This window comes from Bos taurus, chromosome 15 (genome assembly GCF_002263795.3).
Source record: "Bos taurus isolate L1 Dominette 01449 registration number 42190680 breed Hereford chromosome 15, ARS-UCD2.0, whole genome shotgun sequence".
NCBI classification, from domain to species: domain Eukaryota; kingdom Metazoa; phylum Chordata; class Mammalia; order Artiodactyla; family Bovidae; genus Bos; species Bos taurus.
The window spans coordinates 21,898,305-22,103,852 of record NC_037342.1 but is presented as its reverse complement, the minus strand read 5'-3'; the positions used below and the strand labels follow the sequence as shown (position 1 = coordinate 22,103,852).

At 41.0% G+C, this 205,548-nt stretch overlaps 2 protein-coding genes and 1 long non-coding RNA gene across 9 annotated transcripts; 1 reads left to right on the top strand and 2 right to left on the bottom strand.

The window, feature by feature from the left end:
- Positions 1-12,779: 12,779 nt before the first annotated feature.
- On the bottom strand, positions 12,780-13,799 carry LOC101906330 (uncharacterized). The gene is made up of 2 exons (XR_237466.3): positions 13,690-13,799; positions 12,780-13,167 (listed from the first exon to the last, which is right to left on the bottom strand). It is a non-coding gene; the product is annotated as an uncharacterized lncRNA (long non-coding RNA).
- A 78-nt stretch (positions 13,800-13,877) lies between these two features.
- Positions 13,878-49,217, top strand: PPP2R1B (protein phosphatase 2 scaffold subunit Abeta). 4 transcript variants are annotated; one of them, XM_024975742.2, is made up of 17 exons: positions 13,878-14,009; positions 14,858-14,948; positions 15,352-15,452; positions 18,626-18,858; positions 19,147-19,294; positions 23,676-23,831; positions 24,496-24,610; positions 25,054-25,124; positions 25,482-25,616; positions 26,341-26,514; positions 29,492-29,552; positions 33,549-33,703; positions 34,062-34,204; positions 34,597-34,688; positions 38,932-39,053; positions 48,134-48,214; positions 49,068-49,217. In XM_024975742.2, exons 1-17 carry the CDS (start codon positions 13,896-13,898, stop codon positions 49,173-49,175), a joined length of 2,100 nt encoding a protein of 699 aa, XP_024831510.1. In that variant the 5' UTR covers positions 13,878-13,895; the 3' UTR covers positions 49,176-49,217. The 4 variants fall into 4 exon arrangements, with proteins under 4 accessions (XP_024831510.1, XP_059731068.1, XP_059731067.1 ...); XM_059875085.1 differs by having other exon boundaries at positions 48,114-48,214; XM_059875084.1 differs by lacking the exon at positions 48,134-48,214.
- SIK2 (salt inducible kinase 2) lies at positions 46,125-176,055 on the bottom strand. 4 transcript variants are annotated; one of them, XM_059874912.1, is made up of 15 exons: positions 175,765-176,055; positions 162,419-162,535; positions 159,602-159,665; positions 89,900-90,061; positions 74,261-74,385; positions 73,711-73,834; positions 72,128-72,348; positions 70,219-70,371; positions 62,794-62,958; positions 56,447-56,675; positions 55,694-55,978; positions 55,397-55,560; positions 54,296-54,409; positions 53,304-53,395; positions 46,125-52,516 (listed from the first exon to the last, which is right to left on the bottom strand). In XM_059874912.1, the coding sequence occupies exons 1-15, from the start codon at positions 175,897-175,899 to the stop codon at positions 52,492-52,494; spliced, it is 2,175 nt and encodes a 724-aa protein (XP_059730895.1). In that variant the 5' UTR covers positions 175,900-176,055; the 3' UTR covers positions 46,125-52,491. The 4 variants fall into 4 exon arrangements, 3 of the variants coding, with proteins under 3 accessions (XP_059730895.1, NP_001179206.1, XP_059730894.1); NM_001192277.3 differs by having other exon boundaries at positions 49,640-52,412; positions 175,765-175,899; XM_059874911.1 differs by having other exon boundaries at positions 52,321-52,512.
- Between the last annotated feature and the right edge of the window lie 29,493 nt (positions 176,056-205,548).

Below are 205,548 nucleotides of genomic sequence, written 5' to 3'. Positions count from 1 at the left end.
TTGGAGGGTCAGACAGCCCAGGAGAACTTCTGATGAATTTGGGGCAGAGAGCCCTCTCCTCCAGGTGTGAGGAAGCGTGGGGTTCCTACCAGCTACAAGCCCTGCTAGGAAAAGGAAGTCTAACTGCAAGATGACTTCGTGGTGACATATTCAAATTCAATAATATCAAGTGGTAAGTGGTTTTTTACAGCTGAAAGATATTTTGGCTCTCCTCAGCCCTGAGTTCAGCATAGACCTGGCATGGAAACAAATTATAACCAACAGATTTGATAAATGAAGTGAGGGCCATTCAGATAAGGGATATAAGAATGTGAAATTGTAGTGATAAGGGCAGACTGGGAACTTCCGTTGTGGCTCCTTAGAATAAACAGCTCACAATTAAATTAATTGGGTTAAATAGCAGTTTACTTGAATACGAGTATTTCTTTAAAATGTTTGAGGAAATCTTAAGATATCTTCATAAAATACTTTAAAATGGTAGGGTTTTTTTGTTTGTTTTTGCTTCTAGTTCCTAGGCTGCTTGTTCTGTCTTGACATGCCTAGAGATAAAAGTATAAAGCAGGTGATTCTTGATGGTTCTAACAGCCAAAAGATTGTGTGAGATAAAACTAACTTCTTCTGACAAGGATTTTTTGCAGATCTGCATTTCAGCCACTTCCTTCCTTAGGATGGTTCTCTTTGACCTTTGTTTGCCTGCAGAATCAGTATTTGGCAATTGGTACCACTGGCCTGCAATTTGCCATTTTAACCCTTGAGTTCCAAGTTGCCAAGTGAGGAAGTTATGGATTCTGGTCTGTTTGCTTCAGTGGGTTATACTGAATACTGGAGATGTGATTCATAGAGCAGTGATTCTCAACTGAAGCTCCACAAGAGAATCACCTGGGGACCCTCTAATTACCCACTGCTGATGACACTAGAGACTGGAAAGCAATCCCACCAAAGATAAAAGATTATTGAGTGTGTGCTCAGTCGTGCCTCACTCTTTATGACCCCATGGACCGTAGTCCACTGGGCTCCTCTGTCCATGGGATTCTCCAGGCAAGAATACTGGAGAGGCTTGCTATTTTCTCCTCCCGGGTAATCTTCCCAACCTAGAGGTTGAACCACGCCTTCTGCATCTCCAGCATTGCAGGCAGAGTCTTTTACCACTGAGCCATGGGGAAGCCCTCAAAGATAATTAAGTCAGCAAAATGTTTGGGGTCCTTTTCCAATGACAACCCCTGCTAACCACCCTCCATCCAGGCCTCTTCCCCTCCCCCGACCCTTTATTATGCTTTTTCTATCAAACTTTACCTGTCTCATCTCTCCTTCTCTCTTGGCCCTGCTTTCTGGGAAACAGTTAACTAATGTGATACTGAAGTACATGAATGGATGTTAATAATTTACTATGGTTCCCTTCTCATTGATCCTCTCATCTCAGTACATTTGAATAACAATCTGGGAAAAAAAAAAGGGAATGACTAGTTTTGGCAATTTTAGACCCATTCAGATGTCATGTAATTAATTTACTTGTTACATGGGAGGAGAGTTTGAGCCAGCAGACCCAGCCTTCAGGAAGACTGCCCGGGGGTTTTCAAACGCTACTGCCTCCTCAGATAAGGACCTGTGGTTGTCTTGAATAGGAACATGTGGGTATTGGGCCCTCCTGCTCAGGACACACTGGGGAACCTGCTTTGCTGATTTTACATACTTGGCTCCCTTTATTTGACACAAGTACAGTGAAAACCTCGTCTTTGTTATTCTGCCACTGGTCTTCTGCAGAGTTTCTTTGGATCTGCTTTCCACCCCTCTCAGAAATAAGAGCAAAGGTTAATCTCGTTTTGAGAGAAGTGACCTGAAATGTGCTCATTCAACCAACAAAAAAACACCATGTATCATTCCGGAATTGGTCTTGCTCCTTGTCTCCCTATTAACAATACGTCTCTAAGCCTCCTTGGTATTTCCTATAATATGCTCCCATTTTTTCTCTCGATGAAATATTTGTGGAGTTACATAGAAAATGAGGCTGGTTCTACAGTGCTGCTTTTGTAAAAGAATCTTGTGGATTTTTAAAAACTCAGCCCCTTTCCCTATTCCTTGGGACATTTCTATAATTGTGTTCCCAGAGCCTGAAATTACCAGAGGTACTGTAAAAAACAGAACCCAAAGTTTAAATTTGTTGCCATGCTTTTTGGGTTTTGTTTTACTCCCAGGTATCAGTTTCCAGAAACTCAACGCAGCCTCGTCTGCAATGCCCTAGTATCCAGCAGAGGGCACCCTGCACTCACTAGAAGCTTCAGTGGGTTTTTTTTCCTCCAGGAGTCTGATTAGTTTCATATTAGCTGTATCCTTGGTGTCAAAATTCCAGTGTAAATTGAAATATCTGAGTTATTTCTATATGCCTATATTTCTAAATATAAATTTATTAATATAATATTAATATATACCTAAAAAATAAATATATACCTATGCGTCTAAAATTGCACAGTTTTCCTGGGAAAACCCATGTCCATAATTTGTGGGAGCTGGATCATCACCACAACAGTGGTTCCCTGCTTGGTAAATGACCCACAAGTAAAATTTTCACAGTTAATTTCCCTTCTGTTTGAAGTGACCTTGATGGTATTCAGGCAGTAAAAGATATGTGTTTGGTTAAGATGGGGAAGCGACTACTTTTAAGGGGAATACAGGAGACCTGGATTCAATCCCTGGGTTGGGAAGGTCCCCTGGAGAAGGGAATGACTACCCACTCCAGTATTCTTGCCAGATTTCCATGAACAGAGGAGCCTGGTGGGCTACTGTCCATGGGGTCACAGAGAGTCGGACATGACTGAGGGACTAACACACACCAGTCATTTACACATCTTCAATTTTCCAAACATGAGCAAAGCACAGTCTTAACTTTGCTTCTGCTAACTTACTGATATCATCAAAGGCAACTCAAAGGATACACGAATGTTCAAAGTTCTCCCCTCCATCAGATGCTGACATTATCCACAGCACAGTAGCTCAACTTAATGTAGCAGGGGCTGAGCCTCTATAGAGTAAAATGCTTCAAAATACCTTTGACTTCTCCTCGTGTGTAGGTCATGCGTTGAAAAGCAAACATTTGCAAAAGGAAGTAGAATTTGCATTTAAAAGCATAGGATATCCACTTAGGCCACTGTAGGCCTTTAGGGACAGACAAGTTCAGCTCTTTGATAAAGAAGATTTCTTTAACACACAAAGATAGATACCTATTTCTGAACTCAATCTTAGAACTTTGTCAGGAATGTATTGAGGTTTGGGTTTTTCATTATTTTGGGGATTTCTTGTTTTCCTTTTATGCTTTTTTACATCCTCTAGATCATCAGATTTGCTCTGTAGACAAATAATGAGTAATAGCTGATAATTATTAAGTATTTACTCCTAGGTGGCTTATGGTAAAGAATTTGCCTGTAATGCAGGAGACACAGTTTGATCCCTGGGTCAGGAAGATCCCTTGGAGAAGGAAATAGCAACCCAATCCTGTATTCTTCCCTGGAAATCCCACAGACAGAAGAGCCTGGTGGGCTACAGTCCATAAGGTCACAAGAGTCGGACATGGCTTAGCGACTAAACCACCACATGTCAAGAATACTTCAAGTTGCTTTTTTTCCCTCATACTCATAATCTTTACAACATCTTTATGAGCTTGATAACTATTATCCTCTTTTTAAAGATAGGGAAACTGATACTCAGATCACCTAGGTAGAAAGTTGTGGACCTGGAATTCAAACCCAAGCAGTCTCTCTGGCACCAGACCTTCCCTCTTAACCATGATCTTACGCTCTCATGACCTCTCTTTTAGATATTATGTCTAGGTATCTGGAATGATAAGAAGGGCATAGATAAGAACAGGCCCTTTTGCAGACACAGGTCCAGATATCCAAAAATATGGTTTTTCCAGTAGTCATGTACGGATGTGAGAGTTGAACTATAAAGAAAGCTGAGTGCTGAAGAACTGATGCTTTCAAACTGTGGTGCTGGAGAAGACTCTTGAGAGTCCCTTGGACTGCGAGGAGATCAAACCAGTCAATCCTAAAGGAAATCAGTCCTGCATGTTCATTGGAAGGACTGATGCTGAAGCTGAAGCTCTAATACTTTGATCACCTTATGTAAAGAACCAACTCATTGGAAAAGACCCTGATGCTGTGAAAGATTGAGGGCAAGAGGAGAAGGGGACAACAGAGGATGAGATGGTTGGATGGCATCACCAACTCAATGGACACAAGTTTGAGCAAGCTCCAGGAGATGGTGAAGGACAGGGAAGTTTGGCGGGCTGCAGTCTGTGGGGTCACAAAGAGTAAAACGTGACTGAGTGACCGAAGAATAACTACAAGAACAAGAACAGGATCTAGTCAAATTTGTTTCATTCTTTTACCACCTTCTTATTTTGCCTCCAATAATCACAGCCTAGGGGTTATCCTAGTAAGACAGAGTGTACCAATAATATAGTCAGTTTTTGTAGGGGCTTTTTGTTTGTTTGTTTTTACTTTATATTGAGGTAAAGTTGATTTACAATGCTATTAGTTCAGTTGGACAGCAAAGTGGTTCAGTCATGGTATGTACATATATCCACTCTTTTTCAGATTCTTGTCCCAGGTAGGCTATCACAGACTACTGAGTATAGTTCCCTGTGCTGTATAGAAGGCCAGTTATCTCTTTTATATACAGTAGTGTGTATATGTGAATCCCAAACACCTCATTTATTCCCCTCCTTCTACCTGTTCACTTTGGTAACCTTAAGTTTGTTTCTAAAGTCTGTGAGACTGTTTCTGCTTTGTCTGTCCATGGCCATACCGCCCTGGATGCACCTGATCTTGTCTGCAGGGGTTTTCTAGAACACGGTGAGCCCTCAGCTAATTTAATCACACAGCTAGATTAGAAAGGGAGCTGCTTTCCTGAAGTCCTAGAAGTCAGTGGAAATTCCGGTTTCTGATTACAGTCCCAGTGGAATTTCTGCTGAGATATAAATGGTACATCCAGGGGTCTTGGCTCTGCTTCTTTCTTACTCCTGTGACCTTTTCCCTAACAGTTCTGCTCGGCAGATAAGGTAAAAAAAAAAATGAGAATACCATCTTCAGGGGACATCAGAGGGAACAGCTTTGAGGAGATCAGTAATATTTTAAGTCATCTCTGCTTTGCTAAATCAAATCTCTGTTTAACTGGGGTCTGGGGACACTGTGCCATAATCCTGAAAGCTACCTATGTTGGGTGGGTGTAGTACAATCCGTGGTGATGAGGGCTTACAAAAATGAGGGCAAAGAAGGGAATCTAACCCATGGACATAGCAGGGCTAGACAGGGACTAGTTGGCAAGGGTTGGGGTAGGGGTGGGAGGACTATGAATACAGATCCCTGCAGGTCAAGGGTGAGACCAGCCAGGCAGAGGCAGAGTCCAGTTTACGGTATGGTAACCAATAGCTAGAAGGTTTGATTGTTTGTTTGAATATGTAATAACTTCTTTGGTTCAGAATTTAAAAAGCTTAAATGCAACGTGTTATTCTGGATTGGGTCCTGAAATAGAAAAAAAAAAAAACACTAGTGGAAAAATTGATGAAATTTGAGTAAAATCTGTGTGCGTGTGCTCAATTGCTCAGTTGTGCCTAACTCTTTTCGACCCCATGGATGGTAGTTCACCAGGCTCCTCTGTTCACACAATTTTCTAGGCATGAGTACTGGAGTGACTTCCCATTAACTTCTACAGGGAATCTTCCCCACCCAGGGATCGAACCCGCAACTTTTGCATCACCTGCACTGGCAGGTGGATTCTTTTCCACAAGTGCCACCTGGGAAGCAGTAGCACCTAGAGCCAGACATCCTGGAATGTGAAGTCAAGTGGGCCTTAGAAAGCATCACTACGAACAAAGCTAGTGGAGATGATGGAATTCCAGTTGAGCTATTTCAAATCCTGAAAGATGATGCTGTGAAAGTGCTGCACTCAATATGCCAGCAATTTAGAAAACTCAGCAGTGGCCACAGGACTGGAAAAGGTCAGTTTTCATTCTAATCCCAAAGAAAGGCAATGCCAAAGAAGGCTCAAACTACTGCACAATTGCACTCATCTCACACGCTAGTAAAGTAATGCTCAAAATTCCCCCAAGCCAGGCTTCAGCAATATGAACCATGAACTTCCAGATGTTCAAGCTGGTTTTAGAAAAGACAGAGGAACCAGAGACCAAATTGCCAACATCCACTGGATCATGGAAAAAGCAAGAGAATTCCAGAAAAAAACATGAATTTCTGCTTTATTGACTATGTCAAAGCCTTTGACTGTGTGGATCACAATAAACTGTGGAAAATTTTGAAAGAAATAGGAATACCAGATCACCTGACCTGCCTCTTGAGAAACCTGTATGCAGGTCAGGAAGCAACAGTTAGAACTGGACATGGAACAGCAGACTGTTTCCAAATAGGAAAAGGAATATGTCAAGGCTGTATATTGCCACCCTGCTTACTTAACTTATATGCAGAGTACATCATGCAAAATGCCAGGCTGGATGAAGCACAAGCTGGAATCAAGATTGCTGGGAGAAATATGAATAACCTCAGATATGCAGATGACACCACCCTTATGGCAGAAAGTGAAGAGGAACTAAAAAGCCTCTTGATGAAGGTGAAAGAGGAGAGTGAAAAAGTTGACTTAAAGCTCAACATTCAGAAAACGAAGATCATGGCATCTGGTCCCATCACTTCATGGCAAATAGATGGGGAAACAGTGGAAACAGTGTCAGACTTTATTTTTCTGGGCTCCAAAATCACTGCAGATGGTGATTGCAGCCATGAAATTAAGACGCTTACTCCTTGGAAAGAAAGTTATGACTAACCTAGAGAGCATATTCAAAAGCAGAGACATTACTTTGCCAACAAAGGTCTGTCTAGTCAAGACTATGGTTTTTCCAGTGGTCATGTATGGATGTGAGAGTTGGACTGTGAAGAAAGCTGAGCACTGAAGAATTGATGCTTTTGAACTGTGGTGTTGGAGAAGACTCTTGACAGTCCCTTGGACTGCAAAGAGATCCAACCAGTCCATCCTAAAGGAGATCAGTCCTGGGTGTTCATTGGAAGAACTGATGCTGAAGCTGAAACTTCTTTGGCCACCTCATGGGAAGAGTTGACTCATTGGAAAAGGCCCTGATGCTGAGAGGGATTGGGGGCAGGAGGAGAAGAGGACGACAGAGGATGAGATGGCTGGATGGCATCACTGACTCGATGGACATGGGTTTGAGTGAACTCCAGGAGTTGGTGATGGACAGGGAGGTCTGGTGTGCTGCGATTCATGGGGTAGCAAAGGGTCGGACTCAACTGAGTGACTGAACTGAACTGAACTGAAATAGTAAAAAGCAAACAAAAGGATAAATAGATTGTACACTGAAAAATCTCCTTATATTTCTGTTTCCCAGATACTCCATCAACCAATGTGGTTAGTCATGTGTGTGCTCCTAGAGATTTAAAAAAAAAAAAAAATTTTTTTTAAATGCTCATACAAGCACATGTGTGTTCATTCTATTTTACACAAATAGCTACTACACACACTGTGTAGTATTATAATGTGTTATACTACTGCACACACATTGCTTTTTTTAAAAAATCTTAAGGTATTTTAATATTAACTATTTAGGAACAATTTATTATTTCCAAACATTTTCAGTTCAAAGTACCCTGTGTACTATAGTTTCAGTAACACCGTATTCTTTGCTTTTTCACTTAACACTGTAACAAAGGGTATTTGTTGGACTGTGTATAGCATCTGGCAAGATACCCATCGGTCTGTCCTAGAATATTAGGGCAATGATAGGACTCAGGGGCCTAAGACTTTTGCAAAAGGTCACCATGCCTTCTCAATCACCGGGTTTGTTGCATCTTAAATATACCCTTGTGGTCAGGGAGGTACTCATTCTGACTGTTGTTATTCAGGAACTGGGAGGACAACAGACCTTGAACTTACTTACAGAGGCTTACTAACAGAGGCTTACTCCAGATGTTCTCATTATGTGTTTGGTGTGGGCACTGGATTCAAGGACTCAGTGAGCCCCTGGAAGTCAAAAACAAAACTGCCAACATTTGTGTTATGCCTGCCATTTCGCAAGTCCTTTACAGTCTGGATCTTACTCCTTGAAACAATCCTGAAAGAGAAGTAAGGTAAGAATTGTCTCTACCTTACCAATGAGAAAGCCTCCTGGAAGGCCTTGAATCAGATCATCTGACTCTAAACCATGTAGATTTCATCAGCTTTTCACATGGGTCCTCTTTGTTGCCAAAGCTCAGCTGATTGGAATGTTTTCTTTCCTGCTTCTGCTTCCTCAGTAGATAATAACTATTAATGGCAAATTTCTGAGGGCTTAATCTTGTCAGATACTAATCTAGGCACTACATCTTAATTATTTAATCTTAACAACCACAAGAAGTAAGGTTTACAACCATACTCTACAGATGAAGAAACCAAGGTTCAGAGAGGGTATGTAATTTGCCCAAAGTCACACAATTAGTTGGCTCCAAAATCACTGCAAATCATGACTGTAGCCATGAAATTAAAAGACACTTACTCCTTGGAAGAAAAGTTATGACCAACCTAGATAGCATATTCAAAAGCAGAGACATTACTTTGCCAACAAAGGTCCGTCTAGTCAACGCTATGGTTTTTCCTGTGGTCATGTATGGATGTGAGAGTTGGACTATAAAGAAAGCTGAGTGCCAAAGAATTGTTCCTTTTGAACTATGGTGTTGGAGAAGACTCTTGAGAGTCCCTTGGACTGCAAAGAGATACAACCAGTCCATCCTAAAGGAGATCAGTCCTGGGTGTTTATTGAAAGAACTGATGCTGAAGCCTAAACTCCAATACTTTGGCCACCCGATGTGAAGAACTGACTTATTGAAAAAGACTCTGATGCTGGGAAATATTGAAGGCAGGAAGAGAAGGGGATGACAGAGGATGAGATGGTTGGATGGCATCACTGACTCAATGGACATGAGTTTGAGTAAACTCCAGGAGTTGGTGATGGACAGGGAGGCCTGGTGTGCTGCAGTCCATGGGGTTGCAAAGAGTCGGACACGACTGTGCAACTGAACTGAACTGAACACAATTAATAATTGATAGAGCGAGGATGTCAATCAAGGTCTTCCTGACTTCACTGTGTACTCTCTTAACCACTGTATAGACTGGCCTGAGTCAGAACCATCTCTTCCCAAGAATTATATTCTTCCCAAGAATTCAAAGAAAGATTTGCTCTGGAAATCCAATACCTTTTTATTGTTTATTTTTTTGGTCACACTGCATGGCGCATGGGATCTCCACCAGGGATCGAACTCATGCCTGCTGCACTGGTAGAATGGAGTCTTAATTGCTGGACCACCAGAGAAGTCCTCCAATACCTTTTTTACATACAGTGGTAAGCTGTGGCATGGTGGGGGCTGGGGGATAAAGCAAGGTATGATAGTGAGCATCCCTGGTTATGAGTTCTTCAGCTTCTTTGAGTCACTGTGTGAGTCCAGGTAAAGTCTCTTTTTCTTTGCCAAGTATTCCCATCCATAACGTTGGGATTAAAATTTTGCCACAAAATGGAAAAAGAGAAAGAAGAAGAAAATATCAAGGTAGAGTTGAGGGGCAAATATTTGAGTCTCACAGAATGAAGACATTCTTTATATAAATATAAATTTGAAATGTCATTAATGCTGTGGTGATAATTACTACTCTGCCATGAATTAAGTACAGACCTGGGAATCGGTTTCCCAGGTTCATCTCGCTAAATGAAGAGGGTTGGAAAGTATCTGTATATGCCTCTGGTTTTCCGTGCCTGAACTGAGCCACCCACCTCTTTCTCGATGGCCTTCTCCAGAGAATGGTGCTTCTGGGTCTGCCCTGAGAGAACCTCCTATGCACAGTTCTTTCTCTGCACTCAGCCTTTGCTCCCAGTGGGGTGACTCTGGAACAGATCAGCGCTTGAAGGAGTGCTTACTTGTAGAGCTCTGCAGAAGAGGCAACCCTAATAAACGTGAGGCAAGAGGCAGGAGAACACGGTGACATCATTCAGACTTCCTTAGGACTAACCCTTTTCTATTGCGACACTCAGAGCTGTGGATCCCGTCAGCTTGTGCTTCTCAGTATTCTCCATGCTTCATCTGACCAAGAACTGGCAAGTCTAACCTTGTCTTCCTTTGATTGACTGGATAAGTGAACTGTACGTGGGTGTCCGAATTCCATGCTTTTGTGCTGAGCATATCACACTGCTTCCCAGGGGTTGCCTCCAATCCTGTCTCATCTCAGTGGTTGCCCCTGATGCTCCCGGGCCACTAGTTCCTTGTCATGGGTGTGGGACAGGGAAAGGAGACCAGAGGGAGCAACAGAGGGGAGAGGGGAGCGTGGAAACAGCTCAGCACCACAGGACTGTATTTGTGGTGCTTTGCTAGCTTCCAGGAATCCCGCAAAGGAGGGATCTGTTTAACTGGCAAAACCCACAACCAGAAGGGACAGAACTGTTTCGCGATGAGCAACTGGAGTTGTCATTTGCTTTTTCTGGACAGAGGTAGCTTCCAGAGGCTATCTGAGCAGACTCTTCCTGAGCAGATGTTTCCTTGTTGACCTGGAAATGATTTTTCCGGATAAACTTATCAAATCAATGACTTTTGAATATCAGTGTACATTAAAATCACCAGGGGGCATGGTAAAAATGTGCCCCATTCTCAAGGGTTCTTATTCAGTAGATCCTGGATGTAGGCCAGGTATCTGCATTTTTAACAAGCATTTTAGGTAATTCAGGTAGTCAGTGGACCACACTCCCCAAAAGACTTAGATTTAGTTCCAGTTTCCCTTCAACCCAATTTTTGAAATAGGCTCTTTCTGCTGCAGTCTATTTGTTTTAATTACTTTCTTTATTGAAGGATTTACTAGCATCTCCATGTTTACTGTCTGTTTCATTCTCACATAATCACAGTAACTGGAAAGGGAGTCAGAGATGGTTAGCTCCATTTTATTGAGGGTGAGGGGGTGGAGGCGGAACCGAGGCATAGGGAGGGAATTGAAGTCCAGAATTGATGACTCTCAAACCAGGCAATCTTCTGGGGCCTATTTTCTCAGCTTGTGATTTCATATTTAATCATAGTTATTTCATAGGTGTCCAATTCATTGTGCTTGGGTAAGCAAAGTGTATTTGAGTTTTAAACAAAATAGCTTAGCATCCATCAGTGTACTAGGTTTTATATTCAGCGTATTGAAGCTTGTCTAAGCTTGAGTTAATATCTGCCCTGAGAGATGATGTGGAACTGACTTAATGTGCTTCTTTCTGTGCTTGCTTCCTTTATCATTTCTGACTTTTTTTTTTTTTTTTTTGGCCTGCTTCATCATACAGGATCTCAGTTCCCTGACCAGAGTCTTAACCACTGGATTGCCAGGGAAGTCTGATGAAGACTTTTACGAGAATAGATTTCTCTTCCTCATGTCAACAGGAACCCCTCTCTGGTCTTTTGGTTAGAGGACTAAATCAAAAAACCTCTTTTCTTTTTTTCCAACTTGTATAGTACTTGGAAAATCTTGAAAACTCTCAGTTTACTTATTTTTATTACAGTGTTACTTAACTGTACAAATATAAAGTAAGAATATAATGATCTTTTATTTATAGTTCTTATATAACTAAAAAATATAAGTTTGCAAGTTAAATACAAATGATATCATAAAACTAATACCATTCAAACTAATATTATAGCAATTTAACATGGCAGATGATGTATTTTGCTGAGACTAAATTATCCCTTGTATTGTGATTATGGTATTCCTGTGAAAACTCAGCTTCTTTTGAGTTCAACATACCTATACCACCAAGTGACCTATATTATCTCAATTTTCTCACCACTTTTCTGTTAGAACTACTGTGACAATGCAGTCTATGATGTGGTTTGACTTTCATTTTGTGCATGAAAACACACTGTCATTTTAAATCCACCTCTGTTCTTTTCTCATGATCCCAGAATAGTAAAAGCACCACTAAGACACACATGCAAATGCAGGTATTGAAATCCCAAGGCCATACCAGGTTGTAAAGTGGTCATTCAAATAGTCCAGAATGCCTAAATTAAGAATTACTGTTCAGATTCCCTGGTTCCTAAACTTACACTACGATCAAAAGCCTTATCTACTGTGTTTACTTCCAAGAACCCCATTTTTTTAAAGTCACCTAAATTAATAGACGGGAAAACAGTGGAAACGGTGTCAGACTTTTTTTTTTTGACTCCAAAATCACTGCAGCTGGTGATTGCAGCCGTGAAATTAAAAGACGCTTACTCCTTGGAAGGAAAGTTATGACCACCCTAGATAGTATACTGAAAAGCAGAGATATTACTTTGCCAACAAAGGTCCGTCTAGTCAAGGCTATGGTTTTTCCAGCGGTCATGTATGGATGTGAGAGTTGGACTGTGAAGAAAGCTGAGCACTGAAGAACTGATGCTTTTGAACTGTGGTGTTGGAGAAGACTCTTGAGAGTCCCTTGGACTGCAAGGAGATCCAACCAGTCCATCCTAAAGGAGATCAGTCCTGGGTGTTCATTGGAAGGACTGATGCTGAAGCTGAAACTCCAATACTTTGGCCACGAAGAGTTGACTCATTGGAAAAGACCCTGATGCTGGGAGGGACTGGGGGCAGGAGAAGGGGACGACAGAGGATGAGATGGCTGGATGGCATCACCCACTGGATGGACATGAGTTTGAGTGAACTCCAGGAGTTGGTGATGGACAGGGAGGCCTGGTGTGTGCTGTGATTCATGGGGTCACAAGGAGTCGGACACGACTGAGTGACTGAACTGAACTGAAATTACATTTATTGACAATTTTCCTTTTTTATTCATCAGACATAAAATTACCATTGCAGAGCTTGTGATCACCACAGGTAGTGATCACTCTAAGCAGCTTATAGTCCAAAACAAACAAAAAAGAGGACATTCTAGTTATTCCGTGCTGCCTGCCCGGAATGGGCAGGGTAAATGGAAACTTCCTACTAAACTTTGCAAGAACTCTCATACCGTCGGACCTCCTCCCACCGCTGCCTTTGAGGACTCTTGGAGTTCTAGAGAGGTCAGGTTAGCCTTTCTTGTACAAGCGAAGTAGCCGCTTCACCCAATTTGGAAGGATTAAAGCTTGTCCTAGTTTTGCTTGATTGTTGTACTTCTAGCATGCTAAAGACCTAAAAAATAAGAGAAAGAAAATACAACAGAAGGCAGCATTCCAGTACCAAACTGAAAAGAAACACAAAAACAAGAGAGCAGCATGTTTTTAACAGCTTGCATGGAAAAAGCGGAAAAAATATTGACTGGGGAGTTTGGATAGCACTGTTCATTTTCTCTCACCGCCCGCGGTATTTGTCTTACGGAGCAGGAGCCAGATACAATTCTGGCGCACATGCCGGAGGAAGGGGTGGAGGGGTTCTGTGGAAGCTTGTGGAAGCGTGAGGATATAGCGGGGGAAATTAGGGATGGAGACCCAAATGGCTCCGGGCCAGGATGAGATCGGGGGAGGGAGGCGCTAAGTCTTTTTTCCTCCTGGCCTCAAGCATCCTCTTGGTCCCCTGAGTCCTAAGAGGACACAGCACAGGTCATGCAGGTAGGTTCCCGACGCCTTCAGATCAGCACGAGCAAGATGAATCCCTGCCCCTGTTTCTTTCGCCTGGGAAAAGGACACGGAGGCTCCTTTCGCCTTCTAAGCCCACCTGTCTTTTGGAGTTCAGACCTACAGCTCCGGAAACGGGGACCTGGCAGGGGTCTCCACCCGCTCTGCAGGAACTCAGTTCCCAGACTTCGGCTCCCGCCGAGCTCCGGCCTTAGCCCCGCCTATCAGGGCGCGGGGCGGGGCCAGGGCGTGGGGCGGGGCCAGGGGGCGCAGCGGGCGGCCGAGTCCAGGCGGAGGAGGAAGAACATGGCGGGTGCGGCGGGGCCTGCCACCGGCTCGGGGGCCGCCGGCGGAGATGGAGACGATTCGCTCTACCCCATTGCGGTGTTAATCGACGAGCTCCGCAATGAGGACGTGCAGGTATTGGAGTCGCGCCCGGCAGCGGACGCGGGCTTGGCTGAGCGCGTGGTAGGGAAGGGGGCCAGCCGGCCCCTGTTGTGGGGGAGGCCCGGGGATTGAAAGCCGGGACCCTGAGCTGAAACTTGACGGGGAGGAGGGGAGGGACCCATGAGGGGTTCTGGTGGCTCGACCCGGCGGCCCCGGAGCCTGCCCCGCACGCCTTATTCTGACCCGCTTAGGCGGCGGCCCGGCGTCCCACCTGGTCCTGGGTGCTCGTGGGGGAACCGGCTTGCCGCCCGGGCGCCCTTTCTGGGCCGGGCGGTGAGGACGCCGGGGCCGGCGGCGCCCGTAGCGGGGCGAGCGGGAGGCGGGCGGCGCGGGGCCGCGAGGGGCTGCAGGACGCCGAGGCGCCCTCTGAAATGCAGGGGAATGACTGCCTTCCTCGCGGCCTGCTGGAAACTGGCCCGGCTTGAATGGAGGGGTGGCTAAACTAACCTAAAGGAGGCGGGATGTCATCTCTGATTGAACTTTTCTTTGAAAAGCCTGGGGTGGTACTCAACCATCTCACCTGCTTGACCACTGCTACATTTCTCTCTTTTTAAAATTGTCTCGCTTTTCCGGATATTGTATTTTCTTTCATTTCTTTAATGGGCCCGTCAGAGGATTTCTCCTGAGAAATCTTACTTTAGCTAAAGAAGGCGTGTTCCCTTGTTTTTGAGGTTCCTCATAGAATAAAGTGTAAATTAAAGGTTTTTTTTTTTCCTTCTTATCAGTATGCCATTACCTCACCTATTTGCAGCTACTCTCTTTTGGTCTAAATCACAACTGCTTCTTTACTTCATTCTTCTTTCTACTTTTTTTTTTTAAAGCTCCGTCTCAATAGTATTAAGAAATTATCAACAATTGCTCTAGCACTCGGAGTAGAAAGGACACGAACTGAACTGCTGCCATTCCTTACAGGTATGTGACTCTTTGAGGAAAGGCCTGGGCATTTCTGTTTTCCAGTGGCTTTCAAAACTTGGATTGTTGTTTTGTATTTGTTGCCCATAGTATTAGTACTAAACTGAGCCTGTTGTTTCTACTGTGAAGAAACAGGGCAAAGCATATATTGTAATGTTGTGGCCGGACATATTCAGATATTAATTATTTAGCTAATAGAAAAGTAATTGATGTGCGATTATGAATTTCTAGTTCCTTCTATAAAATAAATCCATGAAGACACTTGATTGAGAAGGAGGAAAAGGCTGTTAGGATGGCGACAGATTGTCTAGTTACATATGGAGTGTCTTCCTAGTTTTGTGTGAGTGTCCAGCTTTGGGCCAGCTATCCTTGTTGATGAGTACTGGGTTCTTGTCATTTCCAGATACAATTTATGATGAAGATGAGGTACTGTTAGCTCTTGCTGAGCAGCTGGGAAATTTCACTGGCCTGGTGGGAGGTCCTGACTTTGCCCACTGTTTGCTGGTGAGTATATTCTGCCTGCTGTCCTTCTAGAACTTTTGCGGTATAAATAATACATTGTGTGGTGATAGGACAGTGCAGCATTTTTTTATGAAGATCTTTTTATGGATAGTCACAGGAGAACAAATTGAGAGAACAAATAATGTAGGCATTTTGGACTCAACCTTTCTTATTTTTTCTGGTTGTGAATGTGGGAACTTTCTCTTTTCTAACTTGTTACCTTAGCAGTTAGGAGAAAAAGGGCTGGATTGTTTCTGTTCATGATTTTTTTCCCTCTTATAGTGGAAATCTTAATTCTCATCTAACAATGCTGTGGCTTTGGGAATGTTTATTAGTTTTGTCTTTAATTGTAAGTGTAACTTTTGATTCTGACTTCCTTTGTGAATTTCATGAATTCAGTTTAATTCAGTTGAAATTTACTGAGAACCTTCTATATCAGTCACTGAAGTTACAATGTTCATGTTAAAGATGAGCATTGGGAGGGTAATAAGGCCTCTGTCCTTTTGTGTCAACAAGTAATTACTATGTGGTGTTAGATGGAAAAATTTGAAGCACATAAAAGAGAAAGGGATTAACCCAGGGTGATCAGGAAGATGTCCTTGGGAGAGAATGTCTGAACTAGGGTGTGAAAGATGACTAGGAATTTGACAGCTGCACAGGATGATGGGGTTGTATGCTTCAAGGCTTCAATATTGGCTGTATTATATTGCTGACTCTCATGACTTCTGTCTTTACCTCTGACCTTTCCATGGAGCTCCAGATATAGATATATGTAGAAAGATATAAATATCTGTGTTATGTATATCTGCTATGATTTTTCTACTTGGGTGTCAAACAGGCATCTCAAATTTAGTATGTCTGAAACAGAAGGCAGTTTTTTCCCCAAAATGTATCGTAATTAGTTGTCCCATTGCAGTAAATCGCATCACCATCTACCCAGTTAGTTGGACAGCCAAAGCCTGGAAGATATTCTTGAATCCGTTTCCCCTCACTTCCCACATCTAATCCGTCAATCACTCCTGTAGATTCTGCATGTATTCCAAATCAGTTCTCTTTCTTCTGTCTCTACTACCACTTAGCTCATCTTTCCACTGGTCTTTCTAGACCATATGGTCTTTCCTCTAGATTATTGCAGTAATCTAGTTGCTTTCCACTCACACCTTCTGCCCCACCACTCTAGTTGACTCTTCACCCAGAGATGGATCACTCCCTGCCATGGTTCTTAGAAAATTCATAATTTCTACCTTAGTTTGTACCTTAATTTATAAAATTTGCCCCTATGAGCTTATCTCGTATCATGTTCCCTTTAATAACCTCATTCCATTCACAATAGTCTTTGTTCTGTTCTTTGAATACACCAAGCTTATTGCCCTGGATAGTCCCTATAATAACATGTGTTTTTGAGCTTCCTATGACTGGCTCCTTATCATTTAGATGCCAGCTTTAATGCATCTCAGCAATGCCTTCCCTGACCTCTCAACCTGAAATTCCTTCCCCAATCATCCTTCACCACATCAGCCTTGTTTTTACCCCCTCTTTGGCTGCACCACACAGCTTGTGGGATCTTAGTTCCCCAACCAGGGGTTGAACCCTGGTCCTCAGCAGTGAAAGCACAGAGTCCTTACCATCGGGCTGCCACGGAATTCCCCCTGTTCTCTTTACAGAGAGTTATTGTCCTGATGAGTTGTTATCTTCCTCCATTAGAATATAAAATTGTATTCAATGTCCTGTGATAAAATGGTAACGGAAAAGAATGTATATGTGTAACTGAATCAATTTGCTGTACAGCAGAAATTAACATAACATTGTAAGACCACGGTACTTGAATAAAGTAAATCTTTAAAAAATTAAGAAGAAAAGTCAAAAGACACCCCCCCCAAAAGTAAACTAGCGCAAAGAAATCATGGCCTTATTTCTTCCCTCTCCTCAGTGCTAGAATATAAAAGTAATTATCATTTTAAAAGAAAGAGTTTAGGAGCCTTGGAAGTGTGAAACTGGTTGATTGCAAGAGTATAAAGTGTTGGTGCTAGAGTAGGCAGAAGTGGTGGTCCCAGGGCTGTAGGAAAAGGTCATGGAGAAATAGGCCACGTTTCAATCAAGAGACAGGAGCCTGCTCTTCTGTAGTGGTGATAGAGATTATCAATGATACTGCATGAGAGGAGGTCAGAGAAGGCAGTGGACAGATCGTGAAAGGCCTTTACTTTTAAGAAAACAGTATCTTTTCAGAGGGCTTCTGAAATTTCCCTTAGGAAAGCTGAGTACCTTGTGTCAAATAATTTTTGAAATGTATTATGTAGACACCCTTGTTTCCTTTGACTCATAATTCTATTTCACTCTCCTGGTCAGTTCTACATGTGGCTTTTGTCTTTAACATTGGCACTTCACGGTGTATCCTGAATTTGTCCAGACCGAGTGCAAACCCAGAAGAGCAGCAGTTGAGAGAATCAGCCCTCTGCACTTTTCCCTGGGCTGTGCTGCACTCGCTCACTGATCCTAGTCAGGGCCAACCCATTTGGTCTCCTGTTTCTAAAGCTGCAGGCAAGGTTTCCTACTGTCTCTGTACCTTTCACTTAATTGTTCTTTCATAAAGTCCCACTCTATGTCTGGCTCATGGAAAAATCCTGGATGCATTCTGAGAAAAGTAATTTTGCACTCAGCCTTTAATAGTTTGGAAAAGGCAGTGGTGTGGAGTGAACTGACAGAGGTAGCTTCCACCTCCAGGAACGGTAGAATGATACTCCGGGCGCCGTGGCCTCAGTGTCCTGATGCGGGGTCCTCATGTAATTGTGGTGCCCAGAGGTGGTCATGTTTCTGCACTCACTCTTGAGGAAGTACACATGGTTCTGTCGACTTTGGCTATACAGCTTTTAAGTCGAGTGATTCAGCTCACAGTGACATTAATACTGTGTCAGGTCTCTTCCACCGTGTCATTCGTAGACACCATCTGGGAATCGCCATCTGGGACATGAAATCTTGGCTGTCCTACAGAAATCGTGTCTTCAGGTTGGACACAGCATATGCCATCACCGTGTGAACTGAAAGTAACCATTTGGTGTGATGTAGCTAACATTCTGGTTACTTGTCCCACCTCCCTCCAGTCACTTTAAAAGGTGATAATCTGTATCTAACCTGGTTGAGTAAGTTTTCTCACTGGTTTTCCATTTTGGTCTGTGCAGCCTCCTCTGGAAAGCCTGGCAACTGTGGAAGAGACTGTGGTTCGAGACAAGGCTGTGGAGTCCCTGAGGCAGATCTCGCAGGAGCACACACCAGTGGCCCTGGAGGCTCACTTCGTACCTCTGGTGAAGCGCTTAGCAAGTGGGGATTGGTTCACCTCTCGCACATCCGCATGTGGTTTGTTCAGCGTTTGCTATCCCAGGGCTTCCGTTGCTGTCAAAGGAGAAATTAGACAGTAAGATATGGTATTTTTTAGTTATTTGGGGTTATTGGGAGCTCACAGCTGACAGGATACACAGTACCCTGTTACCAGTGAGTGGCTGGTATCAGGGTAGTCAGATTGATGACAGCAGTTACCAGTGTCCAAGTGCACATACCAGTGGGTTGCCTTTGTTACTTCTATGAGTAGAAGTCTAATGCCTGATGTTTGTAGGAGAAAACCTCTGAAATTCCTGTGTGTGTTGGGGGATGCTTACTCAGTGACATGTAACAGGAAATACCTTCATTATTTTATCTGTTGCAGGTACTTCCGTTCCTTGTGCTCAGATGACACACCAATGGTACGCCGTGCTGCTGCTTCCAAATTGGGTGAATTTGCAAAAGTTTTGGAATTAGACAGTGTGAAAAGTGAAATCGTTCCTTTATTCACCAATCTAGCTTCAGATGAACAGGTAGGTTAACTCTTAGTAATTAAAGTACACAAATATGTTCTTACATTTGAAGAATTTCTTCGGATGTTTTGGTTCTCATGTTAGGATCATTTTTTTTTTTCAGAATTATTACTTAATTCTGGCCTGGCTAAAGTTTAAGATTACCCATCCCAGTGTCCTTATAATTCTTTCTTAGCCAAACCGTAATTTTCTTTTCCATTTAGCAGCTGTTGAAGGGGAGTTGAGGAATTGGGAGCCATAATTAGGAAGGAAGACCAAAGCCACATTAAAGAGTAACTGTACCTTTGGGTACTGCAGGCTGAATTATTGTGGGACAGTAATGTTTCCTGGAATTTTTGGCTTTCAGATAACAAGCATAGCATGTATTGGGAAAGCTTTTTGACCCTCTGCATCCTCTGTATGAGTGTATAGGATAACTTTGCATGAGGGCAGTTATAAATCCAAGGATCTCCATCTCATCAGTGTAGAAATTAGCAGTAATAATGGGTTTCCCTGGTGACTCAGTGGTAAAGAATCCATCTGCCAACGCAGGAGACGCGGGTTCAGTCCTTGGTTTGGGAAGATCCTCTGGAGAAGGAAATGGCAACCCACTCCAGTGTTCATTCTTGCCTGGGAAATCTCATGGGAGAGGAGACTGGCAGGCTGCAGTCCACGGGGTCACAAAAGAGTCAGACACAACTTAGCGACTAAATAGCAACAAAAAGCAATAATGATACACTAGTAAGCACCCAAATGAATCTTTTTCAGCCTGTTTTAAGTGGTTTACATATGTGAAGTAATTCAGCCCTTACAACAGCCCCATGAGGTCATTACTTACATTTTACGTATTCGGAAACAGGCACAGGAAATTGGAGTAAATTGCTCATGGTTGCATAGTGAGCAGTGTTGGAGTGCGGGCTTGAGTCTAGGCAGCTTAGCTCCAGAGTTGTGACCTTCACTGCTAAGCTGTAGTGCTCTTCTGTATGGTGCTTTGGAGAATCAGCCCCCAGAGTTCCTGGACTCTAGAGGAACAATTTACCTAGTTTCTGCCCTCGGATCACTGTATGTGTACAGGATCCAGAGCAGCAGATACATACCTTGAGTCTCATGTTCAGATTCTAGATCTGAAGATGATAAATCTTTGAAAATAATTTTTAAAATTAATTAAAATAATATATACAAAGTAGTACAAAGTGAATATGCATCTTAAGTATTACAAGGCATGTTATCCTGTAACTTTCATCTATGAAAGGAGACAGAACTTTGTTAGCCATCATCCAGGAAGCCCAGCATGATTCTGCCTCCCAAACAAACACCCCTCCCAGTTCCTACTCCCTACCCCCTTAAGACTGTAACGCTCTATCTTGATTTTTGGGGTAACCCCCTCCTTATTTTTCTTGGCATTTTTACTGTTCATAAAGTATGGTTTAAAACAACACTGTTCAACAGAAATACAATGTAAACTACCTGTTAATTTTAAGTTTCACAGTAGCCATAGTTTACAAAGTGAAAAGCAGGTGAAATTGATTTCAATACTGTATTTTTTTAATCCAGTATATCCAGAGGAACTACCATTAGAGTGTGTGGTGCTAGTTACATTCCAGGTACTCGGAAGTAGGTAGTAAGTAGGATAATGGTTGTCACATTGGAGAGCACAGGTTTAGAATCCTCATTTGAGATTTTGTTGATTACATTTCCCATGGTATAACTCAGTGTTTTCTTTTGTCCTGCAAAATTGGTAGTTGAATCTAGAGTGGAGATTTGTGAATTTTTTTCTGTAAAGGGCCCGATAGTAAGTGTTTTAGGCTTTGTGGACCGGACAGTCTCTGTTTTAACTACAGAGCTCTGCTGTTGGGTGTCACACACTGCAGTGTGCAAACTAACGGGCATGGTGCTGTTCCAGGAAAATGTTATTTACAGAAACTAGCTGCTTTCCGTATTTGGCCAGTATTTGCCTCGGCCCTGATCCAGAGGCTTAATGAGAGCTGGTTTGATATTTTGGGGGCAGTAAGATCACTTTGTTAGCTGGAGGCTGCTTTTCATCAAGAGGCATGTCTGGTTGTGGTATTAACAGTGATGGAGGCTGAAAGAATTATTTGTTTAGTTGTAACGTGTGTGTATGTTCACTGTGACCACTGATAGAATTGCTGCTCCTTTCTTAGTCATTCGTTGAGAAAGTATTTATTGAGACCCTTCTGTGAATCAGGCACTGTTCTTCATGCTGGCTTTCAGTGTTAAATGAGGGACCATGCTGTCACGCAGTTTATATTTTAATGAAAGAAGGCACAATAAACAGATAAACAAAATATTAGGGATCAAAATGATGTTTTTTGACCACCACTTCCCTGGTGGTTGGGAACCTGCCTTGTAATTCAGGGGACATAGATTTGATCCTTGGTCAAGGAACTGAGATCCAGCATGCTTGGATCAGCTGTGAAGCAGCTAAGCCTTCATGCCACAACTGCTACGCCCTTGTGCTACAACGAGAGAGTTGGTGCGCTGTATCAAAAGATCCTACATGCTGCGACTAAGACCCCAGTGCAGCCAAATAAATGTAAAAACGGATGGAAATCGGGTAGGGTAACATAGTGGTGGGGCGTGATTATGGGCATTCTTTTAGACTGCTTAGTCAGAGAAGGGCCATGAAGAGGTGGCATAAACTGAAACTTGAACAAAAAAATGCCAGCCACGCCCTTTCCTAGTGTGTCAGAGCTCTAGGAAAAGAGAATTCCGAGAGGAGAGGACATTTAGTATGTATAAAGATCCTGTGGTTGGAACATAGTGGGTGAAAAGGACTCTGATAGGAATTTGGATAAGATAATCAGGGCCCAGATTGTGGGGGTCCTTTAAGCAGGGTGTTGAGTTTGGGTTTTCTTTTCTAGGTGTAATGAGAACACACCAAGATTTTAATCAGGGATGTAATTTGATGTCATTTAAAATTTTAAAAGATTGTTCTGGCTTCTAGGTGGGAAACTAAATTGTAAGGTGGAGGGTGAGAATAGGAACAAGACGAGTTAGGAGACTTTCACAATAATCCTGACAAGAGACAGTGGTGAACTAGGGTGGCATGGTGAAGATGGAAAGACTCTGGTGATCGGTTTGGAGGCAGTCAGTAGAACTGTGATTGAATTGGGAGAAGGGAAGAGGCATCAAGATTTCTTGATTTTACTTGAGAAACTGGGTGGATACTGCTGTTACTGCTAAGATGGAGAAGATTCCAGGAGGAGTAGCAGATACAGGGAAGAAAATCAGGAGTTCTGGGAGAAAAGTAGTTGATTAGTTGAGAAAGTATCGATGGGTATGGATTTACATCGGTGATAGTAGGCCCTTGAATCAGCATAGTTTCTGGAATCTGGAAATAGCTGTATGACCACTACCAAAGATACAGTTCTGCCTTTTTTAGCCTGTTCATTTAGATAGAGTGGTGAGTGTCTTGGGCGTGTAGTAGGTTATTGCTGATCTGTAATTTTTTAAATTTATGACATTTGGAAAGTTGGAGGCACTGTTGCCTCTTGTGTGCATGCATGTGCACGGATGCACACGTGTAGGTATGTTACATACTCTTAGAGTTTTTGACGTTTCATCTGGGGGCTCAGATGTTTATGTATTTTCACTTCCTACTAATATATTTATGATTCCCCAATCTGTAGTCTCAATTCCTAATTTTTCACTGATCTATCTATTTGTATATTACTACTTTTACAAAGGATATATAGATACTAGGCTGATACTTGGCAGTTTACATTTGGGAAGTTGAATTCATTAATCCCTTAACTTTCTAATTTTTTCTGCTGGGTTTTCTAGGGTTGGCTATCTCAGAAGTTATTCTGTCCTTGATCATCAGCATTTAAATTTAATGTTTTTTAAAAATTACTTAAAAATTGTGTTTTTCTGTGTATTTCTCCGAGTCATTATCTCATGCCTAAACTCGGATTATTGCCATCCTAAACTGAGTGTTTTGAAAACTGAGCTTCCTGAGGAACTCCCTTAGCCGTACCCCTTTCTCTTCCTCTGTTCTGACCTTCTATAAACAACTGGTACAAGCATGGTTTTCATTTTTATTGCTCAGCTTCTTAGAGTGAGGATTTAGAGACATCATTAAAATGTTCTTTTTTCACATAATCTTTACGTTTTTATTTCATTTTCCTTACGAAAAATTCTGTATTCTAACCAACATCGTTAACTTTGCTATTCACTCAGAGAACAGTCATTTCTGCCTTAATGGCTTTGACATGCCTGCCATTTCAGGCAAAGGGAACAGCTATTTCAAGACATAAAGACATGAACTGCTTATAATGTGGTTTTTTTTTTTAAGAACACCCAAGCACTACCACAGCCACACACTGCCTCATGGCTTTCAGAAAATACTGTCTGACTAACATAAAGGAATTTTGTTCATTAGGATTCAGTGCGCCTGCTAGCTGTGGAAGCCTGCGTCAGTATCGCCCAGTTACTGTCTCAGGAGGACATTGAGGCTTTGGTGATGCCTACACTTCGACAAGCAGCAGAAGATAAATCTTGGCGAGTTCGCTATATGGTAGCTGACAAATTTTCAGAGGTAAAATTAGTGCACTGACATTTTTTAAGTACTAAAAGGAAGAAACCCCCCAGAAACCCACAGATTTGCTGTCATAACCAAAAGTTTCTGAATTGGAAGTGCTTGAGGCAAAAATATACATAGACCTTCCTAGACTCATGATGAGGTTATGTCCTGAGAAACCCATTGCAGTTGAAAGTGCATTTAATGGACCTAACCTGCTGAACAGCATAGCTTAGCCTTGCCTACTTTAAACTTTTAAAGAACACTTACATTAGCCTACAGTTAGGCAGAATACTCTAACAGAAAACCTGTTTTATAATAAAATGTGCAATAGCTCATGTAATTTATTCACTACTGGTACTTGAAATGAAAAACAGAGCGGTTTTAAGTGTATCGGCTGTTCCCCCTTGTGATTCCATGGCTGACGGGAAGCTCTGGCCTCCCCGCTCTGCCCAGCATTACGGGGGGTGGCGCTACATAGCACTAGCCCAGGAAAGGATCAAAATTCAAAACCTGAAATTTGGTTTCTAGTCAACGTCTGTTGCTTTCACAACATCCTAAAGTTGAAGAATCCTAAGTTGAACGATCATAAGTTGGGGACTATCTATACTTGACGATTGCACTGTGCTTGTTAAGTTATTTTGATTAGAGTACATTAAAACCTGTACAAATTCTTTTATAGCTCCAGAAAGCTGTGGGTCCAAAAATCACCCTAAATGACCTCATCCCCGCCTTTCAGAATCTACTCAAAGACTGTGAAGCTGAAGTCCGAGCAGCTGCTGCCCATAAAGTAAAAGGTTAAGGTGTCAGTTTATGTTGTAACTAGATCACTTTGGTGCATTTTTTTATGTCAGTGAATTTTGTAATATTTTTTGTCTTAGATTATGTTTTCAGATAAATAGAGATGATTTTAATGTGTTAAAATGTTAACATTGTCACACAAAGCTACTCCCTTATATATTTAAAACCAAATAGCTTCTGTTTAAAAAAAAAAAAATTCCAATCCAGATTGGATTGGTGTGGTACACAGTGGCATATAGATTGACCAAAAAGTGCATTTAAAAGTAGCCATTTTTCTTCCTTGGAACTTATTTGCTTAAACATATGATTTGATTTAACTTGAAACTTGATAAATCTGGTTAAATTTCTTCATTTGGCTCCTTGTAAATGGCTCCTTCATTTGGCTCCTATGTAAATGACAACATAAGCATTTTTTTTTCTTTCTCTTTATATATTTTAGAACTTTGTGAGAACTTGCCTATGGAAGGTAGAGAGACCATAATTATGAATCAAATTCTGCCCTATATAAAGGTAAACCTAACTTTAGTTTATTTTTTGTTTCACTTTAGTTTATTTTTGTGAAGGTAACCCTGACCTCAATTTTTGTTTGTATTACCTTAAAGCTCTTTGGGTTTAAACGTGGACCAGGGATGAATGGGACAGGTATATTAATGTGTGACACTGGTATTTATTACTTATTACTATTTTGTAAGTACAAAATGCTCTCTTTTGCATAGGTTTATTTTATCTGACAGATGGTCTGAGGAAACTTTATCGACTAATCAGTATTGAAAGAGTAATGTCTTTTAAAATTCCTTGGGAAATCATATGGAAGTTTCTGTTGTCTTTCAAAAAAACTAAAGGCTTTTAATTTTGACTTTATTCTAGGAATTAGTATCTGATACAAATCAACATGTCAAGTCGGCTCTAGCTTCTGTAATTATGGGGTTGTCTACCATTTTGGGCAAAGAGAATACCATTGAACATCTTCTACCTCTCTTTTTAGCTCAGTTAAAGGATGAGGTGAGTCTGGCTATAAATTTTGTTGTCTTTTGATAGTCGGTGATTTGGTTTGGTTTTTGTTTGGGATGTCACTGAAAAAGTAACTTATTTTAAACCATTTATGGTATTTGGGCATGGAGTTACAAGTTCCCGAGAAAATGGGCCACTGATACAGATGTAAAAATGTCTGTCCATCTTCTCTGCCTAATTCCTGATTATATTCATTGTTTTTTTTCTTCTCTTTAAACTTAATGGATCTTTATTTGAAAAGTCTCATTAAAATTTAGATATAGTATTATAAAAATTACCCTTTTTGCCAGGCGTGATCATCAATGCTTTGCATGTGTTATTATTATGTGTAATTTTCACAGCAATCTTATTTTTGGGGGTCGGTCTTAACTATTACTCCCATTTTACAGATGAAGAAGGTGAGGCACAGAGGTAAAATAACCTACCTGAAGTCTCAGCTGTGGTCCATATGGGATTTGAATACGTGTAATTTGATTTCATAGCTTATGTGCTCTTTACATTTCTATAGACTTTTCATTGAGAGTTTTAAGTCAACTAAATTATGCACTTTGAATTATTTGTGTACTCAGTATTAAGTATTTCTTCCAAGACAATAGTTTTTTCACCCAAGTAACTTTCTCATTTTAAAATTTATTTGCTCATCATGGTGGTAGGAGAATATCGATCAGAGAACTTGATCTTTATATGTGCTTTTTTGGCTCTTGTGTATTTGCAGTGTCCTGAAGTTCGTTTGAATATCATCTCCAATTTGGATTGTGTAAATGAAGTGATTGGAATCCGGCAGCTCTCTCAGTCACTCCTTCCTGCCATAGTGGAGCTGGCTGAAGATGCGAAGTGGAGGGTCCGGCTGGCCATCATCGAGTATATGCCACTGCTGGCAGGCCAGCTGGTGAGTGTGGGTATTGTGTGAGCTGAAGGATAGCATCACATAGTGGAGCAGCCTCGCCAGGGCCAGCAGGAGGCCCACATGGCTCGTGTGGTTATGTTCATTTAGATGCATGAGAAAGTATGGTCTCTGTCAGTTGCCTGTAGAATGGTTTTCATTTTCATCAGTGCATTTGTATCTAACAAAAAGGTATTATAAAAACACATTTCACCTTCCCACCATCTGAAAGCAAAGCCGTAGAAGAATATATAATTTCTTGGTATATGTCACATAGATTTTGTGATACTTAATGACTCTGTGACTTAAGGAATATTTATCTGAGAAGAAAGGGGAGTATGGTTTCGAGATTTGACTTTTGCTCAGGGAAGCTTCTTTCTCTGCCTGTACTCTGAGCAAATGTCTCTGGTTACCACTTTTCTTGCATTATGGTTAAAGGGAGTTGAGGACTCCCCATATGAAAAAGGAGTGTTGAAGTTTGTAATGCTAATATTTTGGCCAGAGTTTGTATTATCACATTATCTGTTACTATTTGAGATTTATGCATAGTTTTATTGATAACAAGTTAGTTAAAATTTCAGTGTTGGGTTTTATAGCCATATCCTTTCCTTTCTTTTATAGTAGGTACCCTAGTCAGTTCTGAGTTTGATGTGCCCTCATCATGGTGGTTGCACGTCACTATTAACCGTTAAAATGTAGATGAGGAGATAGACAGCTGATCTCTTTTTGGGCAGGGCTGTGTTCAGTGTTTTATTTCCAGTGCCTCCCATGGTGTGGCATTAATCAGGCACCTAACATTTGTTGATTGTTGAGAGAAATGAATACTTGACTAGTTTCTGAGAAAGCGCATAATGTGTCAGTTTATAGCCAGTATTACTGCAGTTTGTTTCTCCTCTTTCACTTCTGTTCCTTTCATATCATAGCATATGAGATTTACTTTTTCTTTTCTTGGACTAGTGACTTTGTATTGTTATTTTGGTGTACTTAGTTTATGAAATGTGTCTTGTGCATGTCTGTGGGATCATGTTTTGTAAAACTTGAAGTGTCCCATTCTCCATAATAGATGCCAGAGAGAGCAGTGTTCAGGTTTCCCCGCTGTCTGAAAGTAGAGCATCCCTAAGAGCGCTTTTGCAAGCCTAAGGTGGTGTAAAGCAAAGAAGCAGTTACCTTAGGACACATCCTGCTAACAGATACATGAGATACTAGAGAAAGCACAGATGCCCACAGACAGTTTGGCGCAGTGGCCCCTGATGCTGAAATGAGATGTTGAGTGCAGTGCTCAGGGAAGGAGCTTGGCCGTGCCACGCTTGCTGCTGCCTGTCTAAGGGTTCGTTGGCTTGTTGCAAAACGAACACTGAATACTGTTTTCACCTTTTTTCGTTAAAGGAGAAATGCAATTTAGATTTCTTTCAGTTAGTGAAGACATGTACTCTTTTACAGCTCTTTTGTAAAAGTGAAGTGATATAAAGTGAACTTTCAAAAAGTAGAGGATACCTAATGGGGTCAAAGTCATCCTGTCGGTTTTTTCCCCCACCGTTGCTGCTGTTCAGTTGCTGAGTCGTGTCCGACTCTTTGTGGCCACAGACTGCAGCACGCCAGGCTCCTCTGTCCTCCACTGTCTCCCAGAGTTGTCCTGCCATTCCCAAGTACTGAGTGTCATCTTCTGTTCCTAAGTGTTGGCTGTCATGACTCAGAGTGGAAAGCAGCAGTGGTTAACTGGTTTGCTGAAGGTTGAAGTAACTGTCCAGAAGGGACGGTGAATTTCAGTACCGTTTCTTTTAACAAACTCTGTTCCTTGGAAACAGACACTTGGTGACTTTGCTTCATGCTTGTCTAGCAGGGGTGGCATGCATCAGTCAGAAGTGTTTTATTATACAACTTCAACATCTGTTAGTGTTATATAGTTTATTCTTTAAAAAAAATCCATAAAGACTTTTATTTCAGGTAGTCAATTTATAAAATTCCTTCAAGACTTTATGTATGGCCTGGTTTATGGACCATAGTGAGTAAATGTAAGGCTAAACCACAAGAATCAGGAAATAAAAGGTAATTAGGACTCAGAGAAATCCATGATCTGAAATGAAAAATAAATCTTTGAGAGCAGACATGGTAATCCAAATGTATGCTAAAGCCGGTTCATAACCTATTATTATGAAGCCATTTTATTATATTTTGAAAGCACTTGTATAACATTTCTGTATTTAAAATATGTGGTCACTGGTCAGAAACTTCTTAGGTTCCAAAGAAGCTAAAGAGTATGAACATGTAGGCATCAAGAGAGAGGTGCGGGGAAAGCGTAGTTCACAGCCATCTCCCACATGATGTGAAGTCCACCGTGCTAGGTCTGTGTAAACCAGCTTGAGGAGCTTGTCTGTGGCCTGTGCTGGTATGGCCACCGTTGATGGGGAGAACTGGGATGGGTCCACCCCACCTGTAGTCTTGTGCCTGCTTATTCTCTCTCTGCTTTCTCCCATGGATCCCAGGGTGCTCTCTTTAATTGGGGAGGAGTCTATTTCTTGATGTCAGGTTCTTTATCCTTAAGGATTTATTAAGATATTAACCAAAAAAAAAAAAAAAAAGATATTAACCAAAAAGGGAGAATTTTGAGAATTATGAGTATTTCTGACTGGTATTTTCCTGATGGCTGGTTTTCACAGATATTCCATAGAGATCTTTTGGCAGACTGTCCATGCTGCGTTCTTTCTGCAGCGTAGTGTCTGGTTCCAGGCCACTCTCTTCTCTCCCACTTAGCAGTCCCTGGGCCATCTCATTTACCTTTTCTTTATGATTTCTATCCAATAAAGTAGTTTTGTAGTTTGTAAATCAGACCTCATGGTATTCTTTTTTCTGGCTGGTCCATGAATTCAGCTTATTTGGAAATAAGTGACTTTTTTTAGCTTTCAGGTCACTTTGGTGTAATATAAATAGACCTTGATTTTTAAACTTTGGAGATGTGTATTAATGGAATCTTCTGTATCCATAGGGTGTGGAATTCTTTGATGAAAAGCTGAATTCTTTATGTATGGCCTGGCTTGTGGACCATGGTAAGTAAATAAGTTAATGGGAGTCCTGTGTTTTTGCATAATCCCATTTTGTTTGTGTATTTCCTTTTCAGAAAGGAACCCTAATCTGACCATATTTTGTTTTACCAGTGTAGTGATGAAGACAGTCTTTCATTAAAGTCCAGTTAGCTTGTTCTGATAAAAAATTCGACATTTCTATCTTCTACCAATTTTTCTATCTTAAACTTTATTTTCTTCATTGGACAATCTCTCTGTTCTATTTCTCACTCTTTCCATTATATTATTTTTTCTCTTTCATACATATACTCATTCCTTTCTGATTCAAAGGTCTTCTGTTCCACCGTCCTTTGCCATCTTTGTGTCTTCAGCCACTGTAGACTGAGTTGGATAGGGATTGGAATCAGAAGAAAGACCTGGGGGAAGAAATGGCTCGTGGGCTTCTTTGAGGTGACATAGAGAAGCAGGTGTGCAGTGGTGCAACAAAGATGTCAGGGCGTGGAAGGAAGACATCGCCTGTCCCCTAGGATAGAGAGGGCCCCGGTTTCTGGTTTGGGTGAGAGGCTCACTATCTTTTCTGTGCATTTATAGCATAACTCATTTCAGCAATCACAGAATCTTTTTCCTCTAGTGCCACATACTGTGTTAAAAAATAAAAGCTGAAACTGCTGCTTATCAAAATACACAGTTGATATTTTATGTAAAACTATTTGATATGTTCACTTGTTAGCAGTTGACTTTTGAACAAGGTTTCAGGTCTGGATGTCTGCTTGTCTGCTGGGCAGCGATGGGTCGGAGAGGGCCTCTGTCTACCAGTGAGGTCCAGAGTCAGCCTCCTGTCCAGACCTGGCAGCTCCCGTGTGGTCTGAGATCTGTGCAGATGAGGGCCCTGAGCACTTACAATGTCCTGGGAGCTTTGGTTCCATATTTTGGTGCTTATGATGGGTATCTTGCTTCAGTTCCACAACACCTTATTATATACTTTAGCATATCTCTGAGGGTGTCTCTGAGACCCTCCTTTGGGAGTAGAGGGGATATTGTATCTGCTTCTGCAGGTAGGTGGTTTTAAGGGTCAAAACAAACAAACAAAAAGAAAAAACCCAGCTCTCCTGAGTGATTTAAAAGAATACCTCCAGTGTAAAGCACAGGACTTGGCGTAGTGGGTGTTAAATAACTGTGCTGAACTGAAGCTGAATCAGTGGACAGAAATGCTGACGTCCCGGATGAAGCATCACACATTTCAAGACGTCAGTCCTTGCCAAACTGATTTTTTTTTGAAGAAAGTGAAAGTGAAGTTGCTCAGTCGTGTCCGACTCTTTGTGACTCCGTGGACTGTAGCCTACTAGGCTCCTCCGTCCATGGAATTTTCCAGGCAAGACTACTGGAGTGGGTTGCCAGTTGGATCATATGGTTAAAAAAGTGAAGAGGAGAGGTTCAAAAAATGTAAATTTCGTAAAGACATGTAAATGTAGATAATCTCATTGTTTTCAAACTAGATTGCAAAGATTTTATTTCTCTTTTTCTTGTCCTCTAAAGTTGTCTCTGTAAGGCTTCATTTTTTTTCTTCTTAGATGAAACTAAGGTTTGGTGAAATCATAGGTAAGATAGTCTTCTCTTTTTAGAAATAAAATGTTCATATTATTTCTGATAAATAATAATGTTAGTGAGTCCCAGCAGATTGGTCCATACTTTCTTTGAAAGCTAGTATTCTACACTTAATTTTGACATACTTTTAAAATCCTGATGTTCCACAAAGAATTGAATTCCTGACATCTTTTCTATATAGAATTCACCTGTCAATGCAGGTTAATTAATGCTTTCTTTTTTCTCTGATTTTTTGTCTTCCAGTTTAGGAGCAGAAGAGACCCTTGTGTCTTTTTCTGCAGCAGCATACTTAAGTGGCCTTTGCAAGCATTCTTTGAACCAATGAAGTGTCAGCTCTGAAATTGTTGGAGGTTTTGTTTTTGCATTTTAGATAACTGCCATGTAGTGATCAGTGATCTGTTAAATTTTTCGAAACTTTTTTTGCTTATTAAAGTACTAAGAGGAAATTGTGAAAAAGTACAGAGAACTAGAAGCAAGACAGTATCACTTACCCTCTTTTCCCATGGTTGGGTGGATAGTGTTGATCAGAGAGAGGAATTTAGAAGGGGAATTGATTTTTTATAGGAGGAAGGAAAAAGTACCAAAGTTAGTAATACACCACATATAGAGTGTGTTAGAAATTCAGAGGAACATTGCACATCAGCCAGACCTTGAGGGGAGAGGGAAGAAGGAGGGAGAGAGACAAAACAAGCAGAGAGGAGAGGCAGAACCGTGGAGTGGTTTGTTTGCATTCTTTTCACAGCAGAATTGAGAGGAGCCAAGAACATAGTAGGCGTCTGGCCAAGTGGAGTTGAGTGCAGTTAAGGTCTGGGTCAAGGCCGAGCTCTCGTCTCTGGTTACTCTGGCAATGAGATCGCTTCCCTATGGCAATGGCATTAGGATGAGAAGAATCTCAAGCAAATAAAAAAACAATGAGGGGAGAAGACACAGATGGGAAGAAGTTGGTGGGGGACAGTGTGCTCAAAACAAAGACTGTGCTGGTGAAGGGAGGGAGTTTTTGTTATGAGTGGAACAGGTGACTTGAGCGTGTTCCTTCGAGAGTGCTGCTGAATATCGATGGCAGGTTGCCTCTCCCACATGCTCTGGTCAGGTTGCATGTTGGTAATAATCTAGCCCCTTGTTAAAGTGTCTGGCCTGTGCTCACCAGCGGTGGCGCCCAAGAGGCTCTGGCCTGGGAAGAAGTGGCCGTTTCCTGGCTGGGAGCCGTATGTCAGCTGTCCGGGCTCAGAGCTGTGGCCTGGGTGCCTGTCACTCCCCAGCTGTCAGCCAGGAGCCTTGGGCGCACCTGGAGGGAGGGGTAGAAGAAGGAGTGAGTACTGACCTCTTCCCTGTTACCTAAGGCCAAATTTTGAGTGTATGGGACGTGTAAGATGAAGCGTTGCCACACCTGTCTTCGTTGGCTGCTGTATGTAGTAACTAGTTGTTGAGAAGATTGTGGCTCAGGCCTTTATTATCTAGATTTATGATGTCTTTGCTAAATGAACTTGTAGGGAATTACGAGATTAAAGCAGGCAGGTATATTCACAGAAGGCATTTGACGTGTTGCCTCAACAGAAACATTTTTAAGGGGAAAAAAGGCAAGTCAGTCTCAAGTTTTTATTTGCTGTTGTGTAGACGATGACAGTGGCCTCTGAATAGCCTCCTCGCTGTCGTTCTCTCAGCTGTTCTTGCTGCTGCTGGCATAATCTTGCTAAAATACCACATTGGTCATACGGCCACATCTTTGCTTTAAAAACCCGTCATTGGTTTCCTTACAGTCTAAATTTAGCTTTCATGAAGCCCGGTCTGGCTCCACCCTAACTGTTCAAACTTACAGTCTCACAGATTACAGTTTTTTCCTTTGTGTCCTGGGTAACTTTTTTTGTCCTTTCTAGGAATTCCTCCCCTCTTCTCTCCACTTAGACACATCCTCCATAATTTTTAAGGCCCAGTGCAAGGCCTGTGTTTCCCACAGCCTTCCCAGACCTCCGTGTTCTCTGTCCTCTAAACTCCTACAGCCCTCAGGGTCTTTACTATTGCATGCTTTATTATAATGCGTCTTAGACCCCATGACTTCTCAGAACGCATTATTTTTCACTTCTCTGCTTGAGTATGTGGTCTTTGGGGGCAAGTAACTTATGCATTCTTTCTGTGACACATAGCACATAGTTGGCAGGCACTCATATTTGCTAATTAATGATGCCTGTAATGAGCTCCTTACTTCCCTTTTCCTTGGACATCTTGAAACTATAGTCAGACCACATCAGCATATTAGAAGTCATAGCTGAGCATGCTTGCCATTGCAGTCTGACTAAATTTGGAGTGTTTACAGAGTTTTACTTTTGGCCCACCTTTGACGATGGCGTAAGGAAAAGTAAACTAGATTACGCCCGTGATGTGAGCAGCACGACAATGTCTTCTTCACCTCTTCTGCAGTGTATGCCATCCGGGAAGCTGCCACCAATAACCTCATGAAACTAGTTCAGAAGTTTGGTACAGAGTGGGCACAAAATACCATCGTTCCCAAAGTGTTAGTAATGGCGAATGATCCTAATTACTTGCATAGAATGACCACTTTATTCTGCATTAATGTAAGTATTACATAGCTGTTTTGTTAAGCTCTGATGTTAAACCAGTTATTCAGGACTGTATTTCTGAATCCTGAATATGTTGTCCTCTGTTTGGACTATATTTCTTACTACTGATTAAGTTGGATATTTAGGAGATGAGAGAAAACCGTCAGTTTTTCAATTTGTGTTAAACTCTATAGTCAAGTCAGTTTTGAATTCTGGTCTAATTCTGGGATTCTATTCTGCCTTGTATCTTTCATCACATACTCACACTAGAAACATTTTCCTGGTGGCCAGTTACTTTCTTATCTCTTTAGATTTGGGGATACTTTTTTTTAAAAAGGTGTTTTTTAATGTGCTGTCTTATTTCTTTTTCAAGGCACTGTCTGAAGCCTGTGGTCAGGAAATAACCACTAAGCAGATGCTGCCGATTGTATTGAAAATGGCAGGAGACCAAGTAGCAAATGTCCGTTTCAATGTGGCCAAATCTCTACAGAAAATTGGACCAATTCTAGATACCGAGTAAGATTTTTAATATTCTTTTTTAAAAAGTAGATTTAAATTTTCACCCCATGTAGGCAGAAATAGCTATAATTAGATTTGGTGATTTTCACATCACCTAAGATGTGGGTTAGGTTAAAGACAATAATAAAGTAATTGAACAACCAGTTTTGAGGGTGTCTGCTCTTTTATATTTAAGCTCTATACATGTGTAGACCATTGTCCAAAGGTAATTCTGCAGAGACTTAGAGAAATTATTTAGTACTTGTCAAGTTAATATTATAGGTGTTTTAAAATATTAAAAAAATTTTAAACTGTGAAAATTACCATAGAGTATAATATATATTACATACCATAAAGCATTTCTCTGGCTCAGAAGACTGCCTTTCACAAATAATGCTGTTGGATTTTAGTGCTTTGCAGGAGGAGGTTAAGCCGGTACTACAGAAGCTAGGCCAAGATGAAGATATGGATGTCAAGTATTTTGCACAGGAAGCCATAAGTGGTATGTCTGTTTCTGCCTTCCAGCTTTGGCTTGGGCTCACAGGATGTGAGTGGTGTTAAGTGGGCCAGGCGATGAGCACCTGGGCATGGGAGGGGGTGAGCTCCTGAAACACCGTCTCCTCTTTGAGTAGAACCTTCTTGGCCCACCACCAGGCAGGCCATTTTCTCAATTCCATATCTAAGGGCTGGGTAGGGAAATAATTCTTACTGGTAAGAACAGTGTTTTGTTTGGATTTGAATCAGTTTTTAAAGTTTTAACTTTGGATTAGCCTGACAGTAAGGAAGCTGACCACTGTGAGAAGCTATTAGTCTTGCACTTCGGGATCATTGTTGCTGCGCTGAATATTCGCGTACATAGTTCATGTACTTTCTGTACCACTAACTTGATTTTGTTTGGAATTTTCTAGTGCTTGCACTGGCATAACGAGGAACGAGGGGAAAGACTTTACTAAATTCTTATCACAGACTTCTAGTCAATGTGTTCTTGAACTGGGTGGAGAGAAAAAAAATGGAAAACCTTCAAGACCTCATCCGAGCAAATGGCAGCAACTTACAAGAAATCAAATTTCAGTGACTTGATTCTTTCTAAAGATGAAATGGCATTGTTTTTCACTTGTCTTCCTTGTTGGGATAATTTAAACTGTTCTTATTGTTTGTGACCAATTTCTGATACTTGGCACAGTCATTTCTTGACTGTTTCCTAATGATTTATTTAGCACTGTCTGGGCTCCTGCATCGTCATTGTTTAATCAGGTCCCAGCCTGTTAAATAGTCCACCAAGCCTGGACGGGTTTTGGACCCAGACATGGAACACAGTGACTCTTTGGATGTTTACATGTATCTGTGTGTCTCCATTCCAAAGTTAAATGTACATGGTTTAGAATAACTTATTTTATAAGCACTCCACTTGGGAGACACACTGAGATTCAACTGTAGTGAAAGCCATATTCTCCTGGATAATGATGGTCCGTGTCAGTGCCTCACGCGAAGGAGGAATGTGGATGCTCAGGGTTCATGTGTTCATCGTTTTGGTTTTTATTTGCTCGATTGTGGCTGTAATCATGTCATCCAGAAACCTGAAATGCAGATACATCTTGCTCCTAATGTGTCGTGTTGAAACCTAACTTCATTTCTGCAGCTCCCCACTGTGACTGCGTTCAAAAATACTCCTCTTTCTCCCTGCTGAGATGCTTAAAGTTTAGTGCCCCTGAGTAAGCAGTGGTTCCATGGTATGATTGTAGACTGCAGTTGCATCTCTAATGAGTAAAGGAACCAGTGGGACAGCACGGAGGATTTCCTGCTCCTTACCTGGTTCTGCTTCCAGCTGTGTGGACGTTTGGTTTTTGCTATTGCACAGTAATAGCTTTCCAAACGGAAGGTTCAGTATTTGTTTGGTATGGGTGATGCTGGAATCTTATCATTTGAAATGTTATTCTACTTTTACAGTAAAACCTCATTAATTCCTCCTGGAATTGATAATGACTTAAAGCTGAAGGGTTTGCTGAAGCAAATTAGTTGTATGTAAGGAAGCCTGATGTTTCTGAACTACTTAAACGCTCTTTAAAAAGCACCCTTTTCCCACTTGATATGCCTAGTTTCTAATCACTCTCATCAATTATATTAAAATACCGGCCACACCTTTATTTAGATACATTGAATTTGCTCTTTATACCTGATAGATATACACACATATTTAATGGAGGATTTAAGTATTTTTTCTTTTAAATTTATGAACAATTTTCACCTAATCAAACTTGCCTTGCACTAATGACTTTTTAATTAATGAGGTTTTATTGTAGCTTATTTTTCTCTCAGTGCATCTTGCTGAGTCTGAGTCTTGCTGTAGTCTGCTTGTTTCCATTTTGGTTTTCAAGTAGTTTCTTTCATTTATAGTCTCTTAAAGCCAGTGAGCCCTGTTGTGTTTTGTGAAGACACAGAGACTTCTAGGAAGCTTTGTACATTAAACCATTTCAGAAAACCAAGTTTGACCAAATACTTTAAAGTTTGTCTTACCTTAGAAAAGCGGAACATTTAAAATCAAAATTATCTGAGTGCATTTCAAACTGCCAAACTAGTTTATAGTAATTTTCTATTTTATTACTTCTGGGCTAAGGATTAAATATTTTCTTAGGCAAAAAAATCTTTTCTTTCCCTGAAGAAATCATTAATTATTATGCTGTAAACAATGTTTGTTTCATGGTTCTTTTTGTTTTTCTTTATTACCTGCAGTTAATGCTCATCTTCATTGAATTTCATATTTGAGAGACTGTTGTCTTGATTGAAACGAATTTACACAACCATGGCTTTCCTCTGGTTTGTGGACAGACTCTTCACTGGCCTTGTGGCCCTGCTGGGGAGCACTGTGCATTGACCTCCACCCTTAGATGTGGCAGAGGGGAGACTGTGACCCTTTCTTTCTCAGGCTTGGGGCAGGGAGCTCAGCAGGGCCCTGTGTTTTTGGGTCACCCTGTAGGGACTTCATTGTTTCTTCTGACTTCAACAATAGGGATCCATTTTGTTACTCTTCAGAGGAACTGTTCTTTGGCCCATAACTTGTCCTTTTCTCCATGTATTAGTTTTCTTGCCTTAATTTCACAGGAATGTAAGCTCCAGGAGCTCTGTAAGGGCTGGGGTTTTTGTTTTGTCTTCTGCTGTATCTGTACCACCAGCATCTGGGTCAGTGTCTGGTGTACATAGTAGGTGCTCAATAAAAATGTGTTCAGTGAATTTCCAAAACCTGTCTTCTGTTGTGTTGTGTGTGTGGAACAAGTCAGCCAAGGTACCAGACTATTCTCATTCTCCTGTTGACACAATAAAAGAATTCCACTGCTCTTATGTGGCCCTTCCCCAGTCCCCAATCTTAGGCAGCAGTTGTATTTGGATTGTACAGCGCCTGGAATAAACGCCGCCATAGATACCCATCTTAGGCAGTTTACAGCAGTTGTTTGATTAGAAAAGTGAAGCAGAGACATGTATACAGTGTTATGCCAATAAAAGTCTTATCAGGAGTGGAATTCATCTTAGTGTTGTGGGGTTTAACTTTCACAGGTTTAAGAGACAAGATCTTGTTTCTCTGTCTATGCTGTCGTGAAGATACGAACCTGAAGTGCATTTGGTTTCGTAAGCATAAACAGGTTAATGTATGGTTTCCAGCGTGACTGTTTCCAGTCATGTTGGCGCCCTCAGGTCACAGAAATCCCGCGGCTTGGCCACTATGATTCTAGGCCCTGGGGATCTTTGCTGGACAGCACGTCCTGAATCAACAGAGACGGCAGCCTGACCTTTGAGCGGTCTTCTCCAAGCGGCCAAGATACTGCATGGACCTCCAGGGGAATCAGACATGTCATTCCTGACCCAGTGGTTGGGCTGTGGTAACGCTGGCTTGTTGGCAGTGTTGTTAATCGCTGCGTTGTCATGGAGTTAAAAATCTGGTTCTTCCCTGAGGAAATCACACTGGTCCCGTTGCCCTGGGGATGGCAGGGCAGAGTGGCCCAGCAAGTTGGGTGCTTGTCTCTCGCCTTTCACTTAAATTCCTCTGACGCTTGTTTTCCTTCCTGGCCTTCTGGTCTTAAAGCCTCCTTTCTAAGCACTGCCTGGTTACAGACTGGAGGGGGAAGGAGCGGTCACCTTGTTCTCTCTAGTTAACAATGAAGAGATTGTGGTCTGATGTTATGTAATTGCTTCTCTGGGATTCTCTCATACTCCTGTTTTCCATCCAGCTCCATGCTCTTCTTTCCCGTTCACTCACATGTCTCCAGTCTTTTTTTGTACCTAGAATAGTCTTAACTATTCCCCATTTGCCTCCATGAGCCTGCTTTTCCCAGGAAATTACATAATGTTCAGTTGAGATGGAAATCTTTCTGGAGGATGAAGAGATTTTAATTACTCATTGGGCAGAAAAGCCAAGTCATTTCTTTCTTCAGCGTTGTTGTCTTAAATTGATGTCAATTTTGCAAGGAGCCAGGTCTCTCCTGTCTGGCTGGGCTTCTGTAGGCTGTCAGTGACCCAGAGGTGGGGGAGCACCCGGCTGGCACCCTAGGCCCAGTAGGGTGGCTCTTCCCATGGCCCTTGAGGAAAAAGCACCTTCAGTCAGGTGCGGGGGTGGACCAGCTCCGTGCCCGGAGGCCTGTGTGCATCCCCATCGCAGGGCTGGCGCACCTGAGGGCCGTGGCGAGGAGGCGCAGGGGAGCTCCTGGGGACGCGGCCTGGCGGGGTCTGTTACCGTCTGCTGTCTGTGTCTCTAGCGATGGCCCAAAGGCTGAGGAAGCTAGATTTTCCTGTGAAGGACAGTGAAGAGCCCAGCACCCCTGGGCCTGACAAGAACCACTTCCTGAGACCCAGAGAGCCTGGAGAGGACACGGGGAAGGTAAGTGCCCTCACGCCACGGGCCCGGGCCCCTCCGTCGCCTGGGCTGAGGTGTGTGGGTGGAGGGCAGCCAGCGCAGCCTGGGGCTGCTGCCAGAGGTGGCGAAGCCAGAGCTTTGAGCTCTCTCCCTGAGAGGACGGCGGAGTTCCGGGGACCAGGGGAGTCTGTTTTTATATATGTTACGTATATTTCTTGACCATTCTGGGAATGCCTTCTGAAGGGTGGGGTGGGCTTGCCAGCACCCTGCCACCCTGCCCCCAACGCAGAGGAGAGAGGTGGTTGGTAAAGAGTTGCTTATTGAAGCAGGCTGTTTCTACATACCTCCCAGAAGAGACTGTTCTTACTTGCTACAATTCATCTCAGGTAGTCACTTCCATTCAAGGAAAAAACCATTTACCATTTTACTGGGTAATAGTCTGAATGTTTTACTAGGCACCACCCCCCCCGCCCCCCCCGCCCCCCTGCTCCTTGACACCACTCTGAAGGACATGTGCCAAGTTCAAGTTCAGCAAAGTTGGTGCCAGCCAGTGCCCTGGGGCTGTTTGTGCGGAGGGTGACGTATGACTTACAGACTCCTTCAGAGAAGCAGCACAGTGGGGCTGGCTGCCATGTGCTGATGTCAGGCTGCGTTTAGTTTATCTGGAAGATAATGGTATTTTTGTACCCACTCCAGTGCGTTTGCTTGGTGACAGTTCTAACATCAAAACGTTTGTCTTACAAATCTTCATGCCCTTTCCTTCATGTTTTGTGAACTGCGGCCATGAGAATCTTTTGCTCTGGCCCAGGCCCTGAGCTACAACCTCATCTTTGAACGTTCTCCCCTTCCTGCCGTGTGCACCGCTCTCCCAGGGCCAGCGGCTCAGCTCTCCCTGCAGTGGCTGCCCCGACCCGGAGGCAGGGCTGAGGTGACAGTACCCTCAGCTGCAGCAGCCTTTGGTCCTTGCCTCTGTTTCACTGAACTTGGCCTCAGGGAAACTACCACGTCTGAATAACAGTTTCACATTTTTAAGCCTAAGCCACAGACTTCCTTGAGAAGGAGTTATATTTTCCTACACATTCAGGGTCCACTGACTATGCCATTAAACACATGGTTTGCCTGTGATCTGCTCGTGGACTAGTTGAGGCGACCCCTCTGTGGCAGACTTGCCAGGTCTGGAGGCGGCCCCTGATGGCCACAAGCTGGGGAAACAGCATTTGCTGCCATGTCCTGAACCCTGAAACTTGGTAACTGCAGACAGCTTGTCAGGCTCCCAGCAAAATCTCCCTTCGTCCTCGCAGCAGCCCTGTGTGGTGGGTGCTGGTGGCTCTGTTTCTCGGGTAGAGAACCTCCCCCCAACCCTGTCCTGTCTACTGGGTGTCTTTTCCAGCACTGGAGGCCCAGCTGTGCTCTGCTTCTGAGGCTCCAAATCAGTCAGCCCGGTAAAACCCCCTGTCCTGACTCAGGGAGCCTTCCCTGAGTCTGTCTCACTGAAGGAAATGGACTCCGGGTGAGATGGAAAGGGAATTGGCTGTTGCCAGGCAGAGCCCTGTGTGTCAGGGGCCAGCAGCCAAGTGAGTGATCCAGGAAGTCATCCAGTTGCAAACCAGAAATTGTTCTTAACCCCTCACTCACTGTCAGTGGCACGTAGCAGATTGGCCCATCTGCCCCCGGCGGGGTCGGGGTGAGCCCCGGCTACTGAGAGCCCTGGGAACTGCCTCCAGTGTCCACTGGCCTCTGGGCCCTGCGGGAACCGTTTCACAACCCGGGGCTTGGCCTGCCTCTTGACCCAAGACAGGATGGCCCCGTGGGACGAGGGCCAGTTCCTGCGCTGACGGGTGCCTGTTTGGGGCCTCCCAGACTGGCCCCTGGTGGCTGCTCTCTGCTGACAGAGCTGCCGACGGGCCTCTGTCAGGCGAGGGTTAACAGAGGATTTGTTTATTGAATCGCGAAGTAGCTGTCACATGATTTTAATCAAAACACCATTTCCCTGACAACAGTGATGTCAGTCTTGTTATTGCAGGAAGGAGCAGCTGTGAGGGACAGTCAGGCTCCACGCTGAGCCCAGGTTCAGAGACTCAGATCAAGTGAAGCATCATCTGTAGAGGTCGCAGGCATGGCCCCCCTGAACCTGCTGTCGTGCTCTCTCTGACTCGACAGCCTGTGCTGTGCAGACGCTGGCCAGAGCCCGGCCACCCTGTCTCCACTGACATTGCCCCTTCTGCACCCATTCTTCCTTCCACCCTTTTTTTTCCTTCTGGTTTTTCCAGTTCTCCTTATTTGCCCCAAGCTCAGCGTGTCATTCATTTGGGCCCCTAGGATCTCTGACCCCTGCCTCTGGCACCTGTCTCCCCTCTGTGTTTTAAACCAGCAGTTCTTGCCAGCTTGAGGTGGGGCCCTCCTGCTGCTCGGGAATCTTGGCTCCTTTGGAGCTTGCTTCCTGGAGGAGAGGGACAGCTTGTCCTGTCTTTTTCTCTCCCGAGAGCAGGTTGGGGGACCTGGGTGCTGCCTGAGGGTCTCCAGGGCAGTTCTGAGGAGCTCGGCTGAGGACGTCTAAAGGGAAGGAGCTCCTCAAGGAAGGGCCAACCTTAGGGTAGGAGGTTGGTTTTCTTGAGCCCAGAATGATGAGAGAAGGCCTGCATCCAATCTGGAGATCAGGGCCCAGGGAGGGGGGCAGCAGACCACTGCCACAGAGCAGTGTCCTCAGGGCCTGCCGCCTCTCCACACCTCTCTCAGGGGTGGGGACTGAGCAGCTGTCTCTGCAGAGAAAGACTGTGGGCCCTCCAGCCCTCCTGTATCCAGAAGCTCAGTCTTAAAAATTGGAGACGGAGGAGAAAAGCCTTCTAGGTGGGATATGGATTCTCACAGCTGTTCTTTTATCTGTGGTACCCATGCTTAGAATTCATCACTGAAAGGAGAAATCCTAGGCGAAGTTCTTGGTTCTTTGTATTTTTTTTTTTAGTTTGTTTAGATATTTTTGGCTGTGCTGGGTCTTGGTTGCTGCACGAGCTTTTCTCCAGTTGCGACGAGTGGAGGTTACTTTTCGTTGCGGTGCACAGGCACCTCATTGCCGTGGCTTCCCTTGTGAGGCACGGCTTCTGGGGCCTGTGGGCTCAGTAGTCGCGGCTCCTGGGCTCTAGAGCACAGGCTCAACAAGTTGTGAGGCCCGGCTTAGTTGCTCCACAGCACGTGGGATCTTCCCAGACCAGGGATCAAGCCCACGTCTCCTGCATTGGCAGGCAGATTATTTACCCCTGAGCCACCAGGGAAGTCCTGTTCGGAATAGGGCACCTTAAATCTGTGACAAGATTTCATTGGCACCAAACAACTATTTTCTATGTTGAGTGCTGGGATGATCAGGAGTTAAATGGAAACAAGAGGTAGAAGTGACAAGCCATTGAAGGGATCTGGGAGTCTTCTGAGTGCTTCCTTGTTGGAGGGCAGGGCTAGGCCAGGCTGCACTTGAACCCCCCAGTAAAGCGGTTGTTGAGTCAGCTCATCTGTGTTTAGGAGTCACCGTTGGGATAATGAGCCTTTGCAGTGATTTGCCCAGGTTAGCAGTAGGGCTGGGAATAGTTCCAGGGGCCAAGGACCCAGCCAGGGGAACTTTGCTGCTTCCCAAGCTGTCCCTGGCAGAGAATGGATAGATTCCACCTGACTGGAGGGTCTTAGTGGCCAAGTGACCGCTCCAGGGAGTGGGCAGGGAGGCTGGACCCCGTTCTCCCACACTTGCTCCTGGATGGGCCCTTCTTGCCCAGCCCTTTTGTCCCTGAAGTCTCCTCCAGCTTCTTGGCTGGCACAGGGGCCTGCTGAACATCGGGGCTTCTCTAGTGACCAGGGGACAGTTCTAGTAGGCCCCAAACTGGAACCTGAGCCGCCGGCTGGTCTGTGAACTCGGGGTCCCACAGTGGGGCGTGCTTCAGGGAGAGCCCTGGGGGGCTTTCCCTCAGTTCAGTTGCATCCCACCCCCGCCCCCCAACTGTGGGTGATCCCAGTGTGGTGACGCGCTTCCTCCTCAGGGTCAGGGCTCCCAGTCAGGCCCCCTCTTGGTATCTCAGGCCCCGTTTGTTCCCTCATCTCTGGGGCGTGAAGAGAAAGACTGAGTCAGAAGCTTTCAGAGCCTGCCCAACAGGGAGGCCGACAACATCTCCCTCTGAGAGGCCGGATCCCCGACACCTCTTTCTTGGGGCCCAGACTCCCTGAGCTCTCCGCACCACCAGCTCGCAGGGCTGCGGCTGCAGCGGGGCGTCCACCCCTCCTGGGCAATGCCCTCTCCTGCACCCAGGTTCCTCACTCAGCGGCTCAGCCCGGCACCGGCTTCTCCTGGGCTGCAGACCAGCTCTGAGTCAGCGCACCTAGGAAAGTCCCCTGGAAATTTACACAAAGGGAGCTTTCAGTGTTCCCTCAGGGTATTTGCAACTGTCAGTCCAGAGGAGCTCAGCTGGGCCAGCGGACTGGCATACCTGGGGCAGAAAGGCATATCAGTTGAGCGGCTGGAGGCACGCGCCAGCTTCGCGCTCTGCTGACCTGGCTTTGGGGCATGGCCTCGGTTGTCTGCCACTGATGTCTGAGGTGACATCCCCCTCGCTTCAGTCGGGACCCACATCTTTCTCCCAAGGGACCCTCCAAAGGATGAGCCATGAACAATAACCTATCCCTCCAGAGCTGCTCCACCCTGTCATTTCATTTTTTAAAAGATTCTTACTGGAGTGTAGAGGACTTCCGTGTAGCTCAAATGGTAAAGAATCTACCTGCAATGCAGGAGACCCGGGTTCAATCCCTGGCTCGGAAAGCTCCTCTGGAGAAGGGAATGGCAGTCCACTCCAGAATTCTTGCCCGGAGAATCCCATGGACAGAAGAGCCTGGAGGGGTACAGTCCATGGGGTCACAGAGAGTCAGACATGACTGAACGTTACGTGCCAGACACGCCCGTTGATTTGCAATGTTGTGTTAGTTCCACGTGTTCTGTCATTTCTGTGAAGTGGTATCACTGGGACCAAATGAAAAGGGCAGAGTGGCTGCCGCCTGTGCAGGTGACACGTGTCTTGTAGCGATGTAGTACCCAGAGTTCAGTGCACAAAGCCTAGAACTTCCTCCCGTGGTGTCCTGGGGCTGCCGGCAGAGCAGGGGGCACTCTTGCTTTCAGGATCCACCCAGGGAGGGGTGGGAACACTCAGAAGCGTGAGTCCTGCTGCTGCTGAGTCGCTTCGTCGACTCTTTGTGACCCCGTGGACTGCAGCCCGCCAGGCTCCTCTGTCCGTGGGATTCTCTAGGCAAGAATACTGGAGTGGGTTGCCATTTCCTCCTCCAGGGGATCTTCTTGACCCAGGAGTTGAACCCAGGTCTCCCGCACTGCAGGCAGATTCTTTACCACTGAGCCACTACCAGGAGGGTAACTGAAGAGTGTTAGGGGTTGCAGACAGAGATGCTAGTGCTCTAAGTCGGGGGTTAGAAACCCCTCTGGCCCCACAAACGGGCCTCGGTGGGTCCGGGAAGCAACTCCTCTCCTGAAATTGTCTGTCTCAAGTTGTGTATATGTATGTTTGCTTGTTGCTCAGAAGAGGATCCAGAGCCTTTTATCAGCATGTCAGACGCATCTGTGAAACCTGTTTAAGAACTAGTGGAGTAGAAAAGAACAGATGGTCAACAGAACCCTGGGTGGGACCCTGACTGGCCGTGATGGAGGGGGACTCTAGTGAGGAGCACTGCAGATGCTGCCTTGCTTTGGAGGTGGGAGCACTCTTGACAAGCTTTAGACCCCAGAGGTCCGGTGTCTGGAGCTCAGGGTGCCCTTGCCCCTTGCACTGAGCTTCTGGCTCATCAAGGCCACAGAACCAAGATTCTGCTTGTGAAGGTCAAGGGCTTGACTGGGGGCTAGAGTTCCGGCCAGTCTCTGCTGGCAGGGCTGTTATTTTTGCCTGTACCCTGGACACTGGAGTTGTTTTTGGCAACACAAAATCAAGAGGATGGAGAAATTTGGTGGGAAAGGGTAAAGTTTGCAAAACATTGTTGCTGAAATTGAGTGCTTTCCTTCAGAAAAAGAAAAAAAAAAAAGCAGTTGAAACAGTGTTACTGAATTCTTGGGTAGCCAGACAGAGATTAAGAGCCATTTGGGAGCAGGACTGAGTTGCCTGTAGGTGGTGCTGGGACAGCAGGGTGGTCAGTGGGCAGGCTCTGCTCTCTTTCGCCCTTGGCTGTCTCCTCCAGGTGCCGCCCTCCCCCACCCCCCACCAGGGCCAGTGGGTGACCCCTCAGTTTGGGAGCTGTCTCAGTGCTGTAGCATGACTCAACTGGAATGGTCTGAGTGAAACCAAATCTTAAATTTGCTGCCAGAAAGTAGCATTTTTTTTTCCTCTGCTTTTAATTTGGCCACACCTCACGCAAGTGGGATCTTAGTTTCCTGACCAAGGATCAACCCTGTGCCCCCTACATGGAGTCTTAACCACTGAACGGCCAGGGAAATCCCCAGAAAGTGGGATTTAATACTGCCCTTTCACTTGGGGTCCAGCACTGAAACAAGTGCCGAGTGAGTGAGAGTGCCCCAAATGCCTCAGCAAATGGGTTCTCCAGTCCCGGGGGCACTGAGCTGGTTCCTATCGGGAGGGGGACCATAGCCTGTGTGTGTGTCTGGTCCCATGGGCAGGGGGGCCGTAGTGTATGTGTTCTGCAGAGATGTGCCATCCTGAGTAAGTGCCAGTGTCCCCTTGCCCTGCAGCTTGCTTGTCCCGGGGCGGGGGGAACCCGAGCTCCCCCTCCTGCTGCAGAGACCCTCGCCTGGCTCCCTCTCTGCGTCCATCAGTGAGTGCCGGTGGCAACATCGCCCCCCCTGCACCCCAACCCGTGTGCAGACTGCAGTCGGCTGTGCTCTGGCCAGCGTTCTCCAGCACTACCGTGTGCTTGGGTGACTTCAGAGCAAGGTATTATTTACCCTGCTGACGTCAATGAGAACATATTATCCACTGTCCTTCTCTGCAGCCTGAAATGAGCACCAGAGCTCAGGGAACACAGCCACCATCCATACTTTTCAAAATTCCACCCAAGGCCTGACGAGGGAATCGCTCTGCTTCACCCGCCTGCCATTCAGATCACCCGGGCTCTTAGAAAACAAGTTGTTTTTATTTTAATTCAAGAGGGTTGGAAAGGTAGAAACAGTACATTTTCCTTGCAGAAAATTACCCCATTTAAATTACGTTTGATACAAAGATCATTTATTAAACTGTATTTTAAGCAATTTTCTAACATTGAGTGACAGGTTACATTTTGATTTTTTTCACATTGGAGCTATTATGATTTGCACTCAAAATACCAAAGCTATTGAACTCACCATTTTTTCTTAGTAATTAAAAAAAAAAGCACACAGAAAAAATAACTACAATTAGATTAATTTTATCAAAAGTAACTCTTTCACAAAACCAAACATCCAGCAAAGACCACCCTCCTCCCTTCAGAAATAAGCAAATAATTTTGCCCTTTCTACAAAGTGCAAATATCTCTATCACTTTTGTTTTCTAAATTGCAACCCCAAAGAGAAGCAAACCTCCTTTCTCTGTGGTTCTTTTGCCTTCAGAGATTTTGGTGGAGGCAGATTTCTTTTGCCATCAATAGTGGGATGATATCACCACATGAATTTCCTTGACTGAGCAAATCTTGAACAGATAAGCATCTCACAGCCCCTAGCAAGGCCCAGTTATCTGTATTTGCTAATGTAACATTATTCCAATCTGGGGTCATATTTTTCCAGGATGTTATTTTGTACTTCTATTTTTAAAGCTTCTCCCTACCCACCCACTTTGCCTCTGAAGACAGAAGTATTCAAAGTATGTTATTTTTTTAACTCTATGGGCCTTCACTGTAAATATGCTCCACCCCCCTCCTCAGGACTGTACTGAGCTCCTGATTCTTTTCTAAGCAGGACCCTTTCTTGGGGTTGAGTCTGTTCGTCTGCAATGGTGGCTAAAGCTGTGCAATTGGACCCCTTGGCATCAAGAAAGGGTGTGTCCTATTACCAGCTTCTGCAGGAAATTATTTTATTTTGGGAGATGGAGAAACGAGGCATCTCTGACATGAGCCTGAGCATCTGCAGTTAACTGGACACTGAAAGACGGCTCCTGTGGGCTCTCCGTCTCCCTGGGCCTTGCTCATGCATGGCTGTTAACTGGAGGGCAGCCCTTCCACCAAAGCCAGGCAGCAGTCGATTGGGAATAAGGTTTCAGGGACAATGTCACATTTATTCAGTGCTTAACCAACATGGGGCTTTGCTTATATAGCTGTTTACTCGTGAGATGCCTCAACTGCTACTGAGGAGGGAAGAGCGTCCCAAGAGCCTCCCTCAGCTCCTCTACTCCTGAGCTCTGTGGCTTGGACGTCAGTCTTCACAGAGCTTTGGTTTCCTCAGCCGTAAAAAATGAGGACTAACTGCTCAACTAATTTCATAGTACTGCTGTGAGGAATTAGCAGAGATCACTTGTGAAAGTGCTGGGTAAATCAATGAACAGATAGCTACTGCTCTTTTCGACAGATGAGCTGAGTGCCTGGCAGGAACCAGCAAACCTACCCTGACTGTGGGCAGCGCTGCTGCGTCTTTCTCAATCTCTGCAACAGCAGGTGCATGACTCTGCCCAATGTGTTGAAATCTGCATATGAGATGTGGGCAAGATGGTGGTATAACTAGGGCAGCTGTGAGTCTTCTGGAATCAGCCAGGCCACCTTCATGGGGAGGAGCAGTGAAACAAAGATGGGAGGGGCACTGTGAGGCCAGGGTCTCAGGGTCCAGGGTCTGGGGGGTGCTGGGGAAGGCCAGCCTGGGTCCCCTCACGCCTTCCAGGGGCCACGGGCTGACAGCGCTCCGTCATCAGCCTCCTCCCTGGGACCACAGGCCAGGGACCGCCGCACTACCAAACCTGTTAGAAGGGATATGCGGATTTGTTAAATTCTTTTGGTCCCAGTTTAGAAAGAGGCAGATGACACCGTTCTTGTCTTCCACACATCACTCTGAAGACAAGTTCTAGAAAAACTTCCAGAAGCAATAAAATGATCAAAGATCCCTGTCTGTACAGTGACTCCAACTTACTACCTGTTCTCCAGGTTTTACCTTTGATTTCTAGGCACAAAGAGACCGAGTGGCTCGCGTGGCTTCCGAGGAGGCAGTAGAAGCAGACCAGTTTAGGGGTCCAGGTGCAGCCAAGGTCAGCCCCGAACAGACTCCGCCACTGCTCACGGGACCAATGTTGTCAAAAGACCCTACGTATTGTCTCAAAGGAGAACAAATGTGAAAAATTAGCTGGAGTGAGATTTCTCTTAAGCCAACTGAAGTGTGACTCCTCATACAGGCTTTTAAATGTGATTGTGGCTAGAAAATTCTGACCCCAACACAGAACCCAGTATTAACCTGGGGCTTGACTGCGGCTGGGAGGACCCTGCCAGGGAAAGCATTCACCTCCTCACGTCCACACGTGGTAACTGCTCGCACCTGAGCAGGGCCTCTTTTTGACCACTACGCACTTGGACCCCTGACCGGCCAGAGCCAAGGCGGCTGCTTTTTACCTCCCTTTCGTATCTGGTTGGCCAGCCAGTCACGCTTCAGCTGTGATCACACCCTTCTTCCCAACTCTGGTAATTAGGCAGAATTCATTTCTCTAAGACCCACCCTTTCAGGCAGAGAGGAAACGGCCAGTGCCGCCACGAGAGGGCGCCACTCCCTCCCCGGCAGGGCGCGGGCCCCCCGTCCCTCAGCGGCTCCCGCCAGCCCCAGCAGACTGGCTCAGGCACAGCTCCGACGCTGAGGGCGAAGGGGACGCCGACTGTCTGTCCTTGGAGGTCTGACGCGGGGAGGGAGGAGCCCTTCAGCTCCGTCTCCTCGTCCTCCTTGACGGGCCCCTCATGTGGAGACTGGAGGATGGCTGGCGTGGAGAACCTTCCTCCTCCTCCTCTGTTCCCAAGGCGGCAGCAAGGTGGCGGGGAGGATGGGGCGTCCGTCGCCGTTTCGGGAGGGCCCTCCACCCGCGCCTGCTGTGCTAACGTGCTCTGTTTGCCTTACAGGGACCCGCATATCAGCTGCACGTAAATACTAGAGACACATTTCCCCAATTGGACACTGCAGAAATAGTGCTTTTTCTCCCAAAGTATAGACTAATATCCCGGATTTAAAAGAGAAAGCATAAACGAAAATAAAGTACCACACATATTGCACTTTTTGCTGAATGAAGTTTTTACCTCACGTTCGTCTCACCAAAGTGTCTTCAGAGGAGCCTGGTTTACAAGAGGGTGATGCTGCTAATGGTTATCATACAGTAGTGTACACACACTGGTGTGAGACAGACTGCAAAGGCGTCGTTTCAGAGTACCTCTCTTATAAAAAGAGTAGTACAAGCCTTCTTAGTGTTACTTTAGTATTTGTGAAGAGAAAACAGCTTGGAGGCTCACACAGGTCACTAGTCAGGGGACAGAGCAAAGGAGATAGTCAGATGGGGGTGGGAAAATGCCTGACTGAACAACAGAACCAGCCTCCTCTCACCAGCTTACATTTCAGAGAATACAGATCGTTATGGAATTTATTGATTTCTGCTTGAAATAAATGAGAAAAGCAAACAGGAGCTTACAACACAGTCCAGCAGGATGGGTCATGCTCCTTGCCCGCGGTCTGCGGTCTGAACAGACCCGGGCACTGCTGGGTGCTCCCCAGAGCCTACCTCTGGGGCCGTGACACTCCCAGAGCCTCTGCTGCCTCATCCGTCAGCCCAGTGGTCCTGCCGGAGCACCCAGCTTTCCTGGGCTCAGCGGCTCATGGCCTGGTCTGCAACTCTGCCATCCTAGGGACTCTGAAATGAGAGGCCCCCGTCTTCAATCCGGAAGGCATTTAATTTCATAAATATTATAGCACTTCTGTAGAACATTTTGGGAAAACATCCTTCAGTCTAAACAAATCAAGCTTGTTTTACAACTGGCTTATTTTGCAAAAACTTAGAACAGATTAGAGATCTTAATGAAAGGATCTCTTAGACGATGTTGCCTATTTCACAAAATCATCCATCTTAAGCATGAGGAGGAATAAACAATTCGTAGAAGGAGCCTACTTCCTTCTTGGGTTTCTGCTGCGTCTTATCCAATCACAAAAACAAGTCCTCCAAACCGCCCTCCCGTGCTCACACCGAGTCCAGCCCCGAGCAGAGTGCCTGCGGAGCGTCACCAGCACTGAACCCCTAGACCCTGCACGCTTCTCCTCGCCTGCCCTGGACACACACTACAGAGGAAAGGCACCTTAAGGGTGTTTTCTAGATGCAGCATCAGTGTAGTATCTCTCTTCTCTGTGCTTTAAGGGAGATGCTTTGTGCTTACGCGTTCATCTGCTCACAGGACAAGCCATTCTAAGGGACAGAGACGAGAGTCTTTGTACATAATACTGAATTTGTATCACTTGGATCTTACGGTCCCAATGACAGATTACTCATTATTTCTAGGTTACACAGTCAACTAGCTGTGGCATCTTTTTCACGTACTCTGAAGACTGAATTGTAAGGGTTCAGTTGTACGAGTAATATATGTTTGGCAGATGAATCTGTTCAAATGGTTAACACATCTGTGGTCTTCTGAATATTGCTGTAATACTTGAACATTTCATTACACGTCAAAACTCTAAGGAAATTAAGGATGTGATTCCCACATGGTGGAAAACAAATTCTGAAGTGACTTTGGATTTAGCGTTGACGTAAATGGAAAACTGTTGGTTTCTACAGAAAAGAAATTGTTAAAGCGTGATCTGGGGGAGGGGAAAGGCACAGCACTACCACTTCACATGGGAGATAAAGTTCATTTTTCCTCGTCCTTAAAATTTCTAAGCCCTATATGAAACTGTCCAAATATACAAAGCTCAATAAACAACTAGCAACACCTAGTGTAAAGTCAAAGTAGTTATTACATTTTTAAAAGAGACACGAGGTTCCCTACAGACCAACTGCCCCAAACCGGAAGTCTCCACAGAAGACCGTGCGGGAAGAGCCCGTCTTCCCCGGCCCGGGGCTGCTGCTCTCGACCGATTCTTGATTTCTCGCCCCTGGTCTCCACTGCCGCGTGTCTCTCGGTTCCACAGGTGACATCTTTGGGAGCTCTCAGGACACTCTGACACTCTGGAACCCAGGGACCTTCCAAGGAGGTGTGTCACCCACGCTCAGACGGAGGTGGCCGCCGGTCTCAGGGGTCAGTGCCCGCTGTTCCGAAGTGGACCCTGAAACAGAGCTCAGGCTCTACCGTTTTGAGTGATCTCGGGAACACCATGCATCAGCAGCTCAGAACTTAACGATTCAGCGACAAAATACAACTTTATTTCCTGTGCATCAGTTTCAATATGTATTCTTGATTTGCCTTTGAGGAACATGCTGTTGCTTGTTTCAGTGAAAAATATATTGCCTTTTTTTTTTTTTGCCTGCATATAATGGCACATATTTTTTTTCCTGCTTTCACCGAGGTTTCCCTTGATGAACTGATGTAGTTCTGTGTAAAACCTAGGTCTGGATGTTTTTTTCTTATTAAACTTTTGTTGGTGCCTCCAGAGCTGAGAGCTCGGTCCACTTGACCTAAAGGCATGAGCTGCAGCCGACAACCACGTTCCAGCACTTGCCACAGAAAACCACGGTGGGACAGAGCCAGCAGGAGGCGACACCTGGCTGGCCGGCCCTCCAATTCCAGTTGGGTGACTTGACTTCTTCCCCATTAGGGAGAGGGCGGGAAAACGAGCTTTCAAGTTTAAAAGGCTGGAATGAAAATAGAAAGACAACACTCTTTTCACCCAACCCGCCTCACTTCCTGTGAAGCTGAGGTTAATTTACCAGGACGTAGCCGCTGTGCTGTGGGTCCACGGCTTCCAGCATTTCACAATCAAAGAGTCCGGGGAACTCGGAGAGCGCCAGAGGGTCGTAGCCGGAGGGGGCCTCCTGTAGTCCTGAGCTCCTGGGACAGTCCGGCCCGTCCATGCTACTCTGCGGGGTTCCATCCGCGGGGTACTGACCGGGAGTGGGGTGCTCGGGCTCCGGGGTGGCCGCGCCCGGCAGCTCACAAGTCTGATAGAACTGTAAGGGGGCCGGGGCACCCCCCGACGGTGGCGGCGGGGGCGGCGGGGCCCCGCGGGCCCCCGGCGAGGCGGGCAGCGGCTGCAGCCGCATCTCGGGGTATGGGCTGAGGAAGGGGCTGAACGGCATGTGCTCGGAAGCCGGCTCCAGGACGGGGCTCAGGGGCTGGGTCAGGCTGAAAGGCGGCGGCGGCTGGGAGGGCTGCGGCGGCGTCTCCTGGTGGGGAAGGGGCTGTGGGTACGAGCTCTCTGCTATCTGCATCTGATTAAAATATGCCTGCAGCTGGGACTGTTTCTGGAGGAAGAGCCGCTTCTGCTGGAGTCTAAGTTGGCAATACCAAAAGAAAGAAGTTTAGGTCTTCTTCAGTGACGGCAATTCTAACGTAAATCCAGTATCAGTCATTAGCGTCCGTCCTCCCACTTCTCTCTTTCCCAAGGCAGGAAAAAAACAAAAAAACAAAAAACGGGGGTAGGAACCAGTCATGTTTGGTTTCTTAAACCCTGTCTTATTTTTTGTCCCTCAATTCTGGCTCATCCCTCCGTGCTCAAGTGAACACAGTGAATTCCTTTTCTCTAAGACCCTTGGGTTTTTCCTCCCTTTGAAGCAAGGGGCTCACTCCCCATCGTCGGGTTCTGAGGCGGGGGTGGGCCTCTGGAGGACCATGGATTAGGGGATGTCTACCTTGCTTAGCTGGTAAAGAATCCGCCTGCAATCTGGGAGACCTGGGTTCGATCCCTGGGTTGGGGAGATCCCCTGGAGAAGGGAATGACAACCCACTCCAGTACTCTGGCCTGGAGAATTGCATGGACTGTATAGTCCATGGGGTCGCAAAGAGTCGGACACGACTGAGAGACTTTTACTTTCACCTTGGCTGAGATGCTTCTACTAGGGAGGCCGGACAGCACCTATTACTACAAGGGAGGCTGGAGGCCTCCTTTCCAGTAAAACCCACTTAAACTGCATTAGCCCCCAGGTCCTGAATGCTTAGGCTTATTCACAGACCAGAGGGGAAACACCAGGAGAAAATGAAAACAAAGCAGGCTTAGGGCTGCTCTTCTCTGACAGGCCTATATTCCACGGACAGTGGAACATCCGAATTAGCATATGGAAACCTGTTGTCCTGGTACAGGGAAATTTTAGAGGGAAGGACAACGCACCCAGCTGAAGTCCGCCACAAAGAAAGGGACCTCTCCGGCCGACCACCGTCTCTCACCTATGTTCTTGCAGCTGCTGTTCCAGGCTCCGTGGCGGTTCTTTGCAATAAAGCTGACAGGTGTTCTGGGCTTTTGACAGAAGGCTGGGCTTCTAGAAGAGCAGAAAAAATACAAGCATGACATGTTGTCATCTAGGACACAGTCATCAGCCTGTACTTCTGCCTGGAGGATGAAGCCACGTGAGTCCTCCAGAAGCTGCAGGCTGCAGGGACTGACGCTTGCTCGCTGAGAGCACGGGAGAGCCTGGGAGAGCACTGCGTCAGCAGGCCTGGGTGGTCTCAGTTCCAACCTGCTTTACTTTCCTGTCTCTAAAGTCCTCCAGGACCAGGAGGTTCATGGAGACTAAGAACAATGAGAAAAGTGGAGTTAAGTCTCTAGCAAAGGCACCTACTGAATGAGCAAATGATTCATTCTTGGTGGGATCTAATATTTTCAAGCACCAACAGAGAGCTTATGGTACCTTTTTGCTAAGTATTAAGAGGCATAAGGGCTTCCTGGGTGGCACTAGCAGTAAAGAAACTGCCTGCCAATGCAGGAGAGACGTCAGAGATCCAGGTTCGATCCCTGGGTCAGGAAGATCCCCTGGAGGAGGGCATGGCAACCCTCTCCAACATTCTTGCCTGGAGAATCCCATGGACAGAGGATTCTGGTGGTCCAGGGTCACAATGAGTCGTGACTGAAACGACGCAGCATGCACGTAAGAGGTGTAAAACAGAAGCAAAGAAGCCAGAGTTCCCTTCCCTGCTGCTCAGTGGCAGTACCCTTTCCAGGGGTCTGAGGACAAGCCTTTTTCTGCTGCCAAGATAGAGCATAAGGCTAAGTTTGAACATGTTTCTAGAAACTACAAATGCAGAGTCAGACCTGCTTGCCTATAAAGGAATTAAGCAGCTACCCAAAATAAATACCAAGCAAAATAGGTTCCTGCTGTGCAGAGAGGCAGAGTGGGGATGATCACGGTGAGCCGGAGCGACAAGGGGGAGGAGGATCCCACCTGGAGTCGGTGCTGCAGGTACTGGGCCTCCAGGCTGTGGCGCTGGGAGAGCTGCGGGTGTGCGCTGCCCCCGGGGAGCGCAGACACGCTCTTCTGCTGTGGAGGCGCTTCCTCCTGGGGAGCGAGGGGGGGGGACACACTTTCAGTTTCCCACGTGGGAGAAAGTTTCAAATCTGAGTGAAAGCACCTTGGCAAATGTCCAAGGGGAACTCCAGCTCTGTTAAGACTTAATCCTCAAGGCTTTTATGTAACCAGTAGGCTGAGGGTCAATCACTTTGCAGAAGAGGAATATGGGCTTCCCCAGATGGCTTAGTGGGGAAGAATCCACTGGCCGATGCAGGAAATGTAGGTTTAGTCCCTGGGTCGGGAAGATCCCCTGGAGGAGAAGTGGCAACCCACTCCAGTGTTCTTGCCTGGAGAATCCCATGGACAGAGCAGCCTGGTGGGCTACAGTCCACGGGGTCGCAGAGTCAGACCCGACTGAGCGACTGAACAACAGGATGAATGCATGCTGTTTACCCGCAGTAAACGATGACCGAGTCAGGACAGGAGCAAAGGCCCCTGCCGTCACCAGCAGTTTATTCCCTTCATGTGGCCATCAAACGCACTAATATTTTTGATGTACTGAACATGGGCTCACATAAAATGAATTACATAAACAGCCATATTTTTTTGTACTTTTAGCACAAATAACTCACAATATTTAATGAAGTGATATCACATCAAAAATAAATGTCAACAAGCTTCTCATTTATGTTATTACTGGTAATCTCTGTGTGTGTGTGCGTGTGAACGTGCATGGTGGAGGGAGGGAGTTCCAGGGAGACTAAGAGGGAATCCATATAGAATCTGTGCGATGAACTGAGCAGAGCATGAGTGTCTAGGCTTCCATGTGGTACTGACCACCTGGGCCAGTGGGGGTGGGCCTACCCAGCCTGTCAGGCAGACAACAGCTACCCAGAAAGCTTTCAGGCTGCAGGCTTTCCAAAAGGACGTGTCTGCTCCAGGAGGAGGAAATCCTCGGAATGAAATGACACACCTTTAGGACAGACTCATGCCTCGTTCTCACACAGCCATGGGGGCAGGGCCCAGAGCACCCACCTGCGGGCAACTGCTGGCCAGGTCCTGGAGCTGAGCGGCGGGAGAGGCCAGGCTGGGGTCTGCCTCTGAGCCCATCTGCTCATAAAGCAGCTGCACTTTGTTCAACTCTAGGATTCCTTTGGTTCTAGCCAGATTCTGAAGGTGTTGTCTAAATGCTACAATTCCTGAAAGAAAGAAGAGTGGCCAAATGGTTTAAATAAGACACAAGGCCTTTCAAGTGAGCACAGGTATGAAGCCAACATGGCAAGGGACCCCATGGAGTCCCACAGACACGCCCAGGGCCAGCGGAGAGCGCACCTTGGGTGAGGGAGGTGTCCGACGCCCGGCGGCCCTCTCTGAAGCTCACTGGAGACCTATTGTGGGCCTCGCGCTTCTGGGCGCTCAGGGCCTGCATGGCGGGGTTGGCAGGTCTCAGGCTCACGAAGGGAGATGTCATGCGCGGTGAGGGCGGGTTGGCTAACATCATGTCCTTGAGGGAAGGGTTGTCCTCAAGAAAGTGCAGGTCCCTCTGAACAGACCCCATATCATACTCAGAGTCCACACTGTCAAGGGAGGGGTTGTCACTCATGGAGAAAATTTTCCCTTGAAGAGAAAAAAACAAAACAAAACACCAAGATCACCACCAATACACAGCATCTTCTTGGAACATGGAATACAAAGCATGCACGGCTACCATGTCTTCCACCTCCAACCAAAATGTTTTTTCAAAACTTTTTTACATGTCAACTGAATCTTGTGTGGGAAAACACTTCCAGAATTTGGGACTGTACAATCTTTGCCATTCCAGAAGAGCCAGAGTCCTTGATGTGCTACGTAGCTCTCGGATGAGTCCCAGGAGTTGGGTGTGGGGGTGGGGGGCAGCTCACAGACATTCCAGTTTAATCTCTGTGAGTTGCTGAGCAGGCCTAATCTCAACTACTGCTGAATGCTGTCCACAAAGGAACAGGACACAAACCACATTCCAGGAACTGGCTGGTATCACTACTATCTCTTGCAGCAGACAACACAGGATGCTGCAGAGACTCCCTCGGTGCTTACTAGAAATCATACCTGAACCAGGCACCACGACCAGCTGATTGGTCACTTCTGACAGCGTGTGCCGCCTCTGCCCGCCGCGTGTGGACTGGAAGGCGTCGAAGGCCTGACTGGGGTCTTCCTCGGCTTCGCCTTCGGTCTCCAGCCCTTCATCGATGGAGGTCTCCATCATGTTGCTCGGCAGGGACTGGCACCCCTTCCTCGCCAGGATGGGAGGCACAGGGTCCAGGAGACAGCCGTTTACCTACATGTCAGGGGCAGAGGGATGCGAGAGGATGCATCAGTTGCTGCGACATTTGAAAAATCCGCAAAGGCAAAAATGTCAAGAGACCTGCGGCCAATCAGAAATTAAGTAAAATATTAAAAATGTCCATATTTGTTACCAATGCCAACTGTGTAGACTAGAAGTTATGGCAAGTCCACTGCAGCACTAAGAGACACAAGCCCGCTATGTCCCAAACTGGCGCTGCCTCCCAGGTTTCTCTGAGTCATCATTATTACAATAAACAATTTTTTTTAGTGGTTTCCAGATGAATAGGGCATATTAGCTTGAAGCCTACCAGTTATTATTTTTAAGAAGGGAAATGAAGAGGGGGAAGATGAGATTAAAAAACATTCTACTGCATGGCTCATCGCTAAGAAAAGAGGAGTCATCAGCATTCTTCTAATTTCCAACCACAAAACATACAGGAAGGCTCCAGATATTTATGTTCAGAATCTAAGTACCTGCACATTTGATTTAGTCTTCACCTGGGTCTATGGACCCCAGGAATGGAAAAAAGAATTCTTTAAAGATGTACATAACACAAAAAGGAGTGAAAAAAAAAAAAAAATCCAAATGGCAACTGGCCAAGCCTTCCATTATAGAATAACAAATGACTCACAGGCCTGGAATTCCAGCAGAGGTTAACGAGCACCAAGGCTCTGAATTCTCTTTCCTCCAGCAATATACTGGGTATCCACGCTTCCTACCCCAAGGGGAAGAGCTCAGCACAGCTCCTGAGTGAGAACTCTGCCCGCCTCTGCAGTTGCCAAGCAAACCACCTCGAGGCGGGCAGGAACGCACACAAAGGGGAGTTGTGGTTTCAGTTCTGGCTGTAAAAGCCCCAGTGAGGAGACAATTATTTACCTCATTACCTTAACCATTCCCCTGTGGACACCAATCCAGCTTTCTCCTGTGAATAGCTGCTCAGGAGCAGCCAGGCGCTACACTGCATTCCCAGCAGCACTTTCACCTGGAATACACCCGCGAGAGCTATTGTTTCCTCTGGAAGCAGGAGAGGCTCATGTATGTGAGAGGGGACGTGGAATTGACTGTGCCAGATGCAGGCAACTTTCCTCTTATGGCAACCACTCGGGAGGCGCTGTGAGGCCCTTTATTTGGAGAGGGAGATGGGTGACTCAGATGGTTGTTTGCTTGGGGGAAGGGACAGTTATTCCATAAAAAACTGTTCTGGGGCTAGAGCCATTACTAGGATAAGGCGGCTAATGCACTACAAGGTTTTAAAGTGACAAGTGGTCGTTCAAAGTGAAGGATGACAGATGCTCTTTCCTAGACCGAGACAGATCATGGCACTAGGAAACAACAGCTCTGAATGCTGGCCAGCAGCAATCAGGCCCGCCTTCCCCCTTCCCCAGACGAGTGTTTCCTTTTCAGGACAGGACTTCAAAATACAGTGTGAGTGGAAGGTACATTTTCCAATAAAGTGCTTTTGCCTTTCCTTAAACTCGATCAATCACTTCACTCTGCTAAGAGACCTCACATGCAGTAGGTAGCCTACACGTAGGAGTCAGACCCTCAGAAACTCCACCCCTAACTAATAACACCCCTGAGCTTACCACAAATACAAGATTCTAGTACAGGAGATTGGTAGACTGTTACAGACTGAATGTTCGGATCTCCCCTTAAATTTACCCCCTAACTGGGGTTAAGGGAAGCCCTAACCCCAGGGTGACTGTATTTGGAGATGGAGTCTCTAGAGAAATGTAATTAAATCAGGTCTTAAGAGTGGGGCCCTGATCTGGTAGGATTAGTGTCCTTACACAAAGTGACCCTAGAAAACTCTTTCTATATATATAAGAGCATAGAGGAAAGGCCATGGAAGGACATGAGAAGGCAGTCCTCTACCAGTCAGGAAGAGCCCTTACCAGAAATCACCACAACCTTGATCCTGAACTTCCAGCCTCCAACAACTATTACGAAAATAATCTTCTGTTGTCTAAGTCACCCAGCTTGTGGCATTTTGCATGGCAGCCTGTGCTAACACAGCAGACTAATGCATAGTACAGCCAGTGAGTCTGGAGGCTGGAACATGCCTTATTTAATTCATATCTTAAGTGCCTGGCAAGTTTGTCATATATTGAAGAGGATTAAACCTCAGCTCTTATTAGGCAAGTTGCTTAACTTCTATAAAGCTCATTTTTTTCCCACTTGTAAAATGAGAGTAAAGTTTTCCAGGAGGGATAACTAAAGCATTGTATATATTATCATCATTTCTTGACTGAAGCTAATACTTTATAACAATAAAATTGTTTAAAGCATGAGAATAAAGCAACCTTTTCTTTTGAAGCATTTTTACCCTCTTGAGGCAAATTAAAATAAACAAATAACCAGGTAAGGAAGGAAAGAACTGGATAACCCCAATTCTGGAAATTTATCCTCAGGAAAGAACTGGATAACCCCAATTCTGGAAATTTATCCCAGGAAATAATCAAAGCTAGTCAAAAATTTAGACACAGGGATATTCATATCCCTGAAGCATATATAAGGCAGCAAAAAAAAAAAAAAAAAATTAAAGTACTTGGTGTTTAAAAATAGGGGAGTAGTTAAATATGGGTACATCTAATATAAGGCAGTTGTTAAATATAACCCATGCTTTCAAACATGATTTCATGGTATGGAAAAAAAATGCCCATGATATATTATGTAAAAGCAGGTTTGAAATTATATATAATAGAATAAGATTTTGTTTTAACAAGACTACCTACGTGCTGAGTCACCCTATACTCATCCACCCACCCATCCATCTATCTATCCATCTATAACATACTCTAAGGAAACATGTCAAAAATGGGCTTACCTTTGTTTTGGGTAGGGGGATTATGAGTAAGTTAATTTTTTCCTTTATCCCTCTCTGAATTTTCTGTGTGTGATTCTGATTGATCTTTTTTCATTATAAACTTAAAAATTCAAATTCAGAGGAATTTCTCCCCTTGACTAAGTCTTAGAGGTTAAAACTATTAAAGGTTTTGACGATCTTTTTTAGACTCTGTCTCATGTGTGCTACCTTTATAATTAAAATATTAAAAATGTCAGTAGATGTGGAACAGCTCTACTTCACAGTTTCACAGTTTCCTTCCACTCTCCAGCTATGAAGATGGTAACTTGGAAAATCCTTTTATTATAACCTCTAATAAAATGTTAAAAGTATCTGTGCGTGTGTGTGGGTAAAGTCCATTATCCCCCAGAAACTCTCAAAAAAGAAAGACTAACCCTTTAGGCTTGCTCTGCCCCCTCTATGGGCCTCTGTGCTTCCCAGGGGTCGTGGTGACTGCTCAGAGTTGGATGACTGTCTCAGAAAGGTGCTATCTTTTGCAGCAATCCCAAACCCATGTTTCCACACAGACTCCCTGAAGGATTTTACTGACAGTTTTAAGTTGAAGTTGAAAACTTCCGGAAGGGAAAGAGGTGAAACCTCTGAGAGGCGCAGTACCTGCCACCAACTGCGAGCAGAAATGATGGAGCAACACATCAGTTACTCGGCATCTTTGAGACGACAAACAGGCACTGGAGTGAGGGGTACGAAGCCAGACCAGCAACAAAGGGCCGGTATCTCTGTCGGAAGGTTTTGCGTGTGCGCTTATTTATGGGCCCAGAGAGAGAAGTGCTAGAGAGGCGAGAGGCACAGAGAGCACCGCTGACATAAATGAAACGCTCCACAAATAAGACAGCAGAAAGCTACGGCCTGGCCAGGCGCCAGGGTGGCCCTGTCAGTGTGGGTGGCCAGTTCCAGCGTGGCATTGCTCTTCCTACAAATGCAAATATGCCATCTAGCTTCTGTCTATATCTTTCACAAAATCATTCATTTCCTGTCTGTTTCCTGGTTACGGTAACAATCACAAGCTTTAAAAATAGCCTGCCCTATATAATACGGCAGACAGTGCCCAATCTGTGTTTCGGGCCTGATGCCCTTACAGCCAAGCTTTCAGCACACTGCATTTTAATTTTTTCAAGGGAATTAGATTTTAAAAATAAATGAATCACGTTGTCCCAATTTATGTCTAAATTTCCGGGTGGGAATGTAACAGCAGTTTATGAGGATCTGAACATGCTAGGCAACCGCAGGCAGAGGAAACAGACCGTCCACAGGAAGTGGCCTTGTCCTCAGGGACACGGATGCTAACTCCTCGTGGTCGGGAACCCAGCTTAACACCTGCTTATGGCAGCCTAGCTTCAGGCTGTCTTGATTACGCTCTAGCTGAACTCATTACTTACCTTCCGAATCAGCTCTACCTCTGTTTCAGAAAAGGGCATTCACCTTCCTGATCCTCAAGGCTCATAATGCTGTCCTTGGTTTGGACTTCTAACAGTCTATCAATTTTATCTGTGCAATCTCGTTTATACCCTCGTCTCTTGTCCAGTTTCACGGGAACCATGTAGCTCAGTCTCTTATCAATCTCCCCTGGCACATGCTCTAACCTTCCACTGTCCTTGTCATCAGAATCTCTCCCACTCAAGGCAGGCTATGGACATTTCCAAGATTATTTCTGAAGTACAACATGGATCATGGTGCTTCCTTATCAAAAAATCTTCAGTTGTTTCCTGGAGAAATCCATCTGAGAAAAACTCCCCTGATAATACTGAAACATGTCCCCATGCTGAGAGCCTCAGACTAGAGAGAGTCTATCCCTTGGCTTTGCCATTCAAGGCAGGCTATTTGTCTTTATTTTGTACGACTCCCCTTCACAGGCCCGCTCCCTCAGCCATGCTGAGCTCCGGCTCTGACCTGTAGGGATGGGGCTTTCCTGACATTTCCCCTCCACTGAGAGAGCCAGCACACCCTCGTTTCCATCCATCCTGATTTTGTCTCTTAATTCCCAGCTCTGACAGTTAAATCAAAGACATTACTGATCAAACTGGAACTGTCTCCTAGTCTTGCAGCATTTTAATCTTTGTCTCTTTAAGCGACCAATTAGGTATCAATTTATTCAGTTCTCGGCATCACTGCCGTTAGTTATGCATCATGTCTCTTCTGCTAGACTACAGACTTTGAGGCAGAATTAATGTCTGAGTCATCTTTTTATTACCTAATGAGGCTAAAAGACAGGAAACCAATATTTATTGAGTATCTACAATTTGCCTAGAATCTCATACGCATTCTCTAAATTAATCCTCACAACAGTCTCATAAAGTTGGTTTCCTTGTTTTACAAGACAGAATGTAAGTTCAAAGAAATCAGTCACTTTGTCCAAGTTCACACAGCTAGAGAAGAAATGAGTCTATTTTAAACATACTCTAAGACCTGCCCATTAATGTGATCTTCAGTATATCACTTGATGCTAAGTATATAAAACAAATAATAAGTGGAATAAATATCTACTGGGCTTCCCAGCTGGCTCAGTGCTAAAGAATCTGCCTACCAAGCCCAAGACCAGGGTTTGATCCCTGGGTCGGGTAGATCCCCTGGAGAAGGAAATGGCATCCCACTCCACTATTCTGGCCTGGGAAATGCCATGGACAGAGAAGCCTGGCGGGCTACAGTCCAAGGGGTCACAAAGGAGTCAGGACATGACTTAGCAACTAAACAACAGCAAACACCCATTAAATGAGAGAAGCCATCATCTTCCACATACTAAAAGCCAACTTTATACAGCACGCCAGAATAAACTTATCTCCTTTAGGTATGTTCAAACTGGACACAAAGAGATATTTAGTTGAACAAAAAAGGCTCATTATTTTGTAGCTGCAGCACATGCAGAGGAGGGGCCATAGTAACAGGCAAAGCCCAAGTCAGCACAATAGTTACGTTTTTGTTTTCAGAATTACAGTTGGCTTAAAAAAATTCAAGACCTATGAGGGATCTAGAGCTTGTGAGAAGAGACTGGTTAAGGAAACAGAAGAAAGAAAGATTCTGAAAAGTACACATGAGCTCTGACGAGTTACATAATCATGGTGAAGACAAGATGGAGAGGGAGCCGAGGTCATCTCTGGACACGTTTCTCAGGTCTTCTGCACAAAAACAACACTCCTGAGCGCCTTGAGGAAATGACAAAGTTCAGCTAAGCCAAAGTACAATGTCTGCAGACCAAGCTGCCGGCTCCAGCCAACCCGCAAGCTCGGAGTCTCTCAAACACGTCCGTACCTTTGGAGTGTCAACACACTCTTCCTCCATGAACGCTGCCTCTGCCTGACAGCCAGACGTGGGAAACGCGAAGGCGTCCACGGTGGATGCCTGTGGGAGGAGGGCAGATCGCATCGCTCGCACGCTGGGTGAATGCACGGTCACCGGGAGCCCCACAGTCTGTGCCTGTAAATAGGGCAAGAATGGAAAGTTCGGGAACATTAATCCTCTCTCTATATACATAAATGTACAAATCCCTTGAAATACGACAATTCTTCCTGGTGCAATGAAAGGATAAACACTGATTTGTTGGAAACTCCAGAAAATGTGTGATGAAGTATGTACAGGTATAGGTATCCATCTGAAGCAGCCTCTGCCACCATTCTGAGACAGGTCGTACAGAAGTTCACTCCTGTTCCCACGGCGAGGTGCATAACTTTCACAGATATGACAAGAAAGCTAGTCTTTTCAAGGAAGGTAAGGATGTTCTTTTTTTTTTTCCAATTCAACAAACATGGATCATCCGTATCCTTAAATATATTACTCCAGAAAGAGACAAAGAAGCATAGAACAGTCCCAGTCTCAGGGAGCAGGAGCTCAAAATGGAACCAGAGATAGATACGCACACAACCAACTGTAACACAAAGTACACTGTAATAAGGGCTATCTACCTGCATCTTTTTTTTTTTTTTTGGTGGGGTATGGGGTGAGATGGTACATATTTCTTGGCAAGGATGTGTGTGAAGAGGAAGAAGAGAGAAGCAGCAGCTACTTGGCCGGGGCAGGAATTTCCTTCTCTGAAGGAGACTGCAGACTGAACACAGCCTGCTTGTCCAGCAGAAACAGAGATGCTTACTGCTGAGCAAGTTATGTTCATGAAGTCAGCCGGCTCTAGAAAGTCCATTCTCCATGTCTCCTCCATTAAACCCTCTAAGTAAACAAGTATTACAAACTCTTCCTTTGAAAAATCATTTAAAGAAGATTTTCCTTAATGGTATGGAATGACTGGGAAGATGACACTGTTGGGTAATCCTTTCCTCCCCATCTCTTTAAAACTGGCAGAATAATTTCTTAGATCTCTTTTGAACATAACAGACATTTCAAAACATAGGAAGGAACAATCATCACACCGGTTTCTAAAAGGCAGAGGAACGGCCTATATTTTTTTCTGCCATTATCGCTTCAGGAGATACAGGATGGTGAAAATGAAAAGGAACAGAATGGTATGATGCTAGCTTTTCCTTTCCCAAGACCTGGGTTTGATTTCTGGCTCCATCACTTACTAATTGTGTGAACTTAATCAGTTACCTAAACTCTTTTAATCTTATTTTCTTCACCTCCTAAAAAGGGCATAATATCTACTACACAGTGAAGTTAGGATTGTAACAGGCAACGTGTAAAGTCCTTCACTCAGTAATGTTGATTCCTCCTTCCTCCTTCTTTCTGAAGTCTTAGAATGATGACACAATTTAATATAGGAATCAGACTGCAAAATGAATATACACTTCTGTTCTCAGATACTACCTAATGGTTCTCAGTTAAAATTTCAGACTGATGGTTTTCAATAAAGCAGGGCATGTTAGAAATATACTTTATCCTTGACTATACTTTGAATATAGAGTATGCTTTATATTCCAATGTTAACATCATTAGATATACTGCATGAAATAAAGAATAAAATATAGCAATAGTAAAGTGTTGGTATTATACGGATGTGAAAAAAAAAGTAAGAAAATGCACTACATACATAAAGATAAAGAAATAGCTTTTCTTCTACCACTGCTCCTCAGGTCACTTTTGAAACTAAATATCCCCCCCCTCCCCCGCCCCCTTTCCAGCATTACTCATTTAAATTAACTGTTTTAGCTACAATGTAAAAATTAAACTTCCTAATAAAGTCTATTTGATATATTCTCCCTGCTCTTATCATTGTCTTTTCCATCGAAGGATAAAGCTAAACTTTTGATTTCTGTTTCCTAAATTTACTTGACTGCTCCTTATTAGGGCAAAGCATTACCTAGAGACGCTGCGCTGGAAATGAGAACCCAACATGACAACTAGGGTCGGGTGTGCTTCTCAGTTCCTTCCTCTTATTAGCTGTGACTTTTTAAATGGCAGGATTGTGCTGGGCCAGATCAAGCATAGCACGTTTCTTGGCAACTTTCACATCCAACCTGGACTACAACAGCTTACCGTGAACTTGGTAAAGACAGAGACATGAGACATTTTATTGTGACAATCACTTCATAGGAAATACAATGACAGATTTAGAGGTCTGCTTTTTAGGATTCTTAGAATCATGGAATTAAATAAATCTTTTTGGTACAAATTACAGTATAAGTATTCAAACAGCATGCCCAACACTAAGAAGTGAACTAAATAATATGTTGTTATAATAAATAGATGGTTGACTAATATCCCAAACAAGCAGATATTACCCGTTTTTTCAAGAGTGGCCATGAACACGACTGGCACATGAAAAGATGCTTGACATCATTCATTATTAGAGAAATGCAAATGAAAACGACCAAGAGATACCACCTCATAGTGGTCAGAACTGGCTGTCATTAAAGTCTTCTCTCGTGGCTCAGACAGTAAAGAATCTGCCTGCAATGCAGGAGAGCAGGGTTTGATCCCTGGATCAGGAAGATCCCTTGGAGAAGGAAATGGCAACCCACTCCAGTATTCTTGCCTGCAAATCCCATGGACAGAGGGGCCTGGTGGGCTACAGTCCATAACGTTGCAGAGTTGGACACGACCGAGCGACTAACACAAACAAAAAGTCTACAAATAAATGCTGGAGAGAGTGCAGAGAAAAAGGAATCATCATATACTATTGGTGGGAGAGTAAGCTGGTGCAGCCACTATGGAAAAGTGTGGAAGTTCCTCAGAAAACTAAAAACAGTATTACCATGCTGCTACTGCTGCTGCTGAGTCGCTTCAGTCGTGTCCGACTCTGTGCGACCCCATAGACGGCAGCCCACCAGGCTCCCCCGTCCCTGGGATTCTCCAGGCAAGAACACTGGAGTGGGTTGCCATTTTCTTCTCCAATGCATGAAAGTGAAAAGTGAAAGTGAAGTCGCTCAGTCATGTCCGACTCCTAGTGACCCCATGGACTGCATCTATGGGATTTTCCAGGCAAGAGTACTGGAGTGGGGTGCCATGGCCTTCTCCTAGTATTACCATATGATCCCACAATCTCACTTCTGGGTGTATATCCAAAAAAGAAAAAAAACAAACAAACTACTAATTCAAAAAGATACACACACCTCTATGTTCACAGCAGCACCACATACAACAGCCAAGACATGGAGATAATCTAAATGTCCACTGACAGACAAATGGATAAAGAAGATGTGGTACATACACACAGTGGAATACTACTCAGCCATAAAAAGAGTGAAATAATGCCATGTGCAGCAACGTGGATGCAACTGGAGATGATCACGATAAAGTGAAGTGAGCTAGAAAGAGGAAGAAAACATCATGTGACATCCTTACACGTGGAATCTAAGACATGGCACACATGAAGCCACCGAGGAAACGGAGAGAGGCTCACGGACGCACAGAACAGACTTGCGGTTATTGTGGGAGAGGGGTTTGCAGGAGGGGTGGACTGGGAGTCTGCAGACAGCAGATGCAAACTTACATTCAGAATGGATAAACAACAAGGGAACTGGGTTCAATATCCTAGGATAAACCACAGTGGAAAGGAATATATGTGTATAACTGAGTCACTTTTCTGTATAGCAGAAATTAACACAACACTGTAAGTCAATTATACTTTAATAAAAAATTTTAAAAAAGAGTGGTCATAAATAATAACCACGTCCACTAACTGCAATAACTTTTTAGATCACATATTTATTAACTGGAATCTCTTCTTCTGATTTTATGCTTTCCAGCACCATTAAAATGAAAATGCTTTTTCCTATGGGAAAAAATCTTTAGTGCTCCTGAAGGACAGCTGAAAACCTAGTAGAGAGAATTCACAATAAAAAGGCAACCAGTCCATTCTGAAGGAGATCAGCCCTGGGATTTCTTTGGAAGGAATGATGCTAAAGTTGAAACTCCAGTACTTTGGCCACCTCATGTGAAGAGTTGACTCATTGGAAAAGACTCTGATGCTGGGAGGGATTGGGGGCAGGAGGAGAAGGGGACGACAGAGGATGAGATGGCTGGACTGCATCACTGACTCAATGGACGTGAGTCTGAGTGAACTCTGGGAGTTGGTGATGGACAGGGAGGCCTGGCGTGCTATGATTCATGGGGTCGTAAAGAGTCGGACACGACTGAGCAACTGATCTGATCTGACAGTCAATTAGATGTCATGTTTCCTGCATACTATGTGGCAAATATAAGAACTCTCAATCCATCTAAGATGGGAATCTCACTGTTTTCTAAGTAGTAATCATGGGCTATTTATCACTACACCATAAATTCCCAGAGACTTGTTTTCTGGGCACCTATGAAACCGGGAGGGCTGGCACTGTCTGGCACGTAAGTGTTCTATCTGAACTGAACCGCTGGAATCAATTAACCAATTTCATCTTTGTAGGAAACTTGTGAAGTAAGTAGGTACTGCTGTTTCCATTCTATAGTTAAGGACACTGGGGCTCAGAGATGCTGACTTGCTGACGTCACTCAGCTCAGTATGGAGCCCAAGCTCTGCCTGACTGCACTGCTCATGTGACCTCTGCATGGGATCCTGTGACCTCCCTGGTTCCTATCGCTCCATCAAGTAATACGTGATCTGCCACTTCTTTAAAAAGAGAGCAGAACATCAAAGAATTCAAGGGGATAGGCTCTATTAAAACTTAAAGCATATTTATATTCACAAAAACAGAGAAATCTATTTTTTAACAAGTTCAACAATAAACATGAGAACCCCAGTCTCATAGGAAAGGGAGAACTTCAACCCAGTGCCTGATGCTCAGCACTCAGACGGGACTCATACTCTTTAGATACATTTCAAGTCACAGGAAATAGCTTTCTATGATAATTTAGGTCAATGTATACAATGAAAAGAACTCATGGGGTGCTCTTTAATAAAAAGTAATTATCAAATAGAAGAAGCTATGCTAATACATCTGAACCTCAAGCCAAATGAAATACAACTTGAGATCTAAGGAACTTGCATCAAATTTAACTGTGAAAAGGAAATCATGTGCAATAACAGACGTGTGTGCTTGGAGGGATCGTTTATGTAACCCTCACTTGTGTAACATCTCAGAAGAACAGAGGCCTGGGAGGGCAGCTGCTCAGTGTGGGGCTTCCCTGCTTCTTATTTTTCTGCTGCAGCGTTTTCAAGAGGGAAGGGTCACCTCCATTTCCCTTTTGCTGCCCCAAATTTGGAATTCTCATTTTGTCACCCCCTCTATCTTGAAAGCAATACTGCTCCACTTTGAAGGATTACAAGTGCTCAGAGATACTTCAACCCAAATATCTGGAACTTTGGTGATACATTATTTTACTCACGTTAGTCTCAATATTCACATTATTTGAGATATTGAAGTATGTATAAGAAAGCATATCATTTGCCTATTAAAATCAAGAAGATTTCAATTTCCTTGGGTTTCTTTTTCACATACTCTGGAGAAGTCAATGAAAGATTCTATTATAATTCTATAAATTTTGCAGGACTGCCAAACAAGAAATACAAAGTGAAACCTCTTTTGTTCTTACTCCCACTTTAAATACGGTACTCACAGAAGTAGATGGAAATCCTGAAAGATCGTGTGAATGATCTGTACAGGCTATCTCCCAGTTCTCCTTAGCGCCAGCCTCTCTCTGGGGACTCAGGTCCATTCTTCCCCATCAGCTGAGTCGCCACCACTATGACTCCCTCAGCCTTGGGCTCAACGATGGAGCCGCCTCTCCTTTGTCCCTTCCTCCCCAACATTATTTATTACTTATCACTGATTATTTATTACTATATGCTGAACAATTATTTACTAATGTAAATGTCCCAGCATCTTATAATTATTCCCATTTTAAAGCTTGAGAAACTGAGGCACAGAAAGACCTCAGGTAACTTTTTTAAGGTGCACAGTAGGAGATGGCAGAATCTGGGATGTGCTCCAGAGCCCACCATGCTGGGCTGCCTCTCCAGACCAGGGCTGAGTTCAGCCAGGGCCCACCTGGGACAGCTCCTTACGCGTGCCCTTCCTGCCTACTTCCACTGGCACCATGTTAGTTTGGTCGTCAGTATTTCTCATCAACTATAATCATCTAATAGCACTCGCCAAATTTCTTCTCTCCCCTATCCAGTCTGTCCTTCACAATGTTAGCAGATTGCTTAGCTTAAAGTACAATATAATTTTATCACTTTTTTTGCTTAATAGTCTTCAGCAGTTCCTCATTTCTTCCTGAATTATTAGTAAACCGAAGCTGAAGCACCAATACTTTGGCCACCTGATGAGAAGAGCCAACTCATTAGAAAACACCCTGATGCTGGGAAAGATTGAGGGCAGGAGGAGAAGGGGACGGCAGAGGATGAGATGGTTGGATGGCATCACCGAGTCAACAGACGTGAGTTTGAGCAAGCTCTGGGAGATGGTGAAGGACAAGGAAGCCTGGAGTGCTGCAGTCCACGGGGTCACAGAGAGTTGGACACAACTGAGTGACTGAACAACAACTCTGTCCTTTACCTTGGCATTCAATCCCTTCACAGCATGGCTTCAACTTAACCACTCCGACTCTTTCATTTCCCTATTCTTCAGTTCAAGTGAATTAACTGGAACAAGTCTATACTGGCCCACTTGAGTACTTCTGGTCACACTGCTTCTGTCTACGTGTGATGCCTCTAGCTGCTGCCTCTCCTGAACAGCTGTGAGGCTCTATCTTAAATGCCATCTCTCCCACAAAGCCTTGCCCGATCAGATGTATCTCTCTCCCCTTTGCCCTTTTTCTAAAAAACGTTCTATGACACATCTACACAAGTTCAAAATGACGACATTCATAGCATCTTCTAAATTTTGCCTTTTCATTATTTTTGAAGGATTGCTATTCATGATGTTGTCTTATTTTGCTTCTATAATGTAATGACTCTGAGGGCACATTTATACATCCTGAGGGCACGTTTTATACATCTTCTTCCCTGTAGTGCCTAATAAGTGAACCTTTCACAGTAAATCTGCAATAAAAATTTATTAAATGAAATTGAATGTACAGATTAGTTACATTAATTCTCAACATAAATGAATGATTTTAAAAAAAGAGAGAAGCCTCTTAAAGAAAAAAAAAACTGTCTGAAATAAAATTAAACCCTTACAAATAGGAAGATGGTAAAGTTTTTGAGAGCCTAGTAAACGACAGACAGAAACTTTACCGAGAAACAAGGTGTAGAGGATGAAATCCTAGCCCTTTGTACTACGCCACGGAAAACGTGTCAAACGTCTGAACAGGCACACGCACTGATAAGACTATTGGCTAATAGGGCGTTACCTTGGCAACTGTTTGTTCGGCGATGGTGCTAGGCCGACGCTGGCGGGCATCAAGTCTCTGCTCCACAGGAAAACTGCTCCTGTGTGATTTCAGGCGCTCCACCAACAAGTAATAAATGGCAGCAAAGTGGTTATAGCTCTTGTTCTGCAAAGCCTGCAAGAGAAAACAAGTGCCAAAGGCGGAGAACCATAAAAACCAATTCAGTGATTTACACCTTTCTAAAAAAGAGGGAAAAGCACAACACTATAAATCAACTAATCTTCAATAAAATGAAAACCCTAAGGGAATATATGTACACCTATGGCTGATTCATGTTGAGGTTTGACAGAAAACAGCAAATTTCTGTAAAGCAATTATCCAATAAAAAAATAAATTAAAAAACAGAATGCAAGGAGTCTGGCTAAAATAAGTAAATAAATAAATAAAAAAGGGAGGGAAGAGATCATGTGTTCTTAAAAACAACAACAACAACAACAAAAAGAGTAACAAGCAAAGTCTGCCTCAAAATGAAAGGTATTCCAGAATTCAGAAGAGAAGACAGATAACTTCATTAATTGTATAAAGGGTGATACCTCTGAATGACTTGACTGGTCCTTTTACATTAATTGGATCCATTTATTTTTCTGCATTCAGAGAAAACGCCATCATTGTCTCATGCAGCGTTCCCCAACGCTGTCACTGTGGTCCCATCTCATGGCTGTAACTAGGCTGTAAGGCTGGTTAGCAACCTGAGCCCACAGGCTCTAATTCCACAGCCTCGACACAAGCCCAAAGCACTGCCAACCCTGAGGTCAATGATTAAAGTCTTTGGGGAAATTTCTGGTGATTATTTTGGGCTGGAGAATGACGTTTGGACACTAGGTTGAGAGACGCTGTGTCTCCATTCTTAGGTAATTTTTTCCTCTTGTTTTTGCAGTCCCACCCTCGTGAAACCTTGAAAATAAAGTTGCTTCCCAATTTTTCACATCCCTAGCTGGCCAGCTCTCCAACGATGCTATTGAAAAAGAAAAACAGCAGCTCCTTTGGCTTCTAATTCCACGTGACAGGCTGCATGGGTGCTGTGCAGTGCAGCTCGTGTGCAGAGCAGCGGCAGCAAACATCACCGGCCAAGGGAACTGCGCTCACAGCTGCCGTCACGGGCAAGGACAGAGGCCTCGCTGAGCGCGTGGTGGGCAAAGGCAGGGCAGCGCGGTTTCACTTATGGCAACAGCGACGCAAAGGCAGCACGGGCCACAGTCCTCTGTCTTCACCGGGGCGCATTTTATATTCTTGTTATGCTTCATTCTTAAAAATACTGTTTTTGACTGCTGTGGAGGTATTAAAAATATGTATATCCTATGAATATGCTAACTATTAAAGGACAGAAATAAAGCTGATGAGCAATTTCCCAGGTTCTTGACCTTCTCAGGTCTATGACCCATAAAACTTCCAAATCAGGAATCCACCTGTTGTTGCCTTCTGAGTTTCTTCAGCTCACATCTAAATCCCACTGGTTTTCCTAAACCTGCTGTCTTCCCTTCTTCCTTTATGTTTAGCTCTCGCCTTGTTCTGTATCTGCACACTTACATCCCATATAAACTAGCTTATTACCTATAAGAGTTTATGTTTCATCTTAGAAGAAACTTTCTACTTTTTATTTGCTAAGCTTCCATCACTGTCTTTCCTCAAACATACATAACACTTCCTTTTGAATTTTTTGGCTGATGGGGCAAAGGCAAGAATTTATATATTGATTAAAAGCACACAAAAATAGAGTGTGATGAAATGTCCAGGAAGACTAAACTGCACGCCGAGGTGCTGGTTTGGCCAGAAGACCAGGTTGACAAGTATGAGAATGAAATTTTAAGTTACTAAGTATTGATACAACAGAATCCTGAAATATCTTTAGTCAAATCTCCAATCCCTTTACCTCAATGGTTTTCTGTTGATCTATTCCAAGGCCGTGCATTAATCGCAGAACCTGCTCATTAAACTCCCCGATGGACGGCTCGTTTTCTTGCTCTTGTGGATAGAGAACAGGCCTCTGAACGGGAACTTCCACAAGCATCCACTTATGCTCCTTGATTTGCGCTATGGTCAGCCGTTTGGCCGGGTCCAGGACCAACATCCTTCGAATAAGGTGCTCACAATCTACAGAAAACACAGTGTTACGGAAGTCATGTGATTCTCCTTGCACTTTGGCGTATTTACCTGACTCGTGACTTTGTACAGTGGTGATAATCTTTGTATCCTCCACAGGGCCCACTGGAAAGCAAAAGGTCAAATGAGTAAATAAAACCTGAAAGCTATTTGTATTCGTCAAGTTCACACGATGCATGGTGACCCGTGAAATTAACCATCTCCGTGAATGAATACTTAAGAAAAACAGGAGGGTGTAGGTCTATTCAAATCTGTACTAAACGAACCTTTCTATTGAATTTCTTAATTGAAAATATCTAGACACAGACTTAGATTTCCACTAAAGAAAGAGAAAAAAAAAGTCTTTTTCCTAGAACAAGCAAATAGCAATGGATCCTTCCGGTCACTTCTGAGGCTGATATACTAAGGTTGTGTGAGGCAAGAGCCCTCCAAGGGACTGTTGCTATTCTCCATATCAGTGCAACTGAGGAAAATGTAGGTGAAACAGCAGTTACTTCTGATGACATTAGGTAAACTGTACTGCTGCAATTCTGGGCTCTTGCTTATCCTCTGAGCTGACAGCACCCTCTTTACTACCCCGCATAAGCTAACCTTCCATCACGAGTTAAGTGCCAGGCACCATGCTAAGAGCTCTACACAGATGAATTTAATTAATACCTCAACACCCCTGTTAGCAACTATTGTTACTTCCATTTTATAGAGTGAGGAAACTGAAGCACAGAAATATAACTTGCCAAGGTCAGACCGCCAGTAAGTGGTGGACTCAGGATTAAACCAGGTGGTCTGGCTCCAAAATCTACTTTCTTAAGTACTAGAACATTACTTCTGTTACTAGGAACTGGTAAGTTAAGGATGATAACCAAAATCTAAACTGAGTGAACTTAACTGCTGCCTATGCAGCAACTCAGTACAAGACTGAAGGGATTATAGCACTTCATCTTAATTCAGTTGTTTTGCTAGTTGGTTTTAAGTTTAAATAAAAAGCTTAATTTTGTAACCTCACACCAGAAGATATGGGAAAATCCATTTCATACTTAAGAGTGACATGGTTGTAAATCTGCATCTACAAAGTGCCTCTCAAAGGCTAAAATAAACACGTAGGACACTCACAGACGAGGGCAAACGGGAAGATTTACTGTTCTTAATCTGGGACACTTTCTGTTCCAGTTACAAGTAGGAAGGCTGGAATTTCTCTCACCTACATGGAGGGGGTTGCTTATTTCTATGACTTTTAAAGTGATTCGGTCACTTTATTTAGCACCCAAACTCTTAGAAAAAGAGAAGCCTTTCTTTAGGCATTCATTTTCAGAAAAAATTCTGTAAAGCACAATTTTAAGATAGACAGGTTGTTACCTTCTGACATGAAATATGGAATCCGGAATCTTCCTTCTAAAACTCTCTGCCTCAAAATTGGAAGAGTTGGTCCATCAAATGGTAGAGCTCCACAGACAAGAACGTAAAGAACCACTCCCATGCTCTGTGGAAGAAAATAAGGCTGTCATTTTTCTACTGAGAACTTTGAACGCGCTTTGTTTTCCTAAAATATCCTCAAGCTCTTAAAATTATACGGACTGAAAATTCCTGTTTGAATTTACTACTGTCTCAGAAAAAAAAAAAAAAGCTGGAATGCTGACTACTGCAATAAAGCATCCTATAATAAATACCAAAAGAACTAAACTTAATCATTTTGATTACTAAACTTTAAATCACTGTTGATATTAGGATGGTAACATCTTCCCCTAGAAATTCTTTCCTAGAATCTTTACGCTGACTAATTACAGGCCAGTGGACAGGAAAAGTATGAACTACTATCTATGTGTTAGGTACCAAGAGCTTCAAAATGGGCCAGCGTACCCAGTATTATCATGATAGATGCATTTAACACAGCAAAGCAAAGAAATACCCAAATATCCAGCTGTGGTCCTTCATACTGCTGCCCTTCAAAGACTTCTGGGGCTGCATAAGGGGGGCTGCCACACCACGTTGCCAGCAGTTCACCACTTTTAAAGAAATTTCCAAAACCGAAATCTAGTGGGATGGAAATAAACGTTACTTTCATCTATGCTCTCAAACTATACTGAATTTCTCATACTAATTTTATAATACGCTGTATCGACAATACCACTACTACTTCACTCTGTGAGCATGGGGTGGCATGTAACTTGTGGTGTTTCCTTAGCATTCAGTACTGCTACTGCTGCTGCTGCTAAGTCACTTCAGTCGTGTCCGACTCTGTGCGACCCCACAGATGGCAGCCCACCAGGCTCCCCCGTCCCTGGGATTCTCCAGGCAAGAACACTGGAGTGGGTTGCCATTTCCTTCTCCAATGCATGAAAGTGAAAAGTGAAAGGGAAGTCGCTCAGTCGTGTCCGACCCTCAGTGACCCCATGGACTGCAGCCTTCCAGGCTCCTCCATCCATGGGATTTTCCAGGCAGGAGTACTGGAGTGGGCATTCAGCACAATGAATAGCAAATATTAAGCATTCAATAAATATTTCTTGAATGAATGTGTTAATGAATTAAGTTTTCTTCTCAAAGAGAATGAGTGAGAAACTGGAAAAAGGACTTTAAATCATTTATTTTTAAGGCTGAAAAGAAAAATTCCACTGATAAGGACAACCAGCTTGAATTTGCTAATTTTAGAATTTCAATGACTCCATGATTAAGAGCTCTTGAGCTTATACAGTCTCTAAAGAAAGAAACAAATGAGTAAAACTCTAAGATATTTACCTAAACACAACCAAGGGACTGGCTGCTCTCATAGCCATTACTCCAAGGTAGCAAGAGAACCTTTTAAGGCAACTGAGGACAGTGTTTCCTAAGTAACAACTCTATGAAGTGTTGGCTCCCACATCCTGAATAGACAGATACTCATCTGAATAGCTCATTAACATGTGATGGCTCTGCGGCTCGACCACAGGCCACTTATCATCATTATCACTTATTTACTCATTTATGTAATGTGGTGGCATTATACTTCTCAACAGTTAATGGCCTTCCCCTTATGATATCAGTCACACCAAATCTGCAGCTTTGATATATAGCATGCACTCTGGAAGCACTGTGGCCTTCAATACACATGACAGTTACCACGGAAGACAAACGCAGTGAGCACTCTGGTGTAAATGCAAGCTTGTGCCCTTTTGCTAAGCCCTCACACAGTTCCGTGTTCTCAGCCGAGGAACAAACTCCTGTTATTTTGTAAGTTACAGCCATACTCTCTTTATGCTGCAACAGACTCCTGACTGAAGGACACACCTTAGTGATAAGAACTGGCTCTCCTCTGGCCAGTGTCTGCACTGCAGGGTGAGCTTTCAGAGGTGCCCCCAGGGGGCTGAAGCAAGTCTCCTGCATCAGACTGACTGTGGGACACAGGCTGTCTTCCTGAGCCTCAAGCTGCACAGCTGTAACACAGACACATGTGTAGCCAGCAGGCTGCTGTGCAGAGCCAGTAAGTGAACAGAAACTCACACTCTACTCACACCTTGAGACTATGGCGCACTTCTCTATTTATTTTTATTTTTGGTTGTGCTGGATCTCGGATGCTTGTGCTTGGGCTTTCTCTAGTTGCAGGGAGGGGGGTCTACTCTCTGGTTGCGGTGCGTGGGTTTCTCATTGCGGTGACTTCTCTTATTGCAGAGCACAGGTTCTAGGGCGTGAGGGCTTCAGTAGCTGTCTAGTAATTAAAGTTCTTTAACTTTCCTGAATCTTTCTTTCTGTACCTATAAGTGTGGAGATAATCTGCCTACCCAGATAGGATGCTATGAGGAGTAAATGAGATTAGGAACGTGAGATTCTTGATTCCTGGAGCACAGGAGATGTGAAGTGTTAGCTCCCTTCTCCTGAAGTGAAGCCATCATTACCAATGACTGCCCTTCACAGAAATGGGTCCTGAGAAAATACACTGGGAGGGTAAACAAGGTGAGGAGAGGGACTTTCCTGGTGGTCCAATGGCTAAGACTCCAGGCTCCCAGTGCAGGAGGGCCTGGGTTCAGTCCCCGGTCGGAGAACTGGATTCCGAATGATGCAACTGAAAGACTCCGTGTGCTGCAGTGAAGATGGAGGATTCCACATGCCTCAGTGAGACTTGGCACAATCAAATAAATAAGCAAACAAATAAATACTAGAAAGAAAAACAGCTAAATACTAAAAAGAAAAAAGAAGCTTAAGGGTTCAGAAGAGAAAAGATGGTGCACGTGGGGAGAGGGACGGTGTGTCTAAAGCTGGAGGAACAGTGGTGTGGCCCATCCTTGGTGTCCAGAAACGCAAGGCAACGAGAATGCCGCCCTCCATCATGTGCCTACAGTTCAGTCCTACACTTGGCTTTCCAAACTGACTGTCAGAGAGGTCTTATCTTCTCAGCTCACTCCAAACCTAACAATTCACACCCCATCACAATCCATGTATTCATATTGACAGGTGTTTCTCATTTTCTAAAAAACTACACTCAAACCAGCCAAAGACAAGACGGTCAAATAATATCTAAAGAGGAAGATGTTAATTTCAGTCACATGGAGAAGCACAAGAAGCTCTGGGATGTGTGTTTGGAGATCCTGAAATAGGTCCAATAATTGCTGTCCTTTAAACCATAATCACAGGATGAGTTTCAGCACATGTAAGTTGAGGATACTCTCCAAATAGCACTGTAAACATTTTAATGTCTCAAAGAGCCATTCTCATCCCCTTCAATCTGAAACCCTTCCCCCCTATCCCGCCCCGACTCCCTTTGAGTTTAAGTAGAACAACCTCAAAGAGGGACTTGGCTTGGACTCCCCTCCTCACAGCACCCACACTGGACGCTTCACTGGCAGGAAGACAGAAAAACTAGGAGAGCACCAGGGCGCCTATGGTGGCCTAGACTCAACCTCGGCTGTACCCATTTGGGAAAAGAAAGCCGCCTGCTACCTTAGAAGAAGAGGAGTGCTACACCGATGTCACCTCTGTTTCTGCAGGTAGCTGAAGAAAGCGGGAACTTGAGCCTGCAGGACATTCAAAGAGGCACCGCAACACTATCAGGTGCGTCAGAATTACTATGATAGCATTTAGGTGGGTGTTGTCTATACCCTGTCAAAGCATTAAATATTTAATTTGTAATCATGCGATCTATGGGTTAAGGAAGGCTTTGCTGCTGCTGCTGCTGCTGCTGCTAAGTCGCTTCAGTCGTGTCCGACTCTGTGCGACCCCATAGACGGCAGCCCACCAGGCTTCCCCATCCCTGGGATTCTCCAGGCAAGAACACTGGAGTGGGTTGCCATTTCCTTCTCCAATGCATGAAAGTGAAAAGTGAAAGGGAAGTAGCTCAATTGTGTCCGACTCTTAGCGACCCCATGGACTGCAGCCTACCAGGCTCCTCCATCCATGGGATTTTCCAGGCAAGAGTACTGGAGTGGGGTGCCATTACCTTCTCCAAGGAAGGCTTTGGAGTCAGGCAAATCTTGGGTTTTCCGCTTAGCTGTGTGATCTTGGGCACATTACTTGATTTCTCAGAGTCCTGGTTTCCTTACTTGCAGAATAGAGACAATGTCTATGCTCCACAAAGTGACTATGAGCAATATATAATGAGTATATGTAGATATGTACACTTAAAGTAGATAATATATAATGCTTTAGGTATGCTATTGAAACACAGCAGGTGCTCAATAAACAGTAGCCGCTGAGTAAGCTACTCAATACGAGGGAAGAATAGCAATTCTTTCTGTTTTACTTATCTGTCTTCCCTATCAGACTAAACTCCTTGAGAGTGCAGAAAGCGGACTGCAACCCCAGACTCAGCACACTGACAGCCACTTAGTGAAGGACTGCTGAATGAATATGTTGTCATCGTCTCTTTAAAAGTGCCAGAAGCTGATCTAAGCTTTCCTAAGATGATTTCTTCTTAATAACCCCATAAGGTATCCTTATTCTAGGAGGAATGAGGGTAGGATGTTAAGGATCTTGCTAGAAATTATACTAAGCTGCAGGCTTGCAAGAGGAACCAAATCTGACTACAGAGCATTCACTGTTAACCACCTTTGTGTCCTTCTCTGGCCCAGTGACATGTAGCTATTTTTTGAACAAGTTAATAATTATCAGGCAATGGGAAGACACTTAAAAGTCTTTTTATTTCTTAGTGGAATCTGGACAACTTGCTTTGTTCACAGTCTGCAGCTTTCTGCTTAAAGGCATATAGTGAAACAAGGGGTGAGCAAGAGGGATGAAATATGAAAACAGCAGAGCTATGCAGGATTTTTTATCGTTATTTATTCATATGGAATGGGTTAATGTTTCAGCACATCAAATTCTTTCCTTCATCAAACATCTGAGTGCATACATGTGTCAACCATTCTACAAACAAAGAAAGATAGTCTCCCGACAATAGCGAAAAATCAAGGACCCCACATTATTACCTGACTTTTGAAAAGCATTATGAACAGTCATGTGGGCATTCCTCTCTAAACCAGACCCAGACCCAACCCCTGTCCTGCTGGAAAGGAAACCTCCTTTTAGTTTAATGCCTAGTTTAATGTGTTCTCTGATGCTCTGATCTGCAAGTGAATACTTCAAAGATGGCTGCTATTTCCTCAGACATTTTTTTTGATTCTTGTTTCTCTGTCATAGAATGTATGCCATGTTATGATGGATTCGTTTTGGTATTATTTAACTTTTAATTCTGAAATAAATTTAGATTTACTGAAGAGTGGCCATAACAAAGTAAGAAGAACTCCCTCTGTCCTTCATGCAACTCCCCCCTCCAGTATTAACATTCCATATAACTATAAATAATCAAAACCAAGGATAACACCGATGCAGCACTGTTAATTAAAACATGGACTTCATTAAGATTTCCCCAGTGTTTTCACTAACGTCCCTTCTCAGTGCAGGATTCCACACTGCACTTAGTTGTCATGACTTCTTCGTTGCTGTTTGGTTGCTAAGTCGTGTCCGACTCTGCCCATGGACTGTAGTCTGCCAGGCTTGGTCTTCTCTAATTTGCAACATCTCCTCAGACTTTCCTTGTCTGTCTTGACTGTGACCAGGGCAGGTCACATATTTTGTAGACTGTCTCTCAGTCTGGGTTTGCCAAGTGTTTTCTCACGATTAGATTAAGATGATTACTTTTGGAGAAGAACATCACAGCTGCTGCTGCTGCTAAGTTGCTTCAGTTGTTTCCGACTCTGTGCGACCCCATAGATGGCAGCCCACCAGGCTTCCCCATCCCTGGGATTCTCCAGGCAAGAACACTGGAGTGGGTTGCCATTTCCTTCTCCAATGAATCAAAGTGAAAAGTGAAAGGGAAGTCGCTCAGCCGTGTCCAACTCTTAGTGACCCCATTGACTGCAGCCTACCAGGCTCCTCCATCCATGGGATTTTCCAGGCAAGAGTACTGGAGTGGGGTGCCATTGCCTTCTCCAAGAACATCACAGAGGTGATGTATTCTTCTCAGGGCTTCATATCAGGGGGAGCAGGTATTATGCCTTAATGACAAGTGGGGTTAATCTTGATCTCTTAAGGTGGTATCTGCTGGGTTACCCCATTATAAAATTATTTTTCTCTTTGAAATTAATAAATATTTTAGAGAAGATACATTGGCACTATATATACCCTGTTCTCCTTAAACGTTCACCTACTAGTTTAGCACTCATTGGCAGGTCTTGACTGTAGCAATGATCACTGTGGTAGTCTAATGGGAAGCTTTTGTTTCCTGTATTCCTTCTACAGTATTAATCACAACTCTCCAAGAGTTGTCCCTTCTTCCCCTCTTATTTATTTATTGGTTAGATCATTTCTTTATTTTTTACAACACTGTCATAATATGTTCATCATAAGTATTTATTTTATTCTTTGGATTATAATTTAATACTGAAAGAAGAAAGCTAAAGTTTAATAGCTCAGTCATGTTCAACTCTTTGCAACCTCATGGACTGTAGCCTGCCAGGCTCCTCTGTCCATGAAATTCTCCAGGCAAGAATACTGGAGTGGATTGCCATTCTCTTCTTCAGGGGATCTTCCCAACTCAAGGATCGAACCTGGGTCTCCCGCATTGCAGGCAGATTCCTTACCATCTGAGACACCTTCTGATGCTTAAATAGTTCCAACTTTGGCCACTAGGAGATAATTCAGGTTGGCTCCTGTATCCTTTCAACACGCCCCCATCTTTTAAAAGTTTCTTTTTATTTTAAGTATTTCCTTATCTTTTGGTACCAGAAGATGTTCCAGGCTCATCTTGTACTTTCCTGTCCCATCCCAGGAATCAACCACTTTTCCAAGGAGCCCTGATTTCTTTTACAGAGAAATGGTATTCAAGAACCAAGACTAAGATCTTGATGTACTCACTGCAGCTGGGCTGTCATCAAACAGAAGAAATATATGTATGAATGCTTATTGGTGTACACACGCCCACACCCTATATTTATGTTGATTCCTTTCTATATATATATATGTATTAAAAAGAAATGTTAACCTTTGAGTTCATATTGATACTTCTTACTCCAATCCAGGGTTCAGACTAGCATTATTTTGATATTATTTTTATTCATACTTGATTGACTAAACAACTCAACAAAATTTTGAAGGTATAAAGTTTTTTTCCTTGAGGTAATTTGTTATTTGTGTGGGAGTAATTGCTTGAACTCTCACTCATAACATACGTTGAATGTTATGAGTGAGATTTCAACATTTTCAACATTTCCTGAGCATAGCAGGGAAAAGACACACTTTCTCAAAGAACTCTTAGCTTCAAAATTTTAAGATATGAAAGCATGTTCAGGATGGGAAACACAAGTATACCTGTGGTGGATTCATTTTGATATTTGGCAAAACTAATACAATATTGTAAAGTTTAAAATAAAATTAAATTAAAAAAAAAAAGAAAGCATAAGTTTTTGAAGCAAAATGACAACTAGTCTTTCAACATGGTGTATGAGTTATAATCAAATCCAAACATCATTTAAATCTTGCCTACTTTGGACTAAGCATTACACACTTGGTATTTTTCTATATATTATCTCAATCATGAATGTCCTTACCTTACAAAGGGGGAAACTGAAGCTGAAAGTGGTTAATTGAGTTGCCCAAACTATTTACAAGTGGCTTAACCAGTATTCAAATACAAGTCCTTTGAACTCCAAGCCAGGTGGGTTTTTTTGTTTTTTATTTTTAACTGTATCACCATCACTCTTCAAAGAAGTTTAATACAACTTAAAAATGGAGGTAAGGCTATTATAAAACGTGGGGAAAATCCTTTACATTGTATGGAGATGACAGATTTTCTAATTTATCCCTCTGCTAGCAGAACTTGACAAGTGAGGGCTTTCTCATCTCTGCAATATTGATGCTTTGTTAAAAGCATCCTTAACAAGTGAATGGGAATAATTAGGATGTTTACAAGGCAAATCTCAAATATACACCTACATTCATTTTAGAAATCCATATTTATTTTAAGAATGCATGACATGTTAAAATAGACACATCTTGTCCTTTTCATATGAAGATGATTTATGGCATCTTATACTCTGAGGCATATACTCCAAGGTTTTACTGTGACGTTAGCTTTGGGATTTCCTGCTATATCCATATTTTCTCACTTGATTTACATGTCACATAAAATGTCAATAAAGAAAGCATTTGGGGTAGAGTTTCTAACTACAGAGCAGATTAATTACTGTTGACTAGTTTGCTTGGAAATCAACTTGGCTTCACAAGCTGAGTCCTCTATTTATTTATTATCTAACCACTAACAGACCATGGATGTATTTGAAAACAGTATTAGAACTGCTATTATTGTTTTCTGCTTTATATTTTTAAAGTGATTGATTGACCCAAATCTTCCTGATAAGAAAAATCAACTATTATTACTCTTATCACTAAGTTACATAAATTATCAGTGCCCAAACACCATTAGCAAAGGGCTAATGTTTTAGGAATAACAAGGCCTTACAAAGAGTAAGCAACCTGACATCTGGTCCCATCACTTCATGGCAAATAGATGAGGAACAGTGGAAACACTGACAGACTTTATTTTTTGGGGCTCCAAAATCACTGCAGATGGTGACTGCAGCCATGAAATTTAAAGACGCTTGCTCCTTGGAAGAAAGGTTATGACCAACTTAGGCAGCATATTAAAAGGCAGAGACATTACTTTGCCAACAAAGGTCCGTCTAGTCAAAGCTTTGGTTTTTCCAGTAGTCATGTACAGATGTTAGAGTTGGACTATAAAGAAAGCTGAGTGCGGAAGAATTGATGCTTTTGAACTGTGGTGTTGGAGAAGACTCTTGAGAGTCCCTTGGACTGCAAGGCGATCCAACCAGTCCATCCTAAAGGAAATCAGTCCTGAATATTCATTAGAAAGACTGATGCTGAAGCTGAAACTCCAATACTTTGGCCACCTGATGCGAAGAACTGACTCATTTAAAAAGACCCCAACGCTGGGAATGATTGAAGGTGGGAGGAGAAGGGGATGACAGAGGATGAGACAGTTGGATGGCATCACAGACTCAATGGACATGAATTTGAATAAGCTCTGGGAGCTGGTGATGGACGTGGAAGCCTGGCATGCTACAGTCCATGGGGTCGCAAAGAGTCAGACACGACTAAGTGACTGAACTGAACAAAGAGTAAATAAGCTGATCCTGATGATTACTGTCTGATGGGAACAAAGCACATTAGCGAATACTGTCAGAGTGAAACAGATCAAATATTAGCATGCATACAAATCACCTGGGGAACCGCTGAAATGCGGTTCTGATTCAGTAGGCCTGGGGTAGGGGAGTTCGAGAGTCTGCAGTCCTAACAGGCTCCAAAGTGATGCTCATGCTGGTCCCCTGACCACTCTTCCAGTAGTCAGGACATAAAGAATAAAACAGAGGTCGTGAAAAAGACACAGAAGATGTTGAACAGCTTGTCACTGTTTATTGTTGTGAAATAGAATTACTAAATATTTTCAGGATTTACTATTTACATGACAAAGACTAAATAGAAGTCATTAGGTAAACTATTTCAAGTCATTTTTTTTAAAAAAGAAAAAAGTAACCAAGACATTGAAAACCAGTCTTCAGGCTAAGAAAAAAGTAAATGATTTCCAGGAATCAACACAACCCAGGCAACTTTTAATCTCCAATAGTGTGTTATAATGTCTAATTTATAATTTTAAAAATCCTCCTACAGAGAAGCAGATGGCTTTCGTGTTAAATTTATCCTTGTTTCTAAAATTGCCAGTAGAATTCAGATATCCAGTCTTGCTGAAGAGTTACATGTCTTTTGCAGTTATTATAATAGGAGAGAAGAAGACAATTATGAGGAAATGAAAGCTGACAAATGAAAAGTAGCAGAGTGTGGAGCCAGAGCTGACCCACTGCACAAACTGAATGCCAATCAGCCATCACTGACGTCAATGCGTATTTTGTTGCCCACTGGCAAGAGAAGGCCAGCTGCACAGTTTACTGCCAAACATCAGTCACCTCCTCCCTACCTGACAGGAGGACACAAGAACAATCATCACAGCTGACGTGAAATGTGATCCTGCTGACCAGGGTGAGGCATCTGTTTGTCCAGTGAGAGAGTTTAGTGAGCTGAGAGGTGAATTAAACGCTCTTCCTCAGCCCAAAATGGAGTGAGGAGGAGGAAGGAGATGAAGAGGGGAGAAATAAGACAAAAGGAAACAGAAGCCTTTGAGCCACCTTCCATGTTTCAGGCTTAATGCCTGGCCAGGGCTAAGCAGGCTTGAAGGATAAAGACAAGGTCTCACTCTGTTTGCTGATGCAAAGCTCTCTGCACATTTTACATAATACTAGTGGCAGGAGGATAACAAATGGAAGACTTTTAATAAATATTTTACTAACAAAACCTGTTTCAGCCTATCCCACCCTTTTTTGGTTCCAGGGCAGAAAACTAGAATTATATATACAGAAATCTGATCTCCAGTTCTTCCAGTAAGCAGGAAGATTGCTAGAAGCAATCATGAGAGATGATGGGCTACTTATAGATTACAGGTCAGTTCAGAAAGGAAGTATTCCTCTTGGGCTAACGACAAGAGACCTGTGATGCACAGGTTAGACTTATTAGGCTTATTACACACAACTAATTACACGGAAGGTCCCTCTTAGAAAAATATATTAATTTGCATCAAGCAGAAACAATTTAGAATATAAATGATAAACTTTCCTTGTACCTCTGAGATTTGTATTGATAAGACTAAGTCTTGGTAATTAAAAAGACATGGTGAGGGGTTGTATGGCTATCAGTTTTTAAGATTTGTTTTCACATGGAATCAATTATACATTGAATACAAATACCTTTTACTGTTTACATGGTGCCAGGAATTTTAATTAACAATTTATTTAACAAACACTTAACTAGCACTAACTATGTACCAGGCACTGTTCTTAGAAGTGTGCAAACATTAACTAATAACCACTATGAGATATGAACTTCCATCACTCCCTTTTAACTGATAAAGAAACTGAGGACAGAGAGATTAAGGAACATGTCCAAGGTCACGGAGCTAGTAAAGTGCAGAGCCAGGGTTCAAACCCAGGTAGCCTGGCTCCAGAGCCCATAATCTTACCTACGAGCTCCCTGTGTCTAACATTATCACTAATCCTTACAATGTTCCTGACAAACAGATTAATCTCTGTTTAATAGATTTGGAAACCTAGGCTTGGTGAAGTTAAATAATCAGCCCAAGATCACACAGCTACTAAATGGCACAGCTAGAATTTGCACCAGTACCGTCTGATATCAAACTCCACATTCTTTATGTGACGCTTTGTCTGACTTCTGATTATTTTTTGAAAACTTTCTCTGAGTGATTCATACACATTAATGCTTATCTAAGTATTCATTGTAAGCATTTCAGATTAGGAAAGTTGAAAAATAGCATGGAGGAAACAGTACTGCAATTATTAAAACTAATGAAAGCCAAAATTTCTTTGCATTCTGCCTGATTCTGAATGTCTCAACACTCGTATTCTGTGAAGGGTGGAGGTCTCATAATGGAGGTGATGAGCATATACAGGTGTGGGTGAATCCAAGGCTCCCCAGTACCTGAAGTCTTTTACCCATTAGAGGAGGACAAAAGAGAATCTGATTTGAAAGCCAAGATTCTGTATTTATTAAAATAAAGCATGTTTGATACTTCCATTCCATTTTCTGTCTTATAAACAGAGGCAAATATTTTAATTTAAACCTAGTTTTGGTTTACACTTCTCTTTAATTTCACTGTGTGTGTGTGTGTGTGTGTGTGCGTGCGCGCGCGTCTAAGTATGTGCTCAGGCATGCCCAACTCTGTGACCCCATGGACTGTAGCCCCTCAGGTTTCTCTGTCTATAGAATTTTCCAGGCAAGAATACTGGAGTGGGTTGCCATTTCCCACACCAGGGGATCTTTCCAACCCAGGGATCAAACCCACACCTCCTGTGTCTCCTGCATCGACAAGCAGGTTCTTTACCACTAGCGCCACCTGGGAGGTCCAAGTTCAACATAGAGGATGGCTGCTGCTGCTGCTGCTGCTGAGTCACTTCAGTTGTGTCCGACTCTGCGTGACCCCATAGACGTCAGCCCACCAGGCTCTCCTGCCCCTGGGATTCTCCAGGCAAAAAAACTGGAGTGGGTTGCCATTTTCTTCTCCAATGCATGAAAGTGAAAAAGTGAAAGTGAAGTCGCTCAGTTGTGTCCAACTCTTAGCGACCCCATGGACTGCAGCCCACCAGGCTCCTCCATCCATGGGATTTTCCAAGCAAGAGTACTGGAGTGGGGTGCCATTGCCTTCTCCATAGATGATGGCTAAAACAGTTCATTTATTCAGCCCATTTAGTAAGAGATGTTTAGAAGCAGAATAAACACAATGTATAATTTGAGGGAATAATTTTTTTGTACTTTATTCTGAGGTTCTGTAATTTTTCCATGGAGCCCCATCTTTCCTACATGTGTTAAATTTATTTAAAATTCAAGAAGAATCCTCAGAGACCAGAAGATGATGTTTTTAAAGGGAAGCAGGGCAATAAAAAAGTTAGATAAAAAGCAATGGATAAAAATAAGTACCCTGCAGAAATTCTCTAACAGCACTGGAACACACCTACACTTCTGAGGGTGTGTGGAATCCTTCATGATCCTGCACGGCTACCTGTCCAGGCTCTTTTCCTATCACTCCTCACTGACAGTTCCTCTCCACTAGCTCTGGTCTGCAGTTTCCCTACACACCGAGTTCTCTGGCCTACCTGCCTCTGCCTGAAGCTGCCATCCCTACCTCACCTCCTCAGCTCTCTTCCTTTCCTCTCCCTAATCCCACCACAAACGCCTCCCTCCTTAATAAAGTCTTACTAATGACTTTCCTCATTCTTCCAGGCACAGTCTTCTTCTAGCCTCATGGCTTGTATGACAATTATCTTTTTGTGCTGTATTCATTTAAAGGTCTGGTTCTGAACAGATTAACTCCTTGAGGTAAGAGCAGAGTTGAGCTTTTTTGCACTGCTGTTGTTCTTACCTCGAAACACCTGAATTTCTAGGACTTAGCTGAGGAGCATAGTAGATGCTTAATAAACATTTGCTGAAATTTGGGGTCAATGGTGGTGAGGGTGACAAGAGAAAAAAATGTGGGCAGGAAGGAAATCTGAATGCTTAGCTAAACTGCATGTACATGTTTGTGTGTGTATCCACTTGTGAGACACAGAATCAAGGACACCAAATGTATAAATATGCAATGATAGAATCCAAAATTCAGTCAGTGAGTACTCCCTCAGGAGTAACTGACAAACCAAGCTGGTGAGCTGCAAGAAGCACAGATACTGTGGTCAGAGAGACCAGGCTTGAACTCCAGGTCTGCTGCTTATTATCCGAGGCATCTTGGCAAGTGACTTAATCTCTCTTGTGTTTCAGCTTTTCGTCTAAAAACCGGCAATAGGTACGCGGCTCCTAGGGTTGCCGTGAAGGTTAATGGCACAAGTGCACAGCAGAGCGCCCGAGGACAGCGAAGGCTCCGTAAACGTGAGCGGTTACACTAGCCTCACCAGAGGGAACAACTGTAGGTTCCTGACATTTTACCTGTCTTCCAGATGAAAATGAGAGGATTTTGAAGTTCAAGTATTCAAAAATAAAAACAGCAAAAACAAACAAATAACCAGATTTCACATAATGACAGAAATACTAAGTTTATCTACTTACAGGTCAGAATTACAGAAGACATTATTATAGCCAGGCAAAACTTGGTTATAACCTTAATGGAATATTCTGCATATTCTGGTTGCAAGTTTCTTTGGTGCTCTATTTTGACATATTTGTGACAGAGCACTTTGTAATTCCTATAATATATGACTCCCACCTCTAACATTTCTTTCTCTGCCTGAAATGACTCCCAGAACTCCTTTAATAAAGGTATTGTTTTTTACAGAGTAAAGAACTCCCCCCACCCCCCAAAAAAGAAAAAAAAAACCAAGAGCCTTCTCTGACAAGGACAACTTTGGGGCAGCTGATGCTTTCAAAGAGAAGTAAACAAAAAATTCCAGTGGTCTGCACTACAGAAGGTTTGCAAAAAGAAGTGAAATGAATGGGACCAAAGGAAGGGCCAAAAGAAAAAAGGAAAAGTGGGAGAAATGAATGTACATTATAAATTACAAAACCACTAATACTGCATTTAAATTACATAAACACTAATACTACATTTTTTTTTAATACTACATTTTTAAAACAAAAAGACAAATCAATACAAATCTTTATATATATATAATGGGAATGTAGCAAATTAACGTAAAAACGCTGTCTTATTTAGGCAATTCTATTAGAGGAAAAAAATCGAAGACTACAGAATGAAAAATCCATTACTCCCTGAAAGATACGTAACAGTGGCATTTAATATTAGCTATTAAAATTAAAGTAAAATAAGTAAAAAAAGTAAGTAAAATTAATTTGTTTGCCTTCCCTAAATGCCCAAGACAAAAACTGATGATAAATGGCATAGAAATAGGCCAGCTAAATGCATGAATCAGAGGCTTCTCACTTCTATTTTATACCACGATGCAGCAAATTAGGCATTTGCTTTCTCCCTAAACTTAGTCCAGTGGGTACCCACCCAAGTTAGTCATCCACTTCTTGCTCAGCTTCTCTCGTGTGGATGTCTGTCCCTTTTTAATGAACCTAGGACAAATCGCCACCTCTTGCAACTTTGCTAAACTTTTGCTTTGTGCCCTTGATGCTCTTCCAAACTCTAACCGAAACAAACCTCTCTCCTTCCCACACCTGCAGACTCTACTGCTGCTACTCTGGTGCATACCCACATTTTCTTAACTGGACAAATGCATCAGATTCCTGATTAGTCTCCTGCCCAGCCTCACCCACATCTGCCACCTGTCTGCACTCTGTGGCCAGAGTGAGACATCCTTCTAACACGCAAATCTGATCGTCTTATCCAGTCCCGCTCCATCCCCACACCACACGAAAAGCTCCAACAGGCTATGCTCCCTATAACCTGCAGAATAAACTCTACCGTCTTTTTCATGGTCTTCAACCCTTTTTTCATATTCTGACCCTTGCCTGTCTGCTCTTCCTGTATCAACCCCCCATGCCTACAGATTTTTTATTTACCCAATAGTGAGCAATCATTCCCCATTTCAATCTCAATCCCTTTCTCTCTCTTTTACCTGTGACATTTACACAGTTGGCCTGCCTGTCTGTAATATCTTACTTCTGTTTATCTCCCTGGCAAGCTTCTGACTCATCTCTCAAGCTTGAATTCAAGTAGTTCCTTCTCTGTGCAGCTTCTTGATTTCTTAGGTAGACTGATGTTCTGACACCTATACTTCTACTGCAGTCTGTACATACAGTTTTGGGCACTTATCATGTTGTATTTTCATTATTCTTACTTCTCCACTAGGCTTTTAAGATCACAAGAAATGACTTTTTGATTTGTATCCTCAGTACCTAGCACAGCACAGTACCTGACACATAAATACTTACTGACTGAATGAGAGTTTTGACCATGTGAATAAGTAAACTTGGAATATAAACTATAAAAGTCTTTGTTAATTGTGAAAAGGGTAGGAGGAAAACTAGCAAAAATAATCTTATTCTTCATGTTGTAAATCAAAACTCCACTGTATCAGAAGAAGGCAAGGTGCTTCTGTGTCCCCAGCACTCTCATTCGCCTACGGTCACCTCCTTTGTCTTATTTCTGTCTGCGACCTCTCTCCAGCCACCAGTCATACTGAAGAGAGCAGGGCAGAGCGCCAGCAACCTTCGCTGCTCCTCCAGCCCCCTCGGCCCCTCCAAACACTCACACTCTCAGCGGAGCACCACAGAGGGGCCTGAGCACAAACCAGACTGAGGATGCAAATCAGACCCCAGTCGGAGTCCTGCCATGCTGTGTGTTCAACTTATTTCCCTTACTTTTCTTTTTTTCTCTTTTTCCCCTTACTTTTCATTACACATAGGACTAAGGAACAGATTAAATACACTCTGAGAGGGTGTGACGTCCCAGGTAGGAGGGCTCCTGAACCTCTGCCTGCAGGTCTGTTTGCACACCCTGAGTGCTGTGGCTCACGTCTGACCACGTCAGAGCCAGCAGCGTCCCAGTTACCTGCTATCTTGATATTCATGTTGTTATCCAGCAGGAGATTTTCAGCCTTGAGGTCACGGTGCACAATCTGCCGACCATGACAGTAATCAACAGCAGACAGGATTTGCCAGAATTTGCGCCTGGCCTCAGACTCATTTAACCGGCCATGGTTAGCAAGGTAGTCTGTAAAAGGAGAAAGAATTTAGAATTACTCATACATACCAAAAAAAAGAAAACAACCCACTGTTAGTATCAGGATTTTTTTTCCCCTCAAAAACTTCTTTTAATAATGAGAGTTAGGGTTGAAGTAAAATAGTTTCCAAGTTTCTTGTCCTGAGAAAAATAATTCCAAACATATTTCACTGGAGTCTGGATAAGTGGACAGAGCCCAAGACCAGACAACAGCAATTGGCATAATACAGCATAATTCAAAAAGCTTTTTTAGGTTAAGAGGTACAAACTAATATGTACAAAATTAATAAGCAACAAGGACATATTTACTGTACAGCACAGGAAAATACAGCCAATATTTTATAATAATTTTAAATGGGGTATAATCTGTAAAAATATAGAATCAATATGTTGTACACCTGAAACTAACAATATTGCAAATCAACTAGACTTTAGTAACACAACACCGTAAATCAACTATACCCCAATAAAAATTAAAAATTAAAAAACTGTACTTCAATTTTTTTAAAATGCATTTTAAAGCCTCAACATTCTCTTTGCTCTTTGTAATAAATTTTTGAATACTTTTCCTAACCATCTTTTAAAAATAAAATTTATTTAAAACAAAGAACATAAATAAATTCTCGAACCTCTCATCAGACAAGGGATATCCTTCCTTTAAACAACCATTTGTGAAGTTATTGGACAAACCATCTGTAATAGAAGATATAACAGTCCCTGGAAGTAGCTTAAATAATTCACACCTTGTTATCTTGTTCAGGGGAGCAATGCTGATCTACCCTAAAACATGCAGACTTGTTCTCAAAACCATGTCCTCTAAACAAGTATACTTTGCAAGATACATTAGCTCTTTCTATGCAATATTATAATATCTATTAAAGTATTTTATTTGAAAATTAATTCTATATGAATTCAATAAAACTAAACATTACAACTTATTCAAGTTTAACCTGAAGATCTGAAAGGCCTCTGACATGATCTTTTCAGGAAAATGGGGTCAACATAAAACCTGAAAGGCTTTTCAGTTTAAGATTTTTTCTGAAGTTAGGAACTGTATGAGTGCATTAATATTCACAGTCATCGTCACGTATTTTCTGCTCTAGGCTTTGTGGTTTTACTGGTTTTCTAATTCCATCTTTTTGGCTAATGCCATCCTCAATATTTACTATAAAGTTTACTAACATTTGTATAGCACTTTACAGTTTATCAAGCATGTTCATATCACAGTATTTCGCTTAATCTTCCTAAAAGTCCTCTATGATAACTATTACTCTAATTCCCATTTTGTAGATGAGGAAACTCAAGGCACCAAGTAATCTGGCTGAATTCAGACAATTGGTAAATGCGTGGTTGCTCTGGTACTAGAACCTTTGAAAAACATTTTTGAAAAACTGTATCAAACTTCTTTATTAGCCTCCTGCTAAAGTCCTAACTATCCTTTCAAAACCCTGCTCAAACGCCACCTTGCCCTGAAAGAGCCCCTCATCTCTCAGGTGAAGGAGTGAAGCGAAGTCGCTCAGTCGTGTGTGACTCTTTGTGACCCCATGGACTGTAGCCTACCTACCAGGCTCCATCCATGAGATTTTCCAGGCAAGAATACTGGAGTGAGTTGTCATTTCCTTCGCCAGAGGATCTTCCCAACCCAGGGATGGAACCCGGGTCTCCTGCATTGCGGGCAGATGCTTTACCGTCTGAGCCATCTCTCAGGTGGTATTTAATAATCACTCTCCTCTGGACTCCTTCTCACTTATAACGCACTGTCTTGTACTTTCATTATCTGTATGTATAGCATAAACATCTAACGTGCAGACACATGCAGCCCTTATTCTAACACTCTGTGCGTTAGAAAATAAAAGATCCCTTCATTTAGGCTTCTTGAAGATAGACCCATATCATTCTCTTCTGTACTCCCCACATTGTTTATAGCACTATGCACAAACTAGCAGAGGTAAAATACTGAGTACACAGCTGACTAAGGTCTTAATACAGATTGTATCATGAAACGTTCCAAAAACAATATGATGAAAGTATGGAGCAGGAGTGCTCTACTCTACATGCTACAGGCTTTAAATGTGAGTGAACTTTTATATATTTTTATATATGTACTGTTAACAGACTGAGATGAGTTTGTCACAACTCCCCTCTGCCTTTATAGAGCACAAAGTAGCCATTTATACTTGTAAGAGGGGAAAAAGGATCACTTAAGAACAAATCTGTAGACTTTTGAGCCAAACTGTCCAAACTATCATCAGAGTGACTCGAAATACATTGGCAAGTGAACAATGTGCTTTCTTTTCATAATAGTAAACTGGAGCCTCATTTCTCTGGATGAGCAGGGACATAGGTTAATTAAGGGCAAATGCAAATTCCCAAGGGGAATGCAGTATGCTTTATGTAGGGATTATCTTTTGACAAGTTAGTTATAACCTTCCTAAGAGTCTAGATAAATGCGACTTAAACTGTATCACTAAATGAGACAATCTTTCCACAGACAAATGACTGACTTTTCCAAATAGACAGAATTTCTTCCTGTTGAAAATTCTGAGTCAATGTGGATCAATGGAAAAAACTTTTTTGGGATTTTTGACAACAGAGAGAAACTTAACAGATGCAATATGAATAAGTACATGTAAATATATGTAGAAAAATAACCCAAACTATTGCCTACAAAATGAGTCCTGGGATGCACAATAGAATCTACAGTAACTGATGGTTTTTTGAAGTGATCAGTCCAAACTGGAACTACTATAGCCAAGGGGGTTAAAAGGCTTTGTAGCTTGGCAGGAAGGGACTGTCTGTAAAACAAAGTGGGGGTATATCCGAAGCTACAGTCATCACATGTCAATAAACCTATAACACTGTGAGAAAAACGACAACACTCATGTTCCAGAGAGTAAGACACCATTTACAGAGGTGGAATTTTCACTTCTTAAGCAAAAATCTCAGCAAGTATTTCAGCATATCTATGCTCTTCCCTACTCTTTATGATTTCTGCAGTGGAGACAACCCCCAGAACTAACCCCCAGAGATCAGAAAATAACCAAGGTAAAAACCCGTGACTGCAAATTATCATCCCCATGAGAGGCACTGTTATCAATCCAACTCAAATTAATGCACAAGGTTTAAAGATAATATGCAAAAAGCATGCATTTCAGATTAAAAAACTACTTAATTATGGTTACAGAAAAAACTTATAAGTGAAATAGGAATTCTCTCTATGAACTGCCTACATATTTTTGAGGAAGGGATAGTTCTAAAAAATTCTTTCTTATGTTTACATTTGTTCTGATTGTTAATTTTATGTTTTTGGTTTTAATAACAAAACTTTAAAAAGTACGTATTCATTTGGCTGCACCATGTCTTCACTGTGGCACGTGCAGTCTTCAGCCTTTGAGCACGCCGGATCTTTAGCTGCAGCCCGTGAGACCTAGTTCCCTGACCAGAGGTTGCACCTGTGCCCCCCTGAGCTGGGAACAAGGAGTCTTAGCTACTGGACTGCCAGGCAAGTCCCAACAAGCCCTTTTAAGGCTATATTTTGTATGTGTGAAAGTGTTAGTCGCTCAGTCATGTCTGACTCTTTGTAACCCCATGGACTTTAGTCCACCAGGCTCCTCTGTCCATGGGATTCTCCAGGCAAGAGTACTGGAGTGGGTTGCCATTTCCTTCTCCAGGAGCTCTTCCCGACCCAGGGACTGGACCCAGGTCTCCGGCACTGCAGGCAGATTCTTTACCACTGAGCCACCAGGGAAGCTGTTCTTCCTTGTGATACGGTTTATTTCACACTCCACCAGCACTGCTTTAATGTCCCTGGAAACTTTCTCAGCTTTCATCTCTTATGACCTTTCGATTATTAGTTTATACTTAATTGGTTCCCAAAATAAACATCTCTTCCTGTTGATTCTGTGTTTGTCTGGTTTTTCTCCATCTCTTTCACTAATTGTCTCTTCAATTCTCTTCAATCACTTAAGACTACCATAGTATAGCTCTGGCCTTTTGCTGTTCTTTTCCTATGCTCCTTCCCTCATAGAATTAATCTAAACTCTTACCTTCGTAGGGATAATCTTTGATCTGCTTCATTCTTTTTTTTTTTTTTTAATGTATTTGGCTTCGCTGAGTCTTAGTTGTGTTATGAGATGTCTTAGTTGTGGCATGTGGGATTTAGTTCCCAGACCAGGGATCAAGTCTGGGCCCCCTGCATTGGGAGCAACAAGTCATAGCCATTGGACTAGCAGGGAAGTCCTGGTCTGCTTTATTCTTAACTGGATGATTTTAGTTTTCTTTCACATCCTTCTCATTTATTGCCAGTCTCGGGGGTACTTCTTCAGTCACTTCAAAATATGTTCTAACATCTGACCTGGAATTTTCTGGTCACAAATTCTATTGAGAATCTAATGAAAATTATACTTACATACAAAGACACATGTAAAATTTTATGTGCAATTTCAAGGGGCTCTATAAAATTTAATTTAATCAAAGTTAGGAAATTCTTCCTTAAGGGATTTCATTCCCTGATTAGAACTTCCTCTAGATCTAGCAAGGGGCTTCTCTTGTGGCTCAGCTGGTAAAGAATTTGCCTGCAATGTGGGAGACCTGGGTTCGATCCCTCTGTTGGGAAGATCCCCTGGAGAAGGGAAAGGCTACCCACTCTAGTATTCTGGCCTGGAGAATTCCAGGGACTATACAGTCCATGGGGTGGCAAAGAGTCAGACATGACTGAGTGACTTTCACTAGATCTAGCAAGCACATTTAACCTTTCAATAACTAACACAATTGTGGACCTACACAGATTTTCTTTCTGCTACTGTGGTGTTATCAAGACTGAGTTCATTTTTCTTTTTATAAACTTCACTACCACCTTCTAAGTCACTATAACTATCATCTTACAGTCACTCAACCTCAAAATTTCAAGCATCATCTTCTACCAACCCCTGAATTAAGTATAGCTAAAGCCCCAATTGGGCTTCCCAGATTGTTCAGTGGTAAAGAATCCGCCTGCAATGCAGGAGCAGCAGGAGATGTGGGTTTGATCCCTGGGCTGGAGAAATCCCCTAGTGGAGGAAATGGCAACCCACACCAGTATTCTTGCCTGGAACATCCCATGGACAGAGGAACCTGGCAGGCTACAGTCCATGGGGTTGCAAAGAGTCGGACACAACTGAGCGACTGCACACGCGTGCACACAAAGCCCCCAAAAGTAGGTTTCAAGATTTAAGTTTTATATGGTATAATTAATGAAAGTTTTCACCTTGCTTTTATAGGAGTCTAGATTTCATAGCACAGTGCATGACTGTGCTCATATATGCTCAGTAAATCATAGCTGCTACCATCATCATGGTTGTCCTCATCACCACCACCACCTCACGTGGCACCCCTTGTTTTTCCCCTGGGATAAGGAGCAGCTTTCCAAGGCTCTTATCAGAGTGGAGAAACCCAGTCAGGTGACTCTTCTCAAATTTCAGGAGAGTCAGACTCTCTGAATGACTAACTTTAAACTTAATGCTCTTCCCCCAGAAATTATTAGTATTCCTTAAAGCTGGAGCTGGGTAATAGACAAAAAGATTAATACTTTATGCAATTACATACTTAATGTTATGCTAAAAGGATTTAATTTGTAATTTCATCAGTCTGTAATCTGGGAGTAAAGTAAAAATGTTGATGCCAATTTAATATTCTATGGTGAAATAGCCTTTAAAAAAAAAAAGACAAAAATCAAACGACCTCTGATAATTAAATCCTGGTCAGACATTCCTAACCCACAAATTTACAGAGACTAAATCTGAAGACAGATAGTGTTTTATGGAATCTGACCATTATGAATCCTGAAGCTCTAATAAGGTAATCAAAATTGGTTCATTTATTCTCTTCAAAATACTCTGAAGATCCATTATCTTCAAGCCCCATATTCAAATCTTTATTCATCTTTTTCTCTAACATTCCTTTCCTTTAATCAGTACAAAGTATCACTATAAAATAAAACCATCTCACTATAAATTAGGATGCTGGTCTTTGTCAATTTAGTCTGTGCTGGTTCTAACAATCACTCTTGGATAAAATATAATTAAGAAAGGAAGGTCCATTAAACAGAAACCTGAAAAACAGTTTTTAGCACGTTAATACACGTACCACTTTACACTGGTAAACACTAACAGAAAACAGATTAGTTGTATGATCTGTATTGAATTAGGATAATGAGGGTTATCCTAATTTAAAATACTAGACTATAATATTATTTATACTATTAAACTACATTAAACTTTTAATGTAGACACATTTATGAATATGAAACTATAGATTTTAAAACATTTTGCTTTTCTCTGTCTGTTTCTGTAAGTACATAATCATTTCAAATTGGGAGTTTGTCAAAAATTAAAGGAAATTGTTGCTTGTGGTATACTCTGGCAATTTAATTGTGCTTTCAGCAATTTCCCTACATTAGACTGTTTGCATCTGTTCCTCAAGCTATGTGTAACTACTGAAACAAACCACAGTCTTCTGAGAAGTAAGATGAGCTTTTAGTTACAGAGCTTAAAGTTTTAAAGATTATTTACAATCAGCTTCTTTGACTATACATGTAAGTTTTGAGGGACAATTAAAAGCAAATATGGTCAAACTTTTCTAACGTTATTTGTAAACCCCACAGAGAAGCCAACAGATGGTGATATCCGATGACAGTAATGGACACAAGCAGATGACTTCAAAAAATTGTCCTATCTTTAGAAAAATACATAAGTAAAATAAATTTCTGATTTCCTTGTACATAGGAAGACATCAAAATATAGCAGAAAAAGTTATGGAATCAGACAAGCCTGATTATGAATGCTGTTTCTACTTTTCACTGCTGAATGACATTGGACAAGTTATTTAGGCCCCTGTCTACTCTGACTTTTCAGTAATAAATCTCAAATTTGTTCTTTGTGGGAATGTCCTACCTTACCTGCTCCTCAGATGAAGTCTAACTTTATAGCATGCTATGCTATGCTATGCTAAGTCACTTCAGTCGTGTCCGACTCTGTGTGACCCCGTAGACGGTAGCCCACCAGGCTCCCCCGTCCCTGGGATTCTCCAGGCAAGAACACTGGAGTGGGTTGCCATTTCCTTCTCCAATGCATGAAAGTGAAAAGTGAAGTCGCCTAGTCGTGTCTGACTCTTAGTGACCCCATGGACTGCAGCCTACCAGACTCCTCCGTCCATGGGATTTTCCAGGCAAGAGTACTGGAGTGGGGTGCCATTGCCTTCTCCGAACTTTATAGCATAGAACCTTTTTAAGAGTATTCTATTTCCATATCTATTCTAGTCTATTGATTTCCATCTATACACAGCAATTTTTATCCTGTCGTATGAAAACATCATACTCTCTGCTGTGTCTGATATGAGTCTAGTAGTTATGACACAAAATAAGCTTTAGAAAAAAACTGTATTTCCAGTTTTGAAATATTTAATAGAAAAATCAAGAAAGAAGACTTGTAAAAATAAATATATACAAAGAACATGATTTGGGGTCCAGTTTCCATATATGTGTACAGATCTTAAAAAAGCACACAGACACATCTCAATTATGAATCAGAAAAAATTCAATCGCAAAGAACAATGAAAAGTCAAAGTATTAGTTGTTCAACTGTGTCCAATTCTTTGCGACCCCATGGGCTATAACCAGCCAGGCTCCTCTGTCCATGGGATTTCCAAGGCAAGAATACTGGAGTGGGTAACCATTCCCTTCTCCAGGGGATCTTCACAACCCAGAGATAGAACCTGGGTCTTCTGCATTACAGGCAGATTCTTTACTGTCTGAGCCAGCAGGGAAGCCCAGGAATAATGAGCATAGTAGCATATAATGACATGGGCCCTCAATCGTACTGATTCTTTTCAGATCAGTCTTGAAGCACAATGCTTTCTCTCTCGTAGAATCAAATTAAGGAAGAAAGTCACACTTTATTATGAGTTTAAAGTAAACAGTCGTCTGTTTATTCATTCACTCAACAAACACCTTAGTGACCTCTTTGTGTCAGCCACTACGTCAGCACTTTGACCTCATGAAACTTTTATTTGGGTGAAGTAAACAACAATAAATAAGGAGATAAAAATTATAATCATGAAGTATAATAAATGCCAGAGAAATAAGGTGACCCTCTGGAAAGTATCTGGGAGAGGCTATTTTATACAGAGTGATCAGGAGAGGCCTTTACGAGAAGGTACTATTTCAACTCGGGAGAAAAGCATTCAAGAACAGAAGAAACCAATCCAAGGCTAAGTCATAAGACCAAAGAAAAGGAGAAGGCATAGGAGGAAACTGAAAAGGCAAGGTCAATAAACAACAAGATCCTACTGTAAGGCACAGGAACTCTGCTCAATGTTATGTGGCAGCCTGGATGGGAGGGGAGTTTGGGGCAGAATGGATACATGTATATATTCCCTTTGCTGTCCACCTGAAACTATCACAACATTGTCAATCAGCTATATTCTAATATAAAATTAAGAACAAAACACAACAAAAAAGAAAAAATAAACAAACAAACAAAAAAACAAGGTCAAACTCAGCAAGAATTTACAAGCCTGAAGAGGGTGTCTATATTTAAAATATTGGGAAATTTTTAAACAGTTTTAAGTAGGTGAGAGACCTGACCTAACTCACAATTCAGAAGCACTTAAAGATAATCTGAAACTTTGAACTCTATGTTAATAAGCAATACAGTTCCATCAAGTAAAAATTCAAATAAAAAATTTAAGCACCCCTATGGGAACGATCCTGATGCCTGATGCAAGAGCCAGAAAGAAATAAAACTCAGTCCCTAATAATGCAAACAAATTTACAATACACATGAGAAAAGAAGGTTAAATAATAAAAACTAGCTCTTCAAGATAATAGATGTCATGAGGTAATAATACTGGCTTACAGATGTTAAGATGAGATATTGTATAAAACATTATAAAGACTCTCAATACAATTTTAGAGCAATATCTGGTTTTCTTACTGATTTTGATATATGCAGTAACATTTCATTAACTGTACCAGAACTGCTTTTAAGATGGCATTTTTTTTTAATGTCAACTGAAGAGCCTAAGAAAGTGCCCAGACTCATATTTAATACTACCAGATGATGATGTCATCTCAATGGCATTAAACATTCCAGACAATTCCTTAAATAGGTATTTTCATCTCACCTATTTTTACCATCTTTAAAGGACCTCAAGGTCTGTTGTGAATTATTTCAGAGTAATGAATATGACTGGACTGATAAATGAGTCACTCTTTAACTGAACTACTGATGTTGTATGCTATTTACCCAATTTATGGTAGTGTTATAATAATATTTATAAATGCAATCTGGTCACACTTCTAACACATTCTTTACATAGATAAATACATCCAGATAACTAGTTTGATATGCAATTATTTCTTAAGAAGGAAAGAAATACAGGCTAAAGAACAGGCTGTGGTTTACCAAACCATGCAATTTTTAGGAATTAGGATTTAAAAGCCAAACAAACAGAATAAGATGCAGATGAAGAAGGGAAAAAACATGTTAATTTTAATATTTTGGTTTCTGTATATACATACTCTAAGGACACAAGGTTAGCACATACTTGAGATCTAAGATATTGTTGTCATTCACTCATAAATCAAACAGCAAATATATTTATTTATTTTTTCACTGACTTCTTCAGGTGAATTGTGAGTGGAAAACAATGAAGCCAGGCTGGATGGGTTCATTCAGAAATGTACACAGAGAACTCAAGACTGTAGTTTAAACTGTGCTGGAAAAGAACAATTTTTCAAGGAATCTCTCTCAATAAAGTTAGTTACAGAGCAAATAAAGTTTCTTGGGCAGACAAGTTCAGGAAAAGTCAAGCCCCTTAATTTATCATCCAGTGGCTTGACTATGATGTATGTTTCCTGGGGTCTTCCACAGGTAAGTAATAATGACATTGTGAAGTCACTTGTCAAAGAGGAGAAAGGAGAACAGTGAAAGGAAAGAACTATCTGGAAAAAATGAGACCCTAGGTACTTGATGAAAGTGAAAGTGGAGAGTGAAAAAGTTGGCTTAAAGCTCAACATTCAGAAAATGAAGATCATGGCATCTGGTCCCATCACTTCTTGGGAAATAGATGGGGAAACAGTGGAAACAGTTTCAGACTTTATTTTTTTGGGCTCCAAAATCACTGCAGATGATGACTGCAGCCATGAAATTAAGACACTTACTCCTTGGAAGAAAAGTTATGACCAACCTAGATAGCACATTCAAAAGCAGAGACGTTACTTTGCCAACAAAGGTTCGTCTAGTCAAGGCTATGGTTTTTCCTGTGGTCATGTATGGATGTGAGAGTTGGACTGTGAAGAAAGCTGACTGCCAAAGAATTGATGCTTTTTTGTGGTGTTGGAGAAGACTCTTGAGAGTCCCTTGGACTGCAAGGAGATCCAACCAGTCCATTCTAAAGGAGATCAGCCCTGGGATTTCTTTGGAAGGAATGATGCTAAAGCTGAAACTCCAATACTTTGGCCACCTCATGCGAAGGGTTGACTCATTGGAAAAGACTCTGATGCTGGGAGGGATTAGGGGCAGGAGGAGAAGGGGATGACAGAGGATGAGATGGCTGGATGGCATCACTGACTCGATGGACGTGAGTCTGAGTGGACTCCGGGAGTTGGTGATAGACAGGGAGGCCTGGCGTGCTGCGATTCATGGAGTTGCAAAGAGTCGGACACGACTGAGCAACTGAACTGAACTGAACTGAGGTACTTGCTCAACTATTCAGAAATCAAAGAGGACAGTTAATTCAGTAACAAACTGACATTACAAAGTTGAACTATTTCTGTGGCAGATTTTTGTTCCCGTATCTTTCCTTCACCCCTGTAAAAAGATTATATGTATCTATCCTCTCTGCCGTGTGCTTCCCAGTAGAATAGATGCTATACATCCTCACCCTATGGCCTTTGTGCTTGGTCATGGGAAAAGTGTGTGGTCTGACTTGATCCCATATGTTTCTACCAAGTGTCACGAGAAGAGCCTCAGAATGAGAGACACTGAAGCAGACTGAACCCAACCTACAGCCTGAAATAAAGTGACCCCAGCTGACCCACAGACAAAACACAATTGTTGATGTAAATCACTGAGTTGTGAAGTTATGTAATATTATTATAGCAAAAATATGACTGATAAAGTGTCCAGTATTAGAAAAGAGAATTTGCTCAGCTATAAAATGAACTATAATTATACAAGGAAATCTTTTGAATACTTTTGCCACAGAATTTATGTAACATTTTGTTTCCTATTATATGTACACCCGTATTATTTTTACACATCTGAATGATTTTTTTAGATATCAAAACCAATTTGATTCCTTCTGAAGAACAACTGCTCACGTAGACTGTCTTAGTTATTGGCTCTGTTATATAAGATGATGCAAAACAGACTAGTCTGGTTTCCTGGCAGAAGCATGTCACGTGATCATGTTTTCCAAGCCAGTCTGCCCATTATCAGCCCCCAGCCTTGCCCACTGCCTCCTCCTTCCAGATTCAGCGCTGGGTAAGGGGGACAACTGATTAGACATGGTTCTGAAGAACCAATTACGATTCAATTCCAAAGGAAGATAAAACAGACAGAGGGGTTACTTAGGGCTATTCCTAAGTCAAGGAAGTAATTAAAGAAAATAGCACCGAAATGGACATGCACTAATGCTGAAAACACTGGACTCTACTCTCAGCTCTTATGCAAATCACTTAATCTTTCTAGGTCTCAGTTTCTAAACATACTTAATACACAATATAATTTCTAGGGCTGCTTTTTATTTTGTTTCCAGTTTTATTAAGATAGAATTGATATTCATTATTGTATAAGTTTAAGGTATATAGCATAATGATCTGACTTACAAATATCATGAAACAATTATCAAAATGAACTTCCATCATCTCATATAGATATAAAATAACAGAAACAAAAAATAGTTTTTTCCTTGTGATGTGAACTCAGGATTCACTCTTAACAACTTTCATATATAACATACAGCAGTGTTAATTATATTTATCATGTTGTACATTGTACCCCTAGTACTTATTTACTTCATAACTGAGAGTTTGTATCTTTTGACTGCCTCTAAGGCTGCTTTTTAATTCAATATTAATACTTCAGTAGATATCAACTTTGTGTAAAAATGTGACTTCAAATTTCCCCCTGGTTTATTTATTTAAAAAACTTTTTTGTGGTAAAACACACGCAACAGAAAGTATTGTCTTAACCAGTTTTAAGTGTACAGTTCTCTCTTGATTTTTTTTTAAATTTTTAATTGGAGGACAATTGGTTTACAATGTTATGTTGGTTTTTACTGTACAACAATGTGAATCAGCTGTAAGTAACCCCCTTGGTTTATTTTTATAAAATCTTTTTCCTTGTAACTGATGGTATAAAAATCCTGAGGACTGCTATTTTAGGGCTGGAGAGAAGTTAGATATATCAGGGATGTGGAAAGGACAGAATCCTAAGTGGAGATGATTCGAGAAAACAGATCAAATCCAAGACGCTCACAGGAAAGATAAAAGGTAAATGGTTAAGGTTTGGGCAGTATTCAGGGGTCTAATACAGTCTGGAAAGCTTGGATCCCTACTTCTGATAGTTTCAGATAACAATATCTGACATTTCATAAAGCTGGTAGTACTTTGATTCCTGGGTTGGGAAGATCCCCTGGAGGAGTGCATGACAACCCACTCCAGTATTCTTGCCTGGAGAATCCCATGGACAGAGAAGCCTGGTGGGCTACAGTCCACAGGGCTGTAAAGAGTCAGACATGACTGAAGTAACTTAGCACGCACACAGTGTGCCAAAACAAGAGTACTCAGAGTGACAAAAACAATTAAGGCCTCTAATCATGTAGCTAATTAATAAATGTTTTTTTTTTTTTTAACAAAAGACAAGAAGCTGTAAATGCTTATGAAACCTACTGGTTTTAAGAATGTAGTGGTGAAGATCCTGAATAACAGAGGAACAGGAATAGTCTTGAGCAAAGTTCTCTCCTGTGGCCTTTGAATGATTAATATTCCACAAGGGACATGACTTCATAGAGTTGGGTGTGCAGATTCAACTCTAACATTTAATGATGTCTCCAGGTGGTTTAAGTGGCTAGCCTTGTGTTATAGGTGTGGCTAACCATAAAAGAGATCAGCATAGGTTTCTAATCATGACTATTAGGAAGACCAAACATACTATTATCACGTACTGCTGACATACAAAAGTTTAAGCACTCTAAGATACAATTTGGTACCATTCTCACTAATCCAAAAAATTTTATTACAGTCAGAGTTTAAGCTAATAATGGTCAGAACTACAGAGTTTAGAAGAGTCTGCACTCTTCTCAAAGCTCCATATCCACTAAAGTTAGAACATGGTTCCATGACTTGAAAAACACTAAAAGTCCTTGTATTCTCTCATAGGTGGTGTTCATGCATTTCAGAGCAAGAGTTTTCTAACTACCTTATTGTTGTTTAGTTAGCAGTTTCTCAACAGTCTCTGACCTATCTTTCTAATCAATCTTTTAGATCCTCTTGTTCCTTCCTCTTTGAACAAAGGAAAAAAATTAATAGTAAGCCCATTTTCAGAGAAGGCAATGGAACCCCACTCCAGTACTCTCGCCTGAAAAATCCCATGGACAGAGAAGCCTGGTAGGCTGCGGTCCATGGGGTCACTAAGAGTCGGACACGACTGAGGGACTTCACTTTCACTTTTCATTTTCATGCATTGGAGAAGGAAATGACAACCCACTCCAGTACTCTTGCCTGGAGAATCCCAGGGACAGGGGAGCCTGGTGGGCTGACATCTATGGGGTCGCACAGAGTCGGACATGACTGACACGACTTAGCAGCAAGCCCATTTTACTTTCTAGGAATTTGTTAAGGCATGCTAAATCTAATCAATTAGCCAATTATTACAAGAATGTTAGCAATTTAAAAAGTAGATTCCCTTAATAATTCTGAATTTAAAATTTGCTACTCTAAGGTTTACTAAACATTCTAGGAACAGTCAAAGAATATCCTATTGGCGTTTAACATGTCTCATAATACTATGGACTTTTAGAGCTGTGTAACCCTAAGAGGAGCTGAAGCTAAAGCCTTGGAGAAATTCTGAGCTTGCTCTATTTTTGAAGTCCATCATGTGCTAGTATTACCAACAGTTCAAATAGGATAGCTTATGTACTACTCAAATATTTGTGAACCATTAAGCTTTTGTATAAATAAGGATGTCTATTAACCAAACAAATTGGAAAAAAACAGTGAGATCTGTCAATGACCTTGGATTTGATCCTTTGAAATCTACAGGATTAAGCAATCAGTGCCAGCATGTGAGTTGCCTAAAGAAAATTTCATCACGAGGGTAAATGACAAACACTGGACTGGCAGGCTTTTGAACTACTATAATTAAGTTGCAGCTCAGGCCATGAAAAGAATGAGGCTTCATCAAATCTGCGTATCCCCGTAACATACAGATAAAAGGCAGTAAAGATACCTTGGAAACAGAGAACGGGGAGTAGAGTTAGGAAATGTAGTCTATAGTCCGTAAGAAAAGGATAGCCAAATCAGAGAGGATGGTAGGGGAGTAAAGAAATGATGCATTCAAAAGGCAAAGCAAAGGTGAGGTCTAATGACCATGAAGTCATTATGGCTGGCTAAATGACCAGAGCCAGTATACCACAAAGTGATTAATATCTTAAGTGCTAAGAAGCTTTCCAACTCAGCTCTTAGGGATTCCTGTGGGAAAACATTTTTAACTTAACATCCAAATCAAAATTAAAAGAAGTTTTCTTTATAATCATTTTGATAAAGCAATTTCACAAAGACAGAATATGTAAAATTATTAATTGTAACTTTTTCTGAGGACCATCATATCTTACATACAGGTAGATTCAGAGAGAAATATACATATACAAATGTATTCTCCCCCCTTTTACCTCTCCAATCTATTACCAGTTTAATTCAATTCCATTCAAAACAAGACCTACTTGCAAGCAGAGAGAAAAGGACCATGTATGTGAGTCGTAATAAAGCAGTTAACTGTAATTCTGGTTCTCTTTTAAACTTTATCCACTTCCTTCCTAATTTACCTATTCATGATTTAATAAATCATTCATTAATAAAATATTGACCATGCTAATCACCAGCCTCACCTCTTAACTGCCTACTCACCAACCCACATGGATAACTAATAAGCATTTCATACTTAACATGCCCCAAATAGAATTCTTGATCATTTCTACTAAGCATGGACCCTTCCCAGTCCTCTTAAGAAGGGCTAGAACTTTCATCTGAGAGTTAATATAGAGACCCCTGACAAACAATCTGTTAGAAAATCAGGTCAACTCTAACTTCAACAAATGTCTGGAATCCTATCATTTTTCTTTATCATTTCTCCTTTAGTCCAAGTCACCATTATCTCCCACCTGAACCACTACAGTAGCTTCTTAACTAGTTTTCCTACTTCTGTCCTTGCTTCTCTATCTTCTGTTCTTGACACAATAGCCAGAGTGATCTTTAGAAATATTTTTATATATCATGTCAGTCCTCTAACCAAAATCCACCCATGGTTTCCCATATAGATGGCTGTACTTAGAGTAAAGGCCAAAGTTTCACCATGGCTGAAAAAAGGCCCTAACTGACCTAAAACTGAAAAGATCTTTGACTTAATCAATACAGCAGACTCAAAAATTCTACAATATAATGAAGTATGATTGGTCATAACTCAGCCCTGAGGTGAATGCTCAAATCTGTCAAAGCTGTTGAAACCAAGGCCTAACCTTCGACACAGAATTGCATTCACAAGTTTGCAAGGATATATGCACAAGTATGTTCAGTGCAATATTATTTGAAATATGCCAAAATCAAGCAACAATTTAAATACCCATTAATATAGGAATGGTTAGATAATTTATGGCATATAATCATACTGGAAATACCATGAAGCTGTTAAAACCTGTGGTGAATCTTTATGTATTAACAGGGAAGAATTTCTCTCCCTCTCTGACACACACCCCTCACTTTAGTAATTCCAAACTGAGTGCAGTTCCCCACATCTGCCTGCCATTGCATAGGCTGCTGCCTCTGAATTTGTCTACAACACTCACTGTACTAATTTCTGTGCATCCTTCAAGACATATCACAGTAGCACCTCCTTAAGGAAGAATTTCCTGACGCCTCCAGTTGGGCAGGACAGGTGCTCAGGGTTTGTTGACGAGATTAAGAGTATCTACTGATACATTTTCTCTATTCTAAAAACTAGCTTGAAACATCATTCTAAAATTTAAGTGGTATCTGTTCTCTCTTTCTCTCAAATACAATATGTTCAATAATTTATTTGTGTGTCACACATTCTACCACTGATACAGAACTATGGTCTTTCCCTAGAGATCTTAACATCTACTCAGAAATGTGTGCAGTGAGGAATAATTTTTGTAACAGCTTTACTGAGATACAATTAGCACAAACATGTAATTTAACCATTCAAATCACACAATTCAATGTTTCCTAGTATATTCACAGGGAGAATTATTATTTTTTTTAACAACACTAAAAGCATTCTTTGAGTTTGGAAACCATCAATTGTGATTATCCTAAGATGTAACACAGGGGTGGATAAAAAAAAGAAGCAATTATTACAGCTGTGTAATCCATCTTGGGACCACATTATTGAGCTTACAGGAGTAGGAAAGAAACCTGTACTACTTTCAGTCTCATCAAATGTTTCAAAAAATCTCTCAGTTCAGTTCAGTCGCTCAGTCGTGTCCGACTCTTTGCAACCCCATGGCAGCAGGCCAGGCCTCCCTGTCCATCACCAACTCTCGGAGTCCACTCAGACTCACGTCCATCGAGTCAGTGATGCCATCTAGCCATCTCATCCTCTGTCGTCCCCTTCTCCTCCTGCCCCCAATCCCTCCCAGCATCAGAGTCTTTTCCAATGAGTCAACTCTTCCCATGAGGTGGTCAAAGTACTGGAGTTTCAGCTTTAGCATCATTCCTTCCAAAGAAATCCCAGGGCTGATCTCCTTCAGAATGGACTGGTTGGATCTCCTTGCAGTCCAAGGGACTCTCAAGAGTCTTCTCCAACACCACACTTCAAAAGCATCAATTCTTCGGCGCTCAGCCTTCTTCACAGTCCAACTCTCACATCCATACACGACCACAGGAAAAATCACAGCCTTGACTAGACGGACCTTTGTTGGCAAAGTAATGTCTCTGCTTTTGAATATGCTATCTAGGTTGGTCATAACTTTTCTTCCAAGGAGTAAGTGTCTTTTAATTTCATGGCTGCAGTCATCATCTGCAGTGATTTTGGAGCCCAGAAAAATAAAGTCTGACACTGTTTCCCCATCTATTTCCCATGAAGTGATGGGACTGGACGCCATGATCTTCGTTTTCTGAATGTTGAGCTTTAAGCCAACTTTTTCACTCTCCACTTTCACTTTCATCAAGATGATTTTTAGTTCCTCTTCAAAATCTCTAGGGCTTGATAAATATTTGTTAAATAAAATTTCCAACTATCTAGTAATATACTGGATATCGTACCAATCCTCATATTCAACACATTCTGAATGGACCTCCTTCTTAACTGGTTTTCTTTGTAAACTCCTCATTCCTGTTAATGGCTCCAGTATTTCCTTCATAGTCAGTCTGTGACACCTGGCTCTCCTTCATCCTGTCACAGTCTGTAATTTTTACTTGTAAGGTCACATCTGCAAATTTACACTCAGGACACAATTCCCCCAACTACACAGTCCATCTGAAAACTTTCTAGCTACTAGCCTCTTAATGTGTGTTTTTTTTTTTAAATTAATTTGTATTCGGTATAGTTGCTTTACAATGTTGTATTAATTTCTATTGTACAACAAAATGAATAAGCCATACACATACATATATTCCCTCCCTTTTGGATTTCCTTCCATTTGGGTCACCACAATGCATTAGGTAGAGTTCCGTGGCCTATATAGTATGTTCCCATTAGTTATCCATATTTTACAGAGTACAAATAGTGAGCCTCTTGATGTGTTTGATGTGAACCACACATTTAGGTCTCAGTCCAAACTCAGTTCACTACCACAAGTTGGGTCTACTGCATCATATAACAAAATAATACTCTTTAATGAAGATAACCAACAACAGCCATTAGTAAGCATTTTAAAAGATGCCTCTTGAAGGAGACACAAATCTCTGGTATAATCTTGTCTCTTTCTCCCTAATACTTATTATTGTTACCCATAACTAAATTTTTCTTTTTTCTACTTCCCAAAATCTGATTAGAATGCTCATGCAATCCTGGAGACTCACTTTCAATAACACACATTTTAGAGACTGTACTTATTTTTGGTATTGCAAATCAGTTAGCTATTTAGGAATTAGCTCTAACTCTCCTGTTCTCTCAGGTAGTACAAAAAAAACCATGAACACATCTTAGAACTGTAACAGAGCATAAATATGTCATATAGTTATTCTCTGCAATAACTCCTAGTTTCATAAGATTTTCTGCTCTTAACTATTATTGTCGCCAGGAGTTACTAGTTGGGTGTTTCCGGAAATTTACATTCAAGTTCCTGTTTTTAGCTACATATGGCATCATAAATGTAGATTTAGAAAAAAAGATTGTTAAAGTTAAGTGAAGCTTTAATTGAAGCATTAGAAATTTATTAATCTGACGTGAAAATCATGAACATGCCCTAAAACTGAGAAAAAAGAGAACAACAATGGAAATAGAAATGTTTGGATGATGTTAGTGCCATAAAAAGAAACAATAAACAAACCAGATTACTGAAATTAGGAGTCTAGTCAGCCTTCAATTTATACCGCAAAATTCTGTTGTTGCTGCCAATAGATTGAATTACTTCAGCTTTGATAAATCACCTCTAATACACAGAGTATCTTTTTTATTTTTCAGTTTCAAACATAAATGCCTATCAGAAAGCAACTTTTAGGTAAAACTATCCTCCCAACCCCACAGAGGATTTTGATTAATTTCACAGTAGATCAGTAAATAACACAGAGAAGCAATATGATTCCCTGGGACAGTCCTTAAAGAGAATATACAGGTATTTGAAAGCCCATGTCCTTTTCATAACATCAGCATTTAATGAAAATCCCATTGCCACAGTGATGGCTTTATGCTTGTTCCACAAGATGGACTGAAATCTCTAGCTCCACCAAGATCTCCATAACGTTGTGGAGAAGCAGAGGCACCAGACCTTTAAATCTTGGAGATACAAACAGAAAGCAAACAAGAGCGTTGCTTCAGCATTGGTTGTTATATGAGTCTTTATCCCGTCTACTACATGCCAATGCAATAGTTATAGTCATATCTCTGCTCTGCTCAGTGTGGAACTCTCCAAGGTTCTGACCCATAATGGTGGCTGGCTAACCTGGAGCACTTGGAAAACCAAAGTCCAGGCAAAACAGAACTATAGGCTCAGTGGTCCTCTGCCATTTCTAAATCTTGATTCTAATCTCACACCCACTGTGGCCTTACCCTGATCACTTCATCCCACTCCGGATGTACACCTGCCTCACAGCACCCTGATACGTCACCAAATTCTATGAAGTTCCAGGAGCTGTAAGAGACACAGGTTTGACCCCTGGGTCATGAAGATCCCTTGAAGGAGGAAATGGCAACCCACTCCAGTGTTCTTGCCTGGAGAATCCCATGGAAAGAGGAGCCTGGCAGGCTACAGTCTTTGGGGTCGCAAAGAGTCGGATACAACTGAAGCGACTTAGCACTGATGTACCGCATCTACTCCTTTCTTCCCAGTTTCAAACATTCTCCCAAGTCCAGTATTTTAGAAACTGGGTTCAGTGGACTGTGGAAGAAGGGTCAGATTTAATTTAACCTTGATTTGTTTGGTTAGATTAGAGACAATACAACTGGAGAAAAGTGTTTCTCTCAACATTTTAAGTATTTCACTCCACTCATTTCTTGCTTGGTTGGTTTCTCATGGAAGCCGGATACACTGGGTTGGCCAAAAAGTTCCTTCAGTTTTTAAGTAAAAATAAAAGACACATTTTTCATTTTTGCCAAGAGCTTTATTGAACAATGTATTCACCACTTTGTTCCATTACCTTCTGCCATCTTTTCAGGCAACTTCATAATTCCATCTTCCTAAAACTTTTTATCTTTTTGGGCAAAGAACTGTCCCAGGTGCCTTTTATAGTCTTCCAGAAAATTGAAATTTTTTCCATTTAGAGAATTTTTTTTTCTAATTTTATTTTTAAACTTTACATAATTGTATTAGTTTTGCCATTTAGAGAATTTTGTAAGGACTGAAATAAGTGGAAATCCGAAGGTGTGATGTCTGGTAAATGCGGGGGATGAATCAGAACTTCCTAGCCAAGCTATAACAGTTTTTGCCTGGTCCTCAAAGATACATGCCGTCTTGTGTTATCCTGGTGGAAGATTAGGAAATTTTCTGTTGACTAATTCCAGGTGCTTTTCGTTGAGTGCTGCTTTCAGTTGGTCTAACCGGGAGGGGTACTTGCTGGAATTTAATAGTCTGGTTTTCTGCAAGGAGCTTATAATAGAAGACTCCCTTCTAATCTCACCATATATACAACCTCACATTCTTTGGATAAAGACAGCCTTTGGTGTGGTTGGTGGTGGCTCATTTCAGTTGCCCCATGAGCCCTTCCTTTCTACATTATTGTACAGTATACACTTTTCATCTCCCATCACAGTTTGTTTTAAAAATGGAACATTTTCATTACATTTAAGTAGAGAATTTCATGTGGAAATAGGGTCAGAAATAGGGTAAAGAAGGGTTTTTTTTTTTTGCTTAATTTATGTAGAATCCAAATATCAAAGCCATTAACACAACCAAGTTGGTGCAAATAATTTTCAGTGCTTGCTTTGGATATTTTGAGTCTATCAGCTATCTCCCATATGGTATAAACATTCTGAATTAATGTCTCTATTTGATCACTATCAACTTCAACTGGTCTACCAGACCATGGGGCATTGTCCAGTAAGAAATCTCTAGTATGAAACTTTGCAAACTTCTGTTACATTCAATCAGTCACAGCACCTTCTCCATATGTGGCACAAATCTCTGTGTTTCAGTTGTGTTTTTACTTTTCTTGAAATAATAAAGCATATGATGAAATGATAACATACAATATACCATTGCTTTTTATCTTCCATCTTCACCAATTTTGATAAATTTTTAAAAAAGGCAGGCTGACGTGACAGCTGTCACAATACTACCTCACAAAACTGAAGATGAAGTTAAAGACAACTCAATGCTAATACAGACATCTTAGAGAAAACACGGAATGAACTTTTATTGCCAGCCTAATAGCTTTCATCTTTTTTCCTTTATAGGTGAGTCCTCTCCCTCAAACCTCTGGCCTCCTTTGAAGTTTTTTTTTTTAACTTTATCTTTGATTTTCTGCTGTTTGGATACAATATGCCTAGGTATAGCTTTTCTGACATTTATGCAATTTGGTGTTCTGAGCTCCCTGGATCTGTAATTTGGTGTCTAACATTAATTTGGGGGAAATTCTCAGTTATTGTTGCTTCAAATACTGTTTCTGTCCCTTTCTTTCTCCTCCTCCTTTCTAATTACTCATCTTATACCCTTTGTAGTTTTCCTACAGATTTTGGATACTCTGTTCCATTAAAATTTTTTTTTTCTCTTTGCTTTTTGGTTTGGAAGTTTCTGTTGATATATCCTCAAGCTTAAGAGGGTTTTTCCTCAGTTGTGGCCAGTCTACTAATTAGTCCATCAAAGACATTCTTCATTTTTGTTACAGTGTGTTTTTTAAAAAATATCTATTTATTTGGCTGTGCCAGGTATTAGTTGTGGCAGGTGGAATCTTTAGTGCGGCATGAGAGGTTTTTAGCTGAGGTATGCAGGAGCTTTTAGTTAAAGCAGGTGGTATTAGTTCCCTGACCAGGGATCAAACCCGGGCCCCCGAATTGGAAGAGTGGAGGCAGCCACTAGACTACCAGACAAGCCCTCTTGTTTTTGATAGCTACTATTTATTTTTTATTCTTTCTCAGAATTTCCATTTCTCTACTTGTATTAGTCATCTGCTCTTACATGTTGTCTACTTTTCCAGTAGAATTTTTAGCATATTAATTATAGTTGTTTAATTTCCAGTTTGATAATCCCAACATCCCTCTTATATTTGAGTCTGGTCTGATGTTTGCTCTGGTTCTTCAAACTGTGTTTTTTTGCCTTTTGATATGCCTTGTGATTTTTAAAAGGCGCTCCAGTAAGTAGGTTGTAGCTGTGTGGTGGGAAGATGTGGGGGAAGGGGAAGCATTCTAGAATTCTAAAACTCTGAGAAGTGTGGAGTCCCCTACCCTGCCCCCTGAAGTTCTGAGCTGTCAGACTTGTCTACACTGACCTTCCAGCTATTCATCATTCAGATTTTCCAACCCCAGTACTGGTTCCTTCAGAGGTTTCTCACTGTAGACTTCCACTCTGGTTAACATGTGGTTCTTTGCATTTGCCTGTCTGCTTTATTTTTGCGGAGGTGGGGTGGGGGGAGGGGGAGGTAGGGGGTGGTGGGGAGGAGGGAACAGGACAGTCGTTTGCCTGGTGTTGATTTTTCAGTTTGTTCAGATTTTTACTTGTTGTTAGGATGGTGTGATGACTTCTGAGCTCCTCAGATGCCAGATCAGAAAGCAGAAAAAAATGTTTCAAATATGTGAACTCCTAAGACTGCCTCCTCTCTCCCAGAAAGGTCTCTGAAGCCCTCAAGCAAAGGAGAAAAAAGGAAAAGGTAAGAGTAAGATGACGATCAGTAATGAGAGTTCTCCTGTTTCAATCATCAGAATCACTTAAGTAGTCTGGCCCCCAGAGCTGAGCTGAAAACAAAAGGCAGTTTACAACATCCTGACGGCTATCCCATCTCTCTACCAGAAGAGGTGTGCGGGGAGCGGATGTTTCAAAGAACTGTCAGAATTAACCCCAAAGAACACCTGGAATCTTATCTCACTCTCTCCCACACTCCAGTCTGCCCAGCACCAGTTTATGCTGCCCCAACCTTTTCCTGTGGTAAAAATAAAAACTCAAAAAAAACATGATTTCCCCTGAGACACTCTGAAAGTCTTTCAAAAATAGTTTCACAGAAAAACAAGGAAAAGGACAAGGCTATGCAAAATTAGCTCAAACATTTTGTAAGCAGATTAAAGAAAAACTTTGATTTTATTTCTAATGAAGTGTACATATATTCAGTTCAGTTCAGTTGCTCAGTTGTGTTTGACTCTTTGCGACCCCATGAATTGCAGCACACCAGGCTTCCCTGTCCATCACCAACTCCTGGAGTTTACCCAAACCCATGTCCATCAAGTTGGTGATGCCATCCAGCCATCTCATCCTCTGTCATCCCCTTCTCCTCCTGCCCTCAATCTTTCCCAGCATCAGGGTCTTTTCAAATGAGTCAGCTCTTCGCATCAGGTGGCCAAAGTACTGGAGTTTCAGCTTCAACATCAGTCCTTCCAATGAACACCCAGGACTGATCTCCTTTAGGATGGACTGGTTGGATGTCCTCACAGTCCAAGGGACTCCTGAGAGTCTTCTCCAACACCACAGTTCAAAAGCATAATTCTTCGGCACTCAGCTTTCTTTATAGTCCAACTCTCACATCCCTATGTGACCACTGGAAAAACCATAGCCTTGACTAGACAGACCTTTGTTGACAAAGTAATGTCTCTGCTTTTTAATATGCTGTCTAGGTTGGTCATAACTTTCTTTCCAAGGAGTAAGCGTCTTTTAATTTCATTGCTGCAATCACCATCTGCAGTGATTTTGGAGCCCAGAAAAATAAAGTCAACCACTGTTTCCACTGATTCCTCATCTATTTGCCATGAAGTGATGGGACCAGATGCCATGATCTTAGTTTTCTGAATATTGAGCTTTAAGCCAACTTTTTCACTCTCCTCTTTTCACTTTCATCAAGAGGCTCTTTAGTTCTTCTTCACTTTCTGCCATATATTGGGTGAAGATAAAAGGCACTGACCCAAGGTTTTCCTAATTCCTCCCTAGAGAGGGTAGGGGCCACGGGGACAGAATGACTTAATAGAGCACAGTGAAAGTCGCTCAGTCTTTCCACAGGAAAGTCAATCCATAGGAAAAGGATAGGTTTGTTCTGAACCTATGTAAATAATGACATGGTCATGAAAAAGTAAAGTAAAAGTAAATGGCACTTTGTGTGATAATCATTGTTCTGTAGTTTTACAGACAAAGCCAATCAGTATGTGTTACTATTTCCCCTGAATCACTTTTCCTAGATATTGTTTTGCAACTTATACAAATATGAAATCATTATGTTGTACATCTGAAACTAAGTGAAAGGCGCTCAGTCGTGTCCGACTCTTTGCAACCCCATGGACTATAGTCCATGGAATTCTCCAGGCCAGGATACTGGAGTGGGTAACCTTTCCCTTCTCCAGGGGATCTTCTCAACCCAGGTCTCCGCACTGCAGGTGGATTCTTTACCAGCCGAGCCACAAGGGAAGCCCACAGGCTCTGGAGTTAGGATGCCTGGGTCCACAACCCAGTGCCACCAAGGAAGAGCTGTAGGGCCCTGGGCAAGCTACTCTTCTGTGCCTTGGTTCTCCGAGTTGTAAAACAGAGAAAACAACTGTACCTACCTCACAGGTTTTTTATGAAGATTAAATAATTTGGGTTAAACACTTAAAATAAAACCCGGCACATGGTATCATCAACAGAAATTCTTGTCAACTCTTAACTTTAAAACTTGTCTTTAAGCCAACTTTTTCACTCTCCTCTTTCACTTTCATCAAGAGGCTTTTTAGTTCTTCTTCACTTTCTGCCATAAGGGTGGTGTCATCTGCATATCTGAGGTTATTTATTTCTCCTGGCAATCTTGATTCCAGCTTGTGCTTCCTCCAAGCCCAGCGTTTCTCATGATGTACTCTGCATATAAGTTAAATAAGCAGGGTGACAATATACAGTCTTGATATACTCCTTTCCATATTTGGAACCAGTCTGTTGTTCCATGTCCAGTTCTAACTGTTGTTTCCTGACCTGCATATAGGTTTCTCAAGAGGCAGGTCAGGTGGTCTGGTATTCCCATCTCTTGAAGAATTTTCCACACTTTATTGTGATCCACACAGTCAAAGGCTTTGGCATAGTCAATAAAGCAGAAATAGATGTTTTTCTGGAACTCTCTTGCTTTTTCGATGATCCAGCAGATGTTGGCAATTTGATCTCTGGTTCCTCTGCCTTTTCTAAAACCAGCTTGAACATCTGGAAGTTCATGCTTCATGTATTGCTGAAGCCTGGCTTGGAGAATTTTGAGCATTACTTTACTAGCACGTGAGACGAGTGCAATTGTGCGGTAGTTTGAGCATTCTTTGGCATTGCCTTTCTTTGGGATTGGAATGAAAACTGACCTTTTCCAGTCTTGTAGCCACTGCTGAGTTTTCCAAATTTGCTGGCATATTGAGTGCAGTACTTTCATAGCATCATCTTTCAGGATTTGAAACAGCAATTCATCTTAGGTATCATTAGATGATTCTTACTAAAACTTTGCTTTCATGTTATTTCTCTGCTCAAGAACACTCCTCCTTGACCTCAGCAGTTTTTCAATAAGCTCGGCGAGATGTTAATAGATGCTGTATCACAAGAGGGACTTGGTCATTAAGAAAGTGTGGAAAATATAGGGAGGAATTTGTGTTCTTTCTCAGATTCTTTAATATACTAATGTGCATTATAAATCTCCTGGAGAAAGATTTGATATTTCCCACTGTTTGTGACTGCAGAATGAATTCTTTTCAGGGAGCAGGTCAAGGACCAACTTTGTGAAAGATGCTGCAAGTACCTATGGCCATTTTCAGAACAGGCCATCAGGGCTCTAGGTTAAAAGGTGAAGAACACAGTTATCTTCGGTGCTTTCCTAATTCCTTTCCCCACATCCCTTTTCCACATTCTATGGGTCCTCTTTCTTACTAACAGAACTTATTAAGGGGAAAAAAACCCATCTCAAACCACAGATATGTGTATTGGCAAATATGTCTGAAAAGAAGAGCCTTTCTGGGCTTCTAACCTACTTTAGTTTTCATTTTGATCCATAAATAATCTTGTTCTTCAATGAACATATGTTATATTTTGAATCTTTTGCTTGCATACGGTATCAAGCAGAGCGTCTCATAGTAGATACTCAGTATTTTTAGATTCATTAGTATGCACAAATTCAGCAAGATACAGGCCATGCAAAGTGTGACACTCCGTACTAAAAATTAAATCTGAAAATCATATTAGGTAACACAGCTTGGATAGTAAATCTATTAGGTTCAGGTTTTGGCAAGAATGTCTCTACTGGTACTATACTCATACTGAATGCTCATTGTGAACAAGGGACTTTATATTATATTCCAGACTTTGCAAAAATTTTATGTGACTGAACATTTTTTTATGACAATAGTAAAAAGCACTGTTTCACTGAAATAAATGTATTCATTATTGAAAATCTCCCAGGAAGGGCTGTATATGTAAGAATTCAGAAAATGGATCCCAAAGAGGTATAGACCTCATATATTTCAGGGTTCTTGTCTGCCATGACCTTTTGGGAAAGCCCTCACTTACAGTATAAAGTGGTTTTGTTTTATTCTGTGCATATTCTATATTATACCTCTCTCTCCAGGCCACTGGCTAACTGGGAAAGCGGCATATACCTCACCCAAAATAACTGTATAAACTGTCTTTCATCCGGATAGCACTTCAATTTTCTTTAGGTAAAATTCCCACAGTAAATTTCATTTTTAAAAGAGGAGTTTATATGTCAGTGTACATGGACATACACCTTTGAAGAAAAGGACTTTTCTGGGTTTCCATCAATGGACTGTCATTCCTTTCCACTCTCCAAATACAAGGCTTCATTTAGCACAGAGAAAAGTGACTTCTATTCCAGCTCCAGAGATGGGCCTGATTTAGTCTCTGGGTAATCACATTCCCCTTGTTAGTGATGGGGCAGGAATGATACAGTCTCACCATTTCTGTTTCTTACTAAAGAGCGTATTAACTCAAACAGATCTCTAACTGCAAATTTGGTCAATGAGACATGAGGAAAAACCTGCTCATTTCCAGAGCAGATTTTAGGAAAAATTTCCTCACTCCTAAGAAAAAGCCACAGGAAGAAATGGCCACCTCCTCTTCTGAATGTTGTGTCTGGATGTGATGCCTAGAATGGTAGGAGCTATCTTACTAAGGATAAAGCCAATCCTAAGGATAGCAGAGTAGAAGGATGAAGAGAACTCAGGGTTCTCGAGAACACTGTTGAATCTCCAATCAACCAAATCTAAAGGCAAATTTCTTCCTCGGAACTTCCTATTATAGAAAATAATGCAGTTCCTCATTTTCAGCCACATTAAGTCAGGTTTTTATTGCTTGTGTTGGTTCGTTAGTCTAGGAGTATGACTCTTGCTCAGGGTGCAAGCGGTCCTAGGTTCATACCCCAGATAAGCCCGGCCTTTAAGTTTGGGCTTCCCTGTGGCTCAGCCAGTAAAGAGAAGGGAATGGCTACCCATTCCAGTATTCTTGCCTGAAGAACTCCATGGACAGAGGGACCTGGAGGCTACAGTCCACGGGGTCACAAAGAGTCAGACATGACTGAGCAACTAATACTAATTAGCTTTATCACTTGTAGCTGAATGATTGCTGGATCAGAAAGGATATGATGACTAGGACTGAGTGAGCTGGGTGAATCAGATTCACCTCTCTTGGGAAATATAAGAATTAAGAGACAAAGAGGGAAGCTGCCAGTTGTGAGGAACTGAACAAGTGTATAAAAATTTGAACTTAACCAAGCCATTATAAAAGGAGTAAGAAGACAGAGGAAGCCAGCTAGCAGAGAGAGAGAACTGGAATACAGAGATGTGTAGCAAGAAGCAGAGAAGCCATTAGAAAGAACAAGACTGCTCCTTCAGAAAAAGACATTCTTTTAGCTTTCTAGTTCCCCTGGGGCCCACCTAAGCTTTCCCTAGCTCTGAATTACCATGACATCCCTCTAACCTGACACTGCACTATCCTGCAGGAGTTAGTTAGGCTGAGTGTGTTCTCTGCTACTTAATAAGCCCTGTCCAAGGACACATGAGGGTTGAGGGAGAGGGGAAAGTCAAATTAGACTAAAACTGTTAACTAAAAAGGGCCAAAAATGAAGGACACACAGACAAAAAATGGATGCAATGATAGCAAAAACCTAACAAGTAAGATTATAAAAGAAAATAAAAAGTGAACAAAATTATCATACAATCAGTATCAAATAAACTGGCTACCAAAAGAGAAAAAGATCATGGGTCAGAGATATTCTATACACAGCAAAAAGGTACCCCAGACCCAGCATTAGATTCTCAAATCCTTTCCTGACACATTTTTACCTTTCATTTATTCTTATGCTTTGGAAAAGAATGCCCAAGCCTGACATTTCTTCTCCACCACCTTTCTCCCATCTGGTGCCTCTTTCTTCCACTCCCCGCACAACTGAGTTTTGCTGATATTGCCTCATATTGGTCTTTATTACAGTTCACTTGGATTATTGTAATACTGGGATTCCCTGGTGGCTCAGTGGTAAAGAATCTCCTGCAGTGCAGGAGATGGGAGTTTCGATCTCTGGGTCAGGAAGATCCCCTGGAGAAGAGAATGGCAACCCACTCCAGCATTTTTGCCTGGGAAATCCCATGGACACAGGAGCCTGGTGGGCTACAGTCCATGGGGTTGCAAAGAGTTGGACATGACTGAGTGACTAAGCAACAACAAACTGTAATACTTGTCAAGGTACTCACCATAGCTCTGGAGTCTCCCAATTCCAATACAAAGGAATCTTTCTAAAGCAGAACTGTCATGTCATTCTTCTTTTTAAAAATTCTCAGTAGCTCTTACATGTTTATGGCTTTAATTAAGCCCGTATTACTTCTTAGTCTGCTTAGTATACAGAACCTCCATAATATATAGTTTCATCCCATTTTTACACCCTTCCTATTTCCCCCTGCTCTCCACCTTTCCTCCCCTATTTGCCCCAGTCAACCTAACTGCTTTGTTCTCCAAATAAACCTTATAATTTTTGAATTTTGTACCTTAGCTCATGGTAAGAAGATTCACCTTCATCTGAATCTTACCTCCCCCCACTCTAATTCTCTTCTGCCCTTGAAGGCAGCACAAAGGAGTAATCGATTTTTAGGGATAGCAGCATAGTCTAATGAATAAAATTAGCATATGAATGGATCAGAGTAGATATACACAAAATCAATCTAAGGACTACCAAATCAGTTACCCTTTACTGAAACAGAAAGACAGAATGCAGCCAAAATGGGATTTTGTCAGCAAGGGCAGCAGCGATCTAAGTGCTACCCAAAGGCACTAGTCAGAGAAACTAGATCCTTTCAATAGTCCTTCAAATTCCAACTCAAATGCCACCTTACTAAAGAAAAACTCCTGCCTTGCTCTTTAAGCTTTGTCATTGTTATAGGAATAAGTCTCATTTATTCCAACAGACTTGGAAATGGAAAACTACATCTTATTCAATTTGTAGTCCACAGCACTAAGAACAATGACTTGTAAGTAATAGATGTTCAATAAATATTTGCATAAATTTATTCTTAGGCTATTGGAGAACAAAAGAGACACTGAGGTTTCCTTTTCCAGTGGCAGGTTAAAATATTAAAGGAACAACCTTTTAAAGGGTTCCTACTTCTCTCTCAAGGAGAATATGAGTTAGCCAAACATCTTGTTTAAAGTATAAAAACAATGAAAATGTGTGATGATATTACACTAGGGGAGGAATAGAAGCTTTTAAGAAAAATCAAATAAAAAAATTGAATGAGAACTGAATCGGACAACAAGCTTACTAGCAACTCAAGTCAGAGTTTAATAGCATAATTATTTTACTTGGAATGCCAAAATCATTAACAGTAAAGATTAAATAATACATGTAAGGAATAACACAAAATAAAAATCTCAGCTCAGACATTTCAAAAATGTTAACATGCATTTCAGAATCAAATTGAATTGGTTATTTTGCATTATGAGTAACTTCTGTTTCTTTCCATTAAAGAGTTTCTCCAAAATAGAGATAAAAGGTGGTGATAACTATATGTCAGTTATCCTCACAGAGTGATAAAATACAAATTGATAAGTTACACATATGGAGAATGGATAACAAACTTGAAGTCATTTAATAACCAGGACAAAGTATCCTTATGTTAAGGCTTATTAGCATTTGACTATACTCTGCCAACAAAGGTCCGTATAGTCAAGGCTATGGTCTTCCCGGTAGTTATGCATGGTTGTGAGAGCTGGACTGTAAAGAAAGCTTAGCGCCAAAGAAACTGATGCCTTTGAACTGGTGGTGCTGGAGAAGACTCCTGAGAGTCCCCTGGACAGCACGGAGATCAAACTAGTCAATCTTATGGGAGATCAACCCTGTATATTCATTGGAAGGGCTGATGCTGAAGCTAAGGCTCCAGTATTTTGGGCACCTGATGTAAACAGCTGATTCACTGGAAAAGTCCCTGATGCTGGGAAAGATTAAGGGCAGAAGAAGAGGGTATCAGAGGATGAGATGGCTGCATGGCATCACTGACGCAATGGACATGAACTTGGGCAAACTTCAGGAGACGGTGAGGGACAGGGAGGCCTGGCGTGTTGCAGTCCATGGGGTCACAAAGAGTCAGACACAACTGGGTGACTGAACGACAACATACTGAACAAAATGATCTATACAGGAATACACTGAGGATGTTAAACTTTCTTGGCAAACTGAAAAATAACACATCCTCTGTTAAATAAATAACTCAACTATTAAAAACAGAGACATGGTTAAAAGCAATGTAATTATGTGTTCAGCTGACTATCTAGGTCCACAGAAGTGCAATCTTATTCTAAAACAGCAATCCCATCAATGTTGCAGAGTCAATACTCTCAATTCCTCAGTAAATATTTACATTGTATTTACAATACGCTGTGGGCTAAGCACTCAGCCAAGGTACTGAAAATATAAATATAAATAAAAAGGACTTCCCTAGTGGCCCAGTGGTTAACACCCTGTGCTGCCAACGCAGGAGGCGCAGGTTCGATCCCTGGGTGGGGAACTAAGATCCCACATGCTCTGTGTGCAGCCAAAAGATTAAAAAATAATAAAAGTGGAGAAAATTACATAAGCAAATAAATAAAACACATCTGTGCCCCCAAGGAGTTCGAGTTGGCAGAGGAGGCAGATCTAGAAGCATATAATTATAAAACGGCAAGTAGAGCATTGAGACGCACAGGCCATTGTGGGAGCACAGAGAAGGAACCTCTGCCTAACCTGCCTAGGGAGTCGGGAGAAGCTTTTCACACCCCTGTTCTTTCAATAACTCCTATCACCTATCATCAGTCTATCACCACTATCACAATCATCATCAAAAGTCTCTGTACACACCAAAAAAGCAAGGGGTAGATTCCCCACAGATTTTAAGCAAGAGCTTCCAAATGGCATAATGGTGAAGAATCCACCTGCCAATGCAGGAGACACGGGTTTGATCCTTGGGTCAGGAAGACCCCCTGGAGTAGGAAGTGGCAACCCACTCCAGTATTCTTGCCTGAGAAATCCCATGGACAGAGGAGCCTGGCAGGCTATAGTCCATGGGGTCACAAAGAGTTGGACATGACTGACTGAGCATGTTATAAAAAATAGAAATGAAAAAATTACTGACATCCATTACATTTAAGATGTCAGACTTTACTAGTAGATAAAGTGACCAAAGGAACAAGAAAAAATTTTTAATTAAAAAATCTATTATATAGGGTAAATATATGTCTAGATATGAAGGATCTGCTGATAAATCTAATAAATTGTTTGTTACATTGCACAATAATGTTTTAAATACTCTGATTAACTTTTTCCTCAAGGGAATGTGTATTCTGAAATCAGATTTCATACTCATGATTATCTTCTAAAGGAGCTGTGCCTATGTGAAAAATAAAATCAGTCCTTACCTGGGAAGGGAAATTTTATCTCACATAAAACATAAAGTCATATTCTCCATGAAGTTTTTATACTGTACTCCTCTAAAAGTGTGAAGTTGATGAGTGTACAGATTCTTAATAAGACACAACAGATGGACATGGTTAGTGAAACATGGTTAAGACTGAGGAGAAGAAGCAGTTGATGACAAGCAGAAAAATGTACAATTCTCACTTGAATTTAGGTGTGGGGAACTAATTTAAAAGCTATTTGAGATGCCTGTCTTAGACTTACAACACTTTAAAAAGTTATTTTACACTGATGAAACACAGCACAATATTAAAGAATCTATATTTCACTTCAGTTGGGTTCCTATATAGAATTATGAACAGAGTACTAAGTGACAAATCATACAACTAAGTCAAGAAATAAGTAGAAAGAGGCAGGTAAATAATACCTCTTTTGGCTAAACAAGCTGACAATGGTCAAATACTGTTTGAATATTACATCTTGACTTAAATCTTGGGGCATTCTATACTACAGAGAATACAAACCTGCAGACAAAAGATTTCCAACAATCAGAGATTTTAACAAGCAAATGAAATGTGTGGCAGAGAAAAGGAAATCAGCTACTCTAACCCTGATTTCTATGTTGTTTTTCCCATAAGGATTCATCCCATTATTGGAGCTTATCTAAGACTTTTTTTCGTGTTTAATCTGCACTGAAAAACATTGAAATAACAAAGCAGAAATTCCTTTAAGAGGGAATAACAAGATCTCATGGAGCAAAAAATATTTATTAATATATTCTTTATTATAATCATGTTTTACCTAAACAACTTTGCTTTCACCACGGTTTTCTGTTTCAAATTCTTAACAATAGATCACATCTTACAACTGACTATAGAATTCTAAAATACATGTACATGTGCCAAAGAATGGCTAGTCAATAAAAAGGAATAAAGCAAAGTGAAATCAGGAAGGTATTCAACCTACATAGATAACCTGTAAACTGCAAATAACAAGGATGGGGATGAAAGACAGAACTGAGAAGGGTAAAAGACCACTTGCATCCCAGAAGCCTCCCAGCTTGCCACACAGCAGCTCTAAAATCACGGGTGGAACGTTTTAGCACTGGCTCTGAAATTCGACTGAGTCTACTTCCTGATATGATTCTCTGGCATAATTCTGCATCCTGTTGCTACAGCTGACCATACCTCATTGTTTTAAGTTCTTAGAAAGCTTCTGTGCAAGGCAGTATGTACATTCATGTCTGTATGTAATCTGATAGCCATCCGACAAGGAAGACAAGCCTTCGTTATAGCAGTGTTAGAAGAAGCCTCTCTCTGAAAATGTCAATTCCCTTTCCCAGTGCCCTTCTATTAATGTTTGGATTGTCTCTTCTCTTTCCTGCTGTTGGAACAATTCTTCTAGTGCAGAGGAAGGATGGAACAAGGGCTGAGGATCAAGTCACTGAGCATTTCTGAGCTACGGAGGAAGAACAAGAGGCTGCTTTCCTCATTCTAAGCGTCCCAGGATGACTCCAGAAATGACAACACTCAAATTCAAATCTGAAGTTCTTTTTATAATGTATACTGTGACTGAAGGATCTCCAACTAAACTGTCTTTTCAGAACTGAAGTAACACTGTCTTTTCCTATTACCTTTGCTGTTGAACATTCTCCCGTCTGTCCTGATCTTGGGGTGATCCTTCTGGTGGAGGGGAAAGGTAGCGGGTCCCACAGACAAGGGTCAGGTTACCCAGCCCCTCTGTCAGTACTGCTGAGCTGAGTGAAGACACACTGCTGAGACTTCCTGGAAATTTTCCTCTTGGGGCATCTGGAAAGACTTGGGGCTCAAGGTTGGGTCAAACGTCAATAGTTGGTTCATACAAGCCAAGTCACAGTTTGAAGCTCCTGCTTGGATCTGTGAGTCTAGACAGGGAAGTGATACTTAAGGTTCTCAAATTTCTATAAGTTGGCCCAGAAAGGACTCCAGCCCACTTGGGGCCTTCCAAAAGTTCTAAAAGAAAAAAAAAAAGTGAGACAATCTGACATTTATTAGGGATCTGTATGTACTCAAAACTAGGTGAAGCAATTGGGACACGACAGTGAATAAAACAGAATATCTAGTCTGAAGGATACAGGTGTTAGCAAAGTGTTAATGGAGCAGAAAATGTTGGCATCCAACTCTATTCAATCTACCGGGGACTTCCTCCTTTTCTAAAGCACTGTCCTAACCTTTAATTTAGAGTTCAAAGTCCTCCAAGTCCTCTATATAAAAACAGTCTATGTTTTCCAGTGTTAGAAATATTGCGAGTCCATATGGAGCTTATTCACATGTTCAATACCTCTTAAGTGTCATCTCTAACATCAGAAGTATCCTTCATCCTCCTACTCACCAGTCCTTATCATTTGCATATCCAAACTTCGTACCAGTATAGTATAGAATAGTGGGTCTCACACTTTAGTGTTCGTAAGAACCATATTGGCTCAGTTAAAAACGCTAAGTCCTGGATGCCATACTCAAGAAATATGACTCAGCAGACCTGGTAAAGGACCTAGAAATCTTATACAGTTAACCAACATAATTTTTATATACTGTGTATAAATTACATATATAGCATTAAAATGTATATAACTTTGATACCTGTTGTCAACAAAACATACTCTGAGAAACACGGTTACAATGGTTAAAAACCCGAGTTTTTTTAGTCAAGACACATCTACATTTGAATCCTACCCTTTTCACCTATATTACCTATATCACCATGGGCAAATTTTACTTTACCACTGAGTCTCCCTTTCTTCACCTATGAGGATAATGATAACACATGCACCTATGTAAGTTTAAATGAGACAAGACATACAAAGTGATTAGCAGAGTGCTTGGTACATGGTAAGGATTCAATAAACGTCAGTTATTATTATTAGCATTATTAACAATCATTTTGAATAAGCTTTTCTAATCAAGGCCATCTGAATCTGGTTAGTTCTGCCTTTTTAAGTATTTATAGTAGTTAGATGCCCTGTTATACAAATTCAAGTTACTCTCATTCATACCTAAGTGATCTGTGTTTTTCATGGCAATCTGTTTAAAACTAAAATGGTGAGCCAAAGGCAGCCCACAGCCCCAAAACGATATTAATGACATACTGTCTACCACCAGGATTCTAGGCAAAACTGTAAACTAAGCGATTTGATTTTGACGTTCTATCAATTTCTGTCATTTACCCTCCCTCCAACCCTACCCTACCCCACACAGTTGTAACACCCTTGACTATAAAAGGTGTGTAAAAGTCAGAGTGATGGATTTTAGTTACAGTTTCCTAGCCACCAATTTCCAATAGATCTACAGAATCTAATGGCAAGATTTAAAGTTACATGTGTTTTCTGTGTGAATTCAGGATTTGATTACATTGTTTTTATATACATAAAACTGTCATATATATATGACAGTTTTTATATACATAAAACTGTCATATATATATACACATTGTTATATATACATATTCATGTTTATGTATATACACTTAGATACATCTATATATAATTAATATTTATCCATTTTTATTACTGTGTGTTTTTCAGTGTTTCCATAAATTTGACAGATTTATAAAGAAACGTCTAGATGAGATCTTATAAACACCCATGCGTCATCTTCAATCACAAAGTGATATGGGATACATATTTGTATAAAGAGCATCTGATATTGGCTCCTTGGTATAGCTAACAATTATCCTTATGTAGTATTTATATAATACTTTTGAAGTAGCGAATTACTTCCATTAAAATTATCCACCTACCAGATGCTACAGAGCCGCAAAGTCATCCTGGCCAGAGTAATATACTTGTCATTGGTAAAGCCAAAACCGTAACTTATTACACTGAAACAAATTAATCAAACTGAAGTGCCTGCCTTATTGTAGGTGTTCACTGCATATCTACTGAAAGAATGAATGGACAAACAATGGTCACCTTTGTACACATGTACTGGACCAAAAAGAAGTAAACACATTATTTTATCTTTAAAAAAAAAGGCACTAAAACTAAAAAGAGCAAGTTTCCCATCAGACCTCAGCTAAAGCCCATCTAACTCCTACAGAACTGAACTGGGCTTCCCGGGTAGTGCTGGTGGTAAAGAACCTGCCTGCCAATGCAGGAGACATAAGAGACACGGGTTCCATCCCTAAGTTGGGAAGATCCCTGGAGAAGGAAATGGCAACCCAATCCAGTACTCTTGTCTGGGAAAATCCCATGGGCAGAGGATCCTGGTGGGCTACAGTCCATGGGGTCACAAAGACATGGGACACGACTGGAGCAACTCAGCACAGCTCCTATAGATCACTACATTAATAACTCAAATGTAAATTACCTTTAATTTTACTTTATTCTAGTGAATTAAAAACCAATCTTCCTTGTATATGATATATGAAATATTAAGCATTTCAGCAAAGATAATATATCTTGAGGCAACTTAACAATATTATTAATCTAACTTGAACTCAGAGGTGCTCTTCACTAAAGACTTATAAGATATTCAATAAAAGCAGTAAAAATAAATTTAATTTTTATACATAACATCAAAGGTAGAACATACAACTCTTCCTCTCTGCTGAAAGTCAAAACGAAACAGTACTACTTCTAGAAAATGCATGCCTACTGAGACCAGCCATATTATTAGGTAAACATAAAAGTAGAGTTCACTTTGGTTTTAGCTCTATTGAATACAACCTTTCTTTAAGCTTATTATTGCTATTTTCACTTACTTTGTACAGTTTTTATAAAAAAGTATTTTTCTAACTTTAAACATAAAATAACTTAGGGAAAAACAAGCAACATAATCAATTCAAAGAATGTATATTTTGCTATTTGAATTACCAGTGGTCTGAATAGAAAAAATAGAAGAGGTTAAGAATGATTTACATGAGCTCAACATGTAAATGTTTATAATATTAAATATAATATTTAGATATTGATGCCAGGCCTTTACTTTCCCTAAACTAATGATTACTCCAAAGATTTTACAACTCTACTAGGGTATTATATTATTATAATTTCTACAATAGGAATAAAGAAGTATTTTAGAAATAAATAAGCCTTTCTACTTTTTAGGGGAATACTATTTTCGTAAGTGTTTTTTCTTATTGACTTTCAATACAGAGGTCAAAATTCTTTGAACAAAGTCTTAAAGAACAGCAAGTAGAATATATAACAACTGATAATTAAAGTCATGTATTTCTATACAGATCAGAGATTTTTTTCTACTTGTTCAGTTCATAACAGAGATAGTTGAACTAAGTCATGAGTTGAAATTTAGTTATTTAGAAATGTCAAAGAAAAGGAAAATTAATTGCTAAAGAGAAGATTTAAAATATATCTAAATGAAGGATATTAAGCAATATTTTAGTCAGACACAACTGAGTGACTCTTTGTGACCCCATGGACTGTAGCCCCACCAGGATCCTTTGTCCATGGGATTTTCCAGGCAAGAATACTGGAGTGGGTTGCCATTTCCTTCTCCAGGGGATCTTCCCAACCGAGGTATCAAACCTGTGACTCCTGTGTCTCCTGCATTGCAGGCGATATTTTAACTGGTCATCATACTGACATAAAGTGATACCTCTACTAACTCAGTGTTTTATGAGGGAAGAATCTACAGAATCACAGTCAAGCAATAAAGCTTTTGGGGCTAATGAACTATTTATAGTCAATGCTGAGAAGGTACGACTGTATTTGCATAACCTTGAATATGTGTTTATTAGGAAACCACCAAATGGTTATTTGTCTGCCTCTCTTCACTTCCTTTTTGCACTTTTGGACGTGCAAAGACTTATGAATGCTTCTGTGAAAGTGTTACATGCTCAGTCATGTCTGATTCTTTGTGATCCCATGGACTGTAACCCGCCAGGCCCCCTCTCTGTCCATGGAATTCTCCAGGCAAGAATACTGGAGTGGGTGGCCATTCCCTTCTCCAGGGATCTTCCTGACCCAGGGATTGAACCCGGGTCTCCTGCATTGCAGGCAGATTCTTTACCTGAGCCATGAGTGCGCCTAGAACAGTGAAAATTGTTTTAAAAATCAAAGACCTATTCTGGAGAAAAGATCTTGTCTGCTATGAAAAAGTGATGCTGGAACAGTACCAGCGGTATCTTCTTTCCACACACCCAGCACCCCCACCAGCTGTGCCATCACAGGGACTCCCACACAACAGCAAAAGCAGATGTCAGTGTCAGAACCACATCTGCATTGTCCTTATCATTTACAAAATGCTCTCACATATATTATACTGCTTAATCCTCATGAATGATTGAATGTGAATTCCTTGTTAAGTTACCTCAACAGACAAGTGTTAGTAGCCCCAAGTAGATGCTGCTAAGCTGCTACTAAGTTGCTTCAGTTGTGTCCAACTCTGTGCGACCCCAGAGATGGCAGCCCACCAGGCTCCCCCATCCCTGGGATTCTCCAGGCAAGAACACTGGAGTGGCTTGCCATTTCCTTCTCCAATGCATGAAAGTGAAAAGTGAAAGTGAAGTCGCTCAGTCGTGTCTGACTCTTAGCAATCCCATGGACTGCAGCCTACCAGGTACCTCTGTCCATGGGATTTTCCAGGCAAGAGTACTGGAATGGGGTGCCACTGCCTTCTCCAGTAGATGACACACCTTATTAAATACATCAGAGAGTTAGAAATAATTACATGGAACCCTTGGTATGTAGTTAAATGACTTAGCCATTGTAGTATTATAAACTTCGAGTATTCAAATACCCTCACTTGGTTACCTGGGGTTATCTTGGTAGACGCTAACTGACATGAGGGCAAAAATGTGCTACATACTTGTAATAAGAATGTATTTTAGAACACAGTGGTCACCAACTAAAGTGCGTACTATATGATTAACAGATTCAAAGTCAAGAGTATAGACAGATACACGCAGTATGTGCAAGGATCAACAAAATACTGTACTCACAGATGGAGAGACAAATGCGCAGAAAAAAAAAAAAAAAAAAACTATGCGACACTCCCCTAACCAGCTGCAGTGTGCTGAATTATAATAGGCGCTAGAACACTGGAACTGACAAGCTACATGGCATATCAATTATAAAATATGTGTAGTCTGGCAGAATTTAGAGAAAGTAAAAAGTATATATTTTGCTGACTAACAATTCAAGAATACAAACACTGGCTGGGAGACCATAACTGATAAACAAGACATATATTCCAGCAATAGGATCTACTTGTCATAGGCTTCATCCAGTTGGATCATCTCCAAAAGATCTACATTCTAAAATGTCTTCTGAGCTTAACTGCAGAGCTGTCTTATACTTTTCCAAGCAAAAATATACTTAATTTTTCCCCAACAGTGAAAGCTGTACATATTCATTGTGAAAAAATTTTAAACACAGAAACACACAAAGTACAAATGAAAGCCTCCCATAATCTCACACTTTTCAGCTCAAATCAAATTATCTGAATTTCGCCCTCTGTTTTGAAAATATGTATATATAATGAAATAAATGTATTGTGTATACATATTTTCTTATATGCTTCATATCAATATGAAAAAAACAACTTTAAATAAAGTGTTAAGTAGTATATATTTGAAAACCTAAATGCAAGTATTGGAGAAGGAAATGGCAACCCACTCCAGTATTCTTGCCTAGAGAATCCCATGGACAGAGAAGCCTGGTGAGCTATAGTCCATGGGGTTGCAAAGAGCTGGACATGATTGAGTGACTAACACACCAATGCAAGTATACTACATATGGTGGTTTAATCACTAAGCCGTGTCCAACTTTTGAGACCCCATGGATTGTAGCCCGCCAGGCTCCTCTGTTTATGGGGATTCTCCAGGCAAGAATACTGGACTGGGTTGCTAGTTCCTTCTCCAACCATATACATTATTCTACAATTTATTTTTTTAATCTCTTAACAATTTACCTCTTAACTTTACAGATTAACTCATTCCAAGGGTAACTGTTTTATAGCCACATTTGATTCAGACAGAAATTTAACTATATGAAACAAATAAACCATTTTTAAGATTCTAAACTTATTTTCACCTATACATCTTAAAGAAACTGAAAGAAAAGTACTTCATTACACAAAAGGAATATTTTGATAAACCGTATCTAATATATAGTTTTGACTGTATGTGACATAAATTTAGTATTCAAATTTAAAAATCTGATGAAGATTTAATTTGTCATGTCTAGAAGGCAATCTGTAACAAAAGCTTGAATGTCGGGCTAAGCAATTTCAATTCTAGTCCTTTATCTTAAAGAAACAATTTAGAATATATTCAAAGATTTAGTTTCAAGGACATTTGTGGTAATATATTTTATGATAGTGGGAAAATATCTAAATGTCCATCTACAAAAAATTGGTTAAATACATTATATTATGTTTAACTGATGAATTACTACAAAGTGACTTAGAATAATTTTTTTATATGAATATATTTTTTGATTTGAAAATATTTTCATAAGATATTAGGAGGATACATAGGTATATTTTTTAGAAAGATCATATTTTTAGATCATATTCCTGGCATATGATCTAGTCATTCCACCCCCTGGTATTTAACCAAGAGAAAAGTTAAGTGTATATCTATATACAGATTTGTACATGGATATTTATAGCAATTTTATTTGCAATAGCCAGAAACTGGAAACAATCCAAGTATCCATCAACAGGTGAACGGATAAACAAATTGTGGTATATCCAGACGAGGGACTACAGATCAGCATTAAAAGGAATGAACTACTGACACATGCGACAACACGGATGCATTTCAAAATAATGCTGAGTGATTAAATGAGACAAAAATAAAAGTGTGTGTGTGTGTGTGTGTGTTTCCATTTATATCAAATTCTAAAAGGCTCATCTACAGTGACAGAAAGCAAATCAGTGGTTGCCTAGGGGTAGGGGGTTAGGAGGAGAAACAGATGAGAGGGAAGGATTATAAAGGGATATGCGGGAACTTTGGGGGCTGGTGGACCCATTCTTGATCTTGACTGTGGTGATGGTTTCATGGGTTAATACATATGCCCAGATTTTTCCAGTTGAATAGTTTAAATGTACATTTTACTGTATGTCAATTATACCTCAATAAAGCTGTCAAATAACACACACACACAGCACACACACTGTACTTATGCTATCATCCCACAGCTTTGTCTGAAATCCTAAATACAAATGGAAAAGTGCTTAAAGCACGTAGTTTAATGAATTATCAATACCTACATAAGCACCAGGGCTTCCCTGGTGGCTCAGACGGTAAAGCATCTGCCTGCAATGTGGGAGACCCGGGTTCGATCCCTGGGTCAGGAAGATCCCCTGGAGAAGGAAATGGCAACCCACTCCAATACTTGCCTGGAGAATTCCACGGCTGGAGGAGCCTGGTGGGCTACAGTCCATGGGGTCACAAAGAGTCAGACATGATTGAGCAACTTCACTTTCACTTTTCACATAAGCACCACTAAGGTCAAGCAATAGAACACTTCTAGCACACCAGAAGCACCTCCCCACACATTTCTCTTCCTAATCACAACTTCCTCCCTCTCCTCAGAGGTAATCCTGACTTTTACAGCAATCACTTCTTTAAAAAAAGAAAAAAGCTTTTTTTACTATTTCAGTATGTATCCTCAAACAATATAGCTTAGTTTCTACGTATTTGGGGATTTTATGTAAATACAAAGAATGTATTCTTCTGTGTCTGTTTTCTTTCCCACAACAATATGTTTTTAAGAATCATTTATAGTGGAGCACATTGGTTTTTACTGCTGCAATTCATGGGGTCGCAAAGAGTCAGACACGACTGAGCGACTGATCTGATCTGAGTATTCTTGTTGGAGAAGGCAAGGGCATCCCACTCCAGTACTCTTGCCTGGAAAATCCCATGGATGGAGGAGCCTGATAGGCTGCAGTCCATGGGGTTGCTAAGAGTCGGACATGACTGAGCGACTTCACTTTCACTTTTCACTTTCATGCATTGGAGAAGGAAATGGCAACCCACTCCAGTGTTCTTGCCTGGAGAATCCCAGGAACGGGCGAGCCTGGTGGGCTGCCGTCTATGGGGTCGCACAGAGTCGGACACGAGTGAAGTGACTTAGCAGCAGCAGCAGCAGTATTCTTGTATGAATATATTACAATGTATTTATCTGTCCTACAGGTAGTGGACTTTTGGGTGCTTCCAGTTTGGGACTATTAAGGTAGGACTGTTATGAACATTCTTTTAGGTGCATTCTGGTTTATATGTACATGAAACAGAATAAAATTTCTGGCCAGATGCTCAAAGTAGCACTGTTTACAATGACAGACATTAAAGCAACCCAAGTATCCATCAGCAAATGACTGGGTTAAGAAGATGTGGCATACACACACACACACACACACACACATAAATATAGATTAAAATGGAATATTACTCAGCCATAAAAGAGCAAAATACTGCCATCTGTAACAACGTGGAGAATCCAAGAGAATATTTAGTTAAATAAGTTAGATAAAGACAAATATCATTTATACATGAAATGTAAAAAAAAAACCAACACGCACATGAGTGTGTATGCAAACAGAAACAGATTCACAGATATAGAAAACGAACTTGCAATTATCCAAGAGGAGAGCAAAGGGGTGAGGGACAAGTTGGGAATATAGGACTAACAGATACAAACTATTACATGTTAAATAGATAAGCAACAAGAATATATTATACAGCACAGAGAATTATATCCATTATCTTGTAATAATCTATAATCTGCAATAATTCTGAACCACTATGCTGTACACCTGAAACTAACACAATATTACAAATCAACTATATGTCAATTAAGAAGAGAGACCGTCCCCACAAAAGAAATTTCTGGGTCACAGAGTTATTTTTTACTTAATAATTTACACACTACCAAGAGCATGATTTCATGTAGCTTCATATCCATGTATTACCTTCATAGCACTTACTGCTGCCTGAAAATCTGTTTACTTTTGTTTGTTTAATATTCATCTTCCCCCAGCATAGACTGTAAACTCCAGGAGAGCGGGGACTTGGCCTGTCTCATGCACTGCTCTACTTCTAGTACCTGGAATAGTGACTAGATCGGCTCTCGACACACAACAGGGGCTGAACAAATATGTGCATTACTAAATGAATATGTGAACATTCTAGCCCATTAGCAATTTCAGCTGGGACTAAACAGAAGGACAACTGGCCTTGCTCAGCAACTTATATGCTATACGATAAAAATAATTATATGCTATACAATAAAACATGGACACATAATAACTTAAATAACATGATTTTAACTATTAAAAACTATGTGTATATACAGAGAATAAAAGTTGAAGGAAACAAACCAAAGCTTAGGCATATTTGTCTTGGAACACTGAAGGGTCTTTTTCTCTCCTTTGCCCCCACCCCACCCTTACGTTTCACATGTTTTTCCAAAATTTCTTCAATAAATGTATTATTCTGGTGAAAAAGGTAAATTTAAAAGAATGAACTACTGACACATATAATAACATGAATGAATCTCACAGACATAGCTTCAGTAGAAGAAGTAGACATAAAAGAGTATTATTTTATTTATCTGAAATTAAAAACAGGTAAAACTAATCTATGGTGACAGAGATCAAGCTAATGGTTACTCTGTGGGGATACTGACTGTGGGGAAGGAACATGGGAGAGCTTTCTAGGGTGATGGAACATTCTGTATCCTGTCTGAGGAGATGTCTACCTAAGGCAAACCAGAAGTAGAAAATTTATCAAGCTATAAACTTAAGATTTGTACCCTTTATTGTGCATAAATTATACTTCAATTTTTTTTTTTTTTGGCTGCACCACATGGCTTATGGGATCTCAGTTTCTGGACCAGGGATCAAATTCAGGCCTTGGCAGTGGAAGCGCCAAGTCCTAACCACTGGATCTCCAGGTAATTCCTAATATACCTCAATTTAAAAAAAAGGAAAACATGTAAAGGAAGAATGTCTGGGTGGGAACAAAAAAATGGAAATGGGTTTTATGGTTTTCTGTAACCATCTCTTCTAATTAAAATAAATAACAGAGGTCCAGAAAGCTTTTCAGTATGTTAGTCAAGAAAGCAGTATTAGATTTGTAAATAAAATTCCTTAAACCATAGAAAAGCAAAACCTTCCCATGACAGTTTATGAGTCTTTTAGTTTTCCTTTTCTGTGGATTCCTTCATTTTTTGCAGCATAAGACATACTGTACATTTAGAATATATGTTTGGAAATAAACAAGTGAATGTGTAGCAGAACTTTTCTCACTCCCAAAACCTGAATTTTCCAAAATCAATGACAATAACACTACTCTCAAGAGTAGAAGTCCTGAGAACAGTCACCTAAAAGTGAGATACATGCCAAGTGGCTAACATGTTATGAAAAATGCCTCTTTTCTCAGTTCCTTTTGGGAAAACAAGATGTTTACATTTGTTTGACACTGGCAGATGTTACATACTCTGTCTTACTATAATGCCAATTGATGGGTTTTTTCCTATTTTATTTTCCTGTTTTGTTTCTCAAGGTACTGTCTACTTTTCATGAATCAGTAAAATCAATATTCAAGAATTATTAGTCTCTTATCAAAAAGTTGCTATTGAAAAATAAAACCTATTCATACATTTGTAATGACAGCCTGACTACTCTATACTTTAAAAATGGAATATACCTTAAAACCAAAACAAGCCCTACCCCATTCATTCACCTACTGAGTGCCTGCTATGCCTCAGACACTTTACCAGGTGCTGAGGACACAGAAAATGAATAGATACTGATCCTGCCCTCAAGAAAATCAGAGTGGAGTAGAAGAAAGATACATAAACTGTAATGGTACTTTACAACAGACAAAACCATATGTGAATGAGTAGTTTTAGATTAAACTGGCAACTAACTCTGTACAGGACAGATTGGAAAGGGAAATACTAGATCAAGAGAGCACTTGGAATGCTAATCATAAGCTGGAGGCGAGTTAATGAGAGACGAAATGAGGGTTAAGGCAATAGAAATACACACTAAAGAGCAGAAATGAGAAACACTTTAAAGAAAAAATTTGTAAGACTCAGCAACTAAGTAGATAATAACATAAAGAAGTGTGAGTCAAAGATACAGAGTGGTGATAAGATGGTCAAACTGATGACAGAATTTTGGACACAGGAAGAGCTTATTTAGAAGAGGAGGTAATATGCTCAGTTTTTAAATTTATTCTCCAGATACCAAGGTAGAAAGCAAGGATTTGGAGGTCAGGCAAATGAAAAGGCTCAGATCTAAAATCTGAGAATCATCTTGGAGGCACTGAAGGCTTCAGAAGAGAGGAATTCACAGTGAGAGAATGTACAGAAGCCCTCCTCTTAGGGAATAGGAAAATGAGACAGGTAGACAGGTCTTAAGCAGCAAAAGAAACATGTCCCAGAAAAGAATTTCCAAGGAAAAGAGAGTGCTTGCTAAGTGTCAAACTGTTGCAGTGAAGACAAAGAATGAGGGCTAAAAAGAAGCAAGTATGTTTGGCCATGAGGTCATGAGTGCATGCATATTAAGTTGCTTCAGTCGTGTCTGACTCTGTTCGACTTATGGACTGTGGCCTACCAGGCTCCTCTGTCCGTAGGATTCTCCAGGGAAGAACACTGGAGTGGGTTGCCATGCCCTCCTCTAGCGGATCTTCCCGACCCAGGGATTGAACCTGCATCTCTTAGGTCTTCTGCATTGGCAGGCAGGTTCTTTACTACTAGTGCCACCTGGGAAGCCCAGAGGTCAAGAGGGCCAAGAGGTCAGTCACTGGTAAACCCTTTCCAAATTACTAGTAGGTTGGTGCAAAAGTAATTCCGGTGTTGCATTATTCAAATTTGCCACTTGATTTTGGAATATATTCTTAAGTAAACATGGTTATGTTATACATTATTTTAACACACATTTCTCACTTTATTTTACTTTTTTGCTAATGACATTACTTGCTGTATATTTTATATTTATTTTAGACTAGGGAAATGTTTAGGCAAAAAGCAGATTTGAGAGATTTTCTTATTCAAGTTCAAAATGGGTCATAAAAGCAGCAGAGACAACTCGCAACGTCAGCAACGCATTTGGCCCAGGAACTGCTAATAAATATACAGTACATGGTGGTTCAAGAAGTTTTCCAAAGGAGATGAGAGGCTTGAAGATGAAGAGTGCAGGGGCCAGCCTCTGAAAGTTGACAATGACCAATTGAGAGGATCATTGAAGCTGATCCTCTTACAACTACATAAGAAGTTGCCAAAAAACTCAAAGTCAACCATTCTATAGTTGTTTGGCATCTGAAGCAAACTGGAAAGGTGTAAAAGCTCAGTAAGTAGGTGTCTCGTGAGCTGGGCAAAAATAAAAAATGTCATCATTTTGAAGTGTCAACTGGTGGCTCAGATGGTAAAGAATCTGACTGCAATGCGGGAGACCAGGATTTGATCCCTGGGTCAGGAAAATCTCCTAGAGAAGGGAATGGCAACCCACACCAGTATTCTGGCCTGGAGAATCCTATGGAGAGAGGAGCCGGGCGGGCTACAGTCCATGGGGTCACAAAGAGTCGGACATGACTGAGTGACTAACACTCTCTTTCTTTACTAGTTCTATGCAACAACAAAGAACTATTTCTCAATTGGACTGTGATGCTTGATGAGCAGTGGATTTTATACAACAATCAGAGACAACCAGCTCAGTTGTTGGACCAAGAAGAAGCTCCTTTAAAGCACTTCTCAAAGCTAAACTTGCACCAAAAAAAGGTCATGGTCATTGGTGATCTGTAGCACAACTGATCCACTACAGCTTTCTGAATCCTGGAGAAACCATTACATCTGGGAAGTATGCTCAGCAAATGGATGAGATGCGTCAAAAATTCAAGGCCTGTAGCTGGCACTGGTCAACTGCTGCTGCTGCTAAGTCGCTTCAGGCATGTCTGACTCTGTGCTAACCCATAGACGGCAGCCCACCAGGCTCCCCTGTCCCTGGGATTCTCCAGGCAAGAACACTGGAGTGGGTTGCCATTTCCTTCTCCAATGAATGAAAGTGAAAAGTGAAAGTGAAGTCGCTCAGTTGTGTCAGACTGTTAGCCACCCCATGGACTGCAGCCTACCAGGCTCCTCTGTCCATGGGATTTTCCAGGCAAGAGTACTGGAGTGGGGTGCCATTGCCTTCTCCAGCACTGGTCAACAGAAAGGGCCTAATCCTTCTCTACAATGCCCGACCACACATCTTACAACCAACGCTTCAAAAGTTGAACAAACCAGGCTGTCAAGATTTGCCTCATCCTCCATATTTACCTGACCCCTCACCAACAGACTACTGCTTACTTCTTCAAGTATCTTGACAACTTTTTGCAAGAAAAATGCTTCCACAGCCAGCAGGAGGCAGAAAATGCTTTGCAAGAGTTTGTTGAAGCCCGAGGCACAGATTTTTATGCTACAGGAATAAACAAACTTATTTCTCATTGGTAAAAATGTGTTGATTGTAATGGTTTCTATTTTGATTAATAAAGATGTGCTTGGAACCTAGTTATAATGATTTAAAATTCACGATCTGAAACTGCAATTACGTTTGCACCAACCTAATATATGGTTACCGAGTTTAACTCCTCATGCTGCAAATATTATCCTTGCTTGTTATGACTGCTTTGTCCTGACTTTCTACAGAACTTTTCTTGTACTTACTAATAGCACTTATCACATACCATATTCTTGCATAGCTGTATCTTTAATTCTCTCTTTAGGCAGTACCTTCTCCCTCAAATATCTAGGTAAGATATCTGATAATTATTTCTTAAGTGAAAGTCATTTAGCTGAGTCCAACTCTGTGATGCCATGAACTATACAGTCCATGGAATTCTCCAGCCCAGAATACTAGAGTTGGGTAGCCTCTCCCTTCTCCAGGGGATCTTCCCAACCCAGGGATAGAACCCAGATTTCCCACATTGCAGGCAAATTCTTTACCAGCTGCACCACAAGGGAAGCCCATGAATACTGGAGTGGGTAGCCTATCCCTTCTCCAGCGGATCTTTCTGACCTGGGAATCGAACTGGGGTCTCCTGCATTGCAGGCAGATTCTTTACCAACTGAGCTATCAGGGAAGCCTAATTATTTCTTAATCGACAGCCAAATAAATGGTCCAAAATAGGACAAAGAAGAAAAGAAAAAATGTTATAATACTTTATTGCTTACTTTGCTAATAGTGAACTGACATTTATTTTTTAAAATCCTGATATTTAATGAAAAGCAAATCTACTAAAAATTATTGAACACAGGACCAAAAGAGATTATTCTACTGGCTTCAAGATGGCAAACTGAGAACTGGCCAGTTTCCCCTTCCTACATCAAATCTTGGAAATGAAAAAAAATTAATTAGTGGTTAACTGAAGATTAGAAACTGGAAATATTCTGTGACTGACAACAGACTAAATCAAATTAAAAAGAAAAATCAAGGGTAAGGTCAATATGGATCTTCAAAGGTAATAGAGACACAAACAGCCACAGAATTATCAGTGTACCATGCTCAAAGGTGGAATATAGGAATAGAAGAGGCCAAGGGATCCTCAACAGTATTATGAGTTGGAATACTACAGTGGGAATACAACGGCCTGTATTCCCATGTATTGTATTCTGTATTCCCCTGGCAGTGACAGAGGGTATATGACCCCACAAGGGAGTGATCTGTACAAGATCTTAAAGAGACAGGGCAGTGTCCTGGGTGAATGGTGATACCTAGAAAGAAAACGAAGTGTTCATTCCCAGTAGATCAGCCACAAGGATAGTTAGTCCAGAAATATTCTATCCACTCGTTAACTCTCACAGAAAATTGAGTGAAAACTCCAACGGCAGATTTTAGCCCTTTTCTCAAGCAAGCTGTGTAAACAGAGGCAGAAAAGAATCTAACAAGGAATTTCAATGATAAAAATACATACACAATCAAAGAATGAGCAAATGCATGAGGAATTTAAATCCCATTTAGGATATGAAACAAGCTCAATGAACACACCTAAAGAAAGAGTTAAAAATATAATCAGAATAGAATTTTAAAATAAATACATTTACTTCTGTTTCTAGCCATAAAAAAATAACAGGGACCAGATGTATCCTTTATTTATAACAACTAGAAAATTGGTCAAAACATATAAAACAACTGTGTTCAGACACAGGACTACAGGCAACATAAGCCTATGATTCCTAAGAGGGGAAACAAACGAGCTGAGGCCAACCATCTCCTAACTCTCTGTGTGGAGGTACACACTGAACTTCACAGCAGGGGCAGACATCCCAAGCAGAGCATGGATGTCTTGCAGAGTAGAGGAGACAGAAATGAGATTTAAGAAGTCTCAGGTTTCTGGAAGATGCAGCGTTCAGTTCTGGAGAGAAGGGAGTGATGCAGAAGAAAAAAGAAAAAAAGCTCACAAATCTGCTATTAAGTCTTTGTTAAATTCTAAGATATGTGTGTACAGGATGAAATTCTACAAAGGGCAAGGAATGACTGGGGTACTGTGACTAAATAGTTCCCAGAGCCACACAGGGCTGAGAATCATTCAAATTCCCAACATCCGAAGTGGAGAGTTCTCACTGATCATTCAAGGCATTCAACTAGGGACCTTAGTCGTGAGGCTAAACTGTCTCTGGCAAAAAGGTTATATTCTAAAACCCACTCTAACAAAACTTGGAAAGATCAAAGAGAACTATAACTAACGTAATTGTTGTTCAGTCACCCAGCTGAGTCTGACTCTTTGCGACCCAATGGACTGCAACACGCCAGACCTCCCTGTCCCTCACCATATCCTAAAGTTTGCCCAAGTTCATGTCCATTGTATCAGCAATGCCATCCACCCATCCTCTGATGCCCTCTTCTTCTTCTGCCCTCAATCCTTCCCAGCCTCGGGGACTTTTCCAATGAGTCAACTGTTCACATCAGTTCAGTTTAGTTGCTCAGTCATGTCCGACTCTTTGCGACCCCATGGACTGCAGCCTGCCAGGCCTCCCTGGCCATCACCAACTCCCAGAGTTTACTCAAACTCATGTCCAAGTGAGTCGGTGATGCCATCCAATCATCTCATCCTCTGTCATCCCCTTCTCCTCCCACCTTCAATCTTTCCCAGCATCAGGGTCTTTTCAAATGAGTCAGCTCTTCACATCAGGTGGCCAAAGTATTGGAGTTTCAGCTTCAGCATCAGTCCTTCCAATGAACAGTCAGGACTGATTTCATTTAGGATGGACTGGTTGGATCTCCTTGCTGTCCAAGGGACTCTCAAGGGCCTTCTCCCAACAATAGTTCAAAAGCATCTATTCTTCGGCACTCAGCTTTCTTTATGGTCCAACTCTCACATCCATACATGACTATTGGAAAAACCATAGCTTTGACTAGACGGATCTTTGTTGGCAAAGTAATGTCTCTGCTTTTTAATATGCTGTCTAAGTTGGTCATAACTTTTCTTCCAAGGAGCAAGAGTCTTTTAATTTCATGGCTGTAGTCACCATCTGCAGTGATTTTGGAGCCCCCCAAAATAAAGTCTGTCACTGTTTCCATTGCTTCCCCATCTAGAAGGCAATGGCACCCCACTCCAGTACTCTTGCTTGGAAAATCCCATGGACGGAGGAGCCTGGTAGGCTGCAGTCCATGGGGTCTCTAAGAGTCAGACACGACTGAGCGACTTCACTTTCACCTTTCATTTTCATGCACTGGAGAAGGAAATGGCAACCCACTCCAGTGTTCTTGCCTGGAGAATCCCAGGGATGGCTGAGCCTGGTGGGCTGCTGTCTATGGGATCGCACAGAGTCGGACACGACTGAAGTGACTTAGCAGCAGCAGACGGGACTGGATGCCATGATCTTAGTTTTCTGAATGTTGAGTCTGAAACCAACTTTTTCACTCTCCTCTTTCACTTTCATCAAGAGGCTCTTTAGTTCTTCTTCACCTTCTGTCATAAGGGTGGTGTCATCTGCATATCTGAGGTCACTGATATTTCTCCCAGCAATCTTGATTCCAGCTTGTGCTTCATCCAGCCTGGCATTTAGCATGATGTACTCTGCATATATGTTAAATAAGCAGGGTGACAATATACAGCTTTGATGTACTCCTTTCCCAATATGGAACCAGTCTGTTATTTTATGTCCAGTTCTAACTGTTGCTTCCTGACTTGCATACAAATTTCTCAGGAGGCAGGTCACGTGGTCTGGTATTCCCATCTCTTAAAGAATTTTCCAGTTTATTGTGATCCACACAAAGGCTTTGGCATAGTCATTAAAGCAGAAGTAGACGTTTTTTCTGGAACTTTCTTGCTTTTTTGATGATCCAACAGATAACTAAAATACTGGAGCTTCAGCTTCAGTATCAGTCCTTTCAATGAGTATTCAGGGTTGATTTCCCTTAAGAATGACTGGGTGGATCTCCTTGCTGTCCAAAGGACTTTCAGGAGTCTTCTCCAACACCACAGTGCAAAGGCATCAATTCTTTGGCATTCTGCCTTCTTTATGGTCCAGCTCTCACAACCATACATGACCAATGGGAAGACCACAGCCTTGACTAACATAATTGTCTACCAAATATCAATATGTTTTTAAAAAGACAACAAAATCCAGAGAATAGACAATGTCAAGTTCACAATGTCTAGCATCCAACAGAAGAAAAAAAAAAAAAAGCACTAGACATAACAAAAAGCAGGAAAATGTAACCTATAGCCAAGAGAAAATCATGATAGAAAACAGACCCAGAAATGATATAAATGATGGAATTATCAAACAATAACAATAAAAGTGTTATTTTAATTTGCTCAAGTATTTAAAGGAAAACATAGCAATGAGAAAAAAAGTAACATAGAGAGGAAAGTATATAGGTTTAAAATCTTTCCAGATATAAGGCAATAAATCACATCTAAGAAAAAAGAATAGGAAACGGGAAAAAGAACCCATTATATTAATAGAACTTGGAAACAAAAAGTTTAATTGTTGAATTACAAACCTCAACTGACTGGAGACACCTGAAGCCTCAGCAATGGAAAACACCTTGAATGAATATTACTGACCCATAAGAACTACCCCCAAATTCTGGAACTGATGGCACAAGGAACTCTGAAAGTTGGTATGAGTGAAGCTGAAATAAAGGTGATCAGTTGAAGATGTTTTAAGAAGCAATTCAATCCCCAAATCTTCTCATTCTCCACTCCAGCAGAAATCTAGAGGCTTAGTCTCTTATGAGACTAAAACAGAGGGTTCCTAACTATAAGGATCCTAGGCACAGCTGAGGACAGGGACACCACACTGAAAATGTGGTGGCCGTTTAGTCACTAAATCGTGGCCACCTCTTGCGATCCCAGGGACTGTACTGTAGCCTGCCAGGCTCCTCTGTCCATGGGATTTCCGGAGTACTAAATAAACAGATGACCACTGGATACTGACAGGCCTTAGACTTCCTTACCTATGAGGTAACCAGGTTTTTACCTTGTGGGTAAAAGACTGGAAGAATCTTCTCATGGGACTGTCAACTCAAGAGTGAAGATATAAACATCGTGTATCTCCAATAAACGACACATACAGAGAAAAACTGGAGGAAAATTCATAACTGACAAACCCCATCCACTGGCTTAGTTTCCAGCCAGCCTCTTAGTTCCTTGTTCTTGTCAGGAATTGACAACTAAATATGCCTAGTAATCATATAGAAAAAAAGTTTCCTAACATCAAATATATAGACCAAAACTTACAAACCAACAGAAGAAAGTCAACTTGAAGGAAAAAAGGAGAAGAAAAGATACTAAAATTATTGTTGCCCTTAGAGATCTGAGACATTGCAAAATCATCAAATAAGAAATAGGTGTTCTTTTTAAAAAACAATCAGGGAAAGAAATAAAGACATTAAAAATATGACAGCAAAAGAAAGGTTGGAAGAAAATGTGTAAAATCTCCCAGAATGCAAAGCAAAAAAGACAAAAACATTGGTATTAGGAGAATAAAAAAGAAAAGCCAAGGGCCAGTTCAGAAGGATTAATATCTGAATAACAGGCATTTGTGAGAGAGAAAATCAGGGAAGAAAATTATCAACTAAGTAATTTAGAGCCATTTCCTAGAACCCAAAGCATGAGTTTCCAGGTTAAAAGGGCCCACCGATAGCCCAGTACCAAGAAGTGGGCTTCCCTTGTGGCTCAGGCAGTAAAGAACCTGCCTGCAATGCAAGAGACTCAGGTTTGATTCCTGGGTCCGTAAGTCCCCTGGAGAAGGGAATGGCAACCCACTCCAGTATTCTTGCCTGGAGAATTCCATGGACAGAAGAGCCTGGTGCGCTACAGTGTATGAGGTCACAAAGAGTCAGGTATGACTGAGCAATTAATACATGAAGTAAAACAGACTTACACTAGGGCACATCAAAGTGAAATTTCAGAAGACTAGGGATCAAGAGAAGTCTTACAAGCTCACAGACAGAAAACAATAATTCTCAACAAAGTATCAGGAATTGGATCACTCAAAGTTTTTCAAAAGCAATCCTGGAAACTACAAGATAATGGAACCATGCCCTCATTACTCTGAAGGGAAAGTATTTAATTCTATTCCAAGACAAACTATTAAAAATTTGGCAGACACACAAAATCTCAAGGCAAGTAAAGTGAAAGTCACTCAGCTGTGTCCAACTCATGTGACCCCATGGACTATACACAGTCCATGGCATTCTCCACACCAGAATCCTGGAATGGGGAGCTGATTCCTTCTCCAGGGGATCTTCCCAACCCAGGGATTGAGCCCAGTTCTCCCGCACTGTAGGTGGGTTCTTTACCAGTTGAGCCAGGCATGTATGGTTTCAAACAATTTACTACACACTCTTTCTTCAGGTTTCCGCTCAAATATGTATCAGAGAGGGTTTCCTGGACCACCTTTCATAAAAGAACAAATCTAACCCTAATCCTATGCTCCTTACCTTCTCTGAAACACTGACATAGTACATTTTCTTTCAGTCCTCCCAACCTGAAACACTCTCAGTAAAATATAAGGTTCAAGAGGGCAAGGACTATATGGTCACTGATGTGTTCTGAGCACTTAGAACTACATCTGATATACAACAGACTCTCTCTAAACAATATATTGCTCTGACAGAAATTAAAAAATAACTTTTCAGAAGTGGACAATGGAGCAACAGCAGTCAGACTATCTATTCATGTATGAGGATAAAATGTAGGCATTTTCAGAAATACAAGGTCTCAATGGTCTCTTTCAGCAACCTCTTTCTGAAAGCAGAAAGAATATTCTCCAAAAGGGGAAGGGAATATCATTCTCTATGTGGACTAAGGTTTCCCCATTTATCCTAAGTAGGAAATCTCTCTCTCTTTCCACCTAATCAGCAAATAAATTTACTTCTAGTGTTAAGTGTTAGTCACTCAGTCGTGCCTGACTTTGGGACCCCATGGACTGCAGCCCACCTCTGTCCATGGGATTTTCCAGGCAAGGATACTGGAGTGGGTTGCCATTTCCTACCCTAGGGGATTGTCCCGACCCAGGGATTGAACCCAGGTCTTCTGCACTGCAGGCAGATTCTTTACCATCTGAGCTATGAGGGAAGCCACCAAATCTATCTCTGGTTCTCCCCTTTCACAAACAGCTTTCTCTGAATTAATTCAGTCTTATTGAAATTCCTGAAAACAACGATTGCCACTTAAAAGAAATTCATGCTTAAAGAAACAGAAAATACAGACTGCCAAAAGCCTCACATTAACAGGAATGGGCTGGGTATGGTTCTGGCCAAGATCAGGACAGCCGATGCTTCTCTCTCCCTGCACTGTAGCTGAGCTGCGGCCACAGCTGCCAGGCATGAGCGAAGCTCACTGCTCACAACACAGAAGGTCAGCTTTGAGCCGTAACTAAAGGCAAGCTGCCAATAATCAGCAGGAGATAGCTGAAATTAATATAGAAGTTAACAGGAAAACTGGACTGCTTTTCAGAAACTTGTCTATTCAATTAAGGCCTGTTACACTTGTATTTCCAAATATACGAAGCTTAAAAGCAATTTACTTAATCATCTCTGACAAATCCATTTCATTCATTAAATGCTCTGAAAACTCTGTTTCTTAAGATTTACAAACATCAGCTTTTTAGACCCAGAAAAATGACTGTTCACTCTACTGCAGTGGTCAAGTCACTTATTTCTTTTTTCTTTTTCAATTCCCCGTACAAGTTACAGGATCAAGCGTACAGCACTTGGTAAACATGCACAATCTCCTCATTTCTGGATGACGCTGAGGTTCGGAAATGTTACATGGCTTGCTCCATGATGTTTATATTACAAGTAAGACCTAGGATTAGCACACAGACCTCACTTGGGATTTTTCTTTTGATGTCTGACCAAATTTTAAAAAGGTGATGGGAGACAAACAGCAACTTTTTGAATTATGAATCATGCTGACTCTTTCATGCAGTTAGTAGTTCCTAAAAGTTAACTAGAAAAATGTACAAGTAATCCAATTAGATAAGGTAACTATGTTCATGAATCAAATAAAAATCCAAAAGAAAATATCCTAAGTTTTATACCCAAGGACAGGCTAACTTTATCTGTCTGAACTTAACATTTGCATACCCCTTCTGAACTGTACATTGGTTTAATATCTTTCTACACTGATATCTACCATCCACAGGTACATGAAAGCAACATTTGCCTATACATCTGCATAATAGATTATGTCCAGTTAATTAAGCTCATAAAACACATGATGAGCTGCAACTGGAAAGGCAGACAGGGGGCTAAATCATTATATCAATTCTATATGAACTCTTGATTTTACACACTGAAGGCAATGGGGAAGAACAGAACTATTTTAAGCAGAAAACTGACAAGGATCAGATCTACATTTTAGAAAGATCATTCTGACAGCAACATGGAAGATGGATTAGATGAGGGACAAATTTGGAGGTGAAGAGACTTTAGGCTGCTCAAGTTATTAAAGTGAGAAATGATGAAGGTCAAAAGTAAAGCCCTGATGAAAGACACTGGAGAGGTTAAGGACACATTTAAGCACTACTGCACCTGGGACCCTAGTTAATAATTTTAAAACCCAAAGAATGAAAACTTAAATTCTGGAATTATAAAGTAAGGAAAACCTTCACAATTTATTTAAACTTATAATAAAAGGCAAATGAACAATTTTTCAAACATTACCTTTATGCTGTTAAGATAACCAAAGGCTGCAAAAATTGTCACTTAGGGTGTCTGAGTAACCACGTGTCTAAAGGTATTTTGGCTAAAACAAAGCCCCTTTTCAGTCACCAGAGCCAGCATCCTAATACATTTCCACTGAAAGGGAAAGACAGGAAATGAATCAATAAAGCTCAGGCATATGCTTGGCCTTGAAAGATACAGAATATCAAGGAGCAGAAATTTGAAAACAAAGGCCCTGAATAATTTAATCACCAGGCCGTAATCTGCTGACTGCTGGTCTAATTGTTTGAACAGTGCCCAAAGTGTCCGACAAGGTGACCACCCTAAGATTTTGCACCTTTTTCTGTGGGTAAATAAATGGACAAACATGAGAAATAGTTCTGAAGAATGCAGGAATCTTGAGTAACTTTCATTAATCACACACTTAATTCCAAAGGAAAATTTCAGAGTCAAAACCTTATAAATAACTCTAGGCTCAGCAAATTCATTTGCCATTACATACTTCACCCTACTAGATTAAGAAAATAATATCCTTTAGAGGTGTGCACTAACTGCTATATAAGAATTGAAAAACAAAAATTACTCAGATTAAATTTTTTAACTCTTATCATTTTACTCCCAAATGGGTTATTTTAGGGACGTGGGAGTTGGAAGAAAGAATGTAACTATGGGGTGGTAACTACCAGTAACTACTCAAAAACTGCTCAGTACACTAGAGGAAGCCAATTTTCTCCCTTGATTCAGTTAGCATTTCCTCATTCATGTTTATCTCTTGAAGAGTAGTCCAACAGCAAACTTCTTTCAAAATCTGAACAAAGAAGTACCTTCAGACTACTTCACCTGGCAGTGTTCTCCTGTTGGCTGCACTGAGTAAATAAGGTGTATAAGGTCAAAGTAGACTATTACACCATTCATCCGACAGGTGTTTATAGAATGCTGGGTATTGTGCTAAGTTCTCAGCAGGAGCTTACAATCTAGCAGAGATAAAAAGATACATAAGAAGCCCTTCAATAATAATGAAAGGCAGTATGTAGGCAAATTTTATTTTTTTATTTTTTTATGTAGGCAAATTTTAAAGTGAGTTATACAGGAAAGAGATTGAAATGCTTTCAAAAGAGGAAATCAGTGTAGACAGACTTTATTGAGGAGATGGAATTTCAACTAGGCCTTTAAAAAAGACAAGACTTGAATATGTAGAGTGAAAAGAATTGTTCCTGGGCTCCAGGTCAACGAGAACACAGATCTGGAATCAGAAATTCACACGTTCTATTTTGAGAATCAAAATGAAGATTAGCCTAGTTATGGGTTTTGTGGTCATTAGCTTAGTAAGAAGTCCACCAGCCAGTTTCCAAAGTACTGAAGACAAGGGTTCAAATTCTTCCTACTTCCATTAAAGGCAAGGAGGGAACACAGGACCAGAACAACACAGCAGCTCTATCAAGGAGAACAGTTCCATACACCATTGTGGACAAAACTGTTACATGCTTTGCCTGTTTCTAGTTTTAATGATCATTTAATTCATTATGATTAAATCAATTACATCCTTCAAGATTCAATTAATTGACATGCTTAAGGGGATGAGGGGGAGGGCTCAGAATCCTTCAGGCAGAAGAAACAGTAATGTGCAATGACACTGTGACAGAAGAAGCTTGTTAAATTCAAAAAAACTTTAAGAAGGCACATAACCAGTTAGTACACTGGGGTCATTCACAGCCCAGGCTCTCAAGTCACACTCCGGCTTCAAGCCTTGGTTATGTTGATTATTTGCTTGTGTGCTGTGTGACTTGGGCAAACTGTGTAACCTGTTTCTCAGTATCCTCTGTCGTAAAATGGAAATATTAGTGGTCCCTATCTTATAAGGTTTTTGAGAGGACAAAGTGACACAGTAAATGAACAGCATAATGTCCAACACATGGCCAATGTCCAAGGAGCGACAGTCTTTGTTGTAATTGTTTTTAAGGCTCAGACACAGCACGTAATCATCTTTACTGGCCTTGTTAAAGTTCCTGGACTTTATTCCAAAAACAATGGAAGCCTCTGGAAAGTTTTATCAGTTCTAATTGGATTTTGGTTTTAAAAAGATGGCTTACTTAGTACCTGCTATTAGAAACCTCAAAGGAAAAATTTATTCTAGAATTTACTACCAGATAATGTTTTTCTTTCTTTGAAGAATAGGTATCTTTTTTTTTTAGATAAAATTCTGTAGAGGGCTACATCTTATTTTTATCTGACAGCCAGAAAGCTTAGAGCCTAACCGGAAGCTGTTAGGCCCTTCCTGCTTCTGTATTTGTGTTCTCTTCTTTCACTTTCCACAGCTGTTTTATAGGTATTCTGATTCAGTTCTTTATTCTTGTTTCTGTTTTAGAATGATTGCTTTTGTATTATTTTCATTTAAAGCTATTTCAATCATCTGCGGAATAAGGTGCAATCTAATTAACCAAACAAAAATTAAGGGCATAAAGACCTGTAGCCTCATAACGCATGAATCATGCACTGTAGACGCATTCTCAGCATGCCACCAAAATCACTCTTTTGGCCTAAACCTAGTCAGATGAGGCAAGAAAACCAGATGGCGCAGGAAACCTTTCTCTATGCAAAGGAGTGGGTGAGGAGAGACGAAGACCCAAGGCCTTTCCCGAATGAGCAGGGCAGTCAGGGCAGTCAGCGCCGGAAGCACACGGGAACCTGCAAGCAGCGAGGTGTCGCGAGCTACGCACAGACTCAAGGTTAGAGTTTTTATTTTTCATATACGCATGGTTTTTCTCCCAAAAGTACTTCACCCTCGTCTTAACCTTCAGCTGCTCCACTGCTCTGTTTCTTGGCTCATGAGACTCCTTTGTTGCTTCACTCATCTCGCTTCTGAACTCGGATCTCACGGTTAGCCACCTTAACGCTGATCCCACTGGCCACTGGAACGTGTGCGGGCCTCTGGCCTCGTCCCCTCCCGGCACCCAGCCTGGCTCATTCACGGTGTCCACTGTTTCCCCTCCCGGGTTGGAAAGCACTGCTCATTGGGAGTCTACCATGAAGGCACTCCCACAGAGCTAATGATCGACACTTTCATTCATCCCCTGGCTGTCATATGAACACCACCAGCTGCTCTGAACCCTTCCCCACACCACAGTCTTATGGGTTGTTCTTTCCCTGATGTCTCACTTGCTACACTACAGAATTAAGTCTATTCTATACAAACAAACTCATCTTCCTTCTATGTCCCCCAAAGTGCCTTTGTAGCCATGTCCTTGGTCCGAGCTTTAATTCTCACTGAGCGCGCACCCCTGCACACCTTCTCAGAGGAGGAGGAATTCCTCTCCTCTAAGCCGACCATTCCCTCTGTGCTCCTCATCCCGCTGTTTCTTGTCTAACCTGGGACCTTGTTTCACCAACTGTTTCTTCTTTCCTATCTGTATTCTTTTCTTTCCTAGCTTCTTCAAACACTAAGACCACCACCACAAACCGTGACACATACTGAATTCTACAGACCCCAATTTATCCCTCAGTTTTTTCCTTTTCTCCTTTCTACCTTAAAAAAGCCTCAAAAAAAGTTTCATAATACCTTTCTCCCTTTTCTCACCATCCATAAGTCCATAACCTTTTGAAATTTGGCTTTATTTCCCAATTTATTGAAAAGTACTCTCTTCAAAGCACTGATGATCTCTCTTCCTTTTTTTGACCAAAAACACTTTACTAAATTGGCTTTCACCTTCATCCTTTCAAACTTAGGCCAAGTAAAAAATAAACATCACACACACACATTAGTTTTTTCCAACTTTGCTGTTGTTGTTGTTTAGTTGCTAAGTCATGTCCGACTCTCTTGCGACCCCCTGGACTCTAGCCCCCCAGGTGTCTACTGGATTTTCCAGGTAAGAATACTGGAATAGCTTGCCATTTCTTTTTCCAACTGATGATCTCTTAATGACCAAACATATTCCTCTTCATTCTAAACTTCTCTCTTGTCTAATAAGGACAGAAACTATCCTCACTTTGCAAGACACTCTTCTACTTCACTAAGTCCATTTTACTAACCTGCCTTCATAATAAAAACTCAATTTTTAGCTGCCTTCTCTCTGAGGTCTCATTATTAATTAAAGCTTCACTCATACTTCTATAGATAATTCTTAAATCTATACCTATGTTACCAAACCTCCCCCCCGCCCTTTTTTTTGAGAGAAACGATTTAGTGAGCTATAATTTGCATTACAACAAAATGTAAATTTTTAGGCAGTGATTTAGATAAGTTCTGATCATGGTATACTCCGTATAACCACTACTCAAAACAAAAATCAACATTTCCACTACTCGAGACAGTTGGCTCTTACCCCTTTCTAGTCGATTTTCCCCTCTCCCCAGAAACAATGAAAAGAGACAACCACTTTTCAACCTCATTACACATTTATTAGTGTTGCCTGTTCTAGAACTTCACGTAAGGAGGACCATAACAGTATAAACTCTTTTCTGTCTAGCTTCTTTTGCTCAGCATAACGTAGGATTTGTTTATGTTGTTGCATGTATAAGTAGTTCATTCCTTTTCACTGCTGTGTCATCATCCACTGTATTCCTATATACATAATTTGTTTTGGATACATTTTCTTCTAGATGGACATTTGGGTTGCTCCTGTTTGTGAAAAAGGTTGCTATGAATATTCTTGTACAATCATTTTATGAACATTTGTTTTCATTTTTCTAGAGTAAATACCTAGGAATGGAATGGCTCAGTAACAGGGTAGATACATGCTTAACTTTCTAAAAAACTGAATAATAGTTATTCTGATTTGCTATACATCACATTAGACTCTCATTGGCAATATATGAGAATATTAGCTGCTTCATATTCTCACTAGTGGCTGACTTTATTTTTTGGAGCTCCAAAATCACTACAGATGGTGACTGCAGCCATGAAATTAAAAGATGCTTGCTCTTTGTAAGAAAAGTTATGACCAACCTAGACAGCATATTAAAAAGCAGAGACATTAATTTGCCAACAAAGGTCCATATAATCAGGGCTATGGTTTTTCCAGTGGTCATGTATGGATGTGAGAGTTGGACTATAAAGAAAGCTGAGTGCCAAAGATTGATGCTTTTGAACTATGGTGTTGGAGAAGACTCTTCAGAGTCCCTTGGACAGCAAGGAGATCCAACCAGTCCATCCTAAAGGATATCAGTCTTGTGTGTTCATTGGAAGGACTGATGTTGAAGCTGAAACTCCAATACTTTGGCCACCTGATGCCAAGAGCTGACTCATTGGAAGAGACCCTGATGCTGGGAAAGATTGAGGGCAGGAAGAGAATGGGACGACAGAGGATGAGATGGTTGGATGGCATCACCGACTCAAAGGACAGGAGTTTGGGTGGATTCCAGGAGTTGGTGATGGAGAGGGAAGCCTGGCGTGCTGCAGTCAATAGGGTCGCAAAGAGTAGGACATGACTGAGCGACTGAACTGAATTGAACTGATTCTCACTAACATTTACTATAATCTTTAAAATGTAAAATATTCTAGTTGATATGTAATGTTATCTCACTGTGACTTTTAATTTGCATTTCTCTGGTGATTAATTATGTTGAGAAATTTTTCAAGTGCTTATTGACCATTAATATATCTTCTTTTGTGAAGTGCTTGGTTCTAGTTTTTGCACATTGTTAAATTGGGTTGTTTGTCTTTTTTCTGTTGAATTTAAGTTCTCTTTTGAATGTCATTTGCTTCTATATCTTCAAGTGCCAACAGCTCACATCAAACTAGATGTCCTGATGTTATCTCTGACAGCACATTTAAAATCTAATTTGTAAATTTCTAGTTGGGAACCAGGTCTCTCTATTGCTGTCATCCCACATCACAAATATTCTTCAATCACATCTGCTTTAAAATGTAACTCTCTCTGTTTTCCTCTCTTGTGAACTGACAGATTATAATTACTAATGTATAGACTCAGGAACTGCATGGTTCAAATTCAGACTTTCCCACATACTTGCTGTGTAGGGCTTCCCTGGTGGCTCAGAGGTTAAAGCGTCTGCCTGCATTGTGGGAGACCTGGGTTCCATCCCTGGGTCAGGAAGATCCCCTGGAGAAGGAAATGGCAACCCGCTCCAGTATTCTTGCCTGGAGCATCCCATGGATGGAGGAGCCTGGTGGGCTACAGTCCATGGGGTCGCAAAGAGTCAGACACGACTGAACGACTTAACTTTCTTTAACTTTCTTTACTTTCTATGGAAAAATTACTGAATCTTTCCGTGCCTATCTTATTATACAAGGTTTTTGTGAGGCTTAAATAAATAATTCATATAAAGTACTTTAAATAGCACCCAATGAAAAGGAGTACTCAATAAATGCTGTTATTTAGGAAATATCTCTTGCCTAAAATCTTTTCTCAAGAATCTGACAGTTCAGTTCATTCAGTCACTCAGTCGTGTCCGACTCTTTGCAACCCCATGAACTGCAGCATGCCAGGCTTCCCTTTCCATTGAACTCATGTCCATTGAGTCGGTGATGCCATCCAACCACCTCATCCTCTGCCGTCCCCTTCTCCTCCTGCCTTCAGTCTTTCCCAGCATCAGGGTTTTTTCAAATGAGTCAGTTCTTTGTATCAGGTGGCCAAAATATTGGAGCTTCAGCTTCAGCATCAGTCCTTCCAATGAATATTTAGAACTGATTTTCTTTAGGATTGACTGGTTGGATCTCCTTGAAGTCCAAGGGACTCTCAAAGAGTCTTCTCCAACACCACAGTTCAAAAGCATCAATTCTTCAGCACTCAGCTTTCTTTATAGTCCAACTCTCACATCCATACATGACTACTGGAAAAACCATAGCTTTGACTAGACAGACCTTTGTTGGCAAAGTAATGTCTCTGCTTTCAATACGCTGTCTAGGTTGGTCACAACTTTTCTTACAAGGAGGAAGCATCTTTTAATTTATAGCTGAAGTCACCATCTGCAGTGATTTTGGAACCCAAAAAAATAAAGTCTGACACTGTTTCCACTGTTTCCCCATCTATTTCCCATGAAGTGATGGGACCGGATGCCATGATCTTAGTTTTCTGAATGTTGAGCTTTAAGCCAACTTTTTCACTCTCCTCTTTCACTTGCATCAAGAGGCTCTTCAGTTTTTCTTTGTTTTCTGCCGTAAGGGTGGTGTCATCTGCATATCTGAGATTACTGATATTTCTCCTAGCAATCTTGATTCCAGCTTGTGCTTCATCCAGCCCAGCATTTCGCATGATGTACTCTGCATATAAGTTCTGCATATAAGAATCTGACAACTAACATCTTAATCTAGGCATTCAGCCTCCTATCTCTAGACAATAAAATAATCTCCTAGATGGCTTCTTTCCTCCTTTACTTCACACTACATACCCCTGTTGGATTTATCTTCCTAAGCAAGACCTCACACAGATAACTACCTTTTGGCTCATCATCACCTTTTGGCTCACAGCTGCCCACTCTAACAAATCATCCTAACCCTTTATCAAAACACTCAAGGTTTTTCACAACTGACCCTACACACCTCTCTAACATATGCTACTTACTTATAGGAGTAGGTAAAGAATTCAAGAAGTATTCAAAAAACTGTGCCTTAAACAGAAAAAGCCAGAAGCTGCAATATAATCGTATTACTTAGGAAAATGGAAGCAAATCTGATTAATCAGCTGAAAGAAGTGCAAGTAGCAGCCCCTGTGAAAGAGAAATAGGTGTGGAGAAGAGGATGGAAAACTGGCCTTTTTTCATAACAAATTTGGCAGAATTATTTAACTTCTTACCCAAGTACATGTTTAACTTTTATAAAAATAAAACTTGTAAGATAGAAAGATACAGACCAAGAAAGATGGAAAGAAAGAGATGGAAGAAGAGAGGGAGGGAGGGAAGAAGGAAGGAAGACTGATTATTAACTGAGGCAACTGGTTATCCATAACTAAGGATCATCTGTGGACCTATGTAAGGAATAACTGGACACATTCATTTACTTAGTGGAGCTACCCTATTTGCAGACTGAAGTCTGAATTTTATCCAATAAGTAATAGGAAGGTAAGTAACGGTTAAACAACACAGTAGTAATATAATAAAACTAATAGTTGGGGAAGATTAAACAGGAAGTATATCAGAAATGTACTTGACTGGAAAAGAAAGAGAGGGTGATAAAATATGAGGTCTTCATAATTGAAATGAGGTGATGAAAGCCTAGATAAGGGTGATGACTGTGGAAAACAGGATTTAATTTTCAAGTTATTTTCCAAGAACACAAAGTATGACTTGCTGGTAACCTTTAAACTAAGGGAATGGGAAAAAAAAAAAAAAAAAGGTGTGTGTTGTGGGGAGAACACAGGGACTTCCCTGGTGGTCCAGTAGTTAGAATTTACCTTCCAATGCAAAGGATGTGGGTTCAATTTCTGGTCATGCAACCAAGATCCCACATGCTGCAGGACAACTAAGCCCGTGTCCCACAACTAGGGAAAGCCTATGGGCCCCAGTGAAGACACACCAGCAGCCAAAAAAAAAGAAAAAAAAAAAGCCCACAATGCCCTCCAGCACAGAGGAGGCGCTAAAGGTGTATTTGTAAAGAGTAACCTCAATATTATAAACATGAACAATAGATTTTAACATATAGTTCTTCATACATAGTTCGACATCACATTTGTGTCATCTAAAACAGACTGAAAAGGTTTTCAGCTCAGAATCGACTGGGAATGTTATATATATATTTTCACTACTTGATTAATATTCTATGGACTGCATCTTCTCACTTCTATTTTACTGTCCTCATGGGTACCACATGAGAAACTGGCTTTGCTTACAACTACTTAAATCTACAGCTTACTGTGTCTTATCTTCCGTATTTATTCTGGCCATTTTACATTCAAAATAAAATTTCTATATTAAAAATCTCAAAATTATGCTTCAATTTATATAAAACAATGTGACCCAACTTTAATCATCAAAGGTCTTAGCAAGAAGGAGTAACTGAGAATTTTCCATTTTCATAAAAATGACATCTAACACATAATAGCCATTTCTCTCTAGTTTATCAATAAAACTGCAGCCTAAAGCTTGAAAAAATATTCCAATGAATAAAGATTTCAAAGTCCTTCCCTTGACCCCATTGCCCTTCTCAACTACCTTCTCCCACCTATTTTGCCCTCTCTTTGTGAAGAAGAAATCCTTTTAAGAGCTGTGTATTTGGCTCTCTCCGGTTTTCTTCTCTCATTTGCTCTTCAACATAGCTTTGGCCAATTCAATGCTTAAATGTCACTCCTCATCTTTCTTGACTCGCAGCAGCATCTGATACAGATGCTCACCCTGTCCTCCTGAAAACACTTAATTCATGTGTTGGTTTCCAGGACACTGCATTCTCTTGGTTTTCTTTTCTTCTTTGCTGGTTCTTCCTATTTTTCCAAGTTTTTAATGTTTGACTGCCTCAGGGATGAGACATTGGTCTCTTTCCTAATATTCAATATTTGGGTGGTTTTCATCTGTCAAGAAGTCCTACTGATTCTACTCATCCAAAACAGACCATTAGCATACTTAGCACCATGCACACTTCTGCTACCCTGGTCTGAGCCATCATTATCTCTCCTACCTGGGCTCCCATTTCCATCCTTGCTCACTATTATCTACTGCTCACTACTATCTATTCATTGCAGCCAGTGATGCTATAAAAATATTAACTTCCATGGTAGTCCAGTGGCTAAGACTATGTGCTTCCTATGAGGGGGCATGGGTTTGATACCTGGTTGGGGAATTAGATCCCACAAGCTCTTGTTGTTGTTGTTCAGTTGTTGTTGTTGTTCAGTTGCTCAGTCATGTCTGACTCTTTGAGACCCCATGGACTGCAGCATGCCAGACTTCCCTGTGCTTCACCATCTCCCAGAGCTTGCTCAAACTCATGTCCATTGAGTCAGTGAAGCCATCCAACCATCTCATCCTCTGTCGTCCCCTTCTCCTCCTGCCTTCAATCTTTCCCAGCATCAGGTCTTTTCAAATGAGTCGGCTCTTTGCATCAGGTGGCCATAGTACTGGACCTTCAGCTTCAGCATCAGTCCTTCCACTGAATATTCAGGACTGATCTCCTTCAGGATGGACTGGTTTGCTCTCCTTGCAGTCCAAGGGACTCTCAAGAGTCTTCTCCAACACCACAGTTCAAAAGCATCAATTCTTTAGTACTCAGCTTTCTGTACAGTCCAACTCTCACATCCATACATGACTACTGGAAAAACCATAGCTTTGACTATACAGATCTTTCTTGGCCCACAAGCTCTGGGATGCAGCATAAAAAAAAAAAACATATGTGTGTATGCATATATATATAAATTAGATGCAATCACTTCTTTGCTCAAATACCTCTTGAATGGTTCTCTAATTTTTTTGAAGGTAAGAATCACAATCCTTACATGGTCTGCAAAGCTCCCAAATCTGCCCCACTGCTGCCTCACCTCTACCTTTCTGATCTTGTCTGACCTTCCTACTGTTCGTCCTTGCTGGCTCCTCCCTCTTGCTTACTTCTTTCCAGTTGCACTGGCCTCCCTGCTACTCCTTGAACGCACCAAGCACACTGCTGCCTCAGTACCTTTGCATTTACTCCTTCCTCTACTGGGATCACTCTCATTTCCCTACATCTACATGACTGCTTTCAAGTCTTGGCTCAAATGTCAGCAAGGCCTTTCCTGACCACTCTATCTCATACCACAAACAACTCTCCCACTCCACATGCCCCCTTCCTTCCTTTCTATTTTTATAGCATGTACTACCACCTAGTATACTATATACAATTTACTTATTTTGCATATTGTCTCTCTCTCCACAATAAAACCTAAGGTTCCTAAGATAAGGAATTTTTGTCTGTTTTCCTTATTGGGGAATTCTTCCCACACAGAAGAGTCTGTGGTATACAGTCAGTTTTCAATAAAGATTTCTTGAAAGACAATTAACATGGGGTAGCCAGCACTGTAAACTAGACTTTTTTGGCTTCAAGCCCACACAATTGTATTAAAACATCAGTTAAGAAGCTTCTAGTTGAAACAAATAGCTAAAGAATTTAAATAACTTGAAGACAGAGAAATAATAATAGCCATCCAAAATGAAATGCAGAGAGAAAGAGGAATTTTCTAAATTAGAATCGGTGAACAGCGGGAGGACTTTAAACAGCCCAATATATGCGTAATTGGAGTCTCTGAAGAAAAAGCCAGAAGAATAATGGCTGAAAATTTAATGAATTTCATGAAAAATTAACATTCACAAATTTAAGAGGCAACAAACAGCAAACCTAAGAATCACGAAGAAAACCATACAAAGGCACATCATAATCAAACTGTTAAAAACAGTGATAAACAGAAAATCTTAGGAGCAGCCAGGGGAAAAGAGCACACTTTATATATGAGATACAAAGGAAAAAAATGACAGCAGACTTCTTGTCAGAAATAATGCAAAAGAGAAGACAGTGGGGCAACATCTTTAAAGCGCTGAAGGAAAAAAGTCAGCCTAGAATTACATATCCAGTACAAGTGTCATTTAAAAACAGACAAAATAAGGATTATTTTAGATACACAAAAGCTGAAAGATTTCATCAACAGACCCGCTCTGTAAGAAATGCTAAATGAAGTCCTTCAGGCAGAAGAAAAATGATGCCAGATAAAAGTATGTATCCAAATAAAAGAATAAAGATGAGAAAACATGTATCCACATATGGGGATGTGTCAATGGTAAGTCCACTAGTAAATGTATGAGTTTTAAAAATAATGAAATCTCTTTAAAACATAATTAAATTTTTAAACAAAAACAACGACACTGCATTTTGTGTTTTATCAAACAGGTATAAATAAAATGTATGACAGGACAATAAAGGCAAGGAGGCATTGAACAGAAGTATATCATCAAGGACTTCTCTGGTGATTCAGTGATTAAGAACCTGCCTTGCAATGCAGGGGGTATGGGTTCGATCCCTGGGCCAACTAAGATGCCATGGGACAACTAAGTTTGCGTGCACAACTTCTGAGCCCACGCCCCCACATGACGCAACGAAGATCTCAGGTGCCGCAACAAAGACCTGACACAGCCAAATTAGTTAACTAATTAAAAAAAGAAGAAGTATATTATTTTAAGGTTCTCGCTAGTGGTAAAGAACCCACCTGCCAATGCAGGAGATGCAAGGGATGTGGGTTCAACCCCTGGATCGGGAAGATCTCCTGCAGGAGGAAACGGCAACCCACTCCAGTATTCTTGCCTGGAAAATCTCGTCAACACAGGAGCCTGACAGGCTACAGTCCATGAGGTTGCAAAGAGTTGGACAGGACTGAGTGACTGAGCATAGTAATATATACTATATGTTAAGCGGTGAATATTATTTGACGGTAGTCTCTAAGTTAAAGACTTACACATGAATGTTCACAGTGATTCATGTATAGTAGCCAAAAACTGAAGCCAACTGAAATGTCCATCCACATACAAATGGATAAGCAACCCGGGGTATACTTACAAAATTATATACAACCTACAATAAAATGAAATGATACACTGATAAGTGCAACTAAATGGAGGGACCTTAAAATAATTATACTGAGAGAAAGCAGCCAGAAGAAGAAAAGGTACAGACTACATGAGTACCTTTAAACTGCAGAAGAAATAATCTATAGTGACAGAAAACACATCAGTGCTTGCCTAGTGGTGAAGTGGGGCAAGAGAGATTACAAAGGGTTACGAAGAAACTTTGGGAAGTGATGGTTATCTTGATGGCGGTGATGGTTTCTTTCACACGTGTGTCTGAAAACTTATTAAACTGTTCACATTAAGTACACACAATTTATTGTATGTGAAGTCCTCAATAAAGCTATTTCAAAAACAATTTTGGACTTAGGTTAAAAAACCAAATATTTAGACTATTTAGGGTGTTCTTATTCCATAAAGGAACAATAAAATAGATGAAAGCTAGAACCAATAAAATAGTTATAATTTTAAGAGTTAGAATGGGTCATACAAACCAATTAATCAAATACTTTTTATTAAGAAATAAAGAAACTGTGAGTCCCAGAGAGGTTTAGTGACTTTCCAGAGACCTACAGCTAAAGCTAACAGCCACAACAGCAGGGAATGTTATTTAGGTCACCACTGTATCCCCTACACCTAGTACAATGTCTGAGACATAGTACAAGCTCAATAAATATTTGTTGACTTATCTTTTACCCAGTAAAGAAAGTAAAAAGGAAGATTAAAAGAATCTCCTTTGCAGTATGACTGAAAGTTTCCCTCAACTTTGATTTTCCAATCTCTTTAACACAGATGAGAGAATTAAGCAATAGCTTTAATATCATAAATACAAGAGAACAAATTATATTCCATATTTTTAGCTTACTGTATATTTTATTATAATACTTTAAAATTTCTAATTCACATTAGCAACTTTTAAGCAAGTAGGAGAATTAATAGAAAATACTCTATTCAAAAAGCTTACTGACATTTTTCAAATTAAAAGATTGAAAGAAATGTGCTTACCAAAAATTTCTCCATTTTTGGCATATTCTGTCACAAGGTACAACATGCTTTTGGTTTCCATTACCTATTGATAAGTAATTCCATATTAGTTTGACAGGAAAAGATTGCTATTTACTACAACATTCTGTGAAACCGTTGTTGTTTAGTCACTAAATCATGTTCAACTTTGCGACTCCATGAACTGTAGCTCGCCAGGCTACTCTGTCCATAGGATATTCCAGGCAAGAATAATGGAATGTGTTGCCATTTCCTTATCTAGGGGATCTTCCTGACCCACAGATTGAACCTGCGTCTCCTGCATTGGCAGGTGGATTCTTTACTACTGAGCCACCAGGGAAGCCCTCTATGGAATTACCTAAATCAAAACAACTAATAAAAGCATCAAGTTATAGACGATTCGGAAGCTGGTGATGTTTATAAGACTGACCATATCCTTATCCTAATACTTTTGTGAAAACTCTAGATTGTGCGTCTTCCAACGTGGTTTACAACCAGCAGCGGCAGCACTGCCCAGACGCCTGTTAGAAGCATAAACTCTCAGACCCCACGCCAGACCTACCGACACAGGTTTACACTTTCACCACACCTTCAGGTGACTATCATTCTCATTCAAGTTTGAAAAATACTGATACACGTAATAGGAGTTTTGAAGAACAACTTTTTAACCTCCTCACTGACTTTTCTAGCTGTGTTATATGGTAGATTATGATTAAGAAACGAATAATAAAATAGAGCTGTTAATCTGACCTATAACCTAGCTAATCTGTCACAGTGTGGTAATCCTCTTACTACACTTTCACGTTTTTACAAAGTACTGTTATTTTAAAACATTGTTCAAAATCTTCTTCTACAGTTCCACTGCAATACATTTTTATTTACATTAGTTTTTCTAAATCTAGAAAGGAACATACATACTGGCACATGCTAGTAAATGTAATATTTAACTACTATCTACTGAAAGGCTAAAAACCAATTTTGCTCTAACATTCGGATTTAAGACTGTTCCTAAAACAGGCTAGAAAACTAAGGGCTACCTACAATCTGGGTCTAAACAAGTCAAACAGTAAATCAATGTAACTGATTACTGGAGTTCAAATAAACACAGAATTATCGTGTGAATCATGGCAGCTTTTGGTTTGTTTGCTTTGTTTATTAATTGAAGTATAGTTGAAGAATCACAGTAGTTTTAACCTCAGTTTGGGCTATGGTTCATCAGACTTCTAAGCATGTGATTAGTTTATTACAAGCATCCTCTTTAGGGGAAAAAAAAACAGCTTAAAGGGAGAAGTACTCTGATATAAATTTGATTTAAGAGGCCCTCTGCAGTTTAGAACCTTAGGAATTGTTTTGAGTGGCACATACACCATAGTCTCTCATTCTCAGCTAACGGAAATGCTCTCCAACAGTTTCCACAAGGTTTAAACTCAAAATCTCTCTCAATAAAGCCAAATATGTATATGTATGTATGTGTACATGTAAATGTACACACACACACATATGTAGATGTATTTATGAATATATACATGCAGAGACACAAACTGTATACTTGCGCCATTTTATAAATACATACATTATAAAATGAACACAAGAAGATAAATAGAAAAGATAAACAGAATTGGAGCTTCTAATTTTTTTTTACTATACCCCGAGGGACACTTGTGCTAACCAATCTGAGTGCACAGAGTAGTGTTCTGGGCTTCCCAGGTGGCGCTAGTGGTAAAGCACACACCTGCCAATGCAGGAGACGTAAGAAACGTGGGTTCGATCCCTGGGTCTGAAAGATCTCCTGGAGGAGGGCATGGCAACCCACTCCGGTATTCTTGCCTGGAGAATCCCATGGACAGGGGAGTCTGGTGGGCTACAGCCCACAGGGTCACACAGAGTTGGACATGACTGAAGTGCCTTAGCACGCATGCATGCAAAAGTGTGCTGGCTCTAGCTCACGGAGGGAGAAAACGGCTCTTTTAAACCAATTTCTGCAGTGCAAAAATACTCCTACCAGCACTGATTCTGAGCTATCAGCATGTTAACTGACTCACAAAACTTCTGAAAATTTGACAATCAGCTCCCACAGCAAGTATAGGCTGAGCACAGCACATCTCTAAGGTCACACACTGCACTTTGGAGAGCAAAGTTATAGACTAGCAAGCACACTATAATATTTTAGCTTAAAAATAGTTTTCTAATATAAAAATTCTAAATATTAATAGAAATATAAAACATTTTGTATTACATTACCATTCTTAAGCATAAATTACTCTTTAGAAATCTGAGAAAAATCTTCCTTTTAAAAAGCATGGCTTACACTTGAAACTCATGCAGTTTATTTTACAAAAATTATACCTTAATAAGGTTAATTTTTTTTAAACGAAGGATTTGCTTTACCTGATAAAAGAACCCTCTTTCAAATAAAGACTTGACTTTAGGTATTATAATGTATGTCACTAAAGTAATAGTCTATTTTAGCCTTTGTAGTTTATATAATATAAACAGCATTATTTTTTAAATAAGCAAAACTGTTGTATCCATTAAACCACCCACCGCCAAAACCCAGCAGGCTTAAGCAGATTATCATAAATGCACAACTACAAACTTTGAAAGTAAATAACTTACAGTCTGAGAGACAACTGAAAATTAAGCTGGGAGTAGTTTTTATTTCCTAATTTTTAAATATAGAGAAATGGAAACATTCATATTAATAAAAGCATATAATTATCTTTTTAGAGACTGAAAAAACTAACATAAAAGAGAAAAATGATGATGTAAAATAGAGTTCTGAATGTGAGAAGCATGGAGAAGTATAAAGTTAAGTCATACCTGATAAAGTTTGATTATGTGAGGGTGGTCTAACAGTTTCATTATTTTTACTTCTCGGTAGATTTTCTCAAGGTTCACTTCATCCAGCTGAGATTTATCTATTATTTTTATCGCCACCTGCATCCCAGACACAAATAAATACAATTAGTATAAAAAGGTTAACATTTTCCAGTTATAAATTTTTAAAATAAATGACATCTAAGACTCTACCAGTAGGTAGGTCCCCATGACAATGATGATAACTAGTTTAAATTCAATGCTCATTCATGCATCTTACTGTCTCAAACATCTGCCATGTATAAGGCGCTGTGGCAGATTTTGCTTGGGAGTGTTTTTAATGTGGTATGATGAATAACCCTTTAAAGCTTTATTTTAATGTGTTATGAAAAATAATAACCCTTTAAAGTTTTACTTTAATAAAACATAATTCTCTTTTTGTACAACAGTTAACTCCTTACTCCATTTAAAAACTGAGGAAATAAAATCTCAGCAATTTCAACAAGTCGTCATCTCATTGCAAAGTACCTATAAACAAATCATCAACCAAATAGAAGATAGTTTCTATGATAACTGAAATTCAATTTGTCTAGAAAAGCAAATGACAGGTTCCAAAGCATACAGACTTTTCTGGAAAAAAAAAAAAAAACAAACACCTAAGTATAAATAATTAAAATCCAACTACTTGAAAAATGCCAATTGGATTAAATTTTGTTTTAAAAATCAAGTGCAAAACTTCAAATGTTAGTAATTATATGAAATTTTTACTTAAAGGAATCTGATTTTCAAAAAACATGGCCTCTTCCTGTCATAGCTACACAGAATAATTTGAAGGAGATGCATCTGAAGGTGAATAACTAGGCAGTCATAAAACAACAACTGTGCAATTTTTTTCATGGAACTAAAAATAACTATTTTTTTTTAAATTTCAGTAGGCATTTAGTTAGGAAATAAGTCATTCTGACTTAAATAAAACTTTCAGATAACTGGGAACCACCCAAACTTAATTATAGTAAGTTCTGAAGAAATTCTGAAATGTACTTCACATTCTACCCAAAAGTATTCTGAACATAATTCAGGTTTTATGTTGTTGTTTCAGGATAATTTTAGTATCAATTCTTGCATTTCTGGCTTCCCAGGTAGCACTAGTGGTAAAGAACCTGCCTGCCAAGGCAAGAGACATAAGAGCTGTGGGTTCAATCCCTGGGTCAGGAAGATTCCCTGGAGGAGGGTACGGCAACCCACTCCAGTATTCTTGCCTGCCGAATCCCAAGGACAGAGAAACTCGGTGGACTACAGTCCAGAGAATCACACAGAGTTGCACACGACTCAAGTGACACAGCACAACAATCATTTTACTGCCATAACATTTAGAGCTCCTAAAAAGTAACCAAGATAATTGGACTCAATTTGTCAATTCACTGATTTGAATTCACCAGGCTGATTCCTTGGTGGCTCATACAGTAAAGTGTCTGCCCACAAGGCAGGAGACCCAGGTTCAATTCCTGGGTCAGGAAGATCTCCTGGAGAACGAAATAGCAACCCACTCCAGTATTCTTGCCTGGAAAATCCCATGGACAGAGGAGCGTGGTAGGCTACAGTCCATGGGATTGCAAAGAGTCAGACGTGAAGGAGCAACTTCACTTTCACTTACAGTTTTGTCAACTCACTTAATTCCCTTCAGTTCAGTTCAGTCGCTCAGTCGTGTCCGACTCTTTGCGACCCCATGAATCGCAGCACGCCAGGCCTCCCTGTCCATCACCAACTCCTGGAGTTTACCCAAACTCATGTCCATCGAGTCAGTGATGCCATCCAGCCATCTCATCCTCTGTCGTCCCCTTCTCCTCCTGCCCCCAATCCCTCCCAGCATCAGAATCTTTTCCAATGAGTCAACTCTTCGCATGAGGTGGCCAAAGTACTGCAGTTTCAGCTTTAGCATCATTCCTTCCAAAGAAATCCCAGGGCTGATCTCCTTCAGAATGGACTGGTTGGATCTCCTCGCAGTCCAAGGGACTCTCAAGAGTCTTCTCCAACACCACACTTCAAAAGCATCAATTCTTCGGCGCTCAGCCTTCTTCACAGTCCAACTCTCACATCCATACACGACCACAGGAAAAACCATAGCCTTGACTAGACGGACCTTTGTTGGCAAAGTAATGTCTCTGCTTTTGAATATGCTATCTAGGTTGGTCATAACTTTCCTTCCAAGGAGTAAGCGTCTTTTAATTTCATGGCTGCAATAACCATCTGCAGTGATTTTGGAGCCCAGAAAAATAAAGTCAGCCACTGTTTCCACTGTTTCCCCATCTATTTGCCATGAAGTGATGGGACCAGATGCCATAATCTTCGTTTTCTGAATGCTGAGCTTTAAGCCAACTTTTTCACTCTCCTCTTTCACTTTTATCAAGAGGCTTTTTAGTTCCTCTTCACTTTCTTCCATAAGGGTGGTGTCATTTACATATCTGAGTTTATTGGTATTTCTCCTGGCAATCTTGATTCCAGCTTGTGCTTCTTCCAGCCCAGCGTTTCTCATGATGTACTCTGCATATAAGTTAAATAAGCAGGGTGACAATATACAGCCCTGACGTACTCCTTTTCCTATTTGAAACCAGTCTGTTGTTCCATGTCCAGTTCTAACTGTTGCTTCCTGACCTGCATATAGGTTTCTCAAGAGGCAGGTCAGGTGGTCTGGTATTCCCATCTCTTGAAGAATTTTCCACACTTTATTGTGATCCACACAGTCAAAGGCTTTGGCATAGTCAATAAAGCAGAAATAGATGTTTTTCTGGAACTCTCTTGCTTTTTCCATGATCCAGTGGATGTTGGCAATTTGATCTCTGGTTCATCTGCCTTTTCTAAAACCAGCTTGAACATCTGGAAGTTCATGGTTCATGTATTGCTGAAGCCTGGCTTGGAGAATTTTGAGCATTACTTTACTAGTGTGTGAGACGAATGCAATTGTACGGTAGTTTGAGCATTCTTTGGCATTTCCTTTCTTTGGGATTGGAATGAAAACTGACCTTTTCCAGTCCTGTGGCCACTGCTGAGTCTTCCAAATTTGCTGGCATATTGAGTGCAGCACTTTCACAGCATCATCTTCCAGGATTTGAAATAGCTCAACTGGAATTCCATCACCTCAACTAGCTTTGTTCGTAGTGATGCTTTCTAAGGCCCACTTGACTTCACATTCCAGGATGTCTGGCCCTAGGTGAGTGATCACACCATCGTGATTATCTTGGTTTTTAATTCCCTTAGACTCCTGTTAATACAATTAATTCTTTCTTCTTCCCTTACAGCTCTCTGTCCTGTGCTGTTAAAGTCCTACTGTAAGGTTTATTTCTTACCGTTCTCTATTTCTATTTTGCTGTCCATAGCTTGTTGCTTAATTTGAATTAACTGTAACTCATAGAACTCAAGCTTCCCATGGGAAGTCAGATTACTAAATATAATGGGTAAAATTAAATTTATTGCCTAAGAAGAAAGGCGGTAGCTCCTTCTTTCTTTTACTGAAAAGGCAGTAAAGTTTGCAGATTTTGTGGTAGTTTCATTATGTTTGGCGGGGAAGGCAATGGCACCCCACTCCAGTACTCTTGCCTGGAAAATCCCATGGATGGAGGAGCCTAGTAGGCTGCAGTCCATGGGGTCGGGAAGAGTGGGACACGACTGAGCAACTTCACTTTCACTTTTCACTTCCATGCTTTGGAGAAGGAAATGGCAACCCACTCCAATGTTCTTGCCTGGAGAATCCCAGGGAGAGCGGAGCCTGGTGGGCTGCCGTCTGCGGGGTCGCACAGAGTTGGACACGACTGAAGCAACTTAGCAGCAGCAGCAGCATTATGTTTGGTGGTATTTTATTTATTCCCATGATCAAAATATTCTAGAAAGTAAGACTGCTAGATGAGTGACTGATTAAAACTGTACTTACTATTAGGAACATTATTGGGCCACCTCAAATCTAAATCTTTAAGGTGACCCCCTTCACCTAATTAAGAGTATGACAGAATACAGTATTATCAGTTATTCAGGGTAACTTTGGGTAAAAGCTGGCAGATAAAAGGGTAAGTGTATATTTTAATATCCTCAATATTCCTTAGGAAGGTAAGATGGAGGTTTACAGATGCATATTTTGAAGAAAATTTCTTGCCCTACAATTTTTGGAGTGCATCTAGAGATCAGTAGTCCTTCCCAAACAAAAAGCTTTTATAATGAAATGGGTCATAAATATCTACTAAATAGAAAAAGAATAATAAATAGAAAGGAATCATGTTTTAAAAATTTTAGCATGATTACTGTCATTAAGAAATTTATTCTATATAACATCTTGAGTATCATATTTAATGTTCAAGAAAAAGTTTAAATACTAAATAACAATTAAAGTTAGGTATTACCGAAAAGATATCTCCTCTTTGACACTCTTTTGGAATCTTAAGAAATAAGATAAATTTTATTTCATTTATTTCTCAATTTTTAGAAGTAAATGTAACAAGCAGTACACTGATGAATTGATGAAACTGAGGTTGAAAAGATCATTACAGAATCCACAAAGGTCTTAAAGCTCAAGTGAATTAATGGGGGGAAAAAGTCACAGGCCTTCTAACTTCAAGTTCCATCTTTTCACCATTCATTGAACATATTAGTCACACATTTATTGAGCACCTGCTGTATGCCTGGAATTAGGCCTAGGATACAAAAATGAACAAGATCTGATTCCTACCTTCAAAGAACTTAATAGGTCTATGAGAAAAGGGGGAAGACATTTTGGAAAACAAATTTTATCAACAAACAAACAAACAAAAAAATCTGCATTTGGGGATTTCCCCAATGTTGTATGCAATTCCGAATTTACGAAAGAGTTGTGTTCCACTAGTTCATTTTAAAGGTAGCTATGAACTTAGATTTCTGGGAACTTCCTCTCTGCATCCCTTCTCTACTTAGTTCCAAACATAGTACCAAGGACAAAATCTGCATGGTCACAACAAAGTCATGCATGGAACTCTAAAAATCAATGTATCTTTTCTTTGTTGTTGCTCATCTAAATTGGGCCTTCCCCAGTGGCTCAGCAGTAAAGAATCTGCCTGCAATGCAGGAGACACAGATTCGATCCTTGGGTCAGGAAGATCCCCTGAAGAAAGAAATGGCAACCACTCCAGTATTCTTTGGAAAAGAACCCAATGCTGGGGAAGACTGAGGGCAGGAGAAGGAGGCGACAGAAGATGAGATGTTTGGATGGCATCATCAACTCAATGGACATGAGTTTGAGCAAACTCTGGGAGATAGTGAAGGACAGGGAAGCTTGATATGCTGCAGTTCATGGGGTCACAAAGAGTAGGACACGACTGAGGAGCCTGGTGGGCTATAGAACACGGGGTCGCATAGAGCTGGACATGACTGAGCACCTGAGCACTAATTCCTAATTATGCATACAATATCTTTTTAAAAAAAACTTCAATGAATTTATACAGCAATAAAAAAACTGGGGGGATACAAAAGGAAAGTTTTCTATATAACTCGGGAAACAAGGATAATTACTATCAACTAAATTTCATGTAAAGCAGCAATACTGGATATTCAATCTCATAAACAGGAAAATGTATATATACCTAACATAATGTGACATGTCAACTAAATCTCAAAAAATATTTTTCACTTGTTCATAAAGATGAAAAAGTGAGCACCCTTGTGAGCTGAAGTTCAATGAGATGGCTATATATATACACACATATGTATTGCTAGTAGGAATATAAAATTGATTATAATTTTTCTGGAAGGTAATCTGGCAGTCTTTACCAAGAACCTTAAAAATCATCCATCCCACTTGGAAATTATTTGCAGGAAATAATCTGAAATGATGATCAAGATTTATGTGTCAATATATTCAAAAGTATTTTTTATAATGTAAAAAACAGAAAACAATAATTGGGAAATCATTACATGACTTATGGTGTATTATGACTATCACATGACTTAAAATAGTTCCTTTTAACAATATGAAGAATGATGAGACTAAAATATTAAGTAAAAAAATGAGAATATCAGTGCAGTTTCAACACAAAGTATACATAGAAAAAGAGCAATAAAAACTAGATATAAATATGATGAAAATATTATCAGTGGGTGAAAAATCATGATTTTATTTTCCTAATTTACTTTTCAGTGCAATTTTTCTTCAATGAGCATGAAAAATTTCTTCAATGAGCATGAATTACTTTTCTAACTAGAAAAAATGAAAAGTGAAATAGTTAAATTTATTATACAGACTAACTTCTCCATCTGTGAAATATTGGTCATTTTCATTTTTTTGTTTTCTAAGTTCTCTATAAATGGCTATATTATTTAATAAGATTTAAATCTTAATTATGAATAAAAGTGTTTCCAACAAGATTAAGTTAAAAAAACATGTAAAAGTAACAACTATGTAAAATATAAATTTGCAAGAAGACAAAGGATTAAATATAAGATCAGAAATGAAATGGTGTTCAGCTGATGAATAAAAGGGATTTTTTTCATTTTTCAAAATGTAATTTAATGGTAAGAGTTCGCTTTCTGATACTTTTAAAAAATTATTTCACTTCTCATAAAAGATATATTAATTTCTTGCACTTAAAGAAACCACACACAAAACTGGTTTTGGGGGACTTTACAAAGAAGTTATACAATGAAGTTATTCTTCTAATGAAAAATCAGAAGGCATTAATAAATGTTTGCTGTCTCAGGTAACATCTGCTTCAGTGTTATTTACTACTAATACATTAATTATACATTGTCCTTCTGAAATACCAAGTAGCAAAATCCTTACCATATAGTGAGACCTTTGAAATTAAAACATAAACACACTTTTCAAGCTCACACATCAAATCACAGGTAGAATCTGAATATACCAGCCTATGATTTGATTTAATAGTGACTGTGATTGAGTGGTCTACAACGAAACGGTTTCTGAAAAAAGTAAACTGCTAACTGCTAAGTCGCTTCAGTAAAAGTCAGTAGCAAATGGAGTTCTCCAGTTACCCTTTTAGAATAAATAAATTTAACTTTTTTCCCAATTTAAAATTTGACTTGTAATAAACATACACTCCTTGACCCAAGAATTCCACTGCTATGGGATTATTCTAAGGAAATAATCAGATAGATGCACAAAGATGTATATAACATGATTATTCTCTGAAATACTATTTTAGAAAGAGAAACAGCAAGACAGAAATGATCTAAATGTTCAATAACAGGAATTTATTAAAATAAAATATAGATGGTCAAATTCAAAGATACTATTTAACCATGCTTTAGACATTTTTCTGTAACCTTGGGGAAATGTTAACAAACATACTAAGTAAAACACACAGATTTTATGTATAGGTGACATCAATTTTATTACATACATATAAAATATGTGTGAACAGCTAAGAGGATAGGAACCAAATATTAAGTGGCTGTCTCTTGGTCTGGATGGTGGAATTAAAATAAGAATGTTTTTATTTTCTTCTTCAAGTTTTTCAACAATGTCTACAAAGAACATACATATATTTGTAACTGGGGAAAAACACACAAATACTATGTTTACTTTGAAAAAGAAAAAACAAATTTTAGCATCAATTTTCAGTTTAATTCACCCAAGATTCATCTCTTAACCTGTTTAAAGTATTTTTAAAATGAAAAGTTTCTGATGAAATTCCCGAATGTAACTGTCTTTCATTCTTGTAATTATCTCAAACGGGATATATGGGCTATTTCTCTTTGAAGGGTGGGAAAGCATTGTCCACAAATGTCCTGTATAAAGAACTTTTACCTAAATAACATATTTCAAATATATGGAGGTGGAAGGTAGAAGAGGTACATTAAAGAAGAAAGAAAGAAATCTTAATGAATTTCTGGAACCCATTCGGTTCCAAGGAAGTGAATTTGCCATCAGCATTGGCCATGAATCAAATATCATCATGTGAATCCAGGAATCAAGGCCAGTTTCAGTTATTTCCAAATAAATGTTTTCTTAATTGCCTGAGACAGAATTTCCCAGTAGAATTAAAAGCAGAATGCATTAAACTCTGGTAAGCATTTCTACAGAATATGAACATTTATACAACTTATTTTCCACATTTGTCCCCACCCTCCCTCCCAAAGAACAGATCATTTTGAACAATATTTCGCAGAATAAACTTGGCAAATTTTACTTGTCTGGGTGCCAAGAAACTAGAGAACAATTTCAAGCAAAACATGTATGTTCCATGAAAAATCTAATTTTTATTTCAACACACAATTAAAGATCATACATAGACTTAGTTACAGATATTAGTGATCAAGTTATTTGGTAACAATTCCTCTTGTTGAACATAGTATAGTTGCTTCTTGACATCTGGAATATTTCACAGAATAAGATTAATAATATCAAGATTACAGAAAGGAGACTTAAAATTTTTAAGTAAAATATAAAACTCAAATGTATTAAAAAATTGAGTTGTCCTCTTCAAGAAATTCCATAATCAGTAATATGCTCTTCTCTTGTTTCTACCTTTGCTCTAAAAATGCAATTTTGTACTTTAACTATTTGGAGAACTTTAAAAATACTTACATTTTAAAGTAGTACTTAATTTACAAATTATGCCTAAATATAAAACCCTCTGAGCACACAAAGAATTGTCTTCAGTGGAAAAAAAGCAGCTTTCCAATGTCCTTGCTATCACTGTTATATTCCAGATTTTTTAAATAAGTAATACCTGCATGCCATTTCAATAAACTAATTTTCAGAACCTGTATGAAATATATTTAAGATCCCATGGACCAAACATTTAAAGGCTCTTTAGCCAAGCAAAACAAGAGGCATGGTATTGAGGAAAACAATGACCTATTACAGAAATGGTCTGAAAATAACTAATAATGGTTATCTTTGGGTGCTAATATTATGGTTAATTCATTTTATTTAGCTACACTTCTTAAAATGTTCAATAATAAACATGATAGATTTGATAACAGAAATACATTATTTTTTAAATGTAAAAATAATACCTTCTCACTTGGTAATTTCCCTTTAGGAATTTACCTCCAATCACTCCTTCCTAAAATAACTGAGAATGCAGATACAGAGTTATATACATAAAAATACATTGCAAATTATTTCTTGTAAATGAAAACTTGAACATGTATAATTAATGGTAAATAAGAACACTGTTAAGTAAAACAGGATTCATCTCCAAGGAAGAACACTATGCAGCTATTAAAAATGTTTAAGAGGCTTCCCTGGTAGCTCAGTGATAAAGAATCTCTCTGCTGATGGAGGAGACATGGGTTCAATCCCTGATCCCAGAAGATCCCTCTTGCCCCCGCGGAGCAACTGAGCTGGGGTGCAACAGCTATGGAGCCTGTGCTATACAGAGCCTGGGAACTGCAACCACTGACCACACGAGCGCCAACTACCGACGCCCTCAAGCCCCGGAACCTGTGCTCCGCAGTAAGGGAAGCCACCGCAACGAGAAGCCCACACACTGCAACCAGACAGGAGCCCCTGCTCCCTGCAAGTCGAGAAAGCCTGTGCAGCATTGAAGAGCCAGCACAGCCAAAAATAAATAAATAGTAAAATGTTAAGGTATTTAATAAAGTTATATATAAGAAGCAAAATGTTGAGGCTATAATGATAAGTGGAAAAAAGGATACAGTTTATATAAGTGTATCTACTATGTGATGTCATCTGTGGAAAAAATGCATTAAAAAAAGACTAGAGGGAAATATGCCATAATGTTAATGATTTATTTCTATTGAGGGAGGAATTACACATGTACTTTTTTGTGCACTATATTCTTTATATTTTCTACAGTAAGACCATATTTATTTAACAGTAAGAGACAAAAATATTTAAGGGCACAAATGACTTTTCTGAAATCTTACTTGATGGACAATAAAAAACAACAAAAAACTAGTCATACGCTTAGTTAGAAGGAAAAAGTTATTTACTAGTGCAGTATTAATAAAATACACTTCTCAAAGACACTCAAAGCATAGCAAAATAGCAACCATTGACTGCCTAAAATAGTTTAATAGTCTAAATACTACTATTCTTTTCCATTATGCTAATTTTATAAAATTAGCTACTCTAATTCATAAATCACAAACAAATACTACAAAGCGTTTATGAAGTATTATACTAAGAAGCTGGGTTCTACCACCACCTGCCTTCCCTTTTGTGTGTAAAATTTACACAGAGATCTAACATGAGAACACTGCTTCAGATGATGATGCAATTGTATTTCTTACACAATGTTAAGCTATTTGATAGATTAGACCAAAATGAAGATCTCTCTTGTCAACTGATTTTTTTTTTCCACCTGAAAAAGCAAACAGTCTTGGATCTCCCAAGCTCTGTAAAAATGCATCATTTTGGAGATACGAAACAAGAGATAGAGAAAAGTCAATTTAAAAAAAAGGGGGGGCCCAAACGCTCATTACTTAAATATTTAAACTAAACCCTAAAAATTGCCTGATGTTCAAACTTCGGAAAAAAGACCTCTATATTTTAAACCACAAACTTACATTGATGCTAGTGCATACTATATTGAAGAAACTTTTCTAAGCAGTAAGTATAATCATGATATTTTGCCAATATTGTTCTTTATGCCATATTAATTGTTCTCGCTGTAATTAGTATGTTCAGCAATGAGAACCTCAAATGATGTTAAATAGCACTTTAAAGTTTCTACTATCCATATTACTTATAATATCTGAGGAAGTTGTTGTGCTTACCAAAGATACACATTCAGTGAATAAAAACAACAAATACTGCTTTAAAAATCCTCCTTAACAAATAGCATACTACAGTAAGGAACAACTGTATCTGTGCTAAACAATTCTTATGACAAATTACCACAGAAGTTCACAGAGCAACTTAATAAAACTTGAGATTTACAGGAACTTTTCTCATTAATACCTTGCTGTTCCCCTCACTCCTCTTATCTGTAATACTTCCAGTTACACCAAATTACCACACTCATACTCACCCACCTTAAACTTCACAATTTTTCTTTTTATATGTTAAGAACACTTTCTTTAGGAAAAGCAACAGTAAATGGGTTCTATGTACTAGAAAGTTAGCTTTTACCTGAAATGATTTTACAAATGTAAACCATGCCCACAGTTCAGGATCTGAGTGCTCTTTCTTTTTTTTTTCTAATTTTATTTTATTTTTAAACTTTACATAATTGTATTAGTTTTGCCAAATATCAAAATGAATCCGCCACAGGTATACATGTGTTCCCCATCCTGAACCCTCCTCCCTCCTCCCTCCCCATACCATCCCTCTGGGTCGTCCCAGTGCACTAGCCCCTTGATGTGACCTGTGCCTTCAATTACAAATGCCTTGATCTCACCGATAGCCAAACCATGATACTACTCCACACTGCCCCCTAGCTCTACAAGAGAGATCAGTTTAAAAGTAACACGGTTTGAGATGACAACCTCAAGAAAGTGTCAGTCACTCATAGCTCTACTTAAGTAATTCTTAGATACTATATACTAATAGATCAGATCAGATCAGTCCTATTTACTAATAAGTAACAGCTGACAAATCTTTCAACTAACACTGATAAGAGCTGATGAGAAAAAAATAATATGAGCTGATGGGTTTGGAATTCAATCACTGAACAATACAGTTCAAAAGTTTTGTAGAAGCTCTTTCTAACTGTGAAATCTGTTTAGTTTTTAGAGTCGTTAAAAATGTGTACTTATAAAAAATACACATTAAAAATGTCTTCTTTTCATGTAACTAAAGGGCAAACAGCATGGCATTAAGCCATGTTTCTTAAGAGGAATGGAATCAATTTCTTCGTTTTTAAAAATACTGGGATCAGATTAAGTAATCTCACTACAGTCACATTATTTACATTAAAAACTTAAATTGCTAACTCTGGTAAATTTGTGAGAGGAAAATTTGTGACCTTGGCTCTGATGTTAAAAAAAAAAAGACACACACAAAAATGGTCGGAATTCGGCTGCCTCAGTCAGGATCAGCAGGGCAAGACGAAAAATGAGAATGACAGAATGACATATGCCCCTTCTTTTTGGAAACGGACTTCTTCACAGTAAGCAAAACTTCTAAGAACAACAGCTACAAAAATCACTCAAGTTTTCCGATGCCCTTCACCTTACACAGGCATTCTGAAAAAGAATCCTGTTATTTCATATCCAAACTCTGGTACCTTCGCACTAACAAGGTGAAACGCTGAATAGGATGAAAAGTGGGAAGGGAAAAAAAAAAAAAAAAAGCAAAGGATGAAACTCCAGAACAACTACAATGAGGCAAAGTAGAGTACGCCAAAAACACAAGGTTTTATTCTAAAGAATGGTTTTGTTTCTACCGTTTTTCTAAAGTATTTAATTTGCACGTCTTAAAATAGAGACCCTGAGGAGAGCAGCTTGAGGCGGTGAAAGGAAGGGGGGGCAGGTTAGGTAAGAACAGAGACTTGCGAGAAAATATGTGCGGTGCGCGAGAATGTGCGATGGAGGGCGGGGGGAGATGCTGGCTTCCCGGTCAGGAAGCAGTCGAGGGCTTTTAGAGTAGACAGGTAGAATCTGACGCGGCTTAAGGAACGCGTATTCACCGCCAGAACGCACACCTGGTAAAGAAATCACCTAGCATAAGACCAACCCCACCAACTGTGCGAATGCCCAGATGACCATTTTAACCGGCTCTATTGTCTGGAGTACTGAGGTGGAAATGCCTCAGGCGCGAGATCCAGCGAGCCTGACACCAGGTCAGAGATACTGTCTGGCACCAGGAACGGAGAGAAGATGGGACCGTGGCGCTCCGGGCTCCCGGCCTCCCGGCCTCCGGGGGCCCCCTTCCTCGAGCGGCCGGGGAGGGGGCGCCGCGGTTCCCCCGGAGCCTCGAGGAGCCCCGTCCGGGGCGTCGGGGCGCAGGCGGTCCCCTCGGCCGGGCTGGCGACGCCTCTCATCGCGCAGCCCAGGAGCGCGGAGACTTCCCCTCCCACCCCACCCCCAGCTGAAAGCCGGGAAGACGCGGAACTTGGGCTCCGGAGCGGAGGCCCACAGACTAGGTCACGGCCCCGGGTGCGAGGCTCTGGGCGAAATTCCAGGGGGCCCCCAAGGGTGGCCCAGAGAAGGCAAAGCGCCTGGCGGCCCGGCTCTCCAAATCGGACGACACCCAGGTCCGGGCGACGCGGCCCCGGTCCCCGTGGTGTTCACCGACCCCTGGAGCTCTCTGGGTCCTCACATTCCCAGGCCCTCTCGCCTGAGCCGGTGACCCGGCCTCTCGGAGCTGCCCAGGCCCCCCGCGGCAGCCGGCCCTCTCGGCCAACAGCTCGTCTCCCGAACCCTCGCCTCGGACGCTCCCGCCGAGCCCCGGGCCGCACCTCCGTCCTGGTGATCCGGTGTCGCCCCAGCTTCACCACGGCGAAGTTGCCCTTGCCCAGCGTGCCCTCGATTTCGTAGAACCCCACCCGGACCGGCCCGCGCTGCAAGTGCCTCGGGCCATCCGCCATGACCATGCTGGGCCCCGCTGCCAGGCACGGCGGACTGGAGCGCGGACTGGCCGGCGGGCGGGCGGGCTGGCGGGCTGGCGGGCGGACTGGCTGCGCGGCTCCGCTCGGGCGACTGCGGCTCCGCTCTCTCCTGCGCTCCGTCCCTCCCGCTCCGCAGGGCCCAGCCAGGCGCGCGCCGCCGCTGACGTAAGCCGACGTCAGGGGGCCGGGACAGAGGGGCGGGGGCGGGACCGGGCCTCGATTGGTCACCATGGCGACCGGAGCCCCGCCGACGTCGGCGGCGAGCGGCCGCGAGGGAGGGCAGGTGGGAGGGGCCTGGACGGCGCGTTCCTTCCGGGCTCCGGCGCCCTCAGAGCTCACGGCCGCCTAGCTGAGGAGCGGGGCGGGGTCGCCGCCTGGCCCGCCCCGCTCCTCGGCCACCCAGCCGAAGGGTAAGAGCGAGCCCTGGTGGGCGGCGCGGAGGGCTGCAGCGACTGGGGCCGGACCTGGGTCTCCTTCCCCTGCCCCCGGCATCTCCTTCCCGGGGCCAGGCGTTCCCCGCCCACCCATGGGACCTTCCCGCCAAAACCTCTCGCCTATGACTACTGTTCTTCCTAAATTTGGCACGGGCGAAGAACTCTGGCTGAGCAATGCATTGCTCACAGGCTCCTTTCTTTGTATCTTTTTCTCATCTGTTTCTATATACATCCCTCCAAATTTGATGTCTCTTAGGGTTCATTCTGACACCCGCACCGACCCTTACAGTGTATCAGCGGTGAAGTAGACTTTGGAGATCACCAAATCGAGGGATTTGGAGCCTCAAATGGGCTTTGGGGCTCGAAACCCCTAAAATGTGTGCAAATTTCTTTCTTTTTTTTTTTTTTTTGCTTCTTTGAGCTTGCCTCTGGGAAGATGGGAATATAGCTTTTAAACGTGTTGGTGACCTTGAAAAGCTTAAGAAATACTTACCTAATCCAGTTTCTTTTCAGATGAGGAATCAACCCCTTGGGAATGAAGGAAATTGCCAAGGTCACACTGGTAATGCTAAAGTTAGGATAGCAAATCACCACACTGATCTTTCATATGCTGACCCAGGGAAACAGGTACAGCGTTATTTTAATATTTTGAATAAAAGGAACCAGACTCTGGAGAAATGGCTTTATTCCCAGACAGAGAGGGAAAGTATAAAATGCACTTAAAAGGTCTTGTCCCAGAAAGCAAGATTTTCAAAGAATGCGGACATGTCAAAAGGAAACAGGAGTCAGTTCGAAGTTACCTTCACTTACCCATCTGGGACAATTGGAGCATCATGAATGAATACTCATGGAAATGGACTATAACAATGAATTCTAAAAAACAATCCACAGGTGCTTACTTATTCTTACAATGTTTCAGCTCAATTCAGTCACTCAGTACTATCTGACTCTTTGCGAGCCCATGGACTGCAGCACGCCAAGCTTCTCTGTCCATCACCAACTCCCAGAGCTTACTCAAACTCATGTCCATTGAGTCGGTGATGCTCTCCAGCCATCTCATCCTCTGTCGTCCCCTTCTCCTCCTGCCTTCAATCTTTCCCAGCATCAAGGTCTTTTCCAATGAGTCAGTTCTTCACATCAGGAAGCCAAAGTATTGGAGTTTCAGCTTCAACATCAGTCCTTCCAATGAATATTCAGGACTGATTTCCTGTAGGATTGACTGGTTGGATCTCCTTGCAGTCCGCAAGGGACTCTCAAGAGTCTTCTCCAACACCACAGTTCAAAAGCATCAATTCTTCAGCACTCAGCTTTCTTTATAGTCCAATTCTCACATCCATACATGACTACTGGAAAAACCGTAGCTTTGACTAGATGGACCTTTGTTGGCAAAGTAATGTCTCTGCTTTTGAATATGATGTCTAGGTTGGTCATAGCTTTTCTTCCAAGGAGCAAGTGTGTTTTAATTTCATGGCTGCAGTCACCATCTGCAGTGATTTTGGAGCCCCCCAAAAACAAAGTCTGTTTATTATAAATAAACACCATTTCCACTGTTTCCCCATCTGTTTGCCATGAAGTGATGGGACCAGATGCCATGATCTTAGTTTTCTGAATGTTGAGCTTTAAGCCAACTTTTTCACTCTCCTTTTTCACTTTCATCAAGAGGCTTTTTAGTTCCTCTTTGCTTTCTGCCATAAGGGTGGTGTCATCTGCATATTTAAGGTTATTGGTATTTCTCCTGGCAATCTTGATTCCAGCTTGTGCTTCATCCCACCTGGCATTTTGCATAATTGATATTTCTCCATATTTCTCTACATGTTCAGTTAAATAAGCAGGGTTACAATATACAGCCTTGATGTACTCCTTCCCGATTTGGAACCAGTCTGTTGTTCCATGTTCAGTTCTAACTGTTGCTTCTTGACCTGCATACTGATTTCTCAGGAGGCAGGTCAGGTGGTCTGGTATTCCCATTTCTCTTTCAGAATTTTCCATAGTTTGTTGTGATCCACACAGTCAAAGGCTTTGGCATAGTCAGTAAAGCAGAAGTAGATGTTTTTCTGGAACTCTCTTGTTTTTTTGATGATCCAACAAATGTTAGCAATTTGTCTCTTACAATGTTAAATAAGTATAAAATGGGGAGAAATGGCAATTTTTCTTGATAGTGGAATGTCAACTAATACATGTAGAAGAAATGATGAAATTAGAAAATCACCATTTTGCAACCATTATACTACTAATTGATTCAGATAATTCTATCTGAATTATCAATAGATTTTAAAATCATTGGGTGAAAATTTGCTGGGGAACATGATATTTACACAGTCTGAAAGTATCCTTAGATTTTTTATTCATTACAAATGGATAAAAACAGTACTTCCACGGTGGAGAAATCTGACAGACAGCACCATAACTAAAAGATCAAAGTTAATGTCACCAATTAACAATTAATGGGATAAAATGACATGATGTACCTCTTGGATGTGAGGTACTGAGAAGGATACAGTATCTCTTTTGTAGTATTCCTGTCAAAGATACGTGTTCTGAAAATAATCACAAAGAAACTATCAGAAAAAAATGCAAATTGAGGAACATTCTATCCAACCACTGGCCTGAATCAATGTCCTGAAAGACTGTGGAACTGTTCTAGATTTAAGAGATTAAAGAGACATGTCGCCAAAGGCAATGTGGACCCTGGATTGGGAGAAAAGTGTTAGAAAGGAATATTTTCAGGACAACTGTTAAAATTTCATAGGGATTGCATATTAGATAATAGTATTATTTAAATATTATTTAACAAACATAGACAGCATATTAAAAAGGAGAAACATCACTTTACCCACAAAGATCCATATAGTCAAAGCTATGGTTTTTCCAGTAGTCATGTATGGATGTGAGAGTTGGGCCATAAAGAAGACGAATGCTGAAGAACTGATGCTTTTGAATTGTGGTGCTGGAGAAGACTCTTGAGAGTCCCTTGGACTGCAAGGAGATCAAACCAGTCAGTCCTACAGGAAATGAGCCCTGAATATTCATTGGAAGGACTGATGCTGAAGCTGAAATTCCAATACTCTGGCCACCTGATGTTAAAGAGCCAACTCATTGAAAAAGACCCTGATGCTGGAAAAGATTGAGGGCAAGAGGAGAAGTGGGGGACAGAGGATGAAGGTTGGGTGGCATCACTGACTCAATGGACATGAGTTTGAGCAAACTCTAGGAGATAGTGAAGAACAGTGAAGCCTGGCATGCTGTAGTCCATGGGGTCACAAAGTGTTGGACTCAACATGGGACTGAACAACATTATTTAAATGTTAAGCGTTTTGAATTTTATAATTGTTTTGTGGTTATGGAAAAGGGTACCCTTATTAAGAGATACGCACAGAAGTATTTTGAGATAAGAGTTTTGATATATGCAACTTGCAATCTAGATAGCATATTGAAAAGCAGAGACATTACTTTGCCAACAAAGGTCCGTCTAGTCAAGGCTATGGTTTTTCCTGTGGTCATGTATGGATGTGAGAGTTGGACTGTGAAGAAGGCTGAGTGCCGAAGAATTGATGCTTTTGAACTGTGGTGTTGGAGAAGACTCTTGAGAGTCCCTTGGACTGCAAGGAGATCCAACCAGTCCATTCTGAAGGAGATCAGCCCTGGGATTTCTTTGGAAGGAATGATGCTAAAGCTGAAACTCCAGTACTTTGGCCACCTCATGGGAAGAGTTGACTCATTGGAAAAGACTCTGATGCTGGGAGGGATTGAGGGCAGGAGGAGAAGGGGACGACAGAGGATGAGATGGCTGGATGGCATCACTGACTCGATGGACGTGAGTCTGAGTGAACTCCGGGAGTTGGTGATGGACAGGGAGGCCTGGCGTGCTGTGATTCATGGGGTCGCAAAGAATGGGACACGACTGAGCACTGAACTGAACTGAACTGAACTGATCAAATGGTTTAGCAAAGATAAGGCAAATGTAGCCAAATGTTAAATTGATAAATCTAGGTAAAGGGTATATGGCAGTTCATTGTATTGCTCTTGCAACTTTTCTATACTTGAACTTTTTAATTAAAATTAATATATTTCTGTATGTATAAATTTTATTTCGTTTCATAATTTTATGTTATTAATTTATTTTATTTTCCTTGTGTAAGATTGTTTGGCTCTTGGAACCTCCACTTGCTCACTGTGCTTCTGCCCTTCACTCTCCCAAAGCAGTACCTTATTCTGTTGTGAGTTATGTTGTTTATAAAAGTGAGAAGGAAATTGGGGCTGGAGGAGGGAGAAGGTTTAAGATTAATGATTGCTGGGAGTAGTATATGAGGGTTCATCTAAGTAGACCAGGAGCCCACATATGTACCCCAGTCAAAAATAGTTCCCATATACATTTTTTCTAGTTTGGTTAATGTATTTTAATTGCTCTGTGAATGGGTTCTTCTGAGAATCTGATGAAAAGCCACTTACTTAAGAACCAGAACCCCGTCCTTTAAAAATATATCTTTTGGACAGAAATTAATACTCATTTCTATCTGATTATTTTAATCAGATAATTAGGCCAACTACCTGCTTCTGCAATCTAGGAATACCACTTGGTTTAGGGATGGATGGAAAGAAGATAAAGGATTGGTGGGGAATATAAAAAGGTTTCTGGCAAGCCAGAGTTCAGTGTGAGGGTGCTGAGTGTCTAGAGGTTAGAGAAAAAGAGCCTTGAGGTGGGAGAGAAGTAGGAGGAGCTGGCCAAAAAAAAAAAAAAACTTTGGCCACCTGGAAATGCAGCAAGGGTGCCACTGAAAATCACTGGTAGGTTGTCAATGTAACCCCGAAGAAATATATGAGGACTAAGTCAGAATATTGCAACCTTGGGATCCATGATTCAGCTCTGTTTCCTGGGCCCAAAAGATCTACTTCCCCTCTCCAGTTTTAACCCTGTATATCTCTTCTATACTTTTGCTTCCATTAATTGATAATTATATACATTGCAGCAATTACTAATACTATCCACGTCTTGCCTTTTTCTCTCCCTCCTTTTTTCTCTTCTATCCTCTTTCTCTCTCCCTATTCCACCCTCCACGCTCCACAGGCACCACCACCCTGCCCCTCAGGAAAAGAACTCAAAGGAAAAAGGGAGAAAAGAGAAGATAAGAGAGGTTTCATACAACTCCCATCTTTTTCATCTCCAGTTTATATTGGTGAGGTAGAGTACTCTAGTCACCAAATTTCCTACTTGCTTGACCTTTAAAATGCAGCATTCCCAGCTCAGGCTGTAAGTCCACTATACTTGCCATCCAGTTGCTTAAAAAATATTCATGTAACACTTCAGAAAGCAAAAGCCTGTACACATAGAAGGAATTAAGAAAATGATGAAAGTTTGAGATAAGAATTAGTTCTATAACATACTTAGAATAAAGCAGACATAGATTGGGAATGTGGAATGGGAAGAGGAGGTAGCAAAGAGGTAATGGAAGAGTAATTTGAAATGTGAGGAAAGAAAACTTTATGGCTCAGTGCTGTACATCTTTTGCTGAAGCAGATCCCATGAACTTGAAAAATAAATAAGTACTGTATGTTTCCTTTATCATAAACAACATCTGCATTTTTGCTGTTTTATCTTTTCAGGACTGAAAAAAGTCAATACACTGGTAGGCTCAGGGCTGAATTTAGAGTTAGTCCAAATAAAAAGTTGGTAAAGTCTTTATTAAAATGACTTTGCTTAGAAAAAATAGATTACAAAGTTAGAAGGACTACCTTGCTTTTTATAGTGCAAAAAGCAGAAAGTACATCAGAAATTCCAAATCATTGACCTGGGCCAATTACAAGTACTTGTTAAGGTGTTATTATGGAAACAAGCTAGAGGATTAACATTATGTAAAGAAAACTTTCTTTGGCTCTTTTAAAGGATGGGTAACCATGTCCTGGTTTTAATTTTTTTTTAAGTGTAGTTTTAGCTGTGATGGGTCTTCTCTAAATGAAGAATGTGTGGTCCTCTCTAAACTTTTGAAATAATTTGAAAGATTTTGTATCTCCTCCCAGATGACACATTTCCTTAGGATCTTAAATTTTAAAGGGATCTTAGAATCTTTTGAGTCCATCTTCCCATTTGATACAGAAATCCCCATATACTTGACAGATGGCATCAAGCCTTGGTTTACTGCTTCATGCTTCACTACATGTCTCAGTAAAAAATATTCTTTCTTCAGTTCTCCAGGCAAAACATTCCCAAATTCACTAGCTAGCTGACAATATTTCTATTCCTTTACTCTTTCTTATGCTTTTCTGGACTCTGGTTGTCAAAGTCTCTCTTAAAATATTGTTCTCAAAACTGAATGCAGTAGCCCGGATGTAGTATCAGTGGCTTAGAACACTGGCTACTGAGTAGTCCCTACTTTGATTCAGACACTCTACTCATAAGAACTCAGCCACGGATTGTGAAAGCTTTCTTTTTTAACAGCCACAGCCTACAGTTAAGATTAAAGCCAACTAAAACCTCTGGCTTTTTAAAAGTAGCAATTAATATTACCACTTTTTGGAGCAATTCCTTTTTTAAAAATGGAAATGGAAATTCTGATAGTTAAAATGTCATCTTGCTGATTTTAATTATGGTTCCAGATAATAAATTTTTTTGGATTTTTCACTCTGCTGTCTTTCATGTTACCTAATCTTAGTTCTCGGCTGCTGCTGCTGCTAAGTCGCTTCAGTTGTGTCCGACCCTGCGCGACCCCATAGATGGCAGCCCACCAGGCTCCCCCATCCCTGGGATTCTCCAGGCAAGAACACTGGAGTGGGTTGCCATTTCCTTCTCCAATGCATGAAAGTGAATAGTGAAAGGGAAATCGCTCAGTCGTGTCCGACTCTTCATGACTCGGAGTCATCTGCAAATTCAAAGCATGCTTCTATGGCCTTACTGCAGTTATTATTCTTTGTATCACTGCTCCTAGTACAAGTGTGTGATTCGTAGTAGGTTCATAACTAGATTGATAAACTGGTAAATAAGGCAAAGTTTGGGTCAGAATTTTAGAGCTTGTCACTAGACATCTAATTTGACTTCTAACAATTTATGGGTCAACATTCATTTGATTTGGTTTTTCATACAACTGTGAATTCCAAGAAGATGACATGTCTAATGCTGCTTGTTGTTGTTCAGTCATAAGTCGTGTCTGACTCTTTGTGACCCCATGGACCCTCCAGGCTCCTCTGTCCATGAAATTCTCCAGGCAAGAATACTGGAGTGGTTTGCCATTTCCTTCTCCAAATGCTGCTGGGGTAAGATTTAAAAGAGAGTCCTCAACAGTCTAATACCAGTGTTTCAATATATAAGCTACTGCACTCTTAGTTACTTTCCCTTTAGTTCATTTCTTTCTATTATTGTAGTGTTTTACTAATCTTCCCTAACTCCTCTAAGTTGTGCACTTCTTTGAGGGTAAGGATCTAATCTTAGTCATCTTTTTAATTTCCTTAACTTTTCAGCAGAATTCAACAAGTGCAGTTTCTTTTGACATTTATTGCATTCATGTGTCTAGGCACTATGGCAGACATTGGGGATGCAAACATGAATATGGTATGGTCTCCCTTCTTGAGAATTTATGGTTTAGAATGGGAACTCTGAAATCTATAACTGAGGAGTAAGTTGTGGGTCTACCTTGGGAAAGTTGCTTAACCTTTTTCTGCCTCAATTTCTCATCTGTTCAACAGTGCACCTGCCTCAAAGTATTACAGTGGTCAGGGTAGATAAATAAACAAATACTTAAAGAGGTGAGAATTAAGATAAGAGGTTTGCACAGGGAGCTCAGAGGAGAGGTGATTAGCTCAGTTTAAGGGTTCGTAAGAGAGCCTTCCAAAAGATGAAAGTTGAGTAGAGTTGTAAATCCTAAGAGCCAGACAGCTGAAAAATGATGGGACAAGCATTTGAAGACAAAACTGTGTGAGCCATGGTCTCGAAGGGATGAAGAGACAAGATGTGCTCAGGTAACTACCATCAGTTGTGAATATCAAGACTTAGTGATAAAAGTGTTGACAGATAAAACAGGAAGATACATGGGACCAAGTGGTGAAGGGCTCCTTCTTCCCCTTCTAGCCAGACTGCTACTCCTAAACCTTTACACAGAGAAATTATGAAGTTGCAACTGGGCAGGAAGCTGCAGGAGTGATGGATTCCAGCTGTGGCAGTGATGAGATGTGAAGGACCAGAGAGAGATGTTGAAGATTACTACCAGGTTTTTGACAGGAGTGAAGAGATACAATCAATTACTGAGAGTTTACTATGTGTCATCACTCTGTTGGGCACTAAAGTGAGTGCAATAAAGACCTGGCCTTCAAAGAGCATATAATCAATATCATTCAAACATTTAAGTCCTTATTTCTTATCTATCTATCTATTTATACACACACACACACACACACACACACACACACACACACACACTCTTAGAGCCTGTTAAATAATGTGTAGAAATCAATATAAATTATGTTTGTCTACTGGAGCAAGATGAGTTGTGCTAGGAGTCAGATGGGGGCTTCCCAGGTGGCCTTAGTGGTAAAGAACCTGCCTGTCAATGAAGGAGACATAAGAGACACGTGTTCGATCTCTGAGTCGGGAAGATCCCCTGGAGGAGGAAATGGCAACCCACTCCAGTATTCTTGCCTGGAGAATCCCATTAACAGAGGAGGCTGGTGGGCTACAGTCTGTAGGGTCGCAAAGAGTCAGACAAGACTGAAGTGACTTAGCACGCATGCACACATGCAGGAATCAGATATTTTGTGTTGCTATTTGCAAGTTCTGGACACATAATTCTGGAGCTTGGTGAGGAGATTTAGGGTGAAAATTTAGAGGTTGATAGCACTGATCTGTGCAGTCAGGTTTGTGGATGGTATCATGCAATAAAGATATCAAGACTGAAGGAAAAGATGTTGCAGCTACTTATTGCCTTCTGCTAAGTCTAGGAGCTTGTTTCAGCTCTGGGAGATAAACTCACAGATTCATGGGGGCCAGGTTTTGAGTTTTTGCCATTGTGACTCACCTCTTAAGGGAATAAACATTACAAACATTATATAGTTGTTCTTTTCTCATCTTCAGTCTTGTAAAGTGTGTTATGTTATGAAAACTGGCACTATGGTAGATGCTGATTTACTAGTGGACCTGTTCTTTTTGGTCTTGTAGGTATATTTTGGGAGCTGTGACTATGTAAATTTCAGTTTTTTTAATACAATCATCCAGTGTTGGTGACTATTAATTTTAACTTAGTCTTAGCAGTTACTTTTAGATTAAGTGTTTGTTGAATTTAAGTTTCTTATATTTGTAACTGCAAAAATTATTTTAAGATTTGCATTTATTTTTGGTTTTCCAGGATTAGGAATATATCAGTTTGCTCAGTTCACTGGCCTAAAGATAATAAAATACAAAACAAACCAATTAAAAACTGCCCCTACCTCCCCCTCAGAAAAGAGTGAAGGAGAAGACAGAATCCTACAGCATTTGTTTTGTACTCACAGGAGTGAGCAAATGGAGAAATGCAAAAAGAAATGCAAGAAGGCAAAGTGGTTGTCTGAGGAGGCTTTAAAAATAGCTGAGGAAAGAAAAAAGAAGAGAAAGGCAAAGAAGAAAGGGAAACATACTCAACTGAATACAGAGTTCCAGAGAATAGCAAGGAGAGATAAGAAGACCTTCTTAAATGACTAACACAAAGAAATAGAGGAAAACAATAAAATGGGAAAGCCTAGAGATCTCTTCAAGAAAATTGGTGATATCAAGGAACATTTCATACGAGGATGAGCAGGATAAAGGACAGGAATTGTAAGGACCTAACAGAAGGAGAAGAGAGTAAGAATAGATGGCAGAAATACACAGAAGAACTATCCAAGAAAGATCTTAATGACATGGACAACCACACTATGGTGTGGTCGCTCACCTAGAACTGGACATGCTGGAGAGTGTGAAGTCAAGTGAGCCTTAGGAAGCGTTACAACAAACAAAGCTAGTGGAGGTGATGACATTCTAGCTGAACTGTTATAAATTCTAAAATATGCTGTTAAAGTGCTTCACTCAATATGCCAGCAAATTTGGAAAACTCAGCAGTGGCCACAGAACTGGAAAAGGTCAGTTTTCATCCCAATAACAAAAAATGGCAATGCAAAAGAATGTTTCAACTACTATACATTTACACACCTTTCACATGCTAACATGATAATGCTCAAAATCTTCCAAGCTAGGTTTCAGCAGTATGTGAATCGAGAACTTCTAGATGTACAGGCTGGGTTACAAAGAGATAGAGGAACCAGAGATCAAACTGTGAACATTCACCGGATTATAGAGAAAGCAAGGGAGTTCCAGAAAAACATATGCTAAATTGATTACTAAAGCCTTTGACTGTGTGGATCACAACAAACTGTGGAAAATTCTTAGAAAGACAGGAGTACCAGACCATCTTACCTGCCTCCTAAGAAACCTGTATGTGCATCAGGAAGCAACAGTTAGATGGAGAACAGTGTGGAGATTCCTTAAAAAACTGGAACTAGAACTGCCATATGACCCAGCAATCCCACTGCTGGGCACACACACTGAGGAAACCAGCCTTGAAAGAGACACGTGTTCCCCAATGTTCATTGCAGCACTGTTTACAATAGCCAGGACATGGAGTCAACCTAGATGTCTGATGATTGACGAATGGATAAGAAAGTTGTGGTACATATACACAATGGAATATTACTCAGCTGTTAAAAAGAACACAATTGAGTCAGTTCTAATGAGGTGGGTGAAACTGGAGCCTATTATATAGAGTGAAGTAAGTCAGAAAGAAAAACACCAATACAGTATTTTAACACATGCACTCCAGTGTTCTTGCCTGGAGAATCCCAGGGATGGCGGAGCCTGGTGGGCTGCTGTCTATGGAGTCGCACAGAGTCAGACATGACTGAAGCGACTTAGCAGCAGCAGCAACACATATATATGGACTTTAGAAAGATGGTAACAACGACCTGTGTGCAAGACGGCAAAAGAGACACAGGTATAAACAGACTTTTGGACTCTTTGGGAGAAGGCAAGGGTGGGATGATTTGAGAGACTAGCATTGAAACATGTATATTACCATCATGAAATAGATGACCAGTCCAAGTTTGATGATGAAACAGGGCACTCAAAGCTGGTGCACTGGGATGACCCAGAGGGATGGGATGAGGAGGAAGGTGGGAGGGGGGTTTGGGATGGGGGGACACATGTAGACCCGTAGCTGATTAATGTCAACATATGGCAAAAATCATCACAGTATTGTAAGGTAATTAGCTTCCAATTAAAATAAATTAATAATTTTAAAAAAGAAGCAACAGTTAGAACTGGGCATGGAACAACTGACTGGTTTAGAATTGGAAAAGGAATATGACAAGGCTGTATATTGTCACCCTACTTATTTAACTTATATTCAGAGTACATCATGCAAAATGCCAGGCCTGATGAATCACAAGCTGGAATCAAGATTGCCAGGAGAAAGATCAACAACCTCAGGTATGCAGAAAATTAGGAAGAACTAAGGAGCCTATTGATGGGGATGGGGGGAGAAGAGGAAAGTGAAAAACTGGCTTGAAACTCAACATCAAAAAGAAAACTAATATAATGGCCTCTGGTCCCATCATTTCTTGGCAAATAGAAGGGGAAAAGTGGAAGCAGTGACAGATTTTATTTTCTTGGGCTCCAAAATCCAAAAAGTGACTGCAGCTATGAAATTAAAAGTCACTTGCTCCTTGGAAGGAAAGTTATGACAAACCTAGACAGTGTATTAAAAAGCACAAACATCACTGCTGACAAAGGTCCTCACAGTCAAAGTTATGGTTTTTCCAGTTATATACAGATGTGAGAGTTGGACCATAAAGAAGGCTGAGCACTGAAGAATTGATGCTTTTCAATTGTGGTGGAGAAGACTCTGGAGAGTCCCTTAGATGGCAAGGAGATCAAACCAGTCAATCCTAAGGGAAATCAATCCTGAATATTCACTGGAAGGACTGATGCTGAAGCTGTAATATTTTGGCCACCTGATATGAAGAGTCAACTCATTGGAAAAGATCCTGATGCTGGAAAAGACTGAGTGCAGATGGAGAAGGGAGCAGTGGAGGATGAAGTGGTTGAATAGCATCAAAGACTTGGTGGACATGAATTTGAGCAAACTGTGGGAGTTGGTGAAGGACAGGGAAGCCTGGCATGCTGCAGTCCATGGGGTCACAAAGAGTTGGGCATGACTGAAAGACGGAACAACAATGACAAAATACTTCTCCGCCAAGAGAGGCCAGAGAAATAGAAGGAGCATGGATCAAGAGGGAAAAATATTTTTTAAGTGTAGGGAAAACTGAGCTTAAAGGAGGAGAATTTCAAGAAGGAGGGAGTACTTTCAATCCCTGAAAAGATGTCATGCAAGATCAAGATGAAAAGAAAATCTTTAGATTTAGCCATGAAGAGATAATGGATGATCTTTGCAGAGGATTTCAAAGTACTGAGGGTGGAAGCCAAACTAGTGTGAGTGGGAAGAGGTGAGGAAAAGTGAGTATAGACTGTTCTTTCAAGAAATTTGTCTGTGAAGGAATGAAGATAGAAGAGGATGCAGAGTCAAGAAAAGTTTGGTGTTTTGTTCTATTCTCACTGGTGGAAGTTGAAGCATTTCTGGGGAAGGGTAAGAAGAGAGAAAGATTGAAATAATGTGATTAGATATCTATAGAAGGCAATGAAATTTGAATGCAAGAGTCAGGAGATGAGATGCCTCCTTTACTCTGGTGTGGGGGCTGGGGAGGAAGCAGGGGCAACTTTGGCTGCAGGTAAGTGGGTAGTTGGAAGTCCAGGAAGTTTACTCTTGGCGTCAGTTTCCTCTGAGAGGTAGAAAGCAGATTATCTGCAGAGTGAAAGTGGAGGCATAGAAAGGTATCAACGAGTTGTGAGAGTTTGAAAATCTGCTCTGAGAATGAGAGAGGAAATTGATTAGGACACACAGAAAATTTCCTGAGGAATAAGAATCTCCAGTTGAGGTGAAAAAAACCACGACTTGGAAGAAACATCAATCCACATGGTCATGGGACTTTGTTTTCTTTAATTCATTCGTTCATTTGTATTTTATTTTTGATTGTGCTGGGTCTTTGTTGCTGCATGTGGGCTTTCTCTAGTGGTGGTGAGTAGGGGCTACTCTTCGCTGTGTTTCACTGGCTTCTTTTGTTGTGGAGCACAGGCTTGAGGCAAGTGGGCTCCAACAGTTGCAGCACACAGGCTTAGTTGCTCTGAGGCATGTGGAATCTTCCTGGACAGGGGATCAAACCCCTGTTGTCATGGGACTTTTTGCAAACACGTTTGGTAGTGTGGTTGTCAGATTCATACAGGGCTTGAATTTGCTGGGTGGATCTTACAGAATGTCAAGGGAGTTGAGGATTTGGCAAGAAATTTGCTAAAAACAATTACCATGTAGTCAGCATATATGGGAAAAAAGCAGGAGGACTGATGGGCAAATGGAGGGCTCAAGAGTCTGGAGCATAAATGAGATGAGAGTCAGTACAGGAAAGATCTTGAGGAGTTATGTCTATGCTGATATATGTAAGCTAGATGTTGTTTTAGACGAGCCTAGGATCCAGGGGATATCCTCAAGAATGGGTGATTAGAGTGAGGAGAAATGGTTTGCCTCTTTCCTCACTGTTTTCCCAGTTACTTCACACAATTCCTGGAACACAGTAAGTTTTCAATATATGTGTGTTTAAAAAAGCAAATACAAAATCTTTATTTTCTATTCCCAGTATATTATACCAGTTCTCTTCCTCACATATTTCATTAGTTAACTATAATTATGATAAATTCTCTGAAAGAAAACTACTGCTTGCTATGAGATTGTATTACATGGGGTCCTGATTTAGTCTGGGAGTGGGGGTCAAGAAGTTTTCCTAAGGAAGTGATATTTAAGGTAGGATCTGAAGAATCAGTATGAGTAAATCAGGGAATAACAGGTGGGGAGAATCCTACCACTGATAGTGAAAAGATGTCTAAATATCTTGAGGTGGGAAAAAGCTGAAAATATTCCAACTGAATAGTAAGAATGGAGATAGAGGAATGGGCCTGAAGGGGTAGGTTAGGATCATATTACATGGGGTCCTGTATATATAGATCTTGAAATACATTTTGATCCATTAGACTTGAATTGGGAAAAGTTGACATGCTATTGTTGTTAGCTTATAAATATTAAAAAGAATTATAATGTTATATGGATGTGTGATTATACACAGTGAAATTTGAAAGCTGAAAGATTACATTTGTTTAACAAGTCTCCCTGCAGCAACCACCACTTCCTTCTACACCAACTATTCCTTTGAATTAAACAAAGCACATGAGATAGCCTTCCAAAAATCACTATCAAAATGCACTTAGGTTACCTGGAGAGAAAGTCTCTAGGGCATCTTTGCTATTTTTTTTTTCCCACTAGCTTTCATGATTGGGTTAATTAGGTTTTTGCATAGGGAAAAGATAAGCATATTGATGGAATGCAAAGAAGGCTAGTAGGAGGAGAGACCTTTGGCTGACTATGGAGAAGTGAGGCTCAGGTACACAAACATTGTTAATGGAGATTTTGAATTTTGGGCTGTCCTGTTGAAGCTTGTTGAAAACAAGTTCAGGGAATACTTGTTTTCACAATTTTGTCTAATAGAAATCTATGCAGCCTCTAATTTTGCTAAAATGGAGAATTACCACAGGCTGGTGGCTGATCCAAGATCCATTTTGGAGCAACTATAGGAAATAACAGGGGGAAACTCAAGAGAAATTGCCAGGGACAATAAAGGCTGTTTAGAACAGATGTGCATATTTGTGTGTGTGTGTATACACCTGAAGCCTGGGGCAGAAGACTTGTGTGGAAATTAGCAATAGAGCCCCAGACCTCTGGTGTAAGTATTCTCAAGGATGACAACCAGGGCAGAACAGAAGCCAGAGTATAGAAAGCTGTAGAGACTGACTGACTCTGAACATTTACTCACATCTCCCTCTGCTCCCCACTCTCTCTAGCACCTAGGAGTACTTCCTTTTAAGGCTGCTTCTCCTTTTTGGGTGCAGGGTGGGGTGAGTCTAAAAGTAGGGAGCTGGTCTGAAGAGTTACTTGGCAGCATGGTACCCAGCCCAAGCAACTAATTATGTAGTCTGGTGCTTGGAACTCTCTGACCCTAAGGTTACCCTTCCCTCTCCCCTTGATTTTGCTGGATGTTGACACAGACTGAAATCTACCCTTTTGTCTTTTCTTATGCCAAATGTGAAGACAGAACAGCTGATACCATCAGAGAAATATATGCTTAAAGGCCAAAGCAATGAGATAGTTTAAGAGCATAACTACGTCAAAAGAAAGTAACAACCTGGATTACAGATGCCACCAGAAGAAAATACATTAAATCCAATGGTTAACAAACATAAAATAAGCATACTAAGTAATTTATAAGGAAATCATAAAAGTCAAGAGGAAATACTGGACATGAAAAATATGTATGTAATAGTAGAGGGAACAGAATACTACTACTACTACTAAGTCGCTTCAATCATGTCCGACTCTGTGCGACCCCATGGACTGCAGCCTACCAGGCTTCTCCATCCATGGGATTCTACAGGCAAGAACACTGGAGTGGGTTGCCATTTCCTTCTCCAATGCATGAAAGTCAGTCGTGTCTGACTCTTAGCGACCCCATGGACTGCAGCCTACCAGGCACCTCCATCCATGGGATTTTCCAGGCAACAGTACTGGAGTGGGGTGCCATTGCCTTCTCCCAGGGAACAGAATAGACATAGCTAAAAAAAATTACCTAGAAGGTCAGGTTAAGAAACTCTTCTGGAAGGAAGGAGGGAAGAATAAATAAAAACATAAAAACTAAGAGATAAAGAAGACTGAATTGGAATGTGACCTTCAGCTTACAGGAAATAGGATTGTCAGAAGAGAAAAATAAAAGTGGAGAAGAGGAAATATTTTAAGAAATGTAAAAAATTTACCAGAATTAAAGAAAGATGAAAGACCTTATATTTATGCAGTTCCAATAATGAAATGGAGGTTTTACAGGCAAAAATAAAATTCTAAAAGTTTCTAGAAAGATGGAGCAGATCGACTGCAAAGGAACAAGAATCACCAGGATCTCAGGTTTTCCAAGAGCAACAGGAGATAATGGTAATATTTTTAAAGTATTGAAAATATATCCAGCCAAATTGTTATTTAACTTTGAGGGTATAATATTATTTTCAGGCATATTAGGCCTCAAAAGTTTGTCACAAAAGAACCCATATTGAAAAGAATGTTGGAAAAAGCCCTCAAATAAGGAAAGAAGCAAATCCAAGAGATGCTACTAGAAGTATATGAAGTAAAGATAATTAAATACCTGGATAAAGTTTGGTGTTGTATTTTAAAAATTACCAAAGATCGAAGAAAAGAAAACGAGAAGGTATGTCTACCATAACCTAGACTTAAATTTTATACAATATCGAAGGTGGTGTCTTTAAGTTAAACATTGTTAAGGTAGAAAAAATAAAACAATAAACTTAGAGAAAGTAGAAGGAAGGAGATGAGAAAATAGCCAAAATTAATGAAATAGGAAACAAAAATAATACAGATCAACAGGACTAAAAGCTGATTCCTTGAAAAAAACTAACAAAATAGGCAAGCCTATGGCAAGAGTGATCTAGGGAAAAACTAATTTAAAAACTAGTATTTTCTTATCACCTTTTAATCTTAACTTTAAAACCTCAGACGTCTGGAGCATGAATGAGATAAGAACAAAATGTGCCATGTTACTGTTTACAATATCATCTCCATACTGTACAAACACATTTGAAGAGTATGGGCAAATTCCTGGAAAAATATAATTTACCAATTGAATTAAGAAGAAAGAGAAGGCCTTAATAGTGTTATAATGAAATTAAAGCAATTTAAAAAATCATCTCACCAATAAAATTTTGGGCCAAGTGGTTTTGCAGATAATTCTACTAAACTTTCAAGGAACATATCAGATTAAACTTGTACAAACTGTAGCAAAAACTAGAAAAAGAATACTCCCAACTCACTTTAGTTCAGTTCAGTCGCTCAGTCGTGTCCTACTCTTTGTGACCCCATGAACTGCAGCACGCCAGCCCTCCCTGTCCATCACCAACTCCTGGAGTTCACTCAGACTCACGTCCATCAAGTCAGTGATGCCATCCAGCCATCTCATCCTCTGTCGTCCCCTTCTCCTCCTGCCCCCAATCCCTCCCAGCATCAGAGTCTTTTCCAATGAGTCAACTCTTCGCATGAGGTGGCCAAAGTACTGGAGTTTCAGCTTTAGCATCATTCCTTCCAAAGAAATCCCAGGGCTGATCTCCTTCAGAATGGACTGGTTGGATCTCCTTGCAGTCCAAGGGACTCTCAAGAGTCTTCTCCAACATCACAGTTCAAAAGCATCAATTCTTCGGCACACAGCCTTCTTCACAGTCCAACTCTCACATCCATACATGACCACAGGAAAAACCATAGCCTTGACTAGATGGACCTTTGTTGGCAAAGTAATGTCTCTGCTTTTGAATATGCTATCCAGGTTGGTCATAACTTTCCTTCCAAGGAGTAAGCGTCTTTTAATTTCATGGCTGCAGTCACCATCTGCAGTGATTTTGGAGCCCAAAAAATAAAGTCTGACACTGTTTCCATTGTTTCTCCATCTATTTCCCATGAAGTGATGGGACTGGATGCCATGATCTTTGTTTTCTGAATGTTGAGCTTTAAGCCAACTTTTTCACTTATGAGGCCATAAAATCTTGATCTTCAAATAAGGAAAGGGCAACATGAGAAAAGATAATTATAGATTATTTCCTTAGGGTTATAAGTATAGAAAGCCTAAATAAAATATTTGCCAGCTAAGTCCAGCAAAGTATACAAAGTAAAATATATCATGTAGTGTTTTCCCAAAAATGCAGATAGATTCATAGAAAATCCATAAACATAGTTCACATTAACAGCTTCAAAGACAAAAATTGTATAGTTGTCTTTAAAGATTTGGAGAAATATTTCATAGAAAATGAGCATAAATTCATGATAAAAATTCTTAACAAATCAAGAATTTGCTTAACCTAATGAAGGACAGTTATGTTATGGCAAACATTATACTTATGAGGAATCAATAGAAGTAGTCCATTTAACATCAAGAATGATTAAAGGTGCTCAGTATCATCATTTCTATTCAACTTGGTATTGACAATTTTAGCTAATGCAATAAGGCAAGAAAAAGAAAGTAGAGGCATAAGGATTGAAAAAGAAATAAAATTGCCAGTTATTTGCTAATGACATGATTGTCTCACAGAAAAAGACACCAGGGGTAAAGTATTATATTATTCAAAATAATAAGAGAATTTAGCAAAGTCAGTTTATTTCTCTACCCTAGCATCAAATAACCATAAAATGTTTTAATAATTTTAAAGAAGACATCACTTACGATGTATTTCAAAAATCAAATATATAGATATAAAATTTCTTTAATAGATGTGAAGGACCTCCTTGGAGAAATTTAAAACTATTCAATATCAGTATCAGTTCAGTCGCTCAGTTGTGTCCGACTCTTTGCAACCCCACGAACCGCAGCACACCAGGTCTCCCTGTCCATCACAACTGCCGGAGTCCACCAAACCCATGTCCATCGAGTCGGTGATGCCATCCAACCATCTCATCCTCTGTCATCCTCTTCTCCTCCTGCCCCCAACGCCTCCCAGCATCAGGGTCTTTTCCAATGAGTCAGCTCTTCGTATCAGGTGGCCACAGTATTGGAGTTTCAGCTTCAACATCAGTCCTTCCAATGAATACCCAGGACTGATCTCCTTTAGAATGGACAGGTTGGATCTCCTTGCTGTCCAAGGGACTCTCAAGAGTCTTCTCCAACACCACAGTTCAAAAGCATCAATTCTTCAGCACTCAGCTTTCTTTATAGTCCAACTCTCACATCCATACATGACCACTGGAAAAACCATAGCTTTGACTAGACGGACCTTTGTTGACAAAGTAATGTCTCTGCTTTTTAATATACTGTCGAGGTTGGTCATAACTTTCCTTCCAAGGAGTAAGTGTCTTTTAATTTCATGGCTGCAGTCACCATCTGCAGTGATTTTGGAGCCCAGAAAAATAAAGTCTGTCACTGTTTCCACTGTTTTCCCATCTATTTGCCATGAAGTGATGGAACCAGATGCCATGATCTTCGTTTTCTGAATGTTGAGCTTTAAGTCAACTTTTTCACTCTCCTCTTTCACTTTCATCAAGAGGCTTTTTAGTTCTTCTTCACTTTCTGCCATAAGGGTAGTGTCATCTGCATATCTGAGGTTATTGATATTTCTCCTGGCAATCTTGATTCCAGCTTGTGCTTCTTCCAGCCCAGCGTTTCTCATGATGTACCCTGCATGTAAATTAAATAAGCAGGGTGACAATATACAACCTTGACATACTCCTTTTCCTATTTGGAACCAGTCTGTTGTTCCATGTCCAGTTCTAACTTGCTTCCTGACCTGCATACAGGTTTCTCAAAAGGTTTCTTAAAACTATTGAGATTCATTAAAGAAATCCTAAGGAAATGAAGAGCAATACTATGATATATATTTCTTATTTCTTAAATGGAAAAAACTTTAATATTATATTTCAATTCTCCTCATATTGGCTCATAGACTTAATGCAATTCCAACAAAAATTTCAGTAGAATTTTAATGAAACTTCATAGTTTATTCTAAAACATACATATAGTATGATGTGCTAAGTCACTTCAGTCATGTCTGATTCTGTGCCACCCTGTGGACATAGCCTGCCAGGCCCCTCTGCCCCTGGTATTCTTCAGGCAAGAATACTGGAGTGGGTTGCTAAGCCCTCCTCCAAGGGATCTTCCCAACCCAGAGTTTGAACCAGCATCTCTTGTGTCTCCTGCATTGGCAGGTGGGTTCTTTCCCACTAGTGCCACCTGTGATACTTGTTCAGAAAAATTAACTTTGGGGCAGGTAAAAACTCAGAAGCTGGCCCATGTACTATATATATGGTACTTCCGTATATGATAGATGTAGCATGACAGAGTAATGGGGAGTGGAGAAACTGTTCAATAAGTATATTTGTAATAACTGGTTACTTATAATGGAAAAATATATTGATTCCTACCTCATGTCATTTGAAAAAAGTGAAATCCAGATAAATTAAAGACTTAAATATCAAATGTTAACTTTTATAAATTTTATTGGAAAATATAGGTAAATATATTTCTGACTTTGAGGTAGGGAAGCGTTTATAAATATGCCTCTAATCATAAAAGAAAAGATCAATAAATCTGGCTGCATTGAAATTAAGACCTGAACACCAAAGAAAAGATCAATAAATCTGGCTGCATTAAAATCAAGATCTGAACACCAAAAGATATCTTACAAAAAGAAAAGAGAGAAGGTACCAACTGGAAGAGGACGTCTGCAACCCAACTAACCAACAAAGGACTAATAGCAAGAATATATAGAGGTTTCCTCAAATTAATGAGGAAACCCAGACAATCCAAGAGAAAATGAGCAAGAAATACAAATAAGAATTTCACAGAGAAGACACAGATTATCAATAAATCATTGTGAGAAGGTCAACTACATTGTTTATTGGAGAAGGCATATTAAAACCACAATGATATCAACTTATACCCATTCAGTGGGCAGAAATTAAGAAATGGAGCAATGCCACATATTGGAGAGAATGTGCATTAACTGGGTGTTTTATACAAACTGTTGGGCGTGTAAATGGGTATTACCATTTTGCAAAGTTTGTCATTATCTAATGTTGAACATTTCCATATCCTGTAACCCAGCAATTCTACTGTTAGGAATATACCCAAGAAAAACTGTGTACAATAGGAGAGTTAAACAAGAATGTTCCCAGCAGCACTTACTGTATTCTTACTACTAGTAGGATAAACACCTGCAACAACCCACATACTTCTCAATAGAAAATAGAAAAAGAAATTGTGGTAATTTCACACAATGGCATGTTATATAGCAAATAAATTACTGCAAGCAAAAATATGAATAACCTGAATAATAAACTTTTAAAAAAGGAAATTTCCTAAGATTTTATAAAACTGACACTTTTATAATGTTGAAAATAAAGAAAACTAAAAAATATAATTATTAGAAAATACATATATGTGATAAAGCTATTAATTTCAAAAGCAAGTTATAATAATAACTGCAAGATGCAAGGAAGGGGAAGTAGAAGAGTAGACTGGGGAGAAGTCCAAAGGTGGGTGTAAATGATTCTTGTATTCGGGTGGTTGGTTCATATGTGTTTATCTTATTAATAATAAACAAACTCATAAATGGATACATAGTTTATATAAATAAAAACAAAAGAGGACCATTTTTAGACAGTGATGAGCTATGAATCAAAGATAATCCACTTCTGGTCAGCTGAGTGCATGAACAACATCAGCTCCTTCACTATGTTTTGCTTTTGTTGTTAGTTATCAATAATCCGCCCGACAATCCTATTTTGGGTTACTACTATGATCTCCTTTTTATGGATGCATCAAGCTAGCACGTGGTAGATTCCAGAACTTGAAATCTCATCTGTTTGACTCTAAGGCCCAGCCCTTAACAACGGGGTTAGGCTCCTGGTCATGAAGATTGTTTTAATCACTAGGATACCAACTTTGAGTAATTGTTCTGCTGAGGATAACAGTCTCTAGATATGTGAAGGTAAGAGTTCACCAAAGAGTTCATTTAAGCATTTTGCCAAAGTATGCCATGGCAAGTTGAGGAATTTGCACATATGTGTCACAATGGAAAAACTATGTTAAAATGAAGTATCATTGAGTAAGAAGAATTTGATTGCAAGAGAGCTCAAGTGAGAAATGTCATGCACTGTTGGAAGGGAGTGATTCATTCCTCTAGTCTGCACAATGTTCCTTTCTCATATGCCCACGCAGGAATGTAAAGATACAGAGAGAATGTTCACAAAGCCTTTTAGTAGTTGTCAGTGCCCTCTACACCTAGTTCATTCTGCTTTGTGACCTCACCCAGGCACCCTTCTTTCTGGTTTCTTGTGTTTTTGAAGAATATCAAATATGAAGCCCAGGCCCCCTCTACTGGTCAGCCCCATTTTGACATATTGAATAAATGTCTTCCTAAATAGGGATCCATCCATCCCCAAGAAGGAAGATAATTTGATGCTTATTTCTAGTGCCCTGATTTTTTTTGGAGGGCAAAGCTGACAGTGAGAAAGAGAGAGGAGTATATACATATTTTTTGCAAAGAACATAGAATGTCACCAAGAAGCTGGTTTGTGGGCAGATGTCATAGAATGACTTATACAGAAACTTTGGGGGAAGAAGATTGGAGGTGTGGAGATCAGCTTTAGAGGCAGCATCTGTAAAGTCTTTGCTTTTCCGCTTAAAAGTGTATTAGTTTTCTTTGACTCATCATCAAAGTTAAATTTATTAGGTAATCCCACAGACAGACATCTCTTTTGGGTATATCTCTACCCCATTGCCCTTGAGACTGGTGTTCTCCTCTCCTTCCTGTGTTTACATGCCAAATCTATTCATCAGAGTAAAATGAGGACTTCTGAGGGCAGAAATCACATTTAATTTTCTGTCAGGTTCAGCCCCTAACTCCCAAATAGTGCATACCACATGGTAAATAACAATTATGCTACTTAGCTACCCTTCTCAAATTGCCATGTAAGGACAGAAAACATCCCCATCCAGTAGCCCAGGGAAATCCAAATCAGAAGGATGAAAGAAGATGCTGACCACTCCCCAGAAGACTAAATACAGTAATTTTATTTTTGGGCCCATAATCACTATTTGACCGGAAACATTTCAGGATATGTTAGTTCCAAGATGTCAAAGTTCAATAATCAAATTCAGAAAACATCTATTAAAACGACTTCCCTTTTCCTCCACCCCTGAACCTTCAAATCCTTAAACACGAAAGAGGGCAAAAGAAGGTGGTTCTTTTATTCTTTTGGATTCACAAGACCCTGACAGAAATGCAGAAGCAACTCTGAGCATCAAGAAGCAAGCAGAAGGCTGTGGGCCAGGAGCCAGGAGTCCCGGGTTCTGGTCTCAGCTCCACCAAATGGTGGCGAGGTTAGCGCTGGAGAATCGCCTTGGTTTCTTAGTGCCTCCGTCTCTTTCTTGGTAAGCTAGGAATAATCCTATCTGCTGCATATACTAATCTTACCGGGTAGGTAGGTAATGCGTGAGCAAGCATTTTGTGAACTCTGTTCCTAGGTTCTCTTCTCATTCTGTATTCTCTCTGGAACAGAGTGGAGGGGATCATGTCATACCCACTCTACTCCATCATGTCTACATACTGGAGACTTCTGACAGCTCTCAGACTGGGCCAAGTGAGGTCTACCCTGGCTTTCAGAACCTCAGCCCCACCATAAATTATTAAAGAACATATGGCACTCAGCATTAACTTAGCATAACCATAAGCCTACATATCCACTTCAAAATATTTTTATTGGAGTAAAGTTGATTTACAATGTTCTGTTTATTTCTGCTATACAGCAAAGTGAATTAGTTATACCAACTTAGATAGCATATTCAAAAGCAGAGACATTACTTTGCCAACAAACGTTCGTCTAGTCAAGGCTATGGTTTTTCCTGTGGTCATGTATGGATGTGAGAGTTGGACTGTGAAGAAGGCTGAGCGCCGAAGAATTGATGCTTTTGAATTGTGGTGTTGGAGAAGACTCTTGAAAGTCCCTTGGACTGCAAGGAGATCCAACCAGTCCATTCTAAAGGAGATCAGTCCTGGGTGTTCTTTGGAAGGACTGATGCTAAAGCTGAAACTCCAATACTTTGGCCACCTGATGCGAAGAGTTGACTCATTGGAAAAGATTCTGATGCTGGGAGGGATTGGGGGCAGGAGGAGAAGGGGACGGCAGAGGATGAGATGGCTGGATGGCATCACTGACTCGATGGACGTGAGTCTGAGTGAACTCCGGGAGTTGGTGAGGGACAGGGAGGCCTGGCGTGCTGCGATTCATGGGGTTGCAAAGAGTCGGACACGACTGAGCGACTGATCTGATCTGATCTGATACATATATCCATTCTTTTTTATTTTCTTTTCCCATATAAGCCATTACAGAGTATTGAGTAGAGTTCCCTGTGCTTTATAGCAGGTCCTTATAAGTTATCTATTTTATATCTAGTAGTGTGTATATGTCAATCACAATCTCCCAGTTTATCTCTCCCATATCCCCCTTCCCTTATAAGTTTGTTTTCTACCTCTGTGGCTCTACTTGTGTTTTGTAGATAAATTCATTTGTATCCATTTTTTAAGATTCCACATATTAACGATATCATGTGACATTGGTCCACCCTAAATATCCACTTTTATAACTAACACTCTTTGTGTGTGTGTTTGTGTGTTAAATCAGTCATATCCAACTGTTTGAGGCCCATTGGACTCCTGTGTCCATGGAACTTTCCAGGCAAGAATACTGGAGCGAGTCCAGGGATCGAACTCACAGCTCCTATGTCTTCTGCATTGGCAAGTGGATTCTTTACCAATGGCGCCACCTGGGAAGCCCAACTAGCGCTGTTTGCCCCCAGGAATAGGTTTTCCGACATCTTTTGCCTTGTGTCATCACAACAGAACATGGTTCCCTTGGAATGTTAGGAAGGTTTGTGGGTTGTGCTTTCCCAAAGATGGGGTCCCACAGTGCTGGGAAGTGTGGGGAGCATTGGGTGATGGAAATACTTGAATAAGAGGAAATACAAATTAATCAATTCTTCAGACTTCTCTTTCAATAAGAATGAATACATTTTCCCATATCCAATTCAGTTCAGTTCAGTCGCTCAGTCGTGTCCGACTCTGTGACACCATGAACCACAGCACTAACTCCCAGAGTCCACCCAAACCTATGTCCATTGAGTCGGTGATGTCATCCAACCGTCTCATCCTCTGTCGCCCTCTTCTCCTTCTGCCCCCAATCCCTCCCAGCATCAGGGTCTTTTCAAATGAGTCAGCTCTTCACATGAGGTGGCCAAAGTATTGGAGTTTCAGCTTCAACATCAGTCCTTCCAAAGAACACCCAGGACTGATCTCATTTAGAATGGACTGGTTGGATCTCCTTGTAGTCCAAGGGACTCTCAAGAGTCTTCTCCAACACCACAGTTCAAAATCATCAATTCTCCAGCACTCAGCTTTCTTTATAGTCCAACTCTCACATCCATACATGACCACTGGAAAAACCATAGGTTTGACTGGATGGACCTTTGTTGGCAAAGTAATGTCTCTGCTTTTTAATATACTGTCTAGGTTGGTCATAACTTTCCTTCCAAGGAGTAAGTGTCTTTTAATTTCATGGCTGCAATCATCATCTGCAGTGATTTTGGAGCCCAGAAAAATAAAGTCTGTCACTGTTTCCACTGTTTCCCCATCTATTTGCCATGAAGTGATGGAACCAGATGCCATGATCTTCGTTTTCTGAATGTTGAGCTTTAAGCCAACTTTTTCACTCTCCACTTCCACTTTCATCAAGAGGCTCTTTAGTTCTTCTTCACTTTTTGCCAGAAGGGTGGTGTCATCTGCATATCTGAGGTTATTGATATTTCTCCTGGCAATCTTGGTTCCAGCTTGTTCTTTCTCCAGCCCAGCATTTCTCAAGATGTACTCTGCATAGAAGTTAAATAAGCAGGGTGACAATATACAGCCTTGACGTACTCCTTTTCCTATTTGGAACCAGTCTGTTGTTCCATGTCCAGTTCTAACTGTTGCTTCCTGACTTGCATACAGGTTTCTCAAGAGGCAGGTCAGGTGGTCTGGTATTCCCATCTCTTTCAGAATTTTCCACAGTTTATTGTGATCCACACAGTCAAAGGCTTTGGCATAGTCAGTAAAGCAGGAATAGATGCTTTTCTGGAACTCTCTTGCTTTTTCAGTGGTCCAGTGGATGTCGGCAATTTGATCTCAGGTTCCTCTGCCTTTTCTAAAACCAGCTTGAACATGGAAGTTCATGGTTCATGTATTGCTGAAGCCTGGCTTGAAGAATTTTAAGCATTACTTTACTAGCGTGTGAGATGAGTGCAATTGTGCGGTAGTTTGAGCATTCTTTGGCATTGCCTTTCTTTGGGATTGGAATATAAACTGACCTTTTCCAGTCCTGTGGCCACTGCTGAGTTGTCCAAATTTGCTGGCATATTGAGTGCAGCACTTTCACAGCATCATCTTTCAGGATTTGAAATAGCTCAACTGGAATTCCATCACCTCCACTAGCTTTGTTCGTAGTGATGCTTTCTAAGGCCCACTTGACTTCACGTTCCAGGATGTCTGGCTCTAGGTGATTATGATTATCTGGGACCATCATGATTATCTGGGGCCTGAAGATCTTTTTTGTACAGTTCTTCTGTTCAGTTATTGGTCTCTAATACTGCTAAGTGTACACATGTCTTTTGTGTTCACAGATTTAGGGTGATTTCACAACTATTGCATGTGGTGGCTGAGAAATATTTTGCAACATTATGTGATTTATATCCCTCTTAAATTGTATATATGAAGGTCTAATTAAAACATTTATGAAGCACGATACCAATAATTTGCATTGGCAACTAGAAGGGCAATCAGTTCGGTTCAGTCTATCAGTCGTGTCCGACTCTTTGCGAACCGTAGCATGCCAGGCCTCTCTGTCCATTACCAACTCCCGGCGTCCACCCAAACCCATGTTCATCGAGTCGGTGATGCCATCCAACCATCTCATCCTCCGTTGTCCCCTTCTCCTCCTGCCCTCAATCTTTCCCAGCATCAGGGTCTTTTCAAATGAGTCAGTTCTTTGCATCAGGTGGCCAAAGTATTGGAGTTTCAGCTTCAACAAGGGCAATAAATTCTGAATGAAGAATCATTTCATAAACCATTTAGTGAAATTTATTTACATTTTAAAACATTAAATTTAAAATACTTGATTTAAAATGTTGACATTGGATATTCCCTTGCAGTCCAGTAGTCAGGACTCTGTGCTCTTACTGCCAAGGACATGGGTTCCACCTGGTTCAGCAGCTAAAATCTTGCAAACATCCCCCCAAAAAGTTGACATTTATTCTTTTTATGTTTTCATTTTAATAGATGCTTTTGAGTATTTTAGAAGAGAAGTAACTTGTTTGATAATATATGAAAAGTAATTCTACATTTTTATTCTTACAGTTATTTTAGTTTACATTTATAGTGAAAATATAGTAACATATAGTTTGAACACACTTACATTTTACTTTTATGTCATTATTGTCACAAAAGCACAAATCTTGCAAATGTCTTCATTATAACAGTTTAGTGACTTTGCTAAAATGAGAGAAAGTAAAATAATAGATGCTTCATAAAGATTGACTGATGGAGTAGAAAAAATGCAAGTTAAAAAATAACAAATCACCTTCAAGAGTATGAATTCTGCCTCAGAGCAAAAATCTACTATATAATTTTCTCAAGTGGAGTTTTTCCAAGTGGAAATGTGAGAGATGTTCCATGATTGAGGAGGGGGGTAAATTTTTCTTAAAGTCTTTCTTAAATAGACTATATCTTCAGGAATACAAAATTTCCCTTTAAGGTTTTATTTATATATGAAAAACAGAGTAGGTATGAGATTTAAACAAGTAAGATAGACACAGGACTTTGGAGAATGTTTATTTCCTAAAGATTGTGTTGGGCCATTTTCCCAGGGCTGTGCATTTGCACACGTGTGTGTATGTTTGCATGTGTGTGTGTGTGTGTGTGTGTGGTGCTATGTGATTTTCAATGGAAAGGTTTAAGAAGCACTGAAAGGGATAATAACTGATGGTTGGACAAGGTTATTATGCCTGGGGAGGGATTGACAAGATTCTCTTAAAATCCTTCATTTGAAGAGGAGTGAGGAATTACACCGTGTCACCAGTTTGATGGCTTATTTTTGTGTGTGGCGCAAATGAGACCAGGTCATTAATTCTCCTGCTAAGAGGGTTGACTAGTTGAACCCTTCTACTCTGCTGAGATGGCCCTACTTTGGCCAACCTAGTGTGAGGCTGCCTGGCTATTGGCAGAAGGGCAGGAGGGAGGGCACAGTGCTTTGGAAGAGCAACCGGATGAGTGTTTTCTACTGAAGGTGGGTAAGTAGTGCTTCCATTTACTCTTCAGGGGGAAGCGAAAACCTTCCTGGAAAGTGCTCAAAAATAACCCAAAACATTAGAATTAGAAGGAAACTTAGGGATCATGTAGAGACCAAACCAGTCCATTCTAAAGGAGATCAGCCCTGGGATTTCTTTGGAAGGAATGATGCTAAAGCTGCAACTCCAGTACTTTGGCCACCTCATGCGAAGAGTTGACTCATTGGAAAAGATTCTGATGCTGGGAGGGATTGGGGGCAGGAGGAGAAGGGGACGACAGAGGATGAGATGGCTGGATGGCATCACTGACTCGATGGACGTGAGTCTGAGTGAACTCCGGGAGTTGGTGATGGACAGGGAGGCCTGGCGTGCTGTGATTCATGGGGTCGCAAAGAGTCGGACACGACTGAGCGACTAAACTGAACTGAACTGAGAGACCAAAACTCTCATTTATAAATGAGGAAAGGGGAGCCAAGCAAAGTTCAGTGAATTTGTGCTGAGTTTTTCCACAATTACTTAGTACCAAGGCAGAGCTGGGAGGAAGCCACTTAACGCCTAACATGCTTGTTTTTTTCCCTGACTCTTCTCCCTAGGGTTACCACTCTCATGTTGCAGAACTGAGAAAATAGAGCAGAGAGGAACAGAAAGGAGAATGGAGCCCACTTAGGATGTCATAGTGCCTCAGAGAAACCAAGAACTCAGAGCACAGACCTGCACAAAGGGAGCACTGCTAACTTTTAATCTGTACCTTTTAGCTGTCCTTTAGACATCTCTCACTTCTGGTTTCAATTACAAGTTTGGAGATTCCCAGGGCTTCCCTTGTGGCTCAGCTGGTAAAGAATCCGCCTGCAATGTGGGAGACCTGGATTCGATCCTTGGGTTGGAAAGATCCCCTAGAGAAGGGAAAGGCTACCCAGTCCACTATTCTGGCCTGGAGAATTCCATGGATTGTATAGTCCATGGGGTTGCAAAGAGTAGGACACATCTGAGCGACTTTCACTTCAAAAGAACCCTTATTGTTCACAAGGGTTCATAAGGGACCCTAGGTCATGTCCGATTCTTTGTGACCCCATGGACTACAGCAACGCCTGGCTTCCCTGTCCTTCACTATCCCCCAGAGTTTGATCAAACTTATGTCTAT

What these genes read in the sequence shown, in the direction of transcription:
- SIK2 (NM_001192277.3), bottom strand. Translation starts at nt 175,899, where the DNA reads ATGGTCATGGCGGATGGCCCGAGGCACTTGCAGCGCGGGCCGGTCCGG. An exon ending in ACATAATCAAACTTTATCAG is followed by an intron (nt 159,666 to 162,418) that starts GTATGACTTAAC and finishes ACTTATCAATAG; the next exon opens with GTAATGGAAACCAAAAGCAT. An exon ending in ATCAACAGAAAACCATTGAG is followed by an intron (nt 70,372 to 72,127) that starts GTAAAGGGATTG and finishes TTTCTCTTGCAG; the next exon opens with GCTTTGCAGAACAAGAGCTA.
- PPP2R1B (XM_024975742.2), top strand. Translation starts at nt 13,896, where the DNA reads ATGGCGGGTGCGGCGGGGCCTGCCACCGGCTCGGGGGCCGCCGGCGGA. An exon ending in ATCTAGCTTCAGATGAACAG is followed by an intron (nt 19,295 to 23,675) that starts GTAGGTTAACTC and finishes TTTGTTCATTAG; the next exon opens with GATTCAGTGCGCCTGCTAGC. An exon ending in CCACTTTATTCTGCATTAAT is followed by an intron (nt 33,704 to 34,061) that starts GTAAGTATTACA and finishes TTCTTTTTCAAG; the next exon opens with GCACTGTCTGAAGCCTGTGG.